This window comes from Buteo buteo, chromosome Z, assembly GCF_964188355.1.
Source record: "Buteo buteo chromosome Z, bButBut1.hap1.1, whole genome shotgun sequence".
Taxonomy (NCBI): Eukaryota; Metazoa; Chordata; class Aves; order Accipitriformes; family Accipitridae; genus Buteo; species Buteo buteo.
In genome coordinates this window covers 44,886,945-45,175,302 of record NC_134204.1, presented here as the reverse complement: position 1 = coordinate 45,175,302, position 288,358 = coordinate 44,886,945, and the positions used below count along the sequence as shown (strand labels likewise).

At 40.5% G+C, this 288,358-nt stretch overlaps 8 protein-coding genes across 22 annotated transcripts in view; 6 read left to right on the top strand and 2 right to left on the bottom strand.

The window, feature by feature from the left end:
• Positions 1-24,217: 24,217 nt before the first annotated feature.
• On the top strand, positions 24,218-68,054 carry SLC28A3 (solute carrier family 28 member 3). The gene is made up of 17 exons (XM_075019777.1): positions 24,218-24,431; positions 37,347-37,429; positions 41,395-41,486; positions 42,904-43,093; positions 45,085-45,229; positions 46,888-47,001; positions 47,790-47,867; positions 54,088-54,168; positions 55,242-55,322; positions 56,350-56,475; positions 57,636-57,766; positions 58,581-58,749; positions 60,404-60,601; positions 63,749-63,830; positions 64,669-64,767; positions 65,333-65,456; positions 67,333-68,054. The coding sequence occupies exons 1-17, from the start codon at positions 24,375-24,377 to the stop codon at positions 67,445-67,447; spliced, it is 1,965 nt and encodes a 654-aa protein (XP_074875878.1). The 5' UTR covers positions 24,218-24,374; the 3' UTR covers positions 67,448-68,054.
• A 76,246-nt stretch (positions 68,055-144,300) lies between these two features.
• Positions 144,301-148,332, bottom strand: RMI1 (RecQ mediated genome instability 1). The gene is made up of 2 exons (XM_075021045.1): positions 148,213-148,332; positions 144,301-147,111 (listed from the first exon to the last, which is right to left on the bottom strand). The coding sequence occupies exon 2, from the start codon at positions 147,081-147,083 to the stop codon at positions 145,206-145,208; it is 1,878 nt and encodes a 625-aa protein (XP_074877146.1). The 5' UTR covers positions 147,084-147,111; positions 148,213-148,332; the 3' UTR covers positions 144,301-145,205.
• Positions 148,333-148,428: 96 nt separating this feature from the next.
• HNRNPK (heterogeneous nuclear ribonucleoprotein K) lies at positions 148,429-168,919 on the top strand. 10 transcript variants are annotated; one of them, XM_075021054.1, is made up of 16 exons: positions 148,429-148,562; positions 151,338-151,400; positions 151,505-151,585; positions 152,483-152,580; positions 153,970-154,026; positions 155,508-155,551; positions 156,463-156,535; positions 157,089-157,202; positions 158,198-158,326; positions 158,824-159,131; positions 159,480-159,534; positions 163,262-163,312; positions 166,117-166,138; positions 166,216-166,298; positions 166,752-166,921; positions 167,712-168,919. In XM_075021054.1, the coding sequence occupies exons 3-16, from the start codon at positions 151,537-151,539 to the stop codon at positions 167,743-167,745; spliced, it is 1,287 nt and encodes a 428-aa protein (XP_074877155.1). In that variant the 5' UTR covers positions 148,429-148,562; positions 151,338-151,400; positions 151,505-151,536; the 3' UTR covers positions 167,746-168,919. The 10 variants fall into 10 exon arrangements, with proteins under 10 accessions (XP_074877155.1, XP_074877153.1, XP_074877156.1 ...); XM_075021052.1 differs by having other exon boundaries at positions 152,471-152,580; XM_075021049.1 differs by lacking the exon at positions 148,429-148,562 and adding an exon at positions 148,729-148,855 and having other exon boundaries at positions 167,773-168,919.
• Positions 168,920-170,032: 1,113 nt separating this feature from the next.
• On the top strand, positions 170,033-178,754 carry QNG1 (Q-nucleotide N-glycosylase 1). Of its 3 annotated transcripts, none has more exons than XM_075021284.1 (4): positions 170,033-170,549; positions 171,635-171,894; positions 176,637-176,832; positions 178,116-178,754. In XM_075021284.1, exons 1-4 carry the CDS (start codon positions 170,273-170,275, stop codon positions 178,346-178,348), a joined length of 966 nt encoding a protein of 321 aa, XP_074877385.1. In that variant the 5' UTR covers positions 170,033-170,272; the 3' UTR covers positions 178,349-178,754. The 3 variants fall into 3 exon arrangements, with proteins under 3 accessions (XP_074877385.1, XP_074877384.1, XP_074877386.1); XM_075021283.1 differs by having other exon boundaries at positions 170,038-170,609; XM_075021285.1 differs by lacking the exon at positions 170,033-170,549 and adding an exon at positions 170,719-171,166.
• A 66-nt stretch (positions 178,755-178,820) lies between these two features.
• On the top strand, positions 178,821-216,756 carry KIF27 (kinesin family member 27). Of its 2 annotated transcripts, XM_075021282.1 has the most exons (19): positions 178,821-179,190; positions 180,752-181,146; positions 183,218-183,418; positions 184,754-185,712; positions 199,410-199,553; positions 202,520-202,726; positions 203,281-203,456; positions 203,838-203,971; positions 204,523-204,678; positions 204,975-205,112; positions 205,740-205,945; positions 206,790-206,987; positions 207,340-207,453; positions 208,414-208,590; positions 209,225-209,440; positions 210,465-210,671; positions 211,513-211,711; positions 212,183-212,347; positions 214,015-216,756. In XM_075021282.1, exons 2-19 carry the CDS (start codon positions 180,837-180,839, stop codon positions 214,476-214,478), a joined length of 4,371 nt encoding a protein of 1,456 aa, XP_074877383.1. In that variant the 5' UTR covers positions 178,821-179,190; positions 180,752-180,836; the 3' UTR covers positions 214,479-216,756. The 2 variants fall into 2 exon arrangements, with proteins under 2 accessions (XP_074877383.1, XP_074877382.1); XM_075021281.1 differs by lacking the exons at positions 204,975-205,112; positions 209,225-209,440.
• A 1,476-nt stretch (positions 216,757-218,232) lies between these two features.
• Positions 218,233-245,246, top strand: GKAP1 (G kinase anchoring protein 1). The gene is made up of 12 exons (XM_075019955.1): positions 218,233-218,376; positions 224,593-224,856; positions 227,024-227,167; positions 234,254-234,331; positions 235,919-236,042; positions 237,095-237,117; positions 237,795-237,947; positions 238,344-238,445; positions 240,429-240,492; positions 242,025-242,095; positions 242,949-243,026; positions 244,939-245,246. The coding sequence occupies exons 2-12, from the start codon at positions 224,644-224,646 to the stop codon at positions 244,984-244,986; spliced, it is 1,098 nt and encodes a 365-aa protein (XP_074876056.1). The 5' UTR covers positions 218,233-218,376; positions 224,593-224,643; the 3' UTR covers positions 244,987-245,246.
• A 6,508-nt stretch (positions 245,247-251,754) lies between these two features.
• On the top strand, positions 251,755-278,825 carry UBQLN1 (ubiquilin 1). 2 transcript variants are annotated; one of them, XM_075019583.1, is made up of 11 exons: positions 251,755-252,046; positions 263,397-263,548; positions 267,736-267,851; positions 269,043-269,305; positions 270,110-270,268; positions 270,913-271,156; positions 271,643-271,785; positions 272,541-272,624; positions 275,254-275,369; positions 275,688-275,856; positions 277,637-278,825. In XM_075019583.1, the coding sequence occupies exons 1-11, from the start codon at positions 251,891-251,893 to the stop codon at positions 277,787-277,789; spliced, it is 1,755 nt and encodes a 584-aa protein (XP_074875684.1). In that variant the 5' UTR covers positions 251,755-251,890; the 3' UTR covers positions 277,790-278,825. The 2 variants fall into 2 exon arrangements, with proteins under 2 accessions (XP_074875684.1, XP_074875683.1); XM_075019582.1 differs by having other exon boundaries at positions 277,634-278,825.
• Positions 278,826-284,480: 5,655 nt separating this feature from the next.
• The window catches only part of IDNK (IDNK gluconokinase), a 5,905-nt gene continuing 2,027 nt past the window's right edge, over positions 284,481-288,358 (bottom strand). The window contains exons 4-5 of one of the 2 annotated variants that reach the window (XM_075020302.1): positions 287,878-287,921; positions 284,481-285,683 (exon numbers count right to left, since the gene is read on the bottom strand). In XM_075020302.1, coding sequence (XP_074876403.1) covers positions 285,323-285,683; positions 287,878-287,921 — 405 coding nt within the window. In that variant the 3' untranslated portion in view covers positions 284,481-285,322. The remainder of the gene's footprint in view (positions 285,684-287,877; positions 287,922-288,358) is intronic. The other variant, XM_075020301.1, reaches the window with a different exon arrangement.

Here is a 288,358-nt window from a genome sequence, read left to right as displayed (position 1 = left end):
TGGTCAGCCTCACCTCTGTGCCTGCCATGAAACAGATCCTCCTGAAAGACATAGTGAAACAAATGGAATACAGAAGGGCGATTAGAGACAGCCAACATGGTTTCCCCAAGGGTAAATTATGCCTGGCTAATCTTGTGTCTTTCTACAATGGACTAACTGCATCAGTGGACAAGGGAAGAGCTACGGGTATCATCTACCTAGACTGCTGTAAGGCCTTTGATATGGTCCCCCACAGCATTCTCGTCCCTAAATTGGAGAGATATGGGTTTGATGGATGGACTGTTAGGTGGACAAGGAAATGGCTGGATGGCTACATCCAAAGAGTTACAGTCAGCACCTCAATGTCCCTGTGGAAACCAGTAACAAGTGGTGTCCCTCAAGTGTCCATACTGGGACTACTACTATTTAATATCTTCACTGATGGCATAGACAGTGGGATCGAGTGCACCCTCAGCAAGTCTGCAGATGACACCAAGCTGAGTGGTGCAGCTGATTCGCTAGACGGAAGGGATGCCATCCAGAGGGACCTTGACAGGCTTGCAAAGAGGGCTCATGTGACCCTCATGAAGTTCAACAAGGCCAAGTGCGAGTTCCTGCAACTGGGTTGGGGCAATTCCCAGTATCAATACAGATTGGAGGATGAATGGATTGAGAGCAACCCTGCAGAAAAGTGCTTGGGGATACTGGTGGATGAAAAACTGGACATTAGCCGGTAATGTGCACTTGTAGCCCACAAAGCCAACCATATCCTGGGCTGCATCAAAAGAAGCATGGCCAGCAGGTTGACAGAGGAGATTCTCCCCCCCAACTCTGCTCTCATGAGACCCCACCTGGAGTACTGCATCCAGCTCTAGGGTCCCCAGTACAAGAAAGACATGGACCTGTTATTGCAGGTCTAGAGGAAGGCCACAAAAATGGTCAGAGGGCTGGGAAAGGCACTCTTCTTTCCTATGAAGAAAGGCTGAGAGAGTTGGGGTTGTTCAGTCTGGAGAAAAGAAGGCTCCAGGGAGACCTTACTGTGACTTTTCAATAAGGTTGCTTACAAGAAAGATAGAGAGAGACTTTTTACCAAGGCCTGTAGTGACAGGACAACGTGCAACTGTTTTAAACTGGAAAGGATAGGTTTAGGTTGGATATAAAAAAGAAACTTTTTATAATGAGGGTGGTGAGACACTGGAACAGGTTGCCCAGAGGAGCTGTGGATACCCCATCACTGGAAGTACTCAAGGTCAAGTTGGATAGGGCTTTGAGCAACCTGATCTAGTGAAAGATGTTGTGGTTGGACTAGATGATCTTTAAAGGTCCCTTCCAACCCAAACCATTCTATAGTTCTATGATACCATGAATTTTGTTCCTTATAGCAGCATTGTATTTTGTGTATGGTTAACACAGCACAAAGGACCTGACAATATCCCATTTAGGGCCATTACAAAATTATCAGAGGGGCAAACGGGATATTAGCTCCCAAGTAGCCCTGCCAGGCATTGTGATGATGGCCCAGGGAACAAGGCTGTGTTCTTATGCACTCTCCCAGCTCTTAAATAAGGATTAGATATTCAGCTGAAGTGTGTAAACCAGCTTATCTGGTTGCTTTCCTCCCTTTTCCTGGACACCTGTCCTCTCCTTTTGTCCCAACACTATCCCATGTGCTTTCCCAGAACAAGCAACTGTGTGGCAAACCAGGTTAGGGAATGAACCTGGTAGAAAAATAACCTGTTATTTTAACAGTTATTTTTTGGTTCACCACACAACCAAGAACGACACAGAGATGGTAACAAGTGGTCAGGGAAACACATAGTTACGTAAACTGCCAGAAAGTTCCCCCAAAACTGCTGCAGGCCTTTCAGTGGGAGTTTTACATTAGACCATCTCCTTGCTGGAAATTCTGATGTTACTGCCTCAGGAAGCAAAATGCTTGATTTAATGTTCACATACACTAGTAAGGAAGTACATCATTAGTATGTATTTCTTATCTATTACACATGAAAGCAATCAAAGACAGCCTGTATTATATAGACCTACAGAAAGAAAGGGATTGTTTAGAAAATTCACTGTTTTTTCCATGAATACTGATATCTCATGCTCTACACAACTCACTTCCCAGCTCCCCGCACTGTGTCATGGGTAACATACATCTTTCAGTTGTATTTATACCAGCAGTGGCATATTCTCTACTATTATCACACAACACACATGCACACCAAGAATTTACAGTGGTAATGCAGCTTCATGCCAACTCATCTGTCAACTTATGGTCTGGTCATAAGGTGAAATCTATGTCATCTTGATTTAGTCCTTCCATATCAGCTACCAGTATACAGTAAAATAACACCACAGGAGAAGGGAAACTTCATTTGATGTCATTTGGGATTTATTTTTCTTAAGGTCACATTTCTGTATCTTTCCTTTTTTGGGGGAAAAGCTTCTCAGATAGTCAGGATTCTCTCAGAGACCAGTGAGCCACGTGAATCCAGAAACTCAGTCAGTTTCTCAATTTGGTTAGAAGAAAATGGTGCTGTTGTCTCTGAGCTTGCAAGTGTTTTTACTTTGATGTTTTATGTTTTGCTCTCCTGAGCCTTCATAAATAAGACTCTAGAAGCCCATTTGCTTCATTTAAGACATTTTAACAGAATATTGAACAAAGCATTAGCTCCTCAAAAAGAACTACTGCATAATATATTTATGGATTTAAAAACTGGTATGTGCTTGGATTGTATGGATTTATGTGCTTGAGGAAAGAAAGACTTAATGGATGTAATTTATAGTAAGCATGTAAGATTGATACCCATGTTTATTGATGGCAATTATCTATTAATAATTGAAATACAGTTCCATCTCTATTATTTATACATACTCTACAATATTATTCATATTTATTCTGTGATGGTTTATCAGTACCATTTGCACATTCCTACTAATTATGTTTTTGAAATTATATATCTTTTAGGGCTATACTAGATTTGCCTCCAACTTTGAAATCCATGGGCAACCATAAATTCATAAGTTTAATGCAGTGTTTCAGTTTTTCTTAAGAGAGAAGAGCAGGTGTAGGTATGGAAAACCTCCAATTCAAAAAAAAAGAAAATAAATGTGAAGTGAGGAATCAAAGGATTAAAAATCACACCAGACAGTCTGTGGGGTGAAAAAAAAAAAAAAGGAAAATATACATTCTAGCTGTAAATATATCTTCGGTACAAGATACCTTTACTACTTTGCTCATCTTGCTTAGCTCAAACTGCATAAAACTACTATAAAATTACATCAAACTCTTTGCTGGGCTATCTGTCTTACAGATATGGTTAAGCAGGATTTATACCCAGGATGTGGAGTAAATGTATTCACATCTGAATATGCATTCAGGTGGAAAAATGAGGCAAGGAAAGGTATATAAACCATCACATCCTGTTTGACCTGAGACTTTGCAAGACATCAGTAGTTCTGTTTCTAAACTTGACCTGAACTACTTTAGACTGAATAGCTAGGTTTCTAACTGCCTTAAAAGCATACAAGAAAAAGTGGAGGAATTTTTAAGTTCTTTGACAAGCCTTGTCCAGTTGGATGCTGCAAGTACATTTCTTACATGCAGACTCTGACCAAAGTTTGTTAGCTGCTTTCTCTCAAAATGCAGCCAAAGAGGCCCCTTCATTTTGTGTAACAACCCAGCAAATAAAGCAGTCACATAGGTGATACAGAATGAGTTTCTAGCCCTCCTCTGATGAGGTTCAAGCCATGAAAACACTCTAACCACCTGGTTATAGGTCATCAGAATACATACAGAAAAAAGCTAGGAATATGGACTGGCATGCCTTTCTCCTTACTTAACCAGTAAGCTACCTCTTTCTGGCCCAAGAAATTTTATACTTTTCTACCCAATCATAAAATGTGCACAGGAGACCAGAACTCATTGTAGACAAGCACAAAGTTGAGGAACACAGGTTGGGGATCTGTACAACCCAAACCTTCTACATTGAAGAGTCCTTTAACAGCACTGAAGAAACTCTAATGTATTAAGATGGCCCCTACCAACTCCTCAACCCCTCTAAAAAGGGATAAGATTTCACCACACTTCTGCTTTCAGGTATTTCCCATTGACTTGTTCAGGATACAGACTTTCTGGAGCACTGCTCTGAAATACACACTGTCCTGAAATACACACTGTCCTTACAGACTATAAAAAGAAAAAAAGGCCTTCAGCTTTGTGTTTGTATACCAGTCCTGCACTACAAATTCAGCTTTCAGATGTTCATGTGTATTAGTTTGAATTCTCAATCTTAAGTGGCATCAGGTCAGCTTTTCAACATCCTCCTATAGAATATGCCAGAATAGCACTAAAAAGCCTATCCTTCAAGAACAATCTGACATGAACATTACAGTAATTACATTTCATACTGATGCAGGTTTTAGCTCACTTACAACTTGCCTTTAATGAAGTGCTAAGTCTTTCAATTAAAGACAAAAGCTGCAGAGAGACCTTTGTTCTTCACAGATATGCTAAAGATTTCCCCTTCTGCACTTCCCAGCTGTTAGTGACTGCTTGACTGCTGGAGGTTGCCACCGTTGCAGAGCAGCATGCGTGAATGATGCCTAATCCACTGCCAGCAAACAAGCTGCGTTAGTTTAAACAGTTCATATAATGGTTTGAATTAACTTGGTTTATTTTACTTGATCTGGATTATGGAGTATTCCAGGATCACTTTAACCAGCCACAACCACGGGAGCTGGAAATTTCAAACCAGCCAAGAAAGACACCCAGAGGAAGCAGGCAATAATGTCATCAGCTGATGCTGGTGCACTCATAAAAGAACATCTGTCTATAAAATAAAATACAGTTTCAGAGGCAGTAATGGAGATTTTCTCTACTGAATTACCAGATATTATGAATTTGACCTGAATCAGGTATGAACACATAATCGCATTTTTATCAAATTAGCCATAGTAAGCAATCTCTAATCCAATAGAAAGTTAGAAAAGTATGGCAAATTATGTTTGATCCAAAATAAAATTGGCCTGGAAAACCGCAGACAAAATACATTAAAGCCGCTTTGAGTGAGGAAAATGAATTTATATTGCTTTCATGATTTGTACCATAGTAATCCATCTTTTTTGATCCATATTCAAGTACCCCAAATCAAATTTACCATTTTAGGGAACCTGACAGAAGCTTATCCTGGGGTGTTTTGGGGTGGTTTTTCGTTTGGTTTTGTACAGTTTATTGTAAAAGAATTCATGCCTCCTTTTTTGAAGGGTTCAGAGATCCTGTTCTACAGGGGCAGGGGCAACTTCATAGAACAAACAGGGGAGAGGTGGCCCCTGTTTGTCCATGAATCTATGGAGTCGATAGGGCAGATTAGGGTCCTAATAGGAAAATCTTCGACAGCGTTGTTTGTATGAAACCCTGCCTTACTTCATAAGTAAACTTGTGATAATTAAACACATAGAGATCACTGGGACCACAAATGAGGTAAGCATCTCATAACAGGCAAAAGGACCACAACCTGATACAACATTCATACCTTAGTGCAGCTATTGATTTACTCTGTATGAAGGTCTTTGCACATTGCTTTGATTTTTATATTCTTTTGAAATATTCTGACTCACTATCCTCAAAGCTCCACCCCTCCCCCCCTCAAAGCCCAAGCCAAAGCCAAATACTTCCATTGTTGATGTCTTTGTGAGCTTCATTATTGATCATACATGTAACCAAGCCAGTGAATTGAGCACTGATTCAAGAACCTGTTTTTGAAATTACATCTTGAAGATCAAACATTTCAAAGCTTTTATTATCAAAAATAATAATGCTGCTTGGGGCAGATGATTGCAGAGAAGACTTAGAACTCCCTTAAAGATTGCTTGCCTTAACTATTTTTCCTTAACCATTATCATTAGACTAAAATACCCAACTGAAGGGTGAGCCAAAACCAAAGTGACCGAGCTAATCATTCTTGATGTAGAATGAAAACAAATCCAGATTACAATTTTGAACTGATCACTCTAAAGTGAAAAAAAAAAAAAAAGGCCTAGGATGAACATCTCTTGAACTGTGCAGGATTTAAAACCCTGGTCCAGTTTCAGATCAGAATTTTACCTCAACACTTGGACCAGAGTCTCAACCACACCGCAGCTCCTTTAAACACCTATTAATGGAAATCTATAAAACTCAATTAACAACACTACTAAGGATGCCTTTAGACAAGGGAAGTCTGTATATGGAGAAAAGCTCTGCCTTGCAAGTTGTATAAACATGCTCAGGAATAGTGAAGAATTGTTGCAAGACTATACCTCTTCTCTGGTGATCCAAAAGAGTTTTTAATTGACAGATGAGACAAAACTTCCAGCTTGCTGGCTGGTGGTTTATGGTCTTCTCACTCTGTGGACGTTCTAAAGCTAAAAAAAGAAAATCACAATTTTAAATTACAAATCAAAGTAGATTATTTTCTGTTTGTGAAAAGCAGAAAAACAAAGAACTAGTTCAGGACTGATGTTTGCACTGCAAATATTCTAGCCACCACTCTCTCAGCTGTTGGGTTTTGTTTCAGGGGTTTTGTTTGTTGGGGGGGGGGGGGTGTTGGGTTTTGTTTTGTTTTGTTTGTTTGGGGGGAGTGGTTTGAGGTTTTTTAATTTATTTCTATTATTATTTGTATATTTCCTAGAGGTACTAAAGAGAACCTGGGCTTGAGTAAATCAAGTTATCCAAATACACAAGAAAACACTACCCCATCACAGATTTTTGAAAACTTGCAGCCATTTTTTATGACTGACTTTTGCATCTTTAGGTTAAATTACTGGGAGCAACAGGTTTTTCTGTTCTAGAAAAGCAGAAAGCAACTTTGCGTACTCTGGAGCACCATCTGCTGGTACCTGACCAATTCTTCAGCTACTAGTGTATTTGGTTTGGTCTGGGGGTTTTTTTCAGTGAAGAGCTTTGTATTTTATGTGATTTGGAGTCTTGGGCAGGAGGAGCAAAGTTGAGAGCAGGGAGGGGGAGTTGGTGTTTTAATAGAAAGTGGAGAAGTTGACTAAATTAAGAAAAAGTGCTGCATTTCACAAAAAGATTCATAGAATTTCCACCCACCCTCAGCATATGCATTAGGCAGTTATCTCTTTCTTCATAGCTCACCCTTATAATTCACCTGTATCTCAGAATGCATAGGACAGCTCAGAAGCTGTAACAACCCAGCTTTAAAGGCAGTCCAAGGCAACAGGGTCTTGGCAATGTAGACTCGCTTGGGAGGGCAGCAAGAAGACATTAAATGAGATGCCAGAGAATAAACGTGGAATGGGGTCCTTAATAAAATATGTTGGTTTATCTCACAATGGCCACTGTCATTATAGCCCCAGTATGGAGCAATAATTCACTCTCCAGAAGTGGTGCCTAGGGAAGCAACAGGAGCCACGGTTACTTACTATGGTGTCCTTCCAGTGTCACCAATATTTGACCTGTCTATCGAAAACAGTTGGCTAGGATTTTCTATCTGAAATGCCTTTTAATAATATACTTTAAAATGCAGCCTGTGAAAACTGAAATATCGCATGATCATAGTCCAACAAAACAGGCAGGCTTCTGTTCTTTCCGGGCTCCATCAGCTAGCTCAAGAGACTGTCTAAGGTACCATTATCCTTCCAGGTAGTCAAGGCTGGAGAGAGCCTCAGCTACAAGTTTCAGGACAGCTAACCTTCTCCCTGGGAGACACATAGCCAAATCAAGAAGCTCAGAACTTGAATTCCCACAAGAAATAATTAAAACCCTGACAACTATACCCTAAATAAATTACTTTAATCACTTCTAAATAAAGGTCCTCAAATTCTTCATCCCACTGGAAATGCTGGAAAATCTGTTTACATTTTCCAAGCACAGAGAACATTTTTAGAAATTTCCATGGAGGGGAATTTCAGCTTCCAAAGTGTTCTGGCACTGAGCAAGATTGCTCAGTACATTGCTGTCTTCCTAAATCTTGTGATTGCTAGTCATCCCTCTGGGAAAGTAAAAGGGGCCAAAACTCCCCTCTCTCTCCCCAAACACACACACACATGCATCTTAATATGTCCTGGAGCCATAGTGATTTCAGCAAATGTTTTCAATGGGCCCTGCAACTTCTGAATTTTGATTAGTTCAACTCCCAACTCCCAGCAGTATTGCTTCACTTAGCATAAATTATTAATTTATTATAGAGCTTTTCAAGGGGACAGAGGAATAATTCAGCTGGATAAAGATATCAACTGCAACAAGGAGTGTGAAACTCCTGTGTAGCGAGAGAAGAAAATTTGTTTGCAACTTTTCAAATGAAAACAGGTGGAAAGTTGACTCAACTGGAAATGAAAGTGCCCCAGCTTCATCCCTAAATTAATTACTTGGTGAATCAGATCTATAGCTGGTAATAATAAGCAATATTAAATCTATATTGCTTTACACGAGCTGAGGCCCTCTGTTAGCATTTGGGGGGGACTGAGTTGTTTTCTTGTGTGATTTTCTTCTACTTCATGACATTATTTTTTAGAACAAAAATCCAGAGTTGTGAGCGTCATGAGGAAAGTCATACTATAACATGATTTTATTGCACACCCAAAGCTGTGAAAATCACCTCATGAGACGAACAGATGCTCTTCTCTGAAACAAACAGAAAAAGGAGAAGCAAAATCACGGGGGCGCCAGAGACAATACGACCCTAAAACATTTTTCTTGTTCTAATCCACTGCAAAAAAGCTGATTATATTAAGGAAACAAAATATCTACCCAGAATAAATGCCTGACATTTCACAGTTTTACCAGAGCACCAGAACATAGCTTTTACCATTTGTACCACAAACACTTGGATCTGCTGTTCATATTTGAAAAAAAAAAAAAAAAAAGGAAGCATTTCCACAAATCTTATTTGTTAATACAGTAGGAATGTAAATTTGCCACAGCCTACAAGTTTCAGAACATAGAAGGGGTTGAATTTAGGTATTGGTATACATCAGCCAAAGTGCTTTATGTATTCTTCTTGGCCGCAGTCCTTATATTGAGCCAGGGTGCACTTACTAACCCCCCCAAAATGGCATATTGCCACCTTTATACCTCTGCCATTTGCATGCAGCATTAGCAGGGGATTGCTTCAGTCATCTCTACAGGCTAGGCAGCCTCAGATAACCGTCTCCAAAGGTATCACCAGTGGCAGATCAGCAGTAAGCTGTGCAGGAGGCTGCCCCTCGTTGCACTTGGCGACCGCTCTCACCTACTCGCCTGTTTAGAGATATTTTGCAGCACCGGCAAGTTGCGAAGTGCTTCAGTTGCTGCTGAAGCATTGTAGCCCTTTGAAGGCAATAGTTACTGGAGGCTAACCCTGTTGTAACAATCCTACCTTCATCCTTAATCAATATAACCCAGATCAATGTTAGCAGCTGTACTGCGATAGATTTCAAATAACTGTTCACTTAACTTTTGTCCTGAGATTGAACAGATGGGGTCAGTGAGAGCTCCTGAGGCAGAAATTTAACGATAACCAGGAAAATTAAATATTTAAAGCAAAATTGTGTCTGACAACTGTGGCAGTAGAACTGAAAAGAGTAAATAATATTTACTGTCCTTTCACCTCTCTTCCCTCTGTGACTCTCCCTTTCCCTTCCCTCCCTGCCCCCCCCTCTAAGCAGCCAAAAATGCCCGTAGCTCTCCAGAGGCTACACTGGAAACCACAGAGCTAATGGCATTACTGGTTCAAGAACCCAATGCAAATACCGCCATCAAGTGCCCAACAGACCTGTCTGCAGTGCAGACTCTTCCACCTACAGCTACTTGCAGATATGTGGACTTTAAAATACAGCATAACATCAGCCATGGATGCTCATATACGAGTCTCTCTGGTACAGTGTCAAACGGTTAACTAATCTGAATGTACGGATAAATGCAACCATCCTCCTGGACATGGCAGAGCTGCATTAGAGTTTTAAAAGTGTATCCAGGATGGGAAATCATTCTCCCCATGACCTGATGTCTGTGACTGTAAGGCCTATTCCATTCCCTGGCATGCCCAAAAATTAAATTTAAACCCTCCCTCTCGATTCAGCACTTAGGTGTGCTGGCAAGGGCTTCAGGAGAAAGCACACTTAAATGCACGGGATCCTTGCCAGCACCCACACGGGCTGGCACGAATGTGGGTGTCTCAGTCGATGCCCTGACCCCAGCAGCACATGGCCCTACAATGCCTGGGAGGACCCCCCAGCCCGCAGGTGACCCCCAGGGCACACACATCCCCACACACACCCCCACACACACCCCCACACCCACACCCCCCAAGACAGGGACCAGCTCCTGGGCCTTATCCCTTCTTCCTGCCCTGCTTACCAGGGGAGGTGAGACCCCATCGCCTGCTGGCTCACGGGCACAAAACACCTTTCCCCTCCTTAACTTTTGAGCTTACAGACCAATTTCAACTAAATCTAACTGAACATAGATGCTTTTTGAAAACTGGTGATTTCCAGTGAAAAAGAGAAACCCTAGCCGAGTTTTTTTCTTATTATTCTTGTGAGCCAGTGGATCCATAATAGGGATCGGGATTGGATACCTTCTCATTATCAGTAATTATGCTTGCATTTTTCACTCTGTTATTTTAAGCAGTTACAAAGAGTGCTTTGCATTCATCAAAAAAAAATGTGTGTCCTCTGGCCATGTTAATTGTACCACTGTAAATGTCTCTATCAATCAGCAATGTAAATCAAAGTTTTGAGGGAACTGAGTACAAACAACAATCGTCAGTAAGAAAAGCAGAGCAGGAAAGACTTCTGGCTAAAAAGTCTTTAGAAAGACTTGAAGGGACCTGCTTGTGGACAGAAATTGTGCAACTTTTTGAAGCTTAGGAAGCACCAGGGCAGGAGATAGATAGGAAGTTGAGAGGCAGAGATAGAGATTAAAGAAAGGGTGAAATTAAAAGATAGGGAACACCAAAGGAATTTAGGAGGAAATTACAATAAATAAAGCTGGAGATTAAAGGAGAAGCATGCCCATATGGGATACTCGAGGTAAAAACACAGGTAAAGGTAAAGACTAAAAGCCTGAATATGATGTAGGAAGATAATCAGATAATCAATGTGGAGTTTCTAAATGTGATCCAAGACACTGAACATGAAGATAATTTTATAGGCAGGAGTGGTTTAGATTATTCTGTTCATGTAAAATATTAGTATTACGGTAATTAGTATTACTGGCCATAGTTGAGCTTAGGGATCCTTATACCAACAAAGAGAGAAAATCCTTACTCAGGAAGACTAGACATATAAACAAGTTAAGGAGTGGTTTAATAAAAGTGCTGGAAAGAGGAAGATTACAGTTAACCCAAGTAGGAGATACCAGAGCAAAACAGAAAGGGGGATTTTGCTGCCAGTAGAGGAGGAGGTGGGAGCAGGGAGCTGCCTGCTGTTGTACCTCAGCAGAGGGTCTAGGACCAGGGATGACCTCTCGATCCATATGCCCTTATAGGTAGTGAGGGAAGCCAGCACTGTCTTTCAAGTCACACTTTGACTTTTGGCAGGAAAACTGATCCACATGTACATGAATGTACGGACCAGGTATTTTGGTTTTGTTATTTCATCAGGGAATGAGGGCATATGTATGAATAATCATGTACAAGTAATAGGAAGAATAATGCTTATATTCAATTTTCAGACCTCAAAGACAGCTCAAAAGACCAGTGCTTACCAACAGTGTCACTTTAGGATAAACAGACACTTCCTGCTCACTGGTGCATGGCCTATCTGGAGAACACCACACATACACTGAATTTCTCCTACCAACAAATGTTACTCCTCTGCTTAGAATGAGATAATTTATTGGAGCTTGTTCCGTCTCCCAAGAAAGAAAAGGGGCAGGGAGTGCACCTGACCTTTCATAGTTCTCCACATCAATCACTGCTAGGACTGTAATACGATTCCCACACACTGTGGTTTGGTGCTGCCTAACAATTAATCTCATGTACAGCTGGTGCAGGGCAGCTCTGCAAGGTAATTTGCTTCCAGTGGAATTTTCGAATATGGTTTAAAGTACTTAAGTGTAAAGCTTTGTAAAATGAATAATCCATCACAAATAATTAGAGCTGCTCCTAGAGGAGTTGGATAGTCAGTCAGAAACAGATGTGTCATGCATTTAACTTACTGGTTATGCGTGGCCTGAAGACTCAGCTTTTCGGATAGAGGCGCCGACTTGGATGGTAGTTACAACTCCAGAGGGTGTCAATGGGTAATTTTTTCATACGAGAAAATGCCACAAAGGAGAGCAAGAATGGAAAAGGAATTAGCAAGTACTTTTACAGTGGTTATAGGGAGATGTGTCATTTTATTTACTGAGGTTTTTGGGGGTTTTTATGTGGCATTCACTATTCAACTGGCATTTGCTAGTTTTCTGGCACACAAGATCTTTTATCTCATTATGTTTTGCACCCGATTCCATAATTAACTGGAACATCTTGCTCAGCTGCATGGTTACAATTCCTTCCTGCTTTTAAATTAATTCTTTACTTTGTAGTCCAATGGCAAATAATTCCATTTTTCCCCTGCTGCTTCTATGTGTTACTCCTCATACACACTCAATATGCCCCTGTCCCACCCCACTGTGATGTGTTTGGATGCACTGTTCAGGTTTGGAAATAAAGCCTGGAAAGATTTGAGTTTGACTTTCTTTACAGTACTCTGCTTCCTCTCCTAATTCTTCAGAAGGTCTTATTTATTCACCAGTAACCCTTAAGGATGCCATAGACCTATATAGGCCAAAACATATGGAATTTAAAGACATGCAAAGAAATTGCAACCTGTAATGAGATATGCCAAAATTAAAAGGAACTACATGAATATGGGGGATCAGAAGACTAATGCAAACAGAAGACTTCCCAATTTAGAAGGTTTGTGCAATATCTATCAGCAAATTACAGAAGTGTTTCCAGTGTAAGCGAGATCTACACAGGAGTAGCTAATTCTTCTGCCCTAACATTGTGTGTCATCAGTCCTTGTGATGTCAGTTACAGAAAATCCTGTGGTAGATTAGAAAATCCTGTTTTAAATTAAGTTAGTCAGCCAAGATCATTCTGATCTTTTCTGTTCTTCCTGTTTAATGGTGCCTCACCTGGAGCACCAATTCTGATCCTTTCTATTCTTCCCGATTGATGGTGCAACCCTCTTGGCAGGAAAATGAACCACTGACCTGATGCAGAGCAACTTAGTGGTCAAAATAAGGAGGAGACACCTCCTCAAACGACCACGGAAGACCACCCAAGACACCTGCACATGCGGAGAAGGCATCTGATGTGTCATGGTTACATAATCCTATGCATATGCATTAGATAGTTTGGATATGTATTAGGTAGGAATAGTTTAATAAATTTGATGCAATTACTGTATAAAAGGGATACACCTGATGAACCTGGTGTGCTTGATTTGTGGAAAGACCGCCAAGCACCCTGTGCAGAATAAAGCAGTATCTCTCCTGAGTATGTGAGATTAGTCTATTGTACACCAGGTAACGAATCCGCTTTTAGGACAACACTCAGATCTAGGTGGCATAAATTAGCTAGAGGGAGCTCTGTTGTTGAAAAAGCTGAGAGAAAAATTACACTTGTAATGTGGTGAAGTGGGATAGATTATGGATTTGTCTGTCAGAAACACAAGGAAAAATTGTCTTCGGGTTCTGTTCTGTCAGTTTTATGATCAGGTTGCTTCGTCTAGCAGTATATTTAAGAAATCCAAAAAGGTCATTAGGTCAGCAAATACTTACCTGAAAGGGTACTAATGAACCATCAGTACATACACCCTGCAGTATGGAAACATTCTATAATAAGCTTGCAAGGCAGGAGCTTTGGATTTTTTTGAAGCATAGTAAAACAAGATCTGCAAAAAAAAGAGACTGCATATACAAACTTCCCACTAACGAATTAGTTGTGTGAACACAAGATTTGTTGGCCAAAGGAGGGATCCTTTGGGTGATTACGGTGCTGGATGTCCAAATCCACTTACAACCTGTTAAATCCTTTGCCTTGACAGACAAGCTGTAGTTTTGTGTCTCTTGGACCTTAAAGATGTATATCTTGAATTCCTTTCTGGGGAGGGGGCATTGCTACTCCTCATACTAAACTGCACTTGGAACACACATATTCTTTAAGCTTAGGCATAATTCCAGGCTTGGTGTCTTGCAAGACAGGTTTAACTGTTTCCCAGACAAAGAAAACTTAGCTCAGGGGATGGGTGAAATGGTCCTGCTGGATCAACACAGGGCGCAAACATCTCCAAGCTCCAACACAGGGTTCATTTCAGTTGGGAGAACTGGTCTGGGCAACACTGCTGTGATGCTGGGGCAGCCTAGAGCTGCCCCAAACTGTGCTCTAGGCCAAGCTGTCCCCAAAATGCTATCAGGGTGATAACAACTTTAGCTGTGTTAACAGCAGTATGTTAACAGTGGTGTATAGCTACTGTTGACCTCTTCATCCCCTCAGCTGTGGCAAAGGTCTGAACTGCTAAATACCCATTAAAAATTCAACAGAGCACTTTAAATGGTGCCTCTCCCTCCCCAGGCAGCAGCAGTTTAAAAAAAATGCCCTGGAGTTCAAGCTGAGTGCACATTGCCCTTGGCTGGTGTACTATTTCACAACCCAAGGAGTTATTTTCTCTTCTGAAGCATATTTTACTTCAACTTCTGCATCTAGTCAATAAATGTAAAATACGCAGATACGGAAAATACCAAACAATGCTTAATCATGTTTAAGTATTTCAATGAATTAATTCCCAATATTCAAAGCGGAGGGTTCTTTCTTTCCTTTAAAATGTTTTGATGTTCTTATTTCTTTTAAGTTGCATTCAGCACTCGAGAGATGACCTTTAATAGAAGCACACTGGGTGATCCCATTGCATCAAACAGAGAGGTGCTATATCTTCTCTAGTACATATAGGGAACCAGCATGGGGGAGAGATTTAGCTCACTCACTTCAAGTTAATGGGTTATATTCAGCCTTATTTGTCTTCAAGACTTTATTTTCCATACTGGTTTCATTTTTGAACTTTTGTTCTTGCTGTAGACCTACAGAATATTTATTTAAAACCACAGTATGTGCTTGCCCTGCTTCAAAGTCATTCATTCTACTGAACTTGAGATACATATTTAAAGCAGGATTCTTTAATGAAGGTGTATGAGTAGTGTATTTTCCATCCCCTCAGAGGAAGTATCAGTCTCTAAATAAAGAGCCAAGCAAAAAAACCTAAAAACAGAAACCAAGATAAAGCTAACGGGTAAGAAATTTGCCCCAAAATAACTTGTATTAGTAAAGTCCTTTAGCCTGATTAAGTCCAAATTCTTTCTCTACTTCCTCTTGAAAGCACACACACAGTTCACATCCTTGGATAGGCCTTGTTCTCTGTACTAGATGAAAAGTACTTCTAGTACTAGATGAAAGCTACTTAGGGTAGGATGCACACCAATCCTCTTTCTCCTACCACATTTCTTGTGTTAGTAAGGAGGCTGTAAGACTGGAGGAATGGAAGCTGGGTGTCCTGGTCAGAGCAGTAAATTTCAGCACAATCCTTAACTCTGTTATTTTGAAAATGTAAGCCTGCTGAATTGACAGTAAGCAAAAATAGGTGGACCAGTAGATGGATAAAAAGAGAAAGATAGGACCTTTTGTTGGCAGTTAAGGGTCTTACAAGGACATCAAGTTTAAATCTCTCACCAGTGCTGCTGGTTTTCAGATCCAGGTAACTTGGACTGCAGGTAAATTTATGGTTCTGTTTAAAAATGTTTAACCTCACTCTGACGGTGCCAGCCAAGGCACTATAGTCAGCAGAGCTCTATAAGCCACATAAGCTATGCTGGTTCTGTTTTTTACAGCAGTGAAGCTCTGTTGCCTGCATAATGATTGTCTCCACAGGGAACCACAATGAGCACTGTATGTTCACACTGTTTCTAAATTAGATTGGATCCCAATAATATCAGTGAGTGATTTACCATTAAATGTAAGGAGTATAAGCACAGAGCTTTTTGTGATGTCCTCTTCACTCCCCAGTAAGTGAGGATTCCCACTGGCTGGTTTAAGCTCCTGCTTATCAACATTATCCTGCAGTTCCAAGCTCCAGAAACAGTTAAGTGAATCAGGGAAGTAATAATCACAAAAGATTAAGTGTAGTATTATGTGTATAGCTTTTTCTTGTGGACAAACATCTAAATACTTTCAGGACTTGTGGTCATGTTCTTCAGATTTCTGTTCCATGGCTGCCCTCTTTTTGGTCCTTTTGAAATACCTTATCCTAAGAAAAACATTTATTCGTGCTGCTAGAACTTAAAGATCGGTACCATACTCAAGCTTATATTGTACTGGCAGTTCAGAGCAAGACACTTCTGTCTACTTATGTAAAAAGCACTTCAGGAAGTAGATAAGTATCATTGTTTGGGTGGTAACAGGAACAAACAATCATATAATAAACGCAGAAATATTCAAAACTTGTCAGATTCTGACCTCACCTTTAAACAAGTAGAAATAATAGACATCGGTTTATAGCAGAAGATTTTTTTCCAGGAGAAAGAGTCCCTGAGGTGTACAGATATTCACAGATGGAGTATTAGTTACAAAAATAATTTATTGTGATCTTTTACATGGACAGGGTAATGCTTATGTGCGGAACTGAATCTCTCAAACAGGGCTGCCAGTCACTGTGCAACTACAACTGTTGCAATGGCATCTTTGCTGGATCATGAGACTCCTCGACCTGTAGTTGAGGTGAATTCTTACAGCCTTAGTGATCTTACTAGGATTATACATGTCCTGCTCAGTCCTATTAGCAGGACCACTACTCCAGCAAATGCATGATCCATTGCTATGGGCTACTTTTAAGTACCTACAAAACACAATCTATCTTAGCTGTGCTCAAAAGACTATCCTACCTTACCATTCCTACCTGTGCAGGAACAGTTTCTACTGACTATTCAAATTCTCTTATCTATGCACGTTTTGTTCAACTCCTTTCTCTGCAGTAGGAACTGCCCGGGGGAGCCCCCAGGATTACTCTATTTCTCCACCTAGGGTGTTAATTGACACATAGCACCTCTCCACTGGTCTCAGCCCCGCAGGGGCTGCCAGGGGAAGCCCTGGCTTCGCTGGGAACCGCTGGGAATCCAGCAAATGGAGAGAACCAGTACCGATTGGGCAGTTGCTTTGTGGCAAGGAATTCAGTCAAGTAATTTGTCACAAATGAGTCCACTCTCTCCTCTGTACAGAGACAAGCTGGGGAGTTCCTGTGACTAAGCACTCCAGGTATGCACAGGAGCACAGCCTTTGTATACGCAGCCCTTGCACATGCCAGCCACACCACAGCTATGACTACAGGAAGAACTTTAATTTCCTCCTTATATCACATTTCTAAATTAATTTCCATAGGTTTTGCCACACCTGCTTCACAGAAAGTGCAACATACACTCATTACTTACCTCTAATTCACTTTCTACCTCAGGGGTCACAACAGCAGTGATTGGCTATCTTGTTGACTCTGTAGTATTTCATCCCACTGAACAGAAAGGCAAAATTCTTACAAAACAAAAAATCAACCAATGAGTCTGCACACATGCCCAAAGTTAAACTGCATCCTGCATGAAGTGTATTGACACAACTGTCCCACCAAAACCAGTCATCTTTACACCATCTATAGGCTCTATTTATGTGTCTAAGCAATGACCAGAAGAGGTGTTGGAAAGATTTCCAGCATACAAAAGGTACAGAATTAAAAATAAAACAAAACAAAACCCCAAACCAACAAAAATCCCCTAAGAAACAAGCAAATAAACAAACAAAACAAACAAAAGCCACTGCCCAAAGGACACATGGTATGCTAACATTTCAGGTCATCTTTGCATGTGACATTTACAGATTGAGGCCAGTTATATTTCTATGCATAAAAGGTCAGAAGAAACAGTCCAAGTGACAGATAGGCAATAGATGTATTTTTTCCTCAGTTAGATTAAGATAATTATATCTAAATACCACTTATTGATGAAGATATTTTAGATTAATAAGACATTAAAAGACAGCTTTGTAAGTCTAATTGCATTTCTCTGTCTTTGAGGTTATGTTCACACCTGCAGATGGCCAAACCCTTTCTGAAACATCATTGAACCTAGATAAGACTTCTACCCTAATTAAGTAATTTCCCTATAGTATTCTTTGAAATAATCCTTCCTATTACCTTTAAATGTATACCTTTCTTTTATTTGAGTTTTGTTTGTTTTCATTCTGTATTCACATGAATGTGATATGGAAGCACCTATGTAGTGTTATTTTCTTTTACCTAGCCTGTGTCGCATGATTAAGGTATCACATAAAATCCTTTTCCTCTGTTTCTTGGAAAGCCTGCTCCTTTTGGGGTGGTCTCTTTGTACTCTCCTAAAGTTGCTCCTAATGTATGAGAATCAACAGCTGTAGGATTCCTGCTGTTTAGCCTTAAACGGGTAGTTGTCACAAGGTAAAACACAATAGCCCTCAAATGCCCTTGACTTTCCTCCAAGAAGTCTTTCCTCCCTAATTCATTGTGTTTGTTAAACATGAAGTTCTTTTACATTAATATTTCCCTCCTGTCAAGGGGCAACTTCAGGACAACTGGGAAGCATGAAAAAGTTTCACTTCCACTGCCACAGAAAACTGGGGAAATGAATAATTTTCTCAGCAGTTAGTCTGCTCAGATATTCACACAGATTTCAGAAGTATCTCAGAGGGAGAGCTGGGAGCCAGAGTAGGAGCTAGAGATTTACTGGGCAAGAGGCTGTGACTAGTGTGGACCAAAGACTGAACTCACAGCAGAACCTGGGAGAGGAGAAGGCAGCACCTGGCTACTCAGCTGCTTCATAACTGTGGGAGAAGTATATTTTCATAAAGTCCATCTGGCAAAAAGTTAAAATTGTTCTGAAAATGCAGATGGTTTCCCCCCACCATTTATGTAGCAAACAAATTCTTCAACATGCATTATGAAAGAATTAAAAATATTCCAGACAGGCTAGATATATGTCTCAAATGTTAGATGCTCTGGACTGTCCAACCTTTATTCTCCCCCCGCCTGCCCCTCCCGCCATTAGCTTACTTAATTTTCCAAAAAGTTTAATAATTTCTTTTCTTACTTAGTGAAAGATTTCAGATGAAGGAACAGAACAGTTCAATCAGTATCAATGCTTTATGAGGTATGCAAAATATATTTGTAGAAAAATGGCTGCAAAACCAGATACTGTTTCTTTAATAGCACTTACTGTCACTGTACAGATGTAAAACGTTTTTAAAAATGGAGATTCAGGTTTTTGTTTTGACAGTTCATCAAACTTAACACCATTCTGATTTTCCCCTAAGAATGCAGGAGCATGCCATGGTATAACCCCAGCCAGCAACTAGGCACCATGCAGCCACTCACTCTCTCCCTCCCCACCCAATGGAATGGGGGAGAGAACTGAAAGAAAAGTAAAACTCGGGGGCTGATGTAAAGACAGTTTAATAGCACAAAAAAGAAGAAAATACAATAATAATAATAACAATTATAATAACAAAAACAACAACAATAATAAAAAAAACAATTTGAATATACAAAACAAGTGATGCACAATGCAATTGCTCACCACTCGCTGACCGATGCCCAGTTAGTTCCTGAGCAGTGATACACCCCCCTGGCCAACTGCCCCCAGTTTATATACTGGGCATGATGTCACACAGTGTGGAATACCCTTTTGGCCAGTTGGGGTCAGCTGCCCTGGCTGTGTCCCCTCCCAACTTCTTGTGCTCCCCCAGCCTTCTTGCTGGCTAGACATGAGAAGCTGAAAAATCCTTAACTTAGTCTGAACGCTACTTAGCAACAACTGAGAACATCAGTGTGTTATCAACATTATTCTCATGCTAAATCCAAAACATAATACCGTACCAGCTACTAGAAGGAAAATCGACTCTATCCCAGCTGAAATGGGGACAGACCAGTAGCTGGGAATTTTGAAAAGAAATGTTACCCTTTGATAAAAACTAGTCCCAAAGTCAGATTTTTCGACAACTGTGTGTTGAGGAGCGATTTTACACAAGTAAAACTGTGTTTCTTTTCCAGAAGACAGAATTTCTTCACTTCATTCTTTATTCTCATGATACTGTGGAGTTTTAGAGTTTATCTTTTACATTCGTAACCTAATGAAAATGTTTCTAAAAACTGATTAGGCCACAGTGTAAACAGCTGCAGCTTGGAGATTATAGATATTAACAAAGAATGCCTTTTTGGTCCAACTTTTTTCAAATATGGAAAGGAACTTTTTCACTCAGAAAAGTCAGTAAAGGGATAAGCACAGCTGGCTAAATAAATGTTAGGATATACAGCAAAAATAAAGCAACTAATCTACTTGCTAACCATTTGTGAATGATAACCATGCTTTTCTTTCACTCACCTTTCCTTTGAGAAGTAAAATCTAAGTAGTAATATGAAATAATCATAAAAATATTTGTCTGTCTATGGTTTCACTCTGACTCTTCCCACAACTATTCTTTTGTTTTGTTTTCTGGCTTTCATTATGAAGATCTCAGCAGCTTTCGCAAAAATTTGCATAGAAAAACATGGTCAATGATTGACCGGAACGAAAGCATCTCTGGAAAATTTACTTGCCTTTTGTCATTAGGTCAGGATTGAAGCTGCTCTGCCCACCTCATGGCCTAGCCCTTTTTTTGTTTGAAGTCACCATTTACCCAGGGCATGTGAGAGAGATTGTTCAAGATTTTATTGTTGCAAAGCTTTTGAAATTTTTACCAAATTGTTCTAGACACCACAGTTGAGTAAAATTAGTACAACTATAAATACTGAATATGATCAATTAGGTATGTAAAAAATGTGAATTTTTTAACAACTGTACAAGTCCTAGCTATGAAGACGTTTCCTGAAGTTCAGCAATGAAAAAAACATTACAATGAAAAAAGACCTTACTCTTTTTGGATACCTCACCTGTTTCTCCTGCTTATCTTCTCTATGTACCTAGCAAATTATTAAGAATCATATTGCTATGTATTTGCCTTCTGTGTATACAGTAAGCAGTGCTGTTGATTAATATTTTTATAGAACCCAAAAAGCCCTTTCTGGTCTAGCCAGGTTTCATGACAATTTCAGAGCAGATTGAGCATTGCTGTGTTGTTATTTGAAGCACAAAAAGGCTCTGAATGCTCTTCCTTGTGACTAGGATTTCATGGCAAAGTTACTTAACACTGGTGTGGGAAGGCTTTCTTTTGGTAATGAAAAGTTTAATTTATTTGCCATAACACTCCATTTTTTTTACTGCTCAGACTTCTGTGTATATTCCATGGTAAATACTGATGTCTGGTGTCAGCACAAAACTACCACTGCCTTTTTGACCCATTTATATTGACCCATATTACTTTATGCTACAGATAGGAACATTTTTCTATATCAGAAAGCATAAAGCTCAGCTGAAACCTTCTCCTGCTAGCAAGACCTCTGGTTTCCTTTACCTGCATTAGAATCCAAGGAAAACACTTTGAGGGGGTGATGTTCAAGCTTTCTGCTTCCTTAGTAAATTTCTGGGGAATGAGTGAAAACACCTCTAGTGTTTTGAGGAAAGGATTGAAGAAAATAATTATTATATACGAAACTTTTAAAAAATCTTCATTTCTCAAGTTTATTTATTTTCTCGATTTCAGTCATGTGTGCGACGAAATAACAGTGGTTCATTGTGCTAGCTGCCTGCAAAGTTGTAAAGATACACAATACAATGAAAAAAATTTTCCTTAGTCTGTACCAAAAAACTAGTTTTGCATACTTATTGTGCTATTGAGCTCCTTTTCCAGATTTCTGTTTTAATAAAATGGTTTCCTTTCCTAGTTTCTCAGGCCTGCTAACCAAAACAGCAGCATTCTTTCAATAAATTCATAAACTTCTACCATTAAAAAAGGAAGTGAGAAGCACCCAGGAAAATTATGCTTTTGTCTTCAAATGAGAATTAACTTCCTTCATGCATTGGTCACACTAGGAAAAAATGTAAAACTAATTTATATGTGAAACTCAGTGAAAGAATTAGGCTTTTTGATTGGTCTTCCTATAACTAAAAGAAAGAGAGTCTAGAGTTCATGTAGAAATACTCAGATGGAACACAGAGTTTCTTAGTGCTATTCTTAGGAAGCAGCTTTTCAGTTATTGTAAATTTTTCTCTCTGTTATTAGTCAGTAGAGTTTTGGCAACACATATTTTCTTGAGCTTAGCACTGTTAGTCTAATATCGTAAAAACACCCTAGAAATTAAGAGTGCGAGTCTTTAATGCCTTCTTGTAGCTGGAGGAATCACAGAAGTGGATAACAGATGTCCAGGCTTGTTATCAATTGAAATGGCAGGATGTGATTACTTCAGACACATAACATTTCTTAAAAGTCCGTGTCTTCATGTAAGTATATAAACTAACCAGAAATGGGAAGGGGTTTGCTATAAATCAAACATTAAGTAGACTACTGGCTGATCCTGACAAAAAATATCAGTGAGTTCCCACCTCTGTTTAACAAAAGGTCCTTTATCTACAGGGAAATGGCATAGTTTGCGTTTTCTATAGTGGGTTCAGGATTTGTCTTGGATGTTGGGGCGGGTTGCTTTCAGTACCTTGTCAGTTTACTAACAAAATATATTTCAGAGGAGGAAATTTTACACTAAAATGATCAAGTCAGTGTTAATCTGGCATTTTTCAATGAGAAAACCAGTTTTAAAAATGATCTAATGTGTTGCCAGAAGAAGAGGAACAATAGCAATAAGTACTTGTGTCTTGGCATAGTGAGAGGGTAGAACTTTCTTCCAACCACGCAAGTGCAGACTACAGATTTTAGGATTGCAGGGGCTGGATTTGAAAATTATTCACTCCCTTGTTTTCTCTGCCATCTTCCCTCTGATAGTAAAAGCATGTCCAAAACTGGCAGGAGGAGAGAAGGAAGAAAGGAAGAGAGAAACAGCTGAGGCATGCAGTAATTAGCAGGCACTTATATCAAACTTGTTAAAGATATTTGCAGCTATTTTTGCCGGTGAGTAGTGTGCAGAGAGAAGCAATTAGTCAGTGAAATTGCTCTACTCACAGTGCAAATACAAATAGAGCAAACATGCTGATTTCAAAACCTGGGGCATCAAAAAAGATTCTGAACACTGAAAACCAGAATACATCATTAAAAGTAATACGCTCGTTACTGAAAAAAACCAAACCAAAACAAACAAAAAAACCCCAAAAAACAACTAGTCCTCCTTTTAAAGCAATAGTTATGAGATTCAGAAAGCATATATTGCAACCGTATGATTTATAATATCAACATAGTTGGAAAATTCCTCAGAAAGATCCACCATCTTATTTTTCATGTAACTGTTCTTTATTTCCAAGAATATATTCACTCACGCTAGTCCATTCTGTCTTTATTCCTAAAACAGAACATCATTTTTTGCTCTTTCACAGGGTGAGGCAAAACTCATGACATTTTCAATCCCCATGTAGAAAGCTGGGAATTTAAGCACCTAATGTGTACATAAATATATGTTGCTGTATTTCGAAGAAACAGAACACTCCCTCATTTTTGTTGTCCTTGAAGACAAAAATTATATTCATTCAAATCTTCTTTGACATTAGTGTCTGTAATTCTGCTGCTGATTTCAGTGAATTTACACAGAACAAGCTGTAAATACAAAGTCCATAGGCAACCAAAAACATGGGTAAGAGACTCAGCTGATAGTTCTAAGAGCATAACTTTGCCCTACTGCAAATAGCAAGTCTGAAATCCTGCATTAGAAAACTCTTCACTTAAAGGTGAGTAATCTGAGGACAGATAACCAAATGACCCCATGCCCTAAGATTTGGCATGCCCACTGAAAATGCATAACCGATATTTGTTGGAGGTTTGGGATTTGTTCCTTTTCCTTAGTTTTCCCTTGCCAGATAAAGTCCTTAACCACTATGAAATTTAGAGACACAATAACATTGCAGAAACAGTGACTTGTGAATAGCTGTAAAAAAGACAAAAACTGTGTCGACCTCTCAAAGATCTGGGTGGGGAAGATTTTCCCCCAAGCAAGTGAGGAAAGCCAGAAGTCATATAAGTACACACATTTGCCTTTGGGATGGCCCAGAGATATGAATGCCTCTTGGGGCTTGCAGGAATCCTCCTTTCTTGTCTCAAGAAACATTTAATGCAGTTTCCCACGCTGGCCAAAAGGGGCTGTGCCAGGGGAGCGAGAAGGTGGAGCTATGAGTGAGCAAGAGCAACCTGAGAGTGACTACAACAAACTAGATTTGAAGTGATACTCACCGACCCTGTGGATGGATTAACCAGGTGCTTGCTGCTGTTGCCCTGTGCTGCAAGTAGCTTTCAACATCCACCCAAAACTCTCCTGCCCATGCTAGCCACATGGAGCTGAAGAAGACCACCCGTGATCACTCAGGAGTGCACAATTTGGCCTTCCAGGTAAGTGTGGTTTCCTTTGCTTTGTGGGGAAGAGGAAGCACTTAAAACGATAAACCGTGCTTACTTAGAATCACAGAATCGTTTAGGTTGGAAAAGAGCTTTAAGATCATCGGGTCCAACTGTAAATTCTTCAGTCCCTGTACAAAGAGAAAGCAATTTCTGCTCTCTGCCTGCAGATGTTTTACAACACCCCACATGGTTTGCACTGATATCCTGCCAAAGTACATGGCTTTTGTATAAAAAGCTGGATCACAATCGACACATTCAGGAGTAGGCTCTGCTTACTGCCTTCATCTCCTGCCTGGTATACTGCTATCTTCCAAAGTCTTCTGACTCAGTAATATTTCATAGGCTGATGGATCTCACAACTAGCTCATCCACCTCTCCTATCTGGTGTATCGGTTGATGCTTTTTCCTGAGGATAGGTAATTCACAGTTCTGTTGAAGAGGAGGTCATCATTATGCAGCAGACAAATACCTTATCAAAGCAATGTATATTAATGAGAAAAATAATAATGTAATCACATTGGGATATATCTTCTTTCTTCCAAGCATAATGTAAGTGCAATTGTCTTGTTCTGCTCCCAAGAAGAGCACAGAGAGGAGGTAAGTAGTGAACCCAGAAGATTCTGTGTATTACGTGCATAAAGTAATGTTAACAGCCATTTTTAAAATGCAGGTTTCAAAAGCAGAAGCACCAGAAAAACTGTTAACCAGGTAGTTATTGGTTCTCAGTGCCCAGCATCCCCGTGCTTTCATTTGAATTAGAGCAGGGACGAACAGAAATTTGTAAACCCACAGCCAGGCCAGGCTGTTTCACTGTACTTGTTACTGAAGATAGAACAGGTCAGGGAGAAACAGTGGCTCTAAGGAGTGGTGTGTTAGCAAAGTATCTCTTGCTTTCCTCCACCGCCTCTGATCCTTACACTGCCACTGAGCTCAGCTAGCAGGAAGGGTAGCACGTAAGTGGGCGTGAATATCAGCCAACACTATGCAAATAACACAGAAAGGTCTTTGTAGATGCTAAGCATGTGGAATATTATGTAATGCCAGTGACATCCAACCACTCTGTATATTTATTCATTGGGCTATAGAGACAGACAAGGAATAGATTGATTTGATAATCTGCCAGTCAGGGAATATTTGTGGAATGTAAGGGAGTTAGGGTCAAGTCCCTACTCCAGTCATCAGTTAATAATTCACGCTAAGTGGGACAGTTTCAAGAGGAGACAGAGATAACTCTTAAAACAGGATAGCCCAGTGGTTAAGGCATTCTCCTGGGTAATCAGAGCACCCCCAATACATCTGTGCTTCAGAGCAGATAGACAGATAGTAATTTGAACTTGGGTCTCCTTCAGTTCAAGTGAATGAGATAAAAGAGGGCTTCGTCTGGCTGCATTTTCACACAAAATGTGTGCCTAAGATAGTGCAGTCAGCTTCCAAAGTCTGTGCCTACAGACTTCCAAAGTCTGTGAAGGAAGAAAGAAGTCCCTCCTTAGCTGCAGAAGCTCTCTGCCGAATGCTCTTGCATGACCTAAGCTGAAAATCTCCTCAGCAGTCTCTGTGGAGCACAGTACTGTGACTCAGGTTAATCCTCTGCCTTATGCAGCTAGTTCACCTGGGCAATGTGCAGGGAACCTAGGTGCTTCCTTTCCTGTCCATTGCAGAGGTCTGCAAGAGCCTCTATTTGAATTTAAATAATTCAATGAAACCTGGGGCCTGAGTCAAGTTTTCTGGTTACTTTTTTGTCCTGGAACACCAGAAGGTGTTCAAATTTACATTTACACTGTCTATCTCTGACTCAACATGTAAGTCACTCCCTAGAGAAAATAAGGCACAAAAGGAAATAGGTAAACTTCTGCATATAGAAAAATAAATCACTTCACAGTAGAAGCCACTGAGAAGAAAACAATCTAATCATTTTTTCTTACTTTCTTGTATTTGAGTTTTTCTTGCACAAAGAATGAACGCTTTTCTACCTCCAACATACCGTGTCTTCTAGTACTAAGCAATGAGTATCTTCTCTAAACCACGAAATATAAAAGGTTCTGGAAAGGGTTTCATTTAAGCCATTTTAAGTGTCTGTGGGATTGCACTCCATAGGTACCTTCAGATGTACCTGAGCCATTTAATGATTAATGCACAAAGGGATAGAAAAAATAAGACACAGATAAAGTAAACTCAGGTTAGGTAGTTTGTTTTATAAAGCAAATAAGTTAAGAGAACAGCTCTTAATGTAATACAAAGCAGATCAAGGCTAACAAATGATGGATGAAGGATCATATCAGAGCTTTATTATGTCAAGAATGAGAGGCATTGTGCCTTCTGTTGTGGAGAGACTCTTTAACAGGACCAAAGGGTTGTAATACAAAGTAATCTGCTTTTCAACTAGTCGTACAAATGGTCAAAGGGGGGTAACTGTTGGAGCTCTTCTCAATTTCACATTGGCTATTGATATTTAAACACAAACAGCCTTCTGTACTGTGATAGGATTTTCACTGCATCACAGAAGCATAAAACTTTTTTCAACTGTACTGTAGCAGACCCTCAGAAACCAGTTAACCAATGTTAACTTTCAGAGATGGCACGCATCCATGTAGCATAGGCTTCTATTAACACCATCAATTACATTTCAAAAAATGCATGATCCTGCAAAATATCAGCTACTTCTTCTGTACACTACGCAGATTCCACTAGAACTGTTTATAGGCATAGCATCAAAAACTGCAGGTCCTGTGTTATTGCCTTCTGATAATGCCAGTACCTGGGAGGCTCAGAATCAACTTTTAATGTCATTAACAGCTCAAAACAGTCTCAAAAGAAAACAGACAACAGAAAACAGACAACTCTCTCTTTGATGTTAGGGACATCTCAGTTACTAACAGCCATTTGGATGTATTACAATGAGTAAGCTTCCTGTTCTGGTTTTAACAGTATGCATAGCTCTAGCCACACTGCCAGTCTTCCCAAGCACGCTCCTACTCTTCAGCACAACATAACGTTAATAAATTCCAATGCAATTGCTAAGACCTACCTGCTAAATTTACCTGCTTTGGATGCTACCTCATAGCTAGAATCAACAGATTGCCACACTGTTTATACCCAGACATTCAGGTTTTTAACATTTTTTTTCCTCTTAAATATGTCATGCAATTTAAGGAACCTAAATCATTATCCTCATAGTCTCATCGTAATTCAGAAGATTGTTCATGTTAAGTGTCTACATGCTAATGTAATACATTCTGTATCTATATCTACAGTAATGTCATACATAATGTATGTACAGAAATACTACTGTGTCTCTTGCATTCAATGTGGTTCAGTTAACTTCTCTCTGATGGCACCAGCTTTCGCGTCACTATAGCTGCCCATAGAATTTTCTGCTCAGAAACCCTGCAACACTAACAGTAACCCTAAAACTGAGATTGGATTTACCTAGCTTGTGTTTAGCCCTTATTTAACAGGCAAAGGTTTTATCTAATGAGTTCTGATGATTCAGATGTCTGCTAATGATGACATTAAACAACAAGTCACACTTATTCCTCAGGGAATTATAAGAGTTGGCTCATAAAAAGGAATGGTATGTGAGATGAAAAAACTCCCTGACTTTTAAAAGGAACTCAGAGGTAAACACAAAATAAATGCAATGCAAAGGGAAGGTAACAGCTGATAAATATTTATTGTTCACTGGCCTCCTATTGTCAGTGTTATGATGCATTAAGCAGTCGGTACCTGCTTCTGTAGCAGAGCACACCGTACTCTTAAGAAGCTGACTTGAAGAAGGATCCCCTTTAAACGCTGCATAAGGATATTGGTACTGCCATAACATATGCAGCTTTTGTACTCCATTTCATTCAAACAGGCTTAAAACATATCCTAAAAAATGCCATTTTTTTCTGTGTTTATCACCATTCTCCACACTTCCTAGATACTCTTGTCTGGTTGGTTAATTAAGACTATAGGCACTATTAAGAATTTACATTTCATGGGCATCGTTGTTGTAATTTCCCTTTAAATTATGAAGACATTGCACTGCATAACTCCATCAGATCCAGGCAGGAAATTATGCAGTCCTTTTCCAAATTCTCAAAACTTGCTTTCCAAAGCTATGCTTTTTGGAAAAAAAAAAAAAAAAAAAAAAAATTAACTGTGACATACTATCTGGTCTCTTACAGGAAACAGTGAAAGTTAGTTATACCTTTAGGGTCTTTGCTTCTCATGCTAAGTAAATACTCCTTGTGAAAACCATTTTTAGGATTCTTGTCCTTGTTATTCTTATTGTGTTCCTGCTTGCCGTCAACAGATGTTTTGAATGCCATCATTGCAGGGGTCATGTGCACCTTGCTATCTTCTCAGGAATGTGCAGATCTTTTTTTCCTGTTTCAGTTTTTCTGGATTTTGCTTTCTGCCTCTCATACATTTTACTTGCTTTGAGAGCAAAAGGATTTCCTATTTCTTTTATTATGGCCAGCTTGTGCCAGTGTATCATTTTAACTTGTTTATCCTGCATTTCAGGATACTATCCAACTATCCTACTCAATACTGACAGCTTAAGCTTTTAAAGAAAACAGTAATGTACTCAGAGGTGGGTGAGCCTAATTTGCAACCCATTTCAAAACACCTCATGAAGATTTAGCAACCTGAATTTAAATCTGGAATTACATGTTTCTTATCTGCTGTCTCTACAGCTCATTTACTATAATTTAACACATGGATAATGAACATTCATCCCTCCTGCCCTGTACACTGAATTTTATCATTTGACAGGAATTTATGAATGCTGTGATTATTGATTGAAAAAAATTTCCTCAAAATTTAAAATGCATTTTAACTCCTTCAGAATCATGACACTCTGGCTAGCAAAAGGTAGTACATGGGGGAAAACTTCGATGAATGGTCTTCACTTACACTGAATATTAAAAGAATAACAAAGTTTTGAACTGTAAATCAGATGGCTTCATTTCAGCTGACTGAATGCAATCTGAAATCCAATGAAATCCAACATGGTAACTTAAAATATTTGCTTTTGAAGCATCTGTTTTCCACTGAGTTCCTTAAGTACTCTGATTATAATCTCCAAAGCTAATGTAACTACCCACCCTTAAACCATAAAGAGTTTAAGCAGCTGCCTGGATGCTCTCTCTGGTAGCCACTCTGTTTTCCTCATTAACTGGCAGGGGCAGAAAACCATCTACTCTAAAGTGTGTGCTGTGGTTAAAAACACAACCAATAAAAGTTATGAGCTCTTTGCAAAGCCAACCGTTCCTCAAAAGGCAGGGAGGAGATAGAAGGGAAGGTGAAAGAATGTCGTTATGCAAAAAGACAGGGCAAATGAGCTGCTCATCTAGAGGGAACAGAACAGACATTGAAAGAGCACTTCACTTACAAGTATGCGATAGCTCTATGCCCTTGACGTTTAATTTGATGTTTTACAAGCAGGAAATTCTGATCAGTAAAAGTACATCAGACTGTGAAGGCAGAAGTGCAACTGTGAAACGCTTTTCATATTGTCAACATTCGAAGTAAATGGATCAATTCTGTAATCCTTCCAGTGTGGCCAAAAGGAAAGAGAATTTTCCCATGCAAGTTTCTCTAATTTGGCTTTAACTTCCTGCTTCCTTATGTCACTACAGATTGAGTAGGTTCAGGAGTGACTTGGCGTATTGCAGGATCTGGCCTGTGCTCACAACAGTGCTGTGATAGCTATAGTCCCTAAGGCTTGAACTCCCATTTTCTGTTGCAATGTTTTGTTCTGCAGGCATTTCCAGGGAGGTGGAAAATGATACTGAGCAAATGATGTAGAAGCTTTTCAGTCCGTGCTGGGTGCTTAGGTAGCAATCTGCAACAGCAGCTGACAAGCACAGACAGATTAACATTTTGGTGAGGAGTTCCTTCAGCAAACTCAGAAAGACTCTAAGCAAATAGCAAAAAGCCAGTTTTATTTGTCAATTGAATATTGCTATTCGTATGAGAAATTTAAAAGAATTCTTTTTCTTCAAGGGGTGGGGTTAAGTAGCATGCTTTTTCACCAAACAAAATAAAACAATTGTATAAGGGTTTGGATGAAGAGGTTGTACTTGAAGAATGAGCTGTGAAATATAAGAAAATTGCTCAGCTTCATGGCACTCATTCAAAGACTGTTTTAGTTAACAGAAGTAGTCTCTAACTGAAGTAAACCTGTTATCAATAGTAATTAACCAGTTTCTACTGAATTTGGAATATGCCAGAAATGTGGTATGATCATTTGAAATGAGTGCTTTTTATGCTTGCAGAAAATAACACAAATCTATCATTCTGCAGTGCAGGCTATTTAGAGTTCCAGCAATCATGTGATGCTCTTACTAGTTTTCTGTTACATTACTCATACATTCATATATTTTAATTACTCTATAAATGAAACTCTTATGTAATTATTGCAGTTGAGCAGTGGGTTGGACAAAGTGACTTCTAGAGGTTTCTTCTAATGCAAATTATTCCGTACTTCTGTTGCTTCTAAATAGCAACTCACATGCTTGCTGTTTTTCACATGTTTTCTGACGAAAGTCCTAAGAAATCTTTGCTTTCTCTTGCTCAGCAACTAGTATAGAAATCTTCAGAGAGACTATCCCCAGGGGTATGTGTGTGTCAATTACAGAACTGTACCACTTTGACTTCACTATGCTGTCCTGTATAGTATTTTTAATATATTATATCTCAGTGCTACAATTAAGCACTGCTTCTTGTGATAATTCTTTTTTTGCACTGTATGGAGTGTTCAGTAGAGGCTTTCATTGTCAACTGCAGGGCAGCTATGGCAAACTCCTAAGACAGCATGGTTAGAAGGCAAACAAGTAACAGGGATGCTTTTTGAAAAATAAATACCTCCTTCTTAAGGGAATGCAAAAATACTCTTCTCTTAGAAGGAAGGGAACTGACGTAGTGGCATCTGGTTTATCAGGGCCACAGCAGGTGAATCAACAGCTTCTTGCGACTTCCTTCTCTTTCTCCAGACACACAATGTTACAGAAATGCTTTTACTGAAATGGATGTTTTATCATGTTTGGAAACAGAGTATCCTTAAGGCAAATATGTTACTGAAAGTAAAAGTGTTCTGGTTGCTTCTAGGGTCATATTTCTGCTAAAAAGCAAAATTTAATTTATGTCTGGTAATATTGCTTATTCCTGCCTTTATCATAATTTACTATGATTAAGCTTATTTTGTATTGTTCATTTGGAAATGATCATTTTCTTAGAGGGCTAAATGTAGATACTAATTTACTGTTGTTATTACCATGTAAATAATGAGATACTGCATGCAGTATAACACAGTGAAATGACCATACCGTAACTGCTGCCATAAGAAACCACTGAAATATAAAACATTTATATCAATTGCGGATATAAGTTATCTGACATTTTGTTTAAGTGGCTTTCTTATGAAACCAAAATAAGAACCAGCCCTTCAAGGATCATTAAAAAGAAGTAATGTACCCTTCAAAACACTAAGAAACAAGAAAACTCAGCTTCAGAACAACAACAAAAAAAAAGTAGAAGTAGTGGACGTGGTTATGGCTGTCTTCAACTCTCAGTGCCCTCTGATAAAAGGTACACTGCAGAGAATTAATGTAGTAAAGTTAACTGCTCTCTTTAAACATACTCTGAGTGTTTTGTTCCAAGAGCAACAGAAGTATGTATTTACAAAAAATAAATGTATTTACTGCATATGCATAAGGAGCATATGCACTGCAGCAAAGATACTAACAACCTGGGAAAGGCCCAAATAGGCCATTGCCCTTGGTGGGGAGAAGGGCTCTATCTTTGTAAACTTGTTGAACCAGTCCTGAGGCAAAGGGCAGCACCAGGAACACATGTAAGTTTGGGTCAAGAAAACAGCAGAATCACATTATTCAAGCACTATCCATGACCGACGCAGCTTTGTGTAATAGTGCAGGGACTTGAACACCTGAGCTCTGTACACTGAGTTTCGGGCTCCCTGTACTGGTAAAGTAAAACACGGAAGAACAGGCATCAGAGTATAAATTAGTTCTTAATGCACAGTTGAAAGCTTTCGGCTTTTCATTTGAACAACACAATTTCTGGTCTTGTCATGCCCCAGAACGACAGTGAAGGTGTGCATGTTTTAAGACCAGAAGGTCTCAGAGAGAATTCACAGAGAATCAAGAATTCACCAGATAGGAAAACCGTACATACTGATGAGGTATGTTTTTTTCTTTTTTTTTTTTTCTTTCAAATAACCTTATGTAAATTTATAAACCTCAAATTCAATGTCAGTAATTGGCTGCGATATTACATCCAAGACAGATATTTTAACAAAACCTGAATTTTTTTTTAAATTCATAAACTGACAGGGAAGTGAGTTCTGTTCTCAGAAATACATTAAGAAAAAAACACAGAAAATAGGACATGTAGGATTCAGAAAAATTATTTCTTATGTCATAATGGCTTCATACAAGATACAAAAGAGGCATCAGGAATGGTGATCAGAGGGAATACTACGGACTAGGAGTTAATATAGAAGGAACAAGAGAAACTGGAAACATTTGGTTTAGTGATATAATCTTTCAGTCAGACAGGGAATACATGTTATTAAATACCTACTCATCCAGAAGAGGGGAAATTTCAGACAAACACAAACTGGAGGCAACAGCTCTGACATACAACTGACTAGAAAAAGGAGAATACAATACAGATGACTTCATGATAAACACATCCATTTTGATTTCTTTTGACTGTACATTTGTTTAACCCCACATAGTGAGTAGCTCACTATGAAGACATGAGAGTGAGGTTGAAAAACGACAGAGGTATTTTACTAGTGTCATGTATTAATATTTTCACATCCACACCCCAGAAATAAATAATCTGCTACTCTAAAAGTTCCATTAAAAACTAGTACTTTCCCATGTTGTTATCATATCTACTTGCCAAGTTTGTTGATGGTACTTAGCAGCACATAAGAAATAGAGACTTCCTGATGCTGTGGATATTCTTTTCTGTCTTCCAATGGTTTTTGCATATGATCAGAGACAGTAAAGGCATGTTGCCAAAGAAATGCCTCTGCTCTCAGAGTTGAAGTGATTCTAGATTTTCAGTGATTTACAGGATCACTGGGACTGTTCTGATATGCACTCCTGGGAACTGGGCTGGGATCTGCAATCCTAGGAAAGGAAGGTTGTACTCAGTGCCCATACCTTCCTCTTCAAAAAAAGCCAGCAAAAAGGAAAACGTCAACACAAAAAAGAATAAAAGGACTTTCAGAACTGATTGAAACTGTTGAAAATGGAGAGAAGTAGTGGCAGTCAATGAAAGCTTGATTTAATCAAAGAAACCAATTTCCCACTGAAAAGGTTCAGCTGAAAGCTTTCAGCCACTACTTTATGCAAATGTAGTAGAGATACATGTACCCACACCAACACTTTCTCAGGCACACTGTGACTGAGGCAGAAGAGTTTTTTCTGAGGCTTTGAGAGTATGGACTTTACTGTGCCCCTGCTGGCACAAGTCCACACGCTCCACACAGCCCTTGGGTTAGCCTCAGCAAGGGCCAACACTCCCCAAGAACCAGACCTGGTATTGTGTTTGGCCATGAAAAAAGAATAAAAGGGGTTTGGATCCATTCTCCCTTTTCCTTGTGTATCTGCACAGTTAGACACAAAGTGATCTTTGATTTCAGACTTTCTCAACACCTTTTAATGTAGATGTAGGAAAGCATTCGTGACAATAAAATAGCAACATAATAATATTCTGAGCATATTTAAATACATTGTAGACTCACACTGTGATGCGAGATTGATGCTTTTTATATTGAACTATTCAAAAGAAAAAAATAGGTTATTCTCAAGACAAACAGTACATTTCACAAATTCAAAGAGCCAGAGACCAGGCTGTGGGTGATCCAGGCAAGATCCTGGCCCAGGGAGGATGCTGTGGCATGGGGGAAAGCAACAGGGGAGCATGGTCTGTCCTGAGAAGCATGTGAAGCGGGTGCACTGGGGATGGTGGGGGAGTTAGAGACAGGAGGTGTGGGACATGGGCTTCAAGCTGTGACCAGGAAAGAGGGCATGGTGCCACAGGGAGCACAGATGCCTGCAAATGTGAAAGTATGGCTTTTCAACCCAGAGGCTGGACTCTCCTGATTTATAATGTAGGTTCAAAAATCTGTGAGGTATACTGGCATGCAGTATACCCCCAATTTAAGCCCAATACTATCAGCACTCAGTGTCCCTCAGGTGAGAAGCCCACGTTCTACAGCTGCTGAGAAGAGTGCTCTCAGTTACCATAAGTAATAGCAACTTAGTAGGCGGCAGCATCTGCATTTTTCAGGTTTGCTTTATTTCACAGTCAAGACCAAAGAAAGAATGAAATCGAGTTTTGCAAAAATGCGGCCTTAAGTTACATTGCAGCTCCACAGAGCCACACGACTCCCACCCCCTACCCCCGCTTCCAAAAACTGCAACTGAGGACTGAGACATTCCTGTTTGTGTCACGCTGAGCTTTCTCCTAGAGGAATGAATAGTGGCTTCTACATACATACTCTTCTGCACCATTTTAATTACTGCCCATGTGTTAATTTTGGCTTTGAGCTGGTTCAATTCTCTCAGAAGGAAACAAGCAAGGGCTTGCTGGGACTTTCGGTCATGCCTGCAGCAGGAAAGCGAGACAGAAGTCAGGGACCAGGGCGAGGTCTGCTCTGGGCTTTGCTTCACACAGCCCTTTGGGGAATGGGGCTAGCATAAATAATAGTGACACAAAGAGAAAAGGTAAATTCACCTGCAGAATGCCACATCTCCGAGTGGCGGGGCACAGCGGGCCAGCTCTTCTCAAGAAGGTAGGACATGACCACCAGCTTGGGAAAACACTGTCTGCCTTCACGGTGGCCCTGGCTGGACACCCAAGGGCAGGCAACCAGTCACGCTGCCCTGGCACAGCATTAAAATGAGGAGGCATGAGTGCGGCCATGTGCAGTTACGCTGCTGCCTTTGAACGCAACAGGCGCCTGCCCTGGGTCGCCGGCCCCTCCGTGGGCCCCGCCATGAGCATGGAGGTATGTACCCGTGGGACAGGAGCTTTCTCTCTGCCCCTCCGGACCAGGCCAGGGGAAGGAAGGTGGGGTGGGCACGGCAGCCCCTGGCGGTGTGCAAGCATCTTTGGGGGGGCTGTGCTGCTCCCAGCCACCTCAAGGACAGTCCTTGAACACGGTGGAGGTCAGACTGTGGTTGTTCAAAACCTTGAATGCAGCTGGCTTATGTGGATTCAGGTAGCAGAAAGGTGTGTTCCTGATGAAAATGTGTTATGTGGGTAAAAAACTGGCAGGATGGCTGGGCCCAAAGAGTGGTGGTGAATGGAGTTAAATCCAGTTGGTGACCAGTCACAAGTGCTGTTCCCCAGGGCTCAGTATTGGGGCCAGTTCTGTTTAATATCTTTATCAATGACCTGGACAAGGGGATCAAGTGCACCCTCAGTAAGTTTGCAGGCAACACCAAGTTGGGTGGGAGCGTTGATCTGCTTGAGGGACCTGGACAGGCTGAATCGATGGGCTGAGGCCAATTGTATGAGGTTCAACAAGGCCAAGTGCCGGGTCCTGCACTTGGGTCACAACAACCCCATGCAGCGCTACAGGCTTGGGGAAGAGTGGCTGGAAAGCTGCCCGGCAGAAGAAGACCTGGGGCTGCTGGTTGACAGCCGGCTGAATATGAGCCAGCAGTGTGCCCAGGTGGCCAAGAAGGCCAGTAGCACCCTGGCCTGTACCAGAACTAGTGTGGCCAGCAGGACGAGGGACGTGATCATCACCCTGTACTTGGCACTGGTGAGGCTGCACCTCAAGTCCTGTGTTCAGTTTTGGGCCCCTCGCTACAGGAAAGACATTGAGGTGCTGGAGCGTGTCCAGAGAAGGGCAACCAAGCTGGTGAGGGGCCTGGAGCAGAAGTCTTATGAGGAGCGGCTGAGGGAGCTGGGGTTGTTCAGTCTGGAGAAGAGAAGGCTGAGGGGAGACCTCATCGCTCTCTACAACTACCTGAAAGGAGGGTGTAACGAGGTGGGTGCTGGTCTCTTCTGTCAGGTGGCTGGAGACAGGACAAGAGGAAATGGTCTCAAGTTGCAGCAGGGGAGGTTTAGGTTGGATATTAGGAAAAATTTATTTACTGAAAAGGTTGTCAGGCATTGGAACAGGCAGGTGTGGTGCTTAGGGACATGGTTTAGTGGTGGACTTGGCACTGTTGGGTTAATGGTTGGATCTGATGATCTTAAAGGTCTTTTCCAACCTAAACGATTCCATGATTCCATGACTCTATGATTCTATGATTGGCCAAATTTCAAGTTTTTGCTACAAAGCACATGGATGCTAGCTCACTTTAAAGGACTATTACCTGTTACCTTTTCTCAGCAGCTTTTTTTAAGAATAAATTTATGGGCTTAGTTAAATTTTTAAAACAATAAGCTTCCCTGCCCCCCTCAATTTAACCATTCCTCATACATAAAATTTCCACCATATTAAAGCTCTGCAAAGAGGGAACCCACAAAACAGGGGGTTGTCAACAGGAGGTGCTGGGCAAGCTGGCTAGTTAGAAGCTCTACCATCCCTACCTGCAGCTCTCACTTTTCGGCGTATATGCAGTGGTACTCTGTACAGGGCCCTCTTCAGCTCTGAGGAACACTGGTATTTTTTTTCCCCTTTATTTCCCCTTTCAAAATTATGTGAATGGCTTGGAAATGTTCACAGCCACTGTCTAACCACAGGGTTTGCCTGATACTGATCACAGCATTGATAGCAGACAGGCAAGCCAGAGCCATGCACTCAGTGCAGAAGGGAAAGTCTTGAGACTGCTTCAGCCATCTGCCAGTGGGGATCTCTTTTTTCACACCTTACTTAACAAGCATGCACCCCTTTCACAGCCTTGTCATCACTCTGTTTTCCAGGAGGATGAATACATCAATATTGAGAGTGATCTGCATGAAAAGAAACGTGACTCAGTAGATGATGAGCAACCACGCTTGAAAGGGTAATGTCTTTCAGATGAGTAAGTTTTTCCACTCCATCCTGACCTAAGCAATAAGCTGCCAGTGTTTCTGCTTCTGGAGCAACTGCTCTAGATTTCACTGCTATACCCCTATGCTACACAGACCTTTGTATGCCTAGCAATTTGTGTAATACAGAAACACATTGTATTTAAAATTATTACACATTTCAGCTAGCACATGTGATCATGGAACTATCCTTCTAAAACCTTGCAAATTAAAGGAGCAATATTTTTTCTTTTTGTACATTAACTACTTTTCCAATATTTTCATAGGAGCCTTTTTTAAAGAGAGGTCTTAAACAATGATGTCTTTCAGGAAGTTAAAAGATTCACTATTGCCTTTCAGTTTGCATAGGTATTTACCCCAGTGCAAAAGAAGAATAGAATAGCTATGAAAAAAGCCATCTTGATGGAGCAGAATTTTTACACTTCGTTAGCACTGGTGCCAAGTGAACACACAGGGAAAACACACATCTACATTTTGCTTGAGGATTAGGTTTTTTGGTGAAAACTACAAACCCTGTATAAGACATTAAAAAAATTACAACACAATACTTAAAATTATGTTTTAATGTCTTAGTGTTTTTCTGTCATATTGAATCTTTATATACACCTTCATAGAAATCATACTGTACTTTTCCCCTGATTTCTATGACTGCATTCTGTTATACAGCACACCATTTCAGCTTTGAACCTCTCTTTCTATCAGCAGATTCTAGCAACTTACTTACTGGGTATCTCAAATAGGAGTTTGTGTACAGAAGTAATTGTGAAGATGTTAATTATGCTTTTGCATTGTACATACAGAACTTAAAGACTCTTAATATGATCAGGTTTACTGATGCCATCACATTAAAATACTACTTCAAAGATGTAGCAAAAGTGTTTAGAAGTCACTTGAATATTCACTCGTTTCTCCGCTCTGTTCTTTAGAGATTTGTCATTCCTTTAGCAGTACATAACATGAAACACTTTCTTGTTTAAAACGATTAGCAAAAACAAAAGGTGAGATTTGATAGATCTAACAGCCAAGTTTGATAAGCCTCTCCAGTGGCAGGTATCCAGTGTCTCCCCAGAAGTAAGCTAATTGCACAGGCAAGTGTTGGTACACAAATGGCTGTACAAGGTTAGTGGCATCTCTCCCCTTCAAACGTGGGCCCACAGGACTCGCTCAACAAGAGGCATCTCTGCACAGAGATGGATTGAGTTGGGGCAGAGATGAAGCCTGTACGTTTTTTATTCATTCTTGTTTATTTGTACTCCCATGGAGAGCCGAGGGATAAATAAGATTTAATTCACAGGGCTTACTGTTTCCGAGGTCCCCTTGTTCTTTCAGCAGCAGCAGGTACTATTGTCTCGGGCAGCGAAAGCTCCCTGTAGGCTGGAAGCTGAAGAGCACTTCGTTCTATTCCGATTGCACTCAGGCTACGGCTTGTTCTGTGCTCTTCGGTCTTGCACTTTGTCTAGGTTTATTTTTATGCTAAGCACCTGACAAGGGCAATGATATCTCTACCAAGTTTTGGTTTTTTGTTTGGTTTTGGGTTTTTGGGTTTTTTTTGTAAATTAGCTCCTAAAAGCAGGCGCTAATGTGATCTATTGTCTTCCTTGTATCTGCTCAAAAGGGACATTCACAAAGCCTGCCTCCATTTTGAATGTGTCATCGATTTCTTTCAACAGATAGCACTGTATAGCCTGTGGTTCAAGACACAACCCCTTTGAAAGATCAGTCCGTTGATTAGCAAGGATTCACTACACGTACAAGATGTTAACACTCATTTGTAGAGTACATGCAGACCAGAAAAAGGATTTCTGAGTTGCAAAATGCAAGCAAGAATAGTTTTGGCATATACAAATATTTCACGTTAAAGTTCTCCTTTAAATGTGCTTAAGTGATACCTGTTTTTTCAATATCTTTGGTTCAGTAAAATCCATCAGCAACATGCTGCACTTCAAGCCTACAGGATCAGCTTGTAAAAATACTGTTTCCTTAGTAAATTAACCAGATTTCATAAAGAAGTTTTTTCTGCCACCTTTCAGAACAGAGCTGCATGCATGACATAAATGCCTAAACATTTAAGATATCCTCGTACCAAAGTGATAATCACCTAAATTAATAAAATAATAAGGGGGAGAGAGATGTTAGAGCAAAGAAGAGATTACAAGGAATTGTAATCTTAAAATAACAATTTTAAATCCCAAAGGACTCATAAGTAGCAGTAACAGGTAGTAGATAACATTTTTTCCTTTTTTTTTTTGGTTGATGGACAAACTGTAAATTTTATAAAGTAACTCTGGCTTATTCATGCATCTGTCTCTCATTTCTCCTTTTCTTCCTTTTCCTGTTGTATCTAATCTCTCTGCTAAGATTGTGTAGATAACCTAATATTCTTACAAAAGAGCTGTGATTTATGAGGCAACAGAAATTCCCAGAACTAAAACTGAAATATCAAAAGCAATCAAGATTTCTCAGAGACCCTGTTACTCTTTGTACTGGTGAAGGAGTATGTTCCTGCTCTGCTGTTCTGAGTGCTGATATGAATTAAGTTAATATCCTTGTTTCTCTCCAATTTCTTTTAAATTAATCGATTTTTTATTCAGCACAGAAGAGAAGGGTATTCATGCTGAGTTTTGGTGTGCATCAGAATCCAGCTGTATCCAGTTTCCAAATAAGTACAGTCTGGATAATTAACATCTCTAAATATAATGTTGCCATTATAGACTGTAGGGTGTGTGTCACGGTAGAGACAGACACGACAAGTAATAGATCATGCAAAATGGCTACTTTATTGTTCTGACACACCTTTTTATCCCCTCCTTCAGAGTATGTGTTAGTATATGATTGGTTTAGTTAGTAACTAACAATTCATGATTGGTGAGTTCGTCAGGACGGTTCTTCTTATCATTATCTTGTTTTTGTACCGCTCTTCTTGGATCTTTCCAGACTTTCAAGGATACATTACAAGCTGCTCAAGCTCACGCTGTTCTCAAATTGTCAGGCATTCTGCAGACCCGTTGCATTACCCGACAGGTGTGAGGCACTGCTTTAGAGAGACAGAGCTACAGCTATGATTTCTCTTTCAGCTTGCACAATACGAGGGTGTTTATTTAGCTACAGCTTTTGTAACTGAAATACGTCCTCCTCACCAGCATACTTAACATGGGACATCTGTGTTGAATTAAATCCCTTAACTGCTGTTTCCCTAAATTTCAGCCTCCCTCGTGAAATCACTCTGTGTTACACTTGGTGAGATGAGAAAAGAACAAAAGTGAAGTATGTAATAACTGGAAGAACAGATACTAGAATAGGACATTCCAATATAACAAATAATTTTAGCTTCCATGAACTGATGAGTCTTAGATGAAAAGTTAATGTAACTAAAACCCAAATTTTCAAATATCCAGAAATATCTATGCACACTGTAATAAGGTTTTAGGTGGATATTGGTTATTTTGCACACACAAATGCAACCTTAGTCCTTCACAAGTACTGCTCCACATAGAAATGCTGGGCTGCCTGTATTAACAATCTTTGTGGGTCTAGTAATGGGCACTGAATCTTTAACTACCTACCCAGTTTGCACTAACCCCTTTAACAGACCTCCTCACAGAAGAGCTGTACTTCAGAGGCTAGCAGAACTAGCCTGCTAACTTCAGCCTGTTAGATAGTTGACAGATTGGCCTATTAGATACCTGCCAGAATTTCTTTTTTACTTGTCCAACATCAGACCAAAGAAGACCCCCCACAAAAGCTCTACAGATGTCAGCACGATTTTCTCTGGCACTTTGGGATCCAAATCTAACCCTTACCAAGTGCACCATACTCCTGTGGAGAAATTTTGATAAATTTAACCTGATCTCCCTGTGCAAATTGCTCTTCTTTTTTATCTACAGCTTAAGTTTCTGTTCTGGGTTTTGTTTTGTTTTGTTGTTTTTTTTTTTTCCCATAGGCATTTAGAAAAGAAATATGATAAAGCCTGTGAATTTTGCAAGAAACATAAAACCAGAATTCACTATGTGATCTATGGAATTTTAATAACAGGTACAGTATATTACATCCAGGGTTGCTGAAGCCTTATTTATTTACCTGTATGAGATTATAGACTGTGCCTGTCTTCTATTTGACACAAAACCTCTTGACTGTCCTAAAGAATGCATTTGAAAGGAGGTAAAAGTGAATTAAGTCCCAGAGAAAGCTCCAGATTGCAAAACCTCGACTCATTCCCAAACTTAACAAATCCACAGATCTTGCTACACTGCTCCTCTAGCATGTTTCAACACTGACTAGCAGTTACATTTGGGATAGAAAGGTGGTTCAGTCTTTGTGTCTACTCCATTACCAGCCCCCTCCAACAGGCCTGTTAAATTAGAGGTTTAGGAATTTGCCCAAACCCATGAAATCACATTAAAGACTCAGGCACCAACTTGGACTGAACTTAAGTCAGCAGGCTAGAAATGGAAGTTTTCTGTTCTGACCCATATCACTCGATATCCATAGCAAATGTTTACTAGAGGAAATGTGTTTTATGTCAGCATGCGCTGCAAAGTCATTCAGATAGTCTGCTTTGTCCCTTTCCTAATTAGCCAGTAGATTGGTTTGTTTCATTCCAGTTCACCAAGTTTCATTTTGAGATCCTCCTACTTGAACACTGAGAACATGTAGACCTAAAATATGTCTGTGTGATAGCCATCAGCATACCATAAAGTCGTTATAAAAGGGCCACTTGTATGCTGAATGTCCTGCCCACCTAGCATCAGCTTGTCTTGCTTTGTCATAGTACAGACATATCCTGGCTCAAGAAAGCAAGTGACTTCTAAGGATATGTCAGGGTTTCAGACATTATTTCTATTAAAAAAAACTTGCCTTACAAAAATCAGTAGATCTTCTTCCTTATTTGCCAGAGACAAAATCAGAATATTATTTAAAAGAACTGAGTATTTCATTGGCCAGCACATATTAGCAATGAACCTGCCAAATGGCAAATCATTCCACAACTAGTTTATGAAATAAAATACTTCTAATCTTCCCAATTACTTGAGAGGGCCATCAAATCAGGCAATTGACAAAGGTTTCTAAGTGTTTCTTCTAGTTTGGTTGGATAAACTCATCCTCCTGTGAAAGAAGGAACAAGAGCCTTTGTTCTTAATTCACAGTTTTTAGTGAAGCAGTTCTGTAGTTTAATTTTCCCAAGTGATTAACATGTTTGATATGAACTTGGCTTGGCCAAAGCATATAACCTGCTTTGACAAGATGAAACCACCTTTCATATCAATGCGCATATCGTAAGTAACAACACTATCTTATGAAAGCAAATTTTTTCAGTATTTAGGCCAAGAGTCAGAAGAGCACTTAAAAGGTAGACACAGGCCTGACTTTAACCACATCCTTTAAATTTAAGATTTGATTGTTTTTAAAAAGACCAACCTAACAGACATGTATATTCTTGTTTCTGTAACAGCATACTTGGCAGTAGTTATTGCAGCCTGCAGCTTGAATTTTCAGAGAGCCTTGCCACTCTTTATCGTCACTGTCCTAGCCATATTCTTCATCTGCTGGGATTTTTTAATAGCTAAGTATGAAGACAGAATTGCTGCATTCTTTTCCCCTGGAGAAAGATATCTGGAGAAACAGTGGTTTTGGCTGAAATGGTAAATATGAATTACTTCCTATTTATGCAGAAGAACAAAGCATTAGTCAATTTACCCCTATAGTTTTATTTCAGCTGACACCCCCATAAGCACAGGGAGATGGATTGTACAAATTGCAATAATATCAAAGAATACATACAGAATAAGTAAACATTTTCCAGTTTCTAGGTGTCAGGCACACCTTTAAGATTGCAATACAATAGGTAGGTATCAAAAATCTTGACAGAAAGTGTAAAAAAATTCCTCAAATTGAGATAGGACAAGTTTGTGGTTGCAAGAGAACATGTTCACAGAAGTTCAGATGTGTTGTAGCCTTCTGCATTCATTCTGCAAGCCAGAAAGTGCCTCACTGTCACTTGTTCAGAGAGCTGTGAGGTTTGTAAAAACCTTAACTCTAACATATCCAAACTGCTAAAGACTGAAGTGTGTTATCTAGACACTACTTTTTCACATATTCCCATAGCAATTCTTACTTGACCTTCAGGAATCAAAACATGCCAGCCACATTTAGTGTCATAATAAGATCATACAACCTTATTTGGGATGGTAGACATTCATCTGGTACATAAATTGTAGATACTTAGGCCTGGTAGATACTTATTTCAAGTATTCCTGAGCAATTATCAGGAATATTTCATTTATTCCTGGGAAAACAGCGAGCCAAAGGAGGCTCACAGACCAAAGAAAAGACCAAATGAAATCTCATTGAAAAGGAAAAGGAAATTGGGACATGCTTTCTATCTCAGCTGGGAACACCTTCTATTTGAGAGAGAAAGAACTCTAAGGAGGAATCATTCTGGGTTCTGGAAGATGTCCCAACTTATTCTCAAGATTTTGAAATTATTTTGCCACGGGACCAGGAATTTCTAAGGAAGATGCTATAAAGATTGTGATCCTTCTGCTCAGGAGCCACATTAGAAAGCAGTCATACACAGGCACCTCCATTAGATGATCTGGCAGCCTCTTTAGGGAAAGGAGCAAACAGAACAGGAGAGCCCTGATGAGCAGATGGAACAAGACAGGGGCAATAAGTGCTGGGCTGCAATCCTTAAATTGTACGTATCACAGATTAAGTGCTTCACTGTAGGTCACGGGTTCCTCCAAGAGACAGAAAATCTCCCAGGTGTAGAAAGTGTTATTCAACATTGCAATGGCCAAGCCATTTTGTGGATTTGGCCTGCAATATATTTAATCCAGGTCTAAAAATGGAATTTAGGTATCTACGTACCAGTAAGATCAGTGGAAGCTAAACAACTTTTAGACACAAGTAACATTAAAGAACTGTGTCTATGTTTAGTTTTCCCTACTGTAAATACAATGATGTATTTCCTTGCCTCTCAGGCTGTTGTTGTGTTAGTTACCTTCAATATGCAAGCTGAACACGGTTCTGTGGTACTGAGCACCATAGAAACACTGAACACAGATGTACACATGGCTTTTTTAATTGTTTCTGAGATAGCTAAAATTGTTGTGATTAAAGGTCTTTTTCTAAGCAGACTATAGCAGGTTACAAAGAAGTAAATAGTTTGTTACATGCTCCTCAATAGTATGTGTTTCATAGGCCCACCACTTAAACAGCACAGTGCAATTCATAAAAAACACAGCCTGTCTTGCCCAGAGCTAAGAAAAGATTCAATGAAGACAGGAAAGGAAAAGGAGGGTGGAGTGAGAAAGGAGGGTATCTTCTCATGCTTCATTTAATAGAAATAACACCCAGACAAGTATCACTCATGCTTTACTGGGTTTCCCCAAATTCTGGCTTTGGGGACATGTTTGGAAGACATTTCTTCTGGATGACACCAAGGGATGTTATTGTCAGAGTTGCGGCAGCAAAGGCAGGTTCCTGCTTGTGTAGAGCTACACGTTTCAGCTTAATACATTGCTCAGAGAGTTTATTCACAGGCAGAGTTGTAGATGTTGTGGGGAGGGGAAGGGGAAGGAATATCTGCTCTTCTTCAGGATGTCATGCCTGACACTTTTTTTTTTCCTAGGGTGTTATATGCAGCTTTTATTATAGCTGTCATCTGCTGGCTCATCTTTGACACAGCAAAACAGGGATCCCGCCAACTGATCTCCTTTGGTGGGCTTGTGCTGTATGTTCTCTTGATGTTTATCTTTTCCAAATATCCAAGCAGAGTGAGTATTTAGTCCATGTTGGACCTTTTGGGATTTTTTTGTTCAATGTCTCAAAAGTTATTACCCTACCCTAGCACCAAGTTCAGTAAGAGTAACAGAAAACACATGAACATCAAAATTTAAGCTTGCCAAAACCCAGTGATGTATTTAATTTCTGATGAAAGTAATTTTGTTCTGACATCTTGGGGAGCATGTGTCAGGCTGTACCAGAATCTCTTAGTATTTTGGGAGGCCACTGCCCATCCTTTGCTCCAGCCCTAATGCAGATTGGGATACTTTTGCTCCTGGAGCATTGGTGCAAGCTGAGGCAGGCCTGCTCCATGCTTCCCACCCACAGGAAGCTCTCTGCAGTTGTCAGGACATCACTGGCACTTATTTGAGGACACTGTCATCACATCAACACAAATCGCATGGAACTGGAGATGTGCTCCCCTCGTGTAGCTCTTAATCCCTCACAAGTTTGATTCCCACTGCACATGCAGCAGCTGAGTCCAAGCCGAGGTCCTTGCTTTTCACTAACCCACTCCCATACACTTGTCAATGACATTTATTTTAATTTAATAAGATGTCCACTCTGTACTGCTGTGATATTACAAAGGGGTTACTTCAGCCGCCACAGCTCCCACCTCAGCTTTTACCCCTGAGTGCAATAGCTAGTGCACAGTGCATGCTTTCATCAGTCATGTATTAATCCATCGTCCAGGTCACCAAGTTTCACCAACATTTTTTCAACACTCCTGCATCAGTGCTGAGACCTTCTTAACAGAAAAAATCCCCCCCCGGCAGGACTAATGGGCCTACCGTTCCCCATCCTTTAAAATTGCTGTTGTCTCCAACTGAGGTGAAAACTCATGTGCTCCTGTGCTGTCCCATGGGTCCTCATTACACCTAATTGGCTCGTGTTATTCAGATATCATCTGAATAAATTAGAGAGTGCCATCTCAACTCTTTGCCTTGTAAATAATCAGATTCAGCTTTCACAAAACAAAGATGTTTTCTGAGGCAGCAGAAGAGAAATCTGCAGTGTACTGAAGAGGGACTGGTCACAGACAGCCACCGTTTTCCTAACACTGCCTTTATGTCATATGAATCGCAATATCTAACTATGAGTAGTTCTCGAGTATCAAAAGCATCCCTCTTTAAAGCTGGGGAACAGAAACAAAATTGAAATTACCAAAGCACACAAAAAAACCCTGTAGCAAAACCTCCTTATTCCCAGTCCAGATACATGAAGAATCTCCATGCTCAATTACGTTTTTTTTAATGTTTCCATTCCAGTTTAAAAACAAAAAAAAAGAAGAATGTCTGCTGCCCTCATTTATGTCTATTTCATCTATAAACTGTAGAACAGGGAGAATTATCTCTCCTTTTCCTATTACTTGGTTACTTGCAGTCTGTGATGGTGAAATGGGCATGTCCACACTTACCTAGCCAGGCTTTCAGCAGCTAGCTCAGATAGAGACATCCACACTGCAGAGCTCTCAAATTAGGAGAGGTGATTCAAGCTCCAAGTCTTGTACAACCTGTTTTGGCAGCTGCTCCTATCCTACCGTATAGTCAAAGAGTACCCTTACATTATTTTAACAAACATCTAAAGTAAATTATTATTTATTTAAATAACAAGTGGTTTCTTTATTTTTATTTTTCTGTCCATCTAGGTTGCTTGGAGACCAGTATTTTCAGGAATAGGAATGCAGTTTATTCTCGGGCTTCTTATTCTGAGGACCAAAGTGGGGTTTGCTGTATTTAACTGGCTAGGCATTCAGATACAGGTAAGCTACTGGGCAAAAAATTTATTTTTTGTATAAATTTCTGTCTTGAGACTCTCACATAACAGCTAGACAGTTCAAGGGTCTGTTTGCCCTGGATGTTTTCCTGTCTTGAGAAAAAATGAGTTCTTAGAAAGGCAATTGACTACCTGAATTAATTTCTTTTTTGTCTAGTCCCACAAGACCATGTGGGACAGGCTGATGAGTAATGGCCAAAGTGACCCTGTTTCTTAATGGCTTTACCATCCTTGGCCTGAAATTGTAACTTACATCTCCATTTTAAACTGTATCATTAATTGCATATGTTGGCATCATGAGTATAAATATGCACCACTGTATCAGAATTAAAAAATTCATTTTTTTAGGCCAGCTTTTGGTTACTCCTTTCAAAACTCATTACTTCAGCCACTAAATCTCCATTTTAAACTGTATCATTTACTGCACTTATTTGCATGAGAGGGAGTGTAGAAATGCACCACTGTATCAGGATTAAAAAAGAAATTCTTCTTTTAGTATAGCTTATGGCCTTTATTGTGTTGGATACTGCAGGAAAATATGCTCTATGTCCTTGCTGTTTATCTACATACTCTGAGAGCAGCCTGCATTCTTGGCAGAGCAGAGCAGTGACCCTCAGTTCAGCCAGACACCGTCAGTGAAGCCTGGACCCATACAGAGCAGAACACAAGCTCCTTGGACCTCACCAGATCTCTGCAACACAGCTAGCAATATTTGCTTAGTTTTTGGCAAGGACCCGAAGCTTATGGCTAACTTTCTTTGCTTTCTGTCCCTAGACTTTTCTGGAGTACTCTGACACAGGTGCTAAGTTTGTGTTCGGTGAGAAATACATGAATCATTTCTTTGCTTTTAAGGTAAGTCAGGTTTTATATATGCTGTACGTGGCAGATAGACAACAGAAAAAGGAACAGTATGGCTGGGAAATAAAATCATTGCATGTCTTGTGATATTAGTGCAGTGACCAGAGAAATCAGCTAAGAAGTAAACTATTCCTTACTGTGTGACACTCCAAACAGAAAATTTGGGAACCCCACATAGAGCCCTTCATTTACTGCTGTACACTGGGTTAGGTTACACTTATTTAGTCCAAGTATAACAACATATAATACAAGTAGATAGGATTTTGGGATATGGTTCTACAAGGAATAGGTTAAAAGGCTCCTACCTGGTCACTGAAAGAAATATTACCTCCAGCCTATCTTCCCCACATCTCCACAAGTAAAGGTGCTATGCTGTTCTATCCCAAACTGCTGTGCAGACCACTGCCTCACAGACATCACCCCTGTAGAAGTGGAAAGCCTAGATATACACTTAAACCAAGTAGAAGGGCTAGAAGCTGCCCATGCATAAGCAGGAAGAATTACATGACATTATTATTACATTAATAAGATCCCAGCGAGATTTCACAACTTTCCTTTGGAGACCTTGTCGGGAAACTGCTGGAATACAGCTTATGTGCTCTGTGCTCTCTAACACGCACCAGCATCCTGTCTGGTTTTGCTCACACACATAGCCCATGCCATAATACATGCTTAGGCTGGAATCAAGAACATATAAAGCAAAAAAAAACCCCAAAACCCCAACCATGAGAAATGTATCAGGACATTCTCAGAGATCGTCCTTCTGTCTGGTATTTCAGACACCTGACCATGGGTTTACACACCTTTTATCTTTTTTTCTTCTGGAGGTGATATTCCAAGCTGGATATTCTTCACACTTAGCTCTTTCACTATTTAAGAAAGAAGATGCTACATGTAAAATATGCTGCTAATAAGAATAGTCAGAACATCTTAGAGGGGAAAAAAAGAAGCATTTTATGAAGAAATATAAACTATATTTTAATTGCAGTATTTTTGTACCTTTTGTTTCACTTTCCAGTGTCCTCTGACCTTTACTCTATTGAGCATTTATATGACAATTTGCATTCACAATTACAAATTTTGGAGATGAAATGGTTTTAATGCCCACCCCCAATGCTATTTTTCCTGTGTTTTCCACAATGCCTTATGAATATTATTTTTTTCAAGGTGCTTTTTAATGCCTCAGTGCTGATGCAAAATACTTTGCTGACTAAAGCCATAACCAGGGATCAGACAGTCAAAAATTTGCTTCTGTGTATGCACACATCCATCAGTCTTATTCTATGGGATAAGACAGCAGAAGACATGTGGAGTTTCTAGAAGAGGATAACAGGGACCAATAGGTTATTTTCACACTGAAAAACAAGAAAGCAAAACCCATGAGTTGATTTTCAGAGCTGCATATGTCTTGGTATAGGAGTATATATGGTAAACAGAGTGGCAGACAAGTGCACAGCAACACCAAAACGTGCTCCATCTGGTCCTTCTGTAGAAAGTGATTTCTCTTCGCCAACATCAGTGACAGCCAGCCTATTCTCCCTTGAAATGCTTGTCATTTATTTAGAGATTAAGATGGTCAAAAGTGCTTTTTTGTGTCTTTCAGATATTTTATGAGGTTTGCATGTAGTGCTGAGCTGTCCAAATCTTGCCCCTAGATATTTCAAAGTGCCCTCTAAAACAGAAACAGCTCAATCTTGCCTTCACTCTTGAGAGAGAGTAGAGAAGTGGTAGGGTATGTCTTTGCAGAAAACTGTCAGAGCCCAATTGTATCCATACTGCATCCTTAGTAATATGCAGGGACACCTCAGTTTTCTGCTAACTTGGACACAGTTACCAGATCAGACACATCCCTTGTGTGCACCCACTGGGCATTCTGACCAGTCCCACTACAGCCTTTGAGCACACAGTTTTGGAAGCACTGATTAGTCATAAATACATGCATTTGCATGCATAAACTGGGTTATTTTAAATGCATATTTATGTATGTAGATGCAAAGTTTCAGAGTTCTGAAAAAAATACTTGCCCACATAAACAAGCACCCAAATACTTAAGTAGTTAGAAAAAACCTCTTAGTACTAAGTCATCTATCCTGTTGACTATGAAAGGTGAAGTTTGCTTAGAGCAAGTGGGAAATGAGGCTTCTGTTATATCAATAGCATCCTTTTTATGCCAGGAGAATTATAGCTCCCTGAGAAAGGCTTTACTTTGAAGGTCAGGCTTTAGGAGTATCTGAAACCAGGATGTTCCTTAAACATCAGTAGCAACTTCTCCTTTAAAGAAACATAAGGAAAAACCTAAACATCAAGCCACAAATGGGAGAGGAGTTGTGAGCAGCCAACAATTTCAACTCTCTGCACTGCACGTAGCATAGGCAATAATGATGATCTGGAAAGTAGCTCTTTAGTAAGGTCAAACCATATTCCAGAATTTATAATAAATATGAAATTACCCAGTTTATAAAAAATACAAATTAAAGAATTTATTTTCTTAGAGGTTATATTATGGGAAGAATTAACTGCAACATTTGAAGGCCACATAAATGTAATTTTAAAGAGCTCTTTGGTACAAATTCTCCATTGAATTATTGTGGGATTTTTCAGAGTTCTTGTTAAATTTATTCATCAGTTAAAACTTGACTGTTTAAAGGTATGTAGTAGGTATCAGGAACTATACATACTGGAGACTAAATTTCCACACAAGTTTGTCCACAGATAGAAATATAATTCTAATAGTTTAACCATGCAGTATAATTACACTGCAGGACCCATCCACTCCTCCCATATGGAAACAGGCTAGCCCTTTTTGAGGAGTAGGCTTCTGCTGCAGCTGAGGTCCATATGACTTCCCTGTCATATTTACTTTTGCGGCTCTCCCCCCACTTTTCTCAGAGTTGACAACTGTCTCTGCCTACAGGCTGTAATGGTGTGTGTATATCCAAATTAAACTGGTGAATTTTTTAATGGCAGAAGCAAGTTGGAGACAATCTCTTTGTCACCTCTTGTTCAGAGTACCCACATCTTTGAAGCAGACTCTGGCGCTCAGAGGGTAAGGGCACTGCAGCAGAAAGAGGGAACTGGAAGTCCATGAGACAGAAGAATGAGTTTTAAGAGCTTTTCTTTTCTTAAAGGCAATTTCATGCAATCAATGCATGTTTTTTGAAAAAAACAAAGGGGACTCTTGACCTTTTATTTCCAAATACATTTCACATTTAACCAAAAAAGGAAACACTGCCAGTTAAGGCTGGTGTTCCACCATGACCTTCCCCTGCTGTGCAAATCTTCTTACACACATAGGGTGTGCGACAGCCCCATAAGTTACAGAGGGAAGCTGTTCTCAGACTCCTTGGATCATCCCCATGCCCCCTTTTTTCCTAACAGTCCTGCTTCCACGTACATATGACTGTGCCCCGATCCCCTAGCCCTCCAGACCCCTCCTCAAATACAAAGGTTTGCATAGTCTATTCCCCTCCTCATCTCCCCAGATCCTGTACCCGCAGCTCCAGCAAGGCTGGGTGGCTTCCACCCTCCCCAGACCTGCTCCTAGCCTGGGCTCCCTTTGCCCTCTGAGTGCTTCGCCAGGTGCCTGACCCTGGAGCACCACCAGCGCTTTCCCTTCCCTCTCCCATGCCCCTGCACAGCTCTTTGCCATCGAGGTACTGCCTGGACATGCACGCCCTGCTACCCAAGCCCTAAGACCCATGGAAGGAGCCCTCTGATGTTATTGACCCTGTGTCACCTACTCCCCTGGTTTTGGCACCACAAAGAGGGGGAAGGAGAGGATGGGGAGCAGAAGAAGACACTCCTGCATCAGCTTTCCCATCTTGTCCCACCCGCAATGTGCAACCCACGTGGGCCCAGCACAAAGGCAAAACTCCTCTCAGGGCTGGTGGAGAGGACGTGGTTCCTCCATATAGACATGGGACAGAAGGAGTTTTCCTGAGGCTGTTCTCTCTCCCAACTTTCAAAACCACTGACTTAACACTTCAGTGTATTAACACCATGGGGAGCCTTTCTGTAAAAGAGTTCTGTTTTTTTTTCAGTTGAACTAGTTGTTTCATGTTTCAAGTGCTTTTCATTGCATTTATCTCTGCAGACAACACAATTGAAACCCCACCACAATGCCATGTGTTGCAAGTAGCTTATTAACATTCTGCTTATTTTAGAGTAATAATTTGCCAGTGCTTTCCACGTGATATTGTTATGCCTTAGATAAAAGCTAGTCTGGACATGACAAATCATTACAATTACTTGTAATACAATGGTTGCTATGCTTTTCTGATGAAGACGTAACATAACAGATACCACATTAAGTCACTGGGGATTAAGGCAGGAGGGTTTAGCTATAAAGTAGTCCTCAACTTCTTTATTCAGTCAAGGCACAAATGATCACAACTGGAAAACAAACTCCCTGTTTTGTAAAGACAAATGTTTCATCCAAGAAATGCCTGCAACTGCAAAAATGGAAAAACATGTTTTAAAGTTATTTAAAGTATTTTCAGAGGAATGTGCACAAGTAACTTGTCAAAGGGTGCCAGCTGCCACCCAGCATAGGCACAACATTGTCTTCTCACTCCTTCAGCTAAAACCAAACCACAGCTCTCAAACTGGAGAGCTTTTCTCATCTATTTGGAGTAAAAGACGAGAGGACACTTGCTTATGGTTTTTACCATCCAGTACAGACAGCTGACCTTTGCATGTCGGCCCACGGCCTCTCCAGACCCATTTCCCTACAGGCATCGCAGCGGTCCCTACTTGTGCCAGAGTACGAAGTTGGGTGGAAGCCAGATGCCTTTCTGGCTAGCACACGCTTAGGAACAGGGAGGGGAAATGGCAGGAGAAAAAAAGGCAGGGAAGAAAGGTGTTACTTTTACTGAACTGAACTTTCTGCTATCACTGCATGGCAAACCACCCCTAAAGGACTGCTAAAAGGATCAGAGAATCAAACTCGAGAAAGCAGCCTCATGTTAACTTTTTTGAAGAGCACAATGGTATCTGTGAATTGCACTCTCTCTTTTCAGTGAAAGTTTCTGATCATCTAAATTGAGTTTCCAAACCTTTATCAAAATTGCTGATAGTACAAACTCTCCTCTAGAAAGCCACAGCTTCTATTTACTGAAAAGGCCTGAACTAACACAGTGTTTTGTTCTTTTTTGTTCTGTTCCTTGCTTTTATTTATAATGCATTATGCCCTCAGTTGAACACACATAAAAGATTCTTAGTGTTAGTGGTACTGTTTTAACTGTAACTAATCTGCCTGCCTAATTTTGAGCCTTTTGGGGGGAATTTTTCTTCCTGTTGTACACTAGCATAGAAATGCTGAGATCCTGTGTATTTAACATACTTAAGAATCAAGTGATACTAGTTTTATTTAGGATGAAAAAACACATTTAATCACCCATCAGACAGTGGGTTAGGCATTCATACAATTCTTTTAAATTATATGTTTAAGGAAAACATTTTTCCTTCTGTATCCACTGAAATGTACTTATATTCACTTCTTATATTTAATAGATATACACCTATGAATTTGTTTTTAAACAGATTCTGTCTCTGTGTACAGTTACAGAGCTCTTGAATACTCCACGTTGGCATAATCAATGCTACAAATAAAGCAGAATAAAAGAGGTTTTTCTATAGTGTGCTATTAAAAGGCAGCTACACAGTATGGGTTTTCTAAGGAAGCTGCCCTTGATTCTGTGAAATCAAGTCAGCTACAACCGCAATCAAAATCTCTTCGACTTCTGTTTATATAGCAGTCTAAACTGTGGTTTTTAAACACAGAAACAGAGAAGTTGAGCTCTGAATTCTACACCACAGTCCCATTGTATATATTTCTGTTCACTGTTTTCAAAGTCTACAGATGTACATATCCAAGTCTTTGTAGGTGCCATTGCCCAATAAATGTTTGAGCTGACTTAAACATGGCTATAAACTAATGCATAGCATGTTAAACCAGACAGTTTCAAAACTGTTGCAGTCCTGTTAGAAAACTATATAGCTACATGAAAAATAGTTAATTCCACCACAAACATAAACAACGAGCCTAGAAGGTTAAAAATTTTACAGCGTAAGTGTAAACTTAATGATGACTTTTCAATACCTTTAATTATATCTCCAAAAACGTGAGCCTCTTTTTCAAAAATTAAATGGCCTACAGAATCAAGGAAAGGAAAACCCCTCTAGAAGTGTTAATGATTTTGTGTCTCCAAATCAGGTCCTGCCAATTGTGGTTTTCTTCAGCACAGTAATGTCTATGCTTTACCATATTGGATTCATGCAGTGGCTCATTGGAAAGGTATGAATTTTTGCCAGTAGATATTAATTTGCCTAGTGTGGGACACTTCTTGCACACATGCAGCCAAACTGTAGCATTGGCCCAGACCAAGTTGCTTAGGGGTAGGCATATGAAAAGTAGTTTTTTATTTTTAACGTGGAAATAGTTCCAAATGTTACGACTGTAAAATCCTAACTGGCATCACATAGCACACTTTCCTCCCCCCAACCTGGTTTTATTGCTAACATTGTAGTAATGGTTAGATTTGCCTGGCTAGTTTTAGTGTTCCTGTGTTTAGATGCCATACTTGCTTAAATCTTCCTTTCTGCCGGGCCCTTTCCCAGCCCCTAAAGTGCAGGATGAAGCATACATCCCAGACAGTGGATTTCTGCTTTCTACTAAGCATTGCAGTAGCAATTGTGTATACCTTCCTATCGCGGATCCCCAGAATAAGATCAGAGGCTGGTTCCTCACCTCATGCTCTAAGCGTTCATTTCTGTCAGGTCCTATGTCCAGTGCCAGTGACAACTAAGATAAGAGCAAGTCCACAAAAGTCCATTTTCTGCCCTGTCCACCCAGTGTACTTAACATATGAGCGGAAAGATCTTCCTGCGTGGTGGTAGTTAAACCTTATTTGAAGATAGTCTTAAGAAGTCCTTTGTCCTTCTCATTCACAGAATTGTTACATAAACACCACAACCTTCACCTAGCTGAAATACTGTGCTAAAATTTCTATGAGGCATTTTTAGCCTTAATCTAAATTTCACCTTTTTTATCTTCCTATGATCCAAGTCCTTTGCAGAGATACATAACTGGTAAGGACACATCAAAATACCTGCTTTGATTAGTTTAGTTTAACAATTTAGTGCCCAGGAGGAGCTTGGGGTACTCTCCATTCTGTTAAATTATTCCTCCTCTGGCTTACTTCAACATGCTACTATTAAATGAATATCCCATATCTTGAAGCTGAAATCATTAACTCAGGAAATATTGTAAGGTGTCTCAGAACTTTTACATTGACATGATTAATTCAACAAGTGCATGGAATAGGCAGGCCAATGTGTTTTGTTGTTTTTTTCTTTTAATCATTTTAGGTTGGTTGGATAATGCAAATTTTCATGGGGACAACTCCTGTTGAGTCTCTGGTAGCTGCGGGTAACATATTTGTGGGACAGGTGAGTTGGAACATAGAAAAACATGCTAGCACTGAGTATTGTGAAATACTGCTGCTCAGCGAGCATCTGTGTATAAAAAAATCATCATTTCATATGAAGCTAGGACTCCAGTACAGCAGGACAGGTGGTTGATTTCCAGAATTCCAATACGTTCATATGTCAGCAGTGATGCACAATGGGGTAGGTTTTGGAAACCATGTTTTCCCAACAGAAAGTCAAGCATATATGTAGGTCATAGATCTCTCTTAAAAAGACTGCCAGACTACTCCAAGGCTGTGAAGAAATAACAATTTCAGGTTTTTTTCAATTGAAAAGGCAAATGGGGTGAAAAGAGGGTGTATGAGTCAGGCAAAGGCAACAGAGACAGACAATGCAGAAAACTGAGATCCAGGGCTGGCTGTGCAAGGCCTTAGCCACAAAAGCATGAGACAGTCTACCAGCCCACTTTAATGGGAAATTCATTAAACCTGCACTACAGCAGTGTCTGTCCCAGGCTTCAGAGCAATGTGGAAAGATGACCAAGTAGCATCCAAGCCCAAAAGTGACATTAGCATATCAGTTATTTAGCAGTGGTGCATCACTATATCCCAGTGCTTCAAGATTTAAACTAGTACTTCTTCATGATACTGCCTCCAGCATGTGCTTGCACATATGCCAGAGGGGCTGGGAGCTTTAAGCTGCCCGTAGTGGCTAGTACACATTTCCCTTGACACACAGCCTTACCTGTGCTGTCCCTAACTCAGAATTGGATTAGGATTTCTTGGCAATTTCATTGGACTTTTGGGGCAGACATCAAACCAGCAAACAGTGTCTTCAGACAAGATGGATGTTGGTACAATTTTTCTTCTTAGGGTAAAAAAAACCCCAGCCTATTAATATTCAGAGCACTCATTAGCACTAAGATTAACTAGTCAAAGGCACCTAAGAAAGTGTGATGCAGCCACTTGTTTTTCTGCCCTGTTAGTAAAATAAACCTCTGCGGGTTTGTTAGGAAGTTCTTAATTTGGTAGTTGTTTTTCACTTCCAGACAGAGTCTCCTCTCCTGGTACGGCCCTACTTACCATACATCACCAGATCTGAACTCCATGCAGTCATGACAGCAGGATTCTCAACTATTGCTGGAAGTGTCTTAGGAGCATATATTTCTTTTGGGGTAAGATGGGGAAAGAGAACTGGAAAATACACTGTTGACCTGAAATCAAGTGAGTATAGAAGCCCAGCTAAAATGCTTTGGAATTATACCTGAGTCATTCCCATCTTTTTTTTTCTGAAAGAATTAACCACAAAAATCCCCTGTATTCTGACAGTAAAAAGGATACCAAGGTCTGGCCTTCAAGATACTGTTAAGTAGCAGAAACACCTACCTAAGTAATGCAGAGAGACTTCCTGCCATAGCTGCATGGAAATGACTGATTTGAATACCTTCCTACAGTCCAGATGAACTGACATCTGGAATATACTAATTAACTGATCAACCCTCCCACTTCTGTGGCAGTGATATAGATAGAGTCCTTCAGGAACTGTTGCTAGCCATATGACCCTAAAGACCTGACTTGTGACTGAGGTTCTAGTGATGCTGTACGAACATGGGTAGTAAACATCTTATCTGCTAAGGGGCTGGGAATACAAAGGCAGAAAAACAGGGCTGAAGGTGTGATTTATGATCAGATTCACTGTGGGACAGTTGATAAATATATTAGTTCCATATATGAATAAAATACAGTGGAGAAGCAGAGGTAAGAAGGGATTATTGGCCAAAAAGACCAAGAGAGTAAGAGAAGAAAAGGACAGATGGAAATACTGTAGAAGTTAGCAAAGAAGTTGTTTTGTGTAGAAATTTGTGGAAGAAGGGTTGAAAGAGGAATCAAAGACTTTCTGTTAGGCCAAGTAATTATTTTTTTTTAAAACACAACTTCAAGGGACAAAAACACTTTTCTGCCACTATAGGGCATGCAGGGGGTGTAAAGGAAGGCTGGCTGGCTCTCAATCACCTGCTCTGCAATTGCTATGCCCAGCTGCACTTGATGGACCTGGCTTTTTGTTGTTTCTTTTGGCTTCTGCCTTGCCACTGGAGAGGAGTGAAGCAGTTTGCCTCTTGGAAAGATTACTGCATACTTTCCACTACTTAGACTTTTCCTGTCTCCAGTTGGCTTTTCTCCTGTATTGCTCATTCTCTTCCTTATGAGCAATATGAACTTTTTAATGACCCCCTGTAGAAAAATCATCCAAGCATCTAACAATTTTAATTGCTTTTCTCTATGTTTGTGCATGATGTAGTTATCACAGCATATTTTCTGTCACACGGAATTCTAGGTTTCCGCCTCCCACCTACTGACTGCTTCTGTCATGTCAGCACCAGCATCATTAGCCACCTCCAAACTATTCTGGCCTGAAACTGAAAAGCCAACAGTAACTCTGAGGGGTGGCCTACAAATGGCAAAAGGGTAAGCTGATCTAGGCTCTAGTGAATAGTAACACTGATGCAAAAATGGGGTTTGGAAAAATAACTCCTCACACATAAGCTTTAGGGGTAGTACTTGATAGATGTGCAATCAATAAATTAATTACACACCAATATACCCCAAATGAGTAGTTTGTGCATTCAGGTGCAGCATGGCCTATTACAACATATGGTGGTATCACTACCCATTGGGATAGGCACAGAGACAACAAGGACCTGGGCCAGACAGTAAACTCTCCAGAGAAAGAGGGAAATGCCTACCTGAGGTGAGCCACCAAGAGGTTTTTCCATTTGCTCTGTTGCTCTTTGCTTTGTAATAAATCTGTAAATGCAAACATACAAAAGCAAAGGTGGAGCAATCTTTTCAACAATGACAGCAGTGAACTTGTTGACCATCTGCAGGGAGACTCACTTGCCTTGAGAACAACAGGCAAAGGAAAAAGGTTTTTAAGGAGCTGTTCATGAATAGATGGGGCAAGGGGTGCCTGAAAGAAGAGCAATGCCCACTCCCCTGTCCCAGTGGAGCCACAGGCAGTCACAGTGCGGAGACCTGATCCAGATAGTGCCTAACCCCGAATGTACCAGAATTCATCCACAGGGCAACAAAAGCATACCCTCCCGCTGGCTCCCATGAGGATCAAGAGCAAAAACCTACTCTACCTCATCCTGATTTTCCCTATGAGTGAACAAACAGCGTCAGTAGTAGTTTTCTAATCAAGTCCATGTAACTTTTAGTTCTGTGATTTGTTCTTGAATTAAAAAATGTTAACACTCTGGTTTTCTTTTCATTGATAAAGTGAATCAAAGAACCTACTGGAAGCAGCCAGTCAAGGTGCCTCTACCTCCATCCTGCTGGTAGCAAACATTGTCGTGAATCTGATCTCCTTCCTTGCCCTGCTGGCTTTCCTTGACTCAGCCCTCTCTTGGGTGGGCAATCTGTTTGACTATCCACAGCTGAACTTTGAGGTATGGTCTCCATGTCCTTCATGCAGCTTATATACATGCATAATTTGTCTTTCTCAAATTAAGTGCCTGTGCACTTTTGTTGGGGGGGGGGGGGGAGGCGTGTGTGTCATTTTTTTTAATATGATCTAGAAATGTGTATTTTTACATGCATGTTCTTGAAAAAAGTCTTTACAGCCAAAGGAAAATTGTTGCTATGTAAATATTTCTATATCCATTAGTCCATGTGTACCTTCCCTCTGTGGTGTTCTTGCTAACTAGCAGAGTATGTTTACAGAGCATTGTATGCTAATACCTGCCTCCTCTGACATGGCAGTGCAGCAGATCTGTTGGTTACACACTTGCCAGGCCATTAACATATTCTCCAGCTAAACATTAAAGTGGCTTTAGCTTCAGAGCCCCATCAAGTCCTTAATGCTCCCTAGCTTCACTTAGACAAGGATACTGGGGCAAGTCTGAACCCACACCTACTCAATACCCATTTGTTCTCAACACAATTACATTGTAAAACTGCAGCCAATCATTCAGCTGAGGAAACAGGTTTTAAACAGGATTTCTTTTTTAACCTAGGTCAATACATAATTTTTTGACCCAGTGCAACCATCTTGGTTCAATGGTTTTGAACTCTTTGTTTTGCATGCTCCTGATAAAAGTCCTGTGTGAAACAAGGATGTAACATTGCAATAAAGTGCTGCAGAATTGAATAGGCAGTCAGTCATAGCAGATGTGGCTTCAGCAATATTAAGATGTTACCCTGTGCAGCTTCCATACATCATCCCACTGCACAGACACCCACAGCAAAGGAAAGGCACAAGTATGCATACCTCAGCCACATTCATGTGCAAAGGCTGGTATTTTAATAACTGCTAGATGGAGTAAGATTTGGACAGACAGATAACCCACAAGGAGTGGAGACCACAGACATGTTGCATTCAGCCATCCATCACTTTTGAGAGGCACTAACTTCCAGCCTTTTGTGGGCAGAGAAACCAACCAGGAATAGTAACTGCTTAAACACCTCAGTTACATTCATTAAGGACAACCTGACAAAGCCCTTTCACAGCTGGACCTATTTTCTCTCTTATATAAAAATCACCAATACCGTGATATGGAATTTTTTTAAAATTTGCATAGAACTTGTAAAGCTAAGCAAAAAGGTACAGCTTTAATTATGTCAGATACACAACTTTTATGCAGAGACAAGTCATTTGTTTACACCAGTTGGAGTCCAATAACCTGGTAATTAAGCATGTTCATTAACACACTTGATTTAATCAGCAGAAGAACTAGACTTCTCAGTTCTTTTATCAGCTCTTTTAACTCAACCCTCAGTCTTTGCTTCAAACACTGTGCCCAATCTGAAGCCATTGTGGGGGGAAAAAAGGCACAGAAACTTGTTTTACCTTAGGTGTAAAATCAGGGACATAGCTAATTATTTTGTTTTATCTAGATTTTGGGTTAGTCTTTTAAAAATTACTCAGGCATACTTCACTGCTAGAACTGCTGTCTCCAAGACATGTTGGCAGTAAGAATTCAAGACCAATTTTCCTCTGCTGATATAAAACCATCCTTATTTTAAATTTAGAGGACTTACAACATGACATTGTTCTTTGACCAACCATATCTTTTGACCTGCTTTGTCTTACATATTTTGCAGAACATTTGTGCTTATGTCTTCATGCCATTCTCTTTCATGATGGGGGTAGACTGGGAAGACAGTTTTATTGTTGGTGGACTACTAGGTTATAAAACTTTCTTCAATGAATTTGTGGCTTATGAGCGCCTCTCAAAACTGATTCACAACAGAAAAAAGGGTGGGAGCATGTACATTGATGGTGTGAAACAGTATATGACTGTAAGTAACATTTTCTATTCTACAGATTTATTGGATCTAATGCTTTTCTGCTGAAACTCAACTTATTTTTTAATAAGGGCATAAAGAGATAATGGCTGCATATTACCCTAAAGCGTGTCTTTCAGTGACAGAGTTCAATTATGAAAATTCAGCATTGCTTTGTGAGGCTGCTGTGACTATCATCACACTAGCTATCTCAAACAAGCATAGCAAAAGGAAGGCATAGTTTTGGGGAACATGCAATGTCCCACAGGACACTGCACTTAAGATGAAGGCTGCCTTGAAGGTGAGTTTCTTCTTACCTCATTCTTAGTTAGCACTTCCCTATGAGATACTATCCCAAGAAAATCCTGGGCAAGAACTGGAGGATTCAGTGGAGGATACAATGCACTGAGGAAGAAACCTATAGGGTGGCAATACAAAGGGCGTCCTAGTTGTGTGCACACGGGCAAAGAGCATGCAATGATGAAGGCTGACCTTTGCAGCCATGACTGCTCCCCCATGCGGCATCCACATGCACAGCCTGTGCTGAATTTGTCCTCATTCTAAGCACAGGCAAAGAGAGCCATGATATCTGGCTTTACACCTGCACTGGACTTTCTTCCTCAAATCAAAACAAATTGTCACTGTAGAGTACCCTTAATTAGGAAGCATCCTTTAGTACAACTTTTATTCTTCATTTAATCTGGTGTGATGCTATGGATACCTGCCTTACAAAACTGCAAACATGTTCCTGACCACTTGTGTTCCTTATTACAAGAACATATTTCACAAGTGGAGGTAGAAAGCCAGGTGGTGTGATCAAATACTCACATGTTTGCCTGAGCATCCATTACCAATGTTCCTGGAACTCCTGGAAATAGGATCCTGGGCTAGATGGACCTTTGATCTGCTCTACTATAATCATGCTATGGTCTAGAAGGGGGATATGGCTCTGAACTTCTGAATGAGTGAATAGGGGGTTTTTTAATCCAGGAGTCAGCCTTAAAATGCAGACCCCATCAACCACATTCCACCTTTTTTTCTTTTTTTTTTTTGTTTTAGTAAGATGTCATACAGAACCTTCATGTTCACTTCTAATACCTATAAAGAGCTATATTAACTTCCATAGTAAAAAACTCTAAGATATAAAAATAATTTTGATTCATAACAGAAGTAAAAATTGCACAGTAACCATTTTAATTATGGCACAACACTTCAGGTAAGGGTGCGCTTGACTTCCACTTTTAATTTCTCTTCAGTTTCAGAACCCTCTAATACATCCAGGCACAGATATTCAATCAAAGCGAGCAAACAAGCTGTCTTCTGAACTCAGTAATAACAAGGCTTCCTGTTTTCAGAGTGAGGAAAGTGCAAATAAAAGCAGGGAAATCACAGTACACAAAGCCTTTTCTAGGAAAAGCAGGTAGAGTGGGTACTTGAAAAGCTTTTTCCTGCATATGTGCAGAGGGATTGAAAATTTCTACAAATTGCTTTTCATAAAACAGTAATGGAAACAGAGAAATTTCTAATAAACAGGAAACGTTCTAGAACACTCAGTCAGGCATCTTCAGCTTGGGCCTAAAACACAGTAAATAGGCGTTCAAAGCTGCCAGGGGAACAAAAATCCATGTGCTGAGATATGTGAGGTATGTTGCCTCCTTTCCCCAAATGGTTGAACTGCATTTGTCTGAAGGTTTGCGAGGTTTGTAGGCTGATTTCACCCAAAGTAATTTTGTGTCCCGTGAGGGGGCCCTCCATGGGGGCAAAGGTCAACCCAAACTTGTCTCTGATATGAGGTCCAGACTGAGATGCTGTTGCCCAAGGGGAGGAAGGTGCCTGAAGGTAGGAAGGAAATAAGTCTCTAATGGGGATTCCAAAATGATAATGTCCCTCTGCCTGTTAGCATATCAAAGCATCCACTCTCTAGGAGACGCACTTCCCTTTTCTTCTTCTGTGCACAGGGTGGAGCATACACAGAGCAGCTTTGCACATGAATCCCGCTGCTTGTTCAGGGACAAAGAAGTCAGGGATATATACCAAAACTTGAGGTTTCAACAGAGTGTTATAGAATCATAGAATCATTTAGGTTGGAAAAGACCTTTAAGATCATCGAGTCGAACCATCAATGATACCCACTAAACCATGTCCTGAAGTGCCTTGTCTGTGCGCTTTCTGAATACCTCCAGGGATGGTGACTCAACCACTTCCCTGGGCAGCCTGTTCCAATGCCTGACAACCTTTTCAGTGAAGAAATTTTTCCTAATATTGTTATCCAAACTAAACCTCCCCTGGCAAAACTTGAGGCCATTTCCTCTAGTCCTATCTCCAGCCACCTGACAGAAGAGACCAGCACCCACCTTGCTACACCCCCCCTTCAGGTAGTTGTAGAGAGCGATAAGGTCTCCCCTCAGCCTCCTCTTTTCCAGACTAAACAACCCCAGTTCCCTCACCCGCTCCTCATAAGACTTATGCTCCAGGCCCCTCACCAACTTGGTTGCCCTTCTCTGGACACGCTCCAGCACCTCAATGTCTTTCCTGTAGTGAGGGGCCCAAAACTGAACACAGGACTCGAGGTGCAGCCTCACCAGTGCTGAGTACAGGCTGACGATCACGTCCCTCGTCCTGCTGGCCACACTAGTTCTGGTACAGGCAAGGGTGCTACTGGCCTTCTTGGCCACCTGGGCACACTGCTGGCTCATATTCAGGCAGCTGTCAACCAGCACCCCCAGGTCTTCTTCTGCCAGGCAGCTTTCCAGCCACTCTTCCCCAGGCCTATAGAGGCAGTCCAGCTATGAACAACAAGCTGAGTTAAAGCTCTCTGAGTCATTCCTTCAGAAAACAGCAGCTAAATTGCCACTAGTAAGATAAGAATTATATTTTGTCTTTAATTACTAGTACTCAATTCAACAAGGCACAGCAATGTACATGAAAAATAAAACCATCACATGGCTTATGAGTCCTCACATGGGCAGTGGGTATGAAAGCCTGCACATTTCAGCAAGACAATGAGCCTAGCTTGCGGAAAGCCACACACTGGGGCAGCAACCAAGCAAAATGGAGTGATTTCAGTACTTGGAGGCCTGGGCTGCAATACCATGTTTTCAGACCTCTAAATCAGCACAAGCTCTCTCAAACCACTCAACAGGATGTGTGTTTGTTTTCCAGGTTCGCTCTGAAGTCATTGCCACCTATGGTCTTTGTGGATTTGCCAATTTTGGCTCCCTGGGACTGGTAATAGGAGGCCTGAGTAAGAACACTTCTCACAGACAATTTATTTGACAAGCAAATCCCGAAGAAAACACCCAATTGAACAGGCTGTGGGTGAAGCTTAGCAGCCTTAGGGGCTGAGCAGCAGCTCTGCTGAGACCTAGCACCCAGCTGTGCATGGGGGGGTATCCCAGAGGGGCGCAGGCTTTGGTGTGGAGGTACTGGGAGAGGGGCTGAGGGGAAGGGGAGGGGACCAAGCCCTGCCAATAGGCCTCCCTGTCCAGCCCTTACACCATGAACCTGAGCTAGTACAGCCCTTGGGCTTCAGGAGGAGCAAACCATCTCTGTAGCCCGCTGGTCTGAAAGACAAGTTGGCTGTTTCCTGTAAAAATATCGTGTATACGCAGTAGGCTTACAGGTGTGGGGGAAGGCTTTTCAGATCTCGAGGGAAAAAGAAAAATTGAAAAACCATCTGGGTTCCTCACCGGGCGGCCAGAATTGCTGGCAGCTGCCTTTACCCTGGAGCCCAGGTGGGCTCCGTAGTACCAGCAGCAGGGCAGCGTGGAGGAGCAGGACCCAGCCACGGGGCCAGACCCCGGTGCTGTGCCTGGGGTTTGCTTCTGAAAGCTGCCATCAGCCAGCACAGATGTGCGAACTGCCAAGCCAAAGAGAAGTCTCCATTTTATACACAAGCCACCTTCTTAACAGAAAGCCAACATTGGCACTAGGCCTTCAAATGGCCAATGTCTCATTTTCCCTCCTTTTTTCTCCTAGTTCCAACTGCAGGGTGGGAATTTCTTGTGGTGGGAGAGCTGGCAGGTTCATCTTCTTTGTGTCTATATGTATTTATGTTTGACACACACTTTTTTTCTTCCTAGCAAGCATTGCTCCCTCAAAAAAAAAGGAAATAGCTGGTGGTGCTTTCAGGGCAATGATTGCAGGAACTGTTGCCTGTTTCATGACAGCCTGTGTTGCAGGTACCGTACCCAAGTTTGGTGTCTCTTACAGTCAGTGACCACACGGTGGCAGTGCCTCGGTACGATAGACACAGCTGGGCGACTCCAGTCACTCAAACGCTAGTATTTTCGGGTTTGGCAGAATTAAAAGTCAATATGCGGGATACGAAAGGTTCCTGAAAACTGGGATATGAAAAGATTTGTTTTATTTCTTCCATTATGTCTTACTTCTTTTTTTGTTAGTCTGTGTGTAACACATGACTCATGAACAAAGCAAGTTATAGCTGAGTTAAAATCCTTCCTCCACACCACTGGCTACAGAAATACAGAAGAAATTATGGAGCAGAAACAGAGAAGTGTAACAGAGAAGGAGTGAGGGGGAAGCTGAACAACTTTTTGCCTTAATGTTAAATTGATATTTTGGGCTGATAGTATTCCTACAGAGCAGTTAAGTTAATGAAACTGTCCTAAGGTGGGACTCAACAGTGGCCAGAATGTTTCCTCTTACCATGCTCCAGTGATAGACAACCCCAAGTCTTATCCTCCTCTTCATTAGTCATTAAGAAAATTGTTAATTATTTCACAGGAATGCTGACTGTCCCTGGTCTGGAAATTCCTTGCCACATCTTATTAGGAAACACCTTCAACTCCACAGATTTCCCTGCCAACGGCACAGAAGTAGTTGAATGCTGCCAGCAGCTCTTTACCAGGTATTGAGGAACTCTTTATCCTTCTGTCAGCATAATTTAGGGAGCTCACATATTCTCTAAAAGCCTATTTTTTTTTTTTAATTTGGCTTTTTTCTTAGGCACCTGCTATCCATGAACTTGCATCTTTTAAAGAAACGGATATTTAAGGCTGCTGAATTGCTTTCTTTTTCTTGGGCATTTCTCTGTTACATGCCAAACACAAACAGAACGAACAGAGAACTCAAAACATCTTTGTCCAAACCTGAGCTTCCCGGAAGGCTAAAAGATTCAGTGGTCTAGCTCAGGCTCATCTCAAATATTAATAAAAAATAAATCAAATATTTGAACTAACATAATGTTAACATAGTATCTGAGGATAACTAGCTGAAAAAAGCCAAGGTCTTTTCCTTTTGCTGTTTATTAATCTGGCTGAAGATAATAGTAATTGTGCCTGTTTACATAGAAAACTTTACACACATTCGAGGTAGAAGAATATTCTGAGGTAAATTGTATTTGATAATTCTCTATCCAAGATAGAGAAGAAAGAAATAATGGTATTAAATAAGGAGTATATTCAGACATACTTAACACTGCTTCACAAAGAATGAAAGTTCTATGTATTTAGATTATGGCAAGAACCTTTTAAATTTGTCCTAATGTGTTGCTTTTTTTACATTTGCACAACTAATTGCTTTAGAAATAAGTACTCTAATTCAGCTTTTTTCCATGCTATTGAAAATAGAAGAACTTCATCCTTCTTTTCACATTTCTTTTAGCAAAGACAACGCTCTGACATTGAGCAACAAAAACATACAATGTAAATGTAACCGTGAAGGTGCTGTAATCTAACCTGCAAGAATTCTTTCAACAAAATCTCCAAATGGTGAAATTTTTCAGAATTTTTTTTATTTCACTAGATCTGCCTTCACACCCCCTCGCTTAACTAAAACAGGGGTTTTGTGTGTGTAGTAGAGAGGTATCTTGTTACATCTTCTTAGTGTCAAGACTTGCGGCAACTTGAGATTTCTTGTGGTGTTTAACTCCTCATGTTAGGAATCAAAATTCCAATTCTAACTTCAGGTGATTTTTTTCTCTCTCTATTATTCTTTTGACACACATTTTTTCCTTCTGTGTCTTGACATAAAATGTAGCTGTGAATATGGGCATGTACAATATGTAAGGTGGCCTTATTTTTATGGTAACATTTTTAGATTTCACAAAAAGGTAGTTTAAGAAAATTATTCTTGTTGGTATCAAGATCACCAGCTTCTGCCTGAACATCAGTGCTTGCATACCACTGCAAGGAATTTCTGTTCTTGCAACCTGATGTTCCAAATGAGTTTATCATAACATTGAGCCAGTGTCAAAAACTTTTTTGCACAGTAAAAACCATCTGTGATATTGGGTACATTCCTTCACTTATATTTCTTCATCACTCCAACTTTTCCTCCTCACACTAGTTTTAACTCTACCATTTTGCTACAAAGACAAGAACTTGCTCTGTTTTCACCAGAATCAATGTTGAGCAAATGCTTTGAAGATGCAAAAACATTGAATAGTGAAGTGAAACCCTCAATCATTTCAGTTATCTAAGAAGATATACTTGGGGCACAAGGACTTTATACACAAAACCAGGCATCACCCCAGTAAAAAGGGAGAACATCTGGTCATGGCACATGGCTGGTGTTTGGAAAGTCTTCTCTCTGATTAATTTCTCATGAAAATTTTAACACATTTAAAGTTGCTTTGGAGAAACTATGTGTGTGTGTGCATGTGTATGTGTGTGTATATATACATGTACTACCTATACGGAGGGGGGAGGGGGGGGGGGAGGAGAGAGAGATTCCCATAAGAGAAAAGGAGTATATCTGATTTCTGCTTTTGTCTCCTTCTCCAGTGTAAATCATTCACAGGAGATCTTCCCTGGAGGAAACTACAGCCTGAGTTCCTGGAAAGGATGTTGCCAAATACTGCATCAACCTGCTTTTCATTGCACTTGGATTAAGTTTTAATTGGGGTTGTGGGGATAGATCATAAATAAGAGCTGTGTTCCTTGGTAGAAATTTCCTTTTCCACAACAATTGTGAACACCCCTACCTCCGCCCTTTATTGTCCATCTCTTAACAGCCCAATTCCTCTGACTTGCTTGGAATTATTCATAAATTAAACTAGGATAAATGCAAGACACGTCTTGCTGCAAATGTCTTCTCCCATTACAGATCAGAAGAGGAGAACATTTCTGAGCCCGATACTCATGATTTCATTTCTACCCTGAAACTGATGAATCTGTAGAATTAAACTGCTGTAGGCAAGAACAAAATCAGATTCCGAGGATTTTGAGTGTCACTTACAGAAAGCTGTGAACTAGAAATAAGTTAGAATTGCCATCCATTCCTAATACTATTTCTGCTCTTTTTGATACCAAAGAAGTGGTTTTACTGCACGAAGATAAATGACTCTGTTCTCAGAAATCTCTGCACATTTCTTCTGGTAACTATGGCTGCACATGAACTGAGCTGCTAACATGGGTGCACCTCACCAACTTGGTCACTGAAGGACCCAAATCAGGGACTATCTACTGTGTGCCCCAGTCCCCCTCTTTCTGCCCCCAGAGGTATTCAGGCCACATCTTGATCCAGGAGGTTGGCTCCTGTTTGGAGATAGCTCATATAAATGGAAATGTCCAAATTCCAAAGCAAGTTTCCTGTATCGATTCTTCTCAATCTTTGTTATTAGTAATTGTGAAAATTGAGCCTGGAGTCACCACCCAGGAGCTCAGAGCACTATTCCTACCAGAAACAACAGAGCTGTGCTGCAAACCAAATGTGGGTAAAATCAGGTCACAATCTGACTACTCCCTGTGAAAGCAAATTTAATAGATCTTTAACACCTCTAGAAGATCCTCTTGAAGACAAAGGTCTGTTATGTTTTTAAGCTTCAGACCTTTCATGACTCCAAAATTAAAAAGTTGTTTGCAGATTGTTTTGCAAAAGATTGCAATATATATATTCCTATCCTATGACATCGTTAATGCCAAAGACTTGGAAAAAAAGCTAAGAACTGAAGTACAGGAACAAAAGTCCTGATATACCTCCCAAATAAAACTTGTGCAGATAGGAATGAACCAGTCTATTCTGATAAAACAACAATTAACTTTTCAATCTTTCATTAATTATTGCAGAATCTGTTCTGGGAAATCCAGATTCATGAACTTAAAACAGCTGCCAGTACAGCTATTTTCAGGGGGCATTTATTTGGAGTTATTGTAAAAGATGCTAGTTTCCTGTAAAACTCAGTTTATTAACTTAATCTTCTGAAAAAAATATAAATACCAGTATTACTACTATTTGTGATTTTTATCATGGATTTCATATCATTAGGTGCTTTTCTTTGGCCTCATCCACCTAGGCTTAGGAGACTGCATGTCAACCTCAGTTTTTGGTGCTTTTAAAGAATGTTGTTAATCCTGATTATGGCAGATATAGGCTCAAATATTTTTTGCAAACCTGTCCTAAAAAAACTGCACAGGTTTGGTCCACAATTTTTATCCAGCATCCTGGTTATAGCAGGGTTTAGCTTTCAAGTAAGTTTAGAGTCTGAACTAGACAAATATATTCTTTCAAGGGAAATTAATCAGAAACATTAACTTTCACTGTAAAGCAGAACACCCCCCACACCCCCTGCTTGTAAATCATCACTGGCACTCTCCCTCCTTGCTGCTCCCTAGCATGCTCTATTTAATATTGGTCTTTTGAAATGGCTGCTTTTCCCATTGCCACAATTGTGAGCTGGTTAAAAGGGCTACTCTGGCTAGTAAGGACAACCATGCATGAACTTCTAAAAAAGCCTCTCATATAGCTTGAGACAGCCGTCTTCCTCCCACAGAAGAGAGGTGGTCTGTTTCTTTTCTTTTTTAGGACTCCTCTGTAGCAGGATTACATGGAAGGCAATTATAGCAGAGGATATGTGACATTGCTCTACCTATACCTGGTCAAAGAGATTGCCCATCTGGTTTGCTGATGACTTAATCAAAAGGTGATATATAGGGAAGGTTGCATCCTAAATGCAAAAAAAGCAGCAAAACCAGAAGGAGATTGCTAAAAAGTACCATCATGCTTTCAGGTGGCTATTTTCCCTCTGTCCTTGTGATGGTACTAGGATTTCACATGTGTAGAGGTCCTTGTGTCTCTCTCGACACAAAAAGGGAACTGTGCATTTCACCTGCTTAGTGTTAAGCTGGAAGCTTGGACCCTGAACTATCAGCGCCCAGGAACACATTTCCAACATGATTGCCAGTGACAATGAACCTGCAACACAGACCTGAGAAGAAACTTCTGATTTATTCAAATGCTTGTTAGCACTTGCAGTGCATTGACCCTGGCTGGACACCAGGTGCCCACCAAAGCCACTTTATGACTCCCCTCAGCTGGACAGGGGAGAGAAAATATAACAAAAGCTTGGTAGGTTGAGATAAGGATAGGGAGATCACTCAGCAATTACCATCACGGGCAAAACAGACTTGACTTAGGGGAAATTAATTTAATTTATTGCCAATCAACCAGAGTAGGATAATGAGAAATAAAACCCAAATCTTAAAACACCTTCCCCCCACCCCTCCCTTCTTCCCAAGTTTAACTTTACCTCCTCCCTGCCTCAGCAGCACAGGGGGACAGGGAATGGGGGTTGGGGTCAGTTCATCACACGTTGTCTCTGCTGCTCCTTCCTCCTTGGGAGGAGCACTCATCACTCTTCCCCTGCTCCAGCGTGGGGTCCCTCCCACGGGAGACAGTCCTCCATGAACTTCTCCAATGTAAGTCCTTCCCACAGGCTGCAGTTCTTCATGAACTGCTCCAGTGTGTGTCATTTCCACATGTCCTTTCCACAGGCTGCAGTCCTTCAGGCACAGACTGCTGCAGCGTAGGTCCCCCATGGGGTCACAGGTCCTGCCAGAAAACCTGCTCCAGCATGGGGTCCTCTCTCCATGGGGTCCCAGGTCCTGCCAAGAGCCTGCTCCAGGATGGGTTTCCTACAGGGTCACAGCCTTCTTTGGCCATCCACCTGCTCTGGCGTGGGGTCCTCCACAGGCTGCAGGTGGATATCTGCTCCACCGTTGACCTCCATGGGCTGCAGGGCGACAGCCTGCCTTATCACAGTCTTCACCACAGGCTGCAGGAGAATCTCTGCTCTGGCACCTGGAGCACCTCATCCCCCTTCTTCTTCACTGACCTTGGGGTCTGCCGGGTTGTTTCTCTCACATATTCTCACTCCTGTCTTCGACTGCAGTTGCCATTGCACCTTTCCCCCCCCCCTTAAATCTCTTTTCCCAGAGGCACTACCACTATCGCTGATGGGCTCAGCTTTGGCCAGCTGTGGGTCCATCTTGCACCCAGCTAGCACTGGCTCCATGGGACATAGGGGAAGCTTCTGGCTTATTCTTACAGAAGCCACCCCTGTAGCCCCCACCGCTACCAAACCTTTGCCACGCAAACCCAATACACACTCTATACTTGTATAGAGGCAAAGATCTACATAAGTGTTTTGGAAGTAATGGATTAAATAATGGATGAAACCTATGTGGAGGTATCCCTGTTTCAAATGTCTTGCAAAAAAGGGAGAGCTTAAGCTGCTTTGCTGTTACTGGCATGGCAGTGCACAATAGGTTGTAACTAATGCAGATGACAAGTTAATGAAGCATAGGTGGCATGACTCAATCTGTCACCCTCAGAAGCTACTCTCTGGATGTCAGCACGTATCTAATAGCCTTGTGGAGCTTTGTACTGTAGCATTCACAGGGTGTTAGTTAGTCACTAGAAATCACTGGTAATAATTCCAGGAAAAGTTTTACACAGTTCAGTGTACAACAGTTCCAGGAAACATAACTGTGTAGCCTTTATCATGATCAGAGCATATACAATCAAAGAAAACTGTCCTTAATGTAAGACAAGTTCTCTCTGGCCCCAATCTAGAAAAGCACTGAACTATGTAAATGAGGCAAGGCAAGGCAAATGAAAATGTAAAATATGGTAAGTAACAGGAATATTTCTATTTAAATTGGCTGAGAGGCAGTTGGAAAAAACGAGCACACTTTCAGAAACCAACTCTTTTTCCAATTCTACATAACACAGCAGTACTTGCAACCTATGTACCTTTGTGAACATAATTGACTATGTCAAAGAGGCAGCTCATATTCAGCAAATTATGGAGCCAAGTAAGTGTTTTCCAAACCAGGTGTCACCTCTTTCTCATGAAAGACATGAGTAGAGAGAGGCAAGATGCTAAAGACACAGAATATGAATACCAATTCTTTCCTTCTGCAGACTGGAACAGGTTTTGCTACGCAATGGTCAGACTGCTTCCCACTATGCAGTGCCATATGTCTATGGTTCCCAAATTTTGTGAGTCTGTGGATCACTGACAGACCTCCAAATTTCAACTAGATACAGGTAGCTTTAAAGTCACTTAAGCATGTTGCTCAGTAGTGGCATATAGCTGGGATGGTGGCTCTGAACTTCAGCCCCCAACAGCAGTGGTAGAAGACAAATCTGTGTCTAGGGCAGTGGTGCAGGGCAAGGGAAGCTCTGTGAACTACTTCATGATGGTTTTACAGAGGCCAAAAAAAAAAAAATCAAAGCATTTTCTTGTTGCTATGGCATTCTGCAGCATAGGGATTCATTATAGCAACCAGTGCACTACCTCAAAAGGCATAGATCAGAATGCACGGGTTGCCATGGTTGCCATAGTGAAAATAGACATTTTCTTTTTGCTATATTGACTGATGACTTTGGTGTCAGGTGACTAGAAATGTCAGGAACACGGGAGCACACTACATGAGATTGCTGCATGTTTTTGCTGGTGGCAAGTATAGATGGTAGTTCACAACCATGTTTGTCTAGATGAAGTGAGAAAATCTTGAGTTTTTACGTGCAAAATGTTGCATGTTACCAGGATTAAATATATGTAAGAACTATTATACTTGGGTCTTGTTGCTTACTTGTTTTCCACATGCTAGGGAAGTGTTACTACAACAGCAGCAATTGCTTTGCAACATTTGGAGTTCCCATGTTGGGGACAATGGCCCCATGTGTAGGATAATAAACCTGGATTTGTGTCCAGTTGTGAGTTTTGCCACAGGCCCCATGTGTACTTGGGAAAGTTTCTCAGCTCTGTGATGTCTCTGTTCCTGATCTGTAAAATGAAGCAGTAGCTTGGGGGGTGTTGTTAGCAGTTGCAGTACAGCAAAAATTGTTAGACAGCAGAAATGGGAGAGCAGAGCTTTTGCAGTTGTGGGATTATATATCCGGGAGCTGTCTCCAGCCTGATTCTGCACTGAAAGGTATTGAGGAACTATGCATTACATGCCTAGTTTCTGTCAGAGACTCTTACAGATGGATCAAACCAGATATAACTCCACCAATCTGGCACTTTTCCTAAACTAACAGCTCTGGTTCAAATGAAGGAAGACTGTGGGTAGTTCATACCAATGTTATTTCCCCTCTCTAAAGAAATACTATTGCACTGCTGTAGCATTTGAGCTCAAGTAACAGCAGGGACACAAAAAAAGATTGGAGCCCGTACCAAACAACTCCTGTTACATAGCACCATCCCAGCTATCTTCCACAGCTGCTTTATTATCTCTATGACCCCAAATATTCCAAGTATGCTTAACTGCTGACTGAACTTGTCCTACAAAACTCTCATTTGACTATAGTTGGCTGTTTGGCCATATTACACCAATTATTACACATGGAAAGACTCCAAAGTCTCTTATCAGTTTATTTTGAATCATTTCTGTCTTACAGATACTTCCTCAAGAAGCCACTGAAAAAAGCCTTTCTCTATTTTCAACTCACAAATACCATGTAAAAGATATCCACACCCCCCCCCCCAGTTTTTTGAATAATCATGCCCAGGCATTTCAAAAAAAGGAATTTGTCCTTGGAGTTACACGCTATTCTTGCAAACAGCTCAGCAGAAGTCAACTGAGGTACTCTCTATACTATACATTTACCTTGCATAAGTTATTGCGGTATCTGGCTTGACCTGAAACCACCTAGGAAAACTTGCAGAACTCCCTTAGAGCTATAAGTTCTTTCCTTGTCCTATCTTGACTGCCATAATAAAACCGCAGCAAAGCCCAGACTGAAATTTCAGGTCAGGCTTCATTTACCGGGTAACTGTTTTATTCCCAAGCCTCCTGCTTCCCTCCTTCCATCCTTTCTTCTTCTGACCCTTCCATGGCTTTACAGTAGCACCGGTCACATCTTGCTCTCTGTATGTGCTGCTTTTACTTTTGATCACCTTTGGTTTGGTTTCCACACATCACCACAGGGGTGCTGGAAATTTTCCATTCTCGGACCACTAGGTGGCAGAACACAATCAGTAAAAGCTCTTCCCAAGAAAACACGTAGGGATACAAGTATCTAGCCTTTTTATTTGTATATATGTGGCCAGCTTGGGGATTTTGTTGCTCAAAATTTCAGGTTAAATACTTTTATTAACTATCCCCCATTTTCAGGTAATATAAAAATATGATATGCTTTGGCCAAGGTGGTTTGCTTTTAAGGGGCCACTCTGGGCACTTTGAACAGCTCCACTTTTCAGAGTGCCACACAGCTATCCCTGAAAATCATCTTTTCCTAAAATGCTGCTTGCTGATGCCCCAGATTTCTCATTACCTTTGTAGATTGTGGTGAAGGGCGTTAATGCCTGTCTGCAGTAACCTTAATGAAAGTAGTAGAGTGAATTATGTAATAAATAAAGGCCTAGATAACTTCAAAAACTTGCAACACACGGTAGTGTGGGGAGTGTAGTTGTGCACCCTGCTACAGTATCCCCATTCTACATAGCTGCAAGTAATATGGGGCTAAAGGTTTCTAAAACTCATGCATGGCCCAGAATAGCAAAACCAATAACAATAGCAAAGTCCATTTTACTGTAATCCCCACCACTGGCCCAGCTCTCAGCATGTCTTCTACCTTGGGGCTTGCTGAACACAATAAGGCTTTTCACATGCTAGTATAATTTTCCTTAGTTGTCTTGTAGAGGTAAGGGGGAACAGTGGGAATCAGCTTACTGTGGTAAAGAGGATTAAGAAAAAACATATTAAGGATGACATACACCATGAGTAGCAGTCCTAGAAAATGGCACCCTTGGAAAGGAGAGTGAAATGATGTATTGTGAAGAAGCAATGACAAGACATGCTTATAAGATGTAACTCAAGTAAACGGCCTGTTTCTGAAGTATCAATTGTTGCAATGTCTGGCAAACTCTTTATTTACAGGGAAGAGGGAAGCACGAAGAGCCTGCCTTGCCTTCCAGAGATACTAGAACCACTACTCAACAGCTTAAATACTTACTAATAAACATGGGAAAGTAATACACTTCGCAGAACAGTAACCCACCCACAGTGAGTTGCAAACTCTTGTACAGAATTTAAAAGGCTCTTTAAAAGAGACGGGATGGGTATAGTCTTCTTGAAACTTACATAAGGAGGGTCTCTCCATTACTTTCACTCCAATTGAGACAAGTTTTATTAAATAATATGAGAACAGCAGAGCACTTGCTACCTTCTTTGGGCTGTCTTTCATCCCTCAGATTTGTGACTGTGTTAACGGGAACATTCGGGAAAGGCATACACAAAGGCAAGTGGATATGAGCACCCATCCTTCAGAAACCTGAACTGGAACTATCCACAGAACACTCTCGAAAAACCCAAAGGGCTCAAAGCCAGAGGCAGTGTGCTGTTGACACAGGCTCAGATAGATTTGGCTTTGTTACATCAGCTTTTCTTCATATTTCCTAATGTCATTCTGTAAAGGCTGTTGTGTACGCTTATCGTTGGAATTAACTAAAGCCCTTGTGGGTGGTAGGGAGGTGGAGGTGGGGGTGTTGCTTTTACCAGCAATGCCTGGCTTTGAAAAGGCTGCCTTTCTGGAACATTGCACATAAAAGCGTTTTCACTTGGACGTGACAGGGAACATATTCTCCAAAGATACTTTCAGCTAGTTCCAAAAGGTACATTTCTGTCCTGCAGACTTTATCTTGACTGTTTTCAATGAAGAATTTGCCAAATAATGGTGAAAAGGAAAAGATTAAAGTGTTGGTCTAATCCACCATAGTGTTTTCTCTATATTCTTTTTATTTCCAGGGAAATGCAAGACTTTAAATAATGATAACTTTCCATTCGTTGAAGCTTACTGCTTAAAGTTCCTTCAAAATATTAGTGCCAACTGGAAGGACTTTCTTCTCCACATCTGAGTATATTGCAATAACTAGAAAAATGTAATTCTTTATCTAATCATTGCTGTTCTAATCTGCAGAGACCTTGTCCTTTGAGGACAGTTCTTTGAGGATACAGTAGGATGTTAAAATTGTACAGAACTTGTTCCTGCATTAGAAGTTATCCTCACCCCCTTCTTACTCTTTAAACAGTCACTGAAAGAGCAATAAGAAGGTGCTTTCAGCTGCATCTAGATTCATTTCTTCTCTGAGATAAGGCCTTTGGTCTATGCAAACATCTCCCAAAATTCTACAACACAGATATCAGGCAAAAATGGCTTCTGCACTAGATATATGTTCACTTACATGTGCTTACTTATGTGGCAAAAAATATTTTTCAGTGTATTTTGACTCCCACTAAAACTATATAAGGTGGTGGGAGAGAGTGAACTGGATTCCTTTCATGTGTTACACTTTCTCAGATACAGGTGTTATAGTTACTTCTGTGCAAATCCAGTCAGGTAATTACTCATTAGCTATCAAAGACAGAAGTAGCCTAATTCCTGAGAACTATTTGACTTTGCAGCACTAGCAGTCAAGAAAAAGATCTTATCTGATAAGCTTGAATCTACCAAAGAAAGTTCCAGTTGAGTCAGACCTGGTAGTGGTGGCCAAAGCAGAGAAGAATGGTAATTCTTCCCCTGGTTTATTTTAAGAGGGAACATTGTGGAAACCAGTTTTCAAAAGACAAAACATCTTCCATTTACAGATTATCTTTGCTGATATAGACATTTCTGAGAGACAAGGCTGAATCCTGAGGTCTTGGTACAAATCACCCATTGGCTTTGTGAATTATTACTGTTCTTTCTCTAAAAATTATCTCATTTAAGATTCTTGGAAGAGCCTCGTAAATGCACCAGAATAAACTGCTGCTATATGTCTTTTTTCCGACTGTGACAAAATAAGACTATGTTGATGATGGCTGTCTTGTTTGATGGCAATGTTTCTTGCAAAGCATATTCTAAAACAGAGTAAGTATAATTCTAAGTGTATTACTTTCACAGGGACCATAAGCAGGCACTAAACTCCATTTTACTCTTTATTGTACAAACAAATAGACCAAGCATCAGTGAGCTTTTGATGCAATTTTTACAGAATAAACAGAAAAAGCATGTGTAGAGATCAAGGCAACAACTGAGACAAATGCACAGAATAGTAATCATAGTAGCACTATCAGAGATAAATTTAAGGCAGTACAAATTAAGCAGCCATTAATGATACAATATAGAGCACAATACAAATATAACCAGGCCTCTTTTCTTAAGCAAGAGTATAAACGTGTTACACTTTTATTCTATTTGTAGAGTGTAGTCCTCAACTGCTGATAAAACAATACACTGCAATAAGATAATTCCTTTCACCGCTGTGCCCCACTTTTAATGGTCCACAGCTAGGTCTGTGTTGGTTGGCTCCATCCCTGGCCATGGATAAGAGCCAAAGTTCTCATTTGTTATCACAGATGGGGCTGTGGGACTTTGTTCCCACCACAGACAAACAACTGCTTCTCAGTGGGTTGGTACTTGAGTTTTATATACACGTATCTTCTGAAGAGATCCATGTATTGCTCTAGCATTGGCGAGATTGGGGGGCAGGAGGGGTGTTTCATTTTAACCAGTGTTAGCACCAGCCTCTTTATCACAAGTCTAGGTAGACCAGGACTGAAAATTTATGTGTCTGGTGCTACTGCTGGTAGTACCTGTGGATCTGAAAAGGGGCAACCAGGACAGACACTTCACAAAGGTGTTTGTAAAAGGAGGGGGCAGGAGACAAAAGCGTTGGGGGTTTTGTTTGCTTAGTTTATAAATAGTCAGCTTGATAATGTTCAAAAGTAAAAGAATACATCAGTTTTGCAAGATCTTATTAAGCTCTCTGCTTTCCATTGAGTCTAAGGACTGGCCATGAGGTCTAGGTGGCTCTGCTAGGCGGGTGATGGCTCTGTGCTAGATCTCCACCCTAAACCAATGTAGGTGACACCATTAAAGCTCTTCTGAGATCAGTGGCAGAAGTTATGGATCTGCTGTTGCTGGACCACTCCTGCACACAAGCCCACAGCACTGATTCTGTTATGATGAAGTGGTGTATTTGGTTTATGTGGCAAGGTTTTGGTAGTAGAGGGCTGCAGCATTGGCCTCTGAGAGAAGAGACAAGGGCTGCCTCCACCAGACACAGCTGGTTCCAGCCAGTCCCAAAACAGACCCACCACAAGGCACAGCTGAGCCCATCAGCAGCGCTGGTGGCACCTCAGTGCTGACATATTTAAGAAAGGGTAAAAAACACGGTGCATCTATTGTGAGAGAGAGGAGTGAGAAAGATATGAGAGAAACAGCCCTGTAGACACCAAGACTGGTGGAGAAGAAGGGGAGGAGGTGCTCCAGGCACCAGAACAAGAGATTCCCCTGAAGCCTATGGAGAAGACCGTGGTGGAGCTGGTTGTCCCCCTGCAGCCCATGGAAGACAACACTGGAGCAGCTATACAACCTGCAGCCATGCTAAAACAGGTAGGACATGCCCTGAGGGGAGCTGCAGCCTATGGAGAGCCCACACAGGAGCAGTCTGTCCCTGAAGGGCTGTACCCCATGAAAATGACACATGCTGGAGCAGTTCTTGAAGGGTTGGAGAGCAATCTTAGAGCTGCAGCTGTAATCTCTTCTGGAGGCAAAGTCAGCACAACATCAAACCCCAGACTTCTAAAGGAGCAGTACGGGCTAAAAATGAAAATTTGTACACCTCTTTGTTGCAGAAAATCCTTGCTTGCATCTGCCTTTCCTTTATAGCAAGTGAAAAACTGCTTTACTGCTTAAATATAACTTGGGCATGGTTCCCTACCTTGTTAAAGTACAAAAGTCTTTTCCTATAGCTGTGCTTTACAATGACTATACATGAAGTCCCCATATTATGTATATGGAAATATTTCCACAGGCTGTCAATGTGCAGCTTATGGAAAAGGTTCAGGCTATGAAATTGATCTGGATGACCCAGCAGGTTGGACACAAAAAAGAAAACAGTAAACAAATTACAAGTGCTATCTATTGAAAAAGAGTCATGAACACCACAAATGACACTAATGGAAATATAACTGGCCTATCAACTTACTCTAACCCCCTGTCTATTTAGAAATACAAAATAACCCTATTTAACTATTATTTAACAAAAAATGAGCTACATGAACCAGTCTGAGTCTTCTAGTTAGTGTAATCATGATCAATGTTATTTTTCTCATTCTTGTCATACGAACTATAAGATCACTTAAGGATAAGGTTCATTATTTTTCATTTCAGCTACTTCAGTTACAATGTGTTCTTAAGTAGCTAAAATCTGCTCAGGAATGTCTGAAGAAGGTAAAGGACATCTGCAGAAGCAGGCTTTGTTTCCACTTCTGTACCTATTTCTATAGGGCTCAGCAGTGTTGGCACCAGGGCTGTTCTGTGGTTCCAGTCCCACAAGGACTGGGTGTACCAATGATAGAAATGACTGAGCCTGGACCTGCCACACTGCTGTGAATGTGTCAGATGAGCTGGGTTCTGGGGAGCTTTTCAAGCATACCACACTTAGAGACAGATTTCATGTGCTCAGCATCAAGTTCTTTGCATCCTGGCACATGTGGCCAAAATGGCCAGAGAAGTCAGAATCCAGAGTCTTGTACATCTTAAGAATCTTCTTCTTTTCTGATGCTGAAGTGGGATCTGAGCCCCCTCAAAGCTGGTGATGTACCAACTATGTCCCCTAGGTAAGCTCTTCAGAACAGACTCTCATAATGTTTGGGCTTGTGAGCTGTGGTGGGCTCTGCAGTCAGTTGAGGTCTTTTTCAAATGTACCTTCCTCACCAGCATTCTTCTGCTTAAAAATGCCTTAAAAGTTTCTTCAATTTACCAGTGCATTGGAATCCTATGATTCTTCCACAAAAGTATGTCAGGAAAGAAATAATTTTAAAGAACGACAAACAAACCAGCAAGTATGGCATGGCGCATGTAGGACTGAATAAGGAACATTCCCTAGGGTGAAAGGTTCATGTGACTGTTTTCTGCCTCTCAACCATCAGTAATGGAGGATCTCCAAAAGAGTACTGCCTATTCCTCTGGATTTCGGGTCTAGGCAAGGACAAAGCAGCAATTCACAGGATTTCTGAACAGAATGGAGAGCTTCCCTATGTTACAGAATTTATAATTACAGGATACTCTCTAGGGATGACTGCTACAGCTGAAAAAAAAGGTATGAAACCTCCAGATTGAAGGATCCTATCCACTAACACCTCATATGTATGCTTTTAAGCTGTTTCTAGTCATTTACAACAAAGATCTGAAAAATCCTCCCCATGGTGTTTGCACTGTGACATAGGAATGATTCATATGGCATTAGTGACATACTGACATACATTGTGGCATATGTTGTGAAAACATATGAGTTGCATCCTCCACTAATGAGCAAAAGGGTGGACAGGCGTGGAAGAACATGCATCTCCAGGCACGATGGATGCCTTCTCTTACCTGAGTGCTTGCGTTTCTGGCAGATGCTTCTCTGAGTCTGTGGCATCTTTTTGAGATTTTCAAACCTCTTTTCTGCCCTTCCCCTCTGCTCTGATCCTTCTGTGAAGGAGCTTGCCAAGGAGGTTACTGTGGCTCCCCATGGTGTGTGTCGGTGGGCTCACTCCTCTCCCCAGTGCCCAGGGGATGGGGACGCCACTCTTCCCTGCTCTGTTCTTCCTCTGATAATTTTCTGTCTCTTCTATTCTCTCCACTGTGCTTCCCTATATCTCCATGTCCCTCTTTTCAGAGGCCAGAGTGTGTTGCTGCCTCCCAGGCAGCTGCTTTCCCTTTGGGGGATAGAAAGGGGGGAGAGGGGTGCAGCAAGGAGAGAGAGGGTGTAGGTGAGGCAGCCACAGGACATACGGCATCAGGCAGGATGGAGTGAGGGCTTTGTCCACACGCAGAGCACCAAAATTCAAAGCTGTCTTTGCAAAACAAGGCCCTAAACACCACCCACAAGCTGAATACTGTCATACCCCGAAAAGGATTTTCAGTATCTCTGTGTGTACGCAGAAGTATCTATAATTTCTCAGCAGCCCAAAAGTAAAAGATGAGAACACTTAAGAAAACCTGAAAAGTGGAGCTGAAATAAAAAATGCAAAACAGTGGGAAATTAAAACTTTCAACTGGTGCTTGTACAATTTCTGTGTGAATATTATTTTCTGAAGCAGGCTTTTCAGAACACACTCTGTATTTCTGTATGGGCTGAGACTGTGATTCTCATTTTTGTTGGTGTTCTGTGTTTGGACTTCCTAACATTAAGAAATACACATAAGTCACACATCTGGCATATAATAGGTTCACTGTTGTTAATTGACAAATTCCATTTGTTTAAAGCTATGTTTTTTCATGAGGCAAAAGGAAGCAAAGTTTGCATTTTTAAAATTAGATTTCGGACAATGTTTGATCAATAGGCATGTCCAGAAAATGTATAATAATTTGCATCTGTGTTGAACACTTGACTGCTCCGTCTCTCATTGTGAATCTCTCATAGATATATATGTTTAATTTTGTTGTCTGATGTTTTCCCCAGCTCTAGTGTCGTCTGGTTTCCAAAACATCATTTTTTACATGAAAAACAGAGAGAGAGATGACTGGGAATGTTTTTCAGAAGTGGAATTCATTTTTTCTCTACCAAGTCTTTTACTTCACAGGTTTGTTTGTTTGTTTGCCACAACATATCTTCATGCAGCTAGAGTTTGCCTACTGTGATGAAGAACACCCCAGAAAAGCTTGAGACTCTTTTGTATCCATAGGCCAACCACTCTGTTGGAGTGATCTCACCTATGCTTCCTGTTATTTTATTGCCAATCTTCCAAGCTGAGGTTTTCAAAGCATCGGAGAATTGACAAACATGGCATTTGAAAGAAGATGACAGAATATCAAGTGCACTAACTTTTCATCAAGTAGGTTTCCTGCAGTAATCATTCTTGAACCCAAAGAGGCCTATTACTGAAAACATCCATCACTAGAAAACCCTCAGCTTCAATGTAACAACTAAATAGTCATTCCAACTTTTTGTCTAGATTTTGCAGGGGTGTGCTTGCTCTATTGTTACTTCATCATTTCTGGCTGATTGAAAACTCATCTCCATCCTCTTCACTCTCTGAGAATGATGGGAAATTTGTCTACTTTAGAAACTCCTGCCACTTTCTCAAACTTCCTCTTTTTTTACCTGTTGCCCGCTTGCCGCCCTTCCCTGGTTTCAAGCTGTTGTTCCCGCTGTTCCGCTCATGTCCTACTGACTCAGCTGTGTGCTGTTTGTATGGTTCCTGCTTTTAAAATCACTTTTCTCAGCCCATCAGCTACACTGCCTTCTGTTGTCTAGTCCCTTCTCACAAACCTGTTTGACAGTTCAGCCTTTTGGACAATTAAGCACATTAGGGCCATCCAGCCTCACTCATTCCTTGATTCTGGGCTTCCCTCAGCTCACTGCTGAATTTCCTCCTCCTCCTGTTTTTCTAGTCTAAAAGCTTTGAACAGGGACTACCTATAAATATATGATTAAATGTCCATGTAACTAATATCTGCCAATACAAGGGGGACTGGACCATGCTGAGCATTAGGAGGTTTTCCACTCTACTGTCCTGTCAGAGAGTCACAGCAACGTACAGCCTGTTTCAAAGTCAAGCAGAGTCAGAAGAAGTCACATGGATTTCGGTGAGCTTTTGGGCTAGATGGTATCTGAGGTGTGATGTGTCATTGTAAGATGATGAAGTAATAGATCTGTATATGTAAAACATTGATTAAGTTACCTGTCATTTTATAACTCTGCAAACTCATGAACAGAAAAAGCATAATGTACGTGGGTTCTTGATATGTCACTGTCAGGGAAAACTGGAAGGAACAGGTTTACATGTAGCAGGTACAGTGCAGGCTTAAGTGTTTGACAAAGTCTTTCCAAAGTCACTCTGAAGTGGGACTTAAAACACCAGCAGTAAATACGCTTTTACACAGGACTAAGCAACTAAAATATTCTGTTAATTGATCTACATCTAAATTAGTGCATAAAAACTTTGGTTTTCTTCTTTTTCCCTGGAGAAACTCAGAGAATAACATCAAGATCTGAAGAACGAAGCTTTCACAGCTTAAGTAAGAGGCCCCCTCTCTTAGGTTTTTTAAATTTAACTTTTCAGGAACTACTTATATTTTATTGAAAGAGAAAAATCATTACTGGGAGCTGTAGCAGTGCAAAAGCATACTGAGGAGTTGATGAGATGGTAACCACAAGAGTGACTTTCAAGTGGCTCACCACACTTTGCAATCCTGAGAGGCTGAGTGCATGTCACTACCCTTGTCGGCAGTGCAGTTCATGGGTTGGTGGCTTTTGTCTTGCTTTACGAAGAAACACTTGTCCCTGTTTCCTCTAATGTGAGCTGTAGATATAATTCCCATAGGCCAATTCAGTCTTGTTACTGTAGTTTGCTTTTGCCATTTCTGCTTTTACTTTTAATTGTTTACCAAGGAACCTAAGCAATCTGCTCTCATTTAGGCAAGGATCAGAAAACTGCTGTATGTAATATCCATGGTGCTTTTGACTGTAGAAAAAAACATGTCAGCTGAATGTCCTTCAGAATTATCAGTAAAAAGAAAGTTAATAATATTGGTACAAATAGTTTCCTTCAGCCATCAGACCTCTGAAATGCAGTAGCACACATAGTGTCTGTTTCACATTATCTGCTAGTACAGGTCGACCTCACTGCACTGGCCACATTCAATAGGTATTTGCAAGTCTTCTGCAAGCTCTGGGTTAAGTTGCCAGCTATCAGACAGTCTCAAATATTTAGAAAGGTAGGAAACAGCTATGGGTAATACTAAAAGAAAAACAGAAAAAACAGTGTGAAAAGCCTGTGAAACATATAGAGAGTTGTCACTTGGACAGTTTAATTTTGCTTCTTTTGTGACACACTGTTAATCAGGTGGGGGGGAGGGGGGAGGGAGAAAAAAGAAAATGGCAACAAAGGGGATGACTGCCATTCAGCTATATATCTTACCAAGAGAGAAGAATATGGGAGGATTCAGCAAAAAGGGAAACCCATGTGAGCTGGACCATAAGAAAAGGAGTAAAGTTAGAACTGGAGGATAGGGAAAGAAATACAAAGAGAAGAGACAGGTGGGGAGTCAAGAAAGAGAGAATGGTGAGAGGGAGAAACAGAAGGAGATAAAAGAAATTAAGGGAGAGAAAATAAGCAGGGAGTCAGAATGGAGAAAGAAAGAGGTGAGTGGAAGAAACAAAGTGGTTGGAGTTACAGAAAGTTTGAAGAATGAGTAAGAGCATTAAATTATTAGGACCGGGATGATGAAGTGGAAATAAAAATCAGAGAAGAAAGTATAAAGATATTAAATAATTCAAAACCCAGGAAAACAAATGCAAGCTCCAATGACACAAATGGATTTTTTTCCTATGCATTAATCTTCTTGCTGTGGTTATATTTCCCTGTGAGGAAAAAAAATGACAAAAGGATAGCAGATGGCCCATATCAAGAAAACCTTGGGCCAATCCTGGCCTACACAAAGCCGGAGAGAAATATTCAATCTCTTGCTATGGACAATTCATAGGTCCAGTTCTCAGTCCTTTTAAGAAGGCCAGAAGGAGCTGCTTATCTCAGGGTATCAGGGGCATCTTTCTAAATGGGTAACTGGGAAATACAGTGAAACAATTCTGTCTGGATGCCCTGCCGTTCATTTGGGAGAGAATTTGGTTCAGGTCAGTTAAAGCTTTTCTTTGGCATACTTCAACAATCTATTAAAACTGCCACTATAACTATCTTGTATCTTGCACACTAGTGAAAAAGACTGGATTTTGCATTTTGAACAGTTTATTTTGATAATTTTGAAACTTTTCCAAACATTCTCAAGCTCAGGAATTTTTGGAAAGTAATGGTTTCCTAGCACCAATTTTTGTTTTAAGAAATTAGCAGTTTAGGGGAGAAAAAGGTGTGTTGACTAATTCCTGGATCTCTGTACTTAAGGAACACTGGTTCCTTCAAAAAATCTAATGTGATTTGCAGATGTAGAAGCCTATTATCACTGTTTAAAAGCTAAGGCATTGCAACCAAATCCTTTTTGTACTTCATGAGTAATGATCCTTGCTACTTACTCTGGTTAATATGAGAAAGCCATAAATAAGTTTATTAATAATCAAATAATCTCTGTTAACAAAGCTTATCTAATTGTGATTTTCAGTAATGGGAAATATAGATTTAAGCCCTTTGGAAATACCTTTGCAAATAGATGAAAGGATGCTGGATACATTCATTCTCAATCAGAATCATGCCAAATGTCTTGGCTCATCACCACATTCAAAGGCTATGCTGAATGTTGCACAGAAAATGGACCTCTGAGTTTCTTTAAAGGCTTTATAAAATTTGTATGGGAAACCATCCAAGCCAGATGCTTTTCTATTATTTAGTGAATTAACGATCTCCTCAACCAATGTTTTTTCTAAGACATCCCTTTATGTCTGTAGGCATGTGCAGCGTTTGAAGGATATTAAGGAGTCCATTACATTTTTTTATGTGAATCAGAGTAGTCATTCTCTGGGTGTATATCATCACAGACCTGCCTACAGGCTTTATCTTTGTGCTTGCTTAAAGATAGTTCCCTTTAACTTAAATGGAACCTATTTTATTATTATTGCTTCATTTTCTAAATATACTTTCCAGATATTTTTCCTTGCCTATTCTCCATTTTCCAGTGCTGTTCCCTTAAATGCTAACTTACAGCATACTCTGCATTGGGACTGGAGATAATTTTTATCTGTAAAAGCTATAAAATGGAAGATTCTTTCCTCCACTGCAACAATGCATCCTGAGGTTTGATTTTTCACAAATCATAATCTGAGATGGATCAATAATAGTTGGCATTTCTAAAACAACTTGCATTTCAGGAACTAAAAGCACTTAAAAAAAACATTACCAGAGCCTAAGAATGCCCTGTAAAACTTTAGTAATTCTGTGGTGTGTTATTTCTCCCACTTGCTGGGCTACACAAACACAATACTTTGGAGCAGAAAGTACCACTGACAGCTCCTCATACTTTGGCTGCAGTACTAGGATGGAAGCAGAAGATGCTGACATGTTTGTCAATAGTCCATGCACAACACCTAAGAAGGGGCCTGAAGAGTTCGTTGGTGGGACTTATGGGGAGAAGGGGTTGCCAGGATCAGGTGCAGGAGCTGAGGGGTTTGTATCAGGGTTATTATAAAACAGTAGCAGAGTAAGGGAAAACAGTTGTAGAAAAAAAGCCTGCCATTTGTTAAACAATATTATTTCAGCAAAATCCTTTAATTAAACCTTCCTCATTATGTCTGTAGTACACCGACACAATATCTATGTTGTTTTCTGATGCCCAGCTCCTTTTGCTTATTTTCTTTAGCTGGAACTTTAAGTTACTTGATACTTCTAATCAGCTACTTGAGCTCCAAAGGTTATTCTGACTAACTGTGCTATGTGTCATTGCAAAATATTTCCTTGGGAGCTTTCAAATGAGAGCTGATCCACTGATAAAAAAAATGGCATGATTGAGGAAAAAAAAACAGTTGGGAGGAGAAAAAACACATTTTTTTCTGTTTTTAGTTTAGCTCCTTGACTTGAAAACAGAGGCTGAAAATATGAGTAACTGGGCCCACAGACCCCATAAACAAAAGTCCTTTTTTGAGGGGCTGAGAGACTTGGGAGATCCAGCTTAAGTCATTTATTTTTTCATGGTCAGATTTCTTTACCCTGGATAATTTCACAGATCTAGACTAGAAAGCAACTGAAGACCCATGTCAGCCCTATGTATGGCAAATGAAAGAAATGGTCTTGACAATGGGGGTGATTATGTCCTGAAATAGGTTTACTGCTTAGTTCATTTGCATTGCTTTTGAACACTTATGTTTGCTGAGCTGAACTTGGTGATTATATTCAGGAATTCCACACTTCTGCACCCAAACATTTTTGCTTCACCCTAATGCAAACTATCCATTACCTTCTGTAGCTGAGGTTTCTTGGCAATAATTTCTGCAGCCCTTACACTGAACTTATTTTTTCCTGGTGAGCTTACTTGCTTTTGGTACTCATGTGCTCCTGCAGCAAGGCTGCAGGATGCCCTTCACACAGATCAAAGAGCAAATCTCCAATCATTTCCTGAGGATCCAGTGTTTATACACTCACTCATACTCTAAATAAGCTCCAGTACCAATACTGACTTTGTTCACACTGCGTTATGAGAACTGTAAGACTGAGAGCTTGTCCTTTGTGTATGTGTTCATTTGTCAAACAAGCATTCTGGCTGAACTATAAATGTTTTGAAGCAATCATAGTGCACGGGCAGCTCTAATAAACTAGCAAACTGAGGTGGGACTGAGAAATATAGGGATTATTAAACAAATAGCATTCCCTCCCTAAACAAAGGGGAAGTTACCTCTTTAAAATACTTCACTGCCTAGGAAAATTCCAGCTTTTGATCAGTCTTTGTCCAGTGAAATCCGTTTAATAACAAGCTGGTCAAGCCTCTCTTTGCATGTTGTTGCTGCCTATTCCAAATGGCCGACTGCCAGCAGTTTTGCTGAGAGTGGGAGCTATCTGATATTCCAGCACAGAGAAAGGGAGCAAGAGCATCAGCAGGATGCAGCAGATCAGAGAACTGAATGGCATGCAGAGCACAGCCTGTATTTTCTGTGCCGTTTGTGAGACAGCACAAGTTGTACAAAAACATGATTTGGTTGGTAACCAGCTTTTGTGCAACAGACTGTTTTTTAAGCTCTAAAAATGTAAAAGATGTGCTTATTATTTACAGCTTGTTAAATAAGGGCTTGAATGGCTCCAATATGAGTCAAACTGTCCTTCAAGACAGGAGTGAAAGAGAAGGTCCTTACAGATCTTTCTGATGAGGGACTACGACATGCCAGAATACTTCATGCTATATGTTAGCCCCATGTTTGCACTTTTCCCAGTACCAGATTTCAGCACAATGTGTTCACAATGCTTCACATTTATTGACCTAGGTGTACTTTCCAAGTTCACTTCTTTTTGCCTGAACAGTAGCAAAACTTTACACCACACAGTATACCTGTGCATACCTTTACTACAGAGTTAAATTGGGCATTTACCATACGGCTGACATAAATCTTCCTGTTCACCAGCTAAAACCTCACTCAGCCTCGCTGTGGCTCTCCAGCTGTGCTAGCTTGCTATCTAGGCCAGATGCTAAACGCTGAGCCAGGTTTGGGGCTCAGCTTCTTAAGTCATCCACTTTGCAGTGAGGTTGCAGCCAGTGTCAGTCAGCTGTGGGTAGGTCTCCAGTGCCTCCCATTTCATGCCCAAAGAAGAAACATGCTCTTTTATGAGCATGGAGGAATCACGGAGTTTATTAAGGCATAGGGACATGTCTGCCTCTACATCTGGGTGACAAACACCAGCCATCACCATGCCAGAGAGGGCTCACTGCTTACACCTGGCTTAGGCTGATCTGCATGGTCAAACTGAAGTAGAAAAAAATCTGCAGTGAGAACACTTCATCTGACATTAAAGACTAGTGTTGCCAAGTGTGCTCTCAGGTTAGGACTTTCCATACAGCTCTGTGTAACAGTAGTGATTTCCTCACTACTCATTTTCTCAGTCCTTTCCACTGCCAGAGAAAACCCTTACAGAAGGAGTCAAGTACCTTGACTCCCCTGCAGTCATTACTTGAAAATTATTGTAATCAACAGTACTAAGGTCTTTGAAAACAACATGCCCCTCTCATACACTCAGATTGCAAGTATTTATGAACAAAACTTAACGATTTCTGGATAATTAACAGAAAAAAGCAGGATTTAAATACAATCACTCAAGGTGAGTAATGTCAGACAGTTTAAAGTTTATGTTTCTCATAATGCATGCTGCTAGTAGTGCACTTAGCTCAGTAATAACAGAGAAATTTCAGCCCTTTAATATCATATATTAATGTGTTTCACGGAATTATTATGATGTGTGTTAACCCCGGTAGGCAGCTAAGTACCACACAGCCGCTCATTCACTTCCCCCCCTGCCCTCTCCATGGTAAGCAAAAAAATTCATGGGTCCTGATAAAAAATGTTCAATAAGTGAAGGAGAAGTGGAAGAAGAAAGAAAGAAAACAAAAAAAAACAAAACAAGTGATGCCAAAGCAATCACTCAGCACGTCCCAAGGGTAGACTGATGCCTAGTCAGTTCCCGAGCAAAACATGGCTCATCTCCCTAAACACCCTCCTCTCTGTCTCATTGCTGAGCATGACATTATATGATGTGGAATATCTCTTCGGTTAGTTCAGCTCATCTGCCTGGTTGTGTCCCCTCCCAACCACTTGCCCACCTCCAGCTTCCTCACTGGGGAGGCAGAGGGAGAAACAGAGGAGGCCTGGCTGCTGTGCAAATGCTGTTCAGCAGTAGCTAAAACATCGATGTGTTATCAGCATTGTTTTGGCCACAAATCTGAAACATAGTACTCTACAAGCTGCTATGAGACGATTAACTCCATCCCTGCCAGACTCAGTACTGTCATTTTTGTCGGTAATCTCCAGCATGTATTTCCTTGACTTGGGTTTCCATAGCCAGAGCCACAGTCCATATTTGAAAGGCAAATATCATCAGCCTTTCCGTGACTAAGAGGAATGGATAGCAGTATAAACCTACTACGGACCCTCCAGAAGTCATGGCACAAGTCTCACTTCAGTAGCCACAAGACCAAGCCCTTGCACAGTAAAATCCATACCATGCTCACATAGGGCCACTAACAGTACCACAAAGGGTGAGGGGTAGGAGTGCACCTAATGAACCACCAGCTGGTCCTGCTCAGCTCAAAAAAATTAAACCAAAATATGCTTTCTGCTGATAACAGCTACTCCAGATTCAGAAAGCACCATGTTGTTCCTTGGAGGAGGTAGACTCCAACTTAAGGCAGGCTTTGCTGATCAGTCTCTAAATAAGCTCTAGGCTGTAGATACATCTACTTTCTGTTTAACCTAGTGTCTCTTTTGAGATGACCCCAAGCTGGCAATGTCAGCACACTTTATCAGTCATGTCCGCAGGTGTTTTCCAAGCAAGAGAAAAACACAGTTGCTGACTGGAGGCCCTGCACAGCTGTGGGTGGAAGAGCATGCTGAGATGTGGTAATGCTTTCCCATGGGAACCAGTGGATAAGTATGGTAGCAAGGAAGGGCCATGGTGGCATGAACTCTTGAGGTGCTGTAGAAGGGCATTCAAGGATGGAAATTTTTGTGTGAAGGTACTAACCTGTATCCTTGCTGTACTTCTCACTGGTCAGACTGGTGATCCACAGGAGATATTCATTTAGCTTATACCCTGATGTGTGTGGCAGTTTCAGTTCACTTACTCTTTTGAGAGTGGATATAGCAATGCTAGTAGTGAGTTTGTCTAATTTTGTTTTCTTTTGTTATATTTTTATAGAAAATTGTGTTAATTTTAGTGGTAGGGGGATAATCTGGGGAGTTTTGGAAGTGAAATCTGGAATTACAGACAAGGAGATGGCATTAATAATAAAACCTGTTCAGTCACTGAAGCAATGCAATACAGGAGAATTCAAGCTCTAGAAATGGATGCTGGGGTAACAAATAATAATAGTAATAATAATTACAGTACAAGAACTTTTGACTACATACATCTTAAGCAATGGTTTGATTTATGTGTCTGCATGAGTTAACAGGACATAAATCTGTAAGAGGGTGGCATAATTTTCTATTCAAATTATTGTATTTGTGTCCATATGTTGTGTTGAAAGAAGCATGGTTCAACAAAGGAAAAAAAAATATGGCCCAGCTTAAATATCACTTTCAGATTCACTGGAATAAATCTTGGGCTTCAATTATTTTATCTGACTGCCAGGTGGGTGCTTGTAGGCACTTTGGGGCTTGGTTATTCTTCTTAATTAATGAACAAACATGTTAAAGGCAGAAGGGAGAGGATAATTTCAATGTTTCTGTTGATGTAAAAAGCTAACAGTTCATGACAGGAAAAAATGGGAGTCTGATTTCTTGACTACATCTAAATGAACACAAATCACTTAAGATTAGGCCATCAAACACTATATAAGGTGCCCGTACTTTATACTTATGAACAACATTGTTGTTTGTATGATAAAAGGCATGTTTTCTAAAAGCAAGTATAAGTATAATAAAGGTGTTCAATTTTGCAAAACAAATTGCTAACATTAACCATGCCAAATGTACAAGTGGTTTCAGATGTTGGAAATTACAATGGGATTTGGGGCTTCAAAATGGCAGAGGGATTTAGCCAGATAACTTCCATTCATTTCAAAGATGGCCGAATGGCTTGATGCCTTGGTTTACTTCATAAAACTTTATGTATTTTTAAATCAAAGCCTGATACTAACTAGTATTTGATCTCAGCTTAGTTTTTGTTGTAGATGTTTCAAATTAGCAAGGAAAGACATTAGTGTCTAACATTCTGTTCAATTACTTTGCTTCTCCCCAGTTGCCTTTTCCTATTTATGCTAATAAGCAAAATACTAATAATAGCTTTTTAAACATTATTATGTTCCTAAGAACCAAAGTGAGGCCTGTTTGAGTTTACTTAGCAAGACCATTTTTATTTGGGAACACATGTACATGCTGCTTAATTGTGAAACACAGCTACTGAAAGATCCAGCAAACAAGTAAGGGGCTGAAATGGTCTATAAACTCTGCTTAGTTCAAATTAGCAATGTGGGCAACAGCAGTGTGTTGTGTTTTCCTCTTCAATTGCATATATTAAGAGGTACACATGCAAAACAAATTCCCCTTTGTGGAGAATGAATTATGTAAATGTAATTTATAGCATTAATTTGGATCTGTAAATTTAATCCACTCAAACATAAAAAGGTTTTCGTGCACTGAATATTCCTGAGGTGGTTTAATATGCATAAAATAAATATTTAGCAGCTGACAGAAAAACGCCCTCAGTATCACAAAAGCTGTTTTAAAACAATCATTTAAGTGCCTAATTAATATTTACAACCCAAGGATTAAACTCCTCAGTAAATATTCTTTCTACAATATTAATTGTGCAATCTATACAGGTGGCAGGTATTGATGGGAATAGATTGCAAATGGACAAGGCAAAGGCACATTATAAATGCTGCTATATTCAAAAATACTTGCCATGACATAAGAGTAGTTGGTACAAAGGAGAGTTCAAGTTACAGGTCTTTGGCATATGAAGTGCATTTTCCACCAGCTCACAAGTTTCATGAAAGTAAAGGTAGTATAATTTCCCCAAAAAACTTTTGTTTGAAATTATTTATGTTAGTAATACACCATCAAATACTTGTTCACCAAAAGAGAAACGCAGTGAGGCTCAGCCCCAAACACAACAGTGAGGTTGCAGTATTGTAGCTGTTTGGCTACCCTGTACTTGTTATCTTCCTTCGACCCTTAGCTACTTCAGCTTTTGAGCTGATCCATACCTCAGAACTTGTTAAAGTCTACCAGATGAAACTAGCTTGCCTTTCCTTTTGGTTTGAAATTTCAAAAAAGAAATTTGACTGTGTGAAATAAGGTAAATCTCCCAAATAAAAATGGTACCAATTCATTTCCTTTGCTTTTTAGAGCAGAGAGAAGGAAGAAAAACATCTCTCTGAACTCTCTGTGATTTCTCTCACTGAAGTGCATCTTGAGGTATCTATCTCAGGGATTATAACATGCTTTTTTACAATCAGTCATCTTCCCTTGCTTCAGCCAAATCCTTCTTATCCTCAGTAATGGATTAGTTTACATTTACACTACAAACAAAAACCTTGTGCTATTTTTCTGAGCACTATCTTTATTAAAAAATTGTGTTTTGCAACTTCCTCTTCATGCAAAGCTAGTGTTAAACCTAGCTGTGTGCCCAGCCAATGGGAAGCAAGTCTGAGGAAATCAAACCTCCCATCAGACACATGAGATCCAGGCTCAATGGAATTAAACAAAGCTGCTGGTGGAACGACTTTTGTAATCTGATGAGGGGTTTTTTTTAAGGTTGGAGGTGGTGGGTCTGCTCATAAAGGAAATTAATTTATATGAAATCAGGGTTCTATCACAACCACTGAAAAAAGAAAAATATAAAGAGCCCGGGTGTTGTAGGTGTAGAAGATCTGCTGAGTGTTTGACCACTGGGCATTATTGTATACTGATGAAATTTAATGTCTCTAAACATTTTTTTTTCAACTATTGTTATGTTATGATAGTTGTATACTTCCTCTGTACAATCTGTAGCAGGACTGTAGCATGGGAAAAATGAGGGAAATTAATTCTAGCGAAGTAGTTTTGTTTGGAGTATGCAGCACATCTTATTGCACTGATGCAAAAAAGAAATGGTTATTAATACAGTGGCAACCAAGTGTATTGAAGTACAACAGAGCAAATGTTGCCAGCTGGCTCTTGCAAGAGTTTCTAGAATACATTTCCTCATGTCTTTCCCTGCTGTGACCTCTAAGCCAATTTTTTATAAACAAGGGTATATGGTGTAGCTCAGCAAAGTTTGACAGCTCAGTCCCTTTCCTCTCCAAAGAGCCTATGAAGGCTTTTGGCTGCTAATCAAGAAGACTGATATCTCCTTGTGGCTCTTGCAGTTAAACATGGGGATAACAGAGAGAGATCTTAAAGATGGCTGGGATCTATCCTTTTAAGGTAATGAATAGATATGAAGACATGCTGTCCATGTGATTCTGCTATGAAAATGATCCAGGGTGACATAACAGCCACCACAGAAGGCATCACATGGAAAGAAAGCTGGAGCATTAGCTGTCTTCAGTGACTGACATCTGAACTTGCTGGACCATTTCTTTTGGTGTGAGGCACAGGAGGACAGAGATCACACAAGTTTGTGGCAAGAAGGGATCAGCAGCAGCAGGAGTCCCTGGTGGCGGGAGAACAGGATGCAGAGGAGGATAATAAAGAGCAAGAGCACTTCTCCTAGCTGCAATTTGTCATGTGAGAACGGGCAGCCAAGGGTAGGACTGAGGTTGAAGACCAGGCACAGGGACTAACTGGGGATTGGGAGACTTGTCAAGGCTGAGAGCCCGCACTATGTCCCAGAGAGAGAGGCATGCTCACAGAAGGAGTGTATGAAGGGAGAAAGAAAGGGTTCTTGTTAAATTTCTCTTAGCTATTATAAAATTTAGAATTCTACTTGTGCAAGAAATACTGCGTTCAGTTTTGCGTCCCTCACTGCAAGAAAGACATTGAGGTGCTGGAGCGTGTCCAGAGAAGGGCAACGAAGCTGGTGAGGGGCCTGGAGCACAAGTCTTATGAGGAGCAGCTGAGGGAGCTGGGGTTGTTCAGTCTGGAGAAGAGAAGGCTGAGGGGAGACCTTATCGCTCTCTACATCTGCCTGAAAGGGGGTTGTAGTGAGGTGAGTGCTGGTCTTTTCTCACAGGTACCAAGTGATAGGACAAGAGAAAATGGCCTCAAGTTGTGCCAGAGGAGGTTTATATTGGATATTAGGAAAAATTTCTTCACTGAAAGGGTTGTCAGGCATTGGAACAGGCTGCCCAGGGAAGTGGTTGAGTCACCATCCCTGGAGGTATTTAAAAGACGTGTAGATGTGGTGCTTAGGGACATGGTTTTGTGGTGGACTTTGCAGTGCTAGGTTAACAGTTGGACTCAATGATCTTAGTCTTTTCCAACCTAAATGATTCTATGATTCTAAGAAAGAAACAGATTCTTTATAGACCATGAGTCTTAAGAATTAAAAGGTGTAATCAAGAAAATATTTGATGCAACCTTTCTGCCACAGACCTCATATTTCTTGCCAAAATCCTGGCAGGAAATCTAGTATTATCCCAGTGAACTATTATAATCCAATCCTCTCTGGCATGAGTGACCTAGTAAATTTGCTGTGCCCAGCAGTGAGTGGCATAATGCCACTTTATTGTGTATGCTCCTGTGAATTGTGGAAAAATGAGGCCATGCAGTACCTTGCTAGACCAACTCTGTTTAACTCACATTTTTCCTCTCTTCCCTACTCTCCACAAGGTTCCTTGATCTTCTTTGGCTATAGAGAGTAGCCAGCCTTATTTATCCCTACCTTCACTCGCAGGACATGCCTATGATGTCCCTGCAAATCACCCTATGCATAGAGACTGTTGGGCCTGGTCATACAATGCAGCAAGGATACACCTCGTCCTCTATAAAAAGAAAAAAACTCCCAAACCTTCAGAAACCCAAAGCTGCGGCATTGTTTTGCAGCACTGTATTGCAGCAGACAATTTTTACTTTGACTATTCCCAATTACCTTTTTTATATAACAGATTGCTTTGGAAGGTGAATAATACAACCACCTCTTTCCTTAAGTAAGGCCTTTAAATTCAGGATTTGTAATTTAATTACAACATTCTCACCTTATTACCACTAGTTTGTCTGCCAGCTTTAAAACGTCTGCTATGTCTTTTACCTAATATGTAAATTGTTCCTGAAACATAATAAGAATTCCATTTTACTCTTACAAATTCAAGCACAAGATACCCAATCCCCTTGGTTTTAATTTCTTTTCCTTAACAAAAATATACGTTACCTCAGAGAGACAGAAATTTGAAAGTCAACACGCAGTGGTCTTCCAGCATAAGTCATAATTAGAAATGAATTAGAGTTTTATCTGAAACAAAACACTTCATGTTTATTGTTGACAATGTTTAGCAGCTTCATCTTTGTTAATTGCAACAGCAACAGAACCCTTTTTTTCTGCTTCAGGATGTGTCTGTGTTTCAGAGTGTCTAACAGTGTTGTATAGCTTTGGGATAAAAAATTAAGAATTGTTCTGTCATAACGATAATCATTTACACATCAGGGGAGGCTTGATAACAGCAGGAAAGACAAGATCCACAATACAGCTAAGTAATTTTATGATTATTCCCAGAACTTTGAAGTTATAGTACTGAAATACCAGGAACCACTAAGTCTGGCAATTATCTAAACCAGTTTCCAGATAAATTATACGGATAAATTACCTACCAAAATGTGTGCATTGAAGAACTTCATTAAAAACCAAGTAGAATTGAAGGCAAATCATCTAAATCACCCTCCACCCCTGAATTTAAACAGCTATTTTTAGGTTTATTTAAAGCTCTGAATTCCTAGGGAGAGGATTTGCCAGGGAAACAAGAAACGCACAGCTTTTCTGTGTCATTCTGTGTCAGAAAAGCTTTCACAGAATCAACTATTTTACTTACAGTAGATGTAGTGCTCTTAAAACATGCCAGACTGCCAGATTTCAGGGTCACAAAGGAGGCAGAAACAGAGAATGTAACGTGTACATCATGAAGCCAGTGCATTTTTGCAAGGGAGAGTTTATGCTTGTACTGCTAGCTCTTTCGGCTCTTGCATTGATCCCGATCAGGAGCCTGTAGCATGGGAGCCAGTCACCCACAGCACAACTAACCGGGGCAGGTGCCGCAGGGCCAGCGTGGCCCCCAGGCTGAGCTGTGCCGTGCCACGCTCCTCCCTCGGCCGCGGGACCGACCCAGCCCACGCAGGGTGCTGGAGGAGCCGGCGGGCAGCTCCTGCTCAGCACCGCCGTTATGCCTGCTCTGTGGCCTCGCACTTACCGAACAGCAAGTCAGGCAAGGAGTTCTCGCAGGAACACTCTTTAGAAAGAGAGTTGTTTCCTTGTAAGGAAATTATATGTGGCCTTGAATGGCTGAAATGGAGAGTTTCTCCCCATGGACAGGATCTGCTCTCTGCCGTGTGCCGTGGGAAAATCCATCAGGGCTCTGTCCGATGCTGCATGAACATGGCGTGCCCAGCATCTGAGGGGACATAAGATGTTACTCACTATCAATGCTCCTCTCCTTAATCTTTTTGAAGCAGTTATCTTATTAAGCCATTGGTTGTTGGGCCTTTCTTACTGAGGTTCAGAAAGATCCCTGCACTGGCTCGCTCTCACCTCACCCCACCTCCCACCCCGGTGTAGAACAACTCTTAACTTAGCCAGCAACAGCTCTGGAAATGGTGGCTTGTTACTTCTAAAAGGGGTATTCATTATTAGAAATTGAAATAGAACTGCCTCAGTCTTTCCCATTAGACAGCCACCTACAGCTTCAACTCCAGACAGCCTGGACAAATTCAGTGCACTGACATGGAGGTGAACAGTACTGCATCCCATCACCAAGTGTCTAATCCATCCACTTCTTTCACACGTAAACATTTGTGAGTGTAACATATTACCTTGCTAACGAAGTTCCCAGATGTGTCGTATCCTCACTCTGTTGGATGCTAGCAAAATGGGGAAAAATGGCCCAAACAGGAACGTTTGATTTTTCTGCAGGCAGTTGTATTTGGGGGCAGTCTTTGACTCAGTAAATCTGTACCCTTCCAAACGTATGCAGTAACTGATCTTCATGTTTAGTAGCATGTTTAAATGCTGAGTATTGTTAATATTGATGAGACCACAGCCTCAGAAAAAAGAGACTTGAAAGGAATTTTGTCTTCTACATTTTCATAGGCTCTCTTACTTTCCTAGCTTTCATTTAGGTAATTTTTGTTTCGGAATATGCCAGAGGAACAGAGAAACCAGCTCAGCCAGTCATTTCTACTTCAGGCAGTTCAGATGATTAAGTATCGACTTTGTTTTCTGAACTGAGCTCTGTTGGTCTGAAATTCCTGAGTGGCAACATTAACAATGCTCTTTTTCAGAAGCTTTGCATTAATGTATGCAAGAAATAATGATGAAATTCCTCCCAAAATGGTGGTGAGAAATGCTGTCCTGGCATAGCACCTGATGAGGTGCTATTTTGAAGCTACAAGCCAGAAAGCAGGGTTCAGAGCTATCATTGTTTTCAGATTCCTCTCCAGCTGGCACCATTTGGGCATGATAGGATGGGAGAAAGAAGTCCAAGACAGAGTTAAATATGGGTGTGTTGGACTCTGTCTTCCAAGAAGAGGAGGTTTCCTGTAAGGTAATGTGGTGGGTTGACCCTGGTTGGATGCCAGGTGCCCACCAAAGCCGCTCTATCACTCCCCCTCCTCAGCTGGGGGGGAAGAAAATATAACAAAAGGCTCGTGGGTCAAGATAAGGACAGTTTAATACAGTGATAGCAAAGGTCGCGCGTGCGAAAGCAAAGAAAAAAAAACAAATGATGTTATTCTCTACTTCCCATCAGCAGGCGATGTCTAGCCGCTTCTCGGGAAGCAGGGCTTCAGTACGCGTAGTGGTTGCTCCGGAAGACAAAATGCCCCCCCCTCTGTCTCCCTTTACTTAGCTTTTATATCTGAGCTGACGTCATATGGTATGGAATATCTGTTTGGTTAGTTTAGGTCAGCTGTCCTGATTGTGTCCCCTCCCAAGATGTTGCCCTGCCCCAGCCTGCCATTGAGGGGAGGGCAAAAATGTTGGGGAGACAGCCTTGATGCTGTGCCAGCACTGCTCAGCAGTAGCCAAAACACTGGTATGCTATCAACACCTTTCTAGCTACTGATGCAGGGCACAGTGCTATGAGGGCTGCTGTGGGGAGTATTAACTCCATCTCAGCCAGACGCAATACAGGTAAGTACCGCTATCTTTATATCAGGTCCTCAGGCCCACAGCGAACTAATACACTAAGAGTACACTGGTGTTGCAGATGCAACCTCAAAGATTGATGATCACGTTAGGAAATCTGCTTTAGTTTGCAACTAGAGGGCACAGGTCAATAGCAGCCTTAGAGAATGTGATTTGCTAATTTTATGGGAACCAAAATCTACTAATAGAATAGAATAGAATAGAATAAATATAGTATTTCCATTGGAAGGGACCTACAACGATTATCTAGTCCAACTGCCTGACCACTGACCACTTCAGGGCTGACCAAAAGTTAAAGCCTGGTATTAAGGGCACTGTCCAAATGCCTCTTTTTAAGGCACTGACAGGCATGGGGCATCGACCACCTCTCTAGGAAGCCTGTTCCAGTGTTTGACCACCCTCTCGGTAAAGAAATGCTTCCTAATATCCAGTGTAAGCCTCCCCTGGCGCAGCTTTGAGCCATTCCCATGGATGCTGTCGCTGGGTACCAGGGAGAAGAGCTCAGCAGCTCCCTCTCGACTTCCCCTCCTCAGGAAGCTGCAGAGAGCAACGAGGTCGCCCCTCAGCCACCTTCTCTCCAAACTAGACAAACCCAGAGTCCTCAGCCGCTCCTCACAGAACATGCCTTCCAGCCCCTTTACTGGCTTTGTTGCCCTCCTCTGGATGCATTCAAGGACGTTAACATCCTTCTTAAACTGTGGGGCCCAGAACTGCACACAGTACTCCAGGTGAGGCCGCACCATCGCTAAATACAGTGGGATAATCACCTCTTTTGACTGGCTGGTCATGCTGTGTTTGATGCACCCCAGGATGCGGTTTGCCCTCCTGGCTGCCAGGGCACACTGCTGACTCACATCGAGCCTGCTGTCCACCAGCAGCCCCAGATCCCTTTCTGCAGGGCTGCTCTCCAGCCACTCCTCTCCCAGTTTATACTTATGCCCAGCATTACTCCATCCTAGGTGCAGAATATGGCATTTAGACTTGTTAAATTTCATGCCATTGATCATTGCCCAGTGTTCCAATCTATCCAGATCCCTCTGCAAGCCCTCTTGTCCCTCAAGAGAGTCAACAACACCTCCCAGTTTAGTATCAGCAGCAAACTTGCTAATGGTGCAGTCAACTCCTGCATCCATATTGTTGATACATATATTGAACAGAACTGGCCCTAGACTTGAACCCTGAAGAACCAGATGTAGCCCCATTCATGACAACCCTTTGAGCTCTGCCCTTCAGCCAGTTCTTCACTCAGCACACCATGAACCCGCTCATCCTGCAGTTGGACAACTTGTCCAGAAGGATGCTGTGAAGCACAATATCAAAAGCCTTACTAAAATCCAGAAAAACTACATCCACCACCTTCCTTTCATCCACTGAGTGGGTGACCTTATCATAGAAGGATATCAAATTAGTTAAACAGGATTTTCCCTTTGTGAACACATGTCTCTTGATGATTGCATCATTCTTCAAATGCCTTTCCATAGTACGCAGTATAATCATAATTTTTCCAGGAACTGAGGTTAGACTAGCAGGTCTGTAGTTCCCTGGGTCTTTCCTCACACCCTTTCTGTAAATTGGAATAACTTTGGCTAGCTTCCAGTCAGCAGGGACCTCCCCAGACTCCCAAGACCTTTGGCAGATGTTTGAGATGGGTCCTGCTCTAACACCCGCTAGCTCCCTCAGTACCCTGGGATGAATCTCATCAGGCCCTATGGACTTGAGAACATTTAGCTGATACAGCTGGCCCCTTACAATTCCAGCATCCACAAATGGAAAGGCACTGTTCCCACGCTCGTGGTCTTCCAACTCAGACCTTGGGCTGCCCAGTCCCCTCTCAGTATTATTGAAGACTGAGGGAAAAAAAGCACTGAATGCCTCCGCTTTTTCTTCATCCCTATTAGCCAGATGACCATCTTCAACAAGTCCCAGTCCAAAGTTTCCTCTTGCTATTAACGTACTTAAAAAAGCCCTTCTTGTTATCTGAAACAACACTGGCCAGTTTCAAGTCTAATTGAGCTTGGGCCTTTCGTGTCTTCTCCCTGCGTGTATGAACCACAGCTCTGTGATCTTCCTGCAAAAGCCTGACCTCACTTCCAGAGATCATAAAATTTTTTTTCCTCCTGCACCCCATGAGGAGTTCCCTGTTCAGCCAAGCTGGTCTTCTGCCCTGCTTGCTTGACTTACAACATAGTGGAATTGCCTGCTCCTCTGCTTCTAAAATGTGGTCCTTGAAGACTGATAGCACTCATGGACTCCTAACCCTTCAGAAGCAGATTCCCGGGGTACTCTGCTAAATAGCTACCTGAATAGCTTAAAGTTTGCTCTCCTGAAGTCCAGGGTAGCAACTCTGCTGTCCTTTTTTCTCATTAGACTGAAAATTTTAAACTCAACCATTTCATGCTCACTGTGCCCAAGGTAGCCACCTACCATCACATTCCTCATGAGTCCTTCTCTATTCACAAACAGCAAGACTAGGAGATCATCTTTCCTAGTTGGCTTACTGATTATTTGTGACAAGAAGTTATCTTCTTCAAAATTCAAGACTTTCTAAGACCTGCCCATCACAGCAGTATGATATTCCCAGCTGGTGTCTGGGAAGTTTAAATCCCCCACAAGGATAAGAGCTACTCATCCAGAAACTTTTCCTAATTGCATATAGAATAACCATCAGTGCTTACATCCTGGCTGGGTGATTGGTAGTAGACATCCACTACAAAATCTCCTTTGTTTTCTATCCCCCCAGTCCTCACTCAGAGGCTCTCAGCCAAATCACCACTAGGCTGTACAATCAAACCTCTCTCTCTTACATATAGCATGACACTCCCACCTCGCCTGCCCTGCCTATCCCTCCTGTCCAGCCTGTAGCCCCCCCTCCCAGCACTCCAGTCATGGGACTCATTCCACCAAGTCTCAGTAATACCAATAATATTGTAGCTCTGGGAGCTGACCAACACTTCCAGTTCACCCTGTTTGTTCCTCATACTGCGTGCGTTGGTGTACAAGCATTTCAGATATGCTCCTAAACCCTCCATGTTCCAGGAGAAGTGTTAATGTTCCCACTAGCATTCCCACCCTCAGGCAATGCCATGCCAACCCCTGGCTTACCTACTTCAATCCCGTTGGTATCCCCTTCCCCCATCAATTCTAGTTTAAAGCTCTGTCGATCAGTCCTGCCAGCTTATGCCCAAAGACATGTTTTCCCTGTCAGGACAGATGGATCCCATCGGGCCTCAGCATACCTTGTTTCTCAAGGGCTGTTGAATGGTTTAAAACCCCTAGGTTTTGGTGGAGCTACCAGTCCTGGAGCCAGGTATTGATATCCTCAGCTCACTTGCTTCTTCCAAAGTCTCCCCCCCATTATTGGGAGGATTGAGGAAAACACTACCTGTGCTCCTGAATTTTTTAGCATTCTTCCCATTGCTCTGAAATCTCTTTTGATTGACCTCAGACTTTTTGTTGCAACAACATTTGTTCCCACATGAAGAGCAGGAATGGATAGTAGACTGAAGGTCATACTAGGCTTTTCAGTCTTGTGATGACATCCCTAATCTGGGTCCCAGGGAGGCAGCAAACTTCCCTGAAAAGAGTGTATGGTCTGCAAAAGGGTGCTACTGTTCTACACAGGAGGGAATCACCAATGACCATAACTCAACATTGTTTTTTCTTGGCACTGGTCTTAGTGCAGGTTTTGTTGCAAGTTGTGTATAGCTTTAAAGATCACAGAATCACGGCATAGCTGAGGCTGGCAGGCACCTCTGGAGACTGTGCTGTCCAATCTCCTGCACAAAGGGTCACCTAGACCATGTTTCTCATATCTTCTGTCCAGCTGGGCTTTGAATGTTGTCAGGGATACAAATGCTACAACCTTTCACAGCAACCTGTTCCAGTGTTGATCACCCTTACAGTAAAACACGGCATTTTCTTTTGTTTAAATGGAACTTTCTGTATTTAAATTTGTGCCCATCATCCCATTGCTGGGCACCACTGACAAGACTACAGCTTCATCTTCTTTGTTCCCCCCCTCACTGAGCTAGTCATTTTGGTTTAGAAGGCTATCAGGTTGGTCAGGCATGATTCCCCCTTCACAAATCCATGCTGACTACTCCTAATCACCTTCTTGTCCTTCATACACATAGAAATTATTTCCAGGATTAGGTCCTCCATCACCTTTCCAGGAACTGAGCTGAGGCTGACTGTCCTGTAGTATCCTGGGTCCTCTTTCTTGCCCTTGCTGAAGACAGGAGTGACATTTGCTCTCTTCCAGTCCTCAGGAACTGCTCCCCCCTGCCACAACCTTTTAAAGATTATAAGATTATCAAGAGTGGCCTCACAATGACATTTGCCAGCTCCCACAGCACTCATGGGTGCAACCCATCAGGCCTCACAGACTTGCATGTGTCTGGTTTGTTTAAATACTCCTTAATCTGATTCTCCTCCACCAATGGTAAATCTTCCTTGCTCCAGATTTTCTCAGAGGTCTCAGGGGCCTGGGACTCCTGAAGATGGTTCCTACCAGTAAAGACCAAGGCAAAGTAGCAGCAGGTCCACATTTTCTCTAGTCTTCCTTGTGCTGGTGATATTCCTATAGAAATCCTTCTCGATGCCCTTCACATCCCACTCCAGATTCAACTCCAGGTGGGTTTTGGCTTTCCTAACCCCATTCCTGCATGTTCAGGCAGTGTCTCTCTGTTCATCCTGAGTTACTTGATGCTGTGTTCACCTCTTGAATGCTTTCTTTATGTGTCTGAGTTTTGTTACAAGCTCTTTGTTCATCTATGCAGGGCTCCTGCCACCTGTGCTTTTAATTCCTGCATGTTCTTGAGCTTGGAGGAGGTGATCCTTGGAAATCAACCATCCTCAGTTTTAGTTACAGCTCGCAGACAGTTAGTCGTCAGTATAGACATTCGGGTATTTTTTTTTAAATAAGGAAAACAAGACAAAATGGTCATGGTATTTGAACACCAGCACAATTACTGTCCATATCTCTATTAAAATAATAATGGCTTCAGATTGTAGTTAGACAATGTATTACAAAGGGAGTGTCCTTCATTTTTCTAAAAGCATTAGGAAGGAAAGAGTGACTAGGGTATTTTGTGCACAAAATTGATTACACAGGATGAGAGGAAGGTGGATGTCACCCTAAGACAGTGGAAGGAAAGTGACTTGTCTGTGGCCTAAGTTATTTAAGAATCAAATAAGATTTTCAGAAGAACTAAAGACACTGAGAACCTCCTTCATCTGTTACTGCCTTTGTACACTGAGAATCTATTAATGTAGCCGTCCCTTTTCCAAATCTTTGTATCATCTAGCCCCTACATTTGTGTTGGCAAGGAATCCTATTTGGTACACAGGGAAAAGTATCTATAAGCAGTCATTTGCAGAACTGGGGCCCAAGACTATTAGATGCTTACGAAGAGGATCTGTCTCTCTATTTGTTTTAAAAGTGCCTAACTAAGTAACTCCGTGACTCTCTAAATGCTACTAAAGTTCAAACATTAAGTTATAATAATGTTATGGTAATTTCAGTGATCTAGTCTGTCTGTGTTTCTTTTATTTTACATGCTGCAGTCTTGACAGTTCTTACCTTAACATTTTTACACATTTTAATATTTAAAGATTGGAAGATTTAACTTTTTAAGTTTGTGCAATATTTTGATCTTTGTAAAGTCATCATTTACCAGGAAAATACACCCATAAATAAATAAATAAACAACATGTTTTCTTCATGATGCAGTATCAAATAAAAGATCAAGAAATGGAAAGGTAGCTCAAGTTTTATGTCAGCCTTAAGATAATTGATTTTAAATGCTAGCCAGGACACTGTGACATTGAAAAATGAGAATCACGGGAAAATAATATGCAGAGGTTTCAATTTAAACCAATATTTACTGATATAACTCCATTTTTGGATATGGCTTTAAGTATCAATTTACGTTTTAATATGCAGGCCTTAAGTACAAGCTGTCATGTTGAACTGGTATTATTGCCTTTGGAAGTGTTATTCTCTGACTATCTGAAGAGCAACAACCTCTTTAAAAGCCTACATTTTACATTAAAAAGCTCATTATTTAGCAGTTAAATAACATCAGCCCTCGCTAACCTCTGCGCTTCCATGACCTCAGAAATACCATGGCAAAATCTACTGTGGCATTAGGTTATTACTCATTCTGACCACCTGCTTTCAAGATCCTTTGCCAAATCTCTCTATGGTCAGTTTTCATCCCTGAAATGAGCAAGAGTTAGGAAGCATCACTTCTTCAAAGGGTTTTCATTACAAAGGTGGGGAAAAGAGTATTTGCTGCACCATGTCTTGATTTTGTCTGTTTAATAGCACTTAGTACTTGCAGCTCCCTTTCAGTTCACTGACATGATACCTTTGCATGCTTTGGACTTCTTAAACCCAGGCCACCTTTACTTAGTTTCCTTAAAGAAAAAGGGATTTAAGCACTCTCCAGACACGGAAGTTTGAAGTCATTGACCATGCTAAGTAGATTATTTTAATAGCAGGATTGAAAACCCACTAGTTTAGAAACTTGCAGCACTTATTTTTAAAAATATCTAAAAGTGTTTCATGTCATAATGGCAATACCTAACCCAAATGATTTATTTGCAGTATTTAATTTTATTGCCAGACAAGAACATAGCTGTGTTTCCTTACATAGGTAGTTATAGCTCTAAAAAACTTTGGAAAAGAAAAAAATGTGTATTTACTCATCTGTGACTAACCCCTGTGTATATGACAGCAAGATAGATCTATTTTCAGTGCTTGCATATCACCTTTAATAAACTGCTATCTATAGAACTACTACTCCTATGATGACAGAAAGATGAAGACAGAGCTACAATCTACTATTCTGCTCAGCAAAAGAAACTTTGGTGCTACAAGTTCCTGTCCTCTTTGAACTAAATATTATTTTGTCATAAACTGCAGTGACAGCAGTACTTCTCCTGTAGCAAATAAAAATGTTGCAAAGCAAGGAAGACATCTAATCATGGAAGAGAACCAAAGAGGCAACACATAATGATCAAATCTTCAATCACTTAATCAGTTACACAATATAACCATATAGGGTTATATAAAGGCCCTGCCCTTTCCAGTGAGATACATTAATAAATAGTCTCCCTTAAACAGATACAACTAAGATGCACTCCAAGACTGATGGGATCTAGTTAATGAAAGAGAATGTAGTATAACATATGAATAAGGAGGTGCTCTTTGCATCTTAACAGTGATTTGAAGTTGTCTGGTTCACCTGGACATGTGTATTTTTTAAATGTCATTGGCAAAAGAAAATTGATTAAATGTAATGTTATAGTAAACAGGAGGCTGCTGTGGATGGGTCTATAGTATAACAACAGATGGCACGGGTTAAATCTATTTATTAGCAGTCACTTGGCAGGGAGACTGAAAAAGAGAAAAAAAAAAAAAGAGAGACATACAGATGCCAGGTGTAACACAGTGCTTGATATAATAGTTCCACAGCTTGAAACTAAAATACATTTCATTTTCTTGTCTCACTCAAATTTCCCTTAGCCATCCACCCGAACTTTTAAAAATCTACTGTTTCCAATTAGGAATTTTAAAAAATTTGCACAACAATTACTCTAGGATATTGCCAGACAGATGGTTTTCCACTGCTGAGAAACAGGAACTTTATTATTACTCCAGTGGAAAGTCAAAGACCAGAAGTAATGCAAAGTCATCAAACAGTGGCAGAGAGCTAGTTTGCCATGGCAAAGATGGACAGCTTAACTGCACATCAAGTGCTTTCACACTAAACTCCCTCTCCTCTTTGTTTATTGTACCCCTGCACTGTAGTTCTTTAAGAATTAGGATGCCATTTTTCACTGACATTATTCTTGTTTTCTCTGTGAAGTTTCTGAATAGATTAAAAAAATTATTTTTAGTGTTTTAACTTTGGTTTTAGCCTCAAAACCTAGTGGGCAATACAGTCATCTGTGTATTCAGAAGATAATTATCCTATCATTGTTCCCCTAGAGCTCATTAAAATGGCAAAGCAGTATTTTTTTTTTTTTTTAAGGAGACAAGGCTGCTAATTGTGGTGCTAATAATATGGTGATCATCTCTGGTTTTTTTCTACCTTTTCTTTCATGGGTTTGGGGGTTCATGGGAAAAAGCATAGCTTGGTCACTATTAAATCAATGTCACCTCATATCCTTTCATAAGTGTGAAATTAATTCTGAGTAATACTGATTATAGCAACTGTATCCTGGCCTTGGTCAAACCTAATTACTATTTCATGTCGTGTCGCACTCTGTTATTGTTTCCAGGTAATGTGTCTCCTTTTCACTTAGCAGCCTTTACAGGCAGCTCCTTGTTAATGAATAGTAAGAGCTGAAAAAAAACTACAAAGAGTCTCAAATGACCTCTTTTGCATTGAAAAAAGATACGTGGATTGATAAATACACTAGGATGTGTTATTATCCATTATTCAGTTTTACAATTAGTGAACACCTGGCATGGAGAAGGTGAGATGGCTGTTTGCTTCCCATCAGTATTAATGTTGATTTCCAACAGGCACCAGAGACCACACCAATTTCACCCTTTTAGAGGAGATAAAAATGTGAAACAAAAATAACTTTGCCTAATATTACGAGATAAAGATTTAAATATTAACTTTAAAGGTTTATGGATTACGTGTCTTTTCTTAAAGTGTCATCTATATGAGGTTTCCTTATGGAGTTGAAATAAGACTAACAAGGATTGTGAAAGGTCAGTCTATTTCAAGTCTACAAAATAACAAGGAGATAGGTCAAGGAGGTGTAACACTGCTGTTGGGTATAGCCAGGCAAAGAACATTTTGTTTTGTCTAGTTATTTGTCTAGATATTATCCAGTAGACCTGAATCAAGTTGATTTTCAAATATAATTTAAAAAGCCTCTTCTGTAAATTGCAGATATGAAAGCTTGATAATGTTAGGTTGGCTTCTGTAGGCTGTTGATTGATTCTGTGTCTTTGGTCTCCAGATTCAACATTTTCCATTTTAACGTGTAAGCTACAAACTTCAAAGAAATATAGGGATACATCAGGTTTGCCAATCAACAGTATCTTATAAAAAAGAAGTGTTGAACAAAATTAAGGGGACTAGAATATTTGTTTAAAACAGCCTTTTGAACCTCCAGAAATTCACAGCTAGGACTGCGAGTAAAACAAATGGCACAGGTGAAAATATTAATTTTAACTTTGACTAGTGTTCATGGAACAAAGGAAGATTTATGCGCAAAGGTGTGGATTGTTTTTCTTTAATGTGTGCAGGTGTGTGTTTTTCTCAGCACTGGATGAATATCTTGATAGTTTATATTAAAAGCAATGTGACCCTCAGATACTAAGTGGTATATTTATCAAGAGCATTGATATTTTGGTCAATACATACGTCAAAGTAACCCAGAATGCTTTTCCAGAGGGAATGGGCAGAGAAGGAAGAAAACATGAAAGGCATTTTAAAGACTTACAGGGAAGAAAAAAGAAAGACATGTTAAAGAATATGTTATAAATACAAAAAAGTACTCATTTATAGTGCCAGTCCACATAAAGCCCAAACTCTGTGATGCATTAGTAAACAAGGAACAGTCAACCACAAAACACTAAGGCACAAAATGTTTTGCATAACAAGCATCTCTTAAAATTACAGTGTGAGAAGATAGGCTGGAGGGTTTCCGTGCAAAGTGCAGACTTTTTCACACCTGAGGATATTTCAGCTGACTTCAGCGGGCTGCTGAGATTTGTTATTCTGAGTTTGTGGTTAAAGGGCTCTGGCCATTAGAAGTGGAACAGAGTGACAGAGGCATTGATGCTATTCCAGCTCATAAAATACACTGACTAAAGCCCAACAACACAGCACTGCATTTATAACACCATCTCATAGGAGAAAGCATGTTTTTTTTCTTTTCCTTTCCTGTTCCTGCCTCCCACTCTACCCTGCCTATAAGATCTATAGAATGCACAGAGCCTGGCAGCCAGACACAACAATGCTGTAAAGAAGGGCAGGGATCAATGTCAGTGCCTCTGGCTGGCCAGACTGCAGGACCCCACAACTCAACAAAAGCAGGTCTTCCTTTTTTCACCAGGTAAAATGTTTTTCGGACCAGGCTTTGAAAAACTCAATGCTGTCTTTTAAAGAATAAGAAGCAATAGCTGCTGTCTTCAGACATACAATTGTATTTGACATGTACAGACAATTTTTTCTGTTGTTTTAACGCTAGGATAAAATAACTAATACAAATATGTGAAGTTTTATTAGCCGTGAAAGTCACATCTCCCACTGACATCTCAAAAGGGTATGCATTGTCAGCTTTACAGCTTTGGTATCAATGCAAGTTCATGAGAAAATAAGTTTTTAATATACTCTTTTTATTAACATCTGTTCTACAGATCAACTGGTGCTATTATATATTTAGCAATGCTTCAGTATTTGAATGGTACCAAAGTCCTATAGACTGCTATTCCCTGACTGAAATTAGTTCTTTGGCAAGTACTGTCCCAGCTTTTCTTTGCAGATGCTTGTGTCAATGAAGGAAGTGCATTGCTGCATCTCAAAGCAGCATTAGAACTGGGGGAAATGCTGCCAGTTTTACAGTAAAAGCGTATTTCTGGAGGTGAAAAAAATTACAGGACACACAAATCAACAGAGTAAGAGTCTGTTCCTGTGGCCCAAGGAGGCAAAACAAGACTAGTGAAGATTAGTTCTGTGAAATACATCTTCAGGATACAGACATGAAAATAAATGTAGTTTCCAGACACTTGAAAACCTAATATAGTAATAAATTTGCTAAATAGTAATAAATTTGCTATAGACTGAGATGCAAGGTTGCAGGCACTGTTCTAACCCTAAACATGCTTGCTGGGTGCTCAGTCTCAAATTCATCTGAGGAAAGGCACATGAAGGCATTTGCTTTGGACTGGTCAATTAACAAGCATAATGTTTTAGATATGACTAAGTGTAACAAATTCTGCCTTTGGATAAATGGGTGTGATTGTCCTGAAAGTCCTTGTGAGCAACAATCCTGTGCAAGTCAATAGACATCCATTTACTGCAAGTTCTGATGATCCTACAAGTGCCAGGAGGCAAACAAACACTTCTTTTCCAGCTTCTGCAAAGTTAAATAATGCTGCCTTTTAACTTGTCAGATCTGTTTGTGGTTATCTGTCATGTGTACTACATCAGTGTCTGGGCATTTAGGTAAAGGCTAGGTATGCACCTGCTAGGACCATACAAAAGCAAAATGGAAAGCTGCAGGCTGAAAGATAGTGCATCTATTCAAGTGATTCCACTTTAAAATGACATTTGAAAGATGAAGTTTTCTAAAATTGTGCCTTTTCAGCATTGACTTGAAACAACAACAAAAAAAACCCCATACTATAAAACTGAAAATTTCCTAAACATGAACACAGGACTTTCCAGAGTCCTTGAGAATATCTCGCTAGAGCTGCTGTAAAGGTTTACAGTAACATAGTATGTTGAAGTATGCTCCAAAACAAGTTTTCTCTTTTGGGGCAATAAGAAAAATAGTACTTCATCTTTTTAAAGCAGGTACAGAATTCACTTTGACATACTAGTCACTATTTAAAACTTGTTAACCTTATCTTGACTATTGCTTCATTAATGTGTATATGCATTCCTTGCTTGCTAAACACCATGCCAATATTTACAAAAAGCTTTTAATCTTCTAGTGCCATCTAATTGGATAGAAGTTCTGTGTTAAGATAACATCATATTCCATAACTTGAAAAAAATTGTAGGGCTAATAAGGCTTTAGATGTTCTCCAGTTAATTATATTTGGCATTAATTGAAGAGCAGCTGTTTCCTTCCCTGTTAGTACTGAATATAGGGAACCTCAAGAGAGAAAAATGGAGTAGCTTCTCTTCTTTTTGACTTAGAGAAAAGCCATCAGTGTTGGAGGCTAAACATGAGCATTTAAATCAGTGTAGGTTCATGTAGAGTCAGCTGAGAGTTTACTGGGTTATGTAGATTGCTTAAGCAGAGAAGAAACGGACTAAACCAGACTAGACTAGGCTAGACTAGACTAGACTATTTCAGTTGGAAGGGACCTACAACAATCATCTGGTCCACCTGCCTAACAGGGCTGAATCTGCCAACAGGAAGGGAACAGAAGGCTACCCAGTACTGTTTTTTAGTAAAAGATGGGGAGAAGGGACTGAGCCAGACTTGTGCCAGTAGGTAAGCAGAAATTATATATGACTAGACTTCTGCAAAACAAAATTCTCAGAGTTTACTGAATGTTTTTATGTGGGAGATTCAGGAAAATAGGAGTTTCATTCTTACTGGTTCTACTAATTAACCTGGGCAATGGTGATTTTAAGGGGTCCTAGGAAAAGATGGCTCTTAGCAATAACGTTTACAGGTTGCCTGGCTATTCTTCTAAGGGGAGGGAGGGAGGGAGAACCAACCATGTAACTGGTGCCACATGGTCCCAAAGTTCTCCATCAGCCACTAGAGCAATTCAGTCACCAACTAAGGTGATTTCACGACATTGTGAGAATACTGCAAAGCCAAAGTATTAATCAGCAAAGTAGATTTTGAAGGTGCTGCTGGTGAAGCTGCACAAGAACAAAATATACCCAGCAGAAAAAACCCAGAGTGAGTTTCTGCTACCTACTAAAGCGAAAAGGAGACCAGCCTCTTCTGCCATGCTGCTAATCACCTATAGATGACTATTCCACTTTATTGCATACTTATTTTACAAGTGGCTTTTCAAAGCAAGTGTTCTTATTTACAGAATTCCTCCTCGTGAGAGGCTTTTAATTTCAGTCTGCAGTTAGCATTGCTAGAAATTTTTTGCTAGCCTCTTTGATTCTCTTTTTTTTTTTGGTCCTTATATTATATTGTGAGATTTTTCTTTTCTTCTGAGTCTCAATGCTTTTCACCTTTTCATCTGGGATTGAGAATTTCTTTATGATTTGTTGACAACCCTATCTTGCTTTTTTCCCATCTGAAGTATGTCCTCTGGGTGTATCCTGTTCTAAGAGAAATCTTACACTCCCAACATATTACGCAAATGTACTTCCTACTCCATTCTTTTTTTCCCAATTCTCCTCCTAATGAGGCTTGAAAGATTGTCACTCTGTTTAGTACCAGGCCTGCTGTGTAGTAAGCATTGCCTACTTATATTGAAGCAAGTTAAGGATACTCCATTCATTTAAGAAGGTATAATACTCTAAATTATATGTGCTCTATAAGACTGTATTAATCTGTACTCTAGCAGACAGACTAGATGCATAAAACTAGTATAACTACATGGTAGCACATCTGTTTGTCAGAGTACAGGGCATTTATAACAAAGTATGAGTTTTGTTGTACAATTGTTACAGTGCCACAAATAAGGCATGTTTAATTTTCAGCAATTTCTTTTTAATCTGATACTAACATGGACAGAAGAATAAAATTTTATAGCTGTGTTAGAGAAAAGGCTCAAAGCTTAGAGGAGGAAGCTGAAAAGTAGAGTATCATCAAATTAGTGACAAATTAGTGACAGAGGTCTTTCTGTTCCCAGTCTCAACCCTTATGCACTTACTCAGGTATAAGATTGTGAAATAAAAAAGTGTTTGTTGTCTATAATAGCATCCCCAGCTTGCCTACATTAGTAGGCAAAAAAACAGACATAAATGGAGCTTATCCACCACTACCTTGAGCAACAAAAATCGTCAAATGTTACAACTTAAAGATGAAGTTGTGTTTTTACCACTAAGATAGTGACTTGGCATGTTTTGATATGTGACACCTTTAGCAGTGGAAAATCCATATATACCATTTGGAGAGACCCTGAGGTTTACAAACCATTGTCATGAGTCCTGCTGGCACCTCTTTCTACTTAAGAAATATTTTAGTCCTGGTAAGAAATTTTAGCCACTGATACAGGAAGACATTAGATTACATGACCAACTGCTCTGGAAGATAACACAGACTCTTCATTCTAGTAGGAAGGGTGGGTGGGAGTGTGTTGGGGTACGGTAGTTTGATGTGATTATCCTTAAAATGTATTTTGCTGAAACACTGTATAGGAAGCATAATTCCTTCTTCTACTTACTTCCCTTGCCTATCATACAGTTTGAAACAATTAAGAAATGCCTCATTAACATGTTTGCTATAATTTAAAGCTAGCTGAATTTGGAAAAGATTTGACTCTTTGTCTTGTGTATAATGTTGTGATTCATCTGTTTGCAATTGCTTGTTTGTTTCAGTGTTGCAATAGCAATTCTTGCCTTTCAAGTACCAAGTAAATTGTTGGAAAGTATATCTTTTCTAGATTATGTAAACAGCATGCTCCTATAGAAGGCAATACTTTATTATTCTGTGCACTAACATTTAATCTATTGTAGTTACAGTCTCCCTTTTCAATAGAAGTATATCCATTAGGGTCTTATTTTTAAATTTTTTTTTTATTGTGACTTCAAAAGACTGTCTCTTCACAATTACATTCAAAAGATTCGGTCCTCAAAAAGTGCATGGTAATAAAATTACAAATGTTAATATATTTCCTTTTTCATAACTCTTTTGCAGTATCTTTACGCAAGCCAAGAACTTAACAACAGAAGTCCGTGACACATACGGCAGAATTCCAATCTAGTATCTCTCTGTAAATGGAATTACTTTCAGGCATCTAAGCAACCCCTAAAAAAGAAATACATTAGAAGCTACAAAGCTCACAAATATTTTGGCATTTTCCTGCATATAAAAGCAATGTCTTGTCAGAACTGCACATAAATGTAAAGCGAAAAGGAGAATGGATGTTGCACAAAGTGATGTCTTTGGTTCTTTCGGAATGGGGGTTGGCAAGTTTTTGGTTTTTCATGATCGCAGGATAACCTTGGTTGGAAGGGACCAAGGTCTCTAGTCCAACCTCCTGCCCAAAGAGGGGTCAGCTTTGACATCATACAAGACTGCTCAGGGCTTTATCTAGGACAACCTTCAAGGATAGAGATAGCACAATCTCTTCAGCCCCCTGCTCCACGGCTTGGCTCTCCTCACGTGCAAACCTCTCTTGTTTCAATTTATGCTTGTTGAGTTCATCCCTCAACTTCCTGCCATGGACTGCTGTGAAGAACCTGGTTCTGTATCCTCACTGACCACCCCAGAGGTACGGGAGAGCTGCTGTTAGGTGTCCCCCAAGCCATTCCACTTTCAGGCTGAACTAACACCAGTCCTGCAGCCCCACATCATAGGGCCTGTGCTCCAGCCTCCAACAGTCTTTCTGGCCCTCTGCCAAACTCCCTCCAGTTTGTTAACATCTTTTCTGTATAGGAGGTCCCAAAGTCACTGCAGCATCTAGATATGGCCTAACAAATTCTGAGTAGTGAGGGATAATCAACCCCCTCAAACTCCTGGCCGTGTCCCTGTTCACACAGCCCAGAAGGCTGCTGACCCTTGCTGCTGCTCAGGCACATGTCTAGCTGGCACTTGCTCAGCTCACTGCCCATGAGATGTCCCCCAGTCTTCTACACGGTGCTTCTACCTAGCTGGTCCATTCCCAGCCTTTGCCATTGCCAGGGTCTGTGTCATTTCCAGGGTCTCAGCCTTCCCAGGACTCAGCACTTGTCCCTGTTGAATTTCATCATGTTCTTCTTGATAGGTTCCTGCAGCTTACCTAGGTTCCTCTGGATGGCAGGTCTTTCCTGAAGTGTATCACCTGGTTCCCCCCAGTTTGGTGTCATACACCAAATGGACAAAAGTGTCCATCATCCCCTCCCCCACGTCACTGATAAAGATATTAAACAGGACAGGTCACAGGACAGACTGCTGCCATACCCCACTTGTTACCAGAGTAAGATTCTTTAACTACTACCAATCATTCAACCATTTCTTATCCATCTGATTGTCCACTGTAATGTCCTAACTTGGATACAGTAATATTGTGGGAGACAGTGTTAAAACCCTTGTTAAAGGTAAGTGACATCCACTGTTCTTCCCCTATCCACAAATCCAATCGTTTTATTATCAAAGGCAGTTGGGTTCATCAGGCATGATATATCCATGCTGACTGTTCACGGCTTCCTTCTTCCCCTTCATCTGCCCAGAAATGGGCTGTAAGAAGAATCCGTGACTTCTCCAGGGACCGAACTGAGGGTAATCACCTTGTAGTTCCCTGGATTAACTTTTAGCCTTTTTTGAATATGGGCACAGGTTTTGCAGCATTTACGTTTCTTCATTTGTTGGAACCTTTTCCCAATCTCTGTGACCTTTCAAACATGACAGAGAGCAGCCTTTCAAGGAATTTGGACATCTCCCTCAGCACCCTTGGGTGCAGTCTGTTGGGTCCCAAGGACTTGTGTGGGTTGATGTCTTGCAAGCAGTTCCTTTCTCAACTGTCATCCCCAGCTGGTAGCCCCTCTCCTCCTTGAGCCCTGTAACTAAGCACAGAGGTCTGGCAGAATTTGCTGGTGAGACAAAGGCCACAAGTACTTCAGCCTTACCTGTGTACACAGCCACTAAATCACTCCCATTCCATCTGTCAGCAGCAGTCTCACATTTTCCTTGTTCAGTCTTATACTGCCAATGTAATGGCAGAAGCTCTTCCTGATGCCCTTCCAAGTCTCAACTCTAGCTGAGCTTTGGCTTTTCTGATAACATCCCTCCTGCACAGGCAACATTTTTTAAATTCTTCCTTTACAGCCTTGCCATCCTCCCCTCTCCTGTACGCTGCCTTTTTGAAATGAGCTGTGCCATGACCTCCCCGCTTATCCAAGCTGATGTCCCAATACATTTACTTGATATCCTGAGTTTAGGGGTGGTCTGCTCTTGTGTTTCTGAATAAGTCAAAATCTGTTCTCCTGAAGTCCAGGATATGTGCTCTGCTGCTCCCCTTCCTCAGTCCTCTCAGGATCTTGAATATCATTATTTTATGGTAGCTGGGGCAGCCATTGATTACCATATCCCCAACCAGTGCCTCCATGCTAGTGAATAGCAGAACATCTGTGTGCTGCCCCTGCTTGGCCATCTAGTACCTGTATCAGGAAGTTTCCCCTGATACTCTCCAGAAATCTTGATTGGTTGTGTCCTGCCAAACTGTCCTTCCGGGAGGTGTCACGGGTCTGTGACACAGAGACCTCCTCAAATAGTTTAAAGAAGGTTTCACCCACTTCCTCACCCAGACTGGCTGGTCTGTAACTCATTCCCACTACGTTGTCAGCTTCACTGGTCTTTCCTCCAACCCAGGCCCTCAAGCTCTCCCGCAGCTGCCATCTGTCCCACACACCTGACTGCTCCTTCACACAGGAGAGCATCCCCCTCCTCTCTTCCCTATGTGTGCCTCCTGAAGGGCTTCTGTCTGTCCACCACACCACTCCAGTCGCTTGAGCTCTCCCACCTTCTCTGAGCAATCCCAGTGATGTCCCTGCTGTGTGACTGCCCATGGTGTGCTAGTCCCTCCTACTTGTCTCTCAGGCTGCATGTGTATGTGCTTACACACTTGAGATGCCTGTCCCTTCGTTCCATTTTACCACTTCTGAGGTTTCTCTTGTTCTTGATCCCCAACATCTCCCCCCCTTAATGTGAGTCACCACCTCCTTTTTCCATCATTCCTAGTTTAAAACTCTCCTCAACAGTTTGGTCAGCGTACTGACAAAGATGCTCTTGCCCTGTTTTGCTGAGTGGATCCCATTTCTTTGTAGCAGTCCTCAATCCACAAAGTGGGTCCTGTGGGGATAAAGCCAAATTCCTCTCCATGACACTTGTTGTGCAATGACGCGTTGATCTGCAGAATCCATCAGCTCCTCTCCGAGCATTTCCCCTGAACCAGCAGGGTAGATGAGACCCAACCTGGGCTATCATGCCCTTGACCCTCACCTCCAGAGCCATGTCATCACTCTTGATATGCCTTGGCCATATCACTGCAGACCACAGGGCTGCGCAGCGGGGAGGAATAGTCCAAGGGCTGGGTATACCACAGATTCCCAAATCTGAGCTCCCCACAAGCAGCAAACCTCCCTAGACAACAAGTCAGGTTAGCAGATGTGGGCCTCTGCAGTCACCCACTATTACTCACCGATTCCTCCAAGTGCTCCTACAGGATTTGGGCTCTGATGCTTCTCCAGACAGGGCTTTCTGCCCCTCACCCGCTATCAGGGCCCTTTGCCTACTATGCAGCTGCAGACCTGCCGGCGGAGCAGCAGCTGTCCTCCTGTTGCAAGAAGTCACAAGCTTCCAGAATTCCTCCTCACGGGAGTCTCTATGCACCCCACGGCCAGCCACAGTCTCTGCCTCTCTCTCCTTGTGGGCAGTTGGCTGTTCAGGCTCTGCTCTCTGCAGGGTCTCTGTGAAGATTATGGTAGCACAACACATCCAACTGCCCCAGTCCTGGGACTGCCTGCAGCCCCAGGCACCAGGACCTGACATGTTTTACCCTCTATAGCTCAAGTAAACTGTCAGAATATCAAAGCAGGGGACAGCCAGTTCCAAACCCCAAAGTATTTCACAAAAATTCAGCTGCTTCTCTCTGAGTAAAATGTGTTGAAGGTAAAGGCCATTCTGCATCTGGCCTTCCTAGTCATGGTATTACATGAATGCATGTATCTAATATTTCTATCTGACACCAGGTGTCTTTGGCAAAATAGCCTTTTCCTGTAGGGCATCATGCTGCCAAGAATTAAGGTGTCTTCTCACACCAGCCGTTCAGTCTGGTGTTACCTATGGTACATGTGTCCTGCACCTACAACATATGTACCTAGCCCCGTGTTGAAGATCACACCATAGAGGAAGATCTTGATGCCATATTAGGCCTTATTTATTCTAACAATTTGTATGGAGAAATCATGCAGTCATATTCTGACCACCATAGTTTTCCACTCCTGTTGTTATCAATTAATATGTGTAATATGATTGAAATAACGAGGGAGCTGCTAAAGTTCTGTGTAGAGCCCCCATCAGTTAATATTTCAAATAGGGAAACAATAACTAGATATGATTTGGGGCTTAGGAACTAACCACTAGACAATGGGGCTTTATGTTTATGTCAGAAAAGGTAATGGATTGTGGTCTGGTCAATAAACCTTGAAGAACCACTTGGAACTGCCAAGGTTAGGGAAGAAGTAGGCAAAAAGGTAATTCCTACAGGGGGAGATTGCAACCACCAACTCATTGACCACCTACTCAAATGATACCACTTACTCAAAAGAAGACAACAAAGGAAGAAGGCAGAGTCTGCGTGCTAATTTACATGAGGGATGAAGAAGAAAGAACCAATCATTAAGGAAAATAACAATGAATATGTATTAGTTAAGTGTATAAGTGTGAGAATTTTTGACACAAGGGCTTGCTGTCTTGAGACAGGCACATGTTCATGTGCATCAAAGAAAGTAATTTGAAGATACCTCAACCCTGTGTGTTATTGGCTTGCACACCAGTTAAACAAACCCTGTTTGTGGGACAACACTGTTAGCTAAACCTCTAGTGTTTACAAGCAGCTGTGATTAGTCAGTGAATTTCTAGTGGGCCCATATTGGTAAAGAAAAGCATAGTGAGACCTTGAAGGACTAATAAATTTAATCAGAAGCAGAATTCTTTGTCACAGACCTGCCAGAAACTTCTGCTGCCTGACCACCAGCCGAATTATTTATCTTCTCTTGAGTATCAGAGTAGCTCACAGGAAATTCCAGACCTTTTGTCAGAAAAGTCTGTCGACTGAATTATTTGGAGAATTAATTTCCTAAGGGTAGATTCACCAGTGTTCTCCTCTTCTCCTCTATGAGAGAGAGAGAGACTGGAAAATATGATCCTTTCTGATTCCTACTTTTTCAGGGACTCCTGGGAAGATGTAGGTCTGACAAGCTCTCCTACACTTCTGCCTGTGAGACCACTGTGAAAAACTGGAAGAGCATGGCTTCTGTTCAACTGTCAGCCCCATAAGTTTGAATCTCCAGCCAAGCCCTAATTAGTTTTGCAGGTTGGGAAGCAGATAAAGAGTCACAGACACAGAATCACATCTGCAGTCACTTCTGAGTGGAAGCTACGTGGAACGTAGCTTGGTTGCAGGCACAGCATATTGACATGAATGGAAAAAAGCTGTTAATTTTCTTTACAAAGTGATATTAACCTAGGGCTGTGGCTGAGGTCTCCAAGAAACAAAACATGTCACCCTTCCCAGAAGTTGATAGTCACATATCAGCAAACAGGTAAATAATCCAATTCCATAACCCTCCTGTTTTTCTGGAACAAATGGAAAATGCTCACATCTGTATATATGTAAAGATGTACACACCTATATACCTTCATGTTTTTATGTACAGAAGTCCATACTTTCATGCTGATAAATGTGGTGGTAGCTAAGCTAAGTCTACATCCCTATTTAACAGGAGTTTCAAAAGATGTAGTAATATTCTTCAAAGCTCCCATAACGTTGGTACTAAGTCCTATTTTCTTCTACCTACCTACTTGCTTTTCTTGAGCTAGCTTATAATAAGCAGGTCCAATTTAATGTAGACCTGCACTCTTCCACCTTGGTGCAAGTAATGCTAATATCACCTTATTCTTCACAATCCAAATTCTGTTTCAGCTCCAGCCAACCCCTTATCTGCACTCATAATCACCAATTTTTTTCCAAATATTTCTGAAAAATCCTTTCCCACACTCATAAGCAATATAGTATCCTATCTGGAGCTCCAGGTGCACTCATTAAAGGACAACAAACAGTATTTCTCATCTGATGTTTGAGACCCAAATTTGGAGGCTGTGTGATACAACAAGCGAGCACCACAAAAATTTTTTTGCAACGTGACTGAATCAGCCCACATCCCTTCTCTCAGCATGCTGGAGAAGCAGACAGACACATTCTCTGATCACAGCCAATCTTTGGGAATCCTGTAGAGCACCCATGGCGACTTTTATCAATATTAGATATGAAGTCTCCACAGAGTAGAATGTGCTTTTTTCCCAAGCTAGCTTTCACTGGCTGTGAAGATAAGTTTGGAAGCATATAGAAAACCCTGCTGTTGTTCTGGGACACCTTCACCTAAAAAGACTAACTCACCATAAAGTCCCATTCTAATCAGAAATTTGCCCTATAAAAAATCCAGTACAAACTTTCTTTTTTATTTGGTCCGAAAGAGTTCCAGTCTATATCATTTAACCTGAAAAATTCAACCTGTAATTTATGAATTTGGATTTTTTTTCTTTTACTTGCATGCTGTTGGCCAAGCAAATCCTACAACTGAAATGTAAACTTTGGTTGCCTGTATCCATCTATGAGTCAGAATGGAACTGTTCACTTGCTCACTGCTCAGTTTTCCAGTGCCAGGAGCAATAACCTACTGCAGGCTTTAAAGTCCACACAAGCAATTTTCACACGATCTGTACAGAATGATTGCAGTCATTTACTTCTTAAACAATTAGAGAAGACATCTACCTATCTTAATGGTCTTCCAACTTTCAAATAGTATCATTACATACCAATAGAACATTATGACATTCTGAACATGATTTATTGGCAGTGACACTGCTTTCAGCTAAGATAAAAACAAATTCAGAAGTCACAGTTGAATAACCTTGTATCATAACTTCTTCGGGAATGTGTGAAGGTACATCACAAGTAGAATATAATTGATCAGTAAATCTGGTTGCAGCATTCTTCAAAATACATTTTTGTGAAAATATCCTGATTGTCCAAGCTGAAATGTATGAGAGACACTAACTTAGCTCTATGGATTTTTTGTTGGGAAGGTTATATAGCATCCTCAGTCAGACAGTTACTTCAGATGAGAGAGGATGAAATTGAAAGTCTGAATATTTTATCCAGAAATTGATATTTCAATGCAATTTCACTTGTGAAAATGCTTTAAAAGTTTTAGTTTTACTCCAGTGCAGAACAGAAACAAACTTTAAAAACTTGACTGTTATAACGAAATCAAATTCTCATCTTTCACCAATTCCAGTAATTGTATTATTTTCCAGAGGATTACAAAATGGGACTCAAAATATTCATTTAAACAACAGTACTTTTCAGACCCTCTTTCATCTGTGTAATGCATTAAGTTCTGCAATGTTCCAGCCATAAAAACATGCCTACACACTACAGAAAATATGACACAGAGGTTAAATAATTCCCCACTGTCAAACTAGTAGCCTGCCATTGAAATCATATCTCCTGACTCCCAGTCCTCTTACCTGAACACAATGATTCCATCAGGTTGTGGGAAATAATAACTATCATTAAAGCAATCCAAAATATTACTGTCCACGAAAGCAGAAGTCACATTGTAGGTCTCAGAGAAGACAAAAGCTAAAAAGAACCTGTATCTAGTAACTGACTTGTTATCTGTCAACAGGGAAAGTTCAAAATAATTTCTTTTCTTTTTAAAAAAATGAGCTATTTCAGTATTATTGTCATCAAGCAATGCATCATTTACTTATTAAATGAGACCACTATTACATCTGAAATGTGGACTAATTATTCTAAAAGCTTTAATCAATTTGTTAAGAACTCTTCAGTAATAATGTAGTCTCTGTTGCTACCACGGTAAGGTTTACCTCACATAACTATAATCTGCTCACTGACACAAATACTACCTCCTTTTAGTTAATTTCAGGAAAACATTTTAGAAGTGCTCTATGCTGAAAGGGATGATAAATAATTTTTAGACTGAAAGTTGAAGTGGATTGATTAGGAGCAATTTTTTATGTTTTACAGAATAAAAAGATGAACTACATGGTTCACGGAGCCAATTTGCAGAGCAACCTCTTCTTTCTAATTGCTGCTAGACTAATGTAGAAGCACACTCCTAGGAACTAGAGAAATCCATTTACCCAATCATGTCATTTAAGTAGTGAACACAAGTAGTAGATTTTTCCATTACCTTTCATATTAGCCTTGCTACATTCCACCTGTGACCCTAATTTTAAGAGTGCAATGCTCTTTTATACAATTTTGTAACCATAATAAAGGTCCACTTCAAAATTTTTCAAAGTAGACTAAGGACACTTTAAAAAAACCCATAATTAGGGACATAACCGATCTCACTAATTCCTGGTAATGTATTGTAAAACCAAATTATTTGCTAAAAGGTCTCATAAATTCCCATTTTCAGAAGCAGAAAAGAACATTTCCTCTATTTCCTCTGGCACAAGAGTTTAGTGACTATTCTCTTTTGAGTACTTACTCTGTGGTTGTCGCAGCTATTGCAAAATTTATTTTAAGAATTGTTTGGGGTTTTTTTTTAACAGGAAATGGATAGACTCCTATTTAAATCAAGATATGATGGTTTGGTTTTTTTAGTATTGTTCACATGAAAATATATAATATATTGTTGCTGGAGAGAAAAAAGGCATATCCTTAGCTCCGCCCATTATAGCAAGTCAGAGCACACAGAATAATTAGCTTTATGTTCAGGTGTCTTCTCTAAGGACCATTTCTATTAATTGCTGGAACTGCATTAAAAAGAATAACAAAAGTAAAAACAACCCTGGAAGCAGAAGGTGGTTCTGTGCAATGCTTCTAAGTTTCTTTATTGACATATGAACATGATTTAAAAGTTATTTTCATAAATACTTAGAAAGAAAAGGCACAGGTTTGAAGAAACTATTCTTCATTATTTCAGAATAAAAGCAAACATCATCATTGACAGTGTCATGTTATACAGAGTTTCCTAATAGACTGAAATACTTTTATACAGTGTTTTCTGATCTTCGGATGAAATGTATTAAAGAAGTGCGAGGTGTTGTGACACTGTTACCACAAAATATTTTCTATGTTATAGCAAGACTAAATTAAAGGAATGATTCAGAAATAACTGCTTTAATTCTGCATTACACACAAAGAGACCCTCAAAATCTGAAAAGCCATTATTGCTGCAGGATACAAAAGATCTGTACAGAGAAAGAAGAACTGGAAATGCCAGCTTATTTTTTTTAATGACAGCAGCACTACTTGTAACACGTTAATACAACTAACAACATTCTCATTGCTTAATGCTCTGCCTTAAAACGTAATTAGAGAAACTTGCCACTTCCTGAAATCTCTATTAACAACATTAACTGCAGTAATTCAAAACAAATATTAAGTATCTGCTACTTGTCTAAATACTGATTTGAATGTATTATTGTCCTGGTTTTGGCTGGGGTAGAGTTAATTTTCTTTCTAGTAGTTAGTATAGTGGAATATTTTGGATTTAGTATGAGAATAATGTTGATAACCCACTGACGTTTTTAGCTGTTGCTAAGTATATACTAAGTCAAGGATTTTCAGTTTTTCATGCCTAGCCAGCAAGAAGGCTGGAGGGGACACAGCCAGGGCAGCTGACCCAAACTGGCCAAAGGAATATTCCATACCATGTGAGATCATGTGTAGTATATAAACTGGGGGGGGAGTTGGCTGGGGATTAGCTTGGGAACTAACTAGGCATTGGTTGGCGAGTAATTGTATTGTGCATCACTTGTGTTGTACATTCCAATTCTTTTATTATTATTGTTGTTGTTGTTATTATTATTATTATCATCATTATTAATATTTTCTTCCTTTCTGTCCTATTAAACTATCTTTATCTCAACCCATGAGTTTTACTTTTTTCCAATTCTCCCCCATCCCACTGGGTGGGGAGGAAGTGAGTGAGCAGCTGTGTGGTGCCTAGTTGCTGGCTGGGGTTAAACCACGACAATTATTTAGATGCCAGAACAACATGGCTAGCATGGATAAATTTGTGTTGTAGGATTTACTGGTTTTCAGCAGTACCTGGGGTTTTAAAAAAGGCCTCACAATGACCTGATTGGGATGTTTGGGAAAAAGAAAGGAGTTAGTATATATATTTTTTACGAAGGCACATTTTGATAAACATGTTGCGCATACTGATAAAGACAAGGCCAAATGCTTTTAAAATAATTAGCATCTTGAAAAAAGTCAGTAGTTATGGTCGCCCTGCTGCGCGCACTGGTAATCCCAGTACAGATATGGGGTTTACTGAAGATTTAGGTAAAATGAGCTAAGTAACTCGATCTTCAAAAGAATATGACTTCTCCAAACTGTATACAGGTCATAACCTATCCAGGGGAAACCAAGCAACAGGTGAAAAATGGGCTGTGGGGTCCTATTTCAACGGCACAAACTGAATTAGCAAAGGCTGTTACAGCCAACATCTACAAGTTACCGAGAAGTACAGCTGCAGGTTGGGATCCACCATGTAACACCGAAGTGGGATCTGGACAAGATGGGTATAATTTTCTGCCTGTGAATTCCTTCTGAAGGCCCTTCTCTTTTGCTCTTTCCTGAGACCTTTTCTAGCAAATGTTTGATATTGAGCAGGGAAAGTTCTGTCCTAAAATATTTACTGATTTTTTTTTTTTTAACTCTGTTGTAGCAGCATAATTTCACTGTCTTTCTTAGGCTTAAAACTGATTTATATCAGTAAAACTGGGAAAGGAAGAAGGCAAGCATATTTACTTAACATTAATGTAAAAATCTTAAGCAAGAAAAAACTTCGCTTTTGAGGTGCAAAAGGAGTTCTGATAAGTGAGGTTTCAGACTTGCACAGTGTGGATAATATAAGCATTTTGCCTACTGAGATTTTAAAAAAATTTAGTAAATAAACAACTTTTGCAAAACAAGATATATAGTATTTTAAAATCAGATTGTGATTTTGAAAACTGGAAAAGCTCTAGTTTTCTAGTACCAGAGGTAGTCACCAGCGGTTAACTTCTTTGTGGATTCAGTTCTGGATATCACAAAAGTTTCCCTTTCTGCTACAGTGACCATATCTTCTTTTACCATTTCTTGCTAATGTATTGCACAGCTTGCAATCCTAAAGTTAGAACTACCCAAATAAGCCCAGTTTATATCAGAGATGCCTGCTATATGTGAAGTGATATGATAGCTAAGTGGCAGGAGTTGTGCCAGCAGAAGTCCCTAGCCTAAATAGGACTCCACTGGCAAAACTGCATTGATGATTCTAAGTGGTAGATGCAGAAAGTATACGGCTGTGGATAAGCAAAGATGGCACATTTGTAGATCACAGTCCACTTTTGTTAGGATAAAACCAAGCCTTTTAGCTAAGCCTACTTTTTCTAGGTATAACTGCATTCACCCCTGGAACAGCTTTAGGAATATCTCAAGCATTGGTACTCTTCAACAGAAAGGCACTCTGTATTTTAATCCTAAAAATCTTTACAGCTGCTTGTAATTTTACAGTCATAGGAAAATACATTTGAAGGGATATACCTTTATTCTGCAGCTCCAAACCACATAGCCATATTCAAAGCTTTCCCAACTGATCTAGTCTAACCCGTAAAGGCCTCCTTGCCATGGAGCCCACCACCTCCCCAGGTTCATAATAGATTTATTTGAGGTCTCTGCAGACAGTACCTTTAAGAATATTTTCCTCCTGTCTAATTTGAATCTTTTCTGCAGCAATTTAAGCCTGTTACTTCTTGTCCTACTGCAGACACAGAGAACAGATTAATTTCTTTTGGTGTGTAATAATCTTATGTAAAAATCTTATGCGTATTTGAAGACTATCATGTTTCGCCATTCCTCCCTCCAACCTTATTTCAGGTAAACAACCCGATTTCTTTCAACCTGTCCTCACCACACGTGTTTTCTCCACTAAGGATCATTCTTGCTGCTTCTCTGGATTTTTCCTGTTTGCTTCATGTCTTCCCTGAAGCATAGTTCCTCATTCTGCAGGGGGTCAACCTGCACAGACTTAGCAGTACTGACCAGTGAATTGCTTCATGCATTGTGCTGGTTTTGGCTGGGATGCAGTTAATTTTCGTCATAGCCCCTCATATGGTGCTATGTCTTGGATTTGTGACCAAACCAGTGCAGATAACACAAGGATGTTCTAGTTATTGCTGAGCAGTTGCTGAGCAGCGTCAGGGTCTTCTCTGTTCTTCACGCTGCCCCACCAGCATGCAGGCTGGGGGTGCACAACAGTTTGGGAGGGGATGCAGCCAGGACAGCTGACCCCAAATGACCAGGAGGATATCCCATGCCACATGATGTAGTGCTCAGCAGTAAAAGTTGGGGGAAAGAAGGAGGAAGGGGGGAAGTCTGGCATGACGACATCTATCTTCGCAAGTAACCGTTATGCATGATGGAGCCCTGCTGTCCCAGAGATGGCTGAACACCTGCCTGCCGATGGGAAGCAGTGAAGGGATGCATTATTTTGCTTTGCTTGCACAGTTTTTGCTTTATCTGCTAAGATGTCATCTCAACCTCAGTTTTTTTCTTTTACCCTTCGATTCTCTCCCCCATCCCAGTGGTGGGGAGGGAGTGAGTAGTTGCATGAGGCTCAGCTGCCCACCATGGTTGACCTACCACATGTGTCTTTCACATTTTAAACCTTTTCATATTCCCTTGTTCAACACCTGTCATTTTCATAGTCACAAGACGCTGAGGCTGACACGCTCTGTGGTCCACTACAGCCCATAACTCCCTGAAGGGCTGCTGCCTAACCAGTTAGTGTCCATACTTAATTTGAGCAGTCTGTTGCTTCTCCTGAAGAGTAATACCTTGTACTTGTTCTGACTGAATTTCATTGTTGTTTGTTTTTAAACTGCATATCCAATTTGCCAAGGTTGTTTTGAATCATACTTAAAACATCCAATCATCATCCTAGATCCCTGCACCAGGCTTAACTCACAGAAATTTTAGCAGATATGGTTAAGTAATTTCTGAGAAGAGAATGACAGAAAAAACATACAATTTTGGCAGTGACTTGAAGAATGTTTTAGAAATACTAGTGCATACAATCCCATCTCTTTTATCTCTATGCTTATAGGCACTATATACCCAACCTGGCTGCCTGTCCCTTTCTGTCATACCGTCAAGCTTCTTTTTTTTCCAGCTCTGCAAGTTTCCGGTGTCCCAATTTTCAGCTTCTGCCACCTACCATCATCTTACAGTTCATGCTCAGACCTTTTCCCACATCTATTCAAGTTTCTCACTTTAGCTGCCCTGCCCCTTTGCCTCTGCATGCCTTCACATACCCAATTTTCCTTTTTCTCTATCTACCTGATCCTTGCCTCTCTCTCACATGTATCTCCAGTTTTTGCTTCCTGTTCTTCTGTCCAGGTACTCAGAAACTCAGGACTGTCCTCTGCCCCTGGACAACCCTTTACAAAAATATGATTTGCTGCATCTCTCATGCTTTTGCTTCCTCTAGCCTCTGCCTTTTCCTTACTTTCTGTCTTATAATAACTCAGTCCTCTGTGTTGCATTTTCCCCTTCCTCTCTTACAGACATTGAGGTCTGCAGGGCAGGGAAAACTCCCCTCCTCTTAGCTGGTGTGCTAAGTGCCAGAGTGCCACTGGCAGCCAGTGACTGCAATTACAGATAAAGTCCTCTTCAGTCACTTCTGTTTTGAGAGGCACCAAACAATGTGCAGTACAGTTAAAACAGAAAGCCTCTAAAGGGAGGGCTTGTGTGGGCAAAGTGGTTACCACCAGAGACCCTACTCTTAATAGAGTATCTACAAATGTAGGGGGTATACTAGAGTGAGATGACAGTTTGAGAGTATGCATCCTCAGGCTCGAATATCAGGAAGTAAACAAAAAAGTCTTAATGTTTTTGAGATGTAAAATAAAAGATAATTTATGCCAGTCTCATGCTTCTTGGAGCAAAAATCCTTACTCCCACTATTGTGTTCCCATTGTCTTCTTATCCATCACTCAAAAGCCTGGAACAAGGAGAGAACATGATGGAAAAGTGCCTCATTCTGATAATCTTGTGAAATTAGCAGCCTCAATTGTCTTCAGGATTGTAAACTAAAGGGTAGAAAACCAGCTTTTTCTGGCCAAAGAACTTATTCTACTTATGTCCTGTATCTGAAAGGGCAGAATTTGGAGGCAGCAATAAGTTGCCTGCGGTACCGAGCCCCTGAGCTGGAAGACAGTGACGGGGAGCAGAATGAGGCCCCTGTAATCCAAGGGGAAATGGTTAGCAACAGGCTACACCCATTAGGCACGCACAAGTCTATGGGGCTGGATGGGATCCACCCAACGGTACTGAGGGAGCTTGGCAGGAGTGCTCACCAAGACACTTTCAGACATGTACCAGCAGCCCTGGCTAAGTGGGGAGGTCCCAGTTGTCTGAAAGTCAGCAAATGTGGTGCCCGTCTACAAGAAGGGCTGGAAGGAGGATCCGGGGAACTACAGGCCTGTCAGCCTGACCTCAGTGCCAGGGAAGGTCATGGAGCAGATCATCTTGAATACCACCACATGGCACGTACAGGACAACCAGTGGATCAGGCCCAGTCAGCATGGGTTGATGAAAGGCAGGTCCTGCTTGCCTAACCTGGTATCCTTCTATGACCAGGTGACCTGCTTAGTGGATGAGGGAAAGGCTGTAGATGTTGTCTACCTGGACTTTAGTAAACTCTTTGACACCGTTTCCCACAGCATTCTCCTGGAGAAACGGCTGCTCATGGCTTGGACGGGTGTACTCTTCTCGGGGTAAAAAACTGGCTGGATGGCTGGGCCCAAAGAGTGGTGGTGAATGGAGTTAAATCCAGTTGGTGGCTGGTCACAAGTGGTGCTCCCCAGGGCTCAGTATTGGGGCCAGTTCTAATATCTTTATCGATGATCTGGACGAGGGGATCCAGTGCACCCTCAGTAAGTCTGCAGACAACACCAAGTTGGGCGGGAGTGTTGGTCTGCTCGAGGGTAGGAAGGCTCTACAGAGGGACCTGGACAGGCTGGATCGATGGGCTGAGGCCAATTGTATGAGGTTCAACAAGGCCAAGTGCCGGGTCCTGCACTTGGGTCACAACAACCCCATGCAGCGCTACAGGCTTGGGGAAGAGTGGCTGGAAAGCTGCCCAGCAGAAGAAGACCTGGGGGTGCTGGTTGACAGCCGGCTGAACATGAGCCAGCAGTGTGCCCAGGTGGACAAGGCGGCCAGTAGCACCCTGGCCTGTACCAGAACTAGTGTGGCCAGCAGGACGAGGGACGTGATCGTCACCCTGTACTGGGCACTGGTGAGGCCGCACCTCGAGCACTGTGTTCAGTTTTGGGCCCCTCGCTACAGGAAAGACATTGAGGTGCTGGAGTGTGTTCAGAGGAGGGCAACCAAGTTGGTGAGGGGGCTGGAGCACAAGTCTTATGAGGAGCGGCTGAGGGAACTGGGGTTGTTCAGTCTGGAGAAAAGGAGGCTGAGGGGAGACCTTATCGCTCTCTACAACTACCTGAAAGGGGGGTGTAGCGAGGTGGGTGCTGGTCTCTTCTGTCAGGTTTATATTGGATATCAGGAAAAAATTCTTCACCAAAAGGGTTGTCAAGCACTGGAACAGGCTGCCCAGGGAAGCGGTTGAGTCACCATCCCTGGAGGTATTTAAAAGACGTGTAGATGTGGTGCTTAGGGACATGGTTTAGTGGTGGACTTGGTAGTGTTAGGTTAATGGTTGGACTCTATGATCTTAAAGGTCTTTTCCAACCTAAATGATTCCATGATTCTGCGATTCTTAGTAAAAAGTTGCTTTATGTTTTGTACCATGATATACTTATAAGGTCCAAATGAAAGCAGGACCAAAAATATTAGACACTTAATAAATATGTAATTAAAAAAATAGTTTAAATCCTAATGAACTTGTATTTCAAGAAAACAAAACATAATGAATAGGAGAAAAAAAAGCATAAGCAGTATACACAACAGGAAAGTGAGAAACTGGAAGGTAGCATTAAATTATTGGTAAGGCTTCTGTGTGATTGCGATACATTTTCTTAGCAATATATCTACTTCTGTATATTTATTTCTCTAATCTAATGAAGATTTTCCTTAGAATGGTTCTATCTACCCTTACTGAAGTTAACAGTTGTCAAAAAGGTCTTTCAAAATAATACTATTATTACCATTTCATGTAGCATTGCTATGAATTCCAAACAATTATTAATTCATATTATGATCATTAATCGAATGCTACTTATAAATGTTCAGTTAGTGTTTTAAATTAGCTGGTTTTCATGTTTAGACAGATTAACTTGTGTGGAGGCTTTTGGTTGTTCTTGTTTTTTTGGGGGGTTGTTTTTACAGTTTAAGAAATACTACTGATATGGGGATTATGGCATTAACTGTACTTCTGTTAGTGACTGTGAGCATACCAGATTTTTCAAAACACATTATCCTGAATAAGGCCTGTGTTGCAACAGAAAGAGATAGCAATGTCAGCAAACTAGGAATCATCTTATATTGACATAATATTTGTTCTTTGAATGTAAGTTTTGCAGTCCCTGAATCAGAGATGGTATACAAGAATCACATTTTTTAGCCAACATTTTATATTCACCAAACCTTCTGGTATAGGTGTAGTCCAGTTATTGAATTTTCTTGACTTCCACCAGGGACTATTAAGCGCAAAGGCACAATTGCTGGCTGAGGGGGTCCACGAGCCCAAGACTGCTGAAAGAATCAGGGAGGTAGCACTATATGCTTTCCATGCTACCCTCTGCAACCAGTACAAGACATTTTCAGGGACAAAATACTGAATTACATGGGCTGTTGATGTCAACCTTTACAGGCTTCCTGTATTTTTGTTTACAGAAAAAAAATATTAAAAATTTCATGTAGTTGCCCTAGTATTCCAACATAAGTTAATATTTGAATTCTTGTGTATGAGTTTATTTTGTTTACAAATGGTTTTCTACACACTGGAGGTGTGGAAAACCATATTTCATGGTTACCATATAATTTATATATTTTTAGTAATGTATTCTGAGAACTCATTAGGACACATGGGTGGAAAATTCTCATTTAAAGTAGAATAGTTGTTAAGCAACTTTAAAATTTAATTAGAACCCTTTACTGCATTTCATTATGAGGTTATTTCATAATTGCTCAGCAGGTCCTAAGTATTTACTAATGCAAAAGTGACAGTACATGATACTGCTGAATTATAACTGCACAGCTGGAGAAGATACTTAGAGAAATAAAGAACAGATAAATGCATCATTTAAAAAGCATCAGGGGAAAATTCAGCATTGAGCATCCTTCCCCCCACCCCTACCCTTCACAGTTGTAAATAATGCTACAAAATCAGCATCATTGTCTGTCTTGTAACAACTTTACAAGCCAACCAAATAAAACCAGTTTGTTCTTTACTTACGCAGCTTACAGGAATTGGGATATTACTGCCTAGAAGAAAGCTATACTCCTAACCAGTGGAGAGATGGGAAAACTGCTGTAACTGGCCTTGTATTCACTGCGTTGAATTTAGTGCAGCATGTCAACAGGATGGGGTAGAATTGGGTTCAAAATATGCTGAGACACACTACTTGTTTTCTTGGGAAAAAAATTCTAAACCTACAATTCCTTTTGCTTGAGTAATACCTGCATTGCACACCTTTCCAAATTCTGCTGTGAAAAATGAAGTTACTACCATTTTTCAAGACGGTTTAAAGAAAACAGTAATATGTTACTACCTCTCAGAGAGATAAAGACATTATTATTATGCAGACATTATTTGTGCACTCATTCACAGAAGTACAGTTTATATTTTAATACTTCCAGACAAAAGAAATTAAAGTTTAATGAAATACCTATGAGAAAATAATGATTCGCTGTGCTTTCCTTTTTCTTTTGACTAGGAAAATTCCAACAGGAAACACAGTGTAGATACTAAAGCCTCTCAAATCAAGCAATTTCTTCCAATTATTTTGCATATCTTCACTGGTATCTTTAGTCAGTATAAATACATACGTTTTTCAATATTAGCTTCTCCTGCAGTTGAATTGGGCTTTCTGCAATCACTTACTCTTTTTCAATGTTCTGGACAGCTTTGAATTTCTGTTTTTTTCCCTCCCTAACAAAGCCATTGTTTGATTCATGGAAGAAAACAGAGGATACAGTAAGCTTTTTCTCATTGTGACATTCAGAGCTCAACTTCTTAGCTTCCTTCCGTTCTGTTCTTTACCTGGCCTCTTCCTGTATTTTCATCCTGTTTTCCTCCTGCTGGTTCCAAAGGAGGCCTGTTGCTATCCATCAGCAGGATTGCAGCTGTGCCTGGGGTTTCACATGCATAAAACTAGCATATGCAGGTCTCCATGACCCTCCCCCTGCTTCTTTCCACGCCTGCATCATTTCCGCCTTTGTACCTCAGGGAACTGATCCAGGCTAAAACCCAACCCAGCAACTAAAGAGAATTTTTAACTCAGCAGCATTATGCTGATGTTTTTCATAGTTTTTAAACCAACACAAAGAATATGGTGTGCAAGCATGAAAGCAGGGGCAGGAAAGGTCTAATAGCTTCTTTTAATGGCCAAGCTGGTTGATATAGATCTAAACCAAATGCAGAACTACTGTATGAAATAATCAGTTCCTTAATTTTTTTCAGTCAGCCAAATTCCACCTAAATCTTAAGGCACAATATGGACAGTATTTTATTAACTGGGGTTATTACACAGCTTCTGCAAACTGGCACAAATTCTACCAGTTTAAGCATCTTTATACCAATAACACAATGTCCAACAATTGTCAGTCTGTGTCAATTGTATCACAAGTAATGTAGTTGCACTGAACCTGTCTGCCATAAAAAACACACAAATTCACTTTCTGTGCCTGAAAGGCATTAGGTTACCCCAGACATCTGAATGGTTTGTAGACTTCTTCCATTGAACAAACATAAAAGTTTTTGCTTCCAACAATATGCAGGATGAGACAGTACTGTCAAAAAACCCACAGTAGCCTTAAGCATGACACATAAAGTTTTTAAGTACTATGGGAAATTAATTTTTGTGTGTATTAAGGAGTACTTCTTGTAGATGAGTTGTGCTATGAGAGGGTCCAATGAAAATTTTGCTACTGATTGCTCTGTGCAGACCACTAGTGCAACATCAAATACACTGTATGTGTTAATAACACTGCTTCCTTGCCTAGAACAGCAACCTTAGTTTAAATATATTTTTCTACAGAAACTGAATTAAATTAAAACCAGCAAATGATGCTTGGTTTTTTTAATGTTGTTTTATTTAATCTTTTACTTTTTTTCTCTACTTAAGTAAGGAAACATCTTGCTAGAATACACTTCATTTAAGATACCTTTCTCATCAACTACCCCTTCCTTTTCCACTAACAAATTCTTCTCCTCTAACAATCTCTTACATTCCCAAAATGAAGTCAGAAATGCAGACACACAATTACTCAGTATCAGACCAACACAAAATCTTAGCTGACAAAATACTAAAACATGCCTTCATTGTGATAAAAATTTGTTTGCTAACTTCCATCACAGAACATCTCACTTAAACTTTTAAATCCTTGGTATAATACAATATGAACAAACAATGTATTTCTCAGAAAGATCTAAAGTGGTAAATTACACTGAAGACATAATTCTGAATTTTTAGATCCAAAATTATCATTTCACAAAATAATGAATCTTCAATAATAATGTTGAACTGCGCATTTAAATCAGTTTGTTAAGATTATCAAAGCATTAATATTTTTTCTTAGCACACATTTTCAGGTACCTGCAGCTGAAAAAACCTTTTTTTAAGAAAAGCTTCCCTCTACAAACAAGTGGCAACAGAGGCTGTAATACGTAACTCCTATCTACAAGACAGTGGTTTTGTAAGAGCTCCATCAATATATAGTATACTGTTGAAGCATATCACATTCTGTGTCACAAGAATAAATTGTTATTAGAAAAATATATTAAAAATGGATAAATACATAGCCACACTGCATTTTGTACATTTACTTCTGTCAGTGCACACTGCTTAACTCTACTTACATATGGATAAATAGTACTTAGCTGTGAGTATTCACAGTTATTTCACTTTTTAATTTTTGCACATGTACCCCGGGCCTAATTTACTGATTGTTATAAAGGCCACTATGAAGATATCATTAGATCAAACTAATTCCCAGTTCTGTTTTTTGAATAGCAGAAATTGAAGGATGAACATTAAATCAGAAGTTTTAAATGCAGCTGGGAAAAGAATACCACCTAACTGGTATTACCTGACAGAAGAAAACCTGACTTTTTTTTGTATGTGTCTCATGATTAGTCAGCTACCATCACCAATACTAGAGACAGTAGATTTAGTATTTTGCTGGAGACAGAGGATTATTTCACACTGTTCTCTCTTATTTTACATTTAAAAATATTATAACCTATGTTCTACAACATTAGTGTTAGAAAATAAGGTCATAAATAAAAGCTAATGTAGTTATTAAAAACATAACGTAGCATCAACGTCATGTCCCTTTATGAATAGCAACAGACCCTATAGGTAATACATCTGCTTTTCTCCTGTTTTGGCTTTGCCTGCACTATCAAATGTGATCACATTACAGTATTTAACAGCTGATGCCTGTCAGCTTTGTATCTGACCACATGTGAACAAAAAGTAAAACTTATTTCAGTGTCCTTGCATACCTTAACATATATTTTAAAATGATATAACATTTATTTTATATTGGCCCTTGCTGCACACATGCTTGGCAGCATAATCTTGGCAGCTCAAGGGAATTTTTCATCAATGTTTGCATTCGAGTAACCGATTTGTAAGTAAAATTTTCCAGGCAATACACATGCATTTTCACAAAAATTTATCTATTAAATGATTATTTTAATGTTTTAAAGTGCAAGTAGATCCTTATTTACACTTCCTATTTAACGGCATTTTCTAGTTCAGAGAAACTGAGGGCAATTACACTAATAGCTGGTACCAGGGGGTAAATTACCTAGGCATGTGCTTAGGTAGCCAGCAGCGCTGGGGCTGTTAAGTCTGTTTTTCTTTACAATAAATGTCAGATTTGTGGTTTAATAGCAATAACGCTTGCCAATATTTTATATATAGTACACATCTGTTAAATGATTATTGTCTTGTAATTGTAAATATTAAAAGAAATTGTCCTAAATGCAGAATAGTCAGTTGTGAATATTTAGCTTGTAATTACATTTATTTCCTAAATGCTGTTAGTGGAATAAAATATTTCCTCTTAATTATCATAAATCATACTCTTTTCCATGACAGATTCTTTGAACATATGCATATTTTCACCTTAGCATTTTAAGATTTTTTTTAATCCAAAAGAATGCTTTGCAAAGGTTGTGATTCTGCCAGTACTTCAACAGTGAGATCAGACCATCATCTGCTGCAGTTAAGGCTACCATTGCCTCATACTTGTCCTGTAATTATCAACATCATTAAAAAAAGCCCTTGACCCTTTATGCAGAAATAATAATCTGCTTTTTTTTTTCCCCTATAGCAAAGGCTGTTCTTATCCAAGGACAAAATTCAAAACTACCAAGGATGCAAACACAAAGAAGTTGCTTAACATGTCAGGGTGGTCCATACCAGCCAAGTTAACTGTATAGGCTCTCCATGCAGTCTGTGCAAGGATTTAAGTGCTTCTAAAAAGGCTAAATCGCTGGGCAGGGAGATGCTCATTTAGCTAGTAAGAAGCATTAAGTACTGAATGTCTCCCAGCTCCCACCTCCGCTTACAGATAAGGTGCTTAACAGAGCTGAAAATTAGATGTTTTCAGCCACTTGGATTGAAATCCCTACTGCTCTTTGAGGACCCACAGATTTGAGGCAAAATTCTTTTTCTTTGCTGCAATGACATTGTGAGAGCTCCCTCAGTAAACAGGGAAATACCCTCATCCTGAAAGGCCTCTAATCTGTAACTCCTTCTTTGAATCTCTCTCTCTCTCAGTTCGTCCAACTCAGTTTACCTTTCTGGTTGTCGTGGTTTCAGCCCAGCCGGTAACAAAGGACCAGGCAGCCGCTCGCTCACTCCTCCCGCCCCCCTCCGGTGGGATGGGGAGGAGACGGAGGAGAGAAAAGAACCTCGAGGGTTGAGATAAAGGCAGTTTACTGGGACAACACAAAAAAAAATTACAACCACAACAACGGTACTAATGACAGAGTATACAAAAAGAGTGATGCACAGTGCAACTGCTCACCACCCGGAACCCAACGCTCCGCCACTTCCCCACCGAAAGTCGAGAGAACTCCCCCCGGCCCGCTCCCCATTTATATACTGAGCAAGATGGCACATGGTATGGAATAGCTCCTTGGCTAGTTCAGGTCAGCTGCCCCGGCTATGCCCCCCACCTCCCAGGTTCCTGTAAAAATTAACTCTATCCCAGCTGAACCCAGGACACTGGTTCATGCTGTATTACCGATACAGATGGTATTCAGGAAGCCTGCATTTTGCCCTTTTTCATATTAATGGTACCTTGCTGAAATCAATGACAGTTTTGTTCTTGAAAATAGTGTAAAGATTAGATTTTCATCTGCCACAAAATTGGCTGTATCTTGCTGTTGCTTTTTAAGTGGCATTGTCCCGTCAAACAAGTTATGTTCTTCCACCATCCACACTGCCAATACAGTAAAACCAGTGTTAACTGTGACTTGTATTACAATATGAAACCTATGACACAGTCCTTCTCCTAAATAATTTAGAGCTTACATAGGCAATCCAGATACCAAAAGAAGCAGGTGATCCATGAGCGGATGACAGGAAAAGCTCTACAGGACCTGCCACTCATAAACAAGAAAGACCTAAAGATGGAAATGTTAAGGGCAGTCCTGGCTGCAGTGATCATGACATTGTGTTGTTTTAAATGATCAGAGAAGTGAGGAAGTTAAATAACACAGCTCTGAGCTTCAGGAGATCTGACTGCAGCTTATTTAGGGATCTACTTGGATCCAACTAGAGACTGCCCAGGTAGGCAGAAAGGCCCAGAAGCACACAAACACTGGACAGTGCAGAAAACCAAGCTGTTGTGGCAAGACGCCAGCATCGATGGGCAGGCAACCCCTGGCTGAACACAGATGTGAAAAAGGAAGTACATGGAGGGAATTTCAGGAAGAATATAGAGACACTGGTCAAGCACATAGGGATGAGGGCAACAAACAGGGCTTTTGTAAGTGCATCAGGAGCAGAAGGAAGACTGAGGAAAATGGGGCTCACTGTTCAGTGAAAGAGGGGACCTACTGACAAAGGACAAGGGAAAGACTTAAAATGCTCAATGCTTTTTTTTTGCCTTGGTTTTCACTGGTTAAGGTCTTCTTCCTGGCCTCCCATTTCCCTGAGCCTACTAACAGGATCTGCCCAACCCATGACAGGGGACGGGACAGGGAGTGCAGTGATCCTGACCAGAAGACCATTACACATGGAGAGGTCAGTGACCCACACCACGCATAACCTGAGCAGGTGCAGGCCTGCGCTGTGCATGCCCAGTGTCGACTTCAGGCTGCAATGCGCCACACAAATCCCTTGACTGCTCGGGCAGTGCATGGTGCTGGAGGAGCTGATGGGCAGCTCCCACTTGGTCCCAGAGATTATGCCACCTCTGTGGCCTTGCCTTTATCCAAAAGCGTTAGCTCTAATAACTAGCATTTTAAATGGTACTTTACAGAATCCGAGTGTCTTTCTTACTGAGATGGTCCATCCAGCTTAGAGGTGTTGCCAAGGTTAAGTCAGCCTACACCCTGCCTTAAAACCACATCCATAAAGAAAAAAAGAGAGGTCATTGTCATAGGAGACTCCCTTCTGAAGGGAACAGAAGGCCCAATATGCAGACCAGACCTGCTTCTTAGGGAAGTCTCCTGCCTCCCTGGGGCCTGGGTTAAAGATGTGAAGAGAAAACTTCTGACCCTGGTACAGCCCTCAGATTATTATCCATTATTGATTTTTCCAGTAGGCAGCAATTAAGTTGCAACAAGAAGTCCAAGGGCAATCAAGGGAGACTTCAGGGCCTTTGGACAACTGGTTAAGGGATCAGGAGCACAAGCAGTGTTCTCCTCTATCCTTCCAGTTGCAGGAAACGATGAGGGAAGAAACAGGAAGAGCCAGCAGATCAATACCTGGCTCTGAGCCTGGTGTCACCGGCAGAATTTGGGGGGTTTTGATCATGAATTGGTCTACACAATACCAGGTCTGCTGGCAACAGATGGGGTACACCTGACTCAAAGGGGGAAAACAATCTTTGCACAGGAGTTAGTGGGGCTCATTGAAAGTGCTTTAAACTAGATTTGAAGGGGGAAAGGGACAAAACCAGGCTCGCTAGAGATAAGCCTGGGGGTAGGACACCAATGTTTGAGGGATGGTGTGCTAGTGAGGTCCTTCAGCTTGCCATCTCAGTGGAGGTAGGGGATGGAGATCCATGTGGCAGCAAAGACACAAGGGTTACTGATGTGTTAGAAACCATGGAAGCACCTGAGAATGGTCAGGTAAGAATAAGGGTTTGTTGCCTCAAAAAGGTGGTGGGATCAATAAACCAGCTGAAGTGCATCTACACCAATGCATGCCACATGGGCAACAAACAGAAGGAGCTGGAAGCCATCGTGCAGCAGGAAAACCATGATATAGTTGCCATCACAGAAACATAGTGGGATGACATGCACAACTGGAGTGCTGCAATAGATGGCTATAAACTCTTCAGAAGGGATAGGCAAGAAAGCAGAGGTGGTGGGGTAGCCCTGTATGTTAGGGAGTATTTTAATTGTCTAGAGCTTGACGATGGTGATGATAGGGTTCAGTGTTTATGGGTAAGAATTAAGCAGAAGGCCAACAAGGCAGATATCATGGTGGGAGTTTGTTATAGACCACCCAACCAGGATGAAGAAGCAGACAATATATTCTATAAGAAGCTGGGAGAAGTCTCACAAACGCTAGCCCTTGTTCTCGTGGGGGACTTCAAGTTACCAGATGTCTACTGGGAACACAACACAGCAGAGAGGAAACGGTCTAGGAGGTTCATGGAGTGTGTGGAAGATAACTTCCTGACACAGCTGGTGAGTTAGCCAACTAGGGAAGGTGCCCTGCTGTACCTGTTGTTTGTGAACAGAGAAGGACTTGCGGGTGATGTGATGGTTGGAGGCTGTCATGGGCATAGTGATCATGAAATGATAGAGTTTTTGATTCTTGGTGAACAAAGGAAGGGGGTCACCACAACTGCTACCTTGGACTTACGGAAGGCAGACTTTGGCTTGTTCAGGCGACTGGTTGACAGAGTCTTTTGGGATACAGCCCTGAAAGGCAAAGAAGTCCAGGAAGGCTGGACATTCTTCAAGAAGGAAATCTTAAAGGCGCAGGAGCAGGCCATCTCCATGTGCCCAAAGACAAGCCAGCAGGGAAGACCACCAGCCTGGATGAACATAGATCTTTGGCTGGAACTCAGGAAAAAAAGCAGAGTTTATGACCTTTGGAAGAAGGGGCAGGCAACTCAGGAGGACTGCAAGGATGTTGTGAGGTTAGGCAGGGAGAAAATTAGAATGGGCAAAGCCTAACTAGAATTTAATCTGTCTACTGCCATAAAAGACAATTAAAAAATGTTTCTATACATACATTAGCAAAAAAAGGAGAATCTCCTTATTGGACGCAGGGGCGGGGAAACATAGTGACAAAGGATGAGGAAGAGGATGAGGTACTTAGTGCCGCCTTTGCCTCAGTCTTTAGTAACAATACCAATTGTTCTCAGGATACCCAGCCCCTGAGCTGGAAGACAGTGACGGGGAGCAGAATGAGGCCCCTGTAATCCAAGGGGAAATGGTTAGCAACAGGCTACACCCATTAGGCACGCACAAGTCTATGGGGCTGGATGGGATCCACCCAACGGTACTGAGGGAGCTTGGCAGGAGTGCTCACCAAGACACTTTCAGACATGTACCAGCAGCCCTGGCTAAGTGGGGAGGTCCCAGTTGTCTGAAAGTCAGCAAATGTGGTGCCCGTCTACAAGAAGGGCTGGAAGGAGGATCCGGGGAACTACAGGCCTGTCAGCCTGACCTCAGTGCCAGGGAAGGTCATGGAGCAGATCATCTTGAATACCACCACATGGCACGTACAGGACAACCAGTGGATCAGGCCCAGTCAGCATGGGTTGATGAAAGGCAGGTCCTGCTTGCCTAACCTGGTATCCTTCTATGACCAGGTGACCTGCTTAGTGGATGAGGGAAAGGCTGTAGATGTTGTCTACCTGGACTTTAGTAAACTCTTTGACACCGTTTCCCACAGCATTCTCCTGGAGAAACGGCTGCTCATGGCTTGGACGGGTGTACTCTTCTCGGGGTAAAAAACTGGCTGGATGGCTGGGCCCAAAGAGTGGTGGTGAATGGAGTTAAATCCAGTTGGTGGCTGGTCACAAGTGGTGCTCCCCAGGGCTCAGTATTGGGGCCAGTTCTAATATCTTTATCGATGATCTGGACGAGGGGATCCAGTGCACCCTCAGTAAGTCTGCAGACAACACCAAGTTGGGCGGGAGTGTTGGTCTGCTCGAGGGTAGGAAGGCTCTACAGAGGGACCTGGACAGGCTGGATCGATGGGCTGAGGCCAATTGTATGAGGTTCAACAAGGCCAAGTGCCGGGTCCTGCACTTGGGTCACAACAACCCCATGCAGCGCTACAGGCTTGGGGAAGAGTGGCTGGAAAGCTGCCCGGCAGAGAAAGACCTGGGGGTGCTGGTTGACAGCCGGCTGAACATGAGCCAGCAGTGTGCCCAGGTGGACAAGGCGGCCAGTAGCACCCTGGCCTGTACCAGAACTAGTGTGGCCAGCAGGACGAGGGACGTGATCGTCACCCTGTACTCGGCACTGGTGAGGCCGCACCTCGAGTCCTGTGTTCAGTTTTGGGCCCCTCGCTACAGGAAAGACATTGAGGTGCTGGAGTGTGTTCAGAGGAGGGCAACCAAGTTGGTGAGGGGCCTGGAGCACAAGTCTTATGAGGAGCAGCTGAGGGAGCTGGGGTTGTTCAGTCTGGAGAAGAGGAGGCTGAGGGGAGACCTTATCGCTCTCTACAACTACCTGAAAGGGGGGTGTAGCGAGGTGGGTGCTGGTCTCTTCTGTCAGGTTTATATTGGATATCAGGAAAAAATTCTTCACCAAAAGGGTTGTCAAGCACTGGAACAGGCTGCCCAGGGAAGCGGTTGAGTCACCATCCCTGGAGGTATTTAAAAGACATGTAGATGTGGTGCTTAGGGACATGGTTTAGTGGTGGACTTGGTAGTGTTAGGTTAATGGTTGGACTCTATGATCTTAAAGGTCTTTTCCAACCTCAATGATTCCATGATTCTATCACATGTACTAGCACCTCCTGGTAATACCAGAGTACTTTACCCTGTAAACACATAAAACTCTCCATGGGACCAGACAGGGTGCTGCTGAGGGTGCCGGCTCGTGTCACCACAAGGCCACTCTCTATTATATTGCAAAGGTTGCAGCAACTAGGAGGTTCCTGATGACTGGAAAAAGGCAAGTGTCACACCCATCTTCAGGGAGGAGGATCCAGGGAGCTACCGACTGGGCAGCCTGACTTCAGTCCCAGAGGTTAGAGCAGATCCTCCCTAAATCCATAGCCAAGCACATGAAGGAGATGATGGTGATTTGGAACAGCCAGCATGAGTCTACCAATGGCAAGTCATGTCTGCCCAGCCTGATTCCCTCTAGGAAAAGGTTTCTGATTGCATAGATAAGATGCAGGCAGGGGCAGGGGAAAAGCTACCAGACATGGCAGGGAGGGGCAAGGGGAAGAAAAGGAAAGAAAGCAGGCAGTGCTAGAGAGCCAGTAGCACATTGACTGGACACATGGACTGATAGAAAACTCCTTAAATTCAACAAAGGGAGATGCAAAGTCCTTCATCTTAGCAGAAATAACCCCATGCAACAGTATGGGTTGGGAATCAACTAGTTAGAAAGCTTTACAGAGTAAGATCTGTGTGCCCTGTTATACAGGTTGAACATAAGTCAGCAATGTGACCTTGGAGTGGCCAGCCTCTCTAAGAGCAGCAAGCAGGTGCAAGAAAGCTAGCTGCCTTCTGTTTCCAGCACTTGTGAGACTGCATGTGGAGTACCATGTCCTATTTAGAGTTCCCTCGCACAAGAAAGCCACTGACATAGTGAAGCAGGTGACCAGTACATGGCTGCCAAGGCGGTCAGGGAGCTGGAGCACATGCCACTCCCTGGAGAGGATGAGAGAAACAGGTTTCTTCAGCCTTAAGAGAAGGCTAAGAATCAGAAGCATGACAAATTCTTACAGCAACACTATGCAATTTTGCCCTGCTAGAAAACCCAGTGTAAATAGGGAAAAAAAATCCTTAAGGAAAAAAAGATTTAAAAGTGATACACTGATACAAAAGTATGCTACATATATACTTAGATGAGAAGCTGATTTGTAGGAAACTTCTACCTTTCTGTTGGATTAAAAAGAGTTGCAATGTCAGGCTGCCCCTAACCTCTCATTTGCTGTCATTACTGTTGTCATTCTGTTCCTTCCAGGATCATAATGCAGAGAATTGGATCTGAAGCGAGAGATACTATTTAAAGTCCTTTTGGGCCTTTCCTCCCAGGTAAATACATTTAAGCTTGATTGCAATCAGATAACTCAGAAATGCTGTACTATAAATCACTCTTCCCTCCCTTTAACAAAAAGCTTAAAGTTATTACCTTTTTATTCTAAACAGAAATGCTTGACATTATATTATAGCAAGACACTATTAAAGAGGGCTTTATATTTAGAACCAAATGTTACGTTTACTGTTCTATCTAATCATGTTCCATAGTCAGCTACTGTGAAAATTTCTCCTACAGATATAAGCTGAAATACATAATTCTTTTAGTGTGAAGTCACACTACTGGAGCAGTACAGCACATCCTTTAACAAATCCCTTAACATTCCTAACTGATACTTTAAAATTATGTTATCTCAGCTAGCTGTTGCTTCCTTAGGACACTGCCTTTATTCAACAAGAAGGAAATTGCTGGGTTACAATGACGTGCATGCATCATTGTGGCCAAACTAGTATCCAGCAGGATTAGGCTAGTCCTCAAGTTGTTCTTGCCAGCCTAGTTTATTTGGAAACCTGCCACATTCTTTGGTCTAGCCACTGCCTTGTTCTACAGTTTGAGAGTGAATACCTTTAAAGAAGTAGGGCACAGCAAAGTTTCTGAGAACTTTCTTTTTTCTGCTACCTTGCCTTAGTGACAGAGCTTTTAAATGGGATATTTTGATGCAGCTACCTAGCACCACTGTAGCCAATTTATTGTTTTCATTTTCTCTAATAAATGTAGGAAAGGCAGGAAGAGCAAACTTTCATCATCAATATAATAACCTTCAAGTCACTGTGAGAACATAGTAGGTTTCATACGTTAAAACTGAATTAGTTGGAAGTTTCCACTGTGATCACCAATGAAAAAAGGCAGTTTATTTTTCCCATTAATTTGAAAACATTCCTGAAGAATACAGCTTCTGAAACTGCACACAGTCAGATACACTGCAGCTGAAACAATGTTAGCAAGAAAGTTTGTAAAATAGCATGGAGAAGAGATGATGGAAAGAGCAGGAACTGCTTTCTGCTAGAAGGCTACAAGTAACTCGTGAGAGCAGCTGCCATGACAATTGCCCTCAGCAGCTCCTACAGGAATTCTGTTGCACTCCCTAGCCAGAGTGTGGCCGTAACTCTGCTCCGGATCACTACCATGGTCAGTTGGGGTTGCAGCCTGTTCTCTGAATTTAGCCTCTAAGAACTCTGATTACATGAAGGACTGCAACATGCACCACTGCTTGGCACATGGAGACAAAATACACACACAATACATACATGCAGCACAAAAGCATTAAGAATGGCAATAGATGAAGTTGGTTCTGAGAGCCAGTAAAGTGGATAAGGCATGAACCAATGACTGGTATGCACATATGCCATTTTCTGTTTGACATACTGCTCTTAACTAAGCATGCTTTCTCAAAATCACTTTATTTCATTCATTTTCTTGTCTGAAAAACTATGCAACACTTTTCATTAATTCTAGAAGCTTAAACAGAAATCTGGAATCATTATAAGCCAGAAAATTGCACTGAAATACCTGCAGAGCAGTCAAGCTCTAAACAGCTAGCAGTACTGAGATTTACCTTCTTGCTCGCACTGGAGAACAGGCACAGGAGTAGCCTTCCAGGAAGAACATCCTGAAAATGAAGACAAGGACAACTGGGGGAGGGGGAGAAGGAAAAGTCAGACAAATAACAGTACCTTTAAGGTGGGGGGGTGAGGGGGAAGACAACAGAAGACACCCAAACTTCTTTTAGCAGCAATGACTAAACCTTAACACAAATGCAGAAAAAGAGGGGCAGGTGTGACTTCATCAGCTGAAACAAAGACAACACTTAATTTGTTTCCACACTTTGAATGATATCCCTCTTGCTTTGCACAAGTAGAATAAAATCTGTGGATTATTCGTTTAGCTTGAACTTAAAGGACTCCTTTCACACGGTAAGGCCAAAACTTCAAAGGAAGTTTCCATAACTCATCATAAAAGATATGTTTCCATAAAACTGCAGTAAAGGTTTACAGTCAGCTGTACTACCTTTTACAGGGATTAAATGCAATGAAGCTTGGTCAGTTTCCTTCTAACAAGCAATTTTTTCTGAAACTATAAATAAAGATCCAGCAATATAGGTTCCACACCGGCAAAAGCTTTTGCTGTTACAGTTCTAAATGATGCACAATTCCCAACAACCTCAGAAAATAAACCCAAAGATGACTCATGGGATTATGGTTTGCTCAGGTTCATTTCAGAGAAGGGAGGGAAGGGGGAGAAGAGGAAGAAAAGGTACACAGGAATTTAGGCATTTCTAAACTGCATAAAGTAGAGCCTAAAAAAGCTCATTCCTTAAGCCTGGAAAAGCTCAAGACTGCCTCCTCCACCTTCCTCCATTTTTACCTTACTTAGCAAATTACCTTTAGTTTTCTTTAGGTCACTTGGACTCTCAAAGTCTCAACTGGGGACAGTCACTTGGAGTCTCAAAGTCCAACTAGGTACAGGGCAGTAGGGCAACAGTGACAGTCTCTCACAGCAATTCCCAATAGTCTAACAGACATTGTTCAGAGAAAGAAAAGGCTCTGAAAAAAGATACTGACAGTCCAATTGAAAAATTCCTCTCCTGGCTACCAACTTTACGTTCTTTGCAAACACTATCAACACTGTGCAGACTTCTGTTGTTGGTCTCCTACCCCTAGCAGAATTTTAATTCTTCCGATTTCAAAGAAAAAAAAAAAAGAGAAGGGAAAAGGATGGGAAGAAGGAAAAGGAAGAACAAAAACCCAATTAAACCATTTCTGATACTCTATACACTCAATGAGGTGTATATTTTTCTTTTAAAGTGACTAAACAGCATCCACCAAAGTTTAAATGAAAACATGAATATATTTATTTTTATACATTCTAAAAGCAGAAATGAAAAAAAATATAAAATTAAGACCAACATTAAATATACATATACAACAGGTTTGTAGCACAAGTATTTGATTACTCTGTGAAAAGGTTAGACAAGTAATCGTAAGAGTTAATGAATAAGGTTGCCTGTGGGTTCAAAACTATTAGCACTGGTTAACATTAACATGACAAAAAATAGATTCCCCATATGTTATAATCAGTCTTTTCTGTTAATAAAAGATTTTTAAATATTTGGCTTTTTTTTTAATACTTAAAAATATGTAGCTTTTAATTTTATTTATGTATAGGGTTGGGTTTCTTTTCTTCCCCCACAGCTGAACATTTAGAAGAAAATCATTTCTCTACACTTCAGGTTCTTGCACAGTGGATATGTATTCGAGTTTTCAGGCTGGCATAGTCAGAAGTTACTGCATTTAAACAGTAATTCTTTGTTTAAACTTACTCAGCTGCTTTCCTCCAAGAAAAGACTGATAGTCTCCTATAGCTACCTTTTAAAAATCAGGTAAGTAATCAACCTTGAAAAAGTATAATGAGATGGTTTGTTTGTTATCCATTTCCTGACAAATTCTGCTACTCCAGATCACCAGTCAAGGACACAGAGGATTTTGCAGAATGAAACTGATACATGAGTATTTTAAATCAAGACAGAAATATTTGAAAACTTATTTGAATACTATCACTGTAAGAAACAAACTGCTAAGTTTCACTCCAGCAAGCCATCTCCTTCTTCCACTTTTCCATTATTTTTTCTGAAAAAAGACATACCATTTAACTTTAAATTTTAACTTTCAACAGTCCTTCAGGGGAAATCTAACTTAAACGTTTCCTAACATACAGTCTGCAAGTTTGTACATGTTATTTATTCAAACGTTTCTTCAACTGTTCTAGATGCCTCGCATCAGCATCCTGGAGAATTAATACAGTGGCTTTAGACTGAAGTGGATTAAACACTATAGTCATCAAACAACAGAGATCTATCAGTTCTTTTTGACATTTCTCTAAACCATCTTTAAGCTTCAGGTGTAAAGCTGGATCCTTCTTCAGTCTATTCATTTCAGGCACTGAAAAGCCAATCAAACTTCTTAGAACACCATCAGCAAAATCTACTTCAAGATAAGCTGAACCATCAGAAATTTTTGCCTTTATACCCCAGGACCCATTGCTGCTTGTGAGGTTTCCAGCAAGAGTAACAATAAAACACTTAACTTTGAGGACCGTAACAGTTTCTGGTTTTTTTGCAAGGAGAAGGGAAATATATGTGAAAGGTGGAGAACGTAAATCTAAATGTGCCTCTAATGCTCTGCAAGGAATGGTCTGTGAATCATGCTTCTGCTGATCTGCTTCTGGAACATTTTTTGAGAAAAACACAGCATCATCATTTAAGAGCCTGCTGTCCGAAGTACGCTGGGATTTACACCTGCTCTCATCCAGGCCTGTATCATTCTGCCTTTCTTCAGAAGGATTTTCCAAAGACAAATCTGCAGAACTGCTGATATGATGTATGCTCTTGTGCTTTGAAAAGCTACTCATACTATTTCCATCTCCATCAGATACTGTTCTTTCAGAAGTCTTTTGCTTGCTGGTAGCTTCTACAGGCTTATCCCTTTCATTCACATCATCTTTTTCACAACTGGCATTTAAAAATAAATTGCAGGAGCTTCTAGATGTATGTGGAAGTCTCTCAGTAATTAAACTTATGTTTCTGTTCATGACCACTGGTGGTGCATCTTCCAGCTCTCTTTGCACCTCTTCTTCCAGAAGAAAGTCATCTTCTAAAGGGAAGTCATTTCCATCAACATATTCTATGGGAGGTGAAACTTGTTCATCTGAATGAGGCAAAGGACTTCCAGCTTCCCATAGCAAAACATTTCTATTGTGTGCAGTCAGTGAACCTGAGGCTGTACGAAAATCATTGCTTCTACTGCAGTATCCGCTTTCTGAAGATGTTTCATTGTTTAAAGTAAATTCATTATTTTCACCAAGACTGGCTAAAAGCTCTTCATCTGAAGGGCCAAGATTTTGTTCTAATTCATCCACAGGCCTTGAAACAATTTGGTCATGACGAGCTTGTCCAACAGAATTAGGGTTTTCAGGTTCTCCAATTAATCTAGCAAGGACTCTTTCCTGAGAATACTCCTGAAGAAGAGCATCCACTTCACCCCCCAACAGTTTCACATTTTCTGGTTTAAGCAGAAGGACTCCAAGACGATATGCAATATTACCCTGTACAGTGATTTTTGTTCCCGGTGGAAGATTACTGTGGAGGACTGGCACTGGTTGATACTCCATCCCCTGAATTTGATGGATCCCATCAGTTAGTTCCAGCATGAGCATTCGAGTAGGCTTTGCTTCCCAGGGCTTCTGGAATTCCTGAATACTCACTGTTACTTCTTCATTTACAGTATTTTTCCCTCTTAGCTTCTGCAACTGGGAATATGCTGGCTGGCTAACATCAACCAGTGAATCAATCTGTATGGAGTAGAAGCCTGACAACTCTCCTTTGGGAGCATCTAAGATGCAGTCAGGCAAAATGGGATATTCCAAATCTCTTAGATCAGTAAGAAGCCATTGCTCAAATACCTGCCTGTTAATCTGAGCTTGACTTAAGTTACTACCACTATTTTCTTCCTGGATCCAACTAATACATGCTTCCAGCCATGTCAAAGGAACTTTAACATGCCATATGGATGAAAGCCAAGTTTCCACTCTTGCTGCAATGTTAGATGTAGGCATTTTCTTTTAAGTTAAGACAGTGAATTCCCTAGAACAAAACCCAAAAAGACATATTTACTCTTCTGACAACAGCTAAAGTTATGACAAGTCTCTTGCTTGTATTATACAGAACTTTGCTCTCAGTTTAAAGTTCTGCTATTCTAAGTGTGACAACCTGGAAGCAATTTAAATTAAAAACACTTCTACAGACACTAAAAATAAACATGCATTTCCAATATTTGAAGTTTCAAACAGGATAAAAATTATGGGCAGTTTACTCATCATGGAGTATCAGGAAAGTATGGAGACTTCTACAAGCAACCTGCTTGGTGACTTCTCCTTTTCTGTTGATTTAATTAGAAACATATAACTGAAATCCTTTTGTTACTGATGGAAAGCTAACGGAAAAACAAACAAAAAAAAAAAGTAGGCTGTCCCCTATTTTTTTGGTTTTATTTCTGTGGGTGCTGCTGTTAACACCCAGTTTACTTTAGAAATTGACCTGAGAAATTATTCTCCCATTTCATCAGTACTTTTATGAACAGAAGTATGAGAGCCCATCTACAACAGAAGCAAGCTGGGATCCATCAGCACTTGTATCACAGGGGTGACTTCAGCACTGTAACTGGATGAAAGCTTTGTACCCGGCAACAGGAAGCCAGCTTGAAACATCACTGTTATCTAGAGACCCAGTCGAGGTTTTGGCTGCAGTAGCACCAAGTCATCCTCTCAGGAACATTAGCGGCTAATAAGCTCCGGCTTCTTGTTAGTTTAGGAAGTAGCTATGCATGAATGGAATAGAAGGGAATAGAATGGAACAGAATAGAAGACTATTTCAGCTGGAAGGGACCTACAACACCCATCTAGTCCAACTGCCTGACCACTTCAGGGCTGACCAACAGTTTAAGCATGTTATCAAGGGCATCGTCCAAAGGCCTCTTAAACACGGACAGGCTTGGGACATCCACCCCTGAGAAAACACCGTGCAGTCACTTAACCAAAGTAAGACGCCAGCCTGCCACTCGCGCGGCCCGGGGCCCTGACTGAGAGGAGGTGAGGGCGGTGGGGGTCACACCCCGCAGCCCCTCACAGGGGCCGAGCCCCTTCCCCCCGCCCCGCCCACGCCCCACCTCACCTCACCCGCACTTACCGGGGCGAGCAGGCGGTACCGGTGAGGCGCTACCGGCGGGGCAGCCCCTGCCCTCGCCACCGCCGCGGAGCTGGGGGGGGGGGGGCAGGGGTGTGCGCGTGCAGGGGGCGCGGCCGCCCCCTGAGCGCAGGTCCCCAAAAACCCCGCGCGCCCCAGCAGCCAATAGGAGGCGCGCCTCGCGCGCGCTTTTAAGCATCGCGAGAGGCGCGCCCCTCCCCTGGCACCGGGCAGCCAGCACAAGGCGGGGTTTTCGCAGGCGCCATTTTCTCTTCTGGCGACCCAGGTCGCTCTCGCTCTCCTTCGCCGCCCTCGCTGCCTGCGCCGCTTCCGTCGCGGCTCCCACCGGGCAGGTAAAAAGACCAACCGGCCGCGGCGCGGCGGCGCGGGGCGGATGGCGCGGCTCTCCTCCCCTCCCGGCGGCAGGGCCTCCCTCGCCCTGGCCCTCACGGAGGGCGGGGCGGGAGCGGGGGGCCGCCCCCCGGCCCTGACGGGCAGGCGCCTTGCCCAATGGGGCGGCGGCGGGCCCGCGCAGGGGTGAGGCGGCGGGGCCAATCGCCTGGTGGCGCTGGTGGATGTGCGAGTTGGCGGTGGGGGCTGCTCCCCTTTCTCTCCCGTACGCGGTGGGGCCGGCGGCGGGCGCAAGGTACGCGCAGCCCGCGGCGGGATGTAGCCGGGGCGGGCGAGGAGGGGGCGCTGCGCCCGCGGCGGGGGGGCGACAGAGGGCAGGCTGGGCCGGGCCTGGCTGGGGCCAAGGGAGCTGCCGCCGTCCCCCTCTCGGCGCCGTTTCGTGACACAGCGATGCGGGAGGCCCGCGCCTCCCCAGTCGCGGGGCCTCAACCCCCGGGAACTACTGCCGCCGCGCCCCGGGACTCCCGTGGGCTGCCGCAGGGAACGGCGCGAGCGCTGCGTGGAGGAGGAGAGCGGGGTGTCGCCGCCTCGGCTGATGCTGGGGGTGGCCCCTCAGGCGGCTGAGGGCAGTCTGCGGGCCCCAGGGGACCCTCCCGCCCCTGGGGCAAGGCTGTCCGTGCGGGCGGCCCTGGGCCCTGTGGCCCAGCCAGCGTGGCTCCCGGAGGGGCGGCGCGGCGCAGGCCGGCAGCGCTAGCGGGCGCTTTCAGAAGGCGGGGGAGCGGCCGCCGCCGCCTTCCTGCGGCCGCCCTTGGTAACTCTGTGCCCGGGGCGAGTTGTCGGGAATTAATGGCGGGCGGAGGGGAGGGCGCTCTGGGCCGTGGCCTGCGCGGAGGCGGCCGCGGCGGGCCGATTGGGGAGCGCCCCGCCTCGCGGCCCGCCGCCTTCGGGGGCGGCGGCGGCGGTGGAGCCCCGTCGGCGGCGGGGCGGTCCCGCTCCGCCGGCTGCGCAGGGGCTCGGGCCGCCGGGCGCCTCCTTTGTGTCTCCCTGGGCGGAGAGGGGGGTAAATCTCTCCGCGGCCGCGTGGTGGAGGTGGCTTTTCCGCTCCCGGCTCCGCCTAGCAGCGGGCAGGCGCCATTACAGCGGCCGCCATTTCTGCTGGTCGCCGCCGCCGGGGAGGTGAGGCGAGGCTGGGGCCGCGGGAGTTATGTAACGCCGCCGCTCCCCTGCCCGGGAGCCAGCCCGGCGGCAGCGGAGGCCGTGCCGGCGGCGGGCGGCTGGGTCGCAGGGAGAGGGAGGGAGAGAGGCGGGAAGAGCCCATGCGCCCCGGAGGGAGCGGGGCTGAGGCGCGCCGGCGTTTCCCAGCTCCTGTCTCAGGTCTGTGGTAGCTGGCGCCGCCTCCCCCCGCCTTTGGTGGCCGCTTTATCCTTTCGGTGTTCGTAAAAACACGGCATTAGTCAGTTTAATCGCGGGAGCTCGATTTTCCCAGTGGAGCGGGGTGACCTGAGAGCACCTGAGGTACACGCGGCCGGGGGAGGTTTGGCTGGGCGCGTAAACACAGGCGACTAGGGGAGACTAAGCCCTGATCAGTGTATTACGGTTCACTCCCCGCAGCTTTGAAATTATTAGGATGGTTCGAAATAGGATAACCGGGGTCCAAAATGACTATTTAAACCATGTAAAAGTCTGCCCGACCTCCTCCTACACCCCCCCCCCACCTCCCCCAACAGCGTTTTGGCAACTCTTGGCTGAGATTTCGCTATCGTTAGGTCTGTGTGTGTCTGTTACCCCACTTAAAGTGTCTGGAAAGACCAGCGTGTGCTTGGAAAGCAGTGCCTGCTGTTAGCTTGTACAAGCAAGGCAACAATTACAAATTAACAGCTGGCTGTGAGTATGTTTAAAAAACTCTCTGCACCTCATCGTATCTTTTCCTTCACGGATGCCAGAATGAATGGCTACCACTTGTTGAGGCAATGGAAATTAATAAAATACAAAGGGGGAAGCACATGATTATTTTGCTGTGTTATCTGTAGAAACACATTTCTGAAGGGAATAAGTTGCAAAATTATTTCTTTTGTCTAGACTTCTCTCTAATGTGACTTACTGGTATTCTGAGATCGACTTAACAAACGCATGTCACAAAAGATACCTATTTCAGAAAATCATGGTGAAGTTAAGCTGCTTTTGAGGTTCTTGTCTGTGTGTGTGCAGAGGATTATATGTAACTCCAGAGGGTGGTGTTTTTAAAAGATTTTTTCCAGTATGGCTAGAAGCTGTAATTTGTCTTTTGTTCATCTATTATACTTGAGTGGAAGGCATGCTAAAATGCCTGGTAGTACATTGGCAGACATTTTATGAAACTAATGCTGACAATTACCTTAATAGGACTTTCTTTTGTTTCAGTTGTTTAGAACTAAACAGCAGGAGCAGATCGTTACATAGTGTCCTTTAAAAAATAAATCCAAGGCGTGTGTCATAAAATGTGTTGAAAATAGGAGCTTGGATGCTTGTTCACTTTAAATATCTGAAAATAATTTTTAGTAAACGTGGTTCGGTAAAACTAGCATGTGCCCCAAAACTATAATTCAGACAGTAATTGTTTATCTGTAAGTTTCAGACTTGTCTTTTATCTTGTCTTAGTGGTATGTTTGGCCTGGGTATGCTTTCTCTTTTTATAAGGAAAACCTTTGCAAGAGAAACTCAGGTCACACCTCTGGTTTTTGGCTGTAGTGAAAGCTGTAAGTGAGCAGAGTCACAACTGATACATGCTGTTTTCATAGGCTGTTGGATTTTGATCCCGCCCAGAATACTTGAGTTTTTCTCTGGAAGGATATATAATTGCGGTAAGTTCTAGAAGCAGGCATTTCTTTTTGCTTTTTCCCTTTAGCACAATGTACAGTTTGCCTTTTCACAGAATAGATGTACCAGCTTTTTTATTCTTCAACAGGTTTTGCCTGCCCACCTAAGAAAAAAAAGGCAATGGAGACTGAACAACAGGAAGAGACCTTTACCAACACAGAGACAAATGGTAAATTTTTTAAAGGACTATTTCTTTTTCGAAAGAGCCTCTTTAAATTTAAATGTTTCTAAATATTTTCTAATGCTTTAACTGCATCAAGTGTTTGTATCTGCAGTAGTTTTGCGTTCTGCATTAAATCTTCTTGTTTTTAATTAGAACATAAAATTACATGTGCTTTTGAAGCATAAATGCATAATCTCTCTGTTGGCATGTTAGACATGGGATAAGTAGCTTAAAGTTACGGCTAAGGATTTGAAAATATTTCATAGTTAAATATTCAGTACTTATGTGGAGAGTGTCAATATGCAAGAATACTATCAAGAATATCCATTAATTGCATTTTGTTTATTGCAGTTTTTACATGCAGTAGTATAAATGTGAAATGCCTGTAAAAAGCTTCATAAAAAACTTCTTTGGGCATAATTAGTGAGGAAGTTAGGGCATTAGTGTCGTTGATTCGTGCCAGTTTTTTCCAAACAGTCTTTGAAGTGCTACTTTAGTATTATTCCACCAGTATTTCAGTGTTGGACAAACAGCATTTGAGCTTTTTGTCTGAAAGGTTTTTCCCAATTTTAAATGATAAATAAATACTAAGTGGGTGATGCTCCCCTGCTTTAAACAGCATGTCATGAATTTCTCACTGGCTATGTGCAACATTCTCATTTAAACCATAGGTCATAGATTTTTAAATGTATTTTCTGCAGTTAATTGATACGTAAGCTGATGAAGTAAAGACCTGTTTCTGTGCTATGGATGCTCTCAGAGTGGGCGCCAGTAATTAGTGTTGGGCTAATAGGAAAGAATCTGTTAAGAATACAGAGCATGAATTTCTCATGTGTTCCATTTCATTACAACTTGGAAAGTTAAATAAATGTTTGTGTTTCCCCCCTATGGACCTCTCTACAGGCAAACGTCCTGCAGAAGATATGGAGGAAGAGCAGGCCTTCAAAAGATCTCGGAACACAGATGAGATGGTTGAATTACGCATCCTGCTTCAGAGCAAAGTATGCTTTTTTGTTTTTTCTGGTTTTGCTTATAGTGTTACTCAAGACAGTGGTGACAAAGTGTATGTTGGGGTGTATGTTTAGAAAGAATATATACTTCATTTAACATGAGAAAATTTACTAGGAACAATTTCAAGTGTGCGTGAATGGTGGTAAAAGTGTATTGCAATGGAATTATCTTCAGTAGTTCTTTTAAAGGGTTAGTCCCTAAGGATCAATACAGTTAATTTTAAAAGATGTACTTGCTGAAAAAACTGAGTAATAGAAATTATAAGGTGTTTTTACATTTGAGTGGAACGTTGTTGTTTTGAGGGAAATGACTGTATTAGTGGTTGGAAAGGAAGCAGTTTAGAGAATGATTGGCTAGTGATTTTGAATTAAATATGAGAGTTAAGATGAGAACTTACTTAGGATTTTAGTAACTCTCCCAAACAGATCTACTAAACTTGTTCAAATATATCAAGGGGAAGAAATGTGGGAGCAATGCTTCAGCGGTTGCAATGGTTTTGTTGACAAATGTAAATAGTTACAGTAAAGTTGCTATGTATGAATTTTCTCAGGTGTTTCCAGTAGTTACAGATGATTTGTACTTTCTGAAGTATCTCAGTCTTTTGTGTTGGCATGGGGGAATGTTAACTCTGTGTGGCATTTCTGACCAGTAGTCAAGTTACGTGGGGTACCATGAAATGCTTTGCATGCTGTTAATATAATGTATACTCTGTGTAATAAAAGCAATACTTCTGCGTGTAATCCTCAAAATAACCTGGTAAAAATATAGTTTTGCAGTTACTTTCCTTGACTGTCTGCCAGTTTATTCCTGTTAGAATTATTGATGTTAGAAACTTGAAGTTGGTGGCTCTTAACATTGGCTTTAACCGTTTTCAGAATATACTGCCTTGACAAGTCAGTTAAGTTAGAGGTATAAACCAAAATTAGCAATTGAAGTTACAAAGAAATGTTTGGAGTGCAAAACTGGGATTTGCAAACATACTCCTTAAAAAAAATAATTAAGAAAAAGCTGATAAATTAGGGAAGTCATTGACCTACATAACATTCATACAGTATATTTTTTTGAGAGCTATAGTTTGAGATTGCTTTAACATAGCCAGAATTGCCTAGAAACTTCCATATGGAGTTAGAATATTAGTTAAACTGAGTATCATTCTCTTTCTCAAGTTCAGTGGTAAGAGCTGTTGGTCATTTTTTCATGGACAAACTGTATCAGTTTGTTTCAATTTGATCTGAACCTTTCAAAAGCAGTGCCCGACTGCCCCCACCCCCCAGGCCAATGTTGTAATGCAAAAATAGATTTACCATTCTTAGTCTTGAGCTCAAAAAGGTAGTCTGTGCTGTGTTGGCATAACATAACTTCTGAAAACTATTTTCCAGAATGCTGGAGCAGTGATTGGAAAAGGTGGCAAAAATATTAAGGCACTTCGTACAGACGTGAGTATATATGAGTTTGAACTAATTTAACACCAATTCTTTCAGAGCACTACATCGAAAGCTTGATTGCATTTCTAGAAATGGGAGCAATTCAACTCTAGACATCAATAGTCTAGTTACAAGCCATTTGTATTGATCATTAGAGTAGATGACTTAGTTCTTCAATTTCTATTGTAATTAAAACCCAGCTTGACTCGTGGAAAGAGAGGTTTATGTTAAATCTCTTCACTTTTGAATAGGATTCCACTAAATTACACGCTTCAAGTGAGTTAACATCCTAATTAGAAATATTGACAAAGCTTAAAACCCTTAATTGTGCCATTCCCCGTATGTATGAATCAATTACAGTACTACTAAAACCATTGCAGGTGGCTGGCTTAACCCGGTGGTAGAGGAATTCTTTTAACTTCCTTTAAAAAAAGCAAACAAACAAAATGGTCCATCTGTTCTTCAACAGCTTGTACATGAAGCACAAAAGCATTAATATTAAGGTTGCATGATTTAAACATGGGTATAGAACAGTAAAGGAATGTTCTATTCTGTTACTTGGAAGCATTTTTAAATGGTCATGACTTGCCTATTCACATTTTACAGTGGGTTGACTCTTGTGATTAGACACATGCTCAGCGTTAATGTTGTGTATTTATAAAACTTGGCAACGCTTCTTAAATTCCATATGTTTACACTCCTGTACTTAACATCAGCTACAATTTCAACAGTTTTTCTGATCAAGACTCTGCTCAACACAAGATTTGGCAATATTATTGTTATAAATCAGTTCCAACTAAGTTCATAAACTACCGCAACTAGAATTGAGGTTTAAGTTGAAATGGTCAGGAATCATACATATGCTCACTAACTTTGGCAGCTAGCTGTTTTTTTTTTTTAGGGTGTTTTTTTGTGGCTTTTTTTTTTTTTAAGTGAATCAATATGTCACCTAAGTCCAGATAATGTAGATTGGTCTGGAAAACTATCTCTCCCGATTTGCCCGAGGTTCTAATAATACCAGTCTCGACAGGTTTTGTGTCTACCCTCATGAGCCAGCCTGCTACTGAAACATCACATGTTAAAAGTAAAAAGTAGTTTAGTCAGATCAAGTGACTCATTTTTAAGGTCCATACTGTTAAGCCACAGTCGGTGTAGCAATCCGTTATTGTGTTAGTCTTCAGAACAACTTAAGCTTGTTTCATTAATTGAGAGTAATGAGTATAGTTTGTATTAAATTAAAATTTATTGCTTTTCCCCCTTTTCCCTCTCCTTGTTTTTTTGGCCATATATCTCCGTTGCCCATGTACTGGATCGACTTGCCCCTGCGTTGCCCACCATGACGTTGGCCCATCCGCCCCTGAACGCCCATGTGAAAACCCTGGTTGGCTATGCCCAAAAATGTGCTCGTTGCCAAACGGGTACCATACTTGACAACTTCCGATTGAATGCCCATGCCCAATGCCAACATCCACGAACGCCAATGACCAATGCAGTACAATGCCAGTGTTTCAGTCCCAGACAGCAGTGGCCCCGAGCGGTATGTCCCAACAGTTTATGCCTCACTGCCTGATTAGAAAGAGAGAAATGTATTTTATTACCTGCCTTTGATATAATTAAATAGTATCCCCTTATAGACGGTGTATTGTTTTTTTTCAAGTTTTCTGTCTTATTTTCCCCATTAAGTCTTTTTGTCACTGAACTTTTACGTGAGTTGCCCACCCAAACAATCCACTAATTTTATTTCAATGGAAGGAGCACAGCTTCAAGTGTTGCATATTTGCTGCATTGTAAATCAAATTGTTTCAAAATAGTCTCTCGCTCTGTCTTTGTGGCCCACCTTGCTCCCCTCAACATTGCCTGTTCATAATTATTTCTGATGAAATGCTAACTCTGGTTCACTTTCCTTCACTTCTCATTTGTTTTGTCTTTTTTTTGTCTTGCATTTGTATTTGTTTTCTTGGAGAGCCCATTAGTAATCTGATTTCTAACTGGTCTCATAACCTTACTCCAGATACAATGTTCACCACTTGCATATCCCCACTTTTTCTATGAGAAGGTGTGCCAGTTTTACCAATGTAATAGCGAGGGTATCCTAAATTAGTGGTGGCGGGGAACATGAATATTCACTTCTGCTTTCAGTTCTGCGTCAATTTCTTGCCCACTTAATCTGAGCCCTTCCAAAAGCCCATTCTGTCTTTCTCTCTCTCTCTCTCTCTCTCTGCAAGACCTACCTAATCTTAAATTTATCATGCATATATATTGGGCATAAACAAAGATGCATGTGTTGTAAATTGAACAAACAGGTTTACTTTAAATGGGGAATATTAATTGTAAGCTCTTCTGTGTAGTAAATCTTGTTAGAATTTTGTGTATGATGATGAAAAAAATTTACTTCTACTTCTTCTTTTCCACCTTCTCCATATTGTCTGGCATTATGGCCTCCAACAGCATCCTGAGCATAAGTGCAGATATAGAGACAATTGGAGAAATCCTGAAGAAGATTATCCCTACTTTAGAAGAGGTATGTCTCTTAACATTTGTTTCTTTTTAGAGGTGAAAGATTAGCTCTTGAAACTATACGGTTCTAGATGATTTGCTGCTTTTTAAATATAGGACAATGGAAAATAAAAACCAAAAGCCTTTTAAAGAAGGGTTATGGCTCTCAAACTACATATTGGCATTGTTTTGGTAGAGGATAGAGACAGGTTTCAAACAGCCTCCCCCTTTTCAAAATACTTGCCTCCTGACTTGTCATCCACATTTTGAAGTAGTTGTATTGTAACTTGTGTCCTGCATGGGCTTTGTAAGTAAGACTGTTGCACTGTTTTGATAGATACATTCTTAAATCTTTGTAGAAAGTTGTGCAATGTAATATAATGAATAAGGAAAACATGATCTGACATCATATGGTGAGGTGCTTAAATAGTTGCAATCTTATCAAAGGAAGTACAGGATTACAATTCAGCAGTGTCATACCATTATGCTTGGAGGAAAAAACTTCACAAAACCCCAATATTTTAAATTTTTATGTGACTAATATTTTATTCTTTTCTTTGTATGCATCTTTCTTACAGTATCAACACTACAAAGGCAGTGACTTTGACTGCGAATTAAGACTTCTCATTCACCAAAGTTTGGCAGGAGGAATTATTGGTGTTAAGGGTGCTAAAATTAAAGAGCTCAGAGAGGTACTTGTTTCCTGTTCTTCTGAGATTTGGTTTTTTTCAATAAACAACTTAGTGTTTTGTGTTCATAAGGGACGAGTGTAAGTATCTTCTCTGCAGTAATTCCTTCAGAACATATGGCATACGTGATTTCAGTGTTTTGAGATGGATCTGTGAGTTGCAACTTTCTTGCAAACCCTCAGAAGTAAAGTCGTTGGTGATAGAGCCTAGGACTTGTTACCAGGCTTCTGAAAAATAGTTGTGGTAGAGTAATGTTTTTAAAAAGAAAGGATTTTTTAAATTAAAATAGCATTCGTCACTCCTAGAACAAACTGCTGCATGGAATAGATTTATTTATGTGGTTGGACGTGCAAAATGGTTTAGAGTGAATGCATCTCCACAAACTCTTTTGATGGTAATTCAGTAGATGTCTGAATATTGCTGTAAAAGGGCTTTATTTTTTTTTTTTTTAAATTCTACCTCCTAGAAGACCACTGCTTTCTTTCAGTGAAGGAATGAGATTTTAAAAAGCTAATGGTGTCTATGAACTTAAAACACACCTCTGTTTTCTGTCCTTTCTTGGCATTGTGTCAGAGGCAATGTCAGGTCAGTTAAGGTATAACCTGTTTGCATGGGTTGAGAAAGGCAAGGTAACCAGACATAATCCCAGCAACATTGCTGTCTTGCATCCAAAGCATGTTTTCTTGACATGTGAACGTTAATACATGCAACTTGTAAGCTCGCAATGGATACGTGGTCCTTTTGCTAGTTTTTAATTAAATGATGGTGTAGATGAGCCATAATTGAAAGAGGAGAAAATAGAACTATGTCAGCACAGATCTTTAAAAAAAAAAAAAAGTCATCTTAAATTTGTTGTGAGAACTGAGAAACAAGCATGCACTTAAAATCACTGGGAATTTGTCTTTTGGATTGTTTCTTTAAAAATGTATTAATGGGTTTGTAAAGTTGTTAGAATACTTACATTAGATAATCTTAGATTTTTTTTTTTTCTTCAACAGAACACTCAGACCACCATTAAGCTCTTCCAAGAGTGTTGTCCTCATTCTACTGACAGAGTGGTGCTTATTGGTGGAAAACCTGATAGAGTCGTTGAATGTATCAAGATTATCTTGGATCTTATCTCTGAGGTAATATTTATTAACTTTATTTTATTCTTTCATGGTCATCCATGAATGTTAAGGATCATTTGGATGAAAAGCATATCTTTCAGTTTCTATTCTGAATTTAGTACCTCCTACTTTCCCAGTAACAGAGTGATTGACTGGTACCACCTTTTGAAACTGTTTCTATTTTCTAGAATTGGGGTGCACTTTATGGGGGAGGGAAGCAATTTTTTGTACTAGTGGGCCATTATTCATGCTTTGCATGTCATTAAGATGAAAAAATTGAAGAGGAAGGGGGACAAAATTTATTTGCCACTGATAAGTAACAGCAGTTTCTCTATCATAGTTAAGTTCGTGGGAAACACATCACCATCTCCGTAACAGCTTTATGAAATCAAGAACATGTTCCAGATGCATAAATCCATTTTATACGTTTAATATATTAATTTCATTAAATATGCCAATTGTAATAGTCCTAATTGGATTGGGGGGGGAATTGTTTTTTCGTTTGTTTGTTTTAGTCTCCAATTAAAGGACGGGCCCAGCCTTATGATCCCAATTTCTATGATGAAACATATGACTATGGTGGATTCACAATGATGTTTGATGATAGAAGGGGACGTCCAGTAGGCTTTCCGATGCGTGGAAGAGGAGGTTTTGATCGAATGCCCCCTGGTCGTGGTGGACGACCTATGCCTCCATCAAGAAGAGATTATGATGATATGAGCCCTCGCAGAGGACCTCCACCACCTCCACCAGGTCGTGGAGGTAGAGGTGGCAGCAGAGCTCGTAATCTTCCTCTTCCTCCTCCACCACCTCCTCGTGGCGGGTAAGTTGTTGCATAAATGCATTATACAAAACTCATGTTGTGTACAATCTCCTGAGTCATGTACATCTTTCCAGTGTTTTTTCCACACTTCCATGTTGGTAGTGATTATGCAGGATTGCATGTGTATTAGATGAGAGTATTTTGAAAAGTACTGGAATTTAATTATTGCTGCACTGTAGTAATCTACCAGGACTATAGTCAGTAGTTCTGAAACTTTTATGTCCTTCAGTACTTGGCTAAAGTAGTTAGAAATAAAGTTGTGTGTGAACCATGAATGTGAAAATTTAACTTAGAATAGCTAAACTAGTTTATAATGCAATTCACATGCTGCTATTTTTTTCATTTTAGAGATCTTATGTCCTATGACCGAAGGGGCAGACCAGGAGACCGTTACGATGGCATGGTACGAGTTTAAAATTTGCCTTGTCCTGTTTCATAAGCACAGTTAGCGTGCTCACTGCCTCCAGATACTGTTGCTGAACGCATGCACTTAAGTGTGGGACATGCGTGGTTCTGATGATAGCACCAAAATGTTTTGTCTATACAAATGGTCCCTCCTGTGGAGGAATGTTTGGGTTGTAAATGGTATCTGAGACATGATCTGTTTGCTTTCTTTCCTCCCTGCCATCAAAAATGATACAGAAAGTTTGACTGTGCTCTACCCTGCAGGTCTTCTTGCACTGACCATCTTTTAGATTTTTTTTTTCATCAGGATGACAGAAATAGGAATTGGGAAGCCTTTCAGATAAAGAAAACGTGTCAGAACAACATCGCTGAAATCCTTTGATTCATACAAGCATTCTTAACATTAATGTTGGAAAACACAAGTATAGGTAGAATAATACAGATTAAAGAATAGTATCTGTGAAGAGCTGTAGTTGATCTGGAAGGTGACTGCTCTTTTGAATAAGTTCTTGTCTATTTGCTGGTTTCTTTGCAAAAATTCCACTGTAATTCCAAATGTTTGGGAGCTAGGGCCACTGCTAAGTTGAATCCTAAATTAAGTTAGGTACATTTGACCATATTAATGCTAATACTTGCTGAGGAAAAAAATATCTCGTAGCATATGGAAGCTTAAAAAATGGCTTAAAGATACTCTTCCATGTTATACTCTGAAATGCTACTTCCCAGCAGTCATCTGCTGTTTCCTAGATTCCTCTTTCCTGGGAAGAGAAATAAGGTGTGTCTGCAAGGTAAATCTCTATAGTAACAATCTTCTTTTCTCCTCTGGCTTTGTTTGGCACCTTCTTTAAGATGACAGGTGAGACAAGATTTGTTTTCTGGGTTTTTTTCTTTTTTTTTTTTTTTCCCCCTCATTTAAATGAATGGAAGAGAAAGGAATTGGAGGCGCTATGAAGTGGGCTACCTAAGTAGGCTTTACACATTTCCTCCTTCTTGGGAGTAAGAGTTACTGGAAATATGTATTGCGAGAATGCCACATGCTTACTAGAAATAAAAAAAAAAGTGTGACCCATGCTACTCTACATGTTAAGAAACTGCAAGAATTGAGAAGTACACCTTCCAAGACTCCTTACATGTATTTACACGTTTTCAAAGCTCAGGTTTTGTGTTCTTGTATTTGCAGCTAATAAAGCCTGTGCTAGAGCATATAAACTGAGCGGCCTGCCCTTATTTGGTTATTTGGTTGAGCACAGTCTTCTTAGCTTGACTCTTGGGCAGTAGTGTGTTCTATTTTTATTCCATTCCAGCTAGAATAGAAAATTCATTTTGACTTCTATTTAGCCTGACTTTTGTCAGGTTGACCTTTGATTTCTTGACATGAGTTTCTAAAAATAAGTGGAGTCATCTCTCTCTGTTTTTCATTCAAAAAAACCAATTTTATTTCCACTTCACAGTGAAGCTGCTCATGGCTTTGACTCCTTTATGACCCAAGTATCATAGCCTGGTGAAAGTGAGCACTGCTTCCCAACAACTATTTAATTTCTAGTTTTTGTTAACCATGATCCTAGTATTGTCAATAGTGTAAACAGATAGGAAGTCTCCATGTGAGGCTGGAGCTGGAAATGTCATGCCAGAAGTGTAAGGTCATCTTATGCTACCCTTCGTTTCGTATAGAAACCATTCTCTAACAAAACATTTAAACTAGAGTAAACCAACATCATTGTGAACTAAGTAATGCATTGGAAAGGCTGCTCTAAGAGAGCAAAAGTGCTCTTTCACATAGATTCTGTTTTATATAGATGTAATAAAAGGCAAGAATAGATGCTTTTCTCAGAGGAATGTCTTGAAAATCATGGAAATGTTGAATATATGTAAACAATCTCCTTTTTTTGCCAGTTCTCTTTTCCACTAAAGGCAGAAAGATTGAGTGGTCCTTTAAAACTGGATGCTGAACTGTGAATTTTCTGGAATTCCAGAATTATGACAGTATTGACATCCTTGTAAATGCTGAGATGGGAAAAAAACATTTATATTTTAAAAGACAGGTTAATTCCGCTTGCCCATGTGGACTCACCCACTTAAGAAGATACTTGTCTGTTAGCCTGGCTTACAGTTTTAGTTTAGTTATGCACTGCTGTTGAAAAAGTCCATTTGGTTTATCATCTGTGTTCTGAAGCTTTTTCCTGAAGGACAGACTTGTATGGTTTCTCTGTTAACAGAGCTATATATTTCAGTGTGTAACGGCTCCAAATCAAATGCCTGTGAACCATAAGGGCTATTCTGACAGTTGAAAAAACCTGAATATATTTCCAGTATTTCTTCAACACCCTTATCCTCAGGGGTCTTTCAGATACACAAAGGCACACAGATATCAATGGCAGGGGTGGAAAATAAAGTGGACAAAAATATAAAGTAATTTTATCCCCTCACCTCTTTTCTAATTAACTGATCAAGTACTGAAATTTTCAAAGTACTCGAAATTTTTAAATCAGAGTTAATAGAGACTTAAATCAGAATGTCTCCTGTTATGTGGACTGTTTCCTCAGAGACTTCTGTGTCTTCAGGCTTCTAATGTGCTTTTGCTCCTTCAAATGCTTCCTAATTCTTCATCTTTTTTTAACTTACGTATGTATGTGTACATACATTTGTCTTGACATACAAACGCTTGAATAAAGGCACATACACTTAAAAAAACCCCAAAACATTATTCTTGTTTAAGAGATGGGACATTAACAAGCATGTAAAAAATCAGTAAAGGAACTGATTCCCTACTAAAAAAGTAGGGAAACTTCCCTATTTATCCATGCAGCTGCTGGAAGAAATTAACAAAATTTCACTCTCCTGGGTCACTTTTTAAAAGACAGGGAAAATCATGATAAAAGAATTTGACATCAGTTAGGACTGCATACATTTTCTTTGATTAGATGTAAAAGTTAAATTCTTTGTCTTACCCAGCCAGCGTGTCATCTGGTTTCTATTCTAGTACCAGTAGTCACTAGCACAAATGAGTTCACGGAGCAGAATATTCTGTTACATATGTGAAGTTACCCTGTTTGAGAAGCTGGGTTAGAGTGCACAAATGAACATCAGTTGCTGAAATTGTAGAACTCTGAAAGAACGAAATGCTATATATCACATTTTAAAAACATAATTAAATTTCTAATATAGTTAGGCAGCAGTAGATTGTTAGTCTACTTATTGGCTATATGAGGTATATGGAAATGAATTGGTAGAACAGGAGAAGCAGTGTCCTTCCTCCTTGACCTGCTGTTGGCATTATCACTGACAGTTATTTGTTTCAATCTTGCTAAACCCTTCATTTTCTAACACATGGAAGAAATGAAAGATTTTTCTAACACATAGCAGAAACAAAGGATTTTGATACATAATAGCACTTAAGGGTGTTCTAAAAGAAAAAAAAAATTGTTCAAGCTTTGCTCTGCCATTAACTCCCTGACCTTTTTTTGTTAGAAGAAAAATCTGTTTACACACAGAAAAAGGGGGAAAAGTGTGTATGACCACTTACAGTTTCCTCAAAGTGAAATTAAAAGGGAGCAAGTCTTGAAAGTGGTCTAAATCACATACTTTTAATTCCTTGTTGTAGTATAAATTGTTTCTCTGTAACAGTATGTATTGTATTTGCTTGCCAAGTCACCTTTAAGTCTGCATGACATGGACTTAATTTAGATTTCTTTCCTCTTTTCCTCCTATTATGTTGTGTCTGGAAGATGATGCAGTGTCATGTGGATGCCTGTGACGACATGCAGCCACCAGAGTTGGTGAGTGTGCTCAACCTTTTTCTGAAAACTGCTTTATTGAACAGGTTAAGTGATAACAGGAATTTCTTGATCTCCAGCGTAGTCAGTGGCAACTTGCACATATTCAAAATCATAAAGCTGTCCTTCGGACTTAGCATTTATTGGCAGTTTGTCTTAACGGTGTGTCCTGTGCAGGCAGGTAGTGTTAATCGAAATGTGGAAGTATGCAGCAGCACAGCCAAAAGAGAGGAACTTTTCTGTACCTCTTTTTACCTTTTACACCCCATTTTCATTTTGTAAGTAGTAACTTTATCCGTAACTGATGCACTGCAGATGCATGCATTTAGGTTATATATTTTGTATTAACTTAATGATGTTGTGTTTTCTCATATTTCAAACAGCAAATATTAAAAGTAGCCTCTTATATTTGTGGATGAGCTATTATGCTTGACTTACCAATGTATTTGAAAATACACCATTTGATCAGATAGGTTTTGGGAAGGGAAGTTACAGGGTTCATCAGGTGTTCATGCTGTCTAGAAGATGGCAAAGTGCTGCCAAATAGTAAAAGTCAGCGCTTAGCTTAGATAAACACAGCAAATGTAATTGCTTAACTCATCTGCTGTCAAGTTCATTTGCTGTCCTGTAGTCTGGGGAGGGGGGAGGCAGAAATGATCAAGTAAAGGATTGTTCTTTAAAACAGATGAGCCCAAAAAGGGATCCTGTGGCAAATATTGACAGGAATATGTCTATGTGTATGCAGTATGCTGCTCTGATCAGCCTCTGAATTAAGTTTTAAGCAGAGTCCTTCATTCTCTTGTATTTTGGACTGCACTACAAGCTCTGTTATGTTGTATTACAATCTGTATTGCTAAGCAACGTGGCTACACAATATAGGTTGCTTAGAGACAGAGAATAAGCTCAACTCCTTGGTCTGAGTAGCTTCCATTTTGATCTTCTGAAAAGGTAGCAGGTAAACAGTATTTTGGTAAAAGTTGATGCATTACAACTTCTGCAAACAAGTAGTGGTGGTTGGTTGAACTTGGCTGGCTGCCAGCTGCCCACCCAACTACTCTCTTACTCCCTCTCCTCAGCAGGATCAGGGGAGAAAGTAAGGTGGAAAAGCTTGTGGCTCAAGATGAAGACAGGGAATTCACTTACCAGTTACCATCATGGGCAAAACAGAGTCAACGTGGGGAAGATTAATTTATTGCCACTTTTAAATAGAGTAGCGTGGTGAGAAACAGAAGAGGAAAACTAAAAACACCTTTCTCCTACCCTTCACTTCTTCCCAGGCTCAACTTCATTCCTTCATTCCCTATTCTTCTGATTCCTCTGCCATGAGTGGTGCAAGGGGGATGAGGAGTGGCAGGTTGTAGTCAGTTTATCACGCTTTGTTCCTTCCTCCTCACGTTGTTCCCCTGCTCCAGTGTGGCGTTCCTCCCATGGGACACAGTCACTCACAAACAGCTCAAATGTGGGTGTTTCCAATGGACTGCAGTTCTTCAAGAACTGCTCCAGCCTGGGTCCTCCTCATGGGGTACAGTCCTTAAGGAACAGACTGCTCCAGTATGGGTTGCCCACAGGCCCTGCTAGGCACCTGCACCAGTGTGGGCTTTCCACAGGCTGCACCTTCCTTCAGGGCCTATCTACCTGCTCCCAGCATAAGGCCCTCTATGGGCTGCAGTTTGGCTATCTGCTCCAGCGTGGTTCTCTCCGTGGGCTGCAGGAGATGCTCTGTTGCAGCACCTGGAGCACCTCTTCCCCTGCCTTCTTCACTTGGTGTGTGCAGGGTTGTTTCTCTCACTTTTTTGCTCTTGCTAATCTGTAACAGCCAGTGCACGCTAGGTTTTTTTTACCCGTTTTTAAATGTTATCACGGAGGTGCCACCATCTTTGCCGATGGTCTCGGCTTTAGGCAGAAGTGGGTCCATTTTGGTGTTGACTAGAATTGGCTTTGTCCGGCACAGGGCAGACCCTGGCCTCTTCTCACAGAGGCCACCTCAGCAGTCTCCCAGAAGCTGAATTCTGCACAACTGTGTATGTATATTCTCTGCTTCTGTAGGAAAGTATAAAAATGGGGTCTTGTGCGCTTAGAAGGCATTAGATGAAATGAAGCACTTGATGTTAAATACTGGTCTACAAAACTAAAAATAAAAAGAGGCCAGGAGTGCTTGTTGCAGTGATTTGGATTTGGTGTGTGGTGGCTTTAGAGGAACGGAAGTAACTCATGTCATGATTATCTGTTCTAAGATAGAAAGGATCGTAGCATAATCTGAATCAAGAGACAAGTTAGAGCTATTCCTAATAGCTTTGGGTTTTTTTCTGAAGATGTTGGTGAAGTAAGAGGATTGACAGCCACTGGGTAAACTTTTTGTCCCAAAACTGGAGACTTGAGTCTCTTCTGAGCTGTATGGTAGCATTAATAAGGCTGTACTCCGATCTTTTTATTTGAATGTAGTTTAGTCCAAGGGTCAGGAGTAGGTCAGCATCAAGAGCTGTCTACCAGCAGCTGAATTAGTGAGACTGCTTGGTAAACTGGTATAGCTGGATCCTTTATGTCATTTTATGCCTTAGTTCTAGCTAGGTTTTGACAGGGCAGGCTAAGAGGTTAATGAGATTTCCCCACCCACCCCTTTTGTTTCTGGTCTGCCCTCTGCCTCAGTATGCCTTTGATGGCACAACACTGTTGTACTTATAGTAAGGTTGAGGGTTGAGATTTTTGCATAAAATAGGCTCAAAGTTAACAATATGATACTTAAGATGAAAATATGTTAATGAAGCATGGCTATTCACTATTTAAGGTTTTTTCTTTTTCTCTTACAGTTTGAGGGTGGCTCTGGATATGGTAAGTGTTTATATAGAACCTTTACATGTACTTAATTATGTAGTTATTAAAGGGCTTGATGCATACGTTTAAATCAGACTATTCTTATGCAGGGGGACGTGGTTCATACGGAGATCTTGGTGGACCCATCATCACAACACAAGTAACGATCCCCAAAGATGTAAGTAAAGTTGGCTTGCTTTCAGCTTATGTTTTTTCTTAAAAAAGAAAAGTCACAGCCTTTTCTACACTACATAAGTAAATCAGAAGTATCAAGGGTGGTTGATGAGTACTTCTAATATAAAACAAGTGTTTCTACATCACCAAAAGTCTATTCTTCGAGTGTTTCTGTGTTCCCTTTAGAGAGACACTAAACAATTTTACTAATTGTTAATATTCAGTAATAGAGATGATCTCTGTAACTTTTGTTTTTTGCAAATGAGTAACTTCTTCCACTTTTATCCCATCTGTGCTTATACAATTAATATTGCAGGGGGTCTTCTGAGGCTGTAAAGTATGCTTCCATTGCAACTCTTTAAACTTACGGAAGCTACTCAAACACTGCTGTGATTTTCATAACTGTTTTTAGAGAGGAAGTTGTATCAGGAATTGAATGCTTTGCTTTCTCCCCTAGTTGGCAGGATCTATTATTGGAAAGGGAGGCCAGAGAATCAAACAAATACGTCATGAGTCGGGAGCTTCGATCAAAATTGATGAACCGTTGGAAGGTTCAGAAGATCGGATAATAACTATTACGGGAACACAGGACCAGATACAAAATGCACAGTATTTACTGCAGAACAGGCAAGTTAAAGTTTGTGTCCCTACTGTCGATTTTAAACTGCCGTGTACATTCTAAAGCTGCTCTTCTCTGTGATAGTTTTTAGAAGGCAGGTTTTAAGTAACTATTTGAACCTAACTTCTGCAGTGGTAGTTCTGCCTTGAGTATGTTGATTCTGTTCTCCATTCTAATTAAAATGAAGACACCCTCAAAACTAATCTTGCTGGAAGACGCCTTAACCAAGCAGTCCTCTCATTTCTCTGGTGAAAACTGCTGCAAAAAAACTACTTGTAATAAATTACATAGAGCCTGTAGAAAATATAGAAGATTTCATTGGATGTTGGTCTAGTTCTGTGTGGAAGACTAGTGATTTTGTTGTTTTTAGATAACTAAATTGACAACAAATCACAGTCTGCCATATGGCACAGACCATGCCTCTACAGGATAAGTTGAAATCGATTTGGGGCTGTTATGCAGCATTTCACACCTTGTTGCCATTACTTTTGTCTTTTCTGCCAAATATTAACAGCTTCAGATCTAATTTGTTTAGTTTTGCTTTAATAACATGTTGGCTGTCATAGCAGATTTTAGCATTTTAACTTCAATGTTTGGCTTTAGACTACTAATACTTAAATGTGCCTAAAATATATTAATATACCTGTAATTATTAGCTATTAATCTTTTAAAATTATTTACTTTAAATGTATTAGGAATTTGTAATTTAATCTGTTCTCTAAGATTGTCATTGTGAATGTTGATGCAAGATGTATGGTTCATCATTCTAATACATGCTTTTTTCTTTTTCTTTTATAGTGTGAAGCAGTATGCAGATGTTGAAGGATTCTAATGCAAGATTATTTTTTCTTTTTTATAGTGTGAAGCAGTATTCTGGAAAGTTTTTCTAAGACTAGTGAAGAACTGAAGGAGTCCTGCACCCTTTTTTTTTTTATCTGCTTCAGTTTAAAAAGCCAACATTCCTCTGCTTCATAGGTGTTCTGCATTTGAGGTGTAGTGGAATCTTTGCTGTCCACCAGATGTAATGTTTAGTTCCTTACAAATATGTGTGGGGAGGGAAAGGGCGCACAAGACTAACACTGAAATTTTGAAGCAGCAGCAGAGTGAATACTATTTTTGTTCATTGTTGGTGGTAAATTGTAATGTTTTTCTGTAACTGTTGTGAACACCCTCTTTTTGTACACTGTATTTTTTTCTGAAGAGGGGAAGAGTACTGGTAGTCCATGTGTCCCTGGCATCCTTTGAAGGCAGTGTGCAGGATGTAGTGCTCCTTTGTAAGAATCATTTTATCATTTTAAAATAAATTTAGTGAACTTATTCTTGGTGGTTATTTTTCTTCAGATATAAGTATGGTAGTATCCAAAATGGATACACCCTTTTTTTTCCCCTGCATATAAATGAAATTGCAATTAAGCTTGCTCTTCTGCTTCTTTGATATAGATGGAGTTATGTGGGGGGTTTTGACAAATCAAAGAAACTGTGTGAAAACAATGACTCTGCTTTGCTGTTTGGGGAAAAAACGCAAAAATATTCATGCAAATGTTGTGTAAAATTTGACATTTTTGCAAGTGTTTGGCCCTCTTTGCAGTACATATATATATTGGTGACAGTATATAAATAAAATATTTCAAAACTTTGTGATGTCACTGAGTAAACAGTGGTAAAGTACACCTCGTTAGACAGCTCGCTTAATGCAGATAACACTGTTAAAATGACAGTTGCTGTACCATTACTGAATGAATTATAGTTGTTTTCTGAGCTTTCATTTGTATGAGGTAGAAATTCTTATGAATTGGCAAATTGACGGTATCTTAACTCTGTAACTTGTTTTTATTGTATGCAAAACTTAAACTTGGTTTCCCTGTTGTATGTTGAATTCCATAGGAGTTACTTGTGAGAAATGAAAAAATATAAAGCCTCTGGATATCTCATGTAACACCTTGGCATTTGTATTTATAGTTTACAAGTTTAATTTCACTTCCTGAATAAAAATGAACGCGAAACCACGCAAGTGTGTTGCACGTATGGATACGATGGGTCCAGAATACATGTGGATTCTTTTACTCTGGTGGGTTGTTGTTTTGGTTTTTTTTTTTGGGGGGGGGGGGTAGTTTTGTTTTTTACCTTGGGTTGTAGAACATTTTGCTTTGCTTTTTTAATGGTGTGGGGCAATTCCTGTCCTAGTAAGCAGCTACTCTTAAATTAACCCGCAAGGGAAGGCACCGAGAGGCTGGGGTGAAGCTGAGCTCCCTGGTAGAGCTGGAGTCAATCCCCCACAGAGAAGGAAGGGCTGGCGTGGGGCATGGGGCAGGCTGAGTGGAGTTACAGGCAGAAATCTGCAACCAGGGCAGTGCCATTTAACTAAAACACGGGTGCCGAATTTTCCTGTGTGCCTCCGACTTGTGTGCGTGCAGAAAGGTGGGCTTGGGGCTGGTGCTTTGTTGGTTTTTTGGTTTTTTTTTTTTAATCGAGAGGAAAGCTCCACAAGTGTCAACACACACTTTTTTGTTTGCCCCTTTGTCTTTTCAGTGATGTGTATCTTTCGGAAAACTTCCTTACCAAGAAGCTGAGCACCTGTGCAGCTCCAGCTTGGCAGGACTGGGGGGGGGGGTCGGTTCTCAGAATAACCGTCCATGATTTTGGACGCGTCGCGGGCCTTCCTGCCGGCCAAGGACACCCCCCCCCCCCCCTTCCGCGGCTGACAGCCGGGGGGGTGGTGGGGGGTGCCGGCAGCCCGCCCGGCCGTACCACACTCGCCGCTGAGGAAGAACAGCCCCGCGCTGCCGGCCGCAGCGGTGTCTCCCGCGCGGGGCTCCCCTAGAAAGGCAGCCTCGCCGCGCGGGAGCGGCGGGGTGGGAGGCCCCGGCCCGGCGGGGGCCGTCTTTCTGTGCGCCCGGAGGGAGGCGGGCTGGGCGCTGGGCGCCGCCGCCGCCGGCGGAGGAGGAGAGGGGCGGGGGGGGGGGGGGCGCAAGGGCCGCGCGTGGAGCTGGCTCGCGCGGGCCGGGGACGGCAGCGTCCCGCCGCCCTCGGCCGCCCGGTCCCCGTCCCGGTCCCGGTCCCGCCCCGGCTGCCCCGCGCGCCTGCGCCCCGCGCGGGGGGCGGGGCCTTGAGGGGCGGCGGCGGCGGCGTCCCCGGCGGCGGTTAAGTGTGGGGCGCGGGCGCCCGGGTGCTTCGTGCCGCTGGCTGAGCCGAGCGAGGCCCGGCTGCGGGAGCGAGGGACGCGCCTCTTGCCGGACCGGCTTCCTGCCCGTGCTCCGCGGGCTAGCCGGGGCGGGGCGGGGCCGGGCCGGGCGGGCGCAGGACGGAGGGGCTGGGCTTGAAAGCGTGCGTGTTTCCTGCCCGCGGAGAGGTGGCCGAGCATGGAGGTGTTCCCGTCCCCGCTGGAGTCCGCCAAGTTTATAGCCGACAACAGCAAGGACGTCTCCGTGGACGAGGAGGGGGCGCGGCGCGTGGCCGAGAGTTTGTTCGACAAAGTCTCGGCGGCGGATTTCGGGCTGGCGGGGTGGAAGAGCCTCCACGAGCTGAACCCCCAGGCCGCCAGCGAGGAGGCGGTGGACTGGGTGTTCCTGGTGGACACCCTCAACTTCTCCTTCTGGTCCGAGCGGGAGGAGCAGAAGTACCTGGTGAAGTACAAGGGTAAAACGCACAGCGGCTACTGGTCCCTCTGCGCCGCCGTCAACAGGGCCCTCGACGACGGTTAGTGAGCGCCGGGGGCGCGGGGCTCCCGCCGGCGGCGGGGGGGGAGGCCGGCCCGGCCCGGCCTGGCCTCGCCCCGCCCGACGTTCCGCGGGCCCCGGCGGAGCGGCCGGCGGCGGCGGGGCGGGGGGGAGCGGCGGAGACGGAGCGGCGAGTATAAAGTGAAGGCGCTCCCTCAGGCGCGAGGACCGTCTCTGCAGACGGCCGCCTGCTGCGCGGGTAGATCGGCGCGCGCGGGCCGTCCCCGTAGGGCTCGGGGGCGGTGGCTGGAAGGGCTTGGCCGTCCCTCGTCCTGAAACGACGCCACCTGTGGCTCCGGCCGCCTGAGCTCGTTTCCGCTGAAAAGACTTCCAGGAATGTCTGTAGCCAGCTGTTCGCGACTTCTGTGTGCTCGTAAGAGAGACTGAGTACTTCCGTCCGTGAGAGAATGAGGCTTAATCTGAGAATCCTCCGGACTAGTCTAGTACCGAAGCGGCTCCAGTAAGTCTGGAACCCCATATGCCTCCAAAACCAGTGTCTTAGCGCTCACTCTTGTTGCTGTCGTCGGGGGAAAAAAGGTATCTATTCGTAGGTATAGGTGGAGGCTTTAATTAATTTCCTACGTGCTTGTTTGTAAATTAAGGGAAGGTTTGCGTTGTGATACTTCTTGTAAATGCACAACGCCATTAGCACCTAAGGGAAAACAGGCCTATGCGGACTACTAACTATATTTGCCAGCGCACTAGGTAAATGCCACACTCGAAGACTGAACAGTTGGGGAAAATTACCTATAAAAACCAAGAAGGGTTCCACAGCTGTATGTTGGATATTGTTATTTGTGGAAGCAAGCACTCTGCGCAAACACAAATTTAATTTTAAGCAGCTGTGTGAACGCGGTTATTGCTGAAGGCTCAAGGCGGTTCTAAGAGTCGATAGACTCTTTAGATCTTGCATGTAAATGTGCTCATCTGTAGCAGGCCACTGCATTAGGTCTTAGGATATGTTATGTATGATAGCCTAAACATCTTATTTTTACTTTTCTGAAGGAATACCTATTACCAGCGCATCGTATTTTGCCACCATGACCCTTGACCAAGTTAAGCATGTATTTCGCTCTGACACAGAAGTCCCCATACCTTTGATTGAAGAAAGACACAGGCTGCTGAATGAAAGTGGAACAGTTCTGTTAGAGAAGTTTGGAGGTTCTTTCCTCACCTGTGTTAAAATGAGTGAGAAAAGTGCCCAGAAGCTACTACATCTAGTACTGCAAAATTTTCCTTCTTACAGAGATGAAGCTGTATTTGAGGTAAGCTAGTTCTGACACTGCATTTCTTATGATAAGAATTTACTCCTTACTGACTGTGACTTTAAAAGATAGCTCTTAAGTTGTCTATGTAAATTTTTCCGAGAGGATAGTCAGTTCAGAATTGATCTAATATTTGTGAGTTGTTGGGGTTTTTATTCCAGGAAACGGAAGGTGAATGGAAATGTTTCTGTGGAGCTCTGTGTTTTGACAATAAAATTCAAGGGAAGTAAGAAGGAAAGTTACTATCGTTTTAATATTTTTTGCCTCAAATCAGTAAAGATATTGATTGGTATAATGAAAGGAAAATCAGACTTTGAAGCAGTTGATCTTAGTTATGTAAATTGCTATGAGTCACACAGGTAGAGAAGAAGGTTTCTTAAATAATATTCTTGAACCACAGTATACTTTTCTATTAAGCTGGGGTAAAATTACTGAGATTTCATTTCTCTATCAGTCTAAACCTCTGAAAGCAAAATCACACAGTGTATTAACAGTGAAAGAATCTCAATCGTCTTAAGTCCTTAACTAGTAAGGAATGTATTTCTAATCACAAGAGTAACTTTTTTTTTCCCAGAGGAGAGCCATTTTCTTCATGTGCTGTCTTGGTCTTCATCACTTTATTGTAATCTGTTTTGATATACTCCAGGCTCCCAATTAGATCACGACTCCTTTGTACTGCTTACAAATGCATAACATTTGAGCTAATTTCTGCCTGAAAAATCAGAATCTTCCCCCCCCCCCCCCCAAAATTGCTACCAGCCCCCCCCCCCCCCCATCTCTCTTTCTTCTTTTGCCTTGAGGATCTCCACAGTTAATGAAGGAAATGAAATTCTGGTAGAATTGTAAAAATGTACAACTACTGGGAATCCACACTGTATAACTGTTGTTGATTCAACAGGCATTGCACAAATGACTACAGGCCAGAAGTAACCCATACTTTTGTTGGGGTCGACAGTATACTGAAGCTCTTTGGAGCCGTTTTCCTGAAAGAAACTGATGGGAAGTAAACAGAGACTATCTGGTAATTTCTGTGTCTCTGGTTTTGCCTATACAGGCATGATCTTTATTTACTATCAGTGACATATGTAGCTGCTCCTGTGCTCGGTTCCATCTGCAGTAGTATTCACCTGTTACATCATTATGTCCAAAAGACTTTATTCTAGTGACAGTGTAGCCTATACTAATAAGTCTGTGCAGTCTTTTCAAGGTAACTACCTGGAACGCCAATCACTGGAGCTTTGAACCTATTGCATTTATCACTTAAATCTGCCCTCCAGTAGGTGGCATGGTTTTATCTTCCTTTGTCTCCTGCCATGAAATAAGGTATGTTTACATGTAAAATCAGAGGTTCTTCCTAACCTTTGAAGCTACTGGTTTAATGTATTAGGATTTTTTACATATAACGTAACTTTTTGAGAATTTTTATGATCTAAAAGGCAATATTTTCCAAGTAAAGTGATAAATAGAGTATTTTCTTTTATTTGTAGTGACTGTATTCATTAACGTAATGTCTTTCATGAGATGATGCTGAATGCTTTATAAAGCAAGCCTCCCTAAAAGCAGCAGTGGACTACAGAATGAAAAGATATTCCAAAAACGATCCCAGACCATAAGCACTGACATAGTAGTAAAGCCTGTTGCGTGAATATGGAAGCTGTTTTTCTGCTCTCACTAAGAAAGATGTGTATTTTGAAGGTGGGTGAAATAATGTAGACAAAATTTACACCCTACTTTTTTTTTTTTTTTAATCCATATTGGCACCTAATGCAAAGTGACATGGATCACATTATCAACATCATTTCTGTGGCAGCAGGTTGAGCTCTCACAAGTAAGACTGCCTTCAGTGAAGGGTTAGGAGGGAACTGAAAAGATGGTGAGATATCCAATAGGAAACCAGTGTTTTTCAGTAACTCTCCATAGTAGAAATATATATGATTATAAAATAAATTCTACTGTAGTAGAATCAGACTATCACAGACTATTACAGCTCTTCAACATTCTGACCTTGTAGGGGAACTTCTAAAGTTAACACAGTTCTTTGGCTATGTGTTCTTCCAAACACATACAGGAAATATTTTTCATAATTGCACATTACTGAATGTAATTATAGAAATTGCCAATGTTCTTTTGCTTCTGAAAAGTGAATTGCAAACCAAAACCCAAATCCCTGAAACCTTTTTGTCCTTGTGTGAATAGTTCATATTTAGATGCTGTGCTGAATTTGAATCCTGACAAATTTAAATATTTGACTGTTATACTCACATACCAGGGTTTTCATGTTCTGACATAGACAGTGGAGTCCTTCTTGAGCTTCCAGTCGCTGACATTGCATCTTTTATTTCCCATCACCTGGGACTGAGGTTGTAAAATTCTCACGATCCTCCTATTCTTTGCTTTTTTACTAGCTGTGCTGTCACATTTTGCTCTCTGCCAACACAATATTCCTTCTTACTTTTAGTATCAGTAGGTCATGATTAGTGATGTCTCTTGATACAGGCTCATTGTAGTGGAGAGGAGACATGAGTGTCACTATATGTGGTAGCTTCTCTTAGAAAGTAAGGGTGCTGCAGGAAAAAAAAAGTGTAGTTGTATTGTCATCTGGTAAAATGTTCCATTTTTGGAAAAATTATGCTATCTTTGAGACATAGTATCATCCACCTAATTCTTTCCTTGCTTTCTGTTGAAAAGCATGGTGGGAAAATTTACTAGAAATGCTCAATAGTCCTTTTCATATTGATAATTTTACATAAGTTTCAGAAGCTTTGTGCAGCATAAAAATTAACAATAATTGAAACAATGAAATTGTAAATTCATCTGCTCAGTGGCAAGTCCCAGACAGTATTTTTCTTCCAAATTAAATTGCAGCATGAAATAAAAAGTTTCATTTGAATTCTCCCTTCCTCTGGTCTTGCAAAATGGTGTGGTGCTAGAGACAATCAATAGTTCTTTACTATATTGTAAATATAGCAATAGTTCTTTACTATGTTGGAAAAATCTTCATGCTGTAAAGGAGCAATGTCCTTGGTTTCCATTAGCTTTGGGGCATTAGGAGCTATGATGGGATTTGGTCTATTAATTATTTACTTCCTGTTATGATTTTTCAAGTGGTATTTTATTATTTAACAATTTAACATAGAAAATTGTGTATGTTCTCTATGTAAGTTTGTGCATCTATGTCAGGTATAGAATGAAGCACAGGGAAAGAAATTTTCAGGATGCTTGCAGAAGTTGTTCTGTGAAATGTGGACAGACATCTTGTTCTCAGTAGTTTTGGAGAATAGCATTTAATGACAAAAAATATGCTTTGCTCTCAGAAATAGGTGTAGCATGTTGGCAATGAAATAAAATTAAATTAGCTCTAAAAATGCCATTTGTAAATTGTGATACAAAGAGTGGCAGAATAAAACTGGAAATAAGTTGAATCCCCACCTACTTGTGTTTCAGAGCAGCCATTCCAGTTACATAATGTAGTTTAGCACACACTGTCAAAAGTTGAAAGTCTCATCTAGCTGTAAAGGGAGGGAAAACCCCCAACCCACTAATACTTTTTTTTTCTTGAAGGTGCAGATTTACATTCACACACAGAGTGTTCATTGTAGAGTGAAAACCTCAACAGCATACAGATTGTAGCATGTCTCTAGTTTTTCCCCTTGTGAATAGTCACAAAAGCATATAAATCTTTGCAGGTTTAGCACCAGCAAAAAAGTTATGACAAAAATAGAACCATGCATAGTATCTAAGAAAATACTGAATTTGTGAATACACCTTCTACTGGAATTAATTTTCGTCTCTTCTCTTTAACTAGCAAGATACACTACACAACGCAGAGGAGCATTCATTGAAGTTTTCACTAGAATTTTATTTCCTTAACATTACAGATAAATGGATTAACAGTTTGAATTGTCTGATCCAATACATGCCTTTTGTGCTTCTCTCCTCAAAATAAAAGGTTGGATGAACTCTAGGGTTTCTGAAAGAATGTTTGCTGGACTTCAACTACAGTGTTTGCCGAGTGGAAGTAAACCAACATTAATGTGTTTGGAGATCCAAGCTGAATCTAAACAATTTCTATTCCACTGCAGTGACATCTATTTTGGTTTTCTTTTATTTCAATTTATTTTTGAGCATTCCACATTTTCCTGGATTTGGCTGGGATAGAGTTAATTTTCACAGGACAGCTGACCTGAACTAGCCAAGGGGATATTCCATACCATGTGATGTCATTCTCAGTATATAGGTGGTATTGCACCAGGGGAGGTGGTGGAGTGTCAGGTTGTGGTGAGCAATTGCACTGTGCATCACTCGTTTTGTATATTCTTTTATTACTGCTACTGTTATTATTGTAACTTCTCTCCTTGTGTTGTCCCAGTAGACTGTCCTTATCTTAACCCATGAGGTTCTACCTTCTTCCTTCCCCCCCCCCCGCCCCCTCATTTCTGATTCTCCTCCCCATCCCACCGGAGGGGGCAGGGGGCATTGGGGCAGGAGGGGGTGTGGAGTGAGGGTGCGGCCTTGCGGGCTTAAACCACAACACATACGATGCCTGTTTGGTTCAATATTGTTTAGATTTTAAGGTGTTTAAGACTCTTGCACTTCTGTTTTAGTTAACTAATAAGTTTGCTTAACCAAATGATATTTTATTTCATAGAACAATGTTAACTCTTACCTGTCTCTGTACATGTCATTTGCTGTATTTATTGATGTTTCAGGCACTTAAATAATTTGTAAATTTCTTTCATCAGAAGAAAAAGGTGTCTTTCTACAAACGGGCACAAATACTTGTGGCTGATACGTGGAGTGTATTGGAAGGCAAAGGAGATGGCTCTTTTGATGACATTTCTAGTCTGACTATATTTGCCGACTACAGAATTCCTCAAGTTCTTGTTCACTTAAAAGCAATGAAGTATTCTGAAGAACTAATGAAGAAACTACGTGAAGGTTTGTTCCTCCCTCACTAATATGAAGTAATCGTACCTCTTGACACTGTAGACTAAAGCTACTTTTAAAATTTAATGTTTTGTCCATGTAAGGGTTATGCGTGGGTTTTTTTGCTCCAGGGAACAAGAACTTCTTATGTAGTGATGAGGTAACAGGAAGGAACTTACTCTAACAGTGATCTTGAATGAGATCTTAAGGTTTACAAAGATCTAACTGTTGGATTAAATATTGATAAGGGAAGGATTAAAGAGACTAAGCCAGTTGGTCTCTGAGTTTCTGACAGTTTGCTGTTGCCAAAAACACTTTGCAGTATTAGTATAGTGGTGATTTTTGAGGTTTATATATAAAAGAAGGAATGATTTCTTCATTAGTTCAAAGATGATGTAGAAGCGTGGGGATTTGTCTTTATCTGTACTTAACTGCTAGTGACAAGCAAGGTAATATTATAAGCATCCATTAAAAAAAAAAAGAAAAAAGATTGTTTTAAATGAAGTTAATTGCCTAAGACTACAGTCTTGTTTTTAAGCATGGTTCCATCTTCCAGTACTTTTTATTCACTGAAGTTCATAGTTAACAACATAAACCAATCCCTTTTCTACTGTAAAATCACTGTATTTAGAGGTAGGACTGCTGTTACACAATTCTAAAATTACACAGCAAGATAAACAGATGAATGCAGTTATCCATCAATCTTAACAGAAAGGCCATATGTGTATATATATGCATGCCTAAATATATTAAACAGATCATGTAGACAGTTTCTCTTTTTTTCATGAATCCTAATAAGGACATTCCCATCCAAGTCATTCAAACAAACGGGTCCCTTCATATTTTATTTTATATATATATATATGTATGTATGTGTGTATATATATTTATATAAGGGTTTTTGGTTTTGTTTGGTTTTTTTAATTTTTACATCTTAGAGTTATCCTGGCAGAAAATACTCTGTCTTGGAATTATGTTTGACTATCCTTTTAGGCTCCACAGGCAAAGAAATAGTCATATAATGTGCAGTATAACCCAAACACCTGTTCTTTTCTTAAACCACTGTCTCAGAATACAGAATGTTGTTTTAATTGAAAGGGAGGTAAACTTGTAAGTGCAGATGGTAAAATTAAAGTAATCGTTAGAAAATGTATAACAACATTTTTAGCAGTTGTGTAAGTTGTGAAAACTTCAGTCCTAGAATAGAGTAAATGGGGGGGGGGGGGGAGGCAAATTCGGGCTGTCCTGTGGCTTCTGTTTCTTGAACATAATTGGATTACTGTTGTGTCCTGCAGGAACGGTTTTCCACTCTGGAGATAAAGAGGAGGTGGAGATCCGTGGCTGTTCCATTTGGTGTTGTGCATTGATTTGTAAGCACCTGCTGGAGCTCTACGAGAAGAAGGGTCAGGACATGCGTGAAAAGATCAATGCAGTTTTACTCGATTACTATCTCTGGGACTATGCCAGGGATCATAGGGAAGAGATGAAAGATATTCCGTTTCACCGAGTACGATGTATATATTACTAAGTCCAGTCTGACAGCTATCGTGCTGATGCATTATCTCTTGAATTGCAGTTGTTTGTTTTCATACGGTGGTTTGTCATATAGTGATTTGGAACTGGCTAAACCAAATGCTCATTTTCTGCTGATGTATTAACAACTTGCATTTTTTTTTTTCCTTTTCCCTTTGAATCTTTCACTCTCCCTGACTGGCATTAATGGTGTAAACTTTGCTGGACAATCCTTGTTAGTCCAGGGTCTATTGCTCCCGCTTTAAGTTCCGTGTTCGTGTGCGTACGTGTACTTGCCCGGGTAGATGTGCGTGTGGCCGTGTCTGCATCCCAGCCCTCTGGGCTGCTGTACCTGCCCCTTCCCCCCGTGCTGCCGAGAGCTGCATCGACACCGAATAAAGCGCGCAGTGACGCCGACCGCACCGAGCACCGCTCACTTGGCGGGGGCGGGGGGGGGGGAGCGGGGGCAAGCGCCGGCGTCAGACTTGGGGGGCGTGGCGGCGGCGTGCTGCGGCCGCCTCCCGCCGGCGGGGGGCGCTGTGGGCGGCGGGGCGCGAGGCGGCGCCGCTCTGCGGCGGGGGCGGCCGCCGGACGTTGCCGCCGTTGCCTAGCGAGGCGCCGTAAACAACGGGGAGAGACCGGCCCCCGCCCCGGCTGGCGCCGCCGCGGCCTGCTGCCGTCCCTGCCGCGCCCCTCCGCCCGGGCCCGGCGGCAGCCGCCAGCGGCGAGGCGCGGGAGGGCCGGCCGCGCCGGAGCCGTAGCGGGGGCTCGGCGGCTCCGCCAGCCCGGGCGCCTGGATTCCGCGGCCCCGGGCGTCTCCCGAGACCCAGGCGTGACCCCGTTGTCGGCTCCTCTCAGGTTTGGAGTAGAAGGTGCACTTCGAGACACGGCAGACGTGGGAAGCGTACCGGCCCGCTCTCAAAATGCCCCTGCCAGCAAAAAGCCCTCCGGCGGGTTCCCTCCTGGGGCCCGCCAGCCGAGAGCGTCGGCGGTATCGACACCAGTGTTTCTGTAGCTTCGGCGAGCACCTCTTTCATATTCCCACATTTCTTTCATGAAACAGTGAATGGGATTTCCCCCATTCTCCCCCTTCCCCTGCCCCCCCCCCCCCCCCCAGTGACTTGGTTTAAATTTATTTTTTTAAAAATATAATTTTAAAGGCGGGGGGGGGGATGTCAGCACTTTAAAGAAGTGCTCACTAGGGGTTAGAAATAATGCACCTGGATAAATAAAACCAGAAATCGTTCAAAATGTGTTTTGAATCTGTAGTTAGTAAGTTTATATAGCTGTTTCTGATCGCCACATCCCTTATGATACAAGTCTGATTTCAGCCTCATGCTTTGCTTATTTGTTTTACTTCTTCTCAGTTAATAAAATGGGGCTTTTTTTTTTCAACCCAGATAGTTTCTCAGCTCTGGGTGGCCAAGTTCTCAAACTAAGTGGAAAAAAATGAAATGCAAAAACTCTTCTCTTTGCAACCACAAGACAACAACTGTTTAACGCTGTTTGTTTTCAACAGACTTGAATTTGGGGGGCTGAGCTGATGAGTTCTGCCAGCTTTCTTAAAGACAATGTGTGGGAGTTTAGCAAGCAGGAAGTTGAGCAAACTTTCCTTTGCACTGCAAAGATTCTTAAAATCGGCAAAAAAAAAAACCCAACAAAAAAAAGATGTGTTTGGGATCCAGCAATACCTGTGGTAGTTTTTGAATGTTCATGAAAGACAGCTGTAAAGAAAGGCTACTCCTTGATATTTACAGTTGTACTACTGTACAGTGCTATGTTGTAAGAATTAATAGGCAGGGAGCAGTATAAGGAACCATGGTTGCTAAAATATATAGTTAATAAAAAATATTTACATATGTGCTTAAAGATGCAGGTTAAAATCAGAGGAATCCTTTATGTGTAAATACCTTTAAAATCACACCTCCTTCATAGGCAACACAACTGCTTTCTCTGTGCTTGTTGAGTTACAAATGCTTGGCACTTCCTAAGTGGAAGAGGGTTTTAAAACACACGTGTGTGTATATACACATAACTTTTGGAGAAAAAGATTTTGACTGGTTTATGTTGCCTGTGCAGCATGAATGCAGCAAAAGGAAAATGAGAGGATTCATTGTATGCAAATGCTTTATCAACAATGTTTATTAATAAGCTCTTACGGTTGTTGCTTCATATGACTGCGTTATGTTCAAATAGAAAATCAGGCAACTTTCAGACTTAAGGCTAAGTCTGCTAGCTTGGAAATTAATAGAGGCAATGTTTATTAATTGATTTTTAACAGTTATTAATATAGCTAATTTTAATTCAGGTACTTTTCAAGAGTGTAATGATGCTTATGTATTTAGGGAATGTCAACTTTGTACTTCAGCAGGAGATTAATTCTTATTTATTAGATAACGTGGAAACCTTTTTTTCTTAGTTGCAGACAACTGCAAATGAAGTGAACACAGGCATGGTAACAGATTTCTTGTTGGCTATGTGAATACTGACTGGGGAGCACAGGGATGGAGTCTGGCATGGAGGAGATCCCAGTTAAAGTTGCAGTTCGAATCAGACCTCTGCTTTCCAAAGAAGTACTTCATAACCACCAAGTGTGTGTGAGATTAGTCCCAAATACACAACAAATTATCATTGGGAAAGACCGTGTCTTCACTTTTGATTTTGTATTTGGCAAAAACTCAACCCAAGAAGAAGTTTATACTGTTTGCATTAAGCCTCTTCTAGTGTCTTTGACTGAGGGATACAATGCTACAGTGTTTGCATATGGACAGACAGGTTCTGGGAAGACTTACACCATCGGAGGTGGCCACATTGGTAGGTTGTAGAAAGTTTGGGATTTTTTTTAAACTGATGAACAGTGTATTTGTGCAAGTTAAATATTTAATACAGAGCAGATGATGCTGCAGAACTTTTAAAGGCTAATGAGAAAAGGTATAGTAAAAAAAAATGCTTCCAAAATTTGTGTGATAATTAAACTGTTCTAAAAACAAATTCTCTATAAATTAGGCTATACCAAAATTAAGAAGAAAAAAATGTATAAAGTGCTCTTTCTCATTCCCCATTTTAATGTGCAACTTAAACTAGAATTTCTTTCTGAAATTCAGTGTTTTGGAGAGTCTTGCTACATTTATCTTACCTTGAAACTGTCTGCTTTAGGCAATTAGTTGTTTGCTTGCTCATTCATTGCTGGTTTTTTTGAGAGACATTTCTATGACATCATCGAAATCTATGATTTAAGTCTTCCAAATGGATATAAATAGATTATTCTAATTCTGTTGGTAGGTATTAAAATCTTCCTTTTATTTAGAATCATAGAATCACAGAATCATTTAGGTTGGAAAAGACCTTTAAGATCATCAGGTCCAACCATTAACCTAACAGTGCCAAGTCCACCACTAAGCCATGTCCCTAAGCACCACATCTACACGTCTTTTGAATACCTCCAGGGATGGTGACTCAACCACTTCCCTGGGCAGCCTGTTCCAATGCCTGACAACCCTTTCGGTGAAGAAATTTTTCCTAATATCCAATATAAACCTGCCCTGGCACAACTTGAGGCCATTTCTTCTTGTCCTATTGCTTGGTACTTGGGAGAAAAGACCAACACCCACCTCACTACACCCCCCTTTCAGGTAGTTGTAGAGAGCGATAAGGTCTCCCCTCAGCCTTCTCTTCTCCAGACTGAACAGCCCCAGCTCCCTCAGCCGCTCCTCATAAGACTTGTGCTCCAGGCCCCTCACCAGCTTGGTTGCCCTTCTCTGGACACGCTCCAGCACCTCAATGTCTTTCCTGTAGTGAGGGGCCCAAAACTGAACATGGTATTCGAGGTACGGCCTCACCAGTGCCGAATACAGGGTGATGATCACTTCCCTTGTCCTGCTGGCCACACTATTTTTGATACAGGCCAGGATGCCACTGGCCTTCTTGCCCACCTGGGCACACTGCTGGCTCATATTCAGCCGGCTGTCAACCAGCAACCCCAGGTCTTTCTCTGCCGGGCAGTTTTCCAGCTGCTCCTCCCCAAGCCTGTAGCACTGCATGGGGCTGTTGTGACCCAAGTGCAGGACCTGGCACTTGGCCTTGTTGAACCTCATGCAATTGGCCTCTTAATTCTGCTTACTCTTACAACTTCACTTGTCTTTCCTCTACAGTTATTTAATGTTTTTGTCAGTACCATTGCTAGCCAGATTCTTTAGGTAGTGGATGTCACAATCTAAGGCTGTTCAAAGCTCAACAATTTTAGGTTTATACATGTATTTACTGAATTCATAGTTAGGTGTGAGCAACCCTTTATATTTTTGGTAAAAAAGATTCTTGATATCCTCTATAGTCAAGTGGTTTCCATATTCTTTAATAAAGAACACAAGTTATTTATGGAAGCATTGTCCTATGCTGAATGTTAAAAAAATAAAAACAGAGTTTGGCATTAGTTTTCCATATCTACTTTGAAAAAATAGGAAATTACTGTAAATGCTGGTCATAAATCTTGTGTCACCAAGTTATTAATGGTCGTTGCTGTATTTAAGTGGAGTTTACAGTTTCTCCAACCCTTGCAATGTCATTGCCAACCATAATGAGTAGGAATAAAGAAGAAACCTACACCGTGAGGAGTATAGATTCAAAGCAGAATCCATAGTGTTCGTAACTTTTGTCACTATAACATTATGTAATTTAGAACTTAACTTTGAATCCTATTAATGGATGCAAACAAATATTCTGAACCCCAGAAAAACAAATATTTACAGAGGTCCTTGGGAACACTGAGCTCTTCAGATTCCTTAGTATATTGAGTAGCAAATCTTACAGACTTCTCTCAATCTTCATTCTTTGTAATTTATGCGGCAGGATGACTGCAAGTTTTGTGACATCTTTGCTTATATTTTAGCATCAGTTGCTGAGGATGAAAAGGGCATAATCCCACGGGCTATTCAGGAATTATTTCAGCATATTTCTGAAAACCATAAAATTGACTTCCATGTGAAAGTATCTTATATAGAGGTTTACAAGGAAGAACTTCGGGACTTACTGGAGTTGGAGACCTCTGTAAAAGAATTACATATCCGAGAAGATGAAAAGGGAAATACAGGTAGGATTTCAGCTCTAAAATTTGGTGTGTTGTGTTTCAGTTGTGTGCCCAAGTTATTCTTGCCTTCTCTTGAAAGAGCTTATTCATTACTAACACTAGAAAAAAAGTTAAATTTTCAGAATATAAACTCAGTTTAGCTGATTTGAAGCAGTTTCGAGTTTAGATGCCTGTGAACAATACAGATGTTCCATCAGAAATGGCAACAAATGATGAAGTAGAAATACACTTATTGCTTCTGCAAATTCTGCCCAGGAACACAATAATGTGTGATTATTCACTTGAATAAGTATTTTAAGGTTAAACCTTTGCTTCTCCCTTCAAAATTATAATTGTTAAGCCACTTAGACTGTAAATATCTGCCCCCCTTTCACTATGAAATGAGTGGAAGAGAACATTTCATTAAGAGTAGCATCTGATACTTTTTGGAGGCTTAGAAATTAACACCGATCCTATAGTTCTCCTGTCCTCTACATGAAAATGCTAGAAGAATCCACAGCAGAGGTATTTTATTCTGAAATTGTATAAGCTGTTTCAGGGGTTTTTTTTCTTTATTTTTTATATTCAAATTGTTATGTTTGCTCTAATATTAATATACCATTGTATTGAGCTGGCATGGGGGTTTTTGTCTGTAGCTGGAAGAAGGCACTAATTTAACACAAGTCTTTTGGACAACATCATTGCTTCATAAGGATCCCACAATATTTTTTGAACTATTTCACTTCTTCAGTACAGTTCGAGTCAGCATCAGTAGACTGTGCTAGAACATTTTCCATCCTTCATTAAAACAAAGGACAAAAACTATGCTTGGTAGAAGTACACTTCCACATTACTAGATTACTAAGAGATACTTGTACAAAAGGCCCAACTACCCGAGCTATATAGAATAGAGATTCTGTTCTTGCCATGGGCTAGGAATCATTTCTGCTACAAACTTTTTTTTTTTTGTGTCTTTTTTTTCTTTTTTAAACTGACAAAGTATGTTTTGAGTTTACTTTGCTCATCATTTTTCTAGATAGCACTAGATTGCATATTGCATATGGCAATGTGTAAATGAGTAAAGCTGTGTGTGGTGTTTAAGGTATTGTTTCAAATGCTATGACACAAGACACCCATATATTAAATATCTGCAGGTTTCAGATATGTTGTACCTCATGCTTTTCACATATTGATGTCTTATTTTTCTATAGCTATATGCTATGACCTCATAATAATGCAGGCTTGTATGTTTCTCTAATATGTGTTTATAGTTTGACTATTCCTAATTGCTGTAAACTTTTGCTGAAGAGTTTAGAATTAATCAAATTGTTCTTACTTGCTTTGGTTTGGTGTTTGAAGTGATTGTCGGTGCTAAGGAATTCCAAGTAGAATGTGCAGATGAAGTGATAAGCCTGTTGGAAAGTGGCAATGCAGCTCGTCACACAGGCACAACACAAATGAATGAGCACTCCAGTCGATCTCATGCCATTTTTACCATCAGTATTTGTCAGAAACAGTCTGCAGAGTCTCAAAGAAATACTGATGCTGCACAGGATTCATCTTGGAAATCGGTCCAGATGATTGCTTCAAAGTTTCATTTTGTGGATTTGGCAGGATCAGAGAGGGTGACAAAGACTGGAAATACTGGTGAACGCTTCAAAGAATCAATTCAGATCAATAGTGGCCTGTTGGCCTTGGGAAATGTCATCAGTGCTCTTGGAGACCCAAAAAGGAAAAGTGTACATATTCCATACAGGGATGCTAAAATCACTCGTATTCTGAAAGACTCCCTTGGAGGAAATGCCAAGACTGTCATGATAACATGTATAAGTCCATCCTCATCAGACTTTGATGAATCTTTAAATTCCCTCAAATATGCCAACAGAGCCAAAAACATTAGAAATAAACCAGTTGTAAATTACAACCCTGATCAAGACCGAATTGATGAAATGGAACTTGAAATCAGATTGCTTCGAGAAGCTTTGCAGAACCAGCAAGTCAGTAATCAGTGTTCACATGAGTTAAATCAAGAAAGAACTCGTATCACCTCACTTGAGGAACAGCTCACCCGGCTTCAGGTTCAGTGTTTCAGTTATAGAAATTGTATAGATGAAGCCTTCCCATTTCTGGTTGATTTGAATGATGATGTTACCTTAAAAAGAAGTCAGAGGGACAGGTTGCAGAGCTGGATCACTATGGTACAAGAAGTAAGGAAGGAAGCTCTCACCATGCAGGAAACTGACACAGGGACTGGGACCAGCCAAGAGCCACATCACATCACAATTCTTCAGCTAAAGAGGGAACTAAAGAAATGCCAGGTATTTAATTATAAGTTTATTATTTAAATAACTATGTGAAAGAGCAGTCTGCTAAAACTTGAATTCCATTTTGAAAGACGTAAAACTGTTACACTTACCTGTACTTAATTTGACAATTTAAATTTAATTCACAATCTTGTATAATATTGTTTGTCTAATCCCTGGGATATAACTTTATTTTAGTGGATGATTGAATAGACAGTCATCTTAATCTTGATAGAGATAAGTAAAGTAATGTTATATTTTGGCTACTCGGTTTCAAGATGGTTCCATGAGGCTGAGCTGTTTTACCTGTTAGATTTTTGTTTTTAGCTATGCTAGTGTGCTAGGTCTAGCTAGAACAGAGTTAATTTTCTTCATAGCAGCTCATAGGATGCTGTTGTTTAGATCTGTGGCCAGTACAATGCTAATAACACAGCAATGTTTTAGGTCTTGCTGAACAGTGTCTGCACAGCATCAGGGCTGTCTGTTTCTCCCTGCGCCACCCAATGAATAGATTGGGGGGTGCACAAAAGATTCGGGACACACACATCCCCCCCAAACAGATGACCTGAATTAACCAAAATGGTATTTCATGCCATATCACATCATGCTCAGCAACAAAAAGGGAGAGGAGGAGGTTTAGGGAGGTTAGCCATATTTTGCCTGGGAAGTGGGTGGGCATCAGTCAGCCTTGGGATCTGGTGAGTGATTGCCTTTGCATCATTTGTTTTGTTTTCTTTTCTTTCCTTCTTCTTCCACTTCACTTACTGAACAATTTCTATCTTGACCCACAAGTTTTCTTGGTTTTACTCTTCCTTTGCTCTTCCCCCATCCCACTGGGGTTGGTGGGGGGAAGTAAGTAGGACTGTGTGTGCTTAGCTGCCTACTGTGCTTAGCCCACAACAGTCCTTTTTGGAGTCCAACATGCAGCTCAAGGCCTTCAAGATAGTAACAGATTTGATTAGAGTGTGCTAGATTAAACTTCTAGCTGTTATACCTGTTTAGTTCAGTTGTTACTTGAGTGGCTGTTGCAGGTCATTAAGCTGGCATATTTGCTTTGGATGCCGATTCATATGTTTCCTCAAATATTCGATGCTTAGCTGTACAACAGACTCCAAGAATCGTTAATGACTGTTTTCAGATTTTGCTGGTTAGTGTGTTGTTTATCACTTTGTTTTCCTTTGCTTGGGAGAGCTATGATGAAACCACTGGCCTTCAGCTTAGTCTGGTATGTGGGTCTTACACTGCAGGTGTCCCAGTACTCCAAGAACCATCTCATGGACAAAAACAGCAACTATACCTTTCCCCTTTTCTCCTCTGAGAGACATTTTCTAGAGAAAGAATGGCACCTATCCCTTCCTCTCCTCCAGGATAGGTTTTTATAGCCTTGATGTAATGGGTTTTCAGTTCCTTCGATAACCTTGTGCAATCAGATGGTTCATACTGGTGTGTGTTGTGATCCTGATTTTGATTATTGTTCATAAAGTTAAACAACTAATTGGGGATGCCACACAGGAACGTGCTCCAAGGTGATTGATCCCTGGGATAGCAGGGAATATGGGAGGAGTTGGACAGGTGCGTAGGGCCACTATTGCCTCTGACGGCTTGGGATTTCATGCCTGAACAGGCTTGTAAACCTGTCAAACTAATACATCATTTGAAGGAGGGGAGGTGAAACCAGTGACTTCTAAAGCTGTGTTGGGACCTGGCCCATGCCTATCAAGCCACTGTCCAGTGCCCTCAGAGGTGCAAGAGGGTTTCGCGATCTAAGAGCCCACAAATGGTCATGGAGAAGGTCTGTTGCTCTGAGGCCACACAAACGGACACTAAACCAGAGACCAAACCCTCAACTGTTAATAGTTGCTCCTGTAGTCAAAAAGAAACAGTGGAAGCAAAGGTCAACTCAGTTAGTAAGAGAAGAAGCAGCTCCTCTTGAGAGTGGGAGAGAGGAAGAATCAGAAGAGGCAGCCTATTCTGCAGCAGGACAGGGGAGGAGAGAGAGAGAAATTGTAAGAGGCAGAAACTACCTGGTCCCTATCCGTGACCAAGCTGCAAGATAAGCGGAAAGATTTTGTCTGTCAGCAAAATGAGTGAATTGCTACCTGGTTGCTCCAGTGCTGGGATAGTGGGGCTAACAGTCTGGAACTAGAAGGTAGGGAAGCACAGCAGGTGGGATCCATTGCTAGGGACTGTGGGACTGACAGAGGGATCGGAAAAGGGGCAGCCACCTGCAGCCTCCAGAGGTGGCTCTTGCTGAGCATGAAGATAAGGTACCCTCCTAAAGAAGATACTGTAATCCAGTGAGGCAAGTGGACTGCCACAGAAAAAGGTATCCAGTGTCTGAGGTAATTAGTGGTGGTGGAGGTGGTCTACAGTGACATGGACGATAATCAGGCCCCCAAAGATCTGAAAGACATACAGTGCACGTGATCTGTGTGGCAGAAGTCTATACAGAGTGCACTGATGTCATGAGACAGCAACCTAGCAATGACAGATTGGGCTGACATCGAAGGACTAGCTTTGTACAGACTGGTCGCGCAGCTCTGGCAATTCAAAGAGAATCTCTATTCCACCTCCCTGCTGTGGGCTTATATCTCAGCTGTGGAAAGACTGTTCCACAAGGTCCGGCAACTTGAAGAGAATGTGGATAATCTCTCTCCCTCCTTGTCCCTGGAGGCCAGCATCTCAGCTACCATGAGTCGCCTTTCTCTGATCAAAGGAAAGGGATCCATGGGAAAATGCCATGTGCCACCCTGTGCTTCTATCTGCGTGACTGTGGGGAGGATAGGGAAGGTGCACCTACCTTGGTCCTGGAAGTCTGTTCCCGGGATGCAGTAGATGGTCTGAGGACCCCTCTCCTCTTGCTGATACTGATCCAATGGACTTATGTCCTTGTGGGTTTGGACCCCACGCCTTCTACCATGGAAGGACCATGCTGGTCTGTAGTAGGATCACACCTGTGAATAGTCCTTGTAGCATAGCCTGGGCAAGAGAGAGAGAGATGGACTTCTTTCATGGTGTAAAGACTTCTGGTTTGCACTTACAGGAGTCAGGTAATGAATGCTCTGATTGGGAATGGGGGGGGCCTCCCTCCAGCCAAGCGGAGGAAATGGACAATTGGTTTTACTTTGATTTTGGTGGACAACAGTGTGCAGTGTACCCTAACGCCATCAGGATGCAAAGGGGCAGAACACATCTGGATTTCTGGAGTGACAGAGGGATCCCAATCATTGTCTGAGGTGAACCTAACATGAAACAAGTGGCAGAAGCATCCTATTGTCACCAGTCCAGAGGCCCCATATATCCTTGCCATTGACTCTCTCAAAAGAGGGTACTTCAAGAATCCAAAGAGGTACCATTGGGCCTTTGATGTAGCCACTGCAGGTTCGGAGAAGATTAAACAGCTGTCTACCTTGCCTGGCCTCTTGGATGATCCTTCTGTTGTGGGGTTGCTGTGTGTTGCAGAACAGCAAGAGCCAATTGCTACCATGATGGTACACTGGCGTCAATATTGTCCCAAGTGAGACTCCCTCATTCCCATCCAGGAGCTGATTCATCAACTCCAGAGCCAATGAGTGATTAGCAAGACTCACTTGCCCTTTAATAGTCCCATATGGCCAGTGCGAAAGTCTGATAGAGAGTTTACAGTGAACTATCATGGCCTGCATGAAGTCATGTCACCATTAAGTGCTGCCATACTGGACATGCTAGAACTCCAGTATGAACTGGAGTCAAAGGCAGCCAAGTGATATGCCATAACTGGTATTGCCAATACCTTTTTCTCAATCCCTTTTTCAGCAAAGTGCAGGCCACAGTTAGCTTTGATGTGGAAGGGTGTCCACTCTGGAATCAGCTGCCACAGAGGGGTGGAAGCACAGCCCTACCATTTGCCATGGACTGATCCAGACTGCACTGGAACAGGGCAAAGCCCTGGAAAGCTTGCAATGCATTGATGACATCACTGTGTGGGGCAACACAGCTGAGGAAGTGTTTAAGAAAGGGAAAAGAAAATCCAGATCCTTCTGAATCTGGTTTTGTCATAAAACAAAACAAGGTCAAGGGACCTTTACAAGAAATCTGGTCTTGGGGAATAAAATGGCAAGATGGGCGTCATCGCATCCTAGCAGATGTGATCAATGAGATAACAGCCATGTCCCTCGTAGTTAAAAAAAAGGAAACCCAGGCATTCCTAGGCATTGTGGGATTCTGGAGAATGCATATTCCAGGTTATAGTCAGCTTGTAAGTCCTCTCTATTGAGTGACCTCAAAGAAGAACTATTTCAACTGGGTCCCCAAGCAGTAACAAACATTTTAACAGATCAGTCAGGAAATTGTTTGTGTGGTAGCCCTTGGGCCAGTCCAGACAGGACCAAGTGTAAGAAGTGTGCTTTATGCTGACACCAGGGAGCATGGCCTCAGCTGGAGCCTCTCGCAGAAAGCACCTGGAGACATCCAAGGTCAACCTCTAGGGTTTTGGAGCTGCGGGTATAGACGATCTGAGGCTCACTACACCCCAACTGAGAAGGAGATACTAGCAGCAAATGAAGGGGTTCAAGATGCTTCAGAAATAGTTCATTCTGAAGCTCAGCTTCCCTTACCAGAAAATAAGAAACAATATGCTCTGTTTACTGATGGGTCCTGTCATATCGTGAGAACCACTGGAGGTGGAAAACTGCTGTGTGGAGTCCCACATGACAAGTTGCAGAAACTGCTGGAGGGAAAGGTGAATTGAGTCAATGTGCAGAAGTGCAAGCCATCCAGCTGGCCTTATATATTGTGGAACAAGAAAAGTGGACAGTATGGTACCCATACCACTGCCTGAAACACTGTCCTGGGCCTTGAAAAGCAAGTTCTGTGGTGACACGGCACACCAGGAAGCATTGAGTCAGACAACGGGACTCATTTCTGAAACAATCTCATAAGCACCTGATGAAGAAATCTGGCATTGATCGGGTGTATCACGTTCCCTATCACGCACCAGCCTCCAGAAGGACTGAACAATACAATGGACTGTTGAAGACTACACTGAAAGCAATGGGCACTGGGACATTTTGGCAGTAAGAGGCAAATTTAGCAGGAGCCACTTGGCTAATTAATACCAGAGGATTAACAAACTGACCTGGACCTGCTCAAACAAAACCCCTGTGTACTGTAGAAGGAGATAAGGTCCCTGTAGTGCATGTAGAGAGCTGCTTAGAAAAGACAGCATGGGTTGTTCCTCCCTCAGGAAAGGGTAAACCTGTGTTGGGGACTGCTTTTGCTCAAGGACCCAAGTACACTTGGGGGGTGATGTGGGTGGATGGGAAATCTGATGCGTACCTCAAAAGAGAACAAGCCTTGCAAAAACCCAGGCAAGGGCAGCAGTGACCCAGCCTGCGCTGGTTTGATGTCCAGTAACTCAACACAACATGTCTCTCCTGTCCTGAGTGACCACCATAACAGACAGAACCCAAGTCATGGACTAAAGGAACTCAGTGGACATTTTAGGAACATTTTACAGATATTTTACAGGAATGGCCCATAGACTAAAGGAATGATATCTGTCTATAAATCAAAGGACAAGAAGGGAGGGATGGTTAATGAGGTTGTATTGGATGGTGTGGGACTTGAGCATGACATAAATGGTATGGAATATGGAGTGGAGATTGTACTGGGTCTGGCTGGGATGGAGTTAATTTTCATCATAGCAGCCCACAGAGTGCTGTGGTTTAGATTTGTGACCAATACAATGCTGATAACACACTGTGGTGGGTTGACCCTGGTTGGATGCCAGGTGCCCACCAAAGCCCTTTTTGGCGCCCAACGTGGGGCACGACAACAGCAGTTTTGCATTAAGCGTTCTATAGCTAGTTATTAAGTGGCAAGCTCCTGTGCAGGTCACAGAGCTTGTTAGCTGCTTGCTTATCTCTAGCTTGCTGAGTTTGGGAACATGTCAATGCAAATAATGGCTGCGTGCTTTGTCCTGCCACTGATGGCTCTGTTGTGCTGCGGGAGCTATCTTGTGGGGAGAATGAAGGAACGCGGGAACGTGCTAATACAAATAATGTCTATATGCTTTGTCCTGGCACTGATGGCTTTGCTGTGTTGTGGGAGCTATCTTGTGGAGGAGATGAGAGAACACATCTCCCTCTCCCTACCAGGCATTGATGTGAATGGTTTTATTATGCAGGCTCCCAAGGTCCTTGTTCACCCTTATGTGAGCTGTTGAATACTAATAATTAATACTGGTGGCATATTATGGGTATTGTGGAATCTGGTCTCATCCTGGTATAAGAGAAGGCAAGTTTTAGGTGAGGCAATACTGAAATGTGCCCTCAAGCGACCGGTCCCTGGGTGGCAGGGTATATGGAAGGATTTGGGCAGATTCCTAGGACGGTTATCACCTCCCATAATCTGGGATTTTACATCTGAACAGGCAAGTAACCCTGGTAAACTGACACGCCACCTGACAGAAGGGTGCCTTGCCTATCCCAATGAAAACCAGCAGCTTCTCACACTGTACTGGGGCCTGGCCTATGCCTACCGGGCCATAGTTCAACACTGTCAGAGGACCATGGTTGAGGCAGGGACCCAGACTGCATCTGAGGACACCATGCTCGAGATAGGGACCCAAACAACAACAACTACAGTAATTGCCCCAGTAGTGAAAAGGAAACAGTGGACAAGGAGATCAACGGGTCCATACCATCGATTAGTGAGGGAAGAAGAAGAAGAAGAGGAAAGGCTTGATGTAGAAGCTGGTCCTTCGATAAAGAAATTGGAGGAAGGAGTGAGGGAGCTTAAACAGGAAGCGGAAACTACCCGGTCCCTGACGTCCTCAGAACTTTGGGACTTGCGGAAAGATTACAGCCGCCAGCCAGGTGAGCGGATTGCTGCCTGGCTGCTCCGATGCTGGGATAATGGGGCTGATAGTCAGCAGCTGGAAGGCAAGGAAGCCCAACAACTGGGATCCCTCGCTAGAAACCGGGGAATTGAAAGAGGAATTGGAAAAGAGGCAGCAGTTTGCAGTCTCTGGAGCTGGCTCCTCTCAAGTGTGAGGGCAAGATATCCATTCAAGGAAGATCTTGTCAATTCCTCAGAAAAGTGGACTACTGCAGATGAAGGCATCCAGTACCTGAGAGAGTTAGCAGTGGTGGAAGTCATCTACAGTGATCTAGACAATGAGGAAGTCTCCAAAGATCCAGAGGATGTCCTGTGCACACGGGCCATGTGGCGAAAGGTGATTCAAGGTGCCCCAGCGTCGTATTCTAACAGCTTGGCAGCAAGGTATTGTCCAGATATGGAAACACCAACTGTGGAGAAAGTGTCGTCTTGGCTCCAAAACTTTGAGGAAAATCTCTGTGTCTCCTCATCCCTACAGGACAGTGCCTTGACTTTTAGGGATGTTCCAAGAAATCAGTCCTCTCCTGCCCCAGTCAGAGGGAAAGGGAGCCCAAGGCGTATGCCATGTGGTACACTCTGGTTCTTCCTGCGTGACCAAGGGGAGGACATGAGGAAGTGGGATGGTGAACCCACCTTTAAGCTGGAAGCCCGTGTACATGAACTGAGAGGGAAGACAGCTGTTAAGAAGGGGTCACCCAAGAAGAAGGCTGTCAGCGTAGTTGCTGTAGAGGCCCAAGAAAGCACTCAGCGATCCTCCAAGCACAGAAGAACTGAAACCACCTCCCTTGATTCTGGTGAGGGGACTTCTGGTCTGGTACTGCAAGGATCGGACAGTGAATATTCTGATGAGGAACAGCAATAGAGGGTCCCTGCCTTCAGCCAGGAGGAGGAAAGGGATGACCTGATATACTGGACTGTGTGGATTCAATGGCCTGGCACATCAGACCCACAGAAGTATAAAGCTTTGGTAGACACTGGTGCACAGTGTACACTGATGCCATCAAGATACAGGGGCACAGAACCCATCTGGATCTCTGGAGTGACAGGGGGATGCCAAGAATTGACTATACTGGAGGCTGAAGTGAGCTTGACAGGGGACAAGTGGGAAAAGCACCCCATTGTGACCGGCCCAGAGGCCCCTTGTATCCTTGGCATAGACTACCTCAAGAGAGGGTACTTCAAGGACCCAAAGGGGTACCGATGGGCTTTTGGTGTAGCCACTGTAACCACAGAGAAGATCAAACAGCTATCTACCCTGCCTGGCCTCTCGGAAGATCCCTTCACTGTGGGATTGCTGCAAGTTGAAGACCAGCAGGTGCCAATCACTACAGGATGGTGCACCGCCGGCAATATCGGACAAACTGAGATTCCCTGGCTCCCATCCATGAGCTGATTCATCACCTAGAGACCCAAGGAGTCATTAGCAAGACTCATTCACCTTTCAATAGTCCTATATGGCCAGTGCATAAGTCTGATGGAGGATGGAGGTTAACAGTAGATTATCGTGGCCTGAATGAAGTGACACCGCCACTGAGTGCTGCTGTACCAGACATGTTAGAGCTCCAATATGAACTGGCATCAAAGGCAGCCACGTGGTATGCTACAATTGATATTGCCAATGCGTTTTTCTCCATTCCTTTGGCAGCAGAGTGCAGACCACAGTTTGCTTTCACATGGAGAGGTGTCCAATACACCTGGAATCGACTGCCCCAGGGGTGGAAGCACAGCCCTACCATTTGTCACGGATTAATCCAAACAGCACTGGAACAAGGCGATGCCCCTGAACATTTACAATACATAGATGACATCATCATGTGGGGCAACAAGGCAGAAGAAGTGTTTGAGAAGGGAAAAAGAATAATTCAGATTCTTCTGAAAGCTGGTTTCGCCATAAAGAAAAGTAAGGTCAAGGGACCTGCACAGGAGATTCAGTTCTTGGGAATAAAATGGCAGGATGGACGCCGTCATGTCCCTATGGATGTGGTTAACAAGATAGCAACTATGTCTCCACCAGCTAACAAGAAAGAAACACAAGCTTTTCTAGGGCTTGTGGGGTTCTGGAGAATGCATATTCCAGGTTATAGTCAGCTTGTGAGCCCTCTCTATCGAGTAACGTGGAAAAAGAACTATTTTGAATGGGGCCCTGAACAACAACAAGCCTTTGAGCATATCAGACAGGAAATAGCTCGTGCAGTAGCTCTTGGGCCTGTCCGGACAGGACCAGATGTACAAAATGTACTCTACACTGCAGCTGGGGAGCATGGTCTCACCCGGAGCCTCTGGCAGAAAACACCAGGAGAAACCCGAGGTCGACCATTAGGGTTTTGGAGTCGGGGGTACCGAGGATCAGAAGCCCACTACACCCCGACTGAAAAAGAGATACTAGCAGCATATGAGGGGGTTCGAGCCGCTTCAGAAGTTGTTGGTACAGAAGCATGTCTCCTCTTGGCACCACGATTGCCCGTGCTACACTGGATGTTCAAAGGAAACATCCCCTCTACACATCATGCAACCAGCGCTACATGGAGTAAGTGGATAGCATTGATCACGCAACGGGCTCGACTGGGGAAATCTAACCGCCCAGGAATTCTGGAAGAGATCATGGACTGGCCAGAAGGCAGAGATTTTGGAGCATCACCTGAGGAGGTGGCTCGTGCCCAAGAGGCACCACCATATAATGAGCTATCAGAAGACTAAAGGTGTTATGCTTTGTTTACTGACAGATCCTGTCGTGTGGTAGGGAACCATCGGAAGTGGAAAGCTGCTGTGTGGAGTCCCACACGACAAGTCGTTGAGGCCACTGAAGGAGAAGGCGAGTCAAGTCAGTTTGCAGAAGTGAAAGCCATCCAACTAGCCCTAGACATTGCTGAACAAGAAAAGTGGCCGGTACTCTACCTCTATACTGACTCCTGGATGGTGGCTAATGCCCTATGGGGGTGGCTACAGCAGTGGAAGAAGACCAATTGGCAATGCAGGGGTAAACCCCATCCCTGTCCCCCTGTGCCGCTGGTGGGGGCTTGGTGGAGAAATCCAGGAGTAAAGTTGTGCCCGGGAAGAAGGGAGGGGTGGGGGGGAAGGTGTTCTGAGATTTCGTTTTATTTCTCATTACCTTACTCTGGCTGATTTGTAATAAATTGAGCTAATTTTCCCTAAGCTGAGTCTGTTTTGCCCGTGACGGTAATTAGTGAATGATCTCTCCTGTCCTTATCTCGACCCGCAAGCTTTTTGTTATATTTTTCTCTCCCCTGTCCAGCTGAGGATGGGGGAGTGATAGAACGGCTTTGGTGGGCACCTGGCATCCAGCCAGGGTCAACCCATGTTTTAGGTGTTGCTGAACAGTGTCTGCACAGCATCAAGGCTGTCTCTGTTTCTCGCTCTGCCATCTCACAGTGATTAGACTGAGAGGTGCACCCAGGGGGGAGGGCCACAACCAGGCAGATGACCCAAACCAACCAGAGATATTTCATGCCATATGACATGCTCAGCAATAAAAAGGGAGAGGAAGAGGGCTTAGGTACATTAGCTGTCTTTTCTCAGGGACTGGCTGGGCATCAGTCTACTGTGGGAGGTGGTGAGTGATTGGTTTTGCATTAATTGCCTTTGCATTACTTGTCTTGTTTTCTTTCTCTCTTCTTCCACTTTGCCTTCACTTACTGAATGATTTCCATCTAGACCCACAGGTTTTCTTGGTTTTACTCTTCCTTTGCTCTTCCCCGTCCCACTGGGGTTGGGCGGGGGGGGGGGGTGCGATGGGTTGGGAAGTAAGTGAGCAGCTGTGTGTGCTTAGCTGCCTACGGGGGATAACTCACAACAACTACTTTCAGTTGTCTGTAAATGCAGAAATTGTGAATCCTGCAAATAAATTAGTCTGTCAGAAGCATTACAGATATAACTACAATGCAGATATTTTCAGATATCGGTGTACTTACAGATAACCCATGAGCTAAGTTCTGCAACTTATATCTAATATTATCTAATACTATGTATATAGTATACTAGTCTATCTAATACTATGAAGTTGCAGATATCTCATCTATTAAGTAATTTCCTAACCTGTATTTCTTCAGGAATGTTCTCACCAAGAACTCCTGCATTTCCTCTTCATTATCATGCCTTTAGCTAACTGAATTTCTAAACTATTTACAGATTTCTCTGTTTCATCACTTTTCTAACACTTGCCTTTGTGTTATATATCAACTTTCTGCTTTTTGGTAGCATCATACTTCTTTACAGTTTTCTAGTTGAGGTGAAAATTTAAAACAAGGTATGGGATTCTTAGCATGCAGGTATCCCATGAGGATCCTGTCATGCTGGTAGCTCTGATTAGCTCTTTCTCAGACAGCAGATAATAGTGCTAGACAATGACCTATGGGGAGAAGAGCTCTCAGCCTTCTCAAGCAGGGTAATGTCTACTCACAGAACTGACACATGATCAAATAAATAATTCTTTTTGGAAACATCCCCTTATACATTTACGAAGTGCATATTTTGAATGTACTGAGTTAAAATGTTGACTATGAATAACGAAACATCCAAAATAATGCAGATAGTGTACAATAAACAGAACCTCAACTGAAAATTAATTTTGTAACTTGAAATACCTATACATTAGTTTGAAACTGAGCAAAGTTCTGATGTAAGATGAACAGCTCAGAAAAACTAATCTGAGTCTGTCTTGTAGTAGAAGGAGACAGTGCTCCAACAAGTTAGAATTTTATAATATCAACCCATTTTCAGTTTGCATACCAAACTGTGATAAGCCTATAGAATGTTACCAGGCAATTGCATATATAAATTCTGTCTTTTCTTTGTTCTCAGTCAATCTAAATCACAGCTTTTTTCTTACTTCTTGATTTTCTTCTGTACCATATTTTAAACTCTATTTCCCAGGTTCAAAACAGTGTAAGAGCTGAATTTAAACTTAAATTTCCCCACATGAGTATGCCATCCACAGCCAGGAGGAGGTGGTTATGGAGAGGCTAAAATTAACAAGACAGTACAGGCTCTATGAAGAGATTTAATAGCTAATAGTGGGCCTGCTTTTGTGTGTACATACATATTTCTTTGCTAACACCTATGATTGCCTGGATAATGCTGTCTTGCACAGAACAAAAATACTGGCATAGTGGGTTAGCCATAGCTAACAGCCAAACTCCCACCCAGTCACTCATTCACCCCTCCATCAGCAGGACTCCGGGAGAGAAAATAGGAAGAATAGGAACGAGAAGTCTTGTGGGTTGAGATAAAGACAGGGAAATTGCTTACCAATTAAAAAACAGTCTTGAATTGGGGAAAAATTATTTCATTTATTGCCAGTTAAAAAAAAAAAAAATTACTCATTTGGGTAGTAGGGAACCAAAAGACAAACACTGAAACAGCACCTTATCTTCACTCCTTCACTCCATACTCGTTGTGGTCATTGCTGAGTGGTGCAGGGACATTGCGGGGTGGTTTATGGTTGGTACATAGCAGTTTGTCTCTGCTGCTCTTTAATCCTCGCACCATTCCTCTGATTTGGCATGGGCTTTGCATGGGCAGCAGTTCTTCCAGGAATATCCATCTGCTCCTGCAAAGGTCCTCCCCAGGCTGCAGTGTGGGTATCTGCTGCTCCACTCTGGAACACCTCCTCCTTCTCCTCCTGGTGTTCCCTCTGCTCTTTCTTACTCTTTTGGTTCCCTCCCCTTCTTCCTGTCTGGCACTTTGTGCCCTTTCTTAAATATATTATCCCAGAGGCACCACCACCTTGGCTAAGGGGCTCAGCTGTTCCCTGTGGTTGGTCCACCGGAGTCACCCGGAACCAGCTGTGTCCAGCATAGGGAAACCCTGGTCTCTTCTCACAGCCACAACCCCTGCAGTTACCCCCACCAAACCCTTGACACCTACACCCAATACAAGTGAGCAAATATATTCTCATTTTAGTTATGTATGTTTAATACAATATGGACAACATGTCACTTAATTTTCTATCACTTCATCTTGCCCCACTTTGTCACCATGCTAACATCTGTGCAAGCTTCTTTTTTTCTGTAGTTGGCTCAACTCTGCATAATGATATAGCACCAGCATGGGACAGGATACTCTTGTCAACAATGTTTAGTAGAAACATTTGCATTGGTACCTAGACTTTGGAAGAAGTTCTATTCTCTAAAGAGACATCAGGTTCTTGAGTGCATTCTTAAAAGCTGTTAAGAGGTGTCTTTTTTTGGAAGAAAGATGTAGGTAAGCTAGTTGCACAGAAGTATCCAGTTTTAGAACAATAAGATGTGATGTTTCCATACTTTGTATTTGGTTTCTAAAGGCTTTCTGGAAGAGTAACAACATTTGGAAGTCTCCTTCAATCAGTATTGGGTTATTTATCCACAAGAACATCTGAGGAAGCATTCTTATGGTTTCTTTAATCTTTAGGCTGTTACACGAGTTGCAGAATGAGGACAGCTGTCCTTATTTTTTCATTTGAGAAGTGTATTATTCTTATGGTTGATGCTGCGATCTTGTGGCTGCATCTCACAGTACCCTAAAAAGAATAATTGGATTTAGATATCTAGTTCAGTAAAGTAGCTTTGGTTATGGGTACATGATCTACTTTGGAAGAAAGAAATTTGTCAGAAGAAAATCAATAGATGAAACGGAAGTGAAGAAATAACTGGTAGAAACCACAGATAACCACTTAGACAATTTTCCATACATACCTCAAAACTTTGCAGTTCTGACCACATCTTTTAACAACAACTGAGGTTTGGGGTTGTTTGGTTTTGGGTTTTTTTTTTCATTTTCCAACTGTAAGAATTATAATGTCCCCTTTTCCCCAGCTGAACTTTTCTTTTATTATCTAGCAGGCTCTAGTTATGGATGAAGAAGTATTTAGCCAGAAGGATCATGAACTGCAGATACTGCAGAATCAGATAAAGACATTACTACAGGAAAATGAAGAACAACTGGAATCTTTAAAGGAGGCTCAAGAAACACATAGATTACAGGTATTTTTCGTCTGGTACACATTACATATATCTGTATTGAACCATCCTTCCACTGTGTGAATTTATTCATTATTTCAAGACAGGTCTCAGGACTTTTTTTGGACATAACTGCCTGTCAATCCTATGGGCATTTTGTTTGAATTAGAGCTGTATCGCTTAATGACTTGAGTTCATCTAGTGGATGAAGCACAATAGTGTGATTCCTGAAGTTTGTGTATCAGCCTAGCTGTGCCATGGCCTTCCTGTATAACATGAGGTGAATCATTCACCCTCTCCATGCTTCCTAAAGCATAACACACATCCCTCTCCAGAGTATTATTAGCAATAATACACCTCCCCAGATGTGTATTATTGCTAAGTCGTTTCAGGACAATTAATGAATTAGTATTTGAAAGGCCTTCAAAGATTCTTTAGAATCTAAAAAAGACTATAAAGAACCTATAGAATGCTTTAATTGAAAGGTTGTTGTCCTGGTTTCAGCTGGGATAGAGTTAATTGTCTTCCTAGTAGCTGGTACAGTGCTATGTTTTGAGTTCAGTACCCGAAGAATGTTGATAGCACTGATGTTTTCAGTTGTTGCTATGTAGTGTTTAGACTAAAGTCAAGGATTTTTCAGCTTCCCATGCCCAGCCAGCGAGAAAGCTGGAGGGGCACAAGAAGTTGGCACAGGACACAGCCAGGGCACCTGACCCAAACTGGCCAACGGGGTATTCCATACCATGGGACGTCACATCCAGTATAGGAACTGGGGGGGGTGGGGGCGGGGAATCGCCGCTGGGGGACTGACTGGGTGTCAGTCGGCGGGTGGTGAGCAATTGCACTGCACATCATTTGGACATTCCAATGCTTTTATTACTACTGTTGTCATTTTATTAGTGTTATCATTATCATTATCATTATTAGTTTCTTCTTTTCTGTTCTATTAAACCGTTCTTATCTCTGGGTTTTGCTTCTTTTCCCAATTTTCTCCCCCATCCCACTGGGTTGGGGGGGGGGAGTGAGTGAGCAGCTGTGTGGTGCTTAGTTGCTGGCTGGGGTTAAACCATGACATAGATACATATTTTGTTATAGCTTTATTAAGAATTAGAGTATTGTTCCCTTTTGACTTTATAAGACAGAATTTCACCCTAATTTTCTGAGCGATTACTATTAGAGGAAACTGGGTGACATAGTGGAAACACTGCTTGCCTCCTTCCTTCTTTAGATCTTGTGCTTGCTAATAAAATTATGGTGGGTAGTAAGTATATAACATTTCAAGATCTAGGAGACTGTAAATAGAATAGTTAATATTCTCCCAGTGTTGCCTGTCACATGAATGATAGATAAATTGTTATCTGACTTTTTAAAAGAGAAAAGCATAAGCATGGCTAGCTAGTACTCTTCTCCTTATTCTACTTTTTCTCCTTTTTCCTCTTCTTTGCTGATGGCTTGGGGAGAGTCAATGAATGAAAGGTAAGTATTCCCTCTGTCACTTTCTTTCTCTTCTGTCACCTCTGGCTAGATTGATTTTTTGGTTTTTTTTAAACCTGTACAGCATGGTGTCAACTTATTACATGGAGATAATGCTTATATAAATTCTGGAGGATACAAGGTAGAGGTAATGAACAGAAGCAGTCATGGTGTAGGTAAAAGATCATGATTGTCTCAGTATCAGAGACAAGAGAGAAGCTTCAGAGCTCTCAGGCACCATTTTAGTACTTAATAAACTAAACTGCCACTTTTATTTAAAAACATATAAAATACGTAGAATAATGAAAAGCAAATGCATCTATCAAATATTTTAAGTTGTATTCACAGGAATATGTAATTTAGTGATACATGATAGAATCAGAACTTCAAAAGTAGCAGGTACTAGGTACATATTGAATGTTTATACACATATGTATTTATGTAACAGGTGTTGCACTGTGGAGTTGTATGTACAAGGGTATCAGGGACAAAGAGTCTTCAAAGGGTTAAATAATACCTTCAAGGTGGGTCAGTTGGCCTTTACTGCTTCCAAAATCATAACAAATATGGTATTCATATATATATTCTATTTCTTATAACACAGGCATGTTATGTATTTTATTCCAACAGAACGTCAATTTGCAATTTGTCTATGTGTATTTGGAAGGAACTTACAGTCTAAGAAAACAAGATATAAAGAATGAATAAAACTGTATTATTCAAAGTAGGAGAATGCAAAATATCTTTAATTGAATAATTTTGGTTGACTATCACTAGCTATTCTTCAACTTTCCTGTTGTTACTAGGCCACATTTTAAAGGTACTTTAAAAAGAATTGAAAGGAATAGAGAGAGTTGAAGATGGATATAATCTTGGCCTTATGGATTAATCAGTTTAGGTAAGATAGGTAGTTTTGAACAGTGTACAGGCACTGCTGCAGGAGAAGCAGATAAGTAAGTTCTCCAAACTGGCATTACCAACAAAGTTGAGGCTGGGTAGAAGAAAAGAAGTAGCCCATACAAGGGATCCTGGGATCATGTGCATGTTTATGTTTGTTAATACAAATAATTTTTAAAGTGGAACTGCTTAAAGAGGAAGAGGAAGCCTGTATACATGTTTAATTAATTAGATTCAGACTGTGTGTTTCATTTGAACATTTTTGTTGAATTCCCATTTTGTTTCTCCATAAACACACATATAAAGCAAGCACGGGCTTATACATATGTCATCTACCTCTCACTAGGTGCCTAGATAAGCTAACATAACTTATCTGGATAGGTCTTTCTGGACAAAAATGTGTCTAAAATTTATTGGAGTGGGACTGTGTGTGTTAGATTGATGATAAGTCATAGAATTTTCAGTTTGTTGCAGAATTTGCCTGTGCACTACAGAAGAATTTAGGGTCAGTGAGTGATTTACAAGATTCACCACCTTGTAAGGAATTGTAAGGAAATGGTGAATACGATACAGGGCTTATGATCAGCAACAGTTTTGCTTTGGTTTTTTTTCCCCATGAGAATGAGAAAATGGTGGAACAGCAAATGCTTATTGATCAGCTAAAAGAAAAATTAGAGAGGTTTACAGATGTGAAAAAGTTGGACTTCTCAAGTGCCTGTGGAGATGGGCCAGTCATTGTTGCATCTGCAAGGAGGCCATACAGTGTCCCACTCACAAAGAGTTTGCTACACTCCCTTCACCCACCTTCAGGAACAGAGACCCGAAAGGTAAGATCTACCCAAATGTTACATTCTTTTTCCTTTACTTTGTAATGGTTGTAGTTCAAGAATTAAACTTGACATGACAAATTATGGTGGCTTTCTCGGATGCTGTTTAGCTTCCCATTGAAGACTCTGAAAAACTGCTTTTTAATATCTTGCAACATATGTTATACCACAATTGTCCAAAATATTCAGGCTTAAAATTATCACTTTTAAGTGCTAAAGCTGTAGTCTTTTCTGGTGTTTTCCTGGGGGTTTCGAGAGTTCAAATATGAAACATTATAAAAAATGAATGATTATTCTTACTGATGTATTGAATATGTTGGATGATGACTTGCTAGCAGTGACTCCCTTCACATTTGGAACAAGTGCTCTAAGCTCTTGCAAAACCTTTTGTTACAAAGGTATTCAGAGTTATTATAGAAAACCTCTGTAATTCTGCTTACAAGCTCAGGTGATGACAGACTTTTAAATTGAAACATTTTCTAAATATCAGTAAAGAATTGCTAATTTGTTGTGAGAGTTTTTACCCATCACTTTTTTTGTGTGCGTTTTGACAGGTTTATACAAGCCCCCCTGCCTTCTCCCTGGCCAGGGTAATGGCAGAATTTCGTGCTCGCAGCCAGATGATACTGAGCAACATAGAAGATCAGGATAAAGTCCTTCACTGCCACCTCTCTGATCAGAGCGATGAAGAGGAAGAAAATACAGGCAGCAAAAAGAAAACCTCATTTAAGTAATTTTTTTGTTATTTTTTAATTTTTATTACAGACAAATGTATAGCAAAGGTAGTATTATTGCCTAATCCTGCCATAATACAAGACCATTTATGATGTTATTTATGGTAAACTTATGGGACCAACTGGGCATATTACAAAATTAGTTTAATAAACATAGGGTCTTGATTTAATAAAGATTGCGTAATCCTTGTTCTGGGGCCAGAATCTACCATGACGATTAGGGTGGGTGGTGAGGTGGAGAGCAGAGGGGAAAGAAGGTACAAATACTTATGTGAGTTTGGGATTTTTCTCTGTTAAGATCATGGACTTTGCATGACTCTTAAAGAAAAAAAATCCCTGTGTGTTTGGAATGTAGCATGTTTTTCATTCTTCCTTAGGCATTCCATAAACCGAACATGGACACGAAAACAGGCTTCTCTGTGCTTTCTTCCTGATCTAAGTGACATGAAGTGTCAAGTAGACAAGTCTGGTTTATCGAATAAATCTGCGCTACAGACTGACGCAACCACAGGTAAAATTGAAGTCATGAGAGCAAATCTCATTACAGTATCAGAATATCCAAGAATGTCTTTAGCACATGTAATTATTTTTCCTAGCAAAATATGTGTATTTGATACAATTTTTTTTTTGTTATAGTTCAATGTAGGCTTTTGAGATTCTCTTCTTCTTCCCCTTTCCGAAACTGATCTAAGTGACCTTAATGTTTAAGTAATACTTACTAGCCAAAAAGCACTTCACACATCAAAAAGCTGTTTAGTTATACATCTTTAGTACTGTTTCAGTGAAAGAAAATAGATGCTATTAGCTTATCAGAGTCACACTGAAATGGTTTCAGGAATATTTTTCCTCCCACTTAGGGTCTTGGAAATGCTAGTCCATACCATCCCTTCTTTTCCTGTTTAGACACGTGGCAGGGAAAAGACTCTTTGTGCTGTTTTCTCCTTTTGATTCTTTTACTTCATATGGAAGGACTCCACACATAAAATGTTCCAGAGCACTGTCTTTTGGATACAGAGTGTATTCCACAGTTTTTATCTCCATATTGCTTTGTTTTCTTTCAAGGTGAAGAGATTGACAGCCTCCAGAAAAGTCATGTTTTTAACATGCAGAAGTTAAAGAATTCAGAGTTGAGACTCACTGAGGCCGAGCAAAAAATGAGAGAACTTGCACTTAATATCAAAATGAAAGAGGAACTTATTAAGGAATTAGTAAGAACAGGTAACTGGCTACTGTAGGGTAAATCAGAAGGAAGACGTTCAGAAACAAAAGAAAAGGCACAAAACTACTTAAGTCCTGCATGTCTTAGTTTTTATGTAATTATTATGCAAGAATACTTTTAATAATTTAATGATTCATAACTTTCATTAATTACTTGCTATGATTGCACCAAAGGCTGTAAATTTTGATTACAGCTTACTCTGCTATGATATGCAGATGTATTTGTTAAAGATTTTTTGTGCTTTGCTGATTATTGCTTTTGTCCACCAATAGTGTAATTTTTCATGTATGCTTAGTGCTAGTGATCTCTTCGTGGACATGTGTTTGTCACATGGTGTCTTGGATAGGAGAGAAGATACATCACTGTGCTGGGAATGTAACCATTCCCAGCACTGCAGTAGAGAAGCAGGAGTCAGAAGTGGATGAGGGAAAAGGTCAGTGTCCCTGTTAGTTTACCTCCCTTACACATCTGTCCTGGTATATATATGCCTGCCAGAAACTAGCTTTATGATGACAGTAAGGAGCTCTTTGCTCAACCCCTTCAATCACACTCTTCTCCTGTGCAGATCTTCTCTTGAGGTTGTCTTTTGGCACTGAGGAAGATTCTGTGCTCCCAAAAGTAGTACTTTGGGAAAGATTGCCCAAAACAGGGCAAGTCAGAGAGTAGAAACACAATCCAAAGTTTACTGATTGTTAAGCTGAAAGCTGAGTAATAAATAAGCAGCATATTCTTCTGGAAAAAGCAAAATTTATGAAATACAGGAGAGCCATTTTGGCAAAAAAACTGCAGTAGGCAGAAGAATTTCACTTTATTTGGCACTCAGATGGCACTTTATTTGGTGACATCATGTGACTTATGAAGAATTCAGATTTAAGACTCCTTCCTTTATCTCTATTTCAGAGTTGAAAGGAACTGTATGTTCCTTTAGGGTTAGAAAATGTCTCAGAAGTTATTGGTTTAGCCAGAATGAAGTAAGTAATGATTCAACTGCAGAATTAAGTACTACATTTCAACTGATTATCCTGCTGTTTTTAAACTGTTTGGATATGGTGTCTTTAAGGTAAGGATGCTCAGTCTGTAAGCAGGCAGTACTCTTTGAAGATAACTAAACTGGAGCAAGAATCTGAGCAGGCCAAAATGGAACTGGCTGAAACACAAAAGCGGCTTCAGGAGCTAGAGAGTAAGGAGCTGAGAGACATTCCTGAAAAAGCCAAGTTACAAAAAGAGTTCCGGAAGAAGATGGATGCAGCTAAGTTGAAAGTGCAGGTATTTCTGATCTGACCATTAAGATTTGCAAATCTCTGTCTCACTATCACTTTGAACCTTAACACTCTGCTTGTAAAACTTACGAGTTTTACACATTGGAAGCTGGTTGGATTGAAGTAGCTAATGAGAAACTTAATACTATTATACTCAGAATGCTATTCAATGTATATGTGGTTAAGCACATACAGTATTTTCTTGGTAGATAAGAGACCAAGAAAGAAGTGGGTGATATGAGATGCTCATACACCATTGTATGTAGTACCATAAAAGAACCTACATGAGGAGAGTATTACAAGTTTATTACCTGCCATAAATAAAATTTATGTTTTAAGAAAATACTATATAAATTCCAACTTTAAGCAAATCAGCGTGGTGGTTTGCAGGACCAGGCCCAATACAGTCATATTTGTTTGGCACTGACCTTCTCCTTTTAAGTTCTGCTATACCTACATTCAAATTCTGTGTAGGGCTAGCTTAGGTGCTCTGTGCCTCTCAGTTCTAGAATGGTGGGTGAGACAAGCCCCATATAGAAAGGTATTGGCTTGAGGTCAGGACCAGCATTCTGGCACCTTTATGTCTCTGCACATTTTCCAGAGCTGTGATTTCTGTTAGATTTTACTAGTTTCACTGTATTGCCAGGCATGAACTGTATCTTTACCTTTTCATGTCGCTTGAGATTAATTCTACCTGTGCCAACTTTACCACACAGCTCAGAAACCACAGAAATAATGAGTGATTGTTTGGGCAGAAGTTAGTAAGTCTTGCTGATTCTAGGAATTCAGTGAAACAAAAAGTTGAGTCATAGTTTTAAGTTTTCAAGCTGAAATTTGCGATGAACATTCAGGCTTTACAGAAGAAGCAGCAAGACACTAAGAATCTAGCTTCGTTATCTAACCAAAGTGAGAGACAAGCAACAGAACTTGAGCAGAATGTGGCTCAGATGAAGCATCAGCTGACCCAGCTACAGAAGAGACTGTGTGAGGAGAGCGAAAAGAAGAAGCAACTAGAAGCAGAGATTCAGAGGGACCAGCAACAAATTAAAGTATGATTCTTCCTGTTTCTTTATGACAAAGAATGAGATGATCCAATTTTGCCTCTACCTCCCCAAAGACAATAAACTGTAGTGCTAGGCTTTCCGTAGTTTTAAATAATGACTTTCTTGACAAATGCACTGAAGAAATGGTTTATAAACATTTTCACAGAAGTCTTCAGTTTGCCTTTCTCTTCAGCTTTTTTTGTTTTATTTTACTGCGTGATGTCTATCTCTGAAGTGCAATTTTACATGTAAATTTAGGGTTAGTATTTTAGATGACATACTTGTGTGGATTCTGACATTAAATGCATTTTAAAGACTGACTGAGGCAGGAAGAATGGGGCTTTTTGTTTGTTTATAGGAACTTCAACTAAAGATGGAGCAACAACAGAAGATCCTTAAACTTAAGGATAAAGAGATTGCTGCGTTTAAAAAGAAGAAAAATAACTCAGTGGGAACTTCACAGAAGCTACAGGTAGCTAATCTACTCCGAATCTGTATGGGCCCTGAAAAAAAATTTTCTTTCTTCATCCCTAGTCATCTTTGTAAAATGTTTGGAAGAAGAGTATTCCATCATAGTTTTGTCTTCTTTTTTGCTGTAGCAAAATACTGATTCAGGGACCTGAGAATTCAACAGGTTTGGTTGCCTGGTAGGTTTGTGGGTGATCCTGATGAGCTCTGTTATAAGTGTTCCATGGTTTGTTTGTTGTTTTTTTTTTTTTCTCCTCTGACATAAATGACAGAGGTCTATGGTTTTGGTTGTTCCTAACAGGGTTAGAAAAGTAGGTATCCTATACAGCAGTGCTACCTACAGTATTTCAGATGTGGACATTGGAACATGAGAGTTTCATGAGTTACCCAAAGTCTTTAAAGGTGAAAAGAAATTTTAAAATTTAAATGAAGGCAACTTTGTGGCCTTACCAGGAATATATCCACTGACAAACTTGTGTCTTCAGAATAAATTTATAATGGATAGTGCTAGCAAGATCAGAGTTCTCATTTACTGTCTGTCTGTCTTTCAACATCATAATTTCTTGTCACTTAATGTTTTTCCACAAAAGCTGGCCTTGGGCGACTGTAATGCAATGAGGATGGGCTAGCTGAATTCTTGAGGTGTCTTCCAAACCTAATTACTGTGATTATATAGAAGACATCTATTTATATAACTGTTCTTACAAAAAGAATACATTTCATTAAAGGCATTGGGTACAAATTTGTTTATACAAGATGTAGCAATGTAACATTGCTGAGCCTCTTTTTAAGTCAGTCCAATTTCTGTAGTCTTCTGATTCTGTTGCAGAATTAATGTCAACATTAGAACTGTCAATTTCTTCTACAGTTTTATCAGTTATTCTAAAAAAGGAAAAGCATAATCATAAAATTCTGACCCAAAAAGTCCTGATTAATGCTCTCTGGATCTCTATTTAAACTTTAGAAATTAGAAGAGCAAAAGAAGTGGCTGGATGAAGAAATGGAAAGAATTCTCCAACAGCACCAACAGTTAGCAGAACTAGAAGAAGATTTAAAGAAAAGAGAAGCCATTGTAGCCAAAAAAGAAGCATTATTGCAAGAGAAAAGCCACCTGGAAATCAAGAAACTGAGATCTAGCCAGGTGATTTAAGAAAAAACATGAAATTCACCACAGTTATAGTGCTGACTGAAGGACTGGGGTGGGGGGAAGGCAGGTAGATGGCAGAAGACGCTCAAGCCACGTGACCTGTGTCTCTACCACTGCCATGAAGTTATTGTGTGGCTTGAGCAAATCAACTTTTAAAATATGAGTAACACAGAATAATCATTTTTATTCACTTTTTCTCCCCAAAATTCCAACAACAAAACCAAACAAAAAAAATCTGAACTGTGGAGTTCTGTTATTGCGGAGCATTAAATAATACGATATCTAAAAATGACTCAGTCCTTTTGCAAACTAGAGAACACGACAGGGAAACATTTTGCATTATTTATTTTTCAGTAGCAAAAGTGAATAGAAATTGAAGTATCACCGTCACTTATAACGACTAGCCCCTTTAATTTTTAGTATGTAGAAAACTACACGTTAAGTGTTTGTTTTCCTTCATCTTTTGTGTAAATAGTAAATTTTATAGGTAGCTGTACTCAAAATAAATGGGGTCCCACTGCAAGAAGCAGACAAGTCTTTCACTACAGAATGTGATGATCTCACCTACATTCTTCTTACTCAAAGGAGTATCTCAGTTTTATATCTATGGTTGCTGTGGTTTTTTTAGGCTTTAAACAAAGATAGTATGAAATTGTCTACTCGCTTAAGTATGCTGGATCAGGAACTGTGTGATAAAGGTATGCAGCTTCAGGGCAGTACCACTGAAGACAAGACAGACATTTTGGAAAAAATTCAGGTTCTCCAGATGGAAAGGGATCAGCTGCTCAGAAGAAGAAATAGTGTGGATGAGAAACTGAAAGATGGTAAAGTGTTGTCAACTGAAGTAAGTGAGCACCTCTGAGATACATACAGGTTTTAGGTAGTGTTGTATAATAAAGCATTCCAATCAGAACATAATTGTCTCCAAATATTAGATAAGCTAGAACCAAGGAACTGAGGTTGAGTGCTTTTGTAAATAGCAATGTTAAAATACTGCTATGATAGCACTACTTACATACCAGTGAATAAACTTTATGTTCAGAGGTACTTAATTCACCTAGTGCCTTGACAAACTCCAGTTGCCTAAGGATCACATAACCAGAAATAAGGGAACTAGAAGTTCATCAGTTTATCATAGGCAAGTATTTTAATATCAGGACATACAACAAGGCAATGTACTCACATAGTGATGCCCCTTGACTTTTTTCATAGGATTTTGTGAAAAAGCAAACTTCACCTGAATACTTCCATATTTTACAGCAAAAACAAGTCATATTACCTGGATAGTCCACACTTGAGTTGATCAGTATAATTACGTTGAAGATATAATAAATTCCTATAAAATGGACAGATTATCTTTAGGTCTTAAGAAGCAGTATGGACACATGGCTGAGGTGATAATGTGCCAGGAAGAACCCTACCTGCCTCACTCCTCAAAATCTTCTGCAGTGCTTCAGGCCATGCATTTCTGCCACATCCCTATACAAGTTACAGTCACCAAACTCCTTACTGACCTGATTCATTCATTAATCCAAGAGAAAACTAGCACAACCAAAAAAATAATAGCAGCAGTCAAACTGTGGGGAGGATGAGAGAAGGATAAAAAGAGAAACATGACTTCTGGTTTTCTGATGAACCATTTGATTGACCTCTGTATCATGGAAGAGGTACTATTGCAGAAAAAGACAAGTGTTCTAGATTTGTACTCTAACTGTTATTTTCCCCATTCCATTCTCTGCACTACTACTAGTTTGTCTTGCCCTTAAGTTTAGTTTCACTCTTGAGGATAAAGTTAAGGATGTCTTATGTATAGAAAGATTAATTCTACACTTTTTTTTTAAAGATCTCACTCATATGTTTCTCTGTAGGAAGAACATGTGCTTTTCCAGCTGGAAGAAGGAATTGAAGCCCTGGAGGCTGCTATAGATTACAAAAATGAAAGTATTCAGAATCGCCAGCACTTGCTTAGGTCATCTTCTCAGGTTCTTTCACAGAGTGAGAATAATGTAATAGGAAAATTAGTTTCCCTGTCTGCTGCTGAGCTCAGAGCTATCATCTTCAAATATTTCAACAAGGTTTGTTTTGGGTAATGAATAATATTTTATTGTATTTTCTGTTACTATTCTAGATAATGAAGTGAAATGAAATGAAATGAAATTAAATTAAATTATATTAAATGGTGTCAGGAAATAAAAATAAATGTTACAAGCTTTTGGTGAAAATCTCTTCAGGTTACATAGATCTGCTATTAATTCAAATATTTTTAATTTTTACATTAACCTAAATAGGATACTTATGTGTTAACTTTGTATATTTTATTTTGGGTTCATTAGCTTAAAAGGTGCTGCAAATCTGGAAATTTCCATGGTCCTTTCCAGTGCTCTGTGTTACTAACTTTTAGAGCAGTAATATATTTAAATAGTGGTGTTGTATTGAAATTCTTCCCAACTGCAGGCTTCATAAAGCTCAGGCTAGTATTCCTATTTTTTTTTTCTAAATCCAGTATAAACTATTTTTGCATACACTGCCTGCAGTGTGTACAGCCACATGCTGAAGAATCATACTGACATCTGGAAACATAAAAATGAAGTGCATGAAGGCATGGTGTGTCTTTGTGTCTTTGTGAACAAGTTGTCTGTGGGATGCAAGTTAGAAGTTTTCCAGAATCAGGAAAACACTTTTGTTTCAGTTTAAATTCTGCATAGGTTATTAAAAAAATCCACTAGTCCATGTGGTGGAAATGTACAGAGCTCATTTCTAAAGTGTGAACTTGTAGCAGCGGGCAAGTCTGTTTCCCATATAAGCTTATGGCTTGTAGAGACCGTTGCTTTTGTATGCTTTAATCTGTTAAGCAGAAGGGTAAAAGCTTTTATTAAAATGGTTTGATAAATCAAAAGAAGCCTATGTCTTTCTTAGATTGTTGGCCTACGTGAGTCTGAACGTAAATTACAACTGCAGATTGAAGAACAGGAAATGAAGGTCATAGACCAGGATAACATAATACGTGAATTAGAATCTGCACTTGAACATGTCAAATTGCAGTGTGACAGGCAGCTGACCCTACAACATAAAGAACATGAGAAAAAACTACAGTTAATACTGCATCATTTCAAAGGTATTTGCTGCTTGGGGGCGATTGTACAGCAAGTATTATCTTCAGTCATTACTGAGAAATACTATATTCCAACTGAAAAAAAAAGAACAACAAAACATTCAGAGATATATTTTGGCTGTCACTAATTCTGATCTTGGGTAGGATGCTGAGGAACTGACACATGGTGTCTGTATGAACAGAAAATTGAATATTTTTTTAAAGGAGTATCAGAATTGTTATATTTTCATATTGAATTTGCTGATATTGGAAAGTTGAAAGATATCGGTCCTGCTGGTCTTGATCTTCTAAATACTCCTATTAAAACTGACAGGTGGTGTTGGCATGGCCTTTTTGGTCCTGTGTCATACTAGTTAAAATGTACACACTGCAAGCAAAGTCTCAGCAAAGATACAAGACGTATTCTGTCTAGCTGGGCATCTTGATTTTTGGCACAGAGATATTTGGTTCTTAAACTAGTTTTATTTGTCCTAGAACAAGATAGTGAAGGTATTGCAGAAACCTTGAAAGGTTATGAAGTAAAAGTCCAGCAACTTGAAAAAGACTTATTTTTCTATAAGAAAACCAGCAGAGAGCTGAAGAAGAAATTGAAGGGCCTCTTTGGAGAGTCATCCCATCAATTACTGGCATCCACTAAATGTAAGTATATTGTCTTAAAATATTTATGCAATTGTCAATAGACCATTTGAAGGGTGGTGAACACAGAGAAGTACATCAGACAGACATAAAAAACATATTTTTAATGAACTAACTGTTCTCCAGGGATATACTGCACCTCTCCCCCAGTTTCAAAGGAGAGACAACATTGGTTTGTAGCTGTAGCAGTGGTATACCGTGGTTTAAATTCTTGGTCTATTTTCTCTGGATTCTAGGATAATTTCAGCATCTACAACCTCAAACTGTTGTGATTAAGAGAAAGGAATTTTACTATCTGAAAGGGTCTGAATGACATTTTAACTAAGAGCTTTGTCATATGTCCTGCTTTTAGACAGGCTGCTCCCAGCACTTGATTTCATAAAAGTTACTGGGAGACTCTCAGTGAAGAATTCCATAATTTCAGTTACTAACTTACTTTAGTTACTTACTTACTAAGGCTAAAAGAGAGGATTTACACACTTCTAGGGGAAAAAAAGAAGAAAAAAAAGCTTTCTAATCCGATTCTGTGCTTTGACACAAAAAACCTAAAAAACAAACCAACAACCAACTGCTACTATAAGTTTTCAATTGTTCCATGTCCTACTTGCCAGAATCCAAACCTATAGTAGAGCTATTCAGGTGGAGGAGAAAAGAAGGTTCAATTTCTGTCACCATTTTGGTTGTCTTACACCTCTTGATGCCACCGCCAATACCTCACATGCACAATACAGCCTTCTTGGCCCTGTGTTTCTTCTTAATGCTCAGCATGACTGGTTTTTCCTCCCAATGGATGCTTCTGTTTCTTTCCACTTGGGCAGTGCCTTGCTTTACTAACACCTAGATGCTGATCACATACCTGCTGCTCCCAGAGTGAATTAAGGCTCAGCCCTTGCCCTCTAGGCAGGATAATGAGCCAAAACATTCATTACTATAAAGTACACTGTCAAACTGTGAACATAAATACTCCAAAGGCTGGATTATAAATGAGCGTGGGAAAGACTGTTCTGTGTCTAGTATACAAAGAAGCATGTAATTCAGGACATGTATCCCTGTGGGGAACACCCATTCTAGCCAAATGGCAGCAAGGAGAAAAAGGGACAGAATCCCTGTAAATTTCCAGCTTTTTCAAATACGTAAGTTTGTAAGTTTTATAAGAAATACTCTGTATTTAGCTATTCTTTTGAATACATTTTGAGGCATGCTGCAATACAATGCAATCAAAACACTTTACAATTTGTTGCTAGGCTTTAAAAATAACAAAAGCCTTGTGTGTACATTACAGTCAAATATACAGAAGGTTTTTTGTGTGTTGTGCTAGTGTAATTGCTGACTGTTTTTCAATAGATGAATATCAATATTCAATATGAATAATTTCATATTTGACTGTCATGGTTCAGTTGTTTTAAGACTGCCTACTAGGATACATTACAAGTTAGAACAGTGAGGCTTGTATTACCAGCACCTTGTTGGAGGAAAGTAACAGCTAATACCTCTGATGGTTTTGTAGATGACAAAGTTTTTAACAGAAGGGACAAAATGTGAGGTGGTGATGATTTTTTACCACGTTCACACTACAAGTTGCTGTATTGACTAACAAATATTTCTTGATGGCAGGCACTCAGAAGAGTTCTAACTTTTAGCTATTTATGTCCTGATAAATGTCATTTTAGATAACAGTGCTGGTGACAAGGCATCCAGTCAAGATGAAGCAGAAGTTGCTTCTGAAGAATTCAAGTCAACGCTTAACTCTGAAACCAGTAGTCGACCAGGGAAAATAAAAGGAACAGACAGAACAAGTATTTTAAGAGCACAGCAGAATTCATACAAGCTTGGAGAAGATGTTTCAGAATTTGGGTGCAACAAAGAATGTTTGTTGAGCACCAGTGATGACAAAACAGGAACAGATGAAGCTCAGCCTTCAAAATCTCATCCTCAGCTACCTTCTGTTATCCAGAGAAGAGAGCCCATAACACAGTTTCAAGCAGTAACTCCAGTAAAACTGTCTCGCCGAGAGCTACGTCATATTCCTCCCTCTGAATTATCTTTGAGACGCTCGAGCCTTGGAGTTGGTGTCAGTTTTATTGCTCCAGATTCCATCGAAATGGACAAAAAGTCTAGTGTCACTAAGACATAGTTAGTCTTCATTGCATTTTTAATATCTGTTGCTACTGAAGCAACTGTAGTAGATTTCTTTGTTCATGGTCTTGTTAAGTATCAACCATGGATAAATGAGTAAGTGTTCTTTAGTTCTTATTGCTCACTATCAAGTCGTTAGGTGTTATGTTCACAGTTTCAGTGAATCTGAGATGGATTTTAATTAACACAGTATCTAAGAACTTTTCATTCAAAGGCCTTTTAACATTGAAGAAATTATTTGTATTAGTTTGGGGTTTTTTACACTAACTTAAAAAAAAATGTTTTTGAAAAATTGCATTGTGAAGTGCACCGCACTTGTGTAACTTAGGTTTCCTAGACAATATTGTAGTTCACTTTCTTGGGTCAGAAACAGGAACAAACTATTTAATTTATTTGGATATACAGCTGGAAAATGTAGTCGCCAGACTGTCACCTAGTATTGATAATGACTGGCTCCTGTACGCTTTTTATCTAAAAACATTTTATATGAGCCATGTCTTAAGATCAAAATCGGTCCCTAAAGATAAATTTGTTCCTGAAAAGGAACATAAAAGTACTTACTTTTTTTTTTCTTCTTGGTGTCTTATTTATGAAATTAAGATAATTGCTTATTTCACTTTCTGTTTTTGTTTGTTGGGCATTTAAAGAATTGCGCTTGGCAAAATGGAAAAAAAACAGAGGACCAGATTCAGCATCCTCTAGGTAAGCCAGATGGACCAATATCATATTATTTGTACTAATTAGTCATGTCCTTTTACAGACAAAATATTCTTCTGGATTCCATAGCTGTTTCAGAGCAAGGACTACACATAGCCTTTGGTTTACTGCTATACTGTTGCTGGTAATGCATTCAGGATGAAAAGCAAATCTTTTTTGTAAGAGGACAGGGGTCACTGAGAAGCATACGCTTAACAGCTGCACACGCTTGAAGGCAGAGACCAGAATGTCCACATTTAAATGAGATTAACACTTCTAACCGTAACTCTCTCCTACCTAAAAAGTGGCAGTACTGAAAGTAAGGTTTTACTGTAGTGGTGGACCTCAACCAGTTATGTTTGAAAATGCTGTCTTGGATCATTAGATGTACTTAGGAAAGGAATTTTTGCTTTTTTGCTGTTTTCTAGGCAAGGTCTTGTGTACAGCATGTGTGGCTATAGGTATAAAAGAACTGCATTTTTCCACGCTGCAAGCACAGTTCAAAACTGTCCACACTATGGAGATGCTATTACAGCATGATAAGTGGACTTACAGTCTTGTGGCACATCTTAAAATTTTCTGAGTAGACTACAAAATATTTCATTCTAATCAGACAGATAAACCACTTAACATGTCAAATGATTGTATCTTTCACAATTATACCTAATTATTACCTATTGTTCAGCTGAATTGTGAGATAAGGATTGGGGTCTTTCTTGATTGTTTTTGGATTGGGCTTGATTGTTTTTACTGTCATGGAAGTACTGAGCCTTAACTAACGTTGAGTTTAATATTAATGTATGTATCATTCACTTAATGTTTCTAGTCAAAAAGCAATAAACAGAAAAAAGTAAATACAGTTTCAAAGGTGTTACTCATTTACTACGGCTCTGTATTAGGTGAAGGAATTGTTGAAGGCATTTCTAGTCGAGATAATGCCGTGCATTATCATACACCTCATGCTACTCTATAAATAAACATGAATTCCTCTTCTTTTGAAGTTTTCCACAAGTGAAAAACCTGTTCTTTATGGATGCAAAATAAGCAAGGGAAAATGTAGGAAAGTACAGCTCCATCACTAGTAGATGTCAGCTGGTGGTCTGGAGGTTTCCGTAGCTGTGACGCTGCAGATTAAGCAGTCATTCAAACATTAGATTCTGTATGCCACACACCCATTTCAAGATGTAACTGCAATGTCACCTAATGCTAAGGTAGATAAATACATCAGACACATTTGTGATCTTTGAAGTGGAAGAATTGTTGACTGCGAGAGGGAGCTAATATAAGCAAACAAATGAGAGACGCCAGTAAGGCAGTCACGCAGGGAAGAGAAAGGTAAACAGTGATTTATGTTCTCATTTATGTAACGCTAATAGAGCTAACAAATAAAAAAGTTTTACCTCTTTCAGACAATATGTAGCTCCTCTCACTTCTGCTAATTAAACCCAAGACTTTATCCAATAGGCTTTTAGGCTTTTATTATCTCTGTCTTTACTTCCTTGATGTTATTCACTGGCATTTACGGCCCTCACTGACATTTAGTTGATGTGCAATGTGGGGGTAAAAACGATATGGAGCTAATTTGCAGTGGTCCACCATGCCTTTATGTCACTTACAAGCAGCCGTTTCTCCTGCTACGTCCTGCTAAAACCAGCTACAAGAAAAGCACCATGTGTATAATCTGTTGTCTAGCTAGTAAATGTGAATATAAATTAACTTAATTTATGACCTGAATTCTCTGTTATGATTATCTGAACACTATGATGGCAGCATTTCTAGAATAGACTATTGCCCTTTCCATTAGTGACTCTTTGCTTAGCACTGCACATTAACGGTGGGGTTACCCTATACAGGTAGTTTGCAGAAGTGCTCTGATTTGTATAAATATTAATTGCACTACCTTTGAAAAGCAAATCTGGCTTTTAGTTAAGTTGGTGGAAGTTTTACTCCATCTATGCCGAAACAAAGTGTCATTCTTAGTAACTTAAAGGTGAGATTTTAACAGGTATTGAAACTCCAGCTGTGAGCGTGTGGGGGGGGGGGGGGGCTTTGGTGCCGGCAAAGCGGTTTTCAATCCCACCAATTCGAAGGCTGCAGCTTGAAAGCGCTTGTACTGCGTGGCCGCTTCACAGCACGTCGGTTCTGATGTTCAGGATCGGGACGCTGATTAAGCAGGTTATTGTACGTCAGGCTTCCGAAGAAATCTGAAAATATTTTGTAGGAAAAGCTCTTTGTGGGGCATCACTTCAACAAAGGCGCGTTTTACGCGTTTGCAGTATTGCATCATTTTTACCGAGCAGCGAACACTAAACATAACACGGCAAACTTTGTTGTGCTGCAAAGGGCAGCCTCGTTAACCTGGGTGATGCACCCTATGCTCGGTAACCGTACAGCCCAGGGAGAGTGCACTGGCTGAAGGAAACAGTGCGAACGAACAGAGGACACACACGGGGGTCGGGGGGGGGAGGTTGTTGTTGTTTTTGCTAGACTGACGGGGTGCCGCCCTTACCACGTACCGCGGCGCGCCCCCCGGTTCAAAACCCGGGGGAGCCCACACGGCCGGCGCTTCTGGCCTGCGGCAGCTGCCGAGCCCAGGGCGGTCCGCCCCGGTCCGGTCCGCCCCGCGGGCTCCCACGGCGCGGCGGCTGCGGCGGCGGCACCTCGCAGCGGCGCCGGGCGCCGCTTCGCGTTCCGCGCCGGCTGGCACCGGGCGGCTGTCCTGCGGCTGCCGAGGGCCAGGGCCGGGCGCTGCCCACCTCCCGCAGCCGCCCACCGCGGCGGCCTCGGCGGGGGCGGCCCGGCCGCGCAGCTCCGCCCCGGGGGGACGCCGAGGTTTCGCGCCTCCCAGCCCGCCTCGACCTCCGCCGCGCCACCCCGCAGTTATTTTGATCCCGGCAGGAGCCCGTACCGGCCGCCGGCCGCCGGGCTGCCGTCGTAACGCCGCCGTGACGCAGCGCCAGGAGCGCAGCGCGCGCCCCGGTGCCCAGCGCCCAGCCAACCAGCGGGCGAGGGACGTAAACAAACCCGCCGGCCAGCGGCGCGCGCGACCGCGACGGCGTTGCCCGCCCCGCCCCCCCCACCCCCCGCCGCCCGTTACAACCGCCCGCCCCGGGCAGCGGCGCGGCCGCGCTCCTCACTTCTCCTCACCTCACCTCACCTCTCCTGACTTCTCCTCTCCTCGCCCCGCCGCCGCGACCGGAGTGAGTGTCCCGCGGGGGGGCGCCCGCCCCCCGCTACCCCTTCCGCGGCGGTCGGGGCGCCGCGCCGCTCCGCCTTGCCCTGCCCTGCCCGCGGTGGGAAGCGGGCGGCCGCGGGCCGGCGGCGGCCGCGGGGCAGGAGGGCGGCCGCCGGGGGCCGTGCCTCCTGCTAGCGGCTCTGTCCGCCTGGGCCCCGGCGGGAGAGCGGCGCCCCCGGCCCGGGGAGGGGGTGGCGGGGCGGCAGGTGTCGGCCGCGGGGCGGGCGGCGGCGGTTGAACGGCCCGGGGAGGCTGGCGGCCGCTCTCCCGGAGCTGCCCCGCTTTAACGCCCTCGGCTCCTCCGGCACGCCGCCTTTGCTGCGACCCCTCTGCAGGGAGGGAGCCGCCGTTCCGCCCGACCTCCTGTGCGCGGTGACCGTGTCGGGCCGCCCGTCCCCGCCGGTGACCGGGGCAAACTCACGCTGTGCTCGAAACTTGGGGATGCGGGGGGGGGGCGTGTCGTGTCTGCCTGAGCGGGGAACGCAGGCGCCTCTCCCCCAAAAAGTGAGTCTGCCTGTTTGTTAATCTCCAGTGGCACGAAGAGGGAGGGGGCTCGCCGCTTCTGGATGTGCGTTTTGAAGAGAGGTGCGCTGATGGGAAAAAAAAAAAATCAGCGACAGCGAAAACGCTGATCGTAACTAGAAGCCAGAACGCCATTAGGACGTTTTAGTTATTTACTGACCACTGGTTATTTGGTTATTTAAGGTTACCAATACGTATTGGTACCTAAGAACGCTAGTGGGGTTTGTTGCATTACTCATGGAGGGTAAATTGAGTGTGAAGTTTGAAAGTTTGTTACATAAACGTTCCTAACTTTAAAGCTTAACTAATTAACTTTTTTTTTTTGAGGAGGAGGAGTGGGAATCAGGGGAAGAAAAGCTAGCAAGGGAGGTCACGTTGTCAGTCAGCATCCTCTGCTCAAACTCAAGTCAGACTTGCCTGGTCCCTTTTACATTTTAATCCTGAGTTTAAAAAAAAATGTTTTAAAAAACACTCTTCCTCAAAAACAATTTTTCCAAAGCACAGCAGTAAATTCACCATATTCCCCTTTCAAACCATGCAAGGCCCTTTACCCGCCATGGGTTTATTGCTGCCATGTATGTCAGCGTGGCAACTCTCAAGTGGATTTCTGAACCAGTTTTTTGTTTGTTCAGTTGGGCTCTTTTGGCTGTGGAGTAACTTGTGAAACTCGTCGACAAGCTGATGTCTTGACTTTAAGTAATTTTAAAGACTTAGAGAAGTTTAATGCAGCTTTACAGCTTTTGATCAGATGGCGTAAAACAAAAGCAATTTAAATGGAGAGAGCTTGTACAACAGGGAGGACCTCCTGTGCAAAGCTTCCTGTAAATGCACCGATAAGGAAAAGTAGATGGATGTTGCTGTGGTAAATGTATAAACGGGCGAAGATCAACATGCAACGTGCAGAAAGTGCGAAGGTTGATCAGTGCCAGTAGGGAACAGACATGTTCCTTCATTTACAGATGTATATTGTGTGTGTTGGTGTTACTTCAGCTTTACAAGCACTTCCTGAAGTCAGTCAATACTTCAGGTGTTTGCTAAGAAGATAGATTGGTTGTAGATTATCATAAATATGTATTTTAGTGGTAGAAACAAGTAGTTTTTATGTGGGAGGAAGCTTTAGCATGACAATACCTTATTTTCAAAGTTTTCTAAAATCTGCACCTTTATTAGCAGTTTATTTGATGACAGAAGTGGTTAAATAGGAAATGGGTTATGTTTTTGGGCTCTTCAGCCCGTTATCCGTGAAATAGGAAAGACCCACATTTAAAGCTATGTGGTTATTTCACAGATGCTTAAAGGTGTACTCCTAGCATCAGACTAGAGGTTCCTAAATTGTGAAGTACCGCTCACTTCTCAGAGGTGCTTGAACACTTGCCAGCTAAATGGTAACTCACTCACACGTGCAAAGCTGCACACAGGCCAGGAAGCTGCTGATGCTCAAACAAAACAAGCTTGTGGATGTGTGCGAAGCTATTCTTAGTATACGTATTGGATGGTTTACAGTAGAGCTTTCAAAACTTAAGTATTCCAAAAGCTGTTTCACCTGCAACATGTGGGTAAATGTAAGTAACTGATACAAAAGGGATTTCAAGTTATGGTAGCACCAGATGAGCATGTTACTTTTATTATTGTAATCTTTGTTACGTCATGTCTAAAACGAGACCGAAGCTCTTCAGGGCATTGATGGATCTTATGTTTCTGAATATACTTAGTAGGCTTCAGGGAACTGAAGTTAAAAAGGCAACCTTTTCAGTCATGTCACTCACAGTTTAACTTTCTAAATATGTCTCCTTGTTTACCGAGAACTTAAGGTGGAGTAAGCACTTGGTGTTTACAAATCCCTGTATCAGACAAGCTAAAGTAATACATTACATGTTTCATAAATGGGACAAACTTGGTATAATCTATTGATACAGTATCAAATTCCAAAATAATCTGTTCATGTAGGCTGACATGATTTGTAGAAGAGTATGACCTAGGAATGAATAGAGCACCAAAAAAAAATTACTACTCGCTAGCCATAAAAAATGCTTTTGTGTTGCCTTGAAATTATATGGTGTATCATACTTATCTTATGTTGTTGATATATCAATCTGAATAATATGTAATTTTGGTTGTAGGAGCTCTTCTCACAGACTTTATGGTTTGAAACAGATTGCAGAGACAGTTGAACTAATAGTCTGCTAGTGATTTGCAAAGCAGAAAATTTTGAAACTGGGTCATGTATTGGTGCCACCTGTGTATTGATGCCATAGTGATGTTGCAACTTTGAAATCCATTATCAGTGATCTTTTCATTAACATAAAAATGGAGGGTTAATAAGTTCCTTGGTACATTAGAGGAGGTCTTCTCAGAAGCGTATGACTAGTGCTAATGCATGACACACATGGAAACAACTCCCAAGTGCTGATGTTTCTTTGTTGGGCTGGTTTTTTTAACTTGCAATCTCACTTGAGGTATTAATGAGCTCTGTAGATGCCACAAGCACGCTTGCTTCCTCCTACTCCTCTTGGCAATTTTTGCTGTATTCACATCGTAAGGAAGTGAATTGACTTGCATTTAGATAGGCTTTGGCCAACTGACTGTTTTGAATACATAACATTTCTAGGACTGCCAACTCTTGAAACCACTGTAAAGGTTGAAATGATTTTTCAGGTCTTAGTTTGATCTGTGGAATTACAAAACACTCTGTGGTACTTAAATGCTTTTATTCTGTGATCAAAAAGCCTCTGTAAGCACCGCCTCAAGCTCAAGAACGTCAATGCTTTAATTTTATAAGACTGTTCATATCTATGACAATAAAGAACACCACAAATCATAATTCTTCATTAAAGGAAAAAAAATAGTCTTGTAAAAGGGGTGACAAGCATCTGTGCTTAGCTGAAAGCTTTCGAGATCAGCTTATTGGTTTCCTATGGGGAGGGGAGTCAAATCTTGGAACTAAAATATTAGGTGCTTGGTAAAATTTGGCTGTCAGAACTGTAGGTGTAGTATTAAATAAAATGTGAGGCATGGCATGGTGATAGGCCTCAGTGAATTACTGGATCCATCTTTAAGTGTTGCAGAAGTGTGATGATTAGATCCTGCTGTAATATGCATAGCTGTATTGAAATGTCCTACGAAACTGAGTTAGCAATGTTAACAGCTCTTCTAGACTTAACTGAAAAATAATCTATAATCTCATGTATTTGCAGTTTCCTCTACAAGTTTATTACTATCCATTTTTTCTGTTCAGTGGAAACAAATGCAATTCAGGAATAAACTTTTGTAAATTTAATTTCATGTTGTTACTTCAGTGAATTATAACAGCAGAATTCCATGGGTAGTAGTTGCTTAATATGCTTGTCAGCTGGGCACTTAATTGCATACCAGCTACAGTCAGACAGCAAAAGTATACCTGTTGCATTTTTGTTGTATTTGTTGAAAAGGGAGAGAGGAGTTTGCAGCCATATTTCATAGTGAGGTAGAGCTTCAGCTGCTATGGCTGAGTCCAACCTCTTTTCATCTGTCTTTATCTCTTGTTCTAGAGTGACTAATAATTGTATCTTGATGTTTTCTCTTAAATTGTATTTCCAAAGAAACTAGCTGCTATCGCTGCAGCTTGAAAATATGAAATGTTTTCAAATTTTATGGGCAAAAAAAGTGTTTGGCACCATTAGCAGCTGTCAACTTAATAAAGACTGTGTTGTGCTGTTTATCTATTTATATGAAAACCCAAATATATCACAGTAAGTAGGGAGAGACTAGAAATGCCAAGCTTTTGACTGACTAGAGCATCCTGCAGCGCACTGATTTTTGTTTTTAATTTTATTTTTTTAAGCCAAATACAGGAGAGAGTTGACAAACTTCCAGTGTTAAGACTTGTAGTCTGGTGTAGTGCCAAGAGCACCATCCAGTAGTGTAAGTTCATGTTATAGTGTGGCTGAGCACTTATCTTTGGTGCTGCTTTTCTGTGAAGATATATCTTTAACGTTTTCTCTGAGTTTCAGGTTTCAATGTATTGCATGTTCAAGTAGTAAGAGCACGACTCTCTCTGCTGTAACTAAGTGCCTAGGCAGGATAACTATAGTTGTTATTAAAATACATTTAAAAACATACACATAAACCCAGGAAAATCCAAGCTTACCCTGTTACTTAATCCTTTAAAGAGAGTAACAAGTGCTAATTACTTACAGTGTTTTAAATGTGACTGATGTGGGTTTTTTTAGATCCATGGTTGTGGTCTGATCAGAGTCTGAACATCAGCATCAGGTGGATTTACAATTTGATGTCAAGTCTGTTTTATTCTTAGGAAGAAACCATCTTCATCTGATCAGCTTTTTTTTCCTTTTTTGAGAGAAATAGAGTAGGGTAAATTTTGTATGAGAAAAATGCTGTTCACTGTAACCTTTGTCTTCAGTAAACTTGAGTAAGGACATTATTAGCTTACTTGCTCATTCTCTTTCACCTTTGAGAAATAAAATGTAATACTCGTTTTTAATAATTCTTTTGGGTAATGGTCACAATAGTGACCATTTACCAATAGCATTGGTAATATAGCATTGTTTTGTGTTGGTATATCTGAGCATCTTTAGAGCACCTCTGCAGGTTTGTCCTTGAGAAAGTCTGGAATTTAGCAATAAAAACAATCTTTTGGAATTTCTGTAGATTCTCATGTTCTTCTGTAATAGTAGTTAGCAAGCAACCCATTTGTAGACCATCTAAGCAGACATTCAGCTTACGTTCACAGTTGCCAAATTGTAAGGATTCCTTTCAAACAGCGCTTTCAAAAAGTATGTATTATTTCACTAGACCTCTGTATCGTAGTACATCAACATAGCTAGATGTTTTCTATGAAATTTATAATCACTGATGAAATAACATCAGTTTCAGTCTTCTCCTAATTCGCTAAACTTTGCGTGGAAAAACTGCAATTAGCCAAATATTCTTATGCCAAAATTTTAACTGTTACAGTAGATAAATGATTTGTACTTTGGAATGGTGTCATGGGGATATGCACATTGGTTATAGCTACAGGGGGCAATGGAAGGCCTAAGTGTGTTTCCCAGTTCTGCCTCCCCCCAACACATCCTCTGTCTTGTTCTGTAAGAACAGGTGAGCCTGAAGTTTGAGAACAGTATCAGCCACCATGCTGGGCTTGCCTTCCTGTGGAGAAAACTGCTTGTTGAATCTCCAGTGGCTTGGGAACAAAATGATACTACTTGTAAAATAAGAAATAAGGCTGCTTACCCAAAACTGCAGCCTGCATATGCATAATATCTACTAGCTTATGTTCTCAAACCATATGTTTGTCAGGCTTCAGGGATGGCAGCTGAAACAATTTGGGAGCACCACACTATTCCCTGTCTCTCTTGTATCTCTTCTACGCCCCCCCCCCCCAATCACAAAGGACAACTTCCTTCAGAGCCTGCTACTTGTTTTTTCCATCAAACATGATCTCTCAGGAACAAATTTATTAGCCTAAAATTACTGTCGTTCTATAGATTATTCTTTCCTTTTGTAGTTCTTGTTCGAATACTTAAGATAATACAACTTAGGAAAACCATAAAGAAATATTACTGAGTTTTGGAGTTTTTTATACTAATACTGCACCTGATGTGATTTATTGATTGTTTGGTCAAACACTGTTTTCATTCTTATTTCTGTGCTACTTTCCTAGGAAACGTAATAACTAAAAAGAAGCCAGCTCAGTAGAATTTCAGATGTGGCAATGGCATCTACCGTAATCAGTTCAGTTCCTACCACTGCATCTCGTTTTGCTTTACTACAAGTTGAAAGCGATTCTGATTCGGAGCCTGGAAAAGGAAGAAGTGGCCGAGGTGCCAGTAAATCTCAGGCTTCAGGGGGACGATCTTCTACAAGTGAGAAAAAAAGAAAGAAAAGGAGAAAAAAGAAAGAACAGCAGCAGAGTGAGGCCAATGAGGTAAAGGGATTGTTTTCAGTAGTGGGTAAGGTTATCTGATAAATAATTTTTGCTGTTCCTGACAAGTCATTACTTTGTTTTTTAATGAAAGGAATGCTACTTAGTCACAGAGACTGCATTTTTTTTCCCTTGCTTTATTAAGAACTCTTTATACAAAACCAGGATACTCTCTATTATACAAGTTGAAAATTTTTAATGAGAATAAATTGCTAGGTTTTACTTTCTTGACACCACCACTTGAATAATTAACTTCTGATGAAGAGCATGACCTTTCTAAAAAGTGGTTGATAGGAAACAACTTGTTTTCAGAGGTTTGCAGGTAGTCAGTTCTAGTTGCCTGCTTGTCAGCCAGCATGTTAAAATTCAAAGGTGCTTTCAAGGCTTTTTTTATTGTTTTTAGGAGATAGTTAGGCCTACCTACTCTGTCTGAAGAGCTTTAAAATCTCGTTTCTTAGGTTGTAATTTTCAGGCATATCTATCACTCCAGCCCGTTAACCTATTCAATCCAGAGCAGACCCTCCTGCCCCCCTCTTTTTAATGTGAATTGGGGGGCAGAGTAAAAAACAGTGGTGACTTTCTGAAGCTGGGATTCTTAAACCTCAGATGAAATGAAAATTAAGAAGTGAGACTGAAAGAATTGTTCCAAGATTCTGGAACAGGAGTTCTAGATTGCTGTGTCTGACACTGATCTGAGGTAATCTTTCTGCCTCAAACTGTAGACATCTTTTCTCAAATTCAATGTGTAAACCAAGCAAAACCCCCAAACCCATCCCTTTTTCTTTTAGTATCTGTTAAACTTAAAATCTTAAAAATTTTAGTAGTAGCAGTAATGGTAAGTGATTGGTTTTTTTCCAGCTTTGATGCTGTTCTCTTTATAGTGAAGATTGTTTTCAATGAGCATACCTTGATGTTTCTTTATGCCTGCCTTAACACCATCAAAACTTTTAACACTGTCAAAATAATTTTGTGTATGCATATGCATTGCATATATCTACAGAAATTCATTTGTATGGAAATGATATTTATTCTTGTGATGGCAGAGAGGCCAGTAAAGGCTGACTCATTCTTTTGTCACCCCAGCATGTACTATGTCTATGGCTATATTCCACTGAAATTATAAATCAGAATGGTCTGCACCAGTGTTCTTGGCTAGCACTGTAATCTGAAGAAGGAAGCAGGGGTTGTAGTGCTGGTGCAGGCAGCAAGAGAGACAGTAGTGAAGCAAAAGGCAGTATGACAAGGGACTATTTGGAGGGAAAGGAAAATGATTCTGAAGTATCTGCATTATTGCCTGATTTTAAGTAACTTTAAGCTAAGGTGAGCTGCCATTTTTGGGAAGGAGTTATGATGCTCGATAAAAACACACTAAGGAGAACACTGTTATTGTACTTTGTTTCTCTTTGTTTCATATTTCATCTGATAAGAGCTTCTTTCTCCCTTCCAGGAGCCTTTATGTTAAGGAAATCCCTGTCTCTAAATTGATAATAGATTGTATTAATGCCTTTATTTTCACTCCAAGGAAGGTCTAGAGTGTCAGTTAATGTTTAAGCTTGAGCACTGAATGTTTTTGAGCTGCCAAATTTGCAGGTTATTTGTTCACTATCAAATTTTATAATTATGTAAGGTATTCTTAAGATGACACTGTTGTATCCATATGGTGCAGTGATTAAAAATAATTCTTAATGTAGGTTCTTAAAATGTGATAAACTTTAGATTGTTGACGAACTATAAGGACTGTCTGCATTGTTCTTTTTCTACCTGAACCTCTAGTTCCTCTGTTTGCTGATGCCAAATCTGTGTATACCACCTTTTCTTTGGCGTTATATATAATTTGGGTCAGGTGTGAGTACTCATAATACCTGATCCAGCATGAGGTGTCACAGTTACCTCTTGAGATTCGTTGAAAGTGTTTTCAGCTGGCAAAATATGTTTACTTTTTCATTGTTTTATGTTATGTGGCTGTGGTGTTTCTGACCCATGGTATTCCATAATTTTACATTATGGTCTGTGTATAAATGATTAAACAAAAACGTATCCCAAACTACAGATTAAGGCAAAACACATGGAAGTCTATTTGCACATGTCTGAATGCCTTTGTTAGTCCATTAAGACTGTTTCTGTACACTTGTCAAAATTTTGATTAATGTTAAAAATAACTGTTTTTCAGCTCAGAAACCTTGCTTTTAAAAAGATCCCTCAGAAATCCTCATATGGAGGCTGTATATCTCAGCATGAACAAAAACTGCACACTGCAATGCAGAAGGACTCTCAGGAGGAAAATTGGCAGGAGTGGAGACAAAGAGATGAGCAGGTACGGTTTACTGTATTTAGCTGTCTTTGGATTTCCTGAAATATGTTACTTCATGAAGTTAGGTCTCATGGATAGAGAGATGGCTGGAGAGGAAGCAACAAAATACTGCCAAATAGAAGGAAATGTTTCAGTGGAAATTCAGGCCACCTCTTCTGTCATGTATAGTTTAGAGCCAGCATGTGCTGCTTTTTATACACCTCATAGCTAGACAGTGAATACTGGAGTATGGTAAGAGGAATTTCTATCATTTCGACAGCAAGTAGAAGTAATACTATGGAAGGATGGTAAAACACTGTGGTGGGAGCCAAGCTGGGGATGTTTTGGTGGAGCAGTATACAGATATACAGTATGGATCTCTAGTAAAGCAGATTTGGTAAGTTCTGTTAGGCATGAAATAACTAGTTCCTTTCTAGATAACAAAGAACACTTGAACTCTGAGTGCTGACTTTCTTTAGCACACTAGGGTAGTCCTATCAGTGTACAAACCTCTCTTTTTTAATGTTAGAACATCTTTTTGGTAATTATATTGTTAGTAGGGTTCACTAACACTTGAAGAATACAGTAGAGATAAAGCAAAGACTGACTGCCTGTGTGAAGGCCAATATAATGTTTTCATTGTGTTTCTTCTTGCCAAAACTACCACAGACAGAAGTTGCACAGCAAAATGCATTTAATCAAAAACAGTAAAATAATCTTCACTTTGAAAAAATATAGTAGTTTGCTGTGCTTGTGATGTCAGTTAGGAAGAGTACTTACAGTTAAAACTAGCCCTTTTGGTTCTCTACTTGAGTTCTGCATTTAAAATACTCCTTTTGATACCGAAGAATGTATAGTGATTTTCTCATATGGTGTTTTAAATTATATGAATGTTATGCATTGTTTGCAGTACTTCAACTATTTTAGGCCAAAATAGCATAGATGGACAAAGAAAGAATTTGAGTGCATTTTTTTGGATGGTGCTTAAAGAAATGTTTTGGTAAACTTTTTTCTAGATTCCTTTTAAATAATTGTGTGCTATGCACTCATTCACTGTGGATGATAGTTTGGGCTGTCTTGTTAAGCTTGAAGATGCCACGCAGAAGGTCTGCCTTTGCAGAAACTTTTTTGAGGCAAATTGCTATTACGTGACACCAACTGGCATTACAAAGTGTTTCATGAAGCTGTTGAACTTCCGTGCTGGCATCTACTAGGGTGTTATTTTCTTTTACAGAGAAATTTTTGACTTAGTCTCACCAAAAAAGGTGGTATTGAACTGCTTCTTGTTCTAGTTAAGACATGACACAGAAAGTCATATTGACAAAAGACTGCATTTGGATACTGTCCTTGATTTTTCTGGGTGGCTAATGCTTTGGTATAGGTGCCTCCTTAAAGAGAGTATAGCCACATTCTTAACTTTCCAGGCTACAAGGTGGTTATCCTAGCAGTGGAGTAACGACCTAATAATCCCTTTGAAAATTTCCAGAGCTAATTAACTTCAGAATTACTTTTTAAGGTACAGATTTGCTTTGTTCAGTACTAGCAGGTTTTTTATTCTGTGTGGCATGAAGCAATTATTTCAGGTAAAAAAGAATTTCACAGTCTAATTACTAGGTGGTGAAATGCTCAGAGAAAGTAAACTTGGGTATAAACAATCAATTCTTATTAATTTTGATCTTACTGACATACAGGCTGTGAAGCTACTGTAGGATTCTCTTATTTTAAAAATAAATTTAAAGCAATTGCCGTAACTGTAACATATGGTAGTTACAGTTCTAAAGACACCTCTGTCCCATTTTTATGGGAAAAAGGAATAGCCAAATGCTGTCACAGTTCCTGAGGTTGAAGAATAGACTGTTTTGCAGCATAGCTACATTTTGAACAGCTTTCTGTGGTCACACTGGACTGAGCATAAAGAATGGAGGTACAGTGTGGACTGTGAATATTTTTCCAGCAAATTCTGTGTTAACTCTTCTTTTGCTACACTAAACTTTTAGTGAAATGGTTGACACTGGCATGATCACTGTTAGATTGCAGTGTTGGTATTCTGTAAATGTGAAATAATTAAACTTTGTTTCAAGTTATTGGTATGACTTTGACATTATAGGTTTTGAGGCAACCACAGGGGTTACAGTGAACTTTTTGCTTCATAAATGGTTTAAAGCATAGGGGTTTAGACCTCAAAGTGCCAAAAAGTTGCCCAACTGCTTTAAACTTACTTTTAACTTTATCCAGAAACTCTTAAAAATGTGAATATTTGAATCTGATGGGTGGAAAAAGAAATTGCTACTTGTGATTCCTGTCTTAGAACAACAATCAAAATGTTTGCTTTAGCTCAAAGTATATAACATGGAGTGCATGTCTTGTTAGGATATTCTCAATAAATTATGCATAATCAATAAGACTCCTTTTAAAATGCTTATTCCACTGTTTGTAGATGCTGCCCGTGTATTACAGCACTGGCAGGTATTGAATTAGATTTGTTTTTTCTTGTATGAGGGGAAGAAAGGACACGAATGAAAATGGTGAGGAATTTAGTTTATTATGGTGTATGCATTTTTAGGCTTTTAAGCAGAATCTCTAAAAGCCTGTGAGTCCCCAACGATTTCCACAGTAGCCTACTAACAAGGCAGTAGAGGACTTGTGACCCTGAAATAAAAATTAGGAAGTAAAGACCAGTGTCACACAAAGAAACATAAGCCTTCAATATCCACAGCTATGCTTTATTATTTCTGTTTAATATTACCACCAACCGTTTCAGGAATAACTTGTTCTATTGTCTGTAATCTTGTTGCCCAAATTGTCACAACAGTTCCATTTCAGGATATGCATTCAATGTGACTTTTTTGAAGTAAGGAGTTACAGTGTTTCTGTATCACTCCTGATAAATTATTATTTGTTATGTTCTGTAAGACTACAATTTGAAGAATCCATGGATAACTCTGATTTAAAGAATTGTGATCTTAAGGTAAATTTAATTACAGACACAAGGTACAAGTATTAAGAGATTAGATGCTTTGAGCCTGGTAATAAGTGAAGAAAAGCACGTGCTTTGGAGTAGGTCTGAAAAGGCAAATCTGCTGAGCAATAATCTGTCTAGTTGATCCGAGCACAGGGACTCCGAACTTGCACATTACCAAGGGCTGCAGGTAGTTTTTCCTCACACTTGTTCAAAACATGGCCCATTCAGTTGTATTCTCTAAACAACCCAAGAGGAGGTGGGGCAGGCAGTTGTCTAGCTTCTGTGTAGTTTAATTGTTAAAAAACTTGAAATAAAACCTGGGATGTTCATGCTCCAAGCCCTTCTCTTTCCCTTCCTATGACTGTGCCAAAAGTATGACTGCAGGGTGATTTATATCTGCACCGTTGCATCCCACCGAAGCTGCCTTACTTCTGCTGGGGGATGTTGCACGGTACACATGTGTATGCAGCAATTACCCTACCCAAGTGTCTTAGCCATTTAGCAGTGAGGTCCTGCCCCACTCAGCCCATTGAATCTTAAATTCTGACAGAGAATGGAGCCTCGCATGGAAGGTGTTAAAGTCCTTATCAGCTGTTGCTCACATACCAGCTTATTATATCATTACCGCCACTTTAGGAATATAAACTTGGTAGGGTCTTTGTATAGCTTTTTAAGAAGTTGTTATATTAAAGGCAGGTACAGAGAAAAAAGGTAAAGAAAGAGAGAGAGATGCCATGCTTATGTTGGTGTGGTGTGTGTTAAAGGAAGAATCAGTTAAACTATCTTGAAGTTTACCACAGTAGCACCACTCTTAAAATTAGCAAGAGATGGTAGTTAAAACTTACAGGAGGTCCCTGTAGTAAGAAGAAAAGGCAAGATATTCTTTTGAGATGGAGAAGTGTTGGAAGCTTATGAAAAGTCAGATTTTTGTTACGGGAAAGACAGGGGACCAGCTGCAAAGTGGGTTCAGCAGACTTGAGAATGTAGTATTCCCAAACAAAAAGGCATTATTCCACATCTATGACAATTTTTCTGAAAGGTCTGTTTGACAGAATACCTTGTTTAGTCAAGGTTTTGTCAGATGTCAGTTAGTGTTCTTAACTATTCTGCTGTCTCTGTGTTGTTTTTTCATAAAGTCATGCTGACTGTATTGTAAGATTTAATAAAAGCATCTCTTCTCTGAGTTGGAGAAACTGATAGGCAGGAAGGTTCAAGCTGCAACTGGCACATGCTTATCTGAGAGGAGACACATGAATTTGTCTTCAGATGCAGAAGGCATGAAAGCCTCTTGGTTCCGAAGTTTCCCTTGTCCAGTAATACAACACTGATAACGAAAAGGTAAATTTTAAAGGGTATGCTGCAAGGGATGGTGATATTCAGCACTGGGTGAGAAACAGCGTCTCCCTTCTTCCACAGAGGTCAGCTCCCCAAGGAGCATCTCCCAGTTCATGAAGAGTTCCTCTTTTCATATTTACCTTCCAAATTAGCATACAGCCTGGCACTTTCCTTTTAAAAGATTGTCAACATTTGTCTTAACTACAGAGCTGTTCTGTAAACAGCGTGGTCAGTCTTCAGCAAAGCTTTTAGGAGAGTTACTGTAAGAGCTTTGTGCATGGATCTCAATTTCTTATGACTATTAGGTGTACTCCAGAACTTGCCTATTGGTTGTGTGCTCCCAGTACCTAAGCAAACAAACCGGTGATTTCTAGATTTCTAGATAGGTTTAAGTGGTAGTGAGCCTATAGCTGTCTATCCTGGGACAGTCAGGCTATGCACAGAAGCAGGACTGGATGTGCTTGGGAAGCAGCATGGGGGAGATGACTGGCTTTGAGGATACTTAGGTCTAAAGCCCTCAACTTGGCTGCTGCTTAGAAGGAGTGACCTTTGTATAGCCAGCTTCAAACACTCAGTCTTGTCCTGAACTGAATGACTGCTAGGTAAGTAAATTATGATAGGGGTTATTGTACTAGAGATCACATAATGCAATTTTTGACCACTTGTTTAATAGTTGTAGCAACACTGTGGTAGTACTAATTCTTGATAATTATTTAGGAGCTTGTATGCTAAATTAGCACTTTCAGACACACAAAGGTAAAAATCCTAAGTTTGTCTTTCTTCTGAGTTCACTGTATTTTTCTGTGTTAATTGTTGTCTTTTTGGTAGCCTGGGTTTTTTGTGTGGGTTTTTTTTTTTTAATCCCCATTCTCTCCTTTTTCCATCATGTTCATGTTGAGTTTTTCAGTGTAGTAGACTACAAGGCCTAATTTTTGATGGGTAACTATCATTGTCAGATTGGATTCAACAGTTGTGGGCAAAACCAGTTCACTGACTTTTGGGGAATTTCAGTCAATTTAATTTATTGTCAGTTATCAAACCTCTAATTACTAATTCTGATACTGAAAGAAAACAAACAAGAAAAAAAAACACCTCTGGCTGCTGCAAAACCTCTCCTCCCCCCCTCTTTGTGAAGCTGTGGGCAGTGTAGGAGGCAGGGGTCCATTTGCAGGGTCCCCTCCACCGGCAGCGCTTTGCTCCTGCCCTGCTGCTCGCCGTCCCTGCGTGGTTCCGAGGCATCTCCAGCCTGGCTCCTGCCCTGGGTCTGTGGCTCTTCCCCGCCTCTGCTGGTACAAAACCTTGCCAGTGAGGGCCAGGGCAATCGGTTGATGCCAAGCTTGAACCGCAAACCAAGTGCAAAGCTGGGAATGACAGGACCCTGAAGTCTACATGAAATCTTGTAGCAATTTATGCTGAGAGCACTATTTTACTGCGTTTCAAATAACTGCTCAAAAAGGGCTGGTTTACTGCAGTAAAAACTAGAAGCCACTCCTTGGTTTTCTCTTAAGCAAGGCTGATCATATGAATTGTTGAACAAACAATTAGGAAGAATGCGTGTGCTTTTACACCGTGTAATAAATCACTTTTAGGCATATGTAAAGCATATGAGAACTTGGAAGGTTTTTTTCAGAACGTGGTTCCTACAAACAAAAAAGCTAGTGTATGTCATGCAGCCCAGTTTGAGCAAAGTACATTAAGACCACTTAAGTAATTTATTCACTTTAACAGCTCTCGTAGTTATTCTGGGGTGAATGAAAAGGACCTCAATTTGAAATTCAAAGAACAAGAAAATTATCGTTAAATTAATTATTTTTACTAATTAATGTTTCAGTTAAGGGCATGAAAAGGAGAGAGCTATGATGAAGAATGAGGCTTCCATTTGGCAGCACATCACACAGGGGATTGTAGTGATTCCTTAAGACAGTAGACCTCAAAGGAACGGAGTTTTGCATTCAGAACAAGTTAATCTTGGTTAACTTCGCTGTAAATAGTAACTATTAGCTGTTTACACAGTTAGATTACCCACTATCTACCTCAGCTATAGCATCTATGTCCTCTAGGTAGATCTCTTATTTTGGCTGCATTGAACTGTTGCTGGTACTGGTCTTCTCAATTCAATCCTTCAACCTTTTATGCAGCAGGAGCTGGACTTTCCTGCACTTTTCTATTTTCCTATAACACAAGAAAAAAGGAGGTATCCCATCCTTCATTCCTGTTGTGTTGTTTCTAGCTCTTTTTCTTAATAGCTCACACCTAGAACCTTCAAATTTTCTTTGCATCTCCCAAGAAGACTTACATACTTCCTTTTCTCTGAAATGAAAGAGAAAACATCTTGATATAATTCAGGTTTTCTTAGTTCTGCTCTCCTTTTAAGAAAAAAATAAAGTGTGCTCAACCTAATCTTTTCTGTGCAATGGATGAGCACTTAGACTTTCTGATGGTCTACAATGACCATTTTCATCCTTTAACATCCTCTGGTTTTCATGCTTCAGACTAAAACTAAAATTATTTTAAAGATATCTCATGTAAATAAATCATTAAGATGGTAACTGTGTTATGTAAAGATGTGCACAACTTGTTGTATGCTTACATCGGTCACAAAGTTTCCTGAAGAAAGATACTTTATTACTTATGGTACAAAAAGGTGTATTAGCTGTTAATAATGCCATATGTCACATCAGTGAAACTTAGCTTTTTGGCAATTGTAGTGATAGGTGTATTGAAACTGAAATTTTAGCATGGTCTTAGTGGTTTTGTCTGCTTTTTTTTTTAACAGCCTAGTCATGTGAAATATGTTCATTTTGTTTCTTCAGCTGACATCTGAAATGTTTGAAGCTGATCTTGAAAAAGCATTGCTGCTAAGCAAACTGGAATATGAAGAGCACAAAAAGGTATTTGCAGGATTCATCCTAGTGTAAAAGCTGTACAACAAGTTTGAGGCTTGAATTTTAAAATTAAAGCAAAAAGCCTCCTAAAAGTATAATTTTCTTCATGTAAATTGTTTGCTTACACTCTTCAGATGCTTAAGAGTTCAGAGAAATATTGGATTTGAAAGAAACCATATACAATAGTATGGGGGGGGTTAATTGGCCTGTAAAGGTGGAAAATTAGTTTTACTTTCTCAATTTTCTGGCATATAAATGCGCTGAAATTTTTTAAGAGTACAACAAGAGTTCCTGACCTTCCTCAGAAAAAATCCAGCACACTTGAAGAGTAAGAGAATCAAAGTACTGACTTCTTCTTAGGCATTAAAGTGTTAGTTATGGTTGAATCATTTGCATTTTTGCTAACATCTTTTCTCTGAATGTTAATATTTTAGTTCTAATAAGCTGTATACATTTTCTTAGCTGGTCAGGATGCTGTTTTCTGAGTGGTTCTTGCAAAAATCAAGAATTGTTCTGAAAAAGTGTGCTTAGATGAAATTTTTATTTCTAACAGGAAGTTGCTTTGTATTTGCAATAAATCAGGAGCCAATGAAATGTTACGAAAATATGTAAATTTAAAAATAATTATGCATCATAAAGAAATAAAAATTGCACATGCACTTTTGTGCAAATGTCTTTGTACAATACTTCAGTTTTTTAAGGGCAGGAGTACTGTAGTTCTTGAAAACCTAGGATAAATTTTTAACTTACATACTAAAAGGTTTTTTTTGAAGTGAAGACAACCTTCAGGCATAGTAGCATAGCATTGTTTGTAGACTTTTTGAGAATTACCTCTGAATAATTTAAAATATATACTATATATTCAAAATATACAGTACATAAGTATGCTGAACAAATCTTGTTTCAATGGAAAGAAAATCACTCCATTTTCATCTTTGCTTTCTATATAACAGTTTTTTTCTTAAGATTCCTTAACATTTAAGATTATTTTAAATCTTAGTTAAAATATTTAATTAATTAGTATGTAATATTATTTTTAAGAACTGGGACATTGATAACTTGCTAAGAATGTTGACATAGATGTGTGGGTAGGTGGGACTCACATTCAAATGGCTATCATGTCTGATTTCACTAGGAGTCAATTGGTAGAGCATTGCTGCACACTAATAGCTCTCTGACTTCTACTGAATGAGAAGGAATATTTTGAGACTGAAAAGAAGGTGCAGTAGACCTCTGTTTTTTGAAGAAGGTAGCAACCTGCATTATGTAGCACTCTGCCTTCCTGCATTTGACTACAGTATATTCTCAGTTTATAAGTTTCTGGATAAAATGTGATGTAGGTGATTGAGGAAGCATTAGGCAGGTAGATCATTTGCTGTTTAGTGAAGAGCAATGCTCTACTTCAGAGAACAGAATTGATGCTTAATTGCTCATATGTCTTGCACTCTCTAAACCAATCTGAAGTCTGCAGATTACTGTTCAGGCTAAAATCTCCTTTAGTACATTATTGCTACTTTTTTTCCTTTGTAAAGCTTCAGGAAAAAATATTTGGGTATTGAAGAAAATTATACCAGTGGGACTTTATTCTTCTAGGAATATGAAAACGTTGAAAATACTTCACCTCAGTCAAAGTCTGTGAATAAGAAAAAGAACCAGCAAGGAAAAGACAAACCTCTCACTGTGTCTCTGAAAGACTTTCAGTCAGACAGTAATATAGGTATGCCTTATCATACCATATGAGCTGTTCTGCTTGGAATTTTCATAGTGTGTGTGCTAACAGCAAAATGCCCTTCTGTCTCTGTTCATTAATACTGTGTTTAAACAAACACTAAACGAGTCGCAGTTAGTGTGTCCTACCAAGTCTAAAAGCTAAGTGTTCGTTATGTAATAACGGGCTAGTTAGATTAGCAGGAAGAAAAGAAGAGGTTAAGGAAAACGTAATTTCATGTAGTATCCCTGGGGTGGGTGGCGACTCAAACACTCTTAATGTGACTTCTTTTTTTAAATCTGAGTGGGGTTTTTTTGTTTTACCAAGTTTGCACTCCTCAGGCAACTGAGTTTCTCTGTTTCCTGGGTAATAGCAAGTCATTGTTTGCCTTTCTTCATGATACTGGCTTTTATTAAGTAACTTATATATATTCATTATATGCATTATTTATATGTTTAAAACCCCTTCGTCTGTGTCTATAGGGCAGAGATTCTGAATTTTAGTGAAGAAATCAAGGTAGGTGCTAGGAAAGGAAGAAAGTAATTTGTTTTCTAAGTTTTTTCTTTTAAGGATGTTTTTATCTAAATCTACAATATTTATTAAATGCATTATTTCCAAATAACCTGAATAGAGGAAAAAGATTGAAAGCACAGCAGTCTGGAAGGCATGGAAGACATTCAGGTATACAGTGAGATACATGCTATAAAAGCCTAAATAGACTTAAAAAGAATCAAACCAACAAATTCCTTAAGTTTCTTTACCGAAGACATTGCCTTCCACTTTAACTGAAGCAAACAAATATGGGATGCTGCTTTTGATTAAATAGTCTGAAAGATCTGGAAGAAGATGCAAATACAGGGATTGATGTAATACATAGTTTATAATCTTGGCTTCTAATGCTTTAGTAATGACTCTTTTTATTGTGACTTGGAGAGGAGAGTTAATGTTGAAGAACTCCAATAGACGGGTTTTTTCCCCCACTTTTCAAAATGTCTTGTTTCAATAGCCAGCTGTACAAGATCCGAGTAACTTATTGATGTAATTTTTTCTATTCTTTTCAGATAACCTTGCTAAAAAACATGAGGTAAGTCTTATTCAAACTAGTTGAATTAAAAAAAAACAAACAAAACCTCTTATGTTTAGAAGGTAATTATTTTTGGCACTTTCTGTAGCAATAATCAATTAAACATTCTGAAACTGACTGATTTCCATTTGGAGAATTTTTACAGATGCGGATTTAAGAGATGTATGTCTGCAGTTCTTGTATCTTGAAAACTTAGTATTGGCTTTCTTAGAACTACTTCTTGCTTTAGTTTTCAGATAGTCTTTGATGCAACTTCAGATTTAAAAGCATGTTAAAAATACAATTTGTAGTACAAAAAAGAGAAGCAAATCAGGTAATAAAGTACTGTGATGCTACTGTGTTGTGGTACAGTCCACAAATATTAAAACTCTTAGAGGGAATAATAGTTAACAGTGAAATAAAACATAAATTAGTGTAGTCATAGGGCAAAATTATTAAATTCCAACTTCGTGTTTTTGTGTAATCTTATAAGTTAAATATTAATTCATTTCTAGGCTCTTCAATTGGTATCATATTCTTTAGGTGGAAGTCACAGTATTCTCAGGATGTACAACATAAAACAATATCTAGATGTAACGTTTTTCCATGACTTAAGCTATTTTTTAAACATGTTGATTTCTAGCTCAATATTGACTTACAGGTAAAGGAACATATATTATAGTACTTATTTTTGACAGGAACTGAACTCTTCCCAGTCTTCGTTGCATGATGGAGGATTTTTCAACAGGCTGGAAGATGATGTTCACAGAATACTTGAAAGAGAGAAAAGGAGAGTCCAGCCCACTGATTACAGTGAAACAGATAACTGCACGTCTCGTGAATACAACCAGGCATGTAAAACAGCAGTCATTCTGAAGTGAAGAAGTTTGCCTAATGAAGCTTACTCAATGATCAGAAGGGAGCACCTGAGTAGAAGAAAGCACAAATCAAAAGCATGATAATCTTAAAGAATTAAAACCCCCACAACACTGTAATATTTTTATCTATTGGAAGAGGTATTTAAATGACTTAATTTTTCTAACACAAAACATTAGTGATTGAAATAATTTTTGCTCAACAGACAATGCCAATATTTATTACTGTGTTTCTTATCCTCTTGGTATCTATTCACATATACCTCTTTAGTTTCGATCAGAAATTCTCTTCTCTAGTAAACAAATAAGTTGCCTTTCCCAACAATTGAATTCACATGACTAAATTAAGAAGTGATGTTTTCTTGCTTACAGGAGAGTGTTTTGAAAGATGGAAAAATAGAACGACTAAAGCTCGAGCTTGAAAAGAAAGATGCAGAAATTGAGCAACTGAAAAATACAATAACTCAGTGGGAGGTATGTAGCTGATAATACCTTCAAATAGTAGACAAAACTTAAAGTTATTAAACATTTGAAACAAAGTATTTATTAAAATGTGAGCAATCTGTAGAGATGGTTTAGTCTGGCCACAGATTATGTGTTTACAGAGTAAATTATTCTTTCAGTACCACATGAAGCAGTGTTTCTTGGTAAGTAAGTTAAGCATCTGAAAATAATCAAAAGAATCAAGACAAAACATCAGGAAATAAACTTAATATCTGGCATATCATTGTTTTCTAGTATTGCTGTTTTCATGGTCAAAAAAAATAAAGATGTAATCTTAGGCAAGAGCTTGAGCGATCTGATCTGCCTTGGAAGTTAGCTCTGCTTTGAGCAGGAAGTTGGACTTTGTTGGGTCTTTTCCAACCTATTTATTTTCTAAATTCTGCTCAGCTTCTCTTGCATGTAAGAACTACATGGTGTTGGGATTTTTTGTAGATTCAGTCCAACATTTGAAGTGGTTAAAGAAATCAATGGATATCTTGTCAGGTTTGAGGGAAACTCCTTTAAAGCTGCAGCATAACAAGAATGGAGTCCTGTATTTTGATGCATCTTTTCCTATTACATGCAAGTGAAATTGGAAATCAGATTTGACATATGCTAAAAAACACCAGGAAGAAAAGATTTGCTCATTAATAACTACATGGTATTGCTATATACCAGAGTAGCTAAGGAAAATTATCTGTCTCCCTGTTTTCAGTCCATGTTAGTGTTGTCTGGATAGTATCTAGAGCAAAAAGGGCAAAATTTCCATGAGGAGCATTGTAACAAAATACAGTAAAGCAGTATAGAATTATTTTAAATTATTCTAGTACTATTTTTCTTCATTGCTTAAGGTAGACTGAGCAGGTTGACAGACTGGGAGTTTTCTGATGCTTCAAAAAAGTACTTTTACTTGTAGTGATAAAGACATGAACTTTATTAACAGCTGTTTCACTGTGTACTAGAGTTGGAAACCCCAGGTAAAACTTTAAAGTATAAAACCATTCATATCTATCACTGTCAGCACTTGTTTGACAGTATATACACATGATGCATAAGGATACTGGTAAGGTGATGGGCAATGATACAGCTGCTTAATTTTATGAACTTGTCCAGACACATTAATACAGGTTTAGGCAGCCATGAAAGGTCTGGCTTAAATGTAAGCTAATTAACCTCAAGGACTGGTGTGCTACTCGAAGTAGAAGATAGTAGCTTCTTTACTGCAAAAAAAAAGTATGACTGAAATTAAACCATTTTCAAGAGCCTACAAGAGCAAACTGTATGATGAGACTTGTGACAGGAAAAATAAGTTTACAGCTAAGATACATGGCTAGAACTGACATTGGTGGCTAATTAAGGAAAAGACTGACTTACGAATAAAGTGTGGTGATATCAGATAGGTTGGAAAAACCAGTAAAAATAGGTTCTTGAGTAGTAAACTGTAAAGAGTTGAAAGAAACTGTAAAATAGTAACACTAACTGCTGAATAAAATAATCTGTAGAGCAGTGGGGTCTTATCCTACTTGCCAAGTAATATGGCAAACTATTTATATTATCGCGGTATCTAGAAAGTGCATTTATAATTGTTGTAATTTTTCAGGGGAGAAACCACAAAGCCTTCAATACAACAGGCCTATATACTTCAGGCAGACCTGAATGGTGGTTTGTGCACTGTCAATGCACTGATATAGCTTTCTTATTTTAACTTGCTCTAAGCCTTGTGCTTGCCTCTTTTTCTTGACTCTGTTATTAATCCACTTCTCCTGTTGTGTGTTCCTTACTTTGGCTGTGGTTTAATTAAGACATAGATGATCTTAAAGGCCTTTTCCAGCCAAAATTATTCTATGATTCTGTGATTCTATGATTAGATTCTCTGCAGAAGTCATCATTTTAAACTCGCAAGTCACGCTTAGTTTGTAGTATACTTCTTTTTTAGTAGGGTATACATGTAATAATTCAATCTCTTTAATGCAGGCAAAGTATAAAGAAGTAAAAGCAAGAAATGCACAGCTTCTGAAGATGATGCAAGAAGGTGAAAGTAAGTAAGAGTTTTACCAGGAAACTTAAATGTTCTTTTTAAAACATGGAAGGAACTTTCAAAGCAGCTTTTTAAAAATAACTTGTCGCAGTGACAGCTATAAAAAACTAAGAAGCTGTTAGTTTACAGCAACTGCAGTGAACTACAGAATTTGGTGGACCACACAGTGCTGCATTTCTGCTGTTACGTAATGAAATAATCAACTGCATGTTGAGCTAGTACAAAATTTGAAATACAAACTGTTCAGTTACATTTTAGGTACAGGGATTCTTTGAGTTAGACTTTCTTTTGCTAGTGACAGCTATCTGTTCTGGCCTGATCTCATCATAATACCTGTTTAGACACGCTTGAGGAAACTGTTCAGTTCTTGCATGTTTGCAAGCTGTGCTTTGAACTGTTGGAAACATTCTACACCTAAGCAAGTCTTTTAGCTATCTGTATTAATTATGTGGCAAACCATAGGATTATATATGCAACTGTGTGATAATTTACATCTCTTATGATACTATTCAGAATTTCTATGATTCAGAGTTTGTTGTCAAAGTTTTGGGGAAAAAATTTATATACACACACACACATATATATATATATGTCAATATCCTAGTATCTTTATACTTGTTATACATAGTTATCCTTTAATATTCCTGATCTTACTTGATGTTGAGTGGTGGTAGCCACACTAACTTTGTTACAAAATTGCCTTTGCTTTTCAGTTTCTTAATTTAGCTCTTGAATGTAGTTTCTTTTCCAGGCTAAATTTTCAGCTAAAAGAGAGCCCAATTTTTTTCTTTTTAAGTACATTTACAAAACCCATGTCTAAGCTAGTTCAAATGTTCATAATGCGATTGATCACTGCAAATTTTAACTTGGAACTTTTTTACTTCAGGTCAGTGTCTGAGCAAAGACAAAATACTTCTCTCTTGAGAGGAAAGAGGTGAAGTTCTGAAGGTTGTTTTTCATTTGTGGAAGAGTAACATACTATAAAATGAGCAGTTTTGTGTTCTACAGACTGAGTATTCTGTATTTTGGGGAGAAGAAAGTTCATGGCAGAACTGAGCCTGGAAAAAACTTCATTTCTTCATATTGAGAATTTTAAGTTATCCACAGATATTTCACATGCACTAGCTAAATAGTTTGACCATCTCCGTATTTGAATAAATAGAAGTTTCCATAGCTAAGACTGAGCTTGTACGTGAAACTTACAATCCCCAAATCTTGATCCATTGCCAATATTCAGTGTTCTGATGGACTTTGTTCACAATGGGTACTTCTAAAATCCATCCATCTCACAGGGTTAAGCATGGGGTAAGTAGTGCAAGGCTGGGGTGTCAGCTCCAGAACTTTTCAAGCTGCTACTAATGGCACTGGTAGCTAGTGGTTGGCTTTGATTTACATCATCTACTGTTCTTTTGGTGAAGACAGCATTATTTACAGGTAACAAAATAGTGAAATAAAGAGATGTCACAGTCTATTGCAGATGAAGACCTGCAAATCTAGAAAGATCCTCATGCTGTATCTTTCTCTCTCTGTAGTGAAGGACAAAGCAGAAATACTCCTACAGGTTGATGAATCTCAAATTATCAAAAATGAATTGACCGTACAGGTGAGCAAGGATTTCTAAATCTAAAATTTCATTGGTATTTCAAAGATGCTATTTATTTAAGGCAGTGATAGAGGTGGGGGAGGGAGGAAGCTGAAACAAAAACTTGTTTGAAGCAAAAAATGTTACATTTCATCTTTAGCCCTGCACTGTGTGTGTCAGAGGACATGTGTTATGTAAATCTCCAGTATGAATCACTTAGAACTGTTTCTGGAAAGACAGCAGACCTCAGCATGCCTGAAATGATTTTGCTCTGAACAGCACCTTAGGAATATCATTCTCTGGTAACCTAAGCCAGGAAACTCAGAAAAGTGCTTCAGAAGAAGCTTCTTTCCTGGGTGGTTTTTTGTTTTGTTTTGTTTTTTAGTCTCAAGTTTACGAACAGAAGTAAACTACAAATTACTTAAGACATGTCATGCGGCTACAAATTACTTAAGACACGTCAGTCAGCAATGCAAGACTTTTATGCTTAGTTTTTGGTCCATGTGCGTCTTACATATAACAGTACTATTTTTTGAGGGTGATGTAATAAGCTTATCTGTGTTGCATAATACTACATCAGTTAAGTGTTTTATGGAATAAACTAAGGAAGAGTCCAAAAGTCGAAGAGTTTCTAACTTTGTAGCTCTTCTATATCATTATACAGGTAAACCAGTAAATGTTGCTTTGGAAGTAAAAGTCATGAAAGATATTTTTCTTCTCCTTTCAGTTCATGTACCATGATAGTGGTAGTCACTCTTGAACTTGGCATGTATTACCTGTTCATCCAACGCAATACTAATGGAGAACAGCACTGGCTTGATAAACTCACAGACATTAAGGATATTTTATAAATTCATATTCTGTATGGTTTTAGGTAACTGTACTTCATGCTGCATTAGAGCAAGAAAGATCCAAAGTGAAGCTACTGCAGGCAGAATTAACGAAATACCAGGTAGTTATTTTCTGTAAGTTTACCTGTTCTTGATGTTGCTGAGACTATCATGAGGTAACGTGCTCTGAACTGACTCATTAGCTCTAATTTTTCCAGTTAAAAAAAATTAATGGTTCATATTGTAGGAAAAAAAAAATAGCAAAACTAAGGCACAGTTTTGGCAAGTTGAAGTCTACCTCTTGTTTTGTACTTGAAACTTCTTGAAGTATGCTAGTCAATAAACATACTTCAAGCAACAAGTTGGTTTCACTGACCAAGTTTAACTGTGTGTAACTGCACTAACTGTAGGCTTCATGGCTTTTTTTTGCCATGCGCTTTCTTTGGTTCAGTATCTTAGTTCTGTCTCTAGCCAAATCTTTATGGGAGATTCACAACAAGTTGTGTCGAAATATGAGTGATCAGATCAGTGTCTTGCTGTTTTGTTCAACTTTGCTGCTAATGCAACTCATGTTAGTGAATTTCAGTTAACTTTTGCATAAATATTATGCTGCTTAGCATTCTGGCTTTTTTGAGGAGCGACAGTATTTGCGAATAAGGATTTGTACTTGTGCATGACTTGACACACATTTGGCGTTTTGTTTGTTTGGTTTTGGTGGGGTTTTTGTTTGTTTGTTTTGACTGTGACCTTTTGCATAGGTTACAAGGAGAGCCTGTAGCATATCATGCAAACTTCTAAGGTAGCCATGTAGTCTTTGGCAAGCTCTCCTATTTCAAGCTGCAACACATTGCTTGTGTTGGAATACTATAATTTTGTGAAAACTGGCTTGTTAAGCCATAATTACTCTTTCTGAAGCAACAAATCTTTTCTGATTACATCAAATTCTTTAGCTAGCATTACGTGCAGTTCTGTATGTAATCTCATCTTTTTCTTTTGTCTTTTTCCCCTTTTCACTTTACCGCAGTGAGCAAGTTCCTTCTTAAAATTGTCTTGCAGGAGTTGACAAATATATATGCTTGTTCAGTCCCTTACAGACAAGCTGAGTGCTCTTACCACTAATTGAAACTAAAGTAAATCTCTTGTAAGAACAGTGATGTGAATCAATTTGACAACTTCAGTTTTTCTGTTTGTTTTCTCCTCCCATTCATGCCTTTGCTAGTCTCGCGTATTTTTCTCTGTAAATAGAAATTTTTGAGTAAGATAAATTTACCTTGTGGCTAATTGTAATAAACAGGATTAATAGAATAACAGTAAAAAGTTTACAAAAAATGGTCTTTGCAGTAATTCCTAAGCATATAACAAAATCAGCTATTCTGTTGCCCTTTTCCCCCTGCCCTCCCCCAATCTAACAGGCTTTTATCTTTTCACATCTTGCTGTACTTCTTGCTTCATCACCTTGGTGTTTTTTGTCTGGCTGGTTGGGTTTTTACTTTTTTTTTTTTAACTTTTTTTTTTTGTGTCTGTGTGTGTGTGTTTTGGTTTAGGAAAACTGTCTCATCTGCCTTGCAGGGATTGTTGTTTCTGCTTTTATTATTCTCTCCTGTAATATTGCAGGCTGACCAGGACAACCCTTCTTATATTACTACTTTTTGTGGTATTGTCTTTAATAACATGAGGCCCCCTTTTTTATAGAATACTGCTTTGAAACATAAGGATTCCTTTCAAAAATATAATCAAAATCTGTAGATTAAAAACAATAAAAAAGCAATAAACCAGTGTGTTTTTATCCTTAGATGTTAACATCTCAGTTATGTATCCTATAAGTGCCTTGACTGTTTTAATTTATATAACAATATATCAAGTTCAGATGAGTTTGCATCCCATAATAGTTGTATAATTTAACAAAAGTATGCAACTTAACTCCTGAGTTTTCTTCTTGTTAATTTATACTACTTTAATATAAAAAATAACTGCAGATATAAGGTGTCATGTCTAGTATATTAACCAAATATTTGTTTTGATTCTTTCTTACAGAGTGGGAAAAAAGGGAAAAAGCACTCTGAATCTGACCAGTGCAGGTGATCTCCTCTGCCACCAGATTCAAGGCAAAGAACCATAAAATCTTTATTCAGGGTTTTGCAGAAATTTATATACTTGTTGCACAACTGCTCAACTATGCAGTTTTTGAAGAGAAATTAACATTTACTAGTTTGTTTAACGGTCTGAATAATTGATTTGTTGCACTTTCTGCTACAGAAAAATTAGAAAACTAGTATTCCAGCAGAGCTGAAACTAACTGTAATGCCATTAGTTTTTATCATTCAATAAAATTTACTCTTCCATTTCTCTGTTTGAATTCTTCTGTTCACAGAATTTCTCAATTACGATGACTTCATTTAATGACTATCAGGATCCAAATGCATTAGTATGCAAATGGTCAAAGTTTCACCACATCAAAACTGCTGAGACAGCTTATGCCAAAGCATCTTGCTGTTGCTGAATCCAGATCTGTTTTTTTAAAAAAAATAACTAAACAAAACAAAAAACCCCAGTCATTATTTCCTCTCCCTGTATAGGACATCATGAGGTTCAACAAGGCCAAGAGCATGGTCCTGCACCTGGGTCGGGGCAAGTATCGATACAGGCTGGGGGATGAAGGGATTGAGAGCAGCCCTGTGGAGAAGGACTTGGGAGTACTGGTGGATGAAAAGATGGACATGACCCAGCAATGTGTGCTTGCAGCTCAGAAAGCCAACCGCATCCTGGGCTGCATCAAAAAAACCATGGCCAGCAGGTCGAGGGAGGTGATTCTGCCCCTCTGCTCCGCTCTGGTGAGGCCCTACCTGGAGTACTGCGTTCACCTCTGGGCTCCCCAGTACAGGAAAGACATGGACCTGCTGGAGTGGGTCAAGAGGAGGGCCACCAAAATGGCCAGAGGGCTGGAACACCTCTCCTATGAGGAAAGGCTGAGAGAGTTGGGGTTGCTCAGCCTGGAGCACAGAAGGCTCCAGGGAGACCTTACTGCAGCCTTTTAGTATACAAAGGGGCTTGTAAGAAAGAGAGAGACCAGGGCCTGTAGTGACAGGAGAAGGGGCAACAGTTGTAAACTGAAAGAGGGCAGATCTAGCTTGGACATAAGGAAGAAATTTTTTATTATGAGAGTGGTGAAACACTGGAACAGGTTGCCCAGAGAAATTGTGGACGCGCCATTCCTGGAAGTGCTGAAGGCCAGGTTGGATGGGGCTTTGAGCAGCCTGATCTAGTGAATGATGTCCCTGCCCATGGCAGCGAGGTAGACTGAGATGATCTCTGAAAGGTCCTTTCAGACCCAAACCATTCTGTGATTCTACTATTCTATGAGTATCCTTTTCATACCTACGTGGGTTTCAGCTGACATGTGCAACTACCATGTAAAAAGACCTTTCCTACTTGAGCTTTGAAAAGTGCCCTATGTCATTCTTCAGAGCTTACCTAGTAGTAAACAATCCCTCTTGTGCTAAGAGATAAGGCTCAAATGTTTTGGGTTTTTTTTTTGTCCCATGTTAACTGCCAGTGAATACAGTATGGCTATAAAAATGCTGAATTGTTTGTGCAGCACTGAATGCCGTACTAAATCCTGGGATCTTACTTACTTTGGGATAGTTGTTGAAGTGGAACATTACAGAAGTACAAGTAGGAGCTGGCTGGCTAGAAATGGTTTAGAAAATCTGTCAGTTACCTGGGAAATCAGCAGAGAACACTGAAGTTGGAGGGAAAGAAGGAGAGAAGATACTAAGGAGGAGACAAAGCAAAATAACCTGTAGATCTAGAAATAGAAGACTTTTAACTCAGTCTTTTTTTGAACATAGTGTAGCACTAAGCATTTTCCAAAGCAAAGTATGTGCGAAGACAGCACTTCACTGGGAAGCAGGAGAGGAAAGCGGGGCAAAAGCCTTTATCAGTAAAGGTACTATGAATCTGCAAATCTCTTGCAGTTAGCAGTGACTTCTGAAAACTAATACCATGAAGATGCTAACAGTGGACTAAGACTTTTCTAAGAAATTAAGACGTTGTAGCTAATAGTCCATAATGCTTCAAATTTCATAATAATACTGGAAGTCTTATTGTAGCTTGACTGATTTGTTTGTCCTAGCTGTTCTTTAGTTTTTGTTTGTTGTTTTTGTTTTGGCCAACTTTGAAAATAATTTCTAAATACCACATCTTCAGGACGGGACCAATACCACTTTTTCAGAACTGTGAACCCTGTGACCACACATAACTGCAGCATCTTTTCGAAACAGATAAAACGCTGCTGGTTGGAACAAAGTAATTTGTCTTGTTTCTAGTCTGATTCAAAATAAACTCCCTTTTTGGGGGAGGTGGTATGTTTTTTCATTATCTTCTGCCCCACAGGAAATATTTACCAGAACATGACCAAGACTTTTTTCTAATCAAATCAGTGGTGCCTGTAACTTCAAGATTTGCCTTCTTTTCCAACGTGTTTGTATTTGTAAGCATTTTTTAATTAGGAGATCCAGAATATGTATCTCTTCCCAAAATCTGATCAGTCTGTTTGAAGGTGTCATTAAATTGCCAAATTATATTTAGAGAGAATAATTCAAAGTTATATTGAATTCAGTTGTCCAGAAGCCAAAATCCAAAAGATTGACTTTCTGCTATCCTATAAATCTGTCTTCCTCTAAGTTTTAATTTGCCCATCTGTCCCTATTTGACATAGGATTTTTTTTGTTGTGTTTTGGTTGGGTTTTTTCTTTCAGGATTTGTCAGTAAAAGCTTCCTCCCCCACTCCCAAACACTATAGAACTAACCTGTGTTGTTTATTGTGCTACTGAGTTTGGCATAAATGAAAACTAGTTTTTATGATGCTTGCTGATTAACAGAAGGAATTCTATTAAAATGAAACAGAAGTTGTATTCTAAAAGTGCGTGTTCATGTCCACATAAAAAACTCATTCAGTTTTTAAGTGCTAAAGAAACGGACACCCATTTCTAATTTGGGCAATGCTGAATACAGTTCTCTTTATGCAACACAACTCCTTTCCCTGTTCACCACTTATTATTAGCCCATCCAGTATAAATTGCACAGAAGTTCTTTGGCCAGCTGATTTTTCTCCACTATGTTGCTCTCACTCCTAAATTTTTGTGTAACTCTTGGAAAAAAATAAATTATATTTTCTCATACCTAGTTCCTTTTACATTTTAACACCTGAATGTTCATAAAGAGAAAGCTTTTTTATAGCTATTGCAGCCTGTCTCAGGAGTGATACTCGCAGTATGCTTTCTTCTGAAAATTCAGGAATTGTCTTGCTATTACTTTCCCACAATCAGTCATTTTAGACTGTGAGTGTATATAACTTGGCAGTAGCCAGTTTTGTTATTCTTCTGCCTTCCTGTACAAATCTTCAACAGTACTCTGTATGTGTCCTAGTTGCTTTGAAGCGTTTTGAAGCTGTAAATCATGTATGTAGCAACACAATAAACCCTTCTTTTTTTTAAAAAAAGTTCCTTTAAAAAAACAAAAATAAAAAATCATCAGAATCTCATAACCAAAGGTGAGGTGAGAAAGCCAGAGTAGAGAGAGAAAAACGTTCCTATTTATTGAACATTAGAAAGAGTTTAGACTGCATAGGCTCTGTACTACCTTTAAACTAGGCAGTTAAAGCAATACTACAGACAAGTTTCCTATGCTGAAATTAGGAATGCTAATGAATGTTGTGGGAAAAAAAAATCTGAAATGAGGGGAACTGATGCCCAAAGAAACAAAAACCTCCACACAATAGAGGTTAGGGAGATGAAGAGGATGTTGGAAAGAGCAAAGCACAAGTTACGTGCAGAGTGGAGCTGGAGAAAAAAAATTGCCAGGATGGATATGACTAAATACTACTATAAAACTTTAAATACTATTTTTGTGAATCAAACCAACAGGACTAAGTAGGGATAGGGCTTAGGTAGTAGAGTACAATTGGAAAATACCTGTTAACAGATCAGGACAATAAAAGTGATGACTTTTTTTTTTCTAGACTTAAGAGTGTGTGATTTTAGCTAAGAACTAGCAGTCACAATTCAGAAGCTCAGAGCTCTATTCCTGTCTAATGCTACTTTCATGAAGATCTCTAGTGTCTTCCAAAGAGTAAAGCAAACCCCACTGGAAGTGAGAGAACAGCATTTCATTTATTAGAATTACTGATGAGCTGACAAGGATGTCGCCTTCCGGTTCAAATCTAACAAGGCATTGTGCTTGTGATTTGCTATACTAAAGGGAGAGTGTCCACACAGTGAGCCCCATATCCACAGCAGAACGTAACTGCCATCTATCCAGTTACACTTCAGCATGCAGCTTTTTTAATTTAACCCCTTTAACTGTGTCTAAAACAAGAGTCCTAACCTTTTTTTCTGGCAAATCAGGAATGGGAAGCAATATATAGAATATCTTTTTAAGGTCATATGAAAGTGTAAGTCTATGCTTTTCCCTTATATGTTAAGAATAAATCACCAGTGTTTGTGTTATGTTTTGGTTTTAATATTCAGAAATATAATGAATGTTACGTGTAGTTTATAGCACAACTTTGGAGATCTTGCGTGTAAGTTTTACTGTCATTAGACCACCTGAGACTTTGTCTAAATTCAGAATTGTGTCACTAACTCCTGGTAAAACATTAAACTGAGTTTAGCCAAACTGGTTCAAAACTTTTTACTGATATTCTTAATGTGGTTTGACTTGACTTGAGCCAGCATTTTCATTCTAATGCAAAAAACTCTCTGGTCACTGCAAGTTCATTTTCAGTTTGTTTGTTTGTTTGAAGCCAATGTAGGTGACTTTGCATTGGTTTCAATCAACTACCTATGGAAAAAATACCAAACTGAAGATGTCTAGTCGGAGTTGGGAATTAAGCTGTACTTCTGCAGTAAATACTGTAACCAGTATGTGAGGAAAATGGAGTGTCATAAAAATTAAGCTGCTCTCTCTAATAAACTTTCTGAATTATATTCTTTAGGATCAGAAATTGATGAAAAGTTGCACAGATGGTGATAGAAAAGGGAAATAAAAGCACAGGTAGAAGGAAGTGGGAAGGAAACGAGAAGCAAGAGGAAAGAAAGAAGTGTTTAAAAAACTATCAGCCTAAGGAGGATTAAGAACTCAAAATTCTTTGCTGTACCATTTTCATTTTTCATGCATTGTGTGTAAGCTGGGTTCTCAACTATCTGACTGTGACCATGCATGCATGTTGTCCTGGTTTAGAGTATTTTCCAACTGGACACTTCCAATACTGGCGAACAAGTTCCCATATCCCTGTTATCTGTACCAAAACTAAGATGAAGAAACAACCATTCTTTGCTAAAATTTCATCTTTGCTTAATTAAGAACTTTCAAGAGCTTCCAATTATTTTCTGAGAATTTTTAGTATCCTTGTCCCTTGTTACAAATATACATCATAAAATAACACTAATGATTATTCCTCTAACTTGTAAATCTCTGCTAACCATAACCAGGTAGCGGTTGTGCTACTCCAGTACAAACTCTACTCAAGTAACAATACAGTCAGCTTGAGCTCTATCTATAAACTAAGAACAGCCTGGGATGAGGAACAACTCCATGTGCTTTGATCTGATTGATCTCTGCTTGAAATCACTGCTTGATTGCACTGCAGAACATTACTTCATAATGTCCCTCACTCTGCCAGTTGACAGGACAATGTAGCACTGGCATGTGTCGAAGTGCTCTGCTGCAGCAGAATTCAATGCCTTGAAGGGTCGTGACTGATGTGGAAAAGGAACAAGCATGACCAAGGAAAGGCTTAGTGGTTAAATATGCCTGAAATTATTTTTAACTGCAACAAACCAAAGCTCTATGACACAGACCTGCCTGGAATTGCCTTCAGCCAGTCTTTGGTATTAAAACCTCTTAGCAAGTCTTAAATTCCTTTAGTAAAAAATTTAGAAGGTCAGAGCCTATCATGTTGTGTTATGCCTCTTTTAGTATCAGCTGCACTGATTTACGTAGGGTTCCTGTGAGATTATCCCAACAGCAGACCAAGCCAGCAAATCATCTGGTGGATGAGGCTACTGTGGGAAACAGCAGTTCTTATTTAAGGATAAGGGAGAAAGGACACACGAATCTAGAACTGAAAGCCACACGTGTATTTTACACCAGAGTAGAAACAGGCATCTTGAATTTCCCGAGAGACAGGAAAATCACTCGTATTTGGGGAGAACACCTAATTTGATGATACTAGGTTTAACTACTGATTAAGTTTTTTTGGTCCAAGTTTATGGAAAGTCTGATTAACAACTATGGAATGCTTCCACAGCAGTAACACTTTCAAAGTGGTAAATATCTAGTATTTATTACCCTTCAGCTGGCGCCGAGTAACTTAAAAGCAACGGGCGTGACTTATTTCCTCGTTCACAAGCCGCGCCGAGTTACTTTTCGTCCCCCCCCCCCCAACACAAAAACCTGGCGGGTGGTGACAGGCCTCTTGTCACCTCTCGCAAAACTCCCTAGTAACCTCCTCCGCGCATCCAACCGAAACTTCAAAGCACAGAACTCCCTTCGTCCCCCGAAAATAAATCTTAAGCTTGCCGTTGGAGCAAAGGAAAACGCCGCTGGGGGGGGGGGGGGGGGGGCGCTGGATAAGCGCCCTCCTCGACAGCTGAGGGGCGGCTACACGACGCCTCCGGCGCATGCGCGGGGCGCGGGCGGCGCATGCGCGCCGGAGGAGCGCGGGGGGGGGGTGAGGGGGAGGGGCGCACTCGCGAGCCCCCGCCCCGCGCAGTGCGTTGCCCTTTCTAGTAACTTCCCCGATGCGAGACGTCATCACTCCGCGCCTCCGCCGAGCCGGGCTGTTTCCGCTCCGCCGCTGCGGGAGCGGGTGTCGCGGAGGCTGCGCGGCGCGAAGCGGAGCGGCGCGGAGCGGCGGTCCCGTCTGGTAGCGGCTGGAAGCTGCGCGTCCGCAGCCCGCCAGGCCTACGCAGCCCACCTCCCCGCCATGTCGGAGAGCGCGGAGGGTCCTGCGGGGGGTCGTAGTCCCCCGGATTCCCCCACCCGGGGCTCCGCTGCCGAGCCGCGCATCATTAAAGTCACGGTGAAGACTCCCAAAGAGAAGGAGGAGTTCGCCGTGTCGGAAACGAGCAGCATCCGGCAGGTGAGGGGCTGAGGGGGCTGGCGGAGGAGGGGGCGGGCGGCGGGGGCCTGGAGGGAGGAGGCAAGCGGGGCTTCGGGCCCGGGGCCGGGCGGAGCGCGGGCCGGGAGGGGAGCCCAGGCCCGCCGTTCCCGCCTCCGGCGTTGCAGGGCGAGGGCCCTTCCCGGTGACAAAGCAGCTCCTGCTCGCCCGGACTGCTCTGGGCGCTGTTGGGCGAGTACCAGGGCTGATCCCTGCCCAGGAGAGGATTGCTGCCATCTGAGGTTAGCCCGGGTAGTGAAGAAACCTCCCGCTTCGTCTCCTGCGTCCCAGCTTCTCTCCTCCCTGTTGCAATGCCGAGAGCCGGCCCGGGAGGTGGATGTAGCTCGTTTTCTAACAGTGCCTTGTCCTGTTGAGCTGACTCAGTCTGCAAGTAGGAGGCTGGCTGGCTGGCTAGCTAGCTAGCATGACTATAGAAAACATATGCAGTCACCCGCATCGCAGCGCTGCGTTGCCACTGGTTGTCTTGATCTAGACCTGCCTTTAAAAACAGGAGCAGGTTGTGCAGAGATGTCTTGTTTTTGAGGGAAACCATGTCTTTAGACTGTGTTTGTAAAATTTGCAGTACGAATGAAGCACGCCTTCTGCTGTACTTAAATGTGCTAGTTATTGATATGGCACTTAGCGTGGCAGTATTGTCAGGTAACTCTGAATTATTAGGGTCTTTTCTGCATTCTTGTGAAAGTCAGTGCCCTATGGAGCCTTTGGCTCAGCAGAAGCAGTGACACCTACTGAATCATCAACACTTCCCTGCAGCTATTCTGTTTTTCTTCAAGGTTTTCCACGCAAGTATTGGCTAGAATTTCATTTATTTAGTTTAGAAAGCTACAAGTCATAGAAAAGGTGTAATCAAAGTATAAGGTAGGGGCTCTGTAAGGCCAGAGACTCCCACTTGTGAAGGACATAGACATTGCTATGCTAAAATACTCCAGAAAATGAAGCTGCTTGAAGGAGATTCAGAGCTTATTTAATTTTCCATAAAATTTCTGTGAAATTCTCACTGAAGTGTCCCTGAATAAGGGAGCTCAGTTTGACTTCACATTTTTTTGGTATGGTTGGTAACTGCAGACCTCATGAAAAAAAAGGTTATGTATGCAAGAGTGCCACTGGTGTCTAGATACAGAGCTTGAAGTCATTCCTTACTGATGAGCTGAAAGACGGTGTGTCGTTATCAGAGGATACCAAAGATGAAGTACAGGCTTCCAAGTGTAAAATGTAGTGACAGCACCTTGGCTAGAATATCAGACTCTTGCTCCACCTAGTTGCTATGAAGAAACAAAATGCTGATACTTCTTTCAAGTTTTCACCCTTGAGTCTGTTTTAGATTCAGGGTTTTTTATGTCAGCATTTGGCTTATAAGTATCCCAGACATAAGTTTCATTGAGGTCTTCTCTCCAGCTGCCAGAGGGGTGAGACTGCTCTCCTGTCTTCACTGGTCTTTTGGCAGCTGCAGTATTGTATGCTATCAGCTACTCTCTCTGCAAGCTTAATCTAGGCATTTCTCCCAAAGGTAAAATGACTGTGTTTGCTTTTTGATGTTGTCCACTGCTTTCCCAGCAATCTCAGTCTGAAAGGGGTGCTTTTCACTTGTCTGTTCTCCATAGATTTGTGAGCAGCGTCAATGCAGTTTTTGTAAAAGTCTTTGCAGGTTTAGGGGTTTTTGTTTTGTTTCGTTTTGTTTTTTTTTTTTCAAAAGATAGACTCATATGCTCGGTCTAACCTGAGCATTGCATTTGTCCTGAAAAGCAGTCTGCCATTAGTTGGGGTCCTTCAGGAAATATAAACGGATTTACTTAAGATGTGAATTTTGTAATACATTTGACTTTAACAAGATTGTTTCAATTGTGAATGCCAGCAGGGCTGCCAAGTTTTCAAATAAGCACTTGTCTTAAACTGAAATAGTTATACAGCCTAACAAGAACATGAATTTACTGAAAGCAGCCATGCAAGTCTAGGTAACTAATATTACACACTGCTGAAAATGTCTTTGTTGTCCACAGATACCTTAGACTCTGAATGTTGTCTCTCTTGGAGCTGCTGTTAAAAGAGTAGATCTGCAGTTATATCTTTATTCCTGTGAAGTAAGATTGCCCCTGTGGGTCAACCATTTGCTTGGAGTGCCAGACAATGTCATAGCTAGCACTAAAAAATGCACTGTCCCTGTGGTGTGACTAATACTGCTTGCTTCTCTTAAACTGTAAAAATGAGCTGTTGTTAATAATAAGCATCAACAGTAGATGTGATGTTTCTCGAGCCAGCCTTGAAAATCGGTTAATTTCAAATACAAAACAAGTTGAACATCTGTTCAAATGCATCTGGGATCAGCAAGTGGTTTGTTCTGTTGACATAGGTGGGCCAGCAACACCTGCCATATTTGCAGGTTGAAAAAAACCCCAAACAACCCTAAAGTTATACAGTAAAATAAACCCCATTCAGTTGTATATTTCTGTAGCTAATATTGTGACTTAGTGAGTTGACTTGTTTATTTGTTTGCAGTCATTTCAGAATACTGCCAGAAAAAAATCTAGATTTTTAGGTAAATATTTTGGGTCATCAGTGCCAAATTTAGGGCTACACAAAGCATATCTTATGTTGCTCTGTTAATGTAAATCAGGTTTGCAACCGTCCTAAGTCAAGGAAGATTTTTCCATCTGTTGGAAGGCTTCAGCAGCATGGGATTTGTTATTGTTGATCAGCATGTATGCAGGTTGGAATGGAAAATAACCTTCAAGTACACAGCCACTCTGGGAGGTCAGCTGATTGCAAGTGCCACCCCTCTGTCTCTTTTTCTGTGGAACCTATTTGATTGTGCTGAGCACAGTTTGGCTCAGTATTAGGACAAGGACCAAATATTTGCTTTCTTCACTGGGTATGATACCGGTCTTGCTCTGTGCAAAGACTTCATGAATACATGGTGGGTGAAGATGAATACCTGTAAGCCTGCTGACTTTAGCTGACCCTGACAGTGCTGACACTTCAGCTCAGTAAAATGTTTTTTCTTTTGTGTCCCGTCCCCCCGTCCCCCCTCCCCCCCGCTTTGGTTTGTTTTCTGAGTTCATGGCAGTACAATCTTTGCAATTCCTTGCTGTCATGTTTTAACCCCAGCCAGCAACTAAGCACCATGCTGCTGTTCACTCACTCCCCTCCTCCCAGTGCGATGGGGAAGAGAATTGGGGAAAAAAAAAAAGTAAAACTCATGGGTTGAGATAAGAACAATTGTTTAATAACTGAAGTAAAATAAAATGTAATATTGTCGTGGTTTAGCCCCAGCCAGCAACTAAGTACCACGCAGCCACTCACTCACTTCCCCCCCACCCAGTAGGATAGGGGAGAGAATCAGAAGGAAAAAGGTAAGACTTGTGTGTTAAGAACAGTATAGAACAGAAAGGAAGAAACTAATAATAATAATAATAACAATAATAAAATGGCAATACTAATAAAAGGATTGGAATATGCAAAACAAGTGATGCACAATGCAATTGCTCACCACCTACTGACCAATGCCTGAGCAGCGATCCTCCCCAAGCAGCCAACTCCCCCCAGTTTATATACTGAACATAATGTCCTATGGTATGGAATATCCCTTTGGCTAGTTCGGGTCAGCTCTGCTGGCCATGCTCCCTCCCAGCTTCATGTGTACCTGTGTGCTGGCAGAGCAGGGGAAACTGAAAGATCCTGAACTTAGGATGAGCACCGCTTAGCAACAACTAAAACATCAGTGTGTTATCAACATTATTCTTACACTAAATGCAAAACATACTGTACCAGCTGCTAAGAAGAAAACTAGCTCTGTCCCAGCTAAAACCAGGACAATATCCACCCCTTATTCTATACCATTTACATCAAGCCCAGATCCCACACTTCCTGACACATTTCCAATTAATCATGACCACTTTTCCTGTCTTTTAATATATATACACAGATTTCATTCCCACAGCCTGTGGGTCAACTCTGTAAAATGTCTGTTGAGTTCATTTAGTCGATGACTTTGGTCTCCATCTGTCATACCAGTCTGTCTGAGCAGGAAGGATGGTGCGAAGTTCACTCAGTCAGCAGAGTAGGATTGGGCTTTGGTGTGGTGTGGCGAGCAGGTGACGTTGAGCGCAGCAGGAGGATGGTGTGTACTATGGGCTTGTGGGATGCTGAAGTCAGTCACGGTTCCATCACCACTGTGATTTGCTCGGGTTTATCAAAGTTCGTTCTTCATTAATCTAAGTAATTCTTACTGTAATACCATTGATATAGCGTATAACAGTTATAAGAATGGTGACATACAGTGACAGGATTACATAGCAATCACCTAAATACATTTTAACCTATTGGCTATTCTCACCTAAAATCAAAGCCCCTTGGGGCACACATCGGACTTCCTGTCCTTCTGCTTTTGTTCAGACTTCTTTTTGTTGGTGAGGTTAATTGTTCCCTACCACTGACAGGCTAAATGTTAGCCATTATGTCTGTATCACCTTAAATTTAAAACTTGCTAAAGTCAAACTATTTAAAGGTGCTTACCTAGAAGGTCAGATGAGAAGGGAGTTCTTCTACCAGCAGTAACTCACTCAGTGTTTCCTCAGGAAAAATCGTTGCTGCCCAAGCTCCTCCCAGTTAAGTTGAAGGATAGAGTGTCTTATGCTGTCTCTTGAAAAAGAAAGTATAGGGTAGATTCTCAAAAAGGAGATCTACTGCAACAATCGCATTTTACACATAATCCTTTTATGCCCTTTTCCAGTCTCAGTGACTTGCTAGAGAATAAGCAGTGCTGTTGCAAGTACAGCACTTTCCACCATTAGATTACAAAGGGCTTTTATGGAGAAGGGAAGTATTGCTAACCATTTGTCCTAAGTCAAAGCATGAAGGAGTGGAGTAGCTCACTGAAGGATGCCTGGAAGGGATAGAACTGGCTAGAACATGAGTCCTAAGCCCTTTCCACTAGGTTGCCCTGCCGCAGTTTTTCTTTATGGGCTATTAGCCTTGTAAGCTCATCAAGAATCTGAATTTGTTTCTTGAGATGAGTTTTTTGTGAGTTTGGTTTGGTTGCAGAGATTTGAGGAAATCATTTGGTTATGGAACTAGCATGGGTCATTGGCAAAGGCACAGGAAGATAGTAACTTCATCGAGTCATGAAAGACACAATATGCTTAGATAGAAGACTGATTTTGGGTGCGCTTTCTAGCTATGCTTTATCTGCTGCAGGCTGTGGGCCAAAAGTGCCTTCCTGCTTGAAATGACAAATTCTTGTCCCCCTTCCTGTAGTGTCCAAGAATTGTGCAATGAAACCCTGTTTTCACTGACTCACTTTAATTCATAGTCGTAAGATGACCAGGTATGATTCATCAGGAAAGGAGACCACAGCTGTTAGCGGTGGTATTGCCATGAGTGTGTTTGATTCCTTACTTTTTGGGTCAAGAAGACCTGTAGCCATGAATTCTATTGTGTAAAAGAAAGCTGGAACTCGTGAAAGTTAGCCTCTGTTGAGACTGCTGGGCATGGGTGTAAGAAAGACTAGAGTCTGGCTAATAAGCTTAACTGTGTATGTTAATAGGAATGGCAGTTGAAAGTTTAAATGGTCATGGGTGTGTTTTGAAACAGCAGTGCTGAACAAGGTAATGTGATTTGAAAATCTTTCTTTGTAGTAGAACTGTTTGAGGGACTGCTGGGAATGTAAACTGCAGTTCAGCCCTCTAGATACAAACCTTTGCTTCCATGTCATCCACTACCGTGTTCAAAACAGAGTTCGGTGTGGGGAGAGTCAGCAACTTTGCTTTTTTATTGTCATCTAGATGAAATCGTAGCTTAGTATTTTCAAAGCAGTTGCAGTTTTTAGGGGCCTGTTTTCTGTTACTTTTCAGTAGGAATTGGAGGTTAATTCCCTGAGGCCTCTTTCATACTGTTATTGTAATTTAATTTTTAAATATGTATTATTAAGACACAGTTGAGAGGATTTGGGAAAGTATTTTTCATATATTTGTTTTCTTCTTTTTATTCTTTTTCACAGCACTTTGTCATGTGAATGGACAGTAATGTTATTACAGTTGCTGTTTTTGATGTCATAGAGTGAGTCAGCAAAAGCTTTTGAATCATTATATGGTGGTAACATATCAAAGGACCATTTGCATGTTTTTACTTTGCTGGAATAACTTTTTACCAGGCCCTTCCTAGGCCAACTTGTCAGATGGTCAGATATTAATAGGTTAGTGTTTAAAGTATGGATCTGCTCTGCGAAGTGACAGTGCAAAACAGTCTCTGTTTTAGTCAGCTGTTCTACTTCATGTGTATTCAGACATTTGCTTTGTTCAGTGACAAAATGTTTAACTACAGCAGGTATGAGTATGCGTTTGTTCAGCACTGGCCATCAACACCATGGTGTCCACCCATACCTTGCAAAAACCTTCAGAGGCAATCAAGTTGAGCAGATGTAATAGAAGTCATAACTTGCTTTGTGGAGCCTTTTTTTGTGTCAACATTTTGTTAGTGGAGTATTGGGCTGTGTTTTTTAAAGTTGTGTGAAGATGAGAATATTTGGCATGGGAATTGAGAGTATAAACAAGAAGTGCTGGTGTGCAGCTAAAGAAAGTGAATGTTCTCAAAGTGAAAAAATACACTGTTCCTGTCCTTTAAAAACAAAAAAAAGTTGATAGAAACAAGTTAACTTGAGGTAAAATGGTAATGTGGGCAAAGCGCTTCAACAAGACTAGCTTTAGATTTGCTCTAATTCATGTCAGATCTACAAGTTGCCATGCTTTGAGGAGGCTGTGACCTTGAATTAATTCACTCTGGTTACGAATGCTTTCTCCTTTTCTCCCTAGAGAAACCAGGCCCCTGTATAGTTGTTAGTCTTAGGTGTTTCAGTATGATTTTCATTGGTTTTTTTCTCCACTGATTTGTCTAATAATCATGTCTAAAACTGACATAATTTTACATTATTTTTGTGGTATTCAGTTACTAGAGGACTATAATGCACTAGTTTCTGTGAATATGCTAGGTGTTAAGTATGGTGAAACATTTTTACAACTTCAAGTCCTTTTCTATGCTCAAATATAACTGAACACCTTTGTAATATCACAAAGCCTAGAATTATTAAAATAAAGTAAAACTTGTATTTTAGAACAGTAAAGCAAATCAGCTGAAACCATTGCTTGGGGTGTTACATGTTAATAAAAAGGAAGAGTCAGTGCAGTAGGAGAATTGGACAGAAATGCTCATCATTTCCAGCCAGTGACTCTGAACTCTTTCTGCTTTTGGTTTTCCCAGGTGACAAAGTATTTTAACTGTAATTTACTGATAGTGTTATTTAGTTCAGTTGTACAAACCTAAGATTTAAACAATACCAAAGTTTATTTTCTTAGACCTGCCTGAATATGTATTAATTCACATTGTCATAAATCTCATTTCCTTTATTTCCTTTGCTGTTGATGACTTATGTTGAATTTGAGGGTCTGAGGCGATACATACTAGATTGATGTTTATGGTTCTGTTTAGGGAAAAGAAAATTGAGATAGTTGTCTTCACTGTTTATGCTGTCTTTCATTACCATAATGCTATAGCACCTTAACAAATTATTTGTGGCCAGTAAGAGCAGTGGAGAGTCCTATAAAAACTGCACAGATAAGGTCTGTGGGAGTAAGAATGCAATTGCTAGTCATTTCTCTTGTCTTTTCACTGTCTGGATTTAAAGAAACTTCTGGATTTTCCCCTTTACTGTGGGGGAACAGTCTTGCAGTTTAGTTACCATTAACAGTGAGAGGCTGAGAATACTGAATATAGGTGTTTGTCCCAGAGGATGGTAAAGAATCTTCTCTTGCCCTCTCCTTGACTTTATTTCACAGTGCAAACAGTAGTGACTTGTGCCAAACTCTGACATAGGGCTAATCATCTTCCAGTATTGACAGAGATTGGGTGGTGCTGAAGACTGACTTACTTGTCTTTTGATTTTTATTTTTTTTTTTTTCCTCCCAGAGGTAACACACTAGGCACTGACAATTAAAAAAAACCACCCAACCACATGTATGGAAAATGTTTTCAGGATTCTGTTTTATAGATGTATAGATGATTCTCCTCCCCCTGCCTCAGCAAAACAATGAAGTGAGCAGACCTAATCTGTTATTGATGGTATCTGTGACTGTTAACACTAATCAGCAGACTCATTTGCAAAATATCTTGCATGGTAACCTAGGTTTTAGGTGGTAGTCTTGTGTGAATTAAGGGTCAAAAAGAAGGCCTGATCCTGCTTATACCTTGCCATTTCAGAAGTCCCAAGGTTGTGCTGAACCAAGTGAAGCTGATGAAGAGACCTAACTTTTTTGCATCTCAGTTAGGCTTTTTATGTAAATATGCATTAGTTAGCCAAAACTGGCTGGGTATTCTTGACAGTTTTGTTATTGTGGCTGGAAAGAGATCTATTATGCATTTGGATCATGCATGTACATTGCTGTAGAGGTTGTTTTGGGGGTCCTGCTATGTTGGCTGTTGCATTCATGTCTTACTGTAGTGTTGTTATTGCAGATCATCTAAGTAGCACTACATGCAAGAAGGGAAAGGAAGTGTATAGCTTTTGATGCCTATATACTAGTAATATTAGATACTGTTTGGTCATGTTCTATGGGTGGTGTCTTGTTTCCTTGACCTTATGGGTAAATAGCAACTTCTAGAAATGTGTGACAGGGCTTGGTTTAAGATAAAGTAATTTCAAGAAAGACATCAAACTATTAGAGCGTGTCCAGAGGAGGGTGAACAGGATGGTGAAAGGCTTTGAGGGCAAAACTTCTGAGGAGCATCTGAGGTCACTTGGTTTGTTCAGCTTGGAGAAGAGAAGGCTGAGGGGTGACCTCATGGTAGTCTACAACTTCTTCAAGGGGGGCAGTGGAGGGGGAGCTACTGACCTCCTCTCTCTGGTGACCAGCGATAGGACATGAGGAAATGGAATGAAGCTGCATCAGAGGAGGTTCAGACTGGACAGAAGGAAAAGTTTCTTCACTGAGAGGGTGGTCAGTCTGGAACAGGCTCCCCAGGGAAGTGTTCATGGCACCGAGCCAGTCAAAGTTTAAGGAGCATCTGGATGATGCTCTTAGTCGTACGGTTTAGTTTTAGGTAGTCCTGCGAGGAGCAGGAAGTTGGACTTGGTGATCCTTATGGGTTCCTTCCAACTTGAAATATTCTTTGACTCTATGACTATTGTTTACATACAGCGTTAGTCTTCTGATGAGAACTAAGTTGTGGATCTCACTGTCACAACATACTGTGGGAAATATGATAATGAATGAGTTTGGCACAGTATGGTAGTCCTTTATTCTTGTGCATTAGCTTTGTACCAAATTGTGAGTATTTCTGCTGGTTTTGTGTTACTTTGGAATGTGTATTAAGAATAATTAACCAGAAGAATGCAAAATAGGAAGCCACTACCTGAACAGTTGCTCTACAGAAAAGGGTCTAGAGTTTATAGCTGTTAAATAAGTCAGCACTGTTACACAAATATTTTCCCACATGGATTTCTCACTTTTTCTTTTAAGTAGGAATATAGCTTGCAGGATATGGGGTTTATCCTGTTGTTCCACTAAGTATAGATAAGAACTGGTGCAGAATATTTTGGCCAGTTTTGAGCCCCACACTTACAAAATGATACAATTGGATTTGAAAATCCAAAGAGTGGTAGGAATGATTGGATTAGAAAATAACCTTCAAGGAAAAATTACTCTTACTGCAACCCTTTATTCTAAGGAGAACAACAATCCATTTGCATTGTCCATTGTGGGCAGGACAATGAAGCAACAGGATAGTGAAACACTGGAATAGGTTTCTTGGAAAAAAAGTCGCTGGGCACCTCAGAGAACAGGCTAGATAAACAAGTCAGGAACAGTTCAGGTAAGTAACCCATGTTGGGAAGGAATGGACTGAGTGACTTTCTGGAAGAATCGCAAGTGTAAATATTGCCATTATAAAGGCTGACTTAAAAGTTGTTTCCCCAAGAACTGAAACTAACTCTGTGTGAGTAGAGTTTTAACTAACCAAGGGCAACCTGCTACCCACAGAGACTTTTTACCTCTGTTGTCTCTGAGACTTTCTCTTTTTATTTATAAATCTTTTTTTTTCTTTTCCTATACTATAAACACTTAATTAGAGACCCACCTTCAAAGCGTAATATGGTGGGATTTTACCTTTCTAGTCCTGCCTATGATAAAATGTAATTACTAATAACTAATTGCAAGATTAATATTCTATTTTCCTATATGGAGTGGGAATTCCCTAGGATGTTTTTGATGTTTTTTTAAAGTAGTATGGTCAACTTAATTTTAAAAAGTTAAATAGAGTGACCTTGGGAAGGACTTCCTAACTGCCTGGGTTGTTTTAAAAACACTTAGCAGACTGACTGGTCTTGTTGAATAAATTTATCTGGCTTTCTTATAATCAAGTCATTCCTTAGCATTTTCCTTGGATCTTCCTTTTCAAGTTTTGTGAATTTTTTGCATTTGGTGAGAACATTTTTCTAGAGAATAATAAATCTCAGTCAGGACTCAGCTAAAGCGTAACCTAGTTGTTATTGACTAGAAAGGCAAGAAGGTATACAGTGGGCTTCCATGTTCAGTTGTTTTAATGATGGTATGATTTTTTTCTAGTCAGATGAAGGATGTAGTTATTCACCATGCCTTGGGCTGCAACCGTATTTCGTGTAGCTATGTCATGCATTGAATGAGAAAGCAGAGCCACCTGAGAGGTAACTTTTGTGGAAAGGAATGCTAGTTTTGGCACATGGAAGGCAGCAAAAATATGTCTAAGAAGAGAGGATACTTCTCTGTTCAGTTCCAGCAAAAGTGTAGACAGATTTATTGTACTTATGACATTGCATCCTCAATCTTCCAGCAATGGACGGCTTCAGTGGTGCGTGTGTGTGTATATATATTAGTGTATACTTACTAGTATACAATTATATACATACTTTACAGTGTGTATATATATGTGTATATATAAGTAGTATATATACTAGCATATGTTTATTGTCATGGATGCATGCCTAACTGAAGCCACAGTATTCTTTAAGTAGAATCAGATTTTTGTTATTGCTACTTATGTAACAAGTGATCTGGATGTGAAATTGTCTTGTTTTTTATTGTACAAAAAAGAAATAACTATTTCCCATCTTCCTAGGGACAAAAAAAGTTGAGAAAACTTAATAAAGTATTTCTAGGTTGTGTAAAACAATGTGCAGTGCAAGTGGGTTAATATATTAAATGTGAACAAAACAGCTTGTCCTTAAATCATTTAAAAAATTATAGTTCAGTTTTCAATTACATAAATGTATAATATTAACTTTTTTGTTTAGTTCAAGGAAGAAATCTCTAAGCGTTTCAAGTCCCACACTGATCAGCTTGTGTTGATATTTGCTGGAAAGATTTTAAAAGATCAAGATACTTTGACTCAGCATGGAATTCATGATGGACTCACTGTTCACCTGGTTATCAAAACACAAAACAGGTAACCTTACTGATGAGTGGTCTTTTATTTACCTCTAAGAAATAAAAATACTCTGAATTCTTAACAGCTTTCTGTTGGGCAAACCTAGATTTGACTAAATCACTTTAATCATCTCTTTAGTCACAGTTGGTGCAGAATAACAGTCTGAAATTACAGTGCTCTTTTCTTTGGGTTATCCTGTATTTTAATTGGATCGTGTTTCTAAATGCAAGTCTCTTGGTTTTTTTGTTATTTAACTTTTTTGTTTTAGTGCTGAGTGCTGGCTGTATTTTGGCTCCATAGTTCTTAGATACTAGCTCTTACTGTTCATAAAGACATGTTGTGCAGCTTTTCTTTTCACCCGTCAAAATAGGCAGTGAATCCTTATTCACTGTTTTGGTAAAACAAGGAAATAAAATTTTTGAGAGAACTGCATTAGTGCAACTAATTTATCTGGCTGAACATAAAGACTTGGATTTTGTTTTATTTTGTTTTGGTGATGAGAAGGTTACATCAGATGAGCTATGTCACCTGCACATTACTTCCTGTGAAGTGCCCAGAAGGAAAAGGCTCAACTAAAAATCCTTTCAGCAAGTAGGGTAATATATCCCTTGGTTGAATCTAGCTTGCTTAGTCAATAACATGTTCATTGTTCTAGACTGAAAGTGTTCTTACTCCTGTTCTACTTAAGTCTTTCCTGTTGTAGTGAGGCTCTCCTCCTGTCAGAAAATGTCAGCTGATAAACGAAAGAGCATGGAACTTACGAGAGAAAAGAAATATGCTTTGCCTTTCCAGGCCTCACCAAGTCACAAAGGCCTATTAGTAACATTAGCATTACATTTAGGCACCTGTTGAAATTAGTCGCATTAGCATTAAACGTAGACATCTGTTGAAATTGATGTCTTCAATTCCATGCTCACATGCTGGTGGGACTATCTTCTCTACCCTGGATTGTGTCTCTGTCAAAACACTTTTGTCTGCACTGGCAGAGATCTCCCTTCCCTGCCCTATGCCTGCCCAGCCTGAAATGTAGGTCTGATAGCCATCCCAATCTTGTGTACAGTGTTAGATAATGCTGCAATTTTGTGCTTCGTGCATCTAAACTGATATTCTGCTGTTGTCATGACTTCTGCTCTTTTTGCCTGCAGTCTTGAGTGTGGCAGAGAGGCTTCATGAGTAGTGATGGCAGGATGCTTTTGACTTGCACAGTCTTCAGAGGGTACATAGGTTGGACCTACAATAGCTATACATACTGAAATACCAGTGCCAGTCTCTCGTACCTTCTTGCACTTTGCCTTTGGGCAAAGGGGCACCCATGCTCAATGCCACATTTATGGCTTTTGGGGAATTTTTGGTGTCCCTGCATCAGTCCTATTAGCATTGCAATCCATGTCTCCCCTGTCTCCCACTTTTTTTCAGTAATTTTAGAAGAGTGTATTAATATTATCTTCAGAACATTTTAATCGTGTCTCAGATGAGGAAGTACAAACAAAAACTACAGACCCTTTGCATGTATTGACCCTATCTTCAAATGAGGCAGTAGTGTTTTCACCTACGAGCTATGCTCAAGTAAACTAAAAATATGCTCCTAAGACCTGCTAAAGAGAATTGCCAGCACAACGAAAATCGCCTTTGAGCAAGTATAACATTGTCCTGAACCATCTCAGTATTCTTACTGAAATACCTGGATTTTATGCTTGACCCCAAAGGCAAGAGTTAGACCTTGCCAGCGTGGCCTGGCAAGTGCTGATTTTCGTCCATGAGTATCAAGATTGAATTGCTCCCAACCACTTTACATTATGCCATTTACTTTTCTGTTGACTGTTGCTGTTACTGTTGCTGCCATATATCTGAATAAACAAAAGTTCTTTTCCAAAACTGGATCTGAAGATGATCTTTTCCCTTCTAAACAATATTAGATGTGTAACTTCCAAATAGGAATCCTCATATATCCCAACCAATCCTTGTTGAAAAAAGATAATTATATTACTGTGCTACATTTTCCAGAATGATACAGACTTCCAGTGTAATCTTGTAACCTGGCCTATGCAGTGTCAGAGTAGCAGTGCATGATGAGCAATGGGCAGTGAAGATGCATTGGATTTCTGAATACAAAGTTCCAAGTCAACACTGATAATTTGTTCACAAGTGGACAGGAGGAAACATAATGGCCAAGTGGATATAAAAGGTGATGTGCACTTGACAGGAATTTCACTCAAAGACTTGAGGCTGACAGGCTTGACGTTCAGACCATTATCTTGAGGGTGTATACCCCCAATTTCCGTAGAAGCAGTATGGACTGCAAGTTTTAGTCTTGTCTACTTTTCTGTCTTGCTTTGAGAACCTTTCTTGTCTGTTACATGAAGAGGTACAGTTGCTTCTCAAAGTAGTTTCTCAACTGAAAAACCAGATAGGGTTTTAGGCTTATGATTTACCTTTTGCTTGTGGAAGAAAGATTTATGTGTTTTCTAGACCAGAGGAAACAAATTATCTCTAGCAGAAGATCCATGGTCAGTATACAGTCAATAATCTTCCTCATTGAAGTTACAGCTGCTTGGCTAATGGTAGTCATCTTGTGTTCAAAGTTTGCAGTTGCTGTTAATGTTACAGACTGTTAATGCTTGTTCTTCTCAGGAGCCCAGAGTTTAACCTGATGGCTTATGCCAGGGCAGCTTATGTCAAAGCCAAGTATCCATGTATTCCCTTTCCTGGATTGTTAGTGTCTGTCTGGAAGGTTTCCTCTAGAATGTTTTCATTCAACAGAATTTCTGTGTGTTTTGATAGACCTGAAAGTAAACAAGAAAGGAATACAAATTAAAATACGCAAAACTTAATTCAGAGGAGTCACTATGGAGTTAAGTTTTAGAAGAACTGTTAGATCTTGTGGACTTAAATTAATTTCTCTTCCTTCACACGCAGAACATCAGTAAGAAATAGAATGAGGTGGTTTGGTCCCATGGCATCCTATACCTTCATGACTTGGCATGCCATGTTTCATTTACCTGTTTACAAGAATGCCAGTCAAATCAGCAGGGTCCGTCAGGAGATGGGCTACTTGTAAGTTAATGCTGATGATTTGGTGAAAGAACTTGTGAAGTTTGCAAAGTATTTTATTTTTCCTTTGGTTTCTCTCTATGAGTTTGGTGTTTAGCCTGGAGTCAGAGAACTCTTAGAAACCTCATGGAAGCTTCTGGACCTGAGGCATCTCTCAGGCTTGTTTTTTTTAGTTTGTTTGTTTGGGGTTTTTTGGTTTGTTCCCATGAGTGTCCCCCCCAGTCTTTGCTTAAGTGAAACAAGCACAGAATTTTATTGTAGCAGAAAGGTACTATGAGATTAGCTGAGGTATGAAATTTAGTGTACTGTTAAATCCTCAAATCTTTGTGTGAGGTCTGAATTCATAGTTTCTACAAGTTACTTTGTTGCTGTAGTTGCTGCAAATACAGACATTTATGAGATTGATTGTTGAACCAGACTGGAGAACTGACTTGGGTTTTAAACTAGCCTCTTTTTGTTTGAATAGAGGCCAGGTTAGCTTTACACAAACTCGGTTCTTTGATCTGTTTTACTACATGGCAGCACCTGTGTTAATGCCTCTGCAGTAGAAAGGTGTAGTGAGTATATGAGTTGGGCAGCCTTTAGTGCCTGTGCTAAATTATGCTGGCTTTAACTTTGTGTAACTATGTTTTTACCCTGTTCTTAAAGTCTTAAAGGCTATTAAGATTCTGATATTTGTGTTCTAATGCAATAAGAAGTTAACTGAATTACACATTCAGTAAGGCATCCTATTAAAGATGTGGCATGAAATAAATCTGAGGTTAAATCTTGCTAGGCTTTATTTCTTTAAGCCCCAGGCATGTAATCAGTAGTCTTTGAGTATAGTGGAATAAGGTAAGCATCCTTAAAGCAAGGTAAGGACAGAAGAAGCAATTCTTTGGCAGACATCCTGGGGATAGGGTGAGAACATGGTAATGGCTACAGTGGTGCCCATACATTTTCCTAATGTTTCAAGCTGCTGTTCTGAAAAACTGATGACATTACAGATGTCTGAGAAAGATTTGTTACAGGAAGCCATCTAGAGATAATAGTGTGATTTTTGAGAAAGAATCGAAATATAAATTAAGATTCTCAAGTATGATACTATTCCTATATTTAATGGAATTATTTAAATTAACTTGTTAAACTTGCAACCTTTAAACTTGCTTTTTTAGATCACAAGACCACCCAGCTCAACAAGCAAACACCACTGGGAGTACTGCTACCACGTCAACATCCAGCAGTAGTACCTCAACACCAGCTTCAACAAATAGTAACCCTTTTGGCTTGGGTAAGAGTATTTGTAGGTAGCATGGTGGGTATCTTCTCTTGGATTCAGGTAATTGTCCCTGAAGCTTTATTCTAATGTAGACAGAACTTTAAAAAAAAAAAAAGAACAAACACACTACCCAAAAAACTGATTACAAATATCTATGGTATTGGTTGTAGAAGGTTTCTGATCAGTAAGTTATCAGAGGAAAGTTGTTTCCTTAATTTTATATGCAGAACTTCAGACTTGTGCTTTTTCACCTTCAGTAGTAAGGTGCCACTGATGTTATATTCTGGTGCTATGGGTGATGAAACTCCTTCCAGTGTCCTTGTGCTCCTTAAAAGTGCATCTGAATTGCTGTGAGGAGAGTATTGATGAAGTTGGACCTATAACATGAAGACAAGATCTGGAACAGAAGTAACAAAATTCCTGCTAATCTTACAATTCAGTATTTCTCAGGTTCCAAGTCTGCTAGCATTATCAGTCTTCTCTTTCATGAATAAAGAGGCTGCTGTCTATTGATTTAAAAATACTATCTGTTTCCATAATCACAGTGGGGTTTTTGGTTCATTCTTTTTCATCTAATTTGCTTTCAGGGGGTGGGTAAGAGGTAGAATTGGAAAAGCTAACCGTAGTAAGTAATTGCTTTCTTAGGTGTAAACAGTTCTTCAGACTGGTAGCTTCTGAATTTTTTTGTTTGGACTCAGGAAAGGAGGGGAATTCAAAGCATAATTAGTTCTTGGTACATTAGAAAGAAGAACAACTCTACTTTTAATTAGAATAGGGATCATAAGTCATATTGGGAGATACCTCTTGGTTACAGTCTAAACAAGAGAAGACAGGTAAAAGATTGTTATAAATGCATTGGAAAGTGTTGCTGGCGCTGCGGGGAGGAACCTAAGGCCACAAAATTCAAACATCCTTTGTATCTTAGCTGTGGAAAATGAGAAGAAAGGCTGTTAGAATTGTAATAAGTTGTATTTCAGATGTAGTTTGTTGGGTTTTTAGTTATATGACTTGTTATTTAAAGACACAAACCCTCAGTGGATGACTCCTTAACAGCCTTGGAAAGATGGACTTCCCATTTGTTTTCATTATTTCAAAGTGTGGGATATATTCAAGCATTTTGTATTTAGAAAGAACCTGGATGTCTTCAGAAGTATACTAGAAGCCGAAAGTTCAATTATATTTTTTTTTCTCATCCTCTTAAAGGTGGCCTTGGAGGTTTGGCAGGTCTGAGTAGCCTGGGCTTAAATACATCAAACTTTTCAGAGTTGCAAAGTCAGATGCAACGGCAACTTATGTCCAACCCAGAAATGATGGTTCAGATAATGGAAAATCCATTTGTTCAGAGCATGCTTTCAAATCCTGACCTGATGAGGCAGTTAATTATGGCTAACCCTCAAATGCAGCAACTGATACAGAGAAATCCAGAAATCAGTCACATGCTGAATAATCCAGATATAATGAGACAGGTATGTAGAAGGAGCTCTCTGAGTTCATGACCTTTCATTATACTGTAATTGTGAAGAACAGAGCAGGAATTGGACATACTTAGTTGAGTGCTTAAACATTTTTGAAGTATTTAGGCTTGTTAGAAAATCCATAAAGGTCACTGTAGGCAACTGATGTTTGTATTTCTAGTTGTTAATGTCTGAAATAGACTGATAATTCAGAAAATCTGCAGCATGGTTTTGAAAGACATTGAAGACTCTGTAATCGTGTCTTCTGAGGTTAGAGTTGGATGACCTGTGTACACTTGAAACCTTCTGTGGTCTAGCCAACAATGAGTTTACCAAAAGTAGTAATTCTCCAAAATACTACATATTTTCACTTTGTCTAACTGCATACTTCTGAGTGCTTTTAAAATTAGATGGTATGCAAGATATGCTGTGTGGCAGAAGGTATCAAAAAACAAATAGATGCTTTTGAAAATGTAGGTATTTAAAGTTCATATCACAGGCTGCCTGCTGTAACGATGTTAGAAATGGTAGGAGTATATTGTGTTGAAAAGATGAAAAAAGAAAAGGATAGTTTATTCAAGATTTTTCTTCTGTTTAGCCAGTGCTTCCTGGCCCAACCAGCATAGTGACAGTTGTGGTAGAAAGCTGGCTAAATGTTGAATTCAGTTGACTACCACTAAGCTGACATCTTGATTTGGCTTTGATAATAATTTCAAACTGGGTTAGGCAGTGGTAACTGAGATATTGCCAAACGCTGACGTTTTCACTTTAGAATGGATTTCTTATTAATACAGATTAAACGTTCCACTTCCCTAGACACTAGAACTTGCTAGAAACCCTGCAATGATGCAGGAAATGATGCGAAACCAAGACCGCGCCTTGAGCAACCTTGAAAGTATACCGGGTGGATACAATGCTTTGCGACGTATGTACACAGATATTCAGGAGCCAATGTTGAATGCCGCACAGGAACAGGTGAGAGAAGATTGCAATTGCCACTGAAAGTAAATATTTTTAAAAAATAACATGTTAAGTAATGTAAATTTCCAAATGCTACTTGACAAAACATTTCTTGAAGCTTGAAGTCACTATGAGGCCTCTTACTCTTGAGAGGAAAGATCTTTAAAAATTCTGTGCTTTTCTAGGCTTGGAAGAAATACAGATACTGCTTTGTGTTTTTGAGAAGCTATTTTAAAGTTAATGAATTTCTGTATTACTTAAATTTGAATTCCTTTAACTCTTTGCCTTAAAATTCTGAGGTCCGGGAAAATTTCTTTAAGGGTGTGTTTAGTAACTTGAAACCTAAGATGAGAAGAAAAAAAGGCTTTGAAGTTGGAAACCAGTACGCAAGATATAATCTTACGTGATCAAAATACCAGTGTAGTAGCAACACTGCTTTCAAAAAGAAATGTGATTTACTTTTTTGAAGGTGCTAGTATCTCTCAGTGTTGGCGTCTTTTCAGAATGTTTACAATGAATTACTGTAGAATGGTGAGTATAACTGACGAAAAGCCATCAATATTTATGTGTAATTTTTGAAAGGTAACTTTCTATTTATAGCAGATGTAAAAATGGTTGGCTTTAGTAGATGATACATGTTTGTTTTCCTTCCACTGTAGTTTGGAGGTAACCCATTTGCTTCTTTAGTAAGCAATGCATCAACAGGAGGGGACAGTCAGCCATCTCGTACAGAAAATAGAGATCCTCTGCCAAATCCCTGGGCTCCTCAGTCCAGCTCTCAGACTTCCACAACAAGTACCAGCACCAGTGGTGAGAGCGGTGGCAGTAGTAATGCTGGAAATAGCACCTCTAGCAGTACGGGACAGAGCTCAACTGTACCAAATTTGGGACCTGGACTAGGAGGTGTGTTTGTTATTGCAGTTGCATATATTTGCAAATAATTGGGAATTTGCTGAAATGATTATTTCATTAGAGAGTTTTTGATTCAGAGTTTTTATTGCTATTTACTTTCGTAGAACATTTGACTAGTATCAAAGTCCTCGGTACAAAAACAAACATGAAAAGTAAACTAAGAGTGATGACAGTACTTGTGTATTGCCTTAAAATAACGAAGGTAGGGAATCTCTAGATGAATGATGGTATTTTTCCTGTTTGGAGGCAAATGTGAAAACAGCTAATGATGTAGATACTTAGTGGGACTGCTTGTTGGATACAGTCCCTGTATTATCTTCTAGGGTAGATGCATCGGTTTAAGCAGAACCACACTGAGGTGTATTTGAGGGACTAAAACTCTTAGAAACCAAGTGGTTATGTCCTCATTTTAGGTAGTCTAATTCACCTGATGATAGTCAGGATGTGTACTAAAGTGACCTTTTACTTTTTTTTAAGCTGGGATGTTCAACACACCAGGAATGCAGAGCTTATTACAGCAGATAACAGAAAACCCACAACTTATGCAGAATATGTTGTCTGCACCCTATATGAGAAGCATGATGCAGTCATTAAGCCAGAATCCTGATCTTGCAGTACAGGTAAATGCATTTGGTGTAGTAATGTATTGTGTGTATTCAAATAAAAAAAGAAAAAAAAAAAGAGTTGAATCTATCATACAGTTAGATTTTCACTTGTGCCAGCATCTCAACAATTGTCTGTAGTGAATGGCCCAGTTTTTAATGTTAATCCCTAACTCACTGAAATTACTACCTACTTACAATTAACAATTTGTTGCAATGAGCTTCTTCAGTTTGTAGTTGGACATCATGCCAGGCATGCTTCTAAAATAACTTGTAAGTTTGTGTATGTTTTGTACAGCCCTAAACTTGTGACCCAGCATAGGAACCAGTTAGACAAAACAAGTGCTTTGGTTGTAAATTAAGGTAAATCTACCAGTAAATAAATACCCTCACTAGCTTCGGAGAAGTGAAGGGAGGGGAGCTGGTGCTGTATCTAGGCCTTATTCTGGTTTTAACTTCTCTTTTGTGACCTGTGCTCACTGTAGAAGTGCAGATGCTGTTTTATGAATGGTATTGTAGAAGTGCTTTCAAAACCAAACGAGCAAACAAAAAACAAACCAAAAATAAACAAACAAACAAAAAAAAGGCAAAAAAAAAAAAACCTGCAGTGTGTTCAGGCTGGTGGTCCATAACAAGTTTTGGCCAAAGGAGAAGTAGATGATTATTATTTTGTGAGGTTATTTTCATAGACTATTACTGTGTAAGTAGTTGTCTTAAAACCCCCTGTGTTTTTTATTGCTTCATCTTTGAAGTTAAATATTTGTGTCCCATAGATGATGTTGAATAATCCTTTATTTGCTGGAAACCCCCAACTTCAGGAACAAATGAGACAACAACTTCCAACTTTCCTTCAGCAGGTAAGATGAGATACTAGCTGTTAATAAATATCTGCAAGTCAATGAGCAATATTTTCAATAAACTGGTGTGTCTCTTTGATTTGGCTAAAAGCTAGATTCTGTAATATGTCTCATTAGCTTCAGACACCAAGTTAGATTGTCCCTTGCTAATAAATTCTTGCTTAATGTCTCCATCCCTTTCAAAAGTTAAACCTGACTTTTAGTGGATATTTTTGTCTGTAGCTAGCACAACTGCTTAGATTAGCTCTTGCTCCTTTGCTTAAAAGGAATACTTGTTCTTACTGCCCACCAGCTAGAGAACATCTGTTTGTGACATGGTTTGTTTTGCAAATTAAAAAGATCAGTACTTTTCCCACTACTAGAACAACATTTTACTCTGTTTTTCTTGTACCTCTTCAAACCTGCCTTAACTATTTGGGAAAGAGATCTTAGAGCATGCCTTGAAAGACCCAAGTCATTAGCTAATTCAGAAGTGGGTTCTGAAGTTTTTTGCCTGTAAAGATTGCCTTACCACCATGTTCCCCTCCTAACAACACTGTGCTTGCAGCCCAGACATCTGCTTGGTATTAGCTGCCACAGTCTGTAGTAGCACTGTGTTCCCTAAATAGGAGCAAGCACAGTTTTTTTAGGAATTGAAAACTTAATTCAGTGCATGAGTTCCATCATTAGGCAGTCCTTGCAAATCAGGGTAAATGTGCATTGCCAAGGTCTGATTGCACACAGGCGGTTTTATGAGTAAAGTAATTGACACATACATGAATTACGGTAGCAAGTTCAGTGTTAAGAAGAAACTGTTTAAATTGTTTTAACCACATGAATAGCTGTAGTATTTCATAATGTCACTGCTTTGTGATGACCCAGTAGTATTTGAGGAGCTAGTACCACATGTATGTTTTGAAATTTGTGAATAAACGGTAATTAATGAAGGCACAGTAGGAATCATTTCTGTTTCCTTTGGGTATCTCCTTCTGTCAGTATCACCTTGTGTGATAAACATATGCACAGCTAGTTCCCTGTTTTATTCACCAGGTTAGGTCAGAAGATCAGCAGCCTTAGCAGGTGAAGTAAAGTGGAGAAATATCTGGATATTCTCACAATATTGACAATCTTGCAACTTGTACTTCCTTGCTTATCTACTGGCATTTATGTTATGGGATTGGGTGACAGAAACCATGGAATGTTCCTCTGCATAATGGGGAGGCATCTTTTGCAATAAAGGGCAATTGTCCAGCAGAACTAGGAAAGAATTGCTGCTACTTAACAGCTGGAATTAATAACATTAATAGAGACAAGATCTAGGTCACCTAAATGCTCTGAGAACTGTTGGGCCACCATTTCTGTAAAACAGCTCCAAATATCAGGCAGTAAGTCATGATTTAAATATTTTCTTAAAGTACTTGCAGCAGCTTTCATTGGAGAACCTGAAGTGGTTTCCTCTTTCAAGTTCGTGTAAACTTTGCCAGTGTCCTGGTTTTGGCTGGGATAGAGTTAATTTTCTTTCTATTAGCTGGTATAGTGTTATGTCTTGGATTCAGTATGAGAAGAATGTTGATAATACACTGACGTTTTCAGTTGTTGCCAAGTAATGCTTATACCAAGTCAAAGATTTTTCAGCTTCTCATGCCCAGCCATCAAGAAGACTGGAGGGGCACAAGATGTTGGGAGGGGACACAGCCAGGGCAGCTGACCCAAACTGGCCAAAGGGGTATTCCATACTGTGTGACGTCATGTCTAGTATATAAACTGGGGGGAGTTGGCCTTGGGGGGGAATCACTGCTCAGGAACTCACTGGGCATTGGTCAGTAGGTGGTGAGCAATTGCATTGTGCATCACTTGTTTTGTATGTTCCAATCCTTTTATTAGTATTGTCATTTCATTATTGTTATTATTACCATTATTAGTTTCTTCCTTTCTGTTCTATTAAACTGTTCTTACCTCAACGCACAAGTTTTACCTTTTTCCTTCTGATTCTCTCCCCCATCCCACTGTGGGGGGGGGAGTGAGTGAGCAGCTGTGTGGTGCTTCGTTGCTGGCTGGGGTTAAACCACAACACCCAGCTATATATTTAGTTGTTCTCCGCCTTTTAGCTATCTTGAATATTATACATTTGCTTGCTAGTATGTTTTGCAGTGTATTCGTAGTTCTCTAGGCTATGAGGGCACTACAGATATAAAGACATTCACAAATAGTCATGATCAATTGCTGTGGTCTGAACTTAGGTAGGAAAAAGAAATTGTATAACTTTTTCTTAGATATCTGTTGGTTAAGTTTCATTGTGTTCAGCATTGTTGCTTACCAGTAGTATAATACAGGAGACTAATTTTACAATCATGTTGGACTCCTACCTATGGTTTTGAAAGATGATGAAGTCTGCTAGAAGAGGTTCTGAAAAATACTTTTCCTTGTGTACTTCCTATTTGAAAGGCTTTGCCCACATTTAGAGTTCATTGATCACCTCCTATGAAAGTTTTCTCAAAGAAGAAAAAATACCTGAAGGATTTCATGTAACTAATCAAGTACAAAGTTGAAAAACAAGTTCTGAAATTATGTTGGATTCTATAAAACATCTAGTGATAAATATTAACTTTGAACATCTGCATATGATTAAGAGTTTCTCTCCTTTTCTTAGATGCAGAATCCTGACACGTTATCAGCTATGTCAAACCCTAGAGCAATGCAGGCTTTGCTACAGATTCAGCAGGGCTTACAGACACTAGCAACAGAAGCACCAGGGCTTATACCAGGGTAAGAATCGGTCTTACAAATTTAGACAAGAACTTTTCTCTTGTGTTATGTTGTTCATTCTTTTTATATGTAGAGACTTACCCTGTTTTTATTAAAGACTCCTCCTCCTGTCTTTTTTAGTTTAACTAAACTTGGTTTAGAATCTGTCACATTTTTGCCAGCTGGGCACTCCTAAACAGCGATGACTCTGGTCTTTGTCTTAGTACTTAAATTGTCATCCCCTCTTTGACAGGATTTTTACTCTGTAATTAAATAAGTGAGAAGAGACAAGCTGGTATTTATTAAAGTGGTGTATTTCTTTTTCTGTCATTTATGCAGATTTAATCCTGGTTTAGGTGGATTGGGAAGCACTGGAGCTCCTACAGGGTCCAGTGTACCTAGTTCTGTTCCCAGTGAAAATACAAGTCCAGCATCAGGAACTGCTGAACCTAGTCACCAGCAGTTTGTCCAGCAAATGTTGCAGGCACTTGCTGGTGCAAATGCTCAGGTAAAGTACATCACTATATTCTAGATTTTTTTAATTCTTACTTTTTTTTCATTGTAAACCACTAGAAAGGAAACTGGTAGTTGAGGGGAGAGCTCCCTGGATACTTGGGGTCAAAGGATAGCAGAGAAGGCGTAAAAGTGGTGTTGCAGCTGTGCAAGTAAATGCTAGAAAAGCATCAAATTTGAGTAAAAGTGTCCTCTGAACAGTTGATTTTTGTACACTCATCTTCATACCCTTGAATTTCTGAAATGCTTGGAAAAATTGTGGCAGATTGAGGTGGTAAGGTTCACTGGCAAATGAAGGGTGGGCTCACACAAAAGAAAAGCTTAAGCATATTGTACACCATTACCTCTGTGATTTTTGTCCGTACTGGTGGCTGTTGCTCTCTAGCTGTAACTAAGCCTCTGTCCCACAGTTTGGAATAGCCACATTCTGGTTATTTGGAGCCTGAATCTGTTGTATGGCTTCACTGACATCCTGCAAGTCCAGACAGCAATGCATTTTGTTAACATACTGAGTGGGACTAGGGGTCTCCAGAGAGCTCCAGAAGTCAAGCAAAGGTAGCAGCTTTGCCAGTGATTGTAGGGTGGTGAGCAAGACTGGCTTTAAAGGAGACATGCTGTTAACTCTGAAGAGTGCTGTATGAACCAGCACCCTTACACTGTGGTACATACACAGTGTAATAGCAGACTGCTGGTGGAAGGGGCAGTCCTGCTTTTTCTTCCTCTGTTGCCACAGGGTGAGTTAGGTCAGCTTGCTGATCTGACAGGCTTTACTCTTGTTATTTAACCACAAGAAAGTGTTGGTGAGTGTCACTGTAGGAAACCATATTCTCGTACGTGTTCACTTATGCTGCCAAATATTACACTACTGAGTTGACTTTCTGTTTAGTTTTGCTTGGGGGAAGCAGGTTGGGGTAGTTCTTATATTTCAGGTTACATCTTTACATAGTATTGGCTTGGAACCATATGCAGGTTTTAAATACTGGTATTAATTTCTTGATGTATGAAACTGTTGAATTAGAATAAAAGGAAAATTAGCAGTAGCTGCACAAGTTTTGTGTTGGTATCTAAATGAACTCATAGCTTTCAAAAAGTGGCTTTTCAATATTAGTCCTGCATATTTTCCTATAATTGTTCTGATTCAAAAATGCCTCTGAACTGAAGATCATACCACTGAAATAATGCAGAGTTTTGCAATGAGTTTGTGTGAGCAGGACCATCCTGTAAAGCACAGCTGTCAAGTTTGCCATAGACTGAAGCTTTCTAACAATTAGAATTTTGGTAATTTTAGTCAACAAATACTAGGAGCATTAAAAAAGAGGTGATGTTTATGTCAAGGAAAAAAAAAAAAAGTCTGTGACGTTCACCATTGCCAACAGTGACGTCATCATAATTCTTGCTGTTCCACATTACTAGGTTGAACTCTGTTTCATTTGAAAAACAATACCTATATCCATATCTTTAAGAAACTGTTCATGGGACATAAATTTAGACAATTTAATTTTAATCCTTCTTTTTATCAAACAAACAGCTTTTCCTGTAGTTCAAGAATGCAATGTAAGTGTAGGTACTCTTAAAATTTGAAGCTTCTCAGACTTGTTAAAAAAAAATTTCAATTGTGACTTGAATGTATATCATAGTATAATTTTAGGATCTTGAAAAAGATGTAGTCAGAAATTAGTAAAGACAGGGAGTGGTGCAGAACCAACTATGTTTAAATCTTGTACTTTGCTAAATGTACGTTACACTTTTATAGCTTGAAATTTTGTTCTTAGCAGTTACAAAATCCAGAAGTTCGATTTCAGCAACAACTGGAGCAGCTGAGTGCAATGGGCTTTCTGAACCGTGAAGCAAACTTACAAGCTCTGATAGCAACAGGAGGAGACATCAATGCAGCTATTGAAAGGCTGCTTGGCTCTCAGCCTTCATAGCAGTGTTTCTTTAACTTGAAAAAATGTAATTTATTTTTGATAACAGCTCTTAAATCTTTAAAATATTTGCTTTATTTCATTCTGACTCTTGGGATTGTCTTGTTATAACTAAAATTGGTCTGATGCATTTTAAGGTGGAGTGCAGTAGTTTTCTTCAAACAGTCGGAATCAACGCATTTTCACTCTGTTGCATGCATCACACTTCTTTTGTTCTGCATTATTTGTGATTTTTTTTTGGACACAATATCAGCTTTCACAGTTGGGCGAACAGGTTTTGTCTGACCTACAACTGTCCAATTTATTTACTACTTAAACATTAGCCTTCAGTAGTAATTTATGTAGAATACAAATTAAAAAGGAAACAAATTAATTAAAGCTACAATTTGTGGGTACCAATACTGCTTATTGTGATTTTGGCATGGGTTTTTTTTTTTTTTTGCTAGCAAAATGCTGAAAGGTTTATACCACTTGAATAATCTACCATTTTTTGCTTTAATTTGTATAAAATATAAACACAATATATACAATGGAGACAGATCATTTCTAGAGAATTACACATTGCAATAGAATGAGATTATAAGTAACGCAAAAAAGCCAGGAAAAAAAAAAGTCCTAAGACTTCTTTTTGACATAGAATCTTCCAGCATCTTTGGTAACCATCTCAGCAAAATTGCTTAAGCAAGTTCAGTTAAAATATACTAGGATGACACTGTTCTGGTTATCTCTTTACATCTAACTGTACAGAAACTTGCATTGTAACATTGTCTTAATATTCACAAAGATTAACTGTAAATTACCTTTATCATTGTGCAAATTAAAGGAGCACTGCCTTGTGCTCTGGAACTGCTTCTAAGGCTTTTTGGCTTGTTCCATTGAGGTTCTAACTTGTATTCTGATTTTTAATTGGAAACATTACTTTCATTCATGGTCATGTGATATTTTAATTACTTTTAACCACCATGTAAAAAATACTGTATATCTTTTAAGTTTTTATTGGTAGTTACTTGTGCAAAGGTAATAAATGAATTAAAAAATCTTTAAGCATCTTGTCTCAATATGTTTGCGGTTGATGATTACCTAGGATTCAAGATGACTGACCAGCTTAAGAGCTTGAGTGTAAGCTCTGGGAGTATTCACCAACTCTGGGCTAAGGCTAGTAAACAGCTCTTGGAGTATGAGGTGGAGGGAAGAGAGTAAAAGGCATATGATGTCGAAGACTGCTAGCTTGGATAAAGTGGGGGTAGCAGAATAAAAGATGCTACTGTGTGTGTTACTGAATAGCATCTGCTTTTCATTGGTCTTCTGTGCCAGTGTAGTTGTGAACATGCTCACTGAATTCCTGTATTGCTTTTAAACACTTGGTCTGAACACTCTTTTTCTTTTGATGGTACAACTATAAATTCAGTTTGCTCTAAAAATCATTGCTTGCAAATGGTTTGAAGTCACCCATCTTAACTCAAAGTTAATCAGTTTAATGAAGCAAAATTACAATGTGATATAAAGGAAAGAAGTTGAGCACACTTCAGCATATAGTCAAATTTTTAAAACTTTTGGCAAAGCCATATATGTGGTTTTGTTAGCAGTAACTGCATTGTACTCTTAGCACAGAAGGGAAGTTTCACTGAGTGTCCAGTAATCATGTCTCTTACTTTGCCAGTAAGTAAATTGATCAAATACTGCTGATGCATGGTACTGGGAAAAGTTCAAGAAAATCTCTTGGTTGGCAGCCTCTGCCTTTGGATCAAAGTCTCAGATGCAGCAGCACAGAGTATTAAACAAACAGAAATAAATTAAAATAAAATCTATTGGTAAGATGAATTTAATATAATCAAAGCCTTTTAAAATACTTACATTCTGCATAAAGAACTATTATTACTTTTATTTCCTAGCTGGTGATCAGACCATCATCATACCTTCACAGTGACTTCTTTTGGTTGTGTCGCTTTCATTGCACTGAGTACAAGACTGTGATAGGGAAGTAATAGATAGCAAGTGACTACATGGGACATTGCTTTAAAAAAGTAAGACCCCCCTCATCATGCAGAAGGCAGGCCCTTTTGAGAATACAATCTGTAGCATCCAAAAAGGGTGAGGTGGGGAAGGGAATAAAATAATTTTTACCAAGTTTTACTAAGACACTAGAACGATGAATTTAACTACCATGAACACTTTCTTGAGACAACATTCAGTTCACCTATGTAAGTATTTCAGATGCACATTACATACTAAGAGACATTACATTTGAAGTCAAATTTTATTGTAATTCAACGAGAGATGAAGTTTGCCCTAAATTCTACAATGAGCATTGCACAAAGTTTCCTTCTTGAAGTACAATCGATATTTATCAGTAACTATTGTCAGCTGCTAACTTTACTTGTAAGTAGTGGTAAAACACTGAGCCATTTTTTGCATAGGAGGAATTCTAGTTTTGTCAGAAAACACAGTAAGTAGAACAAGGTTTATAGGTAGGCTAGACTTTATTACATCTTTATCAGTAGAAGAAAGATCACACTTGTTGGTTTGATAGCATGTTACAATATTCCTGTTTACACTTCCTCCAATACTTGTTGCCCCTTTTCTTGCTCCTCTTTGCAATGCTCTCTTCAGAAGTATTGTCTTCCTCTTCTTTCAGAAGTAGTCTTATAGTTTGAGCACTTTGATAACTTGTATTTGGAATCTGCTGCTTGCATTTTGGTCCAAAAGAAGACCATGTGTGCCTGAAGCTTGTCTCTTTATTTTCCTACTTTCTTTTCTCGTACATTGGACCAAATGATCTGATAGGATTGTCTACAAAACTGCCTTGCCTGATCATCAAACTACTCCTAAAGAAGGCTGCAAAAAGAAAACAGCTGAAAGCTGTGGTAGTGTGAACTGACAGGTGCCATTTAAAAGATGTAAAATGCGTACATTCAAATCAAACACTGTTATTACACTCCTATAGGGAATGTGACAGCAAGATGGCTAGTTTTGTGAAGGATGTGGCCTGTCTAGTTCTCTTCTTGGTTCTGTGCCTGCATGATAAAATAACCACCTCAATTTAGCGCTGGGTCAGCAGGCCGCTGGGTCTGTTCTTTTGCCTGTATAGATAACCTGTTCAGTTTAAGAAGACTCTACCGTTCCTATGTTTAATGTATGAATGGCTGCTGCTATTGGGATCTAACATTTCATTTTTATTTTCTCAACATAGCATTGCAAAAAGCTTATGCTGTAGTAGGTACAATATTTACGCAGCATGTTAAAACCTGTGCTTAGCACAAATTCTTGAGGAGGTATAGGGCTTGTGCTCGTGGCAGAGACAGAAAAAGCAATTTCTAACTGCAGACATTTCCTCCTTAGTTTTTGCTGCCTTTGCTAAATGTATTTCAAAATATGGACAGAAAACTTGCATCCAGATAACCTGAACTAAATATAACCTGCCCAACTAACCTGAATACAACATCCCTAATACAGTGTTAAGTTCATTAAAAAAAAAAAAAGTAAGTAAATGAAATGTAGGATTGTGCTTGGGCAGGTAAATGACACTTCTGTACAGATACTGTTCTGCGATCTTTTCATTCCACTGTCCACATGCACAGCCTCATTAAAATCAGAGAGCGGTTCTATGTGGTTAGCATTTGGCTAACTATTGTCTTAATCTTTTAATTTGTGATGCACAGGATGTAAGCAAACAGAAGTAATGCTTTGTTTGCATCTTTCAGAATAGCAGGTAACACTACTTAACTGATTTAAGTTGACAACAACCTTCCATGCAATATCTGGAACAGCCTCAAATTGTGGAGCTGGGGTCCACAGACAGTGCTGTGAAATGCAGGGTCAGTATTCTTTTTAAGCAATCTGTGCATTCCTGCACCTGCACGTGAACAGGCTGGCAGGAACCAAGTAGGCTTTCCCTGTAGAGGGGAAAAAGCCAACCACTCCTGCAAGCCCCTGTGTATTTGGCATTGTAAAGTTGAGTTATGTGGCACTGTGGCAAAAGTTTAAGAAATAGTAAATTGCAACAGTTCTGTCCACCACACGCCTGGTTCTTTGTTGGGGAAAATAGAAGGAGTATCAGATGGAGCTAATGAAAAGTTTCTCAGGAGTCTTGCAACCCTCCTTTTCTAAATAAAAAGCAAGCAGGAAGAGTTTACAGGGGAGGCATGTATAAGAAGTTGTGTTCCTGAAGATTTCACCCACACTTTCCAGTGAAAGTAATGGCTTCTTGGTTTCTGCTTGTTTATTGAGAGGGGCAGGTTCTGCAAATTTTTTTGGCTGTATGTGTCCCCCTCTGAGATGGATCAAGGTGGAGGCAAACTCCCTCCTCTTGGGAGATGCTGAGAGAGAAAGGCAGATCATTGGCATTATCTTCAGATCAGCATTCTGAGAAAAACTGGTGTATGGTTAACATCTTATTGTGTTCATCCATGTACTGCCAGCTGTCCTTTATTGGAAACGGGAGGTTCTCAGGAACACTAGGTCTGCAAAACAATAGTAGCTTTAGGTGCTGATAATCTCTAGTTAATGTGGAGGCTAGAATAGTGAAGGTACAGAGGTGTCTTCTTTTAATGGAATGATGTAAGTGGGAATTACAACCTTCAAGCACCAGCTAATTAGGACATAACAGACTAAAGTACTGAACTCCAGTAGTGAAAATTGCACCTGTTATTCACAAGATTGATGGCATGTTAATTTAAATGGTCACTTTGTTGTCCTTTCAGCATCATATGAACTATGGAAATACTTTGGTTTGCTTTAAGTAAAAGCAAAAGGCAAATATATTAAAACGTTAAGGGAAGGAAATATTCCTGTCATGGTAGCAAAGAGTGAGAAATACCCTGACCTAATTCGAAGAAGCATGAACTGACTGTAAGTAAGAACATAGTGTTTTGTTTAGAAAAGTCCTCCAAAACCCAAGCTGCTTACATAGACTTCCCTAAGAGAGAACAGTTTTTAAGTGTTAAGAACAATTTTCTGTTAGTGCCAGCCACTCTGTGAGCATGCTGTAAATGCTTGATGAGCAGATCTGAAAATGAGTCTTGCCTTTTCAGAAGTCGCACTTGAAAATGTTGCCCAATTCCTTTCTTATTTGAAGGTCTGATCATACCTGTTTGTGACAGGATGTAGCTGCTTTCCCATCACCTTACAGTGTTCTGATCTAGTTTTATTGTGTCTGAAAAAAAGTGAGCATAAATCTGTTTTTAATAATGTTTATATTAGAAAAGCTCTTTGTTTGTAAAATGGTGTATTCGGAAAATATGAAGGCTTCATTAAAAGCAGAGGTACCACAAGAGGGTACTATTTCTTTGGTTTTCATAGCTACTAAACTTTAACAGTTCTGACAAGTCCCTTGGTCTGAAGAGGTGCCTAGTTTCTGGAATTTGAGGGTGTTAAGAATCAGCCAGACATGCCTGTCTGTTGCACTTAACTTTGCCTCTGAGTCTTAAGCTTGCACCTTGGCTCTCAGAATCAACAGGCTCTGAGTTGAGAGCAAGTGGTTTTAGTGCTGCATTGTACAGTGGCAGCCTAAAACTGGTAACTGCCTGGTATTCTCCCTCCAGGTCATGAACAAACAGGAAAAGACCACTTCTGTGTGTGTTGATGTCTACAATCCCTAATCTGTATCTAAAATTGCCCACTTTCAGTCAGCTAATACCCATTTATTGCACTGATCTAAGCACAGTAGTTTGTCTAGTAAACCACAAACCCCCTACTACTCATATAAAATGAGAACCAATGTTTTTCAATGAGTTACCCAGGTGAAAATTACACCAATGATGCTTTGAAACATCAGTTTTGCTTCTAAAGGAATTCATCCATCATCCTAGAAATAAAAAAAAGAATTGCATGACACACTAGAAATAATCCATGTGCAATAGCACATGGGGATGACTCTATTCAGATATGACTTGAATCTTTCTTACAGGAACTATCTACAGTTTTCATTAAGTTAAGCTAAAAAGGCACCTCTTGCGTAAACAAGGCATAACGAACTTTTTAAAAAACACTTTGGCAATAAAAAAAGGAGTTTAACATTAAATTCTGTGAGTTTGGTAACTGATTGGATATTTGGAATTTTCTGATCACAAAAAAACCGTGAAAAATGCCTATTAGAAATAGTTTGATCTTAAGCTTTAAAGCAGCTGTAGGAACACCTATCCATAAGCATATATTGGACTGGACATTGGCTGAGGTAGAAGACTAAAGCACACCAGAAAAGGGAAGCGAAGGAGAAGATCCAACTGTAATGAACGGGTTAACTTTGTTCATGAAATCGCATGTGGGGGTAGGGACATTCTTCGCTTATCTAAAACCTGTAGAGGTAGGGACATTCTTCACTTATCTAAGACCATGAGTATCCGGTTGAATAGACAATTACATACTGATGATTAGCATATGTATAAAGACGTTTTACAGAGCATGAATGGGACTTGAGTCACCTAAAGAACAGCTGAGGAAGACTTTCCGCCTTCATCCCAACAACCCCCAGAAGGCAGATTACGACCACCTAACACCTGATAGCGCAAGCACACAATACCGAAGATACCAGCAGCCACGTATCAGGGACTAAAAGACTGTATAAATAAAGAGACTCTTCCCCAGTTTCGGCGCGAGCTTTTTGGCAGAGCACTGTCACCCCGGCCGCCCAGCGCTGTTTTGCTCTCTTATCGCTTGCTAATAAATTCAATCTTTTATTTAATACAAATTGGCTCCTCCAATTTGTCACGAGCATCTATAACAACTGTGAAACACTAAGTTTTTCTAAAAGAAAGAAACGTCTATCAGTCTTGCATTCAGTATCTTAGATCACTGGTTGACTCATTCTCCACTGCACTTCATCAGTGGGTATGCTTTGTACATGAAAGATGTGAGTTCAGAGCAATGTGATGCAACTTATACTTTATTTCTAAAGCTTTCCATACAACTACATTTTGCAAACTGCTTCACCACCACTACCTTTTTTCTTACATTTTTAAGCTTGGTATTCAATGCATACAGTAAGAGTTCACGAAAGCACTCATGAAGTCACCAGTGCCCTGGTGAGGTTAGCACAGACACAAACACAGAAGCTACAACTTGCTGAAAATCTGGCAGTGAGACAGTGGTAGTGTCAGGCACAGAACTTCATCATGCATGTTCCTGCCTCTTATACTTCTAGAAAAATAAATACTTTGTTTCTAACAAAGCTCTAAATTATTTCATTACTTAATAGCAGATATGCCTACCTCCATGTTAGAGTAGAAATTAAAATGAAGAAAATAATAAATTATTGTGTGTGACCCTTGGCAGAATTTTCAAAAGCAGGCTCTTCCTAAAAGGGGAGTTTTAACTTCATATGGTGAAGGGTTTAAAAAGTTGAGTTTTTGAAAATTTCATCTTGTATGTCTTTTACAAAGCCATGATAAAAATACCAAGTGTAGTAAATCAGCTCTTAATATTGCAATCCATTTAAGTATCAGGAAAAATAAGTTGGTTTAATAATCAATTTAATAATTAAAATGCTGTTGCATATTCTTGATATCCTTAAGGGAATTTCTGCATGTGTAATTTAGAAAATTACTCCAGAAAAGCCTCACCCTGAAAAATTATGCTCTCAATCTCCAGCACTATTTCAGGGAGAGATTTTTCTAGACTGACAGTAATAAAGTTTTCTGGAGGACTAGGAGGCTCCAGAGTATCAAACTGAGACTTGAGTAGTTCAGGTGGCATAAAATGTCCCCTCCTCTTCTCCAGGCGGCCAGTAATGATGTCTGTAGGCCCATCCAAATGAACGAAGAGGATCTTCAGTGCTTCCTTTTCTCCTGATTCCTCTGGCTCGTTGCTTGCAATTGCAAATGGTCCACTAAGTAACACATACCTATACATCTTCTTCAGTGCAGAACAGGCCAGAATTGCATCTTGTCCAAATGCATCTTCTCTAGCAAAAAGAAAACAAAACAAAACCCCCCATCCACACCTGGTATAACAATATGGCTCATTAGTTCTGCTGAACAAGGGAGACAAGCCCTGCATCCTTGGCAGTAGTGCCATTTCTTTGTTATTTTGAAAGGATTTTGAAATGAAATTTCCAATGCAGGTAAAGATGTGATTTGAAAGTGAGGTCAGGCTAGCCAGCCTCCTGGTAAAATCTCAATCTTGGGGACCTTCTTTATTAGCCACAGTTCTTTCCTAAATTAAATTCAATTCTAGCACAAAGAAGTGTCATGATCATTTCCTTAACTGCTGAGAACAGCAGCAACTGAATATCCATACAAACTCCAACCATTATCTATAAAATTACTACACTAATCTGTTTAGAGAGGAAGTGGCTACTGAACAGTACAGAGCTCTGTTCTTAAGTACATGTGCAGGTATACTTCCAATACCTGTTTTTGTTGTCTCAGGTTTAACTGTAACGTTATATTTTATGTTTCCTGTAACCATAGTCATTGGCAGCACTGCATATATGCCCACTTCAAGTTAAACAAGGGATTGGATGCAGCTGAATTAATGCCTTGCACATGTATTTTTTAATGGCAAGTTTCTTAAAATAAAGCAAGCATTAAACCATGGGTATGTCTGTTCCACTGAAAAGCAAATCCAGAATTAGTTGTCTCTATGAAGAGTGACTGAAATGCCTGTCTAAGAAAATACATTCTGTAATCAAATTAAAATTAGGTATAAACCTATTTAAAAATCATGCCGTGTTCATCAGATTTTGGTTCACAGGGAAATATGAACTTAGAATACCCACTATTATCATCTAGGTAAGCCAATGCCAGCCTTAGTTACTTACAAGTACTAGTAGTTAAACATTGGCATTAGGGTCTTTTATACTTGACTTTGCAAAGTTTCTGGAGCTGGGCAGTGGCCTTGGGCTAGCATGTAACTTAAAGCAATGGATCCAGCATAACAATCCCAACAAATTTCTCAGTCAATTAACCCACGCTCCAACGAAGTATGCTCACCTGATGTACGCAAGCAAGTAACAGCCACTGTGTAAAGCCAGGCTAAACAGTCCCTGCTCTCCCAGCCTTTCCTCATTTGGGAGATGCTTCAGTCCCTTCGTTCACCTACACAGCCCTTTGTTGGATGCTCTCCAGCATGTCCATGTCTCTCTTGTAATGGGGAGTGCAGAACTGGACACGGTACTCCAGGTATGGCCTCACCAGTGCTGAGAGGGGAAGGATCACCTCCCTTGACCTTCTGGCAATACTTTGTCTAATGCAGCCCAGGATATGGCTAGCCTGTCTTGCCAGAAGAGCACATTGCTGGCTCATGTTCAACTTGGATGTCCGCCACCACCACCACCCCCCGGTCCTTTTCTGCAAAGCTGCTTTCCAGCTGGGTGCCCCCCACTAGCTGTACTGGTTGTTCCTCCCCAGGGGCAGGACTTTGCACTCTCAAACTGCATGAGGTTCCTGCCAGCCCATTTCTACAGCCTGTCAAGGTGCCTCTGGATCAGCCACTCCTCCCAGTTTGGTGTCACCTGCAAACTTGCTGTGGGAACACTGCCCCATCATCCAGATCATTAATGAAGATGTTAAACAGGACTGGACCCAGTATTGACCCCTGGGGTACACCACTAGTTAGTGGCCTCCAGCTACACTTCGTGCCACTGATCACCACCCTCTGCACCTGGGTGTTCAGCCAGTTTTTAATCCACCTCACTGTCTGCTCATCCAGCCCTTACTTCCATCAGCTTCTCTGTAAGGATCCTATGGCAGATGGCGTCAAGCAAACTTTACACTGTATCTTACTCAAACTAACAATATTTTTAAAAAAATTTTACCTTACTGTCAATATCCGTGTCTTTTGTGGTTATGTCCTTTGTAAGTAGCTAATGTCAGGCTTATTACGGAACTGCATCCTTGAAATTATTTTTACACAGACAGCAGAAAAACAACTATCATTGGTAACAATTTTCCCAACACTATTATTCAGGGATTATCTCAGCCTCAGCAATTACCATGACAGCTTGGATCAGTGAAAACAGAATGGCTTTACCAGCTGCAGAATGTTTTTACACTACTACATACATTTCTGCTTTGGAATGCAATGGGTGGGGAAAAATATTTCGGATACTTTTTTTGTCTTTAGCCCAAACTCCATAAAGCTAGATGTTCTCTTACCTCCTTAGTATATCATGCAGTGCACAAAGCCAGGGCATCCTGTCCTAGACAGAAAACAAGTTCGTTCAAAGTTATTTATGAAATTGATTTGAAACAATTGCTTCTAACATCTACAGCATTTGACTAGGCATGAAAGTTAGCATTAAGCTGTACAGCAAGTTCAGTTTTGATCCTCTTTCTTCCTAATGTAGATTTGCTACCACTGCCTGAAGGCTAACAAGAAGTGCTAGGCATACTATCAGGAAGATGTTTTTAGTGGAATAGTACTTTTTGTATTACAGATACCTACAAGTATCTGATGGAAGTAATATATATCTATACGTGGCATGCACCTTGTAAACCTTTGAAGGACAGTCAACTTCTCTCTTGCTTCTATTACACAATTCAAATGTACAGCCTGAATTGTTATTTCTTTTTCCTTATATCTTGGCATACACACACAATTCTTTGGATCAAAGTTGAGGTTTTCAGGAACAGATAG

What these genes read in the sequence shown, in the direction of transcription:
- SLC28A3 (XM_075019777.1), top strand. Translation starts at nt 24,375, where the DNA reads ATGGAGCTGAAGAAGACCACCCGTGATCACTCAGGAGTGCACAATTTG. An exon ending in TTTCCAAATATCCAAGCAGA is followed by an intron (nt 45,230 to 46,887) that starts GTGAGTATTTAG and finishes CTGTCCATCTAG; the next exon opens with GTTGCTTGGAGACCAGTATT. An exon ending in ATCCACAGCTGAACTTTGAG is followed by an intron (nt 58,750 to 60,403) that starts GTATGGTCTCCA and finishes CATATTTTGCAG; the next exon opens with AACATTTGTGCTTATGTCTT.
- RMI1 (XM_075021045.1), bottom strand. Translation starts at nt 147,083, where the DNA reads ATGCCTACATCTAACATTGCAGCAAGAGTGGAAACTTGGCTTTCATCC.
- GKAP1 (XM_075019955.1), top strand. Translation starts at nt 224,644, where the DNA reads ATGGCATCTACCGTAATCAGTTCAGTTCCTACCACTGCATCTCGTTTT. An exon ending in ATACAATAACTCAGTGGGAG is followed by an intron (nt 238,446 to 240,428) that starts GTATGTAGCTGA and finishes TCTTTAATGCAG; the next exon opens with GCAAAGTATAAAGAAGTAAA. An exon ending in AAAATGAATTGACCGTACAG is followed by an intron (nt 242,096 to 242,948) that starts GTGAGCAAGGAT and finishes GTATGGTTTTAG; the next exon opens with GTAACTGTACTTCATGCTGC.
- HNRNPK (XM_075021052.1), top strand. Translation starts at nt 151,537, where the DNA reads ATGGAGACTGAACAACAGGAAGAGACCTTTACCAACACAGAGACAAAT. An exon ending in GACAGCAGTGGCCCCGAGCG is followed by an intron (nt 155,552 to 156,462) that starts GTATGTCCCAAC and finishes GGCCTCCAACAG; the next exon opens with CATCCTGAGCATAAGTGCAG. An exon ending in TCTTGGATCTTATCTCTGAG is followed by an intron (nt 158,327 to 158,823) that starts GTAATATTTATT and finishes TGTTTGTTTTAG; the next exon opens with TCTCCAATTAAAGGACGGGC.
- KIF27 (XM_075021282.1), top strand. Translation starts at nt 180,837, where the DNA reads ATGGAGTCTGGCATGGAGGAGATCCCAGTTAAAGTTGCAGTTCGAATC. An exon ending in AGAAGTGGATGAGGGAAAAG is followed by an intron (nt 205,113 to 205,739) that starts GTCAGTGTCCCT and finishes GGTGTCTTTAAG; the next exon opens with GTAAGGATGCTCAGTCTGTA. An exon ending in TCTTCAAATATTTCAACAAG is followed by an intron (nt 210,672 to 211,512) that starts GTTTGTTTTGGG and finishes TGTCTTTCTTAG; the next exon opens with ATTGTTGGCCTACGTGAGTC.
- QNG1 (XM_075021283.1), top strand. Translation starts at nt 170,273, where the DNA reads ATGGAGGTGTTCCCGTCCCCGCTGGAGTCCGCCAAGTTTATAGCCGAC. An exon ending in GAGATGAAGCTGTATTTGAG is followed by an intron (nt 171,895 to 176,636) that starts GTAAGCTAGTTC and finishes TTCTTTCATCAG; the next exon opens with AAGAAAAAGGTGTCTTTCTA. An exon ending in AATGAAGAAACTACGTGAAG is followed by an intron (nt 176,833 to 178,115) that starts GTTTGTTCCTCC and finishes TGTGTCCTGCAG; the next exon opens with GAACGGTTTTCCACTCTGGA.
- UBQLN1 (XM_075019582.1), top strand. Translation starts at nt 251,891, where the DNA reads ATGTCGGAGAGCGCGGAGGGTCCTGCGGGGGGTCGTAGTCCCCCGGAT. An exon ending in TAGTAACCCTTTTGGCTTGG is followed by an intron (nt 267,852 to 269,042) that starts GTAAGAGTATTT and finishes ATCCTCTTAAAG; the next exon opens with GTGGCCTTGGAGGTTTGGCA. An exon ending in ATCCTGATCTTGCAGTACAG is followed by an intron (nt 271,786 to 272,540) that starts GTAAATGCATTT and finishes TGTGTCCCATAG; the next exon opens with ATGATGTTGAATAATCCTTT.